General features: G+C 51.6%; 1 protein-coding gene and 3 long non-coding RNA genes across 6 annotated transcripts; 2 read left to right on the top strand and 2 right to left on the bottom strand.

Moving 5' to 3' along the window:
• The first annotated feature begins 6,039 nt into the window (after positions 1 to 6,039).
• On the top strand, positions 6,040 to 52,777 carry LOC136021560 (uncharacterized). Its single transcript, XR_010615820.1, has 2 exons — positions 6,040 to 6,278; positions 51,934 to 52,777. It is a non-coding gene; the product is annotated as an uncharacterized LOC136021560 (long non-coding RNA).
• Positions 52,778 to 67,982: 15,205 nt separating this feature from the next.
• Positions 67,983 to 191,716, top strand: LOC136021660 (uncharacterized). Its single transcript, XR_010615854.1, has 16 exons — positions 67,983 to 68,051; positions 90,056 to 90,205; positions 156,688 to 156,816; positions 157,913 to 157,959; positions 171,262 to 171,497; positions 179,536 to 179,863; positions 180,771 to 180,948; positions 182,628 to 182,801; positions 183,954 to 185,519; positions 185,644 to 185,700; positions 185,990 to 186,056; positions 186,518 to 186,658; positions 186,741 to 187,231; positions 188,528 to 188,625; positions 189,362 to 189,478; positions 191,467 to 191,716. It is a non-coding gene; the product is annotated as an uncharacterized LOC136021660 (long non-coding RNA).
• SOX9 (SRY-box transcription factor 9) lies at positions 129,696 to 134,931 on the bottom strand. Its single transcript, XM_065694121.1, has 3 exons — positions 134,056 to 134,931; positions 132,961 to 133,214; positions 129,696 to 132,362 (listed from the first exon to the last, which is right to left on the bottom strand). The coding sequence occupies exons 1-3, from the start codon at positions 134,484 to 134,486 to the stop codon at positions 131,584 to 131,586; spliced, it is 1,464 nt and encodes a 487-aa protein (XP_065550193.1). The 5' UTR covers positions 134,487 to 134,931; the 3' UTR covers positions 129,696 to 131,583.
• On the bottom strand, positions 139,929 to 142,942 carry LOC136021635 (uncharacterized). 3 transcript variants are annotated; one of them, XR_010615846.1, is made up of 3 exons: positions 142,852 to 142,942; positions 140,853 to 141,059; positions 139,929 to 140,030 (listed from the first exon to the last, which is right to left on the bottom strand). It is a non-coding gene; the product is annotated as an uncharacterized LOC136021635 (long non-coding RNA). The 3 variants fall into 3 exon arrangements; XR_010615847.1 differs by having other exon boundaries at positions 140,970 to 141,059; XR_010615848.1 differs by having other exon boundaries at positions 140,853 to 141,054.
• Positions 191,717 to 209,284: the final 17,568 nt, after the last annotated feature.

Below are 209,284 nucleotides of genomic sequence, written 5' to 3'. Positions count from 1 at the left end.
TCAAAGCTGGGAGCCGGGAGTGGGTGGTGGCTGGAGAGAAGGCTTCAGGGGCATCTTAGAGCAGCTCCAGTGCCTAAAGGGGCTACAGGAAACCTGGAGAGGAGCTTTGGACAAGGGCTTGTAGGGACAGAACAAGGGGAATGGCTTGAACCTGCCCGAGGGGAGACTGAGATGAGACCTTAGGAAGTTCTTCCCTGTGGCTGCCCCATCCGTGGCAGTGCTCGAGGCCAGGTTGAACGGGGCTTGGAGCACCGTGCTCTAGTGGAAGGTGTCCCCTTGGCTCTCGTCTCCCCTTGGCAAAGGGTTAAGGGGGGTTCTGCAGGGCTTTGGGCTGCCGCTGTGCAGCGAGTGACCCCGCACAGTGTGGAGGAGGCTGGCGAGACCAGCGGGAGCTCTGAGGTTCCTCCTCCGGTGGCTTCTCTCTCCTCTTTTTCCCTTCCCTCCCCCTTTCCTTGAAGCTCTCCTAAACAAGTGCTGTTTTATGGCAGATAATTCACGGCTGCACAAAGGCTGCCTTGTGCCTGAGCTCCAGATGTTTAACATCTCACAAAGCCCCTCATCACAAGGTACCTGCTTCACGGAGCACCAGCTCGGGAGGGGGCTGCTTCCAGCCCTCGCCTTCCCTTTCACAGGCTGCTGCCAGCAGAGCCCAGCCCTTGGGAGAGCGCTTTAATACCTGCTACAGCGAAGGTGACCTGGACTCACGGTGCTGCCCAAAAGGGACCAGAGAGTCACTGTCTGATCCCTTTCGCAGTGGGTCAGCCTCTGATGGCTCTGTAGGAGGATGCCTGTGGGTAGGAATATCTGCTTCCCGCAGGAGGCCCCTGCTTATGGGAAATGGGCATCTCCGGGATGGGAGATGCTGCCTTAGCCGAAGCAGTACGTGTTGTGAGGGTCTCCTGGGAGGAAAGCTGGAAAAGTTGGTTCACACTGGGTGTTTTTCTGGCCCTGTGGACAGTGGTGTGAGGTCTGTGATGTCCCCAGGCGATAGTGATGGCCATGGGAGCATCCAGTCTCATGTGGACAGGGCAGAATCCACCCACCGTTTGGCTGGGGGATGCATCTCATGTAGCAAGATCCAGCATGAGAACAAGGGATCGCTGTGAAGGTGGAAGTGGAAACCTGGGTGTACCTGAGTGATGGGGTGGCAGGAGGAGACCTCCCCATCCTTATTGCCTGCAGGAGGGATGCTTTGCTGTGGGACACCGGAGCAGCCACCGGCTCTCCTGGCAGCCGGAGGCCTCGGGAGCAGAGTGACCCACTGCAAAGTGCTCCCCAGCCAAAGCAGCCCCTCATTCTCATGCAGAACGTGCGAGGGGGAGGGAATGAATCCCTCCATTGCGGAGCAGAGCTGGACAACTTCTCCGCAATGAAGTAATCCTCCCCCGGCACCCGGAGCATATAAAGCACTGCAGAACACAAGTGCCTCTCTGTCCCCACTCTTTCTTCTCTTTCCCTTTAATAATCTCACTCTTTTGTCCCCATACGTTTACTCCCCATGTCATTGTCCCCTCCCGCTCCGGTAGCTGCCCTTCCCCGGACCCTCTGCATTGGCGGTGCCCATGGTGCCACCTGGGTTTTTCCACTCTATTTTCCAGGACACCTGATGTATTTATTTGCTTTCCTTCTTTCCCCCCCCCCTCCCTTGCCTCTGGTTTAGGGTCTATTAAGTTTGCTCCTTCTTCCCCTGCCCTGGGAGCCCCGGTTAATGAGTAACCATAGTGTGCTTGGAGGCAGCTGTCTCAGACAAACTGACGGAGACTTTTTTGGAGCTGCATAAGGGAACGTTTGTTCTGCAGCTTCTCAATAGATCCTTGTGCAGGAGGCAAGAAGTGTGGGGAGAGAAAGAAAGAGACACTAAATCACTGGGCTCCTTGAAAATCTCGCTGCGTGTGTGTGTGTTTTTATGCCTTTGCTATAATAGATGTTAGATGAGTCACCTTTTCAAGTTTAAATAATGAATTTATCTTCCCAGCGGAGCACACAATGTGCTGCTTAACAGTGTTTTGGCTTTAAAGGTCTTTTTAAGTAACCTAAGCATAAAACACACAGCCTATATGTACACTGGCATGGGGTTAGCATCACAGGAACGTGAGTTTTCTTTGTCCTAATCGCAGCATAAAGCAGATTTTGATTTTATGGTTCACAACGTTACCTGTTCCCTTCCTTTGCTTTCATTATATGGGGTCTTTGGGGGTTTATCAGCTATTTGCCATTGGGGTGAAGGCTGGTTTGTCTTCCCCCCATTGCCTGGCTGAGGGGCTGGGAGGGAGATGGTGCTGTGGAGGAGAGCAGGTCCTGAGCCCCAGAGCTCCTGCCTGACCTTGGCAATGGCATTTAAACCTCTCTTCCCTGCTTTGCTTTTGTCACTGTGCAAATAGGTGACGGATGTGCCTCTTCTCATGGCTGCAATGGCTTTTCCCTTCCTGCTGTGCTGGGGAGCTTAGGAAGGGCGGGTGGGATGCTGCGAGCAGGCGGAAAGTCATGGGAGCAGGGTATGGAATTGCTCCTGGTTGTCTCGAAATGTCTGTTCCTCTCGTGGGGTGTGATGCTGAGATGGGCCCCATGGGCTTTGCAGGAGCAGCTGTGGATGTGTGAGGGTGCATGGCCTGGGAGAATGGGGATTAAATGTAGGAATTTCTACTTGGATGGGGAACGAACTGGGGATCCCTGTGCTGGGGAAGGTGGAGTTTGCCCTCGCCAGCCCTTTGTGCTATTACCCAGTGGTAAACGCAGTGGTCCTGCCCTGCCTTTCCTTTGGGGCTGACCCGCTGCTGCCACGCACTTTTGTGGTCCCCATGTGTTTTGATGGGGACATTCCCTCTGTTCCCTCTTCCCTGTTTGGGCTCTAAGCCTGAAGGGCTGAGACCCTTAGCTCTGAACTGGGGCAGGCTTGCTTTTGAGACAGATCCTTCCCAGGGACCCGCTCGTGGTCCAGGCTGCCATCCAGCGCTGGGATAACTCTGGAAACCTGGAACGTTTCCCCCCCTCTTTTACAAAACATCAGGGTTTTCCTTTTCAATTTTTGGGTCAAGTGTTGGGTAAAGATTCAGGGTGTTTGTGTTCTACCTGAAACGCAGCTCCCTGGAGCAACGGTTCTTTATTGGCTCTCGCAGACACTTGGCACTCTCAGCACATGAAATAAAAAGCTTTTTGTTTCCATACTTCCATATATTTATGTATATTTAACGGGTTTGGGGAGGGTATTTGAAGGTCAGAGGACTTCCAGAGGTTACGGTGCTGGCCAGGCCCTGGGAACAGCCGTCCTGTGGGAGCTCATTCCCAGCTCACTCTTCCCAAATCTCTGCTTTCTTTTGCCGATGCTGGTGCCCATCACAAAACACCTTCCCCCCCTCTTCCTTTTTTTTTTGGTAAGAATCAACAGCAAAGTCCACAGTGAACTTTATAGAGGTGCCATTCGCTTTATAGAGGTGCCATTCCCTTTATAGAGGCACCATTCGCTTTATAGAGGTGCCATTCACAAAGTGGTGTGGTAAAAGTAACAGGACCCCGGGCTGTGAACCCAAGCACGCTACCAAGGAGGTGTTTGTACTAACACAGCTTTTACAAGCAGAAGCAGTTTTCCTGGCTCCACGCTCCCAGAACAGGCTGATGCTGCTGCAGGTTAGAGCAGATGGGCCCTGCTCGCCTCGTGGTGCTTCCCCTGTTGGGATAAAGGATGCTTTCAGCTGCTCTGAGCGGATCTGTTGGGAAACCACTGATTTTCCATGACTTGGAAACATCTGGTTGACATTCTTACACCATAATTATCTTATTACCTGATCCTCACACACTTTATCTTGCTTTATTCTGCCCACACCAGCTCCGCCATCACATCACTCCAGCACATGGGCTATTCTCCTCATTAAAGCTGTGTTTTCTCCCTCTGGCTCAGGTCTCCCCTCCCCATCCCGGCAGTGGCTGAGGAATGCAAGCCAGGAATGCTGTCCTCTGCAAGGAGCCGGGGAAGGGGGGGTGGCTATCACTTAAAAACAATGTCTTTGTGTTTCCAGCCCGCTGCAGTCACGCAAGGCCATGCCTGGGTGTGCTCAGCCCTGCGCCTGCTCACCCGCTGCCTCACCTGGCACCGGCACCGCAGAGTTCAGCATCTTCCACAGCCTTTTACCATCACGTCATCTTCTTGCACAACCAGGGCTGGGAGAGCATCCCATAAATCAATGCCAGGCGCCTCTGTGAATGAGGAGCGCACCTTTCCTTTCCAGTTCATTCCTCAGAGGCTGGCTGGCGGCCTCTGTGCACATCCCCAGCACCCAGGGACTTCGCATGGTCCTTTGCACTGGGCAGATGTGACTGGCAAAAGCCTGTGGAGCTGCGGCAGAGCCTTGAAGCACTTTGGGGGACGATGTCTGACAGCACCATGTCCTGTGGGCTTGTGGTTCTGAAAGGAATGCCACTGGGAAAGGGAGCAAAGCTTCTTAATGGTGTTACAAACATGGTTATTTGTCTTCTGAAAGCCCAACCATCCAAGCTCAGGCTGTGCTTCCATCATTCGACTGGGCAACGAGAGAAGGGAGAAAACCAGCAGCCAAATCCTGTGCTGGAACCAAGCCAGTGGAGCTCTCAGAGCAGGGATTCAGGACTTTCCTGCCACTTCCCACCAGTGCAGGACCATCAGGCTGGCAGGGATGTACCTCTCAGGCACAGAAGCTGCAGAGACTTGCAGCAGTGCAGCCGGCATGGCACAGGCAGCCGCTATGGGATGGTGAATCCTGTGGGAGCAGCACCTGGATCCCTGTTCCTGCACATGGGCATCGCCCTGCCAGCCAAGGGGTTGGGATGGGACAGGATGGGGTAGCTCGGGGTACAAGGGGCTACAGCAGAGCCCCATAGCACCGTGTTTTCCTACCCTTGCTCTTCACTGCGAGTCGCGTTCTGACGCTTGCCAAACAGGTTTCATTTCCAGGCCGTGGGGATGAGAACGCAGCTCAACCCCCTCCTCCACAGCGCTAAAATATGGGGTTTTTTTCCCTGTTTAATATACCATAAACGATGACCTTTTCCCTCCTTCCCAAGGCAGCCAACACAAGCACAACAATGTGATTCGTGCAGCGTTGCACTTGCGGTTTCTTCAAGAAATTCATCTGGTCCCGGAGCAATTAGGGGAAGGGAAGCGTTTCCACTCCGGCTTTGGGCCCTGAACGCCTGCCAGGAGGGACTTTTTCCCTTCCCCTTCGCTCTCCCTCTCTCTCCCCAGCCTCCCTTGCTCGCTTGTCCTAGAAAACTTCTGTGGTTTCCTTCCAGCCGCTCTCCTGAGCGTGTGGGGATAAATCCCAGCCCCGGGCAGGTGGGATGCTGCTGGATACGGCCCCCTGCTCCTTGTGCAAGTGATGGGTTGGGACATTTCCCACCTGGAGCTGAGCCTGGTGTCCTGCTGGATGAGGGGTGCACAGGATCATCCCCTTTGGCCAGCACCTTCAACACACTCCATGCTCTCCCTTGCCCCAAATTTGGCTGTCCTGGTTCTGTCGGAGAGAGCAGTGAGCATGGTGGCGCTGGCCCTGCCATTCCCACCTGCCTCCTGGTGTTCCCTTTGGGGCATTTCCCCGTTACAAACCCCTGGACAGAGTCAAACGTTCATAGAGCAGCAGGGTAACGAGTGGGACAAGGTCCTGCGCGGTGAGGACATGCGGGTGACTTTGCCAGGACCGAGCGTGCTTGCAAGAACGAGCCTTAAATTAGCCCCTAAGTCAACAGCACAGTTAATTGCTCATTCATTCCACAGATGGGTTAATAATTAAGTTAAATTAATAATTGGGACAATAATTAAACTAAACAATAACCAATACAGGGGACAATTGGAGCGATCGCTCTCCTTGCTAAGCATTCCCTGGGGTTACTCATTGACCCGGCTCCTGGAATCCCGTGAACCGCGGGGCTTTTCCAAGCGGAACCGCCGGCTCTTCCCCACCACCGCGGGGAGGAGCATCCCCGCCCGGAGCCCGCTCCCCTCCCGCGGGCGGACAAACGGAGGGAGGGACGGGAGCGGACGGGAGGCGGCTCCCGGCCCGAGGGGGGAGGAACTACAAGTCCCGTGAAGCCGCGCCGCCCGCCCGCGGGGATATATAAGGGGGGGAATGGCCCGGCCCCGCAGTTGGAGCATCCCTGCCCGCAGAGGCGCCGGTCCCAGCCTGCGGCCACCTGCGCGCCCGCTCCGCCGCTGGTACCCGGCTCCCCTCCGGTGGATATGGAGGATGCGGATGATGATGCCGCTCCCGGAGCCCCGGGGATGCGGAGAGAAGCGCCGTTGCCCACCGGAGGTAAGTGCCCGTTCGGACCAAGGGGGGCCTGGTTCGGGGCATCCCCGCCGGATACTTGGTCCTGGCGCGGTTCCGATCCTCTGCTCGGTATGGCGGGGCACCAAGCGGGCTGCGGGTCCCCCCGCTGTCGGCTCCGTGTGTCGGTTCCTTTTGCCTTTGTGTCCTGTCGGGTCCTGGATGTTTCGCTCCCGGGCTGGGGGCTCCCACCCGGGGATGCTCCTTGTTCGGGCAGAGGGCGAGAGCCCGGTCCCGACTGGTGTGAAGAGGAAGGGTTCCTCTTTTTCTCTAAAGAAAACCGTGTGGAAGTGAGGTTTTCTGGTGTCTTATTCTTGACTTTATTTATTTTATTGGGGGGGGGCACACTCACACCGGGACTTTTCCCTTCTCCTTCCATTGGAAAATCTCCTTGGAAAGGCTCATAGTGGCTCTGATGCACCCGGGGCAGGTGCCCAGATGAGGTGATGCTGAGGCTGGGCCCTGGGAGCTGCAGCCCCTTCCCCTGCCTGACTGGATCTGAGGGTCTCGCACCCCTAGGTGCTGTCTGGTATAAGCTTGGGATCAAGGAATACTTGATCGGGGTTGGTGATGCAAAGTATCCGTGATGCACAAGAGCACTTTTGTGTGGATTCTGGAAAAATATGAATGACTCCCTTATTTTGCTTGCTACAACAAAAAGACCACACCAGTCTAGACCTGCAACCAGTAACACACACAGAAATGAGCGCTGTCTCCTCCCAGGGACCCAGAGAACACCAGTCCTCCCAGTGAGGGAGCTGCTGATCGCTATGGAGGGCGAGGGATGCTTGTTTGGGGAAAGGATGTTTGAGGTTACTTTGATATAAACAAGAGAAGCTTTTATTGCCCAGACATTGTTAGTGTTGCTCTTTGCTGGCTTGGAATGTGTTTCCTCTGAAGGGTTTGGAGACCGGAGGAATTGCTCAGCTCTTGCTAATTGAGACATCTTTTTACAATCACAGGCACAGCTGGTGGGATGGAAGAGGGGGGAGAGGGCTGGGATGTGAGTCAGGCCTGGGGAAGAAGCTGCATCTGGGTCTGCCTGGCACTGTGAAGGGGAGATTCCAGCTTGGAAGCTGGGGCAGGGAACACAAGGAAGCCTTTTTGCTCTGCTGGCAGGCAGGTGATGCTTCTGGGACATCAGCTTTCTCATTCCCCTGTAAAATTAGGGACGGGAGGCAAAAACTCTTCCCAGGTTCAGCTCAATCCCTCCCCCAGGTCTGGGGTCCCACATGTGTGCTATGTTTGAGCCCCCTGACAGAGACCTCATGGGGCAGAAGGGTGTTGCAATAATCCTGTGCTTGCCTTTCTCAAAGGCTTTGCTGTGAGAAGAACCAGAACTGCTTGGACTTGCTCTTTCTACAAAGCAGCTTCCTTATTGCTTTCTGTGTTCAGGTGTCTTAAAACGAAAGGTAGTTTGAGATGTGGCATCCCTCAAGCTTCTTTTGATGTGTTGGCAATAACCTTTCATAGGAAGCTGTTGAATGGCAGTGGTTTTCTGGTGCAAAGAGGGTCCCTAACTGAAGTGTGAAGGCGCTTTGCAAGTGCAATGTATGTGAAGAGCAATACAACCCCTATCTTGCAATGGCAGGAGGAGGTAACCTCGCTCTGGGGGCTGGGAGTGTTCCATTCATGGTGTCCCCAGGCTATAGAGCAGAAGCTCTGGCAGGGTGAGATGGGGGCTGTGGTGGCAGCGGTCACCGGTGGTTGCTCTGCAGGGCTCAGGTGCTGTGTGTTGGCAGGTTCGCCTACAGTGCCTGGAGATGCTGGTGCTGCAGGAGCTTCTCCTGCCCAGTGCTCTGGGAGCAGTAAATCAGTGCCATGGGGGAAATGACCCACAGGGTCTCAACCCCGCAGCTCTCAGAATTGGCCCTAAAGCAGACTGGGGAAAATTGTTGGTCGCAGTCACTTGCAGTGGGCACCGCGAGCTGTTTGAGGACCAGCTATAAATTAAACTACGTATTGCAGGGTTTCAGTAGTCTCTAAACCACACTCGGGTGCCATCTCACCTGCACTTGTGTGTTGCAGAGTGCACAGAAGACTTAGGAGATGTTGGGACCTGGCTCTTTCCTAAGTGAGGGCTTCTGCCTGCAGCAAAGCAGAGCTGTGAAATCTGGAAGCCCTGGGCTCTTCCGAGGGCTGGATTTTGGTGCGCATTCCTCCCATGCTTGGTTTACATGTACGTGATACAGTGGCATCACTTCTCCTTAGTGCTGGGCCGGTTCTAGTAGCAACTGGCCCAAATCTCACCTGTTTTGGACTCAAACCCTTCTGTCTGGGGGGTTCTCCTGCAGAAGAAGTGATGAGAGCGCCTTAAAGTTCAGGAGCTGAAATGTTTGGGGCACACCCGCTCGCTGTGGCTCTGGCAGACAATGGGGGGATAATGCCAGGAGCACAAAGCAGCTTGCTGGGGGGTTTCGGGTTTGTTTGAACTTTGAGCAGAGAAGCAGAGCAACAAAAGAGAGGGCAAGGAAAGCACCGAGCTCTGCCAGTTACCAAGGCTGGCCAGAAAGTTATAACCGCCTGACAAAGGGTGGCCTTGTTCAGAATGGCTTATTTCATCAGAAAGATGTATTTGAAACAAAAACGAAGGGGCAAATGCTAGCGTAAAGCCTCCCGTGTCACTATAAACACTGCCTGAAAACACTTTCATTACCTCCTATAACTCCCTAATAAATACTGTTCCTTTTTGATGAAAGCCCTTAACACAGGATTAGGGTTTACAGTGCGTTGCCTTATTAGTCCCTGGGGACAGAGCCCATGCGCTGTGGCTTCGTGTGCTGCTCTGCAGCCTGCTTGCAGAGCTTCGGGGCTTCCCCCTTCCTTATTCTGGGGGTTTTCCCCCTGTGGCAGCATCTGAATCCCAGGCAGTGCTTTCCTGTGGGCAAACTGGGATCGGTGTGGCTGGGATGGTTCTCACTTCTGCTTCATCCTTAAGGGTCTCCTCCTGAGCTGAGCACCTTGGTGGTGCTGCACCCATGCTTGAGGAAGGTGACATCTTTCCTTTCCATTGGCTGGCTCTTTCTGCCAAGCCACAGATGGGTTTTGAGGGCTGAAAGCTAAGCCTGTAAATGTGTTTGATCCCTGGGTGGTTGAGCAGTGTTCCTGCAATAAGAAAACCCAATGGAAAAGCCCAGAATGGGTTTCATATTGGGAGCAAATGTTACTTAATCAGGCTCTTTTTGAAGCTTACTCCTTTGGGTTTTAGTCTTGGTTTTTCTCCTAAGGAGAGGGTCAGAGCTGTCATCTGTTGGGGATGGCTGCAGCAATACCTTCTGTAGTCTGGTGAAGGAGGAAGTGAGCAGCGGTGGCCCTGTTCTAAGCTCAGCCTAAGACAGCAACATGACTTGGTCACAAGGGCGAAAAGGTCTTTTCATGGTGTGCATAGGAGCTTCAAAACTGGCTTTGAAGTCCTGCTATGGTCTCCTTGGATGTGTCCTGTGCTGGGCCTGACGGATGCAGGATGCTTGGGGACCTCAGTGTCGCATCCTCTCCAGTCTGGGATGGATGAGGGCTTCACTCCTGCCATTTGAATGTACTTTAGCTCCTGCTGAAGGTCCTTTGAGCTGCACTTCCAGGCCAGTGCGTTTCAGGAGTGGCTTCTGACTTTAGGAAGCTTTTCCTAAGTTAGGAACCACATTTGTGGTATTTGGGCTCAGTGCTGGCAGTCAGGGGGTGCAGAGCCTTTAGGAGGTGTGGGTTGGATGATGGTGGTGCTCCTTTGTCGGGTGCCCATCTTTGCTCTCAGTGGGTAAGCTCGCACTGCTCTGTGCCCAGGTAGGCTGTATCACTGTTAGAGGGACAGGTACCTGCTGCCGGCACCTGGGGTGCCAGTGACACCAAGAGGCAGTCTGAGTACTCCTGTAGCTGGGGGCCAAACGCTGATCTCTGATGCAATCAGCTTGGAAGTCAGCTCTAGGAGCTAAAGCTGACAGCAGCTTCTCTATGCTTCTGAAACCGTGGGTAGCAGACAACGGGTCCTGTTATGGTGGAGCTCTGTGTGGACTTCATTGCCAGTTAGAGCTCTGCTATGGACTTGATGTTGCACATGTGGACCCAGCATCTCCTTGGCAAGCTGGAAGTGAAGAGGAAATGAGGGATCCTGGTGGTGTCCTTAGTGAGGCACCTGCACGCCTTTGGGGAGACAACACGACGAGCAGGGCTCAGTTTCGGGGTAGGAAATCATTAGGCTCTGGGTGATGGTTGCTGCTGTTCGAGATGCCAGAAATGCTGCAGTGCAGCCCTTGGTACGTGAGTGTTCTGCTTGGGTGTGCTTTGGAGGAGACTTGGTTACCAGTGGACATGAGGGTGGTAAGAGCTGGTATCAGTCACTCTGGGTAGTGGTTGGGATCTGCATTGATGCTGAGCTGGAGCTCACCAGCCAAACTGCTGTGCCTTCAGCTCCTGTTTCTGAGCTATGTAAGATGATGTGTCTGCGTAAAACTATGCTGTTGGGGAGGAAGAGCTGCTCACCCAGAGCTGGTCCGTCTCCATCCACGTGAGTGGTGGCCAGGCTATGTGTTAGCCATGGAGTGGCTATCTGCATGGCTATGGTGCAGGAGTGCATCTCTGGGGTCCACACTCCTGTATCCCTGGCAGCATGGTGGCATCCTGCTCCACTGGGCCAGTAGTGGATGCACATTTGAGTCGAACATTGTTCCTGGGAGATTCCCTTCTCTGCAGCTCATTGCTTCCGAGGCAGGAGGACCCGGAGGCACCAGAGCCCCTGGTCCTGGGGAGAAGGTGCCTCATGTACCTGTCTGTGGAGGGAGGACATCTGCTCGCACCTTCCTCATCCAGTTTCCCTTTGCTGCTGCCCATCATCCTACCTCTTCTGTTTGTCCCGTAGGAATGTGTCAGACCTTCCCAGCCGAGGCCTTGCAGGGGGAGGGGGGGGGCTTCCCAGCCCAGCAGACTGGATGGGAAATAATGATCCCCTTTTTATAGCTTCTTCAATTGTTCCTGAAAATCCTTTTTAAAAGGAGGAAAGTTCCTTCCTTCCTTTCAGCTCCCGCTATCTTTAAGAATTCACTCTATTGTGAGCCCAGGACAGAGACCCTTCTATGAGGCTGCATAGGAGCTCTTCAGAGGCCCCCTCCCCACACCCCATCCCAACAAGCCCCCATTCTCCTCTGAAGAGGGTCCCTCTGTCTAACGCCAAGTAACTCTTAAGGGTAGCATTTATCCCCGGGCACTCAGCTCACAAAGAGTGCTGGAGTGTCAAATAAACTCACTGCAGCCTGCAAAGAGAAGAGGAAGAAAATACAAAACCCCCTTTATTTCCACCCCTGCAGGGAAACAAATACGGACTTTGTGCTGGTGAGCAGCAGCGCCCTAACGAAGCGGGGCAGTGCGTGTACTAATGTATCTCGAACAAACCTCAGTGTGCGCACACGTGATGGGCTGTGCGGGGACCTGGCAGAGCAGCAGTAAATCAGAATCCCTCCGAACAAGGGCTGGCCATCCGGTGTGCCCCGTGCTCCCCAGGCAGAGCCGGTCACTGCTGACCCTGAGTGCGTGTCTGTGATTTGCTTCTGGAGAGGGAGATGCTGGTTCTGGCCTGGGTCTTCTGCTCAGGTTGTCCCCAAAGGTAAGGGGTAACAGAGGGGGGTTATCCCTCTGAGCATCGTGTGCTTGGGCACATCTTCAGCAGGTCCTTCAGGCTCTGAGCAGACCTTTGGGAAGGGCTCAGCACAGCTGAGAGATGCTGCGGGCACTGATTTCACCAGGAAGCTGTTGCTGGAGGGGAATTCAGCGCCTTGCCCTGGACACGGCTGTAGGAGGTGGTGCTTTGCTGCTATCAGAGGAAATCATCACCTTTTTGTGAACTTTCTAGCTGTTTGCTGTATTCGCCACAGTCGCTGTGCGGAGATGTGCTGCCCTGAGAAGAAGTCATTGCCTTGTTCCCATGGATGGATTTAAGCTGTTATCCTATGTGTCAGAGGGCAGCGTGACCAGTACTGACCTGACAACTGGGACTGTAAGAGCTGAGCAAGGAATTGACCAGTGCTGCCTGCTCCCCAGGGACGTGTCCACCAGCATGGCCAGAACCCCTGCTCAGCAGTAGCAAGAGCAACCCTCTGCAGTCCTTCATTGTGGCACAATCCTGGCTTCTTAATGCTGATCTGGGGAATAGCTTGCGGTTGCACTGCATGGGATGTGCTCTGATGCCCTCAGGTGTTCCTGAAGCTGCAGCAGACCTGGAGGCCAAGAGGTGCTGCTCCTCCCTTGCCCTCACACTTCTCTACAGGATTTTGTAGTGTATCCTTACCTGAAGGGGCAGATGCCATCAGCCACAATAGCTGCTGGACTGTCCTTGTCACTAAGAAGCAAGAGGACAAGAGTGTGTCCATGTGCAGGCTTGGGATTTCTCCCCCTCCACCAAGCAAATGGTCCTGAGCCGTGAGGATTTGTCTCTGGATGGTTGCTCTCTGCCGGGATCTCCGAGGCCCTCATGGACTGTGGGATTTGGATGCTCCCTTCTGTCTGTAGCTGGGACTGCCGTGGCCGGCAGGCTGCAGCCATCTGCTCCTCAGGACCTGGTGGATTACTTCTCTTGGCACCATCCTGCTGTGTGGTTGTTACTAATGTGGTGGAACTGGCTTCGTTACATGAACCCTCCCAACTGACAGATGTGGAAAAGCAGCAGCTACAGCCCAGCGCCACAGCTCTCTCTTTTTGGGTTGCTCTGAGCATCGTAGCTCTGGAGGAGGAAGGAATCCACACACGTGTAGGACAAATCCTGCTGGTTTTGGGTGAGTCAAGAACATGTCCTTCCCTTCCTTCTTTAGTTAACAAAGGGCCTTCCTGTGGGACCAGACTCGAGGAGAAAAGGCTGAATCCAGTGCCCTGCTGCCCTGGGGGAATAGGAGAGGACACAGGTTCGTTTCTGAGCTGAACTGGCTTTCCCCTCCTCTTTTAATCAAAGCACTAACGTTTTAATACCATTTCAGCCTGAAATCCCTGCTAAGTGTTCTCCCTGGAGTTACGCTGCTGAGTAAAAGACAAAGGAGTTAAAGCAAGGCAGCCCCAAGCCTGTTTCCCTTTCTTTCCCCAGCAAGGGGGGACCCCGCTGGCTTCCTATGCTTTAAAGTGCGTCAAATCAAGTGGGGAGCCTGCTGCTGGTTTGGATTACTGGGAACAATGTGTGGCTTGTCTCAAGGGGACCTCAAGGATCCAGTGCCTGGGTGACTTTTGGTGCTGAGGCTGGTAGTGGGGTTCATTTTCTGCATCTTCAGCTTGTTCTGGGAGATGCCCCATGAGGAGATGCCCTCGCTGGGGCTTGCTCGCTCGCTCTCTGTGTGTGCAGTGATGCTCCTGCCGGGACCTGGGTGCAGATGTTGGAGGGTTTACACCGGGATCCCGCCGGGAGCATCCTTTGGGAGCTGCTGGATGCACGCTGACACCTGCCGGCCGCGGCGGGCAGGGACCGGGCAGCACCGGCAGCACCAGGCGGGGCCAGCAGGGGGCAAGCGAGGGCAGGCAGCGAGGGCAGGCAGCGAGGGCAGGCAGCGGCGGCACCACCGGGGACCGCGGCAGCGTGGTCCAGGGCCTGGAGGAGCCGCATCTTGTGTGTCCCAACGGGAAAATGGTCCCAGATCCTGCTCTCTGCGGCTGCAGGGCCGGGGGGACCCTTGGAATGGCAGGGAAGAGGAGAAGGGGATATGGTGGCTGCTGCTGGGGGATCTTTGAGTGTTCTTAGTATGCTGAGGCTAAATCTGTGCTCTGGAGCCAGGCTGGGAGAGCTGGGCTGGTGCAGCCTGGAGAGAAGGCTCCGGGAGACCTTAGAGCAGTTCCAGTGCCTAAAGGGGCTCCAGGAAACCTGGAGAGGGGCTTGGGACAAGGGCCTGTAGGGACAGGCCAAGGGGAATGGCTTGAACCTGCCTGAGGGGAGAGTGAGATGAGCTCTTAGGCAGAAGCTCTTCCCTGTGAGGGTGCTGAGGCGCTGGCACAGGGTGCCCAGAGAAGCTGTGGCTGCCCCATCCCTGGCAGTGCTCAAGGCCAGGTTGGACACAGGGGCTTGGAGCAAGCTGCTCCAGTGGAAGGGGTCCCTGCCCGTGGCAGGGGTTGGGACTGGAGGAGCTTTAAGGTCCCTCCAACATAAACCACTCTCATTTGGTGACAGCCCATTGCAGGCATTTTGGCAGTGGAAGAGAAGAGAAAGTGGCTGCAGGGAGCACGCTGTGCTTGCACCCACGATGCGGTCAGCACAGAGGGGTGGCAGAACAGATGTGTTTTGTTACCCAGTGGATTCCTAAGGTGAATCCCTGCCCACAGAATGATGCCTCTTGGAAGCGTGAGCAGCGTGTGCCTGTTCCTGGTATTCACTGTGCTTTGTCAGGTGGGACAAACCCTCCCTGTGTTCCTTTCCTCCTGTTATCTCCTTCCCACGGCCTTGAGCCCTGCCGGGGAGGTTTGGTTCAGATACCACGCGGCTGCTTCCCAAAAAGCGAGCCAAGGGCTGTGTCTGCTGCTGCCGGCCGATGGCACCAAGCCTGGGAAAGGGCTGGGGGCTGCCCCTGGGCTGTGCTGCCCCGCGCTGTCCTTGTTCCCCGCTGTTCTTGGAGCTGAAAAAGGTGGGAAGATGTTGGGAAGTCCGTGCAGTGATCAGCTTCCTGGGGAGCAGAAGCCACCGGGGCACAGCCGCGCATCGCCGGCAGCTGAAGCGGGATGCAGTGAAGGGGAATGGGATTGCTATGGGGAAAGGCGGAGGGGTTGCGGGGGCAGCCCCTGCCCGTGGAGCCGGGAGCGGGGCTGCCCGAGCCGCGGCCGCTGGATGGCAGCGGAGCTCCGTGTCCGTCGCCGTCCCGGTCCGTGTCGGTCCCCTCCGCCCGGCTCTGCCGATGGGTGTTAGCGGGAGTCATGGAATTCCAGGTTGGAAGGGACCTCAAGGATCAGCCTTTCCAGGCACAGCGCGACCTAGACTGGATGTCCCAGCACCCTGTCCGGCTGAATTTTAGGTGTTCAGCATTGGAGGTGGCTCAGGGCACTCGCTGGTGCTTTGATTAAACGCCTTAGCAGTCATTCTCTGTGATGGTGGGCACACAAGTGAGCCACTCAAGGGTTGTGTCTCTTCAAGCTTTTGGGGCTCCCAGCAGTTCCGAAATGCAAGGGATGCTCGTGCAGGTACATACCCAAAAGCACCAGCCAAGAGCAGGGTGTTAAGGCAGTAAGGGATGGGGAGGAAGGAGATTGGGGATGGTTAAAGTTGAGCAGTGAGTGTGACCTGGAGCTGTGTGTGGGAAGGGCAGGGCTGGTCCTGAGGGCACCTCATGTGGTGGCTCTGGGCCATATGTGGGACATTGCCTAGGGAATTGGCTCAGGAGGGCTTTGGGAGAGCAGGAGGCTGATGCTGGGGTGATCAATGCTGTGGGTTGTGATGCAGAGGCATCTGCTGTCCCTGCTTGTCCCTGGCATGCTCTGAGCAGGCCACTTACACAGCATTCCTGGGGCTGTGGGGCTGACACAGGGATGGCTCAACATGCTCCTTTCCCCAGAGAAAAGGTGTTGAGCTCCTTCTCTGCCTTTCCCTTTCTCCTCGTCATTCCCTCCTTTCTCCCACTTCCCCTGGATAAGAGGCATTAGGAGCGTTGTCTGGCTCTGCTTCCCCATCGCTCTGTCTGGAAGCGGGTGAATTACTGCTGGATAAACCAGTGTCATTTGGCTGCCTTGAAAAGCACTTCCAGAGCAGTTACAGCCTCCTTGGTCAGCACCATTCACATTGAAGGGTTTCCCTGCCTCCTTGATAGCTGGAACCCATTGCAAATTCCACCGGTGCTACCAGCGCAGAGCCGGGTTTCCATGGCGAATGCATTTGGGTTCTGCACCTGGAAGCCTGGAGCTTTCGGGAAGCTCTTTGCCACCAGTGTCACGGTTTGCCTGTGGCTCTGTCCTGCTACACTGGAGGAGGTCCTTGGGCTCTCTCAAGCTGGCTGCTCCCTTGGCCCAGCAGAGATGCTTTAAAGGCCTCTGACAGCGGATGCCTTGGGGCCAGGCTCGCCGGCTCTGTTCTCACGCTGCTGAGGACTCCAGCACACCCCTGCCTCTGGGTGCTGCGTGAGCCTGAGGTGTGGGTCTGACCTGGGACCTGCTTTTTCTCAAGCCAGGACCCGTCCTTCCAACTGCGCCGTGCTCCTTCCATGCGTGTCTTGTGCCTTCCGCTTGCCGCTATAAACCGCGGTGAACCTGGTTTAATTTGCCAAGGGGCTAGTTCAAGCCCTCCCGACGTGGCTTGTGTTAAAACCAAATGGAATGTTTATGCAGGGCCTTGCTTTGTACTGAATGAGCTGCAAGTTGAACCTGCACGTTAATGAGCATCCTGCAGTCCTGCATTAGGCTCGGGGGCAACAACACAAGAGGGATGTGGAGTGACTTGAGTGAGTCCAGAGGGGGCACAGAGATGCTGGAGCAGCTCTGCTCTGGAGCCAGGCTCAGAGCTGGGCTGGGTCAGCCTGGAGAAGAGAGGGCTCCTTAAGGGGAGACCTGAGGGCAGCTCCAGTGCCTAAAGGGGGTACAGGAAACCTGGAGAGGGGCTTTGGACAAGGGACAGGCCAAGGGGAATGGCTTTAACCTGCCAGAGGGGAGACTGAGATGAGCTCTTAGGCAGAAGTTCCAGCCAGTCCGTGATTCTATGATCCATGGCCTCTGCTCTGCACAGCCTCGTGCTGCACCAGTCCCAACTCCCAGCCTTGTGTTTATCGGTTCTGAGGCAAAATGCTTGTTAAACAACGTTATCGGAGCTTTCCATGTGTTGGTTTTGCGTTGCGAGGGAGGTTCTGAGCTTATACGTGTGCCCTTCTCGGGGGTACAGCTGGTGGCTGCTCCGCAAGGCCATCTCCTGTGCGCCGGGAGCCGCGCTGCGCCTTGGCCTCTGGAATGCTCTTTTCATTGATATTTTCTGTGGACAAAAATGCCTGCTTTGTATCCGCTGCCCCTTTCCCTCCCCACGCAGAAGGGGAGGGAGCAAAAAACCAGCCCCAGTGTTTTCTGGTAACAAAAGGCTGAGGGTGAATCCAGAGCAGGCGAAATCTCCAGGGCTTTCGGCAGAGAAATTAAATCACTGGAGCTCTCTCTTTTCTTCCCGAGAACAAACAGGAGCGGTTACCACTTCCTCTCGCTCATAAACAAAACCAGCCCGACGTCTCCAGGAGAAACCCTGCCAAGAGACTTTCCTTCCTAATTGTCTGGGGTTTTTTCAGCTCTGATTAGTATTCGGGAGCGCCTGGCACACAAGTGGGAAGCTTCAGGAACAGGCTGTAGATCTTGCTCCGAGCAGATCCTACCCTCGTTTCTCATCCCTTGCCCTCCTTGTCTGTCCCACTCGCCCTCTCCCTCCCTCCGTCCCTCTCTCCCTCTTCTTCCTGCTTTGTTTCTTTCCTTCATCCTTCCCAGGGTTTGTGGGTGTCTTTTGGGCACCAAATCCTGGTGCTTGGGCTCTAAAGGGCTTTTATGGACCTGCTCTTCTGCTGTTCCTTTGCTTCCAGGCTTTTCTCTGCTCTTGGGCAGGAGTTCTGGCTGGAGCAGCTCTGGGGGATTCACTTTTTCCCTGCAGGAAAGGGCAGGTTGGAATTGGGAATGAATTTAGTGAATGCTATAGAAGATTAAAGGATGCAACTGCCCCAGTGTGTGGATGGGGTCTGAGATGGGGTTTGCTCCCATCCGTACACGTTGACGTCTCTATCTGACCAGCATCCTCTTAACTTTGTCACCAGTAAAACCCCTTTCTATGGAAGGATGGGAACCTCCTCCCTGGCAGGGAGTCCTGGATGACTGCTTGTTCTGTCATGGGACAGGGATTCATTTGCGACTGTCCCAGGGGAAGCAGGGAAAAGCAGCTTGGGTTCCTGTACCTCTGCCATCCTTCCCTATGAAGCCAGCCTGGGGCCGTGCCTGCTGCCGCTGCTCCTGCCCAGGGCTATGAGCTGCTTTCCCCGGTTACCTCATTGTGCAGAAGAGCTTTCCCACATCTCTCCCCTGTGGCTGGGTTTTGATGTGTAACATTGTCCCGAGTTCTGCTCTTGCAGCATGTGCTGGAGATTAGGCAATCGGTGGCGATAATAAATACTGCTGTGCGGGCAGGAGGGAGGGAGAGGAGTGATTTAAAGGGCAAGGAAAGCTGTGTGTTCCCTGTGGGCAATGCACTTTTTGCAAGGACGAGTCAAGCTTTTATGTCCCCTTTTTGTAGGAGGCACCTGTGTGATAAAATAACTCCTTTTGAGTATGTGGTTGGGACTCACAGAATCCTGGGATCAGCTAGACTGGAAAAGACCATTAAGGTCATCAAGTCCAACTGTTACCCAAGGACCGCCAAATCCACCACTAAACCATGTCACTAAGGGCCTCATCTGTGGGGTTTTTGAGTTCGATGCTCCTCTGAAACTGTGATGCCCATGGATGTGATGAACACCCCCCGAGCATCCCACCTCTCCTGCACGTGGTGGCCCAGAAACTCCTTCCAGCTGCCCCCAGCCCTGCCAGGGCCAGAGCTGTGCTGATGGGAAGCTGGAGGTGCAGGGTCCCCGTTAGCCATGCGCTGCTGTGCCGGGGTAAGCACCGCGATCCCTTCCCTGGAAACCAGTTTGTGGGGTGTCTGCTGCGTGCTCCCTGCCTTGAACCAGCGGCCTTGACTCCGTGACTCAGCCCCAGTTTCTTCATCGTGTGAGCAGCCACAGTGTCCTGTGCTCTTCTCACACTCCCCCTGCCCATGGGCTCCAGGCATCTGTAAAGCCCTGGCAGACTGGGGCTGGTTACCCCCGGTGAAGCGGTGTTTGCTTCGCTTTTGTTTTCAAGAGGGGAAACTGAGGCTCTGAAGGATGAAGCAGCTCATCTGAAGTCATGGAGGGAATCATAGCAAAGCACGGAGCCCGTGGACACCCCACCTTCGGTCCTGCTGTGATGGGTTTGCTCCTCGCAGCCTGCCCTGGGCTGCGTTGAGGATGGGGAGGCAGAGCAGTGACCCTGTCTGGCTGCTCCTGCTTTGAGCAAGGCATGCAGGTATCTCTGGATACAGCTTTCCTCTTTCCATGAATCCCGTAGCTGCTGGGGCGCAGGGGATACCCAAAGGAAAGGTATCACTGAAGCTGTGTGTGTGGAGCAGTTCCTGGTGGAGCTCTGTTTGTTACAAGGCTCTTACACCACAGCATCTGAGCAGCTCCAAGGCAGAGTTAGCGCTGTTCCTCTGGGGCAGGAAGATATTATCCCCTTTTTACAGAAGGGAAGGGCAGCTAATGCAGCGCAGAAGGATTAGGGCTGGGATTTTCTAAAGCCTCCTGGTTAAGAAGACTGGGACTTGCAAGTCACCGAAGTTACTCAAGAGCCCATTGTAAAACCTCTGGCTGGAGCAGAATACTGGACGTGGGTCTATGGTGGCTCAGTACATCCGAGCTCTTCAGCAGCAGCCATAAGGCACCACAGTGACCACAAACCCTTTAAGACATTTTTGGAGCACAGCTTTTGCCTGGTGATCTTTCCATCAGTTTCCTTTTTTCCCTTTCCTGGTGTTTGCCCCGTGACTGAGCTGGGATGGGGTGGGAAAGGCTGGGCAGGAGCAGGGGGGATGCTGTGGGATGTGATAAGCAAATCCTCAAATACAAACATCAGGGAAGTATATGACTGAGTGGGGAGCAGGTTCTGCTTGTGAGTGATACAGCTCATCAGGGAGCAACGTGCAAAGGGAGCAGCTCTGATGCTCATTGTGTTTGGGGGAGCTATGGGTAGCAGCATCCTCACCTGTGTGCGGTTGCTGCTGCTTCTGTGTTGTGGCCATTGCACTCTGGCTCAATTCTCACTCAAGGCTTGCTTTCTGTGGGTGCTACTTCTGTGTTTCCCTGCGCTTTTCCATGTGGAAATACAACTTCGTACTTGCAAGGTTGATGTAAGCTATTCTTTTACATCTGGCTTGTGTTTGGCTGCCCCACTGAATGGAGGCATGAGAGCTGTGAGTGCAACTTTATCATGAAGTAAACCTGGTATCAGTTTTTAGCATGGGTTATTTTTCCAGCTGGGATATGGGAATAGCTGGCCATGGAGCCAGGCACCCTGGGCATGGGCAATGCTTCCTTTTGGTCCTGGGAAGTGCTTTGCTTTGGGAGGATGGAAATAGTCCAACTTGTTTCTGTGGTGGGAGGGTTTGGCATCTTCTTTTGTAGTCTTTTTGGGACTGGGTGAGAAGAACCAGCTGTTGCTGGCAGGAATGGAGCTGGATATCTGGCAAAGAACTCCACTCTATACAATTAAACCCCCAGAGGGGCAGGGGCAGAGTAGGCTGCAGACAGGAGGGCGAGAGGCCGGTGGTGCCAATGCCGAGCAGAAGCTTCCCATGTTCCTGCCGGCGCATCCCGGTCCAGCGCCCGGTGGAGTTGTCTGCCGAGGAGCTGTGCTCTGCTTTGATGTTTTCTGGCATCCCTTCCAGCACTTGGTGGAGCGAGCTCTGTGCTGACCTCCCCTGCTTGGCCGGGACTTTGCCGGATGCTCATAAAACCTGCGTCCTCCTGCTTCTGAAACGTGTTCCAAGAGGCTTTGGCTGGTTGTGGGAGGTGTGAGTGTTTGCAAGGCAGCCGGGCGCAGGGGCTGGAGGGTGGCTTCCCACCCTCCCTATGGAGCCCCCAATGTGCTCCCCAGCTTCACTCCTGCCCTGTGCTTGTTTGCAGAAGGGAGCTCTGCTGTATGCTGGATCCCTGGAGCTGTTTTGGTAATGCACCCATCAGGCGACTCCGTATTCTTCATGAGATGTGTTGAGGTATGCCAAGAGCATCCCTGTTAGGATGCTGGTGGAGAGAGGCTGTGTGGGTCTCCGTGCCATCCCAAGGTTAGGGCTGCTGGGAAGGAACTGGGGGACCTCAGATGTGCTGTTCATGGAGTGGTGATGTGGGGAACCATAGAACCACAGCCTGGTTTGGGTTGGAAGGGACCTTAAAGCTCATCCAGTTCCAACCCCTTGCCACAGGCAGGGACACCTCTTGGGTAACACGGCCTAGTGTGAGGACACCCTGCCCATGGCAGGAGGTTGGAAGTGGATGATCTTAAGGTCCTTTCCAACCCAACTCATTCCATGATTCTCTGAAGTGCTTCTGCTTTGCTCCAACCGTGGTGGCTCCCCTGCCACAGGGAGTCCTTGCTCCTAACAAGCAGAGCTAACAGAGGATTAATGGTTAATCGGGTGTTCATGGAGAGTTATAAACAACCTGTCTGGCTCTTTAACACCTTTCGCTGCTGTGATGTTGCCCTTCATAACACATTCCTGTCTGATGCAGCCTTGTAACCTCTATTAATCACTTGTCAGCTCCTGCTGCCGAAGGCATCTTGGATGGTGCTCAGCAGCCCATGGACCCCGCCTGCTGTGCCAGGGCTTCCAAACTCCTCAGGGACACAGCGAGGGCTGGCGGAGGGCCCAACAGGGCTCATGTTGAGCAGGGAGGCTCCACAGTGCTTAGTGCTGTGTCCTGCTGTGCTCTGCTCTTCCCTGGGAGCTGGGGATGGAGGAGTTGCTAGGAGAGGTTCTAGGGTGCCAACAAACACCTCAACGGGCAGGTCCATCCAGGGAAGCACTTTTGGATTGGCCCCACTGGGATACGGATCCAGCACTGAAGGTTTCTGGATCCATCAAGCTGATGTGGAAGCAGATCCTGCTCCAGCCTGGGTCAGCTCCTACCTCGCAGGAGACGAGTCCCGGCCTCGTGCAGTGCAGCAATCCTGGTCCTGGTGCTTGGGATACCACATGCACCCGCGCTGCCGGGACGCTCGCCTGGCTGTGCAAACACTGCTGGGATATTACCTGTCTGTTAACCTGTCAGCGCGCTTTGCAGCTCCGTTTAATCTCCGGCTGTGGAATTCCCCCTCCGGTTTCTGCCTCCCCCTTGCTGCCCCCTTCCCACGATCAGGGGCATTAAATATTGTCTGAGCCCCGTCGCTTAATGGCCCGGTTGTTTGCCGAGGGGAGATAACCCAGTGTTTGCTCGCTGCGCACCAAGGACGTGGGCAGCTCATGCCCAGACAGGGCAAGTCCCTGCTCCATGGGGTGATGCCTGTGTGTGACATCTGGATGCCGTGGAGGAGCTCTTCCCAAGGGGCACCTGCAGCCGGGGCTTGAAAGGGATGTGTCTGGAGCAACGTCTGCCCTTTGGATGTGCTGCTAGTGCGGCCTGATGGGTTCAATACACTGGTATTTATGTAGCTGTGTCTTCAGGAACTTTGGTCAAAGGAAAGGTCTAGAAACAAAAAGAGGTTCAATTTCTTGTATTTTTGTGTTTCTCCCTTTATAATTTTATATTTCCCACTTTATATTTTTTCCCCTCCTTGTTCTAAGCTGCCTTTTGAATTTCATTTGTATTTTTTGTGCTGAAGATTGAGGCTATTGGTAGATGCTCACCCAAGTCTAGGACAGGAGAGTGGCCAAGCACTGGTGTCCCCACTGTCCCCCTGCCCATGGGGGCTGGGATTGGAGCCAGCAGTTGGCTCTGGATGGGGGAAGCAGAGACCAGATGTTCATCGTGGTCAGGGTGTCCCGGGTTGTGCTGCATGTCCTAGAGCTGCGTGCTGGGGTTGGAGCAGGCGAGCTGGAAGATTCCTTGTCTACTGAATGTGTGCTTCCTTCCAAGGCTGGAAGGCCCATTGTATGTGTGCTGTGCAGTGAAGGCTGATGGTTTCTCATCCCATATGAAGCGGTCCCACAGCCACAGCATGGGCTGGGCTCTGCCCGTTCCACAGGGAACATGTGCTGGAGACATGGGACGGGTCCTTTCTTTGTGAACTGGTGACGGGGCTACTGCTTCTAAGGTTTTGAATCCCAGGAGCTCTGAATAGGGTCTACCCAGGAGGTGGAGTTTCCCTTGCTTTGGGATCCTCTGGGATGACGAGCCATATGTCGGTGCTGGATTTCATACTTACCTAAGGCTGTCTGTGAAAGCCAACTTTCTTAAGCCAGAAACCAAGTCCTCTAGTGGAAAGCTCAGAAAGGAGAAAACTCCCAAATGATGCTTTCTGGATGCTCTTTAATTTGAGGGATTAGGAGGCCGATTCCTGCCTTTCTCCAAGGTTACCATGAGCGCGGTTATAAATCAGAAGCGCTGCAGCACCGAGCGCCGCTGCCAGAGCCCTCCCAGCCTGGATGCCGCTTGGCTGCAGATGTCCTTGCTTCACCTTTCCACAGTCGAGGGGAAAAAACGTTTACACTTGGCTAGAGAAGGGAGTGTAAACAGTGAAACACTGAAGCCGGTGCCCTGTGAAACCCATCACGTAGCCGGGCCCCCCAGCCTGGCCCCGCTCCGCGCTCCGGCTGGGCTCCGAAAGGCTCAATGCAAGGAGCCGGGCTGGCTGTGCTGGGACTTTGTTCCAATGCAGACCCGGCTCTTGGCTGGTGTCTGACCCGGCCCTAGCCCTTGGGATGGATCCCAAGACCTGGATGTGCTGTGGAGGGGTTTGCCCCAGGCTGGAGCCACCCTGCTTGGCTGCTGCTGAGCTGCTGGATGCTGCAGGCTGAGGAGCAGGCTGCAGGCAGTGCTGGGTGCGCCCTGTACCCTCTGTCCTTAGCGAGACCACCCATCTCTCCCCAGCTCTTGGTTTCTTTCTGGTAAAGCCTGTTTCTGTGCTGTGTTATTAAGGCCTGTCCTGTGATGCCAGAGCTGTGCCTATGGGGCTTTTCTTGGTGCCTCTGAGCAGGTTTTCTCTCCACTTTATAAAGGAGCCATGCAGTAGATGGAGTGATGCATGGACCTTGTGCAGCCCTAATGCAGCTGCAAGGAATTCGGAGGTTAACCAGACCTCACCCTGCCCTGCAAGATAAGCCCATAGTTATGTGTATTGTGTTTTGGAGCCTGGGTAGTGGGGCTTTTCTCTCGCAGCGCTGTCCTGGTAAGATGAATTCCTAGAGCGAACAGGAGAAACAGCTCCATAGGTGCTGGGGGATGGAAGTCTGGTGGGTACATCTGGACCAGTTTGTCCCCTGGCATCCCATCACTGCAGGCAGGAGCTCCACCAAGGGCTCCTCTGTTTTCCACAGCCCTCCTGAGCTGTTTGGTACCTGCTCCGGCAGCCTCCCCAGCTCCCACTGCCCCTACACTTGGGCTGCAGCTGCTGACTGTACGGGCTCCCTTTTGTCTTTCCTTCCTGAAGCTTGTGTTGCCTCTCGAGCTGTCTCAAAGGCTCTCCTTCAGGAAGGCTCAATACACTACAGAGGTGAGAGGAGGAATTTAACGTGGTGGGTGTTTGGCCAGCGCCCTGGAAGCTGCTCCATGACCAGGCTGCCAAAGACTCCGAGCTCAGAAGTTGCTGGGGGGGAAGAAGGAGAGAGAAGGGCTTTTAACCTCCAAAAGTCAGCAGGAGGCTGTGCCTTGGGGATGCAGGATGCAGCCAGACACCAAGGCTTGTCCCCAGTGGTGCTCAAGGCATCACTGTCCCTGTGCTTGGGGACATGTGGGTAGGGGCCAGCCTGGTCTGAGCTCTCCTGCCTGAAGTGCCTTGGGCAGGTCTGGGTCTCAGAGGATACAGGCGTTAACTCCCTTTGCACTTAAGATGAGGTCTCTGTGCTGGCACACTTGACGGTGATGGGGACCATGCCTGTTGTAGCTACCAGATCCACTGGTGCTTATGGGAGTTCATATTAAATTAGTTTGGTGTTGGCTTCATATGGTGCTTCCTCTTTTTACTCCTGCTTTTACAGAGATTTTGGTAACACAGATAACTTTGTGTACCCTGCACCTCCCTGAGCCAAGCCCTGCAGTGATGGCCATTTCTGGAATTTCATGCTTAGTAAAGGTTTGGAAATATTTGGGGTTTTTTTTTGTCTTAAAATCTGAGATCCTGGTGTTGGGTGATTGCAAGGTAAGGTTTTCTGTCTTCAGTAACTTTATAGCTCTTCTCTTTGTAAAGTTGACTTGGAAAACACAGCCCTGGAGTTTCAAAAGTCAGAAGGCAAATAAAAGGGAACGCAAACCAAATTTTCTATATGCTAAATCCCAGGATCTACCTTTCTTTAAACCCATCTCATGAGTTTCAGGGAATGCTGAGCTCCAGGAGTGATAGAATTGCTGTGTGCTGGGGCTGCTGGTACCCTATAGTGCCTGGGGAAGCTGCTGTTGATGTTGGGTTATCCTGGAGATAACTCATTAAGATTAGCTTAAATAAGAGCTGCTTTGCCTGAAGCTGGCAGCACATGAACTTCCTTTTCCTACACCACAAGCTTCACAGTTGGTTGGAAGGACTTTAGAAGGATGCTTCTGAACAGTGTCCTGGTGCCAGAGGCAGAACCCGTGCCTTGCTCAGGCTGTTCAGTGCACCAGCTTGCACCAGGCAGGTGAGGAGCGGAGGTGCTGCCTGTGTTGGGATGAAGCGATGTATCCCATCAGAGGTGACAACTTGACATTAGAGGTGTCCATAACCTCCTGGCCATCCCAAGCAGGATCCTTTGCAGATGATGGGGCTGCTGGGTTGCTCCAGACAAATCCAGGCCTTTCTCCCCAGCTCTCTAATGACTTTCAGTGCTGTTTTTAGGCAGTAGATTCTGTCTGGGGCTGGTTTGGAGGATTAAGGTCCCCAGGAGCGTGTTCTGCTGCGGTATGAGAGGGCAGCGAGCTCATTCGGGGGGCCAGAGAGCTCTTGGCTTTGCTGTCGCCCTCGGCCACGTGAGCAGCCCGGCTGGCACTGGGTGATTGAATTAGTTTCTAGGAGAACAAATCCCGGATTAGCAGAGCCATTTGCCATGCTGAAAGCAGAGCCCTGCTAATTAGGTTTATGTAAGGGGCTCGGATGGCGTTCCATAACCGGCACGGGGGGAGCTGCGCTGGATAATTGGGAAGCAGGCTGGGGTCCCCGGTGGCCGCTGGAGCTGCTGAAGGCTGGGCTTAACTTCTGCACGTTGAAAAGGAATAAATAAAGCAGCATTGCTCACAGCAGTACCGAGAAACGTGTGCTGTGTGATGGACGTATTGCTGTTCTCTGCCCATTGCTGAGCCTGGGGATGTCTGTGACCTCTTATCGTCTATCACGGACACCTTTTCCTCTGGTCCATGGCAAAGCAGAGGCTGCTGCTGCTGCCTGGCCCTGCTCAGCATCACTGAGCGACCACTGCCTGTATCCCAGGAATAGGTGTCTGAGCACCAGAGAGGTGAAGCAGTGTCTGGAGGTGGTTATCCTGCTGCTTGCTCCTCCTTTCCCAGGGTTAATGTAGGTGGCCATGGCACTGCCAGGGCCCCAGATGGGGGCACATTCCTGCAGGAGATGCTTTGATTCCCAATCTCTTGGTTTTGGTCCAGTTCCCCAGCCGGATAGGCACTGTGCAGCATCTGGATGGCCCCAGCCAGCCCCCCCCCTCCTCCCTCCCTCTGAGCAAGCCCTAGTAAAAACTGCCCAGCAAACCTCAGTAAAAATTAATGGAGTAGTCAAAGGCTAATCCATCCCAGGGAAACGCAGATTAAATCCCTGCCGCAATGGGAGACTTTCCTTCCAGCTGTGAGCAAATCCGGAGTTTTCCCTTTTGCCTCCCTGGCTGCTGTTCCCCCTCCTCTGCTGGTAGTGGTGAGGGTGGGTGGCACGAAGGGACATCATTGGCATCGCAGTGACAGGGGGAAGTGGCTGGCCCTGTGACAGCTTGGTGGGATCTACAGCAAGAGGCTGAGCTGCTGCTGCTGCAGATAGGTGGGATGGAGATTGTGATGGACTGTGGCTGAGCTCGTGGGCCTGGTGAGGATGCTACAAGAGCCCTCCAGGGAGACCTCTCCTCTCTCAGTGGATGCTTACATGGGGAATTCTGCTGGTGGTGGTTGGTGATATCCCTGTTAATGGCATGCACCATTCCTACCGCAGTGTAGAGCATCAGTGATGGCTTGGGATGCTCTGAGCCAAGATGTCCTCAAGGGATGGGTTGGTGAGGCTGATGTTGCCAGCACTGTGATGGAAGGGGCGGGGGAGGTCTCCACGGCTGTAATCATTCACTGTAGGATGGTGATGACTTGTTGTCCCTTCCTGATGGCATTTAATTCTTTGTGGCCAGCTCTAAGTCCAGCTGATGGTATTGGGTCACAGGCAGGGACTGCTCAGCTCTAGCACTCCATGTAATATTGCATAGTAGAGATCTGGCATCCCATGGCGAGCCGATCCCCATGGGCAGGTGATGTCCTGGGAGCACACTTGGGCTGTTGCACATCACACAGCCTTTTCCTGCTCCTTGCTCTGTGCACATCCATCCTCTGCTTTATCCCTGTGTGTCCATCCCACCACCAATAGTGCTGCGGAGCTTTGATCTGCTCCGAGTGATTAAATTCGTATCATCCAGACTGACAGCTTAATACACCTCAGCGAGGCTGTGCTAAATTAGTTGTGTCTGTCCTGCCAAAGCTGCAGAAATGCTTTCTGACAGCTACAGGCACTTGATACTTTGCTTTTTCCCCCTCAGCATACAGTAAGGGTTGCCTCTGCTCTCTTTGGGGCATCCTGCCTCGGGTTTCATATAAACTGCTCCACCGCTGCTGGAGTCACGTTCTGTCTGGTGAGTGGAAACATCTGCCCAGGGCACACGGGATGGTGTCTGCATGGGAGCAGGCTCAGTGCTTCCATGTGAAAACACCCTGTCATCGTCTCTTGAGATTCAGATTTATACATGTCCTTCTTTGGGTTGAGTTTTTGGGGTGTGGAAATGATGGGCTGGCTGAGTTGGACCCCATCGGTCCAAACTCCCTGCACCCAGAGGCGTCCTTAGCATCAGCACTTGGCCAGGCTTGTGCTGAGGCACTGGCACAGGGTGCCCAGAGAAGCTGTGGCTGCCCCATCCCTGGCAGTGCTCAAGGCCAGGTTGGACACAGGGGCTTGGAGCAAGCTGCTCCAGTGGAAGGGGTCCCTGCCCGGGGCAGGGGTTGGAGCTGGAGGAGCTTTAAGGTCCCTTCCAACCCTAATAATTCTCTAATTCTATGTTATATATGACCCGTATATAGAAGATTCATATGTATATGTATGGCTTATAAAAGGTGCGTTTCCCAGCTCATCCCTGCATCCCTAGTGGCGAGGAGGTCACTGCTTCTTCCTTCCAGGTGAAGCTCATGGTCATGTAACTCCAGGGGCAGATCACAGCATGGCCAAGCCAAGGGTCAGGAATTAGCATCAGTTAGCAGTGGCCATCCAGCACCTGACCCCACGGACACGGGTAGGAGAGGGGATGGGCATGGCAGGACAAATCCCTTCTGGTGCTGGCAGAGGTAACCGAATGCCTCAGGTTTTTGGGATTCCCTGGAGCAGATGATACCTTTCATCTCCCTATGGATGCTCCAGGCCTGGTTTCCTCCACCAGGGAGCTGCAGCCATCGCAGGGTGAAACACGGCACTTTGCTAGCTCCAGAGCCCAGCAATTAACATGCCTTTGATGCAGCTCTGCTGGCAGCACTTCTGTTCCATAGTGTTACTGTACCAACTTTCTCCTAGGACTGGGACAGCTTCTCCCTTCCTCTTACAAACCCAGATGTACTTTGGATTTTCGCACGGACAATGACAAACTGCGGCTATGAGACAAGGGGCATCCCCTTGTGTAAGGGGCTCCTGTGGCTTGGATCAGAGAGGGAAACAAGACTCGAGATCCACTTTTAACTTACCCCTTCCAGCCAACTTGGAGAAAGTGTTCTCCTTGCCAAAAGCTTAAAGAAGGAAAAAAAAAACCACCCTTCATAATTGCCACATTTAGAGGAAGGAATTCTAAATAAAAAGTTAATCTCCCCAAGGATTAGCAGAGCATGCGGCGTCTTGTCAGATGTGGAAGTGAAGCTGAGGCCTTAATGTTTTAAGACAAGAGAGATGTTTCTGTTCGAGCCCATCTTCGCTATGTGCTACCCAAGTGACCCATGCCAGGCTGGAAGGGGCTGAGGTCCCTCACCCATCCGAGGAGGATGAGTTATGGCTCTTGGGCTGTGCATGGCTATGGTGAGAGTCAGTCTTGTGGGTGATCTGCCTCCTCCAGCTCCATGTAAATAACTTACTTTGGCAGAGAATGCCTCATACAACAACATGCAGAGATTGGGATGCTGCTCCTTGCGCCAGCATCTTCTATCTCCTTGAGTAAAGGATGCTCCAGCATCCTTTCAGCCCCAGGAAAGAAGAGCTTAATGCCTCAACTGCAGGCTGGAAGAGGTGGCTGCTGCCTCTTTGGCAGCCCTGCTGTGAGGACACCCGTATGGTTTGGCTTTCGCAGGCGCTGAGCACATGGAGCTATTAGTCGCTGTTAATTGCAGTAGGAGGTTTGGGAGTTGAGCACATTTGGTGCCTGGATGTGGATGCATGGAATTAAAAGCTGCTGTTTCCAAATGTGGGAGCCCTGGTGAACCTCCCCTGTTTCCCAGGCTGGCAGGGATGCTTTCCAGCACTGGAATGAGGGAGCTGCCCCGTGTGTCCCTGTGTCCTGAGAAAGAGCAGCAAATCGTCAGTTTGGTTCCTTCCCTCCCTGTATTTGTAGGCTATTTGTTTGTAGATTGTCTGCCCTATCTTTGTTTCACTGCTGATAAAGGCATATGCAAACCCTGAGGTTGGCTATTGAAACGCAGATGGAAATCAGATGTGGTTAACTTGGAGATATCCCACCCATGCAGGAGGCCAGGTCTACTCACAGCCGGGCATGCTGAGTGCTGGGGAGGCTGCAGTGAGCTCAGGGCTGGTGCTGGGAGGCATCCATGGGAATTACCCATCTTCTCTATGGCACAGCCAGGCAGCCATGAGCTGCTGCTGAGCAGAAAGGAAACAGTTTAAGAGGAGTTTCCCTTTGCCGTCCCTGCATCCCTGCAGCTTGCCCAGCACCACTGGGAGTCAGCAATGCCCTGGCTGCTTGCTGAGCTCTGGGTTGTTTAATGTTTTCCCTGTTCTGGGAGAGCCTGGGTGAGATGGAGCTCTTCATTGTGGCTGCTGACATGGGAACACCACAGCAGGACTCAGTGGAGAACGTTCATTTCTGCTGCTTATCCCATGTGTCCTGTTGTTATATGAATATTCCTATTCCTGTTCCACCTCTCCAGCACTGCATGCTGAATGGGACAGTCAACCCTTTCCTATTACTTTATACTTATTTACTCTTATGAATTAATTACTATGGGTTAATACATCAGCTAAAAACACTGGACGAGGTCAGTGTGTGCTGGGTGGTTGGGTTGATGCTCAACCACCAAGAGCCATGCCGGGAGGCGCAGGGAGGATGCCCAGTGAAGATGCTTTGGCTGCTGGTCATTTACACCTGAGTCCTCCTCAGTGGGGGACAGGCTCTGCGACTGCAAGAGGTTAAAACTTTGCCCCTGTGTTTACTTTAGTTGGCTGCCACACTGCATAATAACCTGTCAGCACTTCAGGTGGGGATTTATTTGTGCATTAAAAATGGCCTGGGGCGGGCGGATGCAGACACTCTGCAGCATGCTGGAAAATGTGCCTCCAGCGTAAAAACAGCCTCTCCAAATATTTCACCCTTTTAATAAGTGCATTTAATTAAAGTCATATAACTTTTTTTATTATTATTAAAAAGGAGGGAGGGGAGAAGGGGTGGTGGTGGGGGGGAAAGCAGTGGGGCCTGCTGAGGCTGCAAGCAAAGGCTGGAATACAAAGAGGGGGTTTAAATGTGCGTATTTAATGGAAAAGTCATCAACAACATGTTGTGTTTCTCTTTATTTCCCAGCCTTGCTTTTGATTGGGGAGAGAAAGCTGAAGGGAGCTGCTGGATTTCCAGACTGCCTTTTCTCTCCTGCTCTCCATCCACTTCCCTCCTCTTGAAATTGTGCAGAATTACTAAGTTTTCCAACCGAAGTTGCCAAGTGATGTTGCTCTTGGATAGGCTCGCGATTTGCTTTCTCTTTGCTTGTTTAACCTTCTCTTTCTTTGAGTTGGATCCGGGTGAATCTTTAAGCCACTGCTTTTATGGCAAGCACCTTGAGGTCCCTGCAAACCTGTTTTCCAGTCCTTGTGGAGGAGGAGGAATAGAAGGAGCTTTGAGAAGGGGTGGAGTGGTGGGTCATGTTTTGAGATCTTTGGGTGGGAAGATGCTTATCTGCATGAGGCTGTGTGTTAATCCCTGGTTGGGCTTGAAGGAACAAGGGGTGCATGGGGGGAACCAGCCCTGTGGGATGGAGCCATAGAGCCACTGTGGTACCCAGTGAGCCCACCCCAAGCCAAGGTCTTGTTTGTTTTCTGTTGCTCTTAACCAGGAGATTAAGCTGAGCTTAATCCTTCACACAAGAGCATTGCTCGCTGCCAGCGATGCCCATGTGCCAGCCACCCTTTAGCGTCATGGATGGCATCTGTGGTTGTGTCAGAAGCAGAGGAGCAGGGGGGGAATTTCAAAGCTCTGTTGAGTTAAATCCAATTTGATCAAATTCCATATGGGAATGTGTTGAGAGATGGGCATTACACAAAGCGCCTTTATCCCAGCGCAGATGGCATCAATAAGAGACGTGTCTCAGTGCAGCACGGCCAAGGGGAAGGCAAAGCTTCTGACTTCTCTCTTCTGGAGGCACACGATGCCCTGAGATGCAGTTGGATAGTACCAGGTTTTAAGGATGATTCTCCATTGTTCCCCAGAGCTGAGGAGCGGTGCTAAGGGGAGGAGATGGAAGGGACCACTTCTCATAGTAAAATTTGCTGATGCTCTTGAAATACATTGCTGTTCCACCTGCAAGCGTAGGACAATCACAGTGCTCTCCAGTGCTGCTCCCAGGTGCTGCTGCGTCATTAGGAGGAGGTTGAAGCCATGCAGATGGATGCTGCTCTGGTCCTCCCCTCCCAGAGCACACAGGAGGGACTTCTTGTGCCTGCCGAGTCTGGGATAAAATAATAGTCCCTTCAGCCAAGATCCACAGAAGGATTTGGGCTCCTTGCAACTCACTGATGTCCTTGGGAGCTCAGGTGCTGAAGGAGGAGCTAAGAGCCATTCTGCTTAGGGGGGTACAGCTCATGGGTGTGAGGTGGCTGTTGGCAGGTGTAAGGAGGGGTCTCTTTTGAAGATGCTGCACGCCCTGTCCATGCTAAGGATGAATTTTCCCTTATGGGAGTAATCCAGCAGATATTAGATGGATGCAGGGGTAAGCGAGTTCCTCCTGGGCCGTCAGAGCACCATGTGGAGGAGCTGCAGGATAGTTGAGGGCTCTCATCTCTCTGGATGGAATGGGACCTGGGTAAAACTGCCTGGAAGAGGGGGAAGTGATGCTTTTTGCCTTTCCTTTAGAATGGGATAGACACAGGCATGTGTTCCTTTGCAACTGGAGCTGGGTGCTGGCTGGTGACTGGATTTAGGAGCCACGGAGAAAACTCGATGTCTTTCTCCTGTAGGTTGGCTGCTGCTGCAGGGCCAGCCTTAATGACACTCCCATGGGCCACGAGGAGCTCGGTGCTCCCAACCAAGCAGGTTTCATGGCCAGGGTCAAGGCTTTTGGAGCAGGACATCAAATAGGGCTGCAATGGGGCAGGAGCGTGCAACCACTCTCTGGCCCTCAGGCAGTCACCAGATCTCATCCCAACCCTAAATCCAGGTCATATGAAGCTTTGTTTTCCTTTTCCTCTCCTACCTGCAGTCTGCTCCATTCATTTCTGTTTCAAGCGAATGCACCCGCTATAAAGGAGACTTGCATTCCTCTCTGTAATCTCAGGCAAGCACAGCCTGACTGCAGCTCTTCTATTAAGCTGAGTTTCTCTTGCCTTTAGTTCCCTGTCCCTGACATCCTAACTGGAGGTGCTGCATGGTCTTGGGGGTGGGACACGGGTGCCTTTGGTGTGGTGCATTGGCAGAAGGAGTTGATTTGCCATTGAGGTGCTGCAGGCAGCCGAGCTGAGCTGTGCTGTGCTGATCTGAGCTCTGCTGAGCCACTCCTTTGGGCTCCTTGCTCCATTTTGTTTTCTTTCTGGCAAAGGGAACGAATTTCCTTTGCGTGGAGCTGAATTAATTCAGCCTCTCCACAAAGCGTCCCTTTTGTCTTCCTCTCGCCAGCTCATTCCATGCATGGCCTCTCCTGGGCCGCAGCAGGGGCATAGGGCTGCACATCCCTTTGCCTCCCTCTTACCTCTCCGCTCCCCTTAATTTACCTGCAGCAGCCAAGGAAGCTCTGGAATGAGAAGGTTCATTCTTCACAGCTTGGGAACCAAACCCAGCTTTCTGTGCCCATCCCTGGTGCTGGTCCATGTGATGGGATGAGGATGGAGAGCCTGTGGGCAGCCCCGATGCTCCTCTGTAGCGTGTGGTTCATCCCTGCTGATGGGTGATGGAACCAAAGAAGTGTGAAACTGTAAAAACGGAGTTGGGAAGGAGCTTGGAGGTGTTTTACATGTGCCCTGTGCTGGTCTGGTTGCTACCCTTGTGTCAGCCTTGGTGGGTTCATTCAGGTTCTCCAAAGAGGCTGTAGGCACCATCCATGCGGTCCATCCCATTGTTGCTGTAGCTCAGGCTGTGTCCTGCCCTGCGGGTTGTTTCCTTCCTCTTTATAGCAGCTTTTTGTATGTTTGATGCTCATGAACTCATCTCCTTCATCCCACTCCTCTCCAGGGCAGTTGGGCAGAGGGCACTGGTGCCTGTCCATGCAGGTACGGGCAGCAATGATGCGACTGCTCCAACCCTTGCAATTTGGGGAGGAGATCTTGTGAGCAAAGGTGCTTGCAGGGTCTGGCCATGCCTAATAATTACAGGGTCTGTTTGCTCCCTTGGCAGCCTCGGCTGCTCCAGTGGGAGCGTGGGGCTGCAGGGGATGTTCTGCAGGACTCAGCGCAGTTTATGGGACTTCTTAAGTTTCACCCCAGCCTTTTTCTTCCCCTTCTTGCCTCATTTCCCCCCCCCCCCCCTTTTTCTCCCCCTTCTTTGCTGTGAAACCAAATTTCAACTCGGAGCCACCAGAAACAGTCCTGCCTTTTAAACCTCAGCCTTGCTCCGGTGCTAAAATAAACACAGGGAACTGCTGCTCGCGTGAAACGGTGCTCAGCTGCTCTGTAAAGAGAACAGAAAAGGTGGCCTCGGGGGGTTTTAGGTGCCTTAAAGGTAGGAAAGTGTCTGCGGAGGGACATGTGTCCAGGCGCAGGGATGGTGAGCCCGCGTGTACCCGCAGGTGTTTGCTTCGCTCACCCCATCGCGGATGCAGCTCACAGAATTTGGGGAGTTCGGGGTTTTTAAATGATTTTAATATATTTTAGCACACCAGCAGCTTTTAGCCCCATTTGCGCCAGCTCCAGGTCATGGGTCTTGGTGCCAATGTGCACCCTTTACATGCCAGGGCTATGGTGAGCTGCTGCCAGCCCCAGTGCACTGTACCAGTGGCGATGAGCTGTGGGGAGGTGAGGTCTCACGTCTGCATTGCACTGTGGAGGGGGCAATAAATCCATGTTTTGGCTTGTGGAAGAGATGGGGATATTCTTGCAGTCTGCAGCATCTCAAATGGGTGTTTTCCTTCCTAATGTACCTCCAAAGATTCCTGGCCAGAGCTTCTCATTGCCCTCTAATCCTGGGGAGTGAGGGATGTGCTGTTCGGTGCTGACAAAGTGGATGTGGCCTTGGAATATAGACCCGGTGTGGGAGAGAGGGGAGCCTCTGTCATCTGGGCTGCTCCTGCTGGAGGTAGTGATGTGTATGCATGGCCAGAGTGGGAATCCCCCAGCGTGGTGATATGGGGACAGCAGGCAAGCATGGGAAGATGCAGCAACCAAGGAAAGGCAAAGGGTTTGGAGAGCTTTAATGGTGTGCACGGGCCAGGACACCAGGAGCAGGAGATGGCAAACAGGCGGGGTGTTTGGGATGGAGTTTTCCCCGGTTGTAAATCACTTGGGAGTGTGGGTTTGGGATCTGCCTCCCACATCATCCCGCACACCAGCCTGCTGCTGCTGAAAGGGTTTATTATGCAGCCTGCAGATGCCAGGTAAGCTCTGCTCCTCCATAAAACCAGGCAGGTGCTAGGAAAACACGGCCCTGCCACGTCCATCTGCTCCTAGCAAAGGGAGGGTGAATGCTGGTGGAGTGGGCAGAGCTGTTCCTTCTCCTCTGCCCCAGCCAGGCCCCCTTCCCATCGGTGCTGCCATAGGGAGCTTTTTCCTACTGAGCAGGAGGAGCAGGATAGGAGGGAAGAAGCCATCGCTTCCCGGTCAGAGGAGAGTGTTTCTCAGGCTTCTCCCAGTGTGGAAGGTGTCCCTGTCTGTGGCAGGGGGTTGGAACTGCATGAACTTTAAGGTCCCTTCCAACCCAAACCATTCTATGTGTGGCCACACACCCTGTGAGCATCCCCAGCATGCGGGAGATCCTCTCCAGATGTTGCATTGTGTTTTATGAGGAGTGATAGCTTCAGCTTAGCCCATCTATTTCGTTACCCAAGGGGACTGGCTGGGGACAAAGCACTTTGGCTCCTGGGGCAGCTGGCCTCATGCTCTGAAGGACTCGCTGCTTTCCCCCCCACCTTGGTGAGCAGGAAGGGGCTGGTGCAGGGTGCGGGGGGTACCGGCTGCGAGCGCCGAGCCGGCAGGACGGGAGCAGGTTTGGACACGCAGATGTGTGGTTGGGCGAGGGAAGCGTGCAGATGTTCCTGGAATTCCCAAGCCGGATACGAAGCAGTGAACAGGATGCGTCGGGTGGGAGCTTGCCAAGAGCTTGACATAACGCGAGGATCGTTTTCTGCCCTTCCGATGGCTGCGTGGGGCTGGGAGAGCCCCTCGAGCATCGCTGCCTGTCGTAGGATGCGCCCCGAGCCCTCAGCACCCAGCGCCGCTCACAGGCATTGCGCTGGGCTCATTCTGTTCTCCAAACCTCTGCTCTCGTGTTCATGTGCAGCTTCTCTTGGTTTTCATGCTGATTTTCCAGGAGAATAAGCTGTGCTCATGCAAACTAAGTCAATCTTAGGGAGACCTTTCAACAGTCCTAAGGGACTAATAATACATCATTAGGGAGACTTTATAAGAGCTCAGGGGAGACCTTGTAACAGACTCCCAATACCTAAAGGGGCTGACAAGAAAGCTGGAGAGGGGCTTTTGACAAGGGTCTGTAGTTGTTACTGACAGTTGTCAACGTTCCATGATTCTGTCGGGTTGTCTTATTGCGGAGCCTCATCTTTGCTATGGTTCCTAAATCGCCCTGCTGTGGGGGAGCAGAGTGCATGGATGCGTGTGTCTTTCTGCACGTGATTTCGATGGTTTCTGCTTGGGGTATCTGTGCTGTCGAGGTGTGTGGCTGATTTCAACCAGTCAGCTGGGTCCCTGGGGGTGATGCTCTGGCTCCGTGTCATCCCTGCTCATGGGGGGCCAGGAGCAAATGAATTAGCAGGCATATACGGAAAGCAAAGTGAAACAAGATGGAAATCCTGGATGCTGCAAGAACTTGCTCTGCTTCCCTCCTGGGTGTTGCATTCATGGGCCACTGTGCAAGCCCAGTGTGTGGGTACAGGGCTTCAGAAAAGAGTTCAGCCAAAGCCTGCGCTTGGGAGAGTTTTCCTCAGTACCTTAGGGATCAGGGTCCAGGTCCCTGCCAGGAATTCAACATCTGCACAATTGATACTTGGCAGGAAACCTTAACATTCATGCGTGTTCCCTGAAGTGAGGAGAGAAAGCGTCTGGGTCTGCAGCTCCATCCCCAGGCTGGGATGGAGCAAGGCTGAGATTCATTAGCCTGAGAGACATGGGACGGGATGGGGTCCTGGGGTGATTTGGCTTTCAGCTGTCCTCCTGCCTTGTGGGCTGGAGTTTCTTCTATATTTCATGCTGTGACCAATGTATTTCACTGCCTGAAGGTGGCAAATTTTGCTGGACATCACCAGTTCGTGTAGCCTGGGGTAGGGATTAATTGCAATGGCATCCCGACCTCCTAGTGCAGATGTGCCATGTGGGATGGCTGGGGACCTCCAGGGTGGCGCGGGATGCCAGGATCCTGGCAGGCTCTCCCCAGCAGCTGCAGCATCTTTAAGCCCCACCGTGTTCCAGCCATGAGGCTGTCGGCCAAAATGGGCTCCTGGGTGTTGCAAAGCAGATGTTTAAAACCACAAAGCTGTCCCCTCTGCCCAGCGCAGGAACCCCTCCTTCCCGGAGCATCGGGTCCCCAGACTTCAAATGGAAAGAGCAGCTTGGTCCGTTGTTATCGTGGCCTTAAAAACACCTCTGGCTCCTGCACAGCTGCTCAATGTCCTGCTGCAAGAGGTGGTTTTGCTCCTTGATCCCACGCGGGACTCCCCAGGGTGGGTTTTCTGCTGCTGGAGATGGCCGGGCTGATAAATCCTGCCTGAAACAGAGATAGAGCAGAACCGGTTGGACAGAAAGTGGAGGGGGAGCAGGGGGCACTGGGTGTGTGCCGAGCCCGCGCTGCTCTCGGGTGAGCTCTAGTGAAGTCAACGTGAAGCGCTGCAGTGTGTGGTTAATAGGTTGGCGTTATTGTTGCTGTTGGGATCGAAGCTGTTTGCTTTAGGAGAGCTCTCCTGTGGAATGAGGGTAGTACAAGAGCATCTCACTGGCAGCCCTCTCCATGGGGATGAGTGTGGTTGAGCAGCACAGGGGTGAGCTGGTGGCCCTGCAGCCCCAGTCAGCCTTTCTGGGTCTAGGGGATGCTCTGGAGTCGATCACCTCCTTGTGCCTCAGTTTCCCCATTTATGTGCCATAGACATTGGTGCTGCTGCTTCATAAAGCAATGAGGGGAGATGCAGGTTTATCCTTTCCCCAAGTGAAAACGTGGGGAATTCAGTGACAATGAAGGAAGGAGTGAAGCTAAAGCACCCAAGCCAAACTGAACTGGATGTTTTGGAAGGAAGCAAACCCATAGGAGAGAGAAGGATTTTTGTCGTGCCACCTCTTACAGCGTGAGCACTGCCGGGCTGGTATTGGGTTATTTCTGACACATCACCTCTAAGTGACAGCACAGCTTGCTTTCACCTGCATGCTCTCCAGATCCAAGGGTGTTGAGGGCAAAACTCCATCCTGAGGGGTGCTCTCTACTCATGGGGTAGAGGCAGGAGCAGACTCTTCTCCCTGCCATGGAGCTGGACGTTGCTGCAGGGTTTCCATGCTCCTCGTGCCACTCGCGTGAGCAGAGCTGCAGCCCAGGGTGACCCATGTGCCAGGTTAAAGAGGAGTGAACGACTTGCAGGGTCTGCTGGTGACTTTTCCAGCAGTAACTAACTGGGATGCAGTAAAAACCCGAGGGCTTTGGTCACTTCTGGGCTGTACAGCAGTTTCCACTCATCCCCCTCATCCTGGCTGACGGTACCCCCCTTGCCAACCCGGTGCAGGGACATCTCAGCACATCGGTGGTGGTTGTTTATTATCATTGTAGCTGTAGGGAACACAACTGCTTTCATTGCCCCAAGTCCATCCCTCCTGGAGCCTGTGGATGTGGGTAGCTCAGTCCCAAAGAGGATGAGAAAACACACAGGAGCTTCTTGGTCCATGCAGCCACAGCTCCCTGAACGGGGACCCCGCTGTCCCCAGGGCATCATGCCTGCTGTGGGGTGTCAGAAGCATCTGGTCCATCCCTCCTTCCCGGGAGAGGTGGGAGTGAAGGGACACTGTTGTCTTTGTCTCCTTGGACTTGAGAGATGTGAGCAGGGAATTGTACCATCCAGGAAGAATCCTCTTCCCCTCGACCGAACCGCAGGGAGCTCATGGGCTCGTGACTTGGATGCAGCACCAGGGCTTGTGGGTTTTCCTGCTTCCCCTCTCACTGCTTTTCCAGCCTCTCCCTATGCTGCGGGGCTCGTATTTTGGGTAAACCCCAAGAACACTGAGGTTGCTTTGAGCAAGGTCCCCTGGGGTGGACCCGGCCGGGGAAGGATGGTGGCGGGGAGGGAACTGTGCCTGCCCTGTTCCCAGCGCTTGTTTGAAGGTTTCTGTGGTCTGCACAAAGGCTGCCCACAAGGGCCCGAGGATGGTTGGGGTGAGATCATTCGGCTGCTTATTTAGGGACCACCAGCGAGGTGCTGAGCACCTCAGGGATGCGGCTGGGGCCACCTTTGGGTATGGCAAAGGCAAATATTGAGGAACCCTTTAGGGTGGGGAGCTGGGCCGGGCATTTCTGGGGTGCTGGTAACCAATGCAGAGGGAAAATGCTTGATGTGCTTCAGTGGGGTGGCACATGAAAGGTGCGCAGTGGTCATCAAAAGGGGGACCTGGAGCCCTTGGCTGGCTTTGGGAGGCCACCGGGGCTCTGCGGGGTGGTTGGTGTTTGGACAGAGCAGCACGTATCCCTCCTCCTCCCGCTCCCTTCATCTTTAAATACCACCCCGCAGATTTCAAGGAAAAAATAAATGCACTTAAAATGGCATCATTTTGTGGTGCTTCAGGACTATTTATACTTTTATTGCTCCCAGGATTTTTATATAATCGCCTTTTTCATGCACACATCAGTGTGTGTGTAACTAACTCGGGCATCGTCTTCAGAAAGCGATTTTATAGCTGGATTTAAGGCAGTGGCATGCAGTGCTTGGGATCCCAAACGCCATCAGGCTCTTCACTGTGCTCTCTCTGCCAGCTTGGGGTTGATGTTGAGCTTTTCACCCTGTTCGGAGCTAATCCATGCGCCTGTTTTCCAGGCTGTGGGCTCTACCATTGCTTGGGAGAGTTCTTCTCTCCTGGAAGTCCACAGTGTCCAGGATTGAGAAAATGTGCTTCTCAATAATGAAGTAAGTGAAATGTCCAGAAAGCCGGAGCATGGGGGGAGCCAGGCTGACTTAACACAAAGCAGGTTGTGAGGACAGAAAGCGGGTCTGGTACTGCCCAGCCTGGTCCTTTCTGTAGCTCTGCGGCTGAGCCTGGCTGCTCCGATTGCTGCTGGCAGCCTCACCTCTGCCATTCCCTGTGGAAAATGAACCAAATCTCTCGACTTCCGATTGAAACATGGGATGTGAGATAAGCGCTTACTGGAAGGCTCCTGTTGCCAAATAGCCTGGAGACCGTTTCCTTCCTCCTCCTCCCAGCAAGACCATCCAGGTGTTAACCGCTCACAGGGATGCTGTACTCTGCACGTTCTGGTCTGACATGAGGTTTTCACCCTCATCACAATAATAACTACCTTGAACAATGAGCAAACCACTGGCTTGTATCAAGTGTCTTCTAGCAGCTTCCATACCTCCTCCTTGTGGTGTGATGGGGGCAGCTGATGTTTCTGGATACTGTAGGAGAAAAGGAAATAAAACAGTGGGTTCTCTGAGACCAAACCATCTTGTGAGGGTCGATTCTGAAGCATGGCCCTTGCTGGATCAGCAGCTTGAGCCACACTTAGTGGTCACACTGGTGTTTTGATGCTCCTCTTCTGCCTGCATCCTTATAGCTGTGCTGGTGGTTCATGGTAGAGGGGACCCAGGGTGAGCTCCAGTGCTCACCTTCCGTACGGATGCACTCAGACCCAGTGGCTCTTGTAGTGGGTACTTCTTCACTCCCGGCTACAAACCATCCCTTGCAGCTTCATTGCAAAGCTGATGACAGTTCACTGGCAGCACGTGCATGGAGAGGTGAGGGGGATGCAGGGCTGCTGCAGGGTGAGGCGGGCAGAGCTGAGCCTGGCTGTTGCTGTTTCATATCTGTGGACTGAGAGCAAATGGAGCAGGTCCCAGCTATGGTTGTGTTTGTCTTGGAGATTAAATCTGGAGTGCCTCTGGTCTGCAGTGCCGGGAAGAGAGGGGTGAGGAGGGAGGGGACCCAGCCCCGCGGGGGCACACACCTTTTAACCCTCCAGAACCTGCTGGCTGGCTCTAAAGGAAGGGCTGGAGGGCAAAGTGCGGGTAAAGGGAGAAAGGGTGGGAAGCACAGGTCTTGGAAATAGCTCTGAAAAGGTTGGCACGGTCTGGATTGCACCTGCTTGGGAAGTGTCTTGTGAGGGAATCTTCCCTTGCTCCTTCTGCAAGAGGAGGGGTTGCTGTGGGGACCGGTGATGCTGAAACCAAGTGTGTTCATTTGGTAAGCGCAGGGCTGGTGTGCCTGAAACCTCAGACCTGGATATCCCATTGCCTGTGGCTACAGTTCTTTCTGTGCTCATCCATGTGGCTGGGTCCCACTCTGCCTCTTCCCCTGCATCCCAGCCCTATGCTGAATACCCGGCATCGCTTGTATCTTCTCCAACAGGAGTAAGCAGCTTATTCTGCACGTTTTGGGTGGCTGAGAGCTTCAGGCTGCAGCACACCAGCCTCCTCCTCCAGCCAAGCATTATGCCTTTAAGGCTGAGGCATGGGGCAGGCAGGAGGGGGGGAGAAAGCACTGCCCCATCTCTCCCCCCTCCCTGGGATCCGTTGCAGTAACGTTCCCAAACACTTCATCTCCTGTACAGTGCGCACTACAAGTGCTCTTGCAGTGCTCAGGGCTGTTTTTGCAGCGCTGTTTATATAAGAGATCCTGCATGGTGCCTACATGCTTCTGGCACTTACAAACCCAGGTAGGCTGTGTTTATCCTGGGGATTGGCCCCAGTTGCAGTCAGCTGGGGCTAAGCCAGCAGCATCGCTAGACTGAGATATATATATATATATATTATTTAAAGAAGCCCTGGTTGTTGAGAGGCCAAACCTGCTCGCTCTGCTGATGAAAAGCATGGCTTTGAGCAGCTTTACCCAGTCTGAACTGGTGGTACCCAGTCTGAACTGGTGGAGCCGTGCCAGCAGGAGCTGGGGGATGCACCAGAGTGGGTTCAGCATCGCCACCATCAGTGAGATGCTTCAAGGGGCCTGGAATGGCTGGAGCTGGTGGGTCTCCCCCGTGTCCCAGGGGCTGGTGAAGGAGTAGATTTCCAGTTTTCCCCTTTACTTTTGTTGCTTGAAGTCTTTGCAATGTGGTGTTTCTTTGGCTGCTGTTAATGGCCAGTGGGGTGGGGATCTGTCTCCCAGATGCCTGCCAGGTCCATGTCTGGGTTTTGGGACAATTTACAGAAGAGAGACCAGAGAGCTGGCAAAAGGCTGGAAAACCACAGGGCTGCCCTCCCTATGACTCATTTCATTGAGTCCTTCCCTGGCCTCATCAGCCCAGCATGTAGGATGGGTTATCCGGGTTGCACGTGGCTCTCCATCAGCAAAGGATGTGTTTTCACCCATCATCCCTGGCCACATATCCAAAGGTTTCCAGCTCCCCTGAGCACCCTCCTAGCTGCTGGGTCAACCTCTCCTCCAGCTCCTGCATCCACCCTGGGAGGGCAAACCCAGCAGGCTCGGGGCTTGGCATTTGGCCGGCTCCGCTCCTCCAGCCCTTGGCTGGGCAGAGCCCTCTTATTTGATCTAAAAGGAAAAATTTAATTAAATGAGATGTAGATCTCATCCGCTGGGAATTCTCCTTGTGGGCACCGTGCCCTGGATCGTGCCCAAGGCAACAAAGGGAGCCAGGGGAGGAGGAGGGCGGTGGGAGGAAGGCTGGGCAGTGTCAGGCTCCTCTCACCTTGCTGGGCTGCACAGGGCAGGACCCCCTCCATCCTCAGTGCGTGCAGCCGTCCCGCAGGAAACGCCCTGGCTCCGGTGGGGAGAGCCTATTAAAAGGGAATCAGCCGATCAATAAATCAAGGCACCTGAAAATGAGAGCAGGGGCTTGGGAGAGGGGGGTGCTGCTGGCTTTCTCCCTCTTTCTCAATTAAAACAAACAAAGCTCAAAGTGCAGCAGGGGCTGTTGCGGGCGCTGCGGTGCCTGAGCTCGGTGGCTGGTGTCGGGGCTGACCGCAGGCGCGGCTGCGAGCGGTTAAATTGGCTCTGTAAATTACAGCTGTGATGTGGGGAAGCGTTGAAAAGGGATCAGCTTGGGAAGGGAGAGGGCTGGGGGTGCCCCGTGATTGCTGCGCAGGCACTGCCTTTGCAGCCCAGTTGGTGGGGTTTGGGGCACAACGCCAGGATGCTGTTTGAGGGTGGCAGCGCTGCCCTGGTTGGGTTTGTTATTGTGTTGGAAAAGCGCTGTCTTTTGGCTTTCCCCTCCCTGCTTTGCCCCAGGGCACGTTATGCTCATGCTGTGAGGGTGCTGAGGCGCTGGCACAGGATGCCCAGAGAAGCTGTGGCTGCCCCATCCCTGGCAGTGCTCAAGGCCAGGTTGGACACAGGGGCTTGGAGCAAGCTGCTCCAGTGGAAGGGGTCCCTGCCTGTGGATGTGGAACTGGATGAGCTTTAAGTTCCCTTCCAACCCAAACCATTCCAGGGCCATTCTGGAAGCTAAACTTAACCATGCGCAGCTACATTTGGGACTCTCTAGGCTTGGTATATCCCAAAGACACCATGTCACGTGTCCCATGGATAGTCCCAAATGATAACATCCATCTGCTGAGACACAAGATGGGATTTCTGCACTGCCATGCTGGGCAGGAGAGCTCCAAAATTCCCCAGGAGCAAATCCCAGTGGGAAGGGAAGGAAGCAGCACCATAGGGGTGACCTCAGCAGAGGGCATGCAGAGATGTACTTTCAGCCCAGCGTTTCCCAGAATTAGTGAGGAATTTGTTGAAGCTGTTCCTGGCTGAGGTTGGTTCAAACTTCACTTGATGCAGGAATATAGAAATGTAGGTCAGGAAAAAAAGCAGCCAAGTGAAAAGCTCCTTGTTCCTTCTCCGACCGGCCCCGTGGTGCCATCCCGGGGCAAAGGGCTCGGGAAGGACTGGATGTGCTGCTCACCTGGAACATGTCTCAAACCTCAGGGTTTTACAGGGTAAAGCAGCAGCTCCCATGTGGCTGTGGATGAAGGACATTGGCAGTGGCACCGCAGTGGGGCTCCTGTTGCCAGGGCACGTTCAGCCCGCCCCAGCTTGCCCTCAGCCACAGGGCAGACACTGATTTGGTACAACTTCCACGTCTTTCCCAGTTATTCCCGGTACTTGCTATTCAGTTTAAAGCACAGGCAGCAGCAGAGCAGTAAACACCCACTCCCATCATCAGGACAAAGTCAGTTTTCAACATAGTTATGATCCTAGAACGGTTTGGGTTGGAAGGGACCTTAAAGCTCCTCCAGCTCCAGCCCCTGCCCCGGGCAGGGACCCCTTCCACTGGAGCTGCTTGCTCCAAGCCCCTGTGTCCAACCTGGCCTTGAGCACTGCCAGGGATGGGGCAGCCGCAGCTTCTCTGGGCACCCTGTGCCAGCGCCTCAGCACCCTCACAGGGAAGAGCTTCTGCCTAAGAGCTCAGCTCAGTCTCCCCTCGGGCAGGTTCAAGCCGTTCCCCATCACCCAGAAGGGACACATCACCCAGCTTCGCTCCTTTCCAAAGACCACATTTCGGGTGAGGGCAGTCACTGAAGCTTCCCACCCTGCCTCAGCAATGAGCCCTAATCCTGGCCTGGGGGCCCAGCTCACTGTAGGTGAGAGGTAATTTTACCTCTTGATTCGGTGCTGAGGTCCATTGTGGGAATTAACCGTGTTTTGCTGTGCTAATTTACCACCACAGGTTGTGTAATTATCTTTTTATAGGGATGGGTGTGTTCCGGGCTCTCCGGCTGCGCACAGAGCCAGCTCTGCCTGTGTCTGCCTGCGAGAGGTGTTCTGGCATTCCCGGCTTCTGCTCCGGGTTCCCTCTGTGATTTCAGGCAGTTACCTGGGGATTATTTTCTGTTACAGATCCCCGTCCGTAGCAGAGGGGTGCTGGGGCGCGATGGAGCTGGGGATGCTGTAGATGTGATACCGCAGGAAGAGGGGTGGTGATGGGGCAGTGGTGGGTGGCTCCTATGGGAAGGCATCCGGATTTGATCGGTGTGGAAGTGTGTCTTCAGAGCTGCCTTAAGGTGGCAAAAGGTTAACCTGGCTCTGTGAGTGGGGTGTGTATTGGTTCTAGGAGTGAAAGCTGAGGGGTTTGGGGAAAGGGATCACTGGAGCTGTCTCCCATTAGGGCCCATATGGAGAGGCCCTGCAAACAAAATTGCTCTTCCATGGCTGATGGAGCCAAATGGCAAAGGAGCTGCTGTGCAGTCATGGTGCTGGTGGGTGATGGGATGTGGCTTGTCCTGTTGGAGTCCCAGTTCTCCTCTTTAGGAGCAGCAGCCCCCGGCATGCTGGGCTATGCGATGCTGCTGGTGACAGCACTCGGAAGAGGAGGTTCCTGCGTTTGGGAAGTGTTGGCTGGATCATGCCAGGGCAAGTTTTGCTGCTCTTGGATGAGTCCCCACCAGTGTTGCTGGTACAAGCCAATAGTTTCCATTGCACTGGGAAAGCGATGCTGGTGGTGATGAGTGATACCAGTTCCTTTGCACTAAGAACGTAAAGAGCAGGAGGCTGTGGTTTGAACCTGATGGCACAGGAGGGCTGATGGCTCCGTAGCGGAGGCAGGGGAGCATCCTCCCTCTGCTCAGCTTGTCCTGGGTGGCTGTGGACCTGGTCACCCTGCATAGATGGCATTTCATATCCTCATTCCTTCATACAAAAAGGAGGGGGAGAATGGGGCGAGAAGGGGAGCACAGAGAATTAATCAGCTTAGGGTCAGAACAGGAAAAAACATCGGTAATCCCCAGGGATAGAAATCGGCTCAAAGCTGCAAAATAAATGTGCAGCCGGATGGGTTTTCCTCCTTTCCTCCCCAGTGGGGCCAGTCTCAGAGGGCAGGAGTGGTGCAAGGGAGGTGGAAGCCCTTGTATCTGCACTGGAGATGCCCTGTGGTCAGTCAGGATGTGGTCTTTGCGCCTGGAGCATCCCCTTCCCCGGGGATGTCCGGGGTTTGTTCTCTCTGTTGGTGCAGAGGGGGAAAAGCTCTCCAGCTCATTTGGAAGAGCCCAGGGATCAGATGGATCATGAGGGGCTCCCGCTGATAGCAGGAACCACAGGGAGCTGCTTGGCTCCTACTCACCCACAGTGAGGGACTGCTGGAGCTATGGTAGAAGTGAGAGTGCTGGGAGCTGAACAGAGCTCATGCTCAGGGAGCATGGTTCTGCTGCTCGGGCCCATCGATCAGTCTGTCAGAGCGTTATCACCTTGGGGATGCTTTTAATAAGGAAACCAGAGCTGTCATTGAGTGCCAGAGCCTGCCCGAAACCTGCCTGCAGCCTCTCCCAGGAGCCCCTGATGTCCAACCCTGACATCCCGCTGTGCTTATCGCCTTGGTGCAAAAATGAAGGCGAATGGGACTTTCTTCATTCCTTCCCCTGCCTGTCAGTCTGTGTGACACATGGCTTTGAAGAGACAGTGGCCTTTTCTTGTGGGGAAGGAGCAGGGAAAATGGCTAGAAAGAGCCAGAGGAGGAGGGAGCCTGGTCCCGCACGCAGAACAGGTTGGAGTATGCAAGCAAGGAGAAAGTTGTCAGAGGTGGTTCTGCTGGGGGGTAAAAGTTCTATTTTTAGCCTCATTTTAGGGTAAGTGCCTGTGTTAAGGGCTCAGGGGGTTGATCAGGGGTGGTATTTGAGGAGGGACCCTGTGTTTGTGTCTTGGGCTGCAGAGGATGCTGTGCTGTGAGTACATCCCGGAGCTGAGCCGCTGCATCTCCCCTGGACCCTCATCCTCTGGGATGCAGCCGGGGTGTGTTGGCAAGCATGGTTCTCTTGTATTGACAGGCTGAGAGAGCTGGGCTGGGTCAGCCTGGAGAGGAGAAGGCTCCTTAAGGGGAGACCTTAGAGCAGCTCCACTGCCTAAAAGGGCTCCAGGAAACGTGGAGAGGGGCTTGGGACAAGGGCCTGTAGGGACAGGCCAAGGGGAATGGCTTTAATCTGCCAGAGGAGAGACTGAGATGAGGCTGCTGCGATGCTGCGCTCAGACATGGGTCCCTCTCTGTAAATTCTACCTGCTGCATCTCAACCTCACCAGTTTCTCTTGGGGTGAGCTCTCCCTTTATTTGGGTTAAATATCCAGGACTGGGGGGGGGGTGTGTGTGTGTGTATCTCATAGACTCTGACCCCTCAATGATGCCTCCCTGAGCATCCCCACTCCCCCTTGGGTCTCGGTGAGTGCCTGGCCATGGGGCGGGTTACAGGGCCGCTCTCTGCATGACTCACAGTGGTTTGCACGGTGGCAGGTCGGTGACTCAGGCAGCTCGTGGTGGAGCTGACAGCACCTGTCTGGGCCAGGGTTATTTATTAACACATTACCAGAAAGGGCGGCATGGGAACACAGCGCTTGCTTCGCTTCCTCTAGCTGCAGGAGCTTTAATGACATCTTCGGAGGCTCTCTGGGAATTTGGCAAGGCTCTTTGCATTGCAGGCTTCGGTTGGTAAACGCAGATAATCTCTTTGGACTTGAAACTCTGGGAATTAGGCTGGCTCTGGCAGCAGAGCCTGGTGGTTTAAGGAGAAGGCTCATTTGCTCTGCAGCGGTGTTGAAGGGCTGTGGTTTGCACCGAGCCCGGCGGCTCCGTTTTAGCCAGTTTAAAGCGTGAGGCTGGGAACTGCTGGGGGCAGGCTGGGCTCCCCCTTCCCACCCCACCGCTTTTTCCACTGGATCATTCAGCTTTTTATGGGAACGATCCCTCCTGAGTGTGGTTTTGCCACAGCCCCGGATGCTGCAGCCTCAAATGTTCGCTCACAGCGTGGGGACAGCGCGGGATGGGGTCGCATGGGCTGGGCACTGCTGGGCTCCTTCCGTCCACCACCTGAGGGTCTCCATAGGACCTTTGGCTGGGCTTTGATGCCTGCACTGAAATGGGGCCAACTTGGCCCTGTGGCATAGTGCTTGTGGGTTATCACCACAGGAGCCCACCAAGTCCACACTGGGGTGAGCTTCACCATGTCAGGGGTGCCTAGTGGTCCACGGCAGCTTCCGCAGGAGCTGGAGACAGCCATTTCATATGGGGGATGCTGGATGTCCTGTCACATTCCACACCAGCATGTGGCACAGCTCGCAGCCAGTGGAGAGGAGGAATGAGCTGTGGAGACCCCATGGGAGAAGGGACATGTGCAAACAGGCAGAGAGTGATGGATGGATGCTCTCGGCAGCACGGGGATCACAACCAGCCCTGGGGAGCTTCTTGCATGGAGGGGGTCCCTATGCAGCTCAGTCTGTGCCCTGCTCAGGAGGACACTGTGTGTTGGCAGGCACCGGCTGTGACTCAACGGGTCCGTTTCACCTCTCTCAGATCTCTTGCCCTTTTTTCCCCCCTCTTTAATCCACTCGCCTCATTGACTTTATTTTACAATCCACTGCTGGGTTCACTGAAGAGCACTTTGGTCATTAAGCACGTTGGGGCATGTGAGTAAACCTGCATCTCCAAACTGTAAATCCCTTTAAAGCCAGTATCAAATGGGAGGGATGCGAAGGGCACGGCGTGACCCTGCGTGTCCCTCCGGCTGCCCCTCCTCTTCGTTCACCACCGCCTCCTCATTTTGGATGTTTGGAAGGGGTAAACCCAACCATGGTGAGCAGGTCTGAAGCCCCATCCCTTTGCACGTCCTTTAAGGTGTCCAGATCCCCATTCCCCACTGCAGACCTGGGCTTTTCCCTCCCCTTCGCAGGAGTCTGGGGTCAGGATGAGCGCTGCCGGGGTGGGTGTGCAGGGACGGAGCAATGTGATGCTCACACAGCTGTGCTGGGACCGGTTCTAGCTCTTTAGCTGCATTTTTCTCAATCCAGCCCTTCGGAGGGGAAGCGTTTGGATAGGAAACGTGGAATTGGGGCATGTCTGAGCAGGGCGAGGGGTCTGAGGGAGGGACACTGGGGAGAGGCAGCAGCAGCAGGGAGGTATGAGCGCTGAGCGAGCCATAGCGTGAGCGCTGCCAGAATCGTTTCCCTGCCTCTTGGTTTCCTTTCCTGTTTGGCTTTGCTGCCCACACAGTTTGTGCTCAAGCTGTCTGCAGACGCGATGCTCCCACCCTCCGCAGCCAAAAGTCCCATTTCTATTCCTGCTCTTTGCACCCTGCAAGCATGTGTTGAGGGGGACGGGGCAGGAGGCAGATCCCCATCTCCAAATGCATCATTCCCGCTGCAAACCCAGCGCCTCCTCCTCTGTTTGCTCTGGATGGATGCGCTTTCCTTCCCCGCTGCTGCTGCTGAGTGCGGAGGCAGCTTGTGCCCTTATTCTGCCTCCCCCCTGCTCTCCTGGGACCTTGCGGTGAGCTCATGTTGAGGAGAACAACAGCAGCGTGGGGGCTGGTGGCCAGGAGGCAGCGGTGGCCTCAGGGCTCGCAGTGTGTGGCCTGGCTGTGCTGCTGCTCATCCTCTTGCAGCCGCAGTGGTCCAGGGCGCCGGGAAGCAGATGATGCTTCACTGGGGAGCGTGGGGTATGTGGGAGGCAGCGGCCTGGGGTAACATAAACTGCACCTAAGATGTTCTTCTCTGTGTAGGTTTAGCGCTGGGGGATGTGCAGGTAGCGGGGAGGAAGGAAGTTTGTCCTGAGTGGGGTTTGTTCGGGTCACAAGGGCCCAGGGAGGATGGACCTTCATTGGGAGCATCACTGGTTCAAAACAAAGTTCTTTGTTGTATGGTGTATGGTTAAAGTGGGGCACCCGCATGGCATGGAACCTGCCTGGGCTCCATTTCCCCACCTGAAGGGTGACAATGAACCTAATCCATGCAGTAGGGACATGATAATGTCCCCAGTGCAGGCGGGAGGACATCCTGCAGCATCCACCCCGGCGGGATGTATTGTCGCCATTCCCAGTGCTCCCATCCTTGCAGCTGCATGGCAGTTCCTGCACCGGCAGCACGTTCCTGCCGTGCTCCAGCTCCATCCCAGCCTGCGGAAGGACTGCACTGGCCAAAAAGGCTTCACCGGGGTGGATCCCATCAGGAAGCACCTTTGATCTCCGGGCGCTAACACGTCCTCAGATGTGCCGCAGGGGTGACTGCCCTCCTCCCGCGCCGGGAAGGGCAGATAACACATCAGAGCCCGCGCCCACAGCCGCGGTATCGCGCCTTTATGCACCTTTGATTGCTACCAGCCATGCAGCACACTCGAGGGGACTTCAAAAGCGGCGCGCTGGACCTGCAACGCCCTGAGCAAAGAGACCTGAGCCGGGCTCTCCGCACACAGGGACCTGTGTGGCTACGCCCATTGACAAAGCTTTATGGCCTATTGCATCCTACAGCAGCAGGAGGTAGCTTTTGGTGGATGAGTGGAGGTGAAGTTGGATGCAGTAGGGTTGGACCCTCTGGGTCTTCTTGGTGGGCACTGCAGGCTGCTGGGGTACCACACTGATGTGTTTGCTCCTTGCAGTGTCCCACATCCTGCTGTGCGGTGATTCCCCAGAGCATTAGGGTTTAGTGCCTTGCAAACCCCAGTGATGCTCATGATGCAGGGAGATGCTCAGAGCGGGAGAGAGGGTTTGCATCCCCTCTCAGCGTGTTCACCAGCAGCATGGGAGTTAATGGGGAAAGAGGAGGAAAAGGGCTGGGACCTCCTCCACTCCCCCCTGCTTTCCCCTTGGCTGCTGCGCTTTCATTGAGGCTGTGTATTGGCCTCCGGAGGATGGAGCTGGGTAACACCACAACATAAACAGAACATCTGGAAGCTCTTAAAGGGTTTTATTTTTTAACACATTTACAAGGGCTGGGGACACTTGCACACAGCGGTTGGCAAACCTGGAGACGCTGAGCTCTTTCTTTCCCAGAATTCCCAAAGCTGATTGTCAGGCTTTCCCTGGGGAAGGGGCACGGGAGCTGGTTTATTCCTCCGCACCGTATTGCTGAGGGTGTGATATCTTGGCCAGGAGGTGCCAAGCTGGCTTGCATATTCCTTGTGAAGTCCAAAGCAAACAGATGATAAGTGTTGCAGGAGAAATGAGCATAAACCTCTACCCTGCTTTCTGTGTGCCCCTAGTTAATGCTGGAGCAGGACAGGGCATCAGGCAGGGTTTGCTCTGGAGAAAAGCTGTTTAATGATCCTATGGAGTGAGCAGGGTGAGAATCAAAGAGGTGAGCAAATGATTAATCACCCCAAGTGGGCCAAGAGCCTGTCCGAGCCAGATGGGAGCTGGTTGTGCCATGCTTAACTGCGCAGTTTGAATCCTCCTGTGCATTGCAGCTGATTTCAGAGCCTGTAAGTAGGGAGCCGATGGACAGAGAGGGATAAATGAGATCCATTCTCACCGTGCTTTCCTCTCCGTATCCTTCCGAAAATCTATGGCAGATTGGGAAAAGGAGCCCCTCTCTGCTGGGGATGGGCATGGGGTGGCTGCAGCATCCCTGGAAGGGAGGGCAGGCAGAGCTGCCTGTGCTGCCTGTTCCACCTCCTCAGCACTAACACTGTGCTCATCCTGCATCCGAGCTCAGTGCTGGGATGTTTTATCAGTGACTTCCACCTCCCTTGGACCGTGTAACGCAGCCCACGTACGCACAAGCAGAGGAGCTTTCCCTTCCTCTGCGTTCCCAGATGCTGTTGTTTTGTCTGCCGCACGGAAATGGCCATTTGATTTTCTTCCATCAGCCCCTGGCTATGTCTCATCCACCCTCACACTATCCCGCACCCCGGTCTGGTGTCTCCTGATCCCGTGGGAGCTGCTTTTGAGCTCTCTGGAGCGATGTGATGTGAGTAATGCTGGATTTCCCCTGGCTGTTGTCAGCACATCCTTCACTCTCACTGTGTGAATGGCAGCCTTGCTGTGGATAAAGAGCTGTTCCCAGCCTGCTTGGACATGGACTCTGCAGCCGCAATGGGTCCCTCACAGCCCTCAGAGCCAGAGGCTGGGAAGGGCTTCAGCCTTCAGAGCATGGGGCCCTTGGTGATGCTGAGTGTGGGATGAGCTCGATGGCACCAGTGCAGAATGTGCTCTAAAGGGAGATGCTGGGGTTGCTGGCGCATCTTCTCTTTTACACGTTGCTCCAAGCATTTAGTTTGGTGACAAAGAAAAATCAGTTTGTTGGATCACCAGCCTGGCCCCCTGATTAACGTTGTGTGTTTCCTTTGCAGGGTCCAAGGTGAAGGCTCAGGGTGCAGTGACCTGAGAGGAGGCAGCCAGGATGCTACAGCACTGATTGTGACCACAGAACCCAGGAGCACCCTCCTGAGGACGGGTGCTTCAGCTGCAAGCATGGAGACAGGGACAGCGGGGACCAGCAGCTTGCCCAGAGCTCACCAAGGAGTGATGGAGCACCCGGGACTGTGGTGAGCTCCTTCATCCGGGACCCACCACCAAAACCAGCTGCCCCTGGACTCACTGGGCTCCATGTTCCCTGGAGCTGACCTTGCTCCTGGCTCCCGTGCAGAGCCAAAAGGACTTTAATAGCTGCTCTCCTCTGGGATTTGCAAATCATTCTTCTGGCTGGGAAGTGCTGGCGATGGATGGTGAAGTGCTCTTGGGTCAAACAGTAGCTGGATGCTTTCCTCTGAGGATGACCAAGTGCTTGCCCAGTTCCAAAGAACCAGCTGTGGTTCTTTTCTCTTCTTTTACCCCTCTGCTCTTCTTTTTGATGCCTTTCGGCTCTTTGTGAGGATGCCTGGACCCAGCCTGCAGCACGTGGCATTCACAAAGCGCTGATGCCTGTGGAGGGAACTGATGGGGTAAAAACCTTTGGAAGAACCATGGGGCAGAAGCTGAGCTGATCGCAATGCATGGGGTTTAAACCTGTTTGCCAGAGCCTCATCTTGTGCCACGGGTGTTGGGTGGCCTCGGGGAGGGTCCTTCTGCTGCAGCCAGGCGAGCACCCTCAGCCCTGGCACATCCCATGTGGAGAGAGCAGGGAAAGCATCGAGATGGGGGGAAATGTCACCCTCAAATGATTAAACTCCTCAATAAAACCCATTGCCTCTGTGAGTGCTCGCTGTTCTTTTCCGTTTGCCTTGGCTCAGCCACACTTACATCATGGCCCTATCGCGGGGCTGCCGAGGGATGCGTTTGAGTGCACAGGAAACCAGCGCTCTGGCAGACTTCTCTGCCCCAACAGAGTCAGGCCAAGGGTTTAATGCCTTTGCTTTGCAGTGAAGTTCTCCCCTGTCCTTTCCCCTTTCCCTGTCTGCATCCCTTACCCTTTGCTGCCCCATAGCACGGCTGGGTGAGCTGCCCCTTGCTTGCCTCCTGCTCCAAAAGCGACTGAAATGCCAGTTCATTCCCCTTAAATCATGTTGTTTCCCATCCCTGCACTGCGTGATGTGAAGCACTGGAAGGTGCAGTGTGGAAATACACCATAAAACAGATATTTATGGAATGGAAATACCCTTTTATTATTCTTTAAAAAAAAGGAAAAGGTGTCCTTGCATTTAAAAAGCACGGTAGCCTCATGCACATGGGTCCAGTGGATCTGTGCTTGGTGTGTAACTGGTGACTCAGTGTCAGGCTTGCTGGTGTAACTGGTAGGATCTCTGCCCTTGTTTCTTTCCATGGTGAGTTCCTCCACTGGGACAAATTTGTCCTTTAAAACCCATTGCTCACGCTCAGAAGCACCCTGGAGAGGTTAAGAACCATGGTGTGCTCTGGGGCAAAAGTATGAGAGCAGAGGCCAGAAATCACAGAATCAGAGTGGTTTGGGTTGAAGGGACCTTAAAGCTCCTCCAGTTCCAACCCCTGCCACGAGCAGGGACCCCTTCCACTGGAGCAGGGTGCTCCAAGCCCTTCACAAGCAAACCAGCACAGGATAAGCTTGGTGTTAATGGGTGCCCCAAGCTTCCCCAGGCTCTCTCCCTGGTAGTTTCTCCTCCCTGTCTGAGCTGTGCTGAAGCAGGGGCCATGCCCTGAACAGCAGCATTGCGTAGGAACAGTCGTCAGGCAAACTGCAGGCTTCCCATCCATGAGTCAAACCTGGATTTTCAGGCTGTAGGATCCATTGTCCCGACCTGCTGGGGAGCTGCAGAGCACCTCTCCTGCTGAAAACAGATTGTGGCTATAGGGAGACACCTCAAGTGGTGGGCCTGTGGCTACCACCACAAGGAGTGTGTCATAAGTGATGATGCCTGCCGTGGTGATGCCACGTACGGTGCTCCCTGCACCAAACCCTGTTTTCAGCTCGGTGTGCCTACCACTGCGATGTCCATATAGGAGAGCTGAGTTGGAAAGAGGTTGAATTGTGACAGGGAAGGCAGAAAGGCTTTGTGTCACTCAGCCCTGCCAAGCTAGCACACACTGGTGACCTCATGGCCAATGCTCGTGCTGTGGCATCCCTTTTCCAAACAATTCCCTACCTGGGTGCCGCTCCTCCATTAATCCCAGCATGTGTGGACCTGCTGATGGGTGCCGGCGCTGCAGACCCTGCTCCAGGGATGGAGGGAGGAAGCTCAGTGCTTGGATATGGCCCTTTTGGAGTTCATAACTAATATTTACTTCCAAGGCCGGTTGCCTTTAGCATTGCTCTATAGATCCAGCTTGTTTAGAGCCTGTGAGCAAACAGAAAGCCGGGCCGTTAAAAAGGGGAAGGGTGTGGGAGCTGTACTGCTATTTACCTGTGTAACCGGGAGGAAAACCTGCCTGTCATTCTCCCTAATAAATACAAACTGGAAGCACGGATAAACTGATGGGGATTTATTAGTTTACTTTTCCAAACGCAAATATTAAGACTGGTTGGTTCGGCTCAAGGGCTGCCTTTTGCCTTTTGTGTGTGCTGCAGCGTCTGGCGCCTTTGGGTGCTGATAAAGGCGTGCTCTGGGCTCAGCCTTTATGCTCAAGGAGTTTCTTTGGAGCTCCTTCTGTCTTCCCTTTGCTCAGGCCTGATTCTGCAGGGGCTGAGAGCCAGGCAGGGATGCAGGGCATAGCGCTGGATGGGCTTGTTGTGCTCTGGACCCCCCAGCCCTCACCTGCAGCATCTCACTGTAATGGGTAACACACATCCCTGCCCTATTGATTATGGCTCTTGTACCCCTGCACTGAAAGCAGCTGATCCAGCTTGGCTGGTACCTGCAGCCATGCACGTCCAGCTTTGAAGAGCCCCTTTTGGCTCCCCCAGTGCCAAATTACTGCTTCTTTCAGTCGGGTATCGAGGCCAGCAGCAATACCACTGGGGACAAATGGATGTGAGTGTTGGCCCGGGGAAGCTGGATTTGTTTTTCCTTGGGTTCCTAATATAGGGATCCTGTTCCCTAGAGGCTCAGCAGGCAGAAATCCCCTTGGGAAAAAGAGGGGAGCGGAGTCCAGCTGGGATGGGCATGGCTTGAGGAGAGCAGGCAGTAAATTTTGTTTGCTTCAGGTTGAATGAACCCAAAGTTAGAAACCAGGAGCCATTGCAAAGAGGAGGAGGAGCTGGGGGGAGCACAAGCCCAACCCAGCTTTCCCCCCACTTGCAGTTTTCCATTCCCATCCCTATTGCTGCCCCTTTTCATCTGCTGCTGCATCAGCTGCTGTGTATTTACAGGCAGTCAGAGATGCTCATGGAGATGTTATTTCTCCTCTGGGCCTTGTAAACCCCATCTGCTGGAGCTGCCCGCCAGCTCGGGGGGAATTTCCAGGCCCTGCTTGTGTCCCAGCAGCAGTGATGGGTGGATTTGGAGGCTGCGTGTGTGCTTCATTCCCATGTTTGCTTTGACAGCTCAGCGGTGCTGGGCTGCGGTGCAGGTGTGTGCAGGATGCAGTGCACTGGGATGCTGCAGGGACCCAGCATCACTCTGAGCAGAGCAAACACCATCACGGCTGTGGGCCGGTGGCTGGGCTTTCCTGAAGATGCAGTTTTTCCTGTTTCTTGATTGTTTTCAGATTTTCTTGTTTCCCCCTAAAACAGTGGAACACTCACAAAACATCCCAAATCTGCACAACAGGGGCTGGAAACAACAGTTTTCATTTCCCACATGATTCTCGGAGTGTGTTTGTGTGTGTCAGACATGGATCCATTGCTTGAGCAGTTCATCTGGGGAGCTCAGAGCTCCTCTGAAAACAGGGGACCAAGGATGGAGCCCCTTGGCATCCTCCAGATGTTGGTCCTGAGCATGGCAGGGAGGTGACTCAGGGCTCTTCCTTCGTGGAGGCCCTGGACCAGTGATGCTCCATGATTATGTGCTGTCTAGGAGAACCTCCAGGGCTCCTCCCTTGGGTACCTTAAGGCACTTAAACTTCTCAGCTGGTCAGCTAGGACCCAACACCACCTCTGCTCCTCTCACAGCTACAGCATGGCCAATGCGGAGCTGCACAGAGCCGTTTGAATGCCGCTCTTCAGCCACTGCTGCGGCTGGGCTGAGTTATTGCTCCATGGAAGTCCTTCACCACATCCACTTGCAGGCGGCTTCTGCAGCTGTAACGATCCCCTTAGTGAGCAGTTGTGCGATTTTAGTTTGCTTGGGTTCTTTGGCTTGATTTGGGTGTTTTGTCTGATTGGTTTGGGGCTTTGTTTGGGTTTTTTGGTTGGGTTTAGTTTGTTGGGGTTTTTTTTAATGAAGAAATAGAAGAGGCTGGGAGTGCTCACCCCAGTCCTGCTGTAATTCATAGAATCCCAGCCTGGTTTGTGTTGAAGGGACCTTAAAGCTCATCCAGCCCCAACCCCTGCCACAGACAGGGACCCCTTCCACTGGAGCAGCTTGCTCCAAGCCCCTGTGTCCAGCCTGGCCTTGAGCACTGCCAGGGATGGGGCAGCCACAGCTTCTCTGGGCACCCTGTGCCAGCGCCTCAGCACCCTCCCAGGGAAGAGCTTCTGCCTAAGAGCTCAGCTCAGTCTCCCCTCGGGCAGGTTCAAGCCATTCCCCTTGGCCTGTCCCTACAGGCCCTCGTCCCAAGCCCCTCTCTGTCCCCAGGAGCCTCCTGCTCTGACGGGCTGCACCTTGCGCAAAACCCCCAGAGCTCTTTGAGAGGATTCTGCTTCTCAGCCACTTCCCCATCATTCACCCTCTACAAGCCTATTGGAGGTCTCTGCCCCAGAGATGCCCTTGTAGGGCAGGAAGGGGATGTCCTTTCGAATGAGTGGGGAGGAGACCCGCGGCTCGTGGGGAAGGGGCTGCCCTTGAGCATCTGCTGTTGGTGAGTTGATTTAGCCTCTTTTCTATGTTTTTTCCTCCTAAAATGCTAATTTTCGCCATTGGTTTAGCTGCAAGCAGGAGGGGAAAGTGTCGGGCTTTGTCCCCTTGCTGGTGCAAACTAGGGGTACCCATCACTGAAAGCCCCCCAAATTCTCTCTATGCTCCTCTCCTTGGAGGGAAAGCTAAAAGAGCTGGGATGGGCACATGTGCCTCTTGCACATATAAAGGCTCCAGAAGCGTGGTTTAGCTGATAACAGACTTTGTTTTAAGTAAAAAAAGGGATGTTACATGACTGGTGCTTGGTGCTTTTCCTGAGCCATAAGAAAGATGGCAAAAGGCTCCGGCTTTGTGTTTGTGGGGATTTTTGGCTGGTTTTTCGTTTACCTTTTACTTTGTTGTGGGCTTTTTCTGGGTTTTTTTAAGCTCTTTGGGTTTGCTGGGAATGTTGTGGGGAGGTGCAAAAGCTCGGGAAGGCTGGAAGCTCCCTATTGCTTGTGCTTGCTTAACACCATGTGCATTAGGTACCTCCAGAGCTCTTTGCAGCCATGCAATGCAAACGATAGCAGTTGATAACAGCATTATTGATAAATAAGCATCTTTGTGATCGCCATAAGAGCTTCAGACCCATTGCAAGGGCCATTTGTGCAGCGGCAGCTTCCCCCTCTGCAAGAAGCTCTCGATGCTCCTGCGCAGCTTTACTCGCTCAGTCTCACCTGCAGCAGTCCCACAGCAACCACCAGCACCTGAGGGCAATTTGCATCCCCCCAACGGCTTTCAGGGTCTTTAGCAGCTTCTCGAAGCCCATCCAGGTGTCCCTCATTGGGGGAAATCAGTTACAAGCTCCCCGCAGTGGTTGAGCCCTGTTGATGGGATGGGGCTTTGCAGGAGCAACAGCTCCATGCCGTTTTCCTTGGAGGATGCTGCAGGAGGTAGGTGAGGTTGAGCTTCTCCTGGTTTTCGGATGTTGTTCTGGGCTCCTGGACTTGACTGAGGTCTCTGTAAGCTGCAGATAAACGGGGTTGGGGGTTACGTGCCTGGGCTATCGCGTCGGTGTGATGTTGCCAAGGGATTTAGTATGAGGAGAGGGGCGAACCCAGGGATGGAATAGGGATTACTGGTTTTCCCTCTTCAGGCGACACAGCTGAGCAAATCCAAGCCTGCTGTCTGCTCAGTAAGGGGTTATCTTTTGTCTTCTCCTGCAAAAAGTCCTTTCTAGGAATCCCAAGATTTTCTAAGCAGGGCCAAGCTTAGGAAAAGGAGGAAAATGTGCTCCTTTCCTATTGCATCAGGTGTTGTTAAGCTATTTCTTCAGTTATTCCCCCTCCTTGCTTGTCTGTGTGAGCTTCCGTCTTTCCCACCTTCTGTACAGACACTCCTTGGGGAGGTCTGGTGTCCTGTGTAACCTATGTATGGTGTGAAGCTGGACCTGCTCTATCCTATGGGTGCCCTGGCTGATGTGTCCCTGCCTGGTGCACAGCTCTGCTGGGGAGGCCAGGAGCAAAGGGAGGTAAATATTCCTCCTTTGGTACCCACCATGGCCAAGGCCTCAGCCTGGCTTATCCTGTGAGCGCCCTGTTGGGTGGGAGAATGGGAATGTGTTTTGCATCGTTTCCGCATGCTGTGCATCCCAAGAAACCCTCTCTGTGGAAGGAGCAGCAGCCTTGGGGTGCCTCCAGACCCAATCCCGTAGGAATGCTGCTTAGCCCAAAAGCCGCTTGGTAGCAAGTGCTCAAAGCTAAGCCGGTTTTTCCCTGTAAGCCTTCATGTTTCTCCTTCAAGCAGAGGGAATTCTGCTGCTGGAGATACCCTTTCTGCTCCTAGCAAGAGAGCACAGGATCCAAACCTCCCTGTTGTGAGCAGGATGCAGCAGCTGAAGCAGCTTTTACTGTGCTGGGGGAAGGGGACCAGCCTTGCTCCTGTGATGCTTGGTGACATGAACTGGGTGCTTGCAATAGCAAACCCCTTCCCAGAACATGGTCTGATGTTCTCCCCCCTTCTCCTCCTTTACATTAATGTGCCAGGCATGTCTCACCCTAATTAAAAGCAGCCGAGAGGACTGGCCCAGGCCGTGGCTTTGGAGGCTGTAAAGCTCTAGGACAGGTTTATGTAGCGCAATTAAAAGGAAGGTAAAAAAAAATTGTTAAGAAATTAAACACTAATTACTTTGCTTTTTGCCAGCTGAACTGTTCTGGCAAAGGGGGGGTGCAAGTGGGATGCAAAGACCTGGGATGGTTGGGTCTCTGCTGCCCTAAATCAAACCGATCAACTGTTCCCTTGCCTTATAGCCATGTAACTCACCTGCTGTCAATTAGCCGAAATCACGTTTTTTCACTTAAACCAGGCTTAAGATGCCTGACAGTGGAGCCTGGTGGGGAGGGGGAGGCAAAGGCAGGGCCTGGCTGGAGGCAGCGAGGTGGAAATATCTTTTTTTAAAAGGTGTGAGCCCATTTTAGTGTTTTCCATATAAAATGTGATATTCTCGTCTGGGCGCTGGGGAGCTCTAAGAGCTGGAAGCCCAGCTGAGGAGGGGACCAGCCCTGGTGGTGGCAGGTCCAAGGTGGCCTGAGGGATGAGATGGGGAATCCTAACTGGGATGCTTGCAGGCAGGATGGTGAGTTCCCAACTGCAGGGAAAATCCTTTGGGATGAACGTCAGGTATTCCCTTAAACTCCTGCCTTAAATCTCCTTTGTGCGGTAGAGATTTGCGCAGTGTCGGCTGGGTGAAGAAGTTGCTCGTGGGGTTGTGGTGTGAAAGCTCCTAAGTGCTCCAGGGAAGGTGAAATTACCCCGTTGTTCACATGCAACCAGTAATGGGAATGGGTGGCTTGCATAATAGGTGGCATAATTTACCTTGGATGGTGAAGTAAACCGCTGTTTCCTCTCCCTGTGTCTAGTCTTGCTCACCGAGCGTTTTCTTTCTTCAGTGGAAGAGGAAAACAGGCTGTGAAGTATTTGGAAAGGGATGAGGAAAGGCAGGGCTTGGAGTAAATGGCTCCTTTTATACCTCCATCCACCCTGTACCTTGAAATAGGATAATAGATAAAGCCTTCCCAGTCTGGAAAGAAGCAGCTGGAATGGGATGGGGAGGTATCCCTGTGGATATCTGCATGCTGGAAATGCAGCTTCAGCTCCTTGGGTTCATGGCTTTGCAGGAGCTGATGCATCCTGGATGCTCTGGTATAGGGGAGGGCATTGATGGTCCCTTCCATTTTACCCTGCACTGGGGCAGGATTTACTCCCAGGACCTTTGGACTTGCCCATGGTCTCATCCTGCAATGGCAACAGTTCACCCATCTGCTACAAAAAAGGGCTCCCGGTTCTGCCAACAAGCCCCTGCAGGTTCTCCTGTTGGGAAAACCAGGCTCATTTATTAATATACTTAATGTTAATTGCTGTAATTTGAAGGCTGGCTTCCCACTCCCGGGGCCGTGGGTGTGTGCTGCCGGTGTGGAAATGCACCGAGGAATGTTTCCCTGTGGTGAGGGGAGGATGCTCCTGTGGTTATGGTGGTGATGACCGGTTTGTATTGTGGGTTTGGGCTCACATAGTGAGAGAACAATGAGAAACCCAAACTTATCTCCTAGTTGGAGGCTAAAAATACAGCCAAATGCATATTTAAATGGTAATTGGTGCAATTCCCCACCACCACCTCCCCAGGCAGTTCAGAGCATGCTTTGCTCTTCTTCCCTACTCTGTTCGCTGCCCTCAGACTCCAGAAGGAGCTTTGGTGGCTGCTTGGAAGAGTTTGAGCTGGGGAGAGTCCCATTGCCTGCAGGAGGGCAGTGATATCCCCTCATCATTGGTGCCAAAGGAGTTGGAGGTGTGGGGCTGAGATAACCCTCAAGGCTCTGAGTCTGGTCTGTGCTTGGGCTTTGCCAGCACAGTTGTGTTGGTGAGGAGCAGAGGGAAAGAGGAGACTCTGCTCTTGGTTCTTATCAAGGCTGGGTTTTTCTGACCCATCAATGAGGTTATGGGGTAGGGCAGGATGCTTATGCCTCTGGTCTCTCTCTTGTTCTTGGGCCCTGCTCTGCCCACATCTAGGGGGTTGTAGCAAGAAAAGAAGTCCAAAGTTCTGCTGGAGATCAATTGGGCAGCAGGACCCTGGCTCTGTGAGGTCCTGGAGGAGCCCTGGCTTTGTGTTTCTTATCTCAGGATAGAAAAAGAGCACCCTGTCTTTATATTCACCTGGTGATGCCAGCGGAAAGCTCGTGGCCTCTGTTCTGCAGCAGCAACAAAGCGAGGTCCCTCTGTGCGCTGAGTGGTTTGGGCTGCATTTGGGAATGAGCTCCTTCGCCTGGACAGTGTGTGTCTGTGTCCTCACGAGCCGGATCTGCTCCAGCTCTCCTTGCCCTGCACCAAGGTTTGCTTTGGAAAACGAGTGCTGGTGGTTTCTGGAACGTGATCCATCTAACCCGCCATCAGAAAACAACAAACCCAAACCTGCAATTGCCTTTTGGTCTTGAGCAACTTGAGCTGGGTGTGAATTGGCCACGAAGGCTTGAATTAGCTCCGTGTGGAGACGGGAGTGCTGCTGTCTGGGGTAGTAGTGGGTGGTTTATGTGAACCAGGACCAAGCCCCTACCGTGCATCCCAGTCTGCATCACCCTGTATCCCAAAGTGAAGACATGGATGCTCTGCTGGCAACCAGACCCTGACTTGGCTATAGCCAGCACTGCCTGTGTTGGAAGGTGAACGGTGCCACGAGTCCTGCACCCAGCCGGGTGTTCTTAGCTCCTGTGCAGGATTATCAGAAGGGCAGAATTAAGCACTGCATTTCCTGGTTTCTCCCCTTTCTGTGGGCTGGTGCGATGCAGGCGGCCCTTCCCCTTGCCCAGCCCTATACAGCCATTAGAATTCCTTTTGGGACAGTGGAGAGGGTGAGAGCAGGGGGGTAAATCTGATTTAATTACAGTGACACAGCCTGCATGGCCTCGGCAGCTCGGGATGGGGGGGTTAATCTCATTTGGAGAGGGGAGGCAGTGCAGCGGCTGCCGCTGGCATCAGGCCTGTGCACATGATGGGCTTAGGGCAGCGCCAGGCGCCGGCTGTCCCGGCCTCAGGCAGCGGGTGCTGGGTCCTGGGATGGGATAGGGATGGAGCCTCAGTGCATTGCCTTGGGCAATGTGTCATAACTGTCATGAGCCTCCTCCTTCACAAGTGTCATGGAGTCATGGAATGGTTTGGGTTGGAAGGTCTGCAGGCTGCCCATGGTAATGTATCCAGTGTGGAGTCCCAGCTTTCCATGTAAAGTAGGATGCTCTGGTCCGGCAGAGAGAATAAGGGATCCCAAGGATGCAATAATCCATTGCAACCTTCTTATCAGTGCCTTGTGGTGACCCGCTGATGAAGTCTAGCCTGTATCTTCCCAAATTGGGTTTTACCTCCTGCTAGTATGTGAGAACATGCTTCTTGGTGGTGGGATGTCTGGGGCTAATGGTCCCCTGACCACGCTGCCTTCCCCCAATCCCAGTATTCCCACAGCATTATTCCAACCTCTCTGCAGCTCCTGGGGCTGTGGGGAGGATGGGAGCAGCAGGATCCTGGTGGAAATGTCACCTCCCACCCTGAGGCTTTGGCAAGGGGAGAACAAACCCAGCCAGGGCTGGAGGAGAGGCCAAGGCTGGATCCTGCAAAGCCTGGCAAGGAAAGCTTTGGATAAGGGCAGGAGCATGTGGGAGGGGACTGTAAATGCCGCAGAAGGATCTGGTGGAAGGTGATGCTTGACAGCCCTGGAGCCCCGTCTCTGCTCGCCCCACGCGGTGCTGGCAGGGGCAGCGCATTCTTCACCAGCCGCTGTTTGCTTGGGCACTGATGTGATTTGCTACCAATGCACGTTTCCCATAGAATCACTCAATTTAGGTACTTTTCCCCCTCTCCATGCAATCCTGCTCCTTTCCCGGAGGGGCTCAGGTGTGCAGCACAGAGCGGTGTTGCTGGTTCTGTTCTGGGAATGGAGGGAATACCTCTAACCTGATTTGCCTGGCTCTTTGTGGTCCTTGGCCTCTGCTACTCGGGTTGCTCAGGACCAGTGACAGGATTTGTATTGGAAGCAAGTCTGTGGTGGGATGTGCGGGATGGAATGCAGATGGTTGTGGTCTGCGTGATGGCTGTGCCTGCCCTGCAGTTGTCTTGTCCCTCTGTACAGTGTTGTTCCCCCATGCAGCGTCTTTCCTACAACTCCTGGATCCTTATGGAGAAACCTCTTTTCTCCTCTGAGAAATGTCCATCTCTTGCATCCCGATTTCTCCCCCCAGCATGTGGCTTTTCTCTCAGCTTTTGCCTTTGTTTTCCACATGCTGCTGTGACTTCCCACACTGTCACCCTATGGGGACAGGCTGAGCACGCAGCAGGGCTCTTCTGGGCAGCCCTTGATCCGTATCCCCATGTGCTTGAGCGGTCTCCCCTGGCACAGCTTAAGGAGCGCTGCTGGGCTCAGGTATGTGCAAATCCCAGACCAGGAACTCCAAACCACGACGTCTTAAAGAAGAAACCCGACTAACCCAATAATATATTTTGAGGTTCTCTTTGTTTAACTACTGGGGTTTAAGGTTAAATTTGAGCTGCTTTGTTTTCTGTGCACTTGGGGGAGGGTCTGGGAGCTGTTCTGCTGAAGGAATAAGTCAAATATCCATCTATTTGGGAGTCCTGCAGCAGTTTGAGCAGTGCTGGGTCGTTGGGTCCTCGGCCAGTGATTCCAGGGAAGGAAAAGGGAGAGACCATCTCATTGTCCTTTTAAGTTGAGCCACATCTAGTTTGGAAACTGCTGCAGCAGAGCAAGTGCCATGACCCAATGCAAACCTGACTTTGCAAACCACTGAATCTTGCATTTCTGCTTTAAAAAAGCTTGTTTTTAATGTCCTCCTGATGGGTAGCTCCCTTATCCCACCCTTCCCCTTGAGTGCCAGGAGGTGGGAAACATCCTCTCCTGTTGGCGGGCTGGTAGCTGGTGTTGGAGCATCCCTGGGGAGCAGGTTGGGTCTGGAAAGCTGCTCCGTGCTGGTGCCTGGGGAGATGTACGAGGGACCTAACCCTGTTTCAAGCAAGGTGTTTCTGCTGACGCAGCCACCACGGGCTTTAATTGTGGATTATTAAGAACTGCTTTTATTTTCAGAAGCTGGCCCCGTGTTACAGTGCAAGTCCCCAAACCCTTTTCCCTACAAAAGGGGTGTTTGTGCCTCTTACCTTTCGGCAGCCTCCGCTTTAATTTCAGCTTGCTGTGTAATCTAGAGGCGGGGGGAGCTTTCAGAGCCTCTCACTCAATAACTCAGCCCAGCCTACAGCACTAGTGAGGTATTTTACACTCCACCAAGGCAGATAATTAATCATTCCTGAAGAATGAAGAAATGTTTCTGGACTTTTCCCCTCCTTTATAAAGAAAAACAAGGATTTTGGAAGCTTTCTGCCCCTCTCATAGGATGAAGGGGTTTGGGATGAGAAGGGTAAAGTTTGGATGGCTCTTTGGGGGAAGCAATAGTGGGGTGCTACCTGCCAGGCTGTGGGATGGGTGCTTCTTGGTGTCTGAGGTGGGTGCAGGGGGTGAAGATGCTGCTGAGCCCCAGCTCTCCCCATCACTCCTGGCTGATGGAGCCCAGAACTGCTCGTCTTCCTTTATTGCTGTGTTGATGCTGATGGTCTTGGTGGCTTCCTACCTGGTTGCTCAGGGAGCATCCCTTTGACCTGCAGATGCTTTCCTTATGGTTCTGTGATTAATTGCATACTTTTTTTGCAGTCACTAAATTAAGCAAAGGTGACTTAAACCCAACCAGCCTGAAAAGCACCTTAAACATGCTGCAGTGTCTTGGAACTCACTTCAATACCGTAAGGTGATAGCACTGCCCTCACTGAGTTGCTCTCAGCATCCCAACGCTGATGCAGAGGAACTTGCAGGCAGGAGTATGTGGGCAATAAGGAAAATCCCCCCTGGAAAAGCTGCCTGCCAGGTTTTCAGCAACTTGAGTCTCCAGCATCACCATCCAACTGGGTGCTGGGAACACACGTCAGCTCTGCTGCGAGCAAGCCAGCCCTTTGTTCCTGCGTCTCCTTGAGATGCTATTGTGGTTTACTTAATTAAAAACACAGAGCATTATTGTGGGAATGACAAGGAATTAAAAAGATTAAATCTGGGAAAAGACCTATCTGGCTGCCTCATCCAGCCCAGCTCTGCTGTTCCGAGGTATCCTTCTGCCATGCAGTTTGAGGTGCCTCAGGTGATGTTTGCTCCCTGCTCCCCAAGGAAATCTCTCTGTGGTTGTGGAAATGAGCAGGCTGGTTTCATGCTGCTTGCTTGTTCTCCAGCTGTGTTTCCACCCAGCATTGGGTTTACCGACAAGCGCTGCTGGAGAAGGCTCAGCTCCTCCTTGCACTTTCCACTCTTTCCGAGTGGATGTCAGTCTCTTCAGTATCTTGGGCTGGTTGGGATGCTTTTGGGAAAACCTGCCTCTTCCTGCTCTGTGTATCAGTATGGGAAAGTGAACCTGCTAGTGCTGGGGGTGCTGGAAATGGGAGATCAGCCCTTCCTGGGAGAGAAGCATGTAATTAATTTGCTGCTCCACTATAAACTAGGGATAGATCAAGTCAAGTAACCATAAAGTCTGTGAGGAGGAGGATGGGGGTTTTGGAGAGTGATGAAGGTGCTGGCAGGAGAATAATTCCTCTCCACATCCTGGATCGGAGTAGTGGGACATTGAACGGTAACAGAGCAGTGGGAAGGGTCCCACCGTGCTCCGTGGAGCCGCACAGCCCCAGATCAGCAGCTGGGATTTTGCCCACAGGTAAAGCTGGGGATGTGCAAATACTGAGTAGCTGCTGCTTAGGGCTGAGCTGCGGGATGAAGGTCCTGCAGTGACAAAGTGCTGTGACAAAGCACCAGCATCAACGTTTCCACTGCCCCAGGCTCCTGTTTGCCCTCGAGCAGGTTGTGTTGTCCCTCTGGCCGCATCCTGGAAGGCTGGGTGTTGAGCTGGGTCCTGCCAGGATGTCTGGGTGTGGGAAAGGTGCCTCCCCGCACTCCCCACACCAGTGCTGCTGCCCGCTAATGCGTTGTTAAATAGGGCCTGTTTGCTGTGGCCTGTGCCAGGAGCTGTAGCGGGAAGGGGCTGGCTGCTTCCCCAGGTGGTCTTAGTGAAACCAAGGACCGTTTCCCCATTGGAAGCACCTTTCTCTCTGCCTTTGCCTCTCCAGCGGGTGCCTGCGTGTTGCCCCATGTGAGGACTGCCAAAACACGGGTCACTGCCAGGGTTATGAACCGAGGTTTGTGCTTTGAAGCCTCACCTGGTGAATGACACAAATCCCGAGGTGGTTTTCCGTACATCAGGGAGCAAACATCGGCTCTGATGCAGGAAATCAAAACCTCGGGAGCTTCCTACTGAATGTGCGCCCTTTGCAAATACCATGGCTGCTCGATGGGCGCTGGCTTGGCTGCAGGAGCAAACGCGCTTCCCCATCAAGTCATCCAGCTCCGCGTGCTTCAATAGATACGTGATGGGTATACGAGAGTGATGCAACTTCATTTTAAAGGTGATCTTGCGGAGTTTTTGCCCTACCTTTAAGTGTCAGCCTGGGGTGCGTGTGCCAGCAACCAGGGGCAAAAATGGTCCTGGCAGCCTGTGGCTACAGAAATGTCACTTTTTAAACCCCAAATCCTAAAGCTGAGCTTTTTGTTTATTCCTGTGGCTCCAGGAGCTGAGGCTTTAAGAAGAGCTGCTGGGTTTTGACAGCCCCCTATTAGTCATGGGAACTGGCAGCTCTGAAATGAATATTTGCAGATCTCCCCTGCTCCTGCTCTCTTGTTAATGCAAAGAAAACTCTTGCCTCCAGCCCCGCTTCCAAGTACGTGATTGGGAACATGTGAATCCACAAGGATTGAACTGTGAGTGACCTTGGGGAGTGAAGTGGGTTAATCAAAGCTGGGCTCTTCCCCACACTTCAGTCGCTAAAGCTCCTGCATTTCCTCCTGATGGCTGATAAGGAGGGATTGAATTTATGAAAGAGATGAAGATGTTTGGATAAGCTACAGTACCAAAGCAAGCCTGCCTGACAAGTCAGGGCCTGAAGGAAGCTTATGGGGTTGGAGGGGGTTTGTTATCTTCTTCCCAGGCCCCTTCCACTAGGCAGGAAGTGTGTCCATGGGGATCCATCAGAGGTCCTGCACTGCAGCCCCTGGGTACCCTGGTTGAGATGTTCTGAGTCCTCGCTGCCCTCCCCTTGGGGATGTGCACAGCGAATGGCATCTGTCCCAAAGCTGGTGTCACTGCTATGGAACAGAGGTGCAGCTCTACTGATGTGATGGGCACTCCTGCCACAAGACCCAGGGGATTCCTACGGGGACCCCCAGCACACAACGGCCTCACATGCGTGCGAGCTCTTCCTCATCCCCATCTCTGATAGCTGCAGGGCTTTGAGACATGCTTGGTACTGCCCTGCTATAGGCAGCCCCTGGGCACTGGTGTATCTGTGACTACCCAGGTCCTAAATCAAGTGTGTGGGCTCATGTATTGAGCTCAAGGTTTGGTTATTTCCCTGTTGTCCTGTTGCTGTGCCAGAAAGGCCAGCACCTGTGTCTCGGAGATCATTATCTCGGTGTATTTTTAGACATGCCTTATCGATGCTGAAAGGAGGTGAATCATGCTTGGGAAAGAGGCTGCTGCTCTTCCGAGTGTGTTTTGGAAAACAGAGCTCCAGGGGGAGGGAAGGAGAGCAGCTATGGGGGATGATCCCTGTCCCCCTTGGTTCAGTGGCTCTTTGCTGGAACACGGTGGCTTCTCATGGGGCAATGAGCTGGTTCCTGCAGTGGGAAGGGAGGTGACAGCTTTAAGGGGTTTCCCAGAGCTTAAACCTGTGGCCCCCCTCCCCAGTCCTAGACCAGTGGCCAGTACAGTGGTGACCAGGAGAGGATGGTGTGGAGGTGATGGCTCTTGTCTGCAGGGCTGTATAACCAGAGGCATGCTGAGCCCCTCCTGCAGCCTTGCTGGTGGTCACAGTGCCTTGATGTTCCCCTGAAGAGTTCACCTCTTGGGTGCAGAGCCATGGGGTGATGAAGCCATTGGTTGTCCTGCCTTTTTCCTTCTCTCTAGACTGCCCTTCTTCCTCCTGGATACCTGTGACCCCCACAAGGCAGCTCTGTGAATGGACATGCCGGCTTTTTGCCTTTGAGAGGCTTGCAGGTGAGGTGAGGAAGGTGAAACCTTTGGATCTCTGGCCATGATCATTACCCCCTCCTTTGATATATTCCCCCGCCGCCAACCTCCACAGGGAAAGAAGGTAATTCAGGTTGATGTCTCCATTAAAAAGCTGCAGCAGTCAAGTGGTTGGTTGTGCTGAGAGGGGAATGCCCACAGGTAATTTATCTTGACGTTTATAGAAAGCGTAAGGGTTTACTCATTCATAAACCCAAGGAAGAGGGGGTTTGTCTGCATTGGCTGGGCTCTGGAGCTGCTCGAACATTATTGTAGCTGATGGTAATCGTTTCCGGACGTGCCCCAATATGCCTACGGGGGTTGCATGGGAACAGTAACAATGTGGGACAGGAGAGCAAACCTGTTGGACAGGAACGGGCCCGACCGGAGCTGACAAATCCTCTCCTTCCCTGCCTTTTCTGACTGGCAGGTGAGGGCGAGAGCCAAGGGGAGGACCTGGTGGCTGGCACCCGGGCCCATGGCTTGTTGTAACTGGAGGGAGTCCTCGATCCGGGGCTCTCTGTGCTCTGCAGCCCTGAGGAGCAGTGGGGAATGCTTTGTTTTCAGAACAGTGTTTTGGTGCGTGTTGTTCAGGCCCAAGGGGAGAGCTGCTCTGTGCAGGGTCTGCCTCCAGCCTTGGAGCTGAGCGAGCAACTGCAGCATCTTGAGATCACTTCCTCTGCTGGTATCTGTTGGTTTGGGGAAGGTCTGTGGCTTCCCTTGAGCATGGGAAGGCTTGTGTGTGTGTCTGGGGGTGTAGGAGCACTCTGTGCTTTGGGGTCTGTGCGAGTGCCCTGGCTTGCAGAGCTCTTCTCCTCCCAACACGCAAACCTTTAGCAGGTCTGAAGATAGTGAAGATGCTCTGGCCCATCTGTTTTTGCTGTTGAGATGCTCATATCTCTCCTTGGCAGAGGACCGGGTATGTTAGGTTATCATAAAGCCCGTGGTGATATTCTGGCTTTTTAGGGCTGACCTCGTGGCACTGGGTTTCTCAAGATCCAGGTGTCAGAAGCATTATCATTGTTAATCCCCCTGTAATCCAACCGGCTGAGGAACATCAATCTCCCCATTGCTAAGTTAGCAGTTGTGTTGGAACCATCTGGGAAGGGCGCACTGGAGAAGACCTGCAGGTCTTGATTTACAGAGCACCAGCGGTGTTTGAGTTCCCAGGCTCTGATCCTCAGCGGCTGGAGCTGACCCTTGGGCGCCCATCCTTAGAATGTGGACTATGACAAAGATAGCAAGAGCTTCCCAAAGAGACCTCCTGGTGTTTCTTAATGCTATAGGATGTTAAATAAATACACCGAGCTGCAGTGACCCTGACATGGGTCTCAGCTGATGGGGAGTACCCAGGGATGCATTGCTGGCAGCCCATAACCAGACCCATGCTGCTGCAGCACAGAGATGCTGAGGACTGTGCAGCTTGGGGCATCAGCTGGCTGGCTCCCAAAGCTGCATTCTTGGCTCTAAATGGGTTTTTCCCTCTTTTGCTGAAAAATGCCCAGCTTGGGACTGATTCTTGGTGTTGGGCATCAGGTGCTTATTGATCCATGGTGTCCACTAGCTGAAAACTGTAGAGCTTGGGAAAACATGGTAACACTGTAGAAATAAAGGGAGCAGCTTTAGCTGCAGGATGGCCGTGTTTCAGCTGGGTGCTGCTGGCATCTCATAGCATGGATAACCCAACTCCCCCCCCCTCGTGAATGGGAGGAGAGCGGACGTGCCCGTGCTCTGCTGGCCGGGCAGGGCTGGCCTGCTCCTGTGTTTGATAAACAGCAGGATGAACGAGGAGAAACCTGCCTGGAATTGTCTTAAGGTGATAAAATTCCTGTGCTGCTTGAGTGCACTGATTAGCTCGATGTGAGATGACGCTGGGCTCGGCTCTGGGACTCTCCCTCCCCTCAGTGTGTCTCCTCTGAGCACCCAAGCAGCTTTGTGTCTGTGCTCCCCATATAACCATGGTGATGCCATGTGGGTGATGGCTCCGAGTGCCAACTTTCTGTACCCCCGGGGGTGTGGGGCTGGCTTCACCCCCCTGCACCCATGCTCTGTGCCTGGCCGGGTTTTCCTCCTGTCTCTTGGGAGCGGCCAAGCCACAGTTTTGGCAACAGCATCTCGTGGGGAATGACGTTCCCAGTGTTTGAGCAGGTGAGCCCGAGCAGTGACTCAGATGCACCCTGCTGCTGCGGCATCATGCCAGGGCCACCGGGGCTGTGGGGTGTAGTGGGGTCCTGAGCCTCATGGGGGGTGCAGTGCCTGTCCTTACGAGGGGTTTTAGGAGCTTGGGATGATCTAAAGCTTGATTGAACAAAGTGCTTCGTCACTGGCTTGGTTTGAGGCGAGTGAGTCACTGGTTGAGTCACGCTGTTCCATTGCCAGAAGGGGGACTGGAGAGGGGGACACTGCCTGTGCTAGATGTGACCCAGCTGCACAGTCCAAAGCTCTCCTGACACTGCTCTCATGTAACCTCCTTACTGGTGTGCTCCTGGAGCTGACTGGAAATGCATCCCTGCCTCCCACACCTCCTTTTTTCACCCTTAGATCTACTTTTTCAGCAATGACTTCTCCTGAAATAACCTGACCCCGAGGTGTTGGCGCAGACCCTGCCTGCAGCACTGGTGGCTGCTCTCACTGCTGTTGCTGCATCTTGCCCTGCTTGATGCTCTTATGAAGCAGCAGCTCGTAGGCTTGCTGTGGTGGGGTGAACAACGTGGGGGAGCCCTAAAGCTTCAGATCAGGCTTGGGGTGAGATCCCAGACTGGTTTGGGTTGAAGGGACCTTAAAGCTCCTCCAGCTCCAGCCCCTGCCACGGGCAGGGACCCCTTCCACTGGAGCAGCTTGCTCCAAGCCCCTGTGTCCAGCCTGGCCTTGAGCACTGCCAGGGATGGGGCAGGTCTCAAGCGGTGCAAACAGAGTTGGACGTTGGCTTTAACCCCGATCTCACGCTGCCGCGGCTCCTTCGCTGCCCGCAGGACCCCACCACGGTCACCCCCGGTGGCCGGGGGCGTGGCCATGACATCACCGCCGCCGCTGCCCATTGGCTGCCCCGCTGGTGATGTCATCGTTCTGGACCCATTCTTTCCCGTGCCGGGATGCGGCGTTGCCATAGGAACGCGTGGCTGGTGGGGGGATGCTGCGGGATAACCGTGCATCAGCCCGGGGTGGGATAACTTGTGTGCGGTGAGTTACGACTTCATTAAGAGAGTTTGCTTAATTAAAGTGAAGTCCTGATGTGCTGACAGGCGGTGCGGGTGGGAGGGATGCGCCTCTGGAAAGCAAAACTCCCAGCCAGCACCTTGAGCAGCCTTTGGAGCAGCCTCTCCTCTGCTCTGTGTCTTCAGGGAGTCTAAAAGTTTGCACTGTCTCGTTTAGCAAGACTTAATCTTTCCCCAGCCCAGGTGAAGGACCTGGCTGCTGTCTAGCTGGAAGGAGAAAGTTAAAAAGAAAGTTTAAAACATTGGACAAGAAATGCAGACAAACAATTTCAAGGGTGAAATGTCTTTAGAGAAGTGAGTTGAAAGCAGCCAGCCCCTTGGGGAGCAGGGGTTGTGCTGCTGCCCTCCTCCAGCCTTCAGTCACCAGCCCACTCTTGCCTGCCACTATTTCCAAGGACAAAACAAAGCCCTTTAACCCAGAGTTCAACTCTGACCTTGCTATGGCAGGATTAAAATCTCATGAAGATGGACAACTTGACTGCAGAAGTTTAAACCCCTCCCTCCCTTCTCCTCCCCTCTGTTTCTCACTCCTTTTCTTTCCAACTGGCCTGGTTTGCTGCTGAGAAATAGGGAAAAACGGAGAATAGACCTCGGCCTTGTGGGTGCTGCTGTCTGGAAGATGACGCAGGCAACCCAGTGCTGCTGCAGCCCAGGGACAGATGCACAATTTGGGCTTTATCTTCTCCCTCTTGCATCTGTGGCTCCGCACTTTGCTGTCAGGGTTTGGTCCTTGGGTTTGGAGCATCTCTCCAGAGGCTGGTGATAGGGAAGAGCCCACGTGGCTGTTGGGGCTGCACTGTTGGCACCAGGGGCAGATCCCTCTGCCTGCCCTGCCTGCGTCTCCATCTCCTGAACGTAACTGCTGCTCGTTTCTCACAGCAGGACAGAGGTTTTAAATATGTGTAGGTAGAAGGGAGAGGGAGGGGGGTCTCCATCCTGCCTCTGGCTGCAGGGACTACTATAGAAGCACTGCTAATGCTTGTTTTCTCAGGGAAGAGAGGGTATTTCCCCTAATATAATCTAAACCCTGGTTTGTTCTCTTATCTCTTGTACTCAAATCTGGCTTTAGAAACAGTTCTAGTGAAAAGCAGGGGTTTGAAAGGTGGCATGGAGTGAAGCTGCCTCCAGCCCTGGGTAAGCAGGGGCAGCCCTGTTGGCAGGGTCTGAAGTGGCCCTTGCTTCAGTGGGGATGTGGAGCGTGGATTTGGCGCTTGCCATTAAGACCTTTTGGGAGCATCCCCAGGAACAAGGGGAGATGGGGAAGGATGGGGAGAGCATCTCTGCTGTGCACACATCCAAATTATCCCAAGCAAAACTCCACTGCAGGCAGGAGGAATTGTGTAAATCAGCTTTGTCCTGCTTTGGATTCCAACAGCCTTTTGGATTTCTTTCTTTTGCTAAACCCTGTGCCATCCTCTGAGGACCAGGGAGGGCGAAGGGGGAGGACGAGCCTCCTGGTTTTCAGCCTGGTATTACTAAGCAACCATGTCCTGAAATTCACAGCCCAATGGAGAGAACTTTGTTTACCAGGAAGAAAACACTTGAAAAGGGGAATCTTTGGCGGAAGCATGACGGGATTAACGCTGGGGTTTCTTTAGGCAGTTTTGTTGTTTTTCAGGGCCTGACCTTGCTGCTCTGATTTGCTTTTGCCAAGCGACTCTTTCCCTGCCCAATTTGGAGCGTGGTATTGTGCTGGGGTGGGAAGGGGGAGGTGGGAGAGCCAGGTTTGGCAGCTCGAATGGGAGCCTGAGATTATCTGGTTTGGAGTCGATCATTAGATGCTGGTCTCCTGAAAATCCCATTGTAATTAATTTTCTCCTGAATTAATTAAAGGAATTGAAGGGAGGCCGGCCCAGGGACATGTGGGGGGAGTTTTTCTGGGGTGATATATAGGTTGTTGGCAGTGGGAATTAAATCACCTTTCTCTCCCTTCCCAGCCTGCTTTTAAAGCTGCTCTCATCTCTCAGCCGTGACCGGTGCGTGGGCAAAGGTGCAGGGTCCTGGGCACAGCGTGTTCCTGTTGAAACTGTCCCAGATGATGATTCAGGGTGTTTACTCCTTGCTTTCTTCTGTGTGCCACTGGCACAACCAGCATTGAAGTGGGATGGGGGGGATGGAAGGATTTGGGGCTGCTTAGGATGTGTTCCTCAAGCATGAGGAGGAGGAAACTGCATCCCAGTTGCTGGCTCCAGCAGAGGAGAGGGTTTAGGAGATGTTGGTTTGTTCTCAGCTTTGCTGTGTCTTTGCAATGTAACACGGGTGGAATTGCTGCCTTAGCTCTGCTCAGAGACAGGGGAGCAGGCAGTGATGCCATGAGCCTTTAGTGCAAGATGCTTGCACTGAGAGGGTGTAGGAATGGTGGGGCTGTGTCTTGGAGGCCCTGTGTTCCACAGAAAGGTTTCTAGCATCATTCCCAGCTTGGCTTCCTGCATCCAATTCTATTGGTGTCAAGTAATAGAAATGGGTGTGCATTGATTTACACGCTGCCTGGTAGAACCATAGAATAGTTTGGGTTGTAAAGAACCTTCAAAGGTCACCTAGTCAAACCCCCCTGCAGTGAACAGGGACACCAATACAACTGCTGTGCATAGGTGAAACTCCTCATGCAGGGCAGTCCTTCCCTTTACCTCACCAGCATCTCTGCCGGCTGCCAAACACACATGGGGAGGACGGGGAAAATCCCTGTTGGCTTTGACAGGGCTGTGCCTGCAGCATCGTGCTGGGTCTGGGGCTCTGGGTTACCTTGTACGTGTCCTGCTTGCCCCCAGCTCCAGCTCGGGCCGCTCTGCGGTCAGCGGTGGCTAATCCTTCCTTCCCTGCTCCCGGCTGGCGGAGGCGGGTGCGAGGGGAGGGCAGGCTGACGAGCATGGGAATCTGGAAGCCTATTCAGCTGTAATTATTGGCCTCAATACGGAGTGAGAGGGAGAAGGGGGGAGCTGGGAGAGAGGGGAAGACCCAAGGGGAAAAGAGATGGAGATTCCTCCGCCTCCCTCCATCGCCAGGGAAAGGGAGCAGGATGGGGGCGAGGGGAGGGCTGGAAGGGGGGATATCTTCAGACAAATCCTCCCTCCCCATGCCGAGGATGAGGAGGGTGGTGGGGCTCTGTCCATCATCTCCTATGAGCTTCCTGCTGGCCAGCTGGTCCTGGGGGATACCAGTGCCAAGCTGTCGTCTTGGTGTCAGGGTCCCCCCAGCCAGCTCCTGACAAGCTGGTGGTCATGGCATGGTGCAATGTGCTATCGCACCTGCTTAATTAACCTCAATTAGTCCAAGTGCTGCTGCCTCTTCAGGCACTGGTGCTTCCTGGGAGTATAGGCTTAAGGGAGGTGATGCTATATCCAATGTGCCTGATCTGGAGATGGGTTTGGCGTATCCAAACCTACAGCTGAAAGCGGGGTTGGGGTGCCTACATTTGCAAGGCACCCTCTATCTCTGTATCAGCCATACACACGGACCTCACAGGTCCTGTGACACAGGGACTTGAAGCAAGACACTGGTCTGCAGGTCCTTCCACCCGTTTGGGAACCCCTGCCCTAAGGGGGTTTGTTGATCCCTGGCTTTTCCAGTTTAGGATGCTTCTGAAGTAGGCATTGAGGATGCTGGATCCAATATCTTATGGGAGGAATCATCTGTGGTGCTGTAAATGGAGACTGCGCTGCTGTTTGTTCCAGGAGCTCTCTTCTTATCACCTGGCAGAGGGTTGCTTCTCCTGGCCTGGTTTCACCTTCCAGAGTGACTGTCAAATGTGTCTTTCCCTTCTATTTCAGCAGGGCTTTAATTTATCAGGGTTTGGTACATCCTTCCTGCCAGATTACCCACAGAAGGTATACTTAAGGCTTAATCCCATCTCTAACAAGCTGTGGCGCATCGTTTGGCTCTGGTGTTATCCTGCACAGCATCCAAACTTAGTTGCATTATGGGGACCAGAGCAACGGCAGCTCCCCCCCCCGTGCAGACCAGGTCTGACGGTGCCCTGTGTGCACCCAGGCATCCCCATTAACCTCCTTTTTCACCCCAAATCTGGGTGATTTGCAGAGCTGCAGTGAGCAAGGGCTCAGGTTGTGCTTCCCAGGGCTGAGCTCCCACTGTTCTCCATCAGTCCCGGTCCTGTTCCTCTCCCTGCCACTGCATCTTCGGGGCTACAATGCTGAGGGTAATAAAACCCCCGAGGTCCCTCTGCCTTGCTCTGAAAGGGAGCTTTGTCCCTGCAAAGAAATGACTTGAAACTGATCTGGGGGAAGGCGATTGTTATCGGAGGGCTCCTGAACTGTTTGGATCCTGACTTTGTCAGAGATCTTGTAATTTAAACTTCAAGCTGCTTATTAGAAATCCGAGAGAATAGGTTAATAATAAAAAGCAGACTTTCCCCCCCCCGCTTTGTTCCCGTGTTCCTGTCGTCCTCTTTCTCTCAGCTGCTGTGGACATTTAATCACCCGATACCCCCCCTCCTCCCGCGTTGCTTTTAGCTTTTCCAAGAGTGGGATAAAATGCCGAGATGTTTCTTTTTGAGCTCTGCCAAGGAAGGCTCACGCAGGGCCTGTCGCTGCAGTCCCTGTGTGTGCCTTTGGGAGAGCTGAAAGGAGCTGGGGGGGGAAGCCAGCCTGTGACTTGTGTTGGTTTGGGGGGGTCCCCTCCACTGCAAGGGGTTGGAAATCCATCCAGGTGAAAGGGGTCCCCTTCTTCATGGGGGTCCCACTCCAAGGAGTGCCACAGTCCCCCTTGGCTGCCTGTATTCAGCCCAATGTCCTGCCCTGCAGGGGCTTGGAGTGGGATTTGGGAGCTCTTCCCAAGACTGATCCTCATCCAAGTTCCCTCAGCTGGGCAGCAGCTCCCTGGCCCCGAAAGCACCCGAAGGAAACGTGTTTGGACATGTGCAGGGTGTATTAGCATTCCTGCTGTCCTCCCATACTGGGGTGGCCACTTGCTATGGGGTAGGACCCTGCTGGGACCATGGTGCTGTTGGGAGAAGCATCCCATGGGGTTCCCTGAGGGCTTTTGTATGGTGTGGGGGGGGCTTGGCGACAGGAGGTTCCGCTCTGTCCCTGTTCCCTGCTGCTCGTCCCTGCTAACAGATTCCATAGCCTGGGCAGGGCTGGGACCGCAGCGCCAGAGCCTGTGTCTGGCTGTATGGAAGCGGCTCCCAGGGTGCAGGAATGCAGAGGGTCGGGTGGGATCCCGCATGGGTGACCCCAGTGGGTGTGGGACCGGTGCTGGCGGAAGCCGCCCCGGCAGAGCCATGTTGTTCTCTGTGCTCGGGTACCTTCGGGTCATCCCCTCGGCTGCTCCTCTCGAGGCAGGGAGGCTGTTTTCTTACTGCTGTGGCTGCCTCTTGTGGGAGTAAAAGCATCCGAGCTGAGCAACCGGGCAAGATGCTGTGGTTCTGGTGTGGTTTGGAGGCGGCCACCAGGCAGTTACTCACCCCCATGTAGCTTGGACCCTGCTGGTTATTCGTGTCCTGTCCCTACAGGCCCTTGCCCAAAGCCCCTCTCCAGGTTTCCTGGAGCCCCTTTAGGCACTGGAGCTGCTCCATGGTCTCCCCTTAAGGAGCCTTCTCCAGGCTGAACCAGCCCAGCTCCCTCAGCCTGGCTCCACAGCAGAGGAGCATCTTACTCTGCTGAGCTAAAGGGAACGTGGTTTTTGAGAGGCTGAATTACATTATCCTTTCAAAAGAAAAAAGCCAATGTTCTAAAACTGTTACCTTTTAGGAAATCCCCCTCCTCTATATCTTCTACATAATGTTTCTAACCACATCTATCTCCCCTCTCGGGTCCACAGCTTCCCATCAAGCAGGCTTGGGTCAGCCTTGGGCTGTGAGGATGCTCTCGGTGGTCCTCAAGGGGAGTGAGGAGCCTCGCAAGGGCATCCTGTGGGGGTCTCACATAACCCGGTCCAGTTGTGCCTGGTGCAGAGAAAAGTGATTGCAGCCAGGCAGGGTTTGACATTCCCACTCGGAGCAAAGGCTGGGCCTCAGCCAGGAGGAATCTGGCCGTTTCAGCTCTTACAGAGGCTGCTGGATGCCGATGGCTCCCGTGGCTGTTGCTGGCTAAGAGGAGTTAGAGGGACACAGAGCTCAGCCGGAGCCGTGCCTTGTTTGCAGATGTGGCAGACCTGTGGTTAGTGGCTGCAGTTGGGCTCATTGGAAGGGGAACGCCAAACTCTCCATGTTCTCTGCGTGCAGTCGTGGCTGCGAGCTCTGGACCTGTTCAGGCGCCCATAGAGTGGCACTTCAGCCCCTGTTCATGGTGGGCGAGGGGACGTGTCCCTGCTCTGTGCCCCTGCGCTGGCACAGGCAGCCACAGGGGAGAAGGGGAGTTGTGTTTGATGTGTCTGTAGGTGCTCCCGAGCAATTTCCTGCTGGGCCCAGGTTATGTTGGTTCACATTGGCTCCTGCTCTGGATGCCACTTCCATGACATCATTTGGCTCTTGAAGAGTGGAGGAGGTGAGACACTTGCGAGCGATTATCTAGTGCAAATAGCCCATGGTAAATAGACTCAGCAAAGTATTGACACTGAGACTGTTTCTCTTCCTAATTTCCTCTTTGGGTGAGTTTGCCAAGTAGCCAAAAATAGAGGGGGGGGGGGACACCCAAACCCTTCCATCCCAACCTTAAATGAAGACTTCAGACTTCAAGTCAGGGCATAGAGCTACTGTCATCCAGCTTAATTGTGTTAGCAGTTAATGACATAACTTCCATGTGGGATCTTGGCGTTGGGCTAATTTTAGGAAGTGAGTCTCTATTTAAGCTGTTTATGTTAGTTGGGGATCTCCCTCCTGGACTGATGTTCTCACTATTACACTGGTGGTCCCTGCCCTGAACGGAGCTGACTTTTTTTGGGACAGATTGTCCTGAAGAGACGTTAAAACTAGTGCCTGTTGACATGTTCCATGGTTGCCTCTTATGTGAATGGCACGCAGGGTGGATTCATTTCTAAGGTGAGGAGGAATCGACACAATCCTGGAGGACTGATGCACCCAGATGATGATAACCAGCAGTTTTCCCATCGGAAGAGCGTTGCTTCCTGTCCGATCTCTGCCCATGGAGCAGGCACTGCTGCCATGCTCCCCTCCTCACTGGCTATGCATGGGGTGAGACCCGGCTTGATGCTGGGTGTCCGGCTGCATCCCACACACTGCACTCTCAGGCTGGCAAACTTTAACCAACAGAGCCCGTTTTTTATTAACCTGCATTTCCTCCCGGTTCCAGCATTACCTCTGCAGAAAAGAATCTGACCCTTGCCTCTCAGCATCACCTCCACTTTCCCCCCCACCTCTTTTTCCTCTCTCCCCCTCCCTTGGGTGAACTGCAGAACCCTCGAGGCTCCCGTGCTGGCTGAGCCACCCCTGTGCTGGGTCCCCTCCTGCCTCTGTGCAGAGCCGTGGGGGAGCTTTGGGGCTGGCACAGCAGCACTAAGCCCCTCGTAGGTCCTTCTTAATTCAATTTGAAATGTGCTGGGATAAGAGGGCTTTCGGAGCGAGTCAGGTGCTGGGCCATGGGCCTGACCGACTGCCACAGGCTAGCACTACCACCCGCAGTCCTGATCCCCGGGACATGTGCACAGATTACGGAGAAATCCCTCAGCAATGAGGCTGCTTTAACTCCTTCGCTCTCTGGGGCTTTTGCACGGAGTTCTGAACTGGTCCTGGCACAGGGATGTGCTGCGTCCCTCTGCTGCCTTCCCAGGGCTGGATGAGCCGATGGCATCTATGCCACCAGTTCTGATGCTATCTCCATCACCAGCGTCAGGGTGAAGGTGCAGCAGCCCTTATGGGTATGTGCAACCTGGCCGGGGAAAGTGCCATCTAAATGTCTTCTTTGGATGCAGTGTGTAACAAAAGGAACATCTCCCAGGCTGGGGCTGGCGATAAAAGACGGAGGCTTAGGGTCATGGTTTTGCCAAGGAGGAGTGAGTGAGGGCATGGAAGCAGACAGTGTCTCAAGGGGAAAGCTCTGTGCAATGCAATGGGATGACTGGCTTTCTTCTGGGAAATGCTGTGCTTGCTTCAGCCCAGCCCATCTGGGTCCAGCTTCCCAGGGAGTTTTGCCTACCCAGCCTGCAAAATGGGGCCACACACTGGTAAATACGAATAAATAGGCCAGAGCTGTGCTTTAATCATCCTGCCAGCTCCGAGACGTGTTTTACACTGCAGCTTTGAGCTCTGAGTACCCCTCTTGTGCTCCCACCTGCATCAGGCATCTTACACCACGTGTATCCATCCAGCATTGAGCTGACCACACCATTGCCAGAGGCTTTTTGGGCTTCTTAAAACAAGCAAAAGATTTTTCCATCTTCATTTAGAAGGAAAATAAACCCCAAACTGGAGCAGCCCCATCTCCATCCTTTGGGCACCTGGGAGGTTTTACAGGGAGGCTTTGCCAGATGGGTGCTCAGTGGGGTTGAACCGTGCCCTGCCCCTGTTCCTGAGGGTTTCCCTGTGTGTACACACTGGTTTCCAAAACTCAGCTTGCCTGGGATGGGTGGGAGCTGGAAAAAGCCAGGCAGGGCCATGCACAGGGCCGTGTGTGACTTGGCCTTTTGTCCCAGCTCCCACTTCTTGCCTAGTGCTTTGCTCTAATGGCAGCGGGCGTTTGAAGCAGGAGGGGAGAGGTGGTTTAGGAGGAATATTAAAAAGCAATATTGCAGCTTGTTGAAGTACATGGAAGCCTCCTTCCAGCCTGGAGTTTTGCTGGAGTCAGGGCTTTTTCTTTCCTTGTCTCCTATTAAATCACAGCCTCCCGAGGAGCCTCCGAGCCGGGCGCTCTGGGCACGTTTCAGAGCCGGGCCAAAACCAACAGTTATCTCCAGTTTCAGGAAATTTGGAGCTGTGGTTTAGCAGTGTCTTCTCGAGGCCTGACAGATGACACAGGTGCCTTTAACGTGCAGCCCGTGCCAGCCCTGCCTGCCGAGGGCATTAATCATGTCGACAGGTTGCGGTGGGGCACGTCGCTCTAGGTGGGTCTCCTGGCTTGGGAGGTCAGGGGTTCATGTATGAACATGGGCTTGCAGCCGGCCCTGCTCATGGATGGACCAGGACGTTGGATCAACGTGACCCATGGTGCTCTGTGGTTCGCTGTTATTTCCCCAGGCAGTGAGGAAATCGCTCTATTGCTTCCTGCAAAGAAATGGAGGTCAATTTTTATAGGCTGTTATAAAGCCCTTGCCATTAAGGAAGGGCTGAGGGAATACTCTGCTTGCTGGAAAGTTGACTTTCATGTTTTCTGCAACTGTTTTGATCAAATGTATTGAGAAGTCGGCACTCCAGATGCTCCTCTTCCCCCTGTTGTGACCCCAGCTCCTCTTCTATTGAACCTTTGATGGTTTGGGGTTCCTGAGGACAACAGGGAATTGCCTCAGCTCAGTGAGCAAGCCAACAGTTTTCCATGCTGTGTTGGTAGATCCCGGGATCTGCCAAGCTCAGGGTTTATTCAGCATCTTGATGTGACTGGAAAATCCCACTCTTATGCTAGGGGCATGTGGATCGCAAGCTCGTAGGAGCTACTCCCCAGATGCCTGCAGTCGGGAGGAAGGATATGTTTTATCAAAGTGAGTCCCTGCTGTTTGAGTTCCTGCTTAAGAGCTTGATAGCATCTGAAAACCAACACGGGGAAGTAAACAATGACTCTGGTTTTATTTTAGTCCTCTTTTTCTCTCTCCCATTATTTAACTTTTTAATTGCTTCAAGAGGAGCTGAAAGCAGAAGTCCCAGCAGATGCCGTGATTTATTTGGGGAGCCTCCGCTGCTGGTCCCTTCCTGTCATCCTGGAAAGAGGAGGAAGTACTTCTTTTAAGGCAACTGGCATGAGTCCTCCTTTGGCTCTTTGCTGTAATATTACAAGGTGTGAAAGAGCCCTCTGGTATTTCTGAGTAGATGTGATTCAGGAATAATAAAGACCTGAGAACCCGTCAGAAGATCACCTGGATCAATGAATCATCTGCCAGATACGGCAATTCTGCCTATCGAGCTACAGAGCTGAAACTGATGCTGTTTTTGTGGTGGTGCCTTGTGGCAGTGGGACTTGTGGTCACTGAGTTGAGCACAAAGTGTCCCCAGAAGGGCTGCTTTAGAGGGACTTCACCAGGAAAGAAACCCGAGTTGACGGGAGCCACCGCTTAGTGCTGTCTGCAGCTTGGATGAGGAAATTCATGTTTCTGTTGAGCCGTGCAAAGAAAACAAATATCGGCCCATCAGCTGTCTGTGAAGGGAAGAAGCTGCCTGCTGCTTGGGTTTGCCAGTGGCTGGGTAGTGAGCATGGTACCCACATGGCAGTGTGGGGAGAGGCTGGAGGGACCTGGAGGAGGATGGCGATGGGCAACACCAGCATCTCTGGACCTCTTAGGGTGCAAATTATAGAATCCCAGCCTGGTTTGTGTTGGAAGGGACTTTAAAGCTCATCCAGTTCCAACCCCTTGGGGACACCTTCCACTGGACCAGGCTGCTCCAAGCCCCATGCAACCTGGCCTTATCTTACTATCAGCATCAAGGGATTTGTGCACTTTAACCACTACTGAGAGCCTCTGAACTGCTGTTACATGGTCTGCCTTCATTTTACATCCGCTAATAGCTGACCAGGGGCTCGAGAAGTTTGTTGTTGCTTTCACAAAAGCCTTTCCTTGCTGCTTGTCTTCCTCTCTGTGGTTTTCCTCCTGCGCGTTCCCCCCTTCCCTCTTCCGCTCTCCCTTGCTTGAAGTTCAGGGAAAATATGCGCAGCCTTCCCAAGAGAACGTTTTGGCACAGTCCTGACACGTTAAATACCGTAATTAAAATATTTTTGTCATTAACTTGGAAATAATGTTTCTTCCGAAATTATACCCGAGGAGTTTTGTCGCTAATTAAATTGCCAGTTTCAACAAAACCGCTTCGGAAAGGCCGGGAATTGTGAAGCTGCTCTTGCAGGGTCCCTGGCTCTGCTGCCTGCAGCCAGCATCATCTGCACAACAGGGGCAGGTTGGCAAAGGTGGTGTCAGAAAGGATCTGCTCTGGTTGAAGAGCTGACGCAGGCTGGAGGTTCATTGTGAGCGGATGTATTTGGTGTGCTTGGTCCAGGAATGTCTTCCGGAGTTTCCTGGGTTTCTCAGTGATGTGAATCCCATGAGGGCCTTGGTCTGGTTTTGTGTTGGGAAGCCAAGACTTGAGTTTGCTTCTGCTGTGGTGCTGCTGGAGATTTCCCCTCAGGGATGCAGAGTGCCAAGGAGGAGGTGACCACAGGACTCATGTAAGGAGCTGAATCCTCAATCCTGGAAGTGCAATTTTTTTCAAGGAAGCTATTGAGGTTTTTTTTTGCATTAAGAATAGACCTGGTCTGGTTCTGTCTTGGTGGATTTCCAGGCTTGTTGCTTTACACTTATTGTCTTGTCCAGATGCTGTGGTGATGCTTGTGCAATGGTCCAGGGAGCTCAGTGGGGTGGAGAACACAGGCTCTTGAGCATCTTCTGAACTTGGCTGTGGTCCTCAAGGCTCTCTTGAGCATTGCCCCTGATTCATCCCATTCACTTTAAAGGATCTGTTGCTCCTTTAGCAGCTGGCTCAGCTGGAGAGGACTTGATCTCTTCTGGAGTAACTTCACCCACAACTGCTCTTCTAGGGGAGGGCTCAGACCCACCATCGCGTGCTGTGGTTGAGGTCCCTGCCAGGAACACCTGAGGAGATCCCTCCCTTGCTAAGGGAGTCCGATATGGTGAATCATGCTCTAAGAAAGTCTCCTTTAACAAACAAACATCTTCCCTGCTCTTGCACATTCCTGCATGCTCCTAGTGCCAGTCTCCTCCTTCCAGATAGGAATGTGCTGGGAGGTGGTCTCAGCCCAGCTGTGCCACAGCTTTTTGGGGAGTGGGACCTGTGAGGTGCTCCAAGGGCTCCCTATAGCCAATGGAACCTTGGGTTAAACCCGGCAGAGCTCCCCATTCGCCTCCCTGCCTGCCTGCTGCCTGTCCTTGGATCTTGTGGATCCCGGCTGGGTGTTCTCTGTCAAGCTGGTGATCGCAGTTCAGGGCAAGGACACTCTTACATACACATCACCCTGGCAACATTTAGGTTGAAAGCCTTTGAAAAGCCCTGGGTGCATATTATGGGCTATTGCCTTTTCCTGCTTGTGCGCATGTGGGCTGCTTTTCCCGTCACTAGCCCGAGGTGCAGGGAACACCCGAGCTGGTTTAATTAATGTTCCCTGCCTCGTGCTTTTGAAAATCCCTACTTTCCGTGGATGTTTTTGCTTTTATTCGTGTTTTTCCTTTCTTTTTTGACTTGTGCCGGTTCCAAACCCCGTCACAGATCCGTGCTGTGCTCGCAGGGATGGAGTGCGCTGCGCTGTTGTGGTTTATACATGAGCTGATACCAAAGCGGGGTGTGAGCGCTGCGTGGACCTGGTTTGGGCTTGATTGACACAGACTGCCCAAGGGCTTTGTAAGGAGAATGGGTGGCCCTTGGATTTACTGAGTGTATTGCCGAGGTTAATGCGGCATCATCTGGAAAGCCTTTGGGAGGCTGCTTGAATGTAACTCGGGCCAAACTTGTCACAGCTCATTTAGTCATCTAGAAATGAGGAGGCTGAGCTAACTGGATAAGGCAACACACCAGCCCTGGACCTTTAGGTTAGGATGGGATCTAAGCTCCCAGCTCTCCCCTTTGCCTCCCAAGGGAAGCTGGAGGGGATGACCCCCCTGCCTGGTGGGAGATGCTCCTCTCCAAGGAGCTTGGCAGTGCTTGGGACACTGGGAAGCAGGGGTTGCATTTATTTCTCTGCCTGTATGGTCTTTTTTGCTGAGGGCTTTCTGAATATTCAGGCACCTTTTTAAAGAGCAAAGACGATGACACCAAACCTAGTAAATGTTGGGGGTAGTAACTGAGCATATGGGCTGCTTCACTTGGGATAGAGAGGGTGTTTTGCTGACCTGCTGCTGTAATAGTTCTTAATTAAACTCCTTGAAGTGTGCTGATGTGATCACTGACTGCAAGAATGTCCTTGTGTGCTGCTTCCTGAACTTTCTAACCTCAGTTTTGACACATTCTTAAGCTTCTGTGTTAAGTCTAGCCATGGCAGTGTATATTTTAGCAGTGCACTGGAATGCAGACTCCTGATGTTAGCTTTGCTACTGATGCTCCTCAGAAACCCTGGGCCGATTGCTTTATCTCTCTGGATCCCTGTTTCCCCCTGTGAGAATGGGAATATTGCCTCTTTCTGCCAGCACAGGCTGCAAAATCTGTTTAATGTGACTTTTCCACGTGGGAAATGAATAAGTCCTCCTGTGTCTTCCTGTTAACCATTGTGCTGGGCAGTTTGAATAAAGACGCTCTCCAAAGACGTGGTTTTGGTGTCCTAACACATCACAAAGAGGAAACATGTTGGGTCTTGTCTTGTGCACAGTATTTGCTCATAGAAGAGAAATGGGCACCCAGGAAACTTGTGGCCAGGGCATGTGAAAGTGCTTGGGACTGAGAATGGACCAAAGGGCACTTGCTTGTGCCTTGCAATGCATGGTGAGGTCTCTGACTCACGGGGCAGATGGCATTAAAATTGCTGTTCGGTTTTCCTCATTGCAGGGATTAATGGTTGGGTTTGATGATCTTAAAGGTCTTTTCCAACCTGGTTGCTTCCATGGCTCTAATGATGCAGAATTTTGGAGAGCACCAGTTAAATCTGCTTCTCCCCAACCCCACCACTGATGCTGCGTCCTGGGGCTGGTACGTCTGTATCCACGAGCAATACCTTTTGTGGATGGCAAGGTCAGATTAGCTGATGGAATTTCTTAGCTCTGGTGGAACCAATTTTAGGCAAGATGTTCTTGCAAACAGTATTTCATCATAAAACACCGCTGTCAATCACCTGCAGGTGAATGACTCTCAAACACCCAGCCCTAGATTGAAGGAAATGATAAGTAGTTCTGCTTGTCCTAAAAGCTGCTTTTATTTTTCCTTTGGTCTCTTTATTTAATATGTTGCTGGGTAAATAATTATTGGCCTCTTGTACTGCAGAATGGGTGTGGAGGGTCAGCAAGTGTCTTGGAAATGGTTTCAGTTGTGCATTCGATAGCACAGGCTGATGTTTCCACAGGCAAACAGGACTGACCGCGCTGCATTCCTGCAGCCAGGGTGATGGGTGGGTAGGCAGAGGCAAAACCACACCTGAGCTGCTGCAGGAGCTCTCCCCTGCTTGGGGAGGTGGGATGGTGGAGGGAGAGCCTGGCCACCACTGGGTTGAGCCTTTGTTGCTGCAGTGATGGTGATGGATGGACCTCAGCTGAAGCTGCTGGCCTTTGGGGCCCAGTTGCCATGCCAAAAGCTGGGGTTTCCCTATGGCTGGAGTAGGGAATAGCTCTGATTTTCAACAGGAATTGCTAAAACAAGGTGATTTTTTTTCAGTGGCAGGGACCATCTCTGAACTGCAGCCTGGGAATGGCTCTTCCTTGGCTGCCCTGTCTCGGCTGCGCAGCTGGAGGTTAAGTCTTTAATTAGGCACAAGGCATCCGAACTTCAACGCTCATTTACATACCTAACTTATTGGTGGCAAATATTTCAAGGATTGGCTCCGTTCTGGAAGCAGCACCTGAATGGGGTGAGTGGTACGAGATGAGGTGATGCATCTTTCCAAAGGGTGTTTGGTACACGAACACTCCCAACGCCAGGAAACGCAGAGACACCCAGGGCTGGAAACAGCCAGCAGCCAATTTCACGCTGGAAAAGAAAGCGTGTGTGTGGGTTTATTCGGGGTTTAATTAAACACTGGATCAGCCTGTGAGGAAAGCGAGAGTAAATTCTCCATCCCTTGGAGTCTTTAATGGGAGCGAGCCGCTTTCCAAAGCCCTGCAGTCATTGCAGTGCGAGATGCTGACCGTATGCAGGAGCTCACTGCGTGAGCTCTAAGCGTTTGCTGCTGAGCCAGGTTATTAAAACCATCACCCAGGGAGGCTGTGGGTCCATCCCAGCAGCCAAACCACCCCCTGTACCCGCAGCAGGGCTGTGGTGAGCGTGCAATGGACCGTTAGCTGGGGCTGGTTACAGCATATGGCCCATCCTGCCTCCTGCGAGCATCTCCAGCTCCTTTCCCCACCTCTCCTGTTTAACCGCTGTCACTTTTCTCCTGCTTGTTCGCAGGGTTTTCTCCAACAGTTGCTTTTTATAATGGTGATTTTTTTTTTCCTCCCCCTCTCTGTTGCTGCCTGTTCAAGCCCTCGGGCGCCCAGCTCGGAAACGCATTCGCTGGGGTTTGCCCTGGCCTGTCGCAGACATCATCCCACGGAGGCTGGTGTGCATCTGTTTGGCATTTATTAATTGTTGCAGCTTGACGGGGTTTCTTCTGCTTCTCGTGTTTTCTTTTCCAACCCTGTCTGCTTAAAATAGCAGAGCAGTGACGGAGGGGGGGGAAAGATGATGTTCCTTGCGCCCTTGCGTGGGCTTCTTGGGTGCATGTGCTAAATGTTGTTTGGAAACTTTCTGTCTATGGAAATTTGCAGAGATGCAGGTGATGTCCACCCCCTGTCCCCTTCCAGACCACAGTGTTTGGGCGTTCTTCATAGGGTTCGTAGGATGATGTCTTTTTGTCTTTGCTTATCAGTTGAAAATGAAGGTGCAATTAATAGAGACCAAGACTTGTTGCTGTTGAATTACCCCTGTGCCTACCACCCTTCCCTGATACCATTAAGAGAAAATGAGCTTTTGCCACTGACACCTTCAGGTGACCATTGAGACACTCCAGTGCCTATCTTGTGAAGCTCTGGAGAAAAGGATGCTTGGATGCAATATGGCTCTGCATCCCAATGCTGGCACACTGACAGGCTCCGGATTCATTTCCAAGAGCTCTCAGCTCCTCTCTCCTGAGTTCCCTGAACCCTTCCCTGTCTGTTGTCACAGCAAGGGCACAAACACAAGCAGTGGAGTCTCAAAGGTCTCCTGGTTCAGGCGGTGCTTCATCTGCGATGTGTTTGCTCCCAGTTTCCTCTCTCAAAGGCAGAAGCGTTGCGCAAGAGCACGCTCAGCGCTTAAATGGAGACTTCCCACCTTTCCTCTTCTCTGGAAACACTTAGCTATCAGCCAGCTAAGGGCAGAAGGAACTTGTTTCCACTATGATGGTTTTTTTCCCAACTACACCTAATAACATCTTTAGCTGTATGTAATTACCTCAGAAGTGATAGGTTTGTAATTACCCAGCAGAAGCCTGTGGAAAGGATTGCGTTAGCCTTCATCTCGGCAGCTTTATTAACAAAGATGTTCTGGGCTGGTTTGGGATGTGCTGAAACGTCTGCAGTGGTGCTCGAGCTGTGCAGAGCCTGGTGGAGGGCTCTGCCTTGCCCCCACTGTGTCCCCAGCAGCAGGACTTGGAGGAGGTGGCTCCAGTTGCTGGTTTGCTGATGTCTTCTGCTTTGGAGGTTCATCAGGGATGACCGAAGTCCACCCTTTGGTGTTTGCCCCAAACTGCTGCCTTCTCTTGTTTGTCCATGGGTGTTGTTGGGAGTGGGGGTGGGAAGGAAGAAGCCTGTCATTAATTTGCGGAGGTTGTGCTGTGTAGGAAGGACTTGTAAAAGAACCGCATGATGTGAAATCCTTGTATATCTCTGGAAATCAGTACTTGAGGCTTCCCTTGTTTGAACGTGATGAAACCATCAGAAACTCAATGTGTGTAATGCACGTACACTAAGAACGCTCTTGAGGAAATGTGGGGTTTACTCATGGTTTCCTCAATGGGGGAGTAAACTTAGGGGCTCTTCCTTGTGTTTTGGTGAGCAGCTCACATTGGTTTGTCTTTGTTATCCCTCCGACTGGGAAAGTAGTTGATTTGGTCAAATGGAGATGACTCGGCGCTGGGATCATGTATGAGTGCCTTCTTCAGAAGTTTTGAGACAAAATCCCTGGGGATTAGACCCTGAATTGCCATTAGAGATTGATGCTGTTTGAGGGAAATCTGCCCTGATTCTGCTCCCTGCAGCCTGTGATCTGTGGGCAAGTGGTGTTCCCCTTAGAGCTTGTGGCTCCCGAAGCTGGACATGATGCTGGGAGGCACTGCACAGCCCTGGTGCTGTAGTGTTAGTCATGAGCAATGCCCTGCAGCGAAGAAACAGGATTATTTCACTTTATATCTTGGCTTCTTGGGAGTTGCTAGAGGTTGCTCTTGGTCATCTACACTCGTTCACTCGATTTGAACTCGATTTGAACTGATTTGAAGGCTTGGGAATTTCATAGTCGTTGTGTTTCACACCATGTCCTTACCTGCCTTTGGGTCCATGGCTTGTTCCAGGGTGAGATAAGAATTGCCTTTTAGGTCCAGCTGATGACCCCTGTATTACCTGGCAGTGTTGGTGACTTAGTGTGCTATGGTGGAAATGTCGTCTTGTTGACATCTGGGAATGATAAGACTTGGAATAACAAGGTGGGGGGTAACCAGGTTAATAAACATGAAGGTAATTGGGGAACAAGGGAAAAAAGCCAAGCTGGTTAAATAATTTATTTGGTAATTTATTTCCCCCCCTGTCATTTAGGCATTAATAGAGGAAGAATGGTTCATTGACTGGGGCACTGCTCTACTTTGGACAAGGAATTTGTGGTGCTCTCTGCCATGGCTGCCTTGCACAAATCTGGGCAATTAATTCCATCTCTTTATGCTCCTTCTGTTTCGAGGCTAATGATAATAAATTCAGTAACTTGTATGTCTCATGGGGGGAAAAATATGTTGTTGCGCTCAAAGTTGAATACTCTTCATAGTAAGAATCGATATGTATCAATACATAGCAGGAGTAGTGCTCACTGCTGTGAAAAGGCTCAGTTTAAATAGGCGTTTCAAATAATGATACTCCCAACGTTTCAAGCATTAACTAATCTGTATTTTTGCTCCTGGGCAGGCAGCGTGGGGACAGGCAGCGTGGCTTTCAGTTAGCAAAAGAGAAAGTGAGCACAAGCTATATTGTGTTATCACAGCAGATTGTAATGAGCGTTAATAGCTCTAATTTATAAACAGACATAGCAAGTTTAACATATGCTTTTACCAGAATGATCCTCCTTTGGAATGGGCTCTTTATCTTCCCTGTTTCTCCATGTCTTCCAGTCAAGCCTGGGATTGTTTCTATGTGTGTGTTGTTCAGCCCTAGTTGCTGGGCTTGGTTGTAGGCATTGCAGGATCATAGAATCATCAGAGCCACAGAGTGGTTTGTGTTGGAAGGGACCTTAAAGCTCATCCAGCTCCAACCCCTGCCATGGGCAGAGGGACCCCTTCCACTGGAGCAGCTTGCTCCAAGCCCCTGTGTCCAACCTGGCCTTGAGCACTGCCAGGGATGGGGCAGCCACAGCTTCTCTGGGCACCTTGTGCCAGCGCCTCGGCACCCTCACAGGGAAGAGCTTCTGCCTAAGTGCTAACATGCTGTCACATGAAGAAATTGAGGGATGCTGAGGCAGGACAAATGTACCCTCTGGTTAAGGGAACACCACATTAAAAGGAAACTTGTCCCAGAAACCACAGAACTCATCTAAAGATTTGGAGTCTGTGGCCACCGCGGTCCCCTGTAAGGTCCCAAACCTTTCCAAACACCCTCACCCTCTGCATCCTCACCAAGTGGCCATGCACTGCAGGGTACCGCGGCATTTCTGGCTCTGCTGGAGCCCTGCAGGCAACTGTGGGGCTGAGAGGGGAAAATGCAATTGGGAATTGGAAAGCAAATTAAGCCCTTTCGGACTGAATTCTATCAGGCCGTGTTCTGGTATTTGTGCTCCTTTTGTTGCTGCCTGGGTTATGTAAAATTATTCTCTTCTTTACCCTTTAGTTTTAACCCATCTGCTTCTTTTTCTCTTTCTTTCAGGTCCTGGAATCGTGAGAACTTCCAATGACTTGGCAAATCTCTCTGAATCACTGATGTTTTGCTGCCATCTCCACCCATGCCTGTCCCTTGCTTGCTCCCTCGCCGGGTGTCAGTTCGCCAGCCTACGTGCTGAGAAGAAAAGTTAAAAAGGTAAAAGTCTGTAATCTGATTCCACAGTGACCTGTCCAATCCTGTTCCCTGGTACAGCGAGAGCTGAAATACTTGTACTGCAAAACAATGACTTGAGGAGACTAGAGAAGGAAGATGAGAATCTGCAGGGATTTAGTTTTATTCCTTCCCCCCTGCTTCATCTTCTGTTGTCCTCTGACCAAAAGCTGTCAGCTGGAAAGCAAGGGAGAGCATGGGGCTGGGTTCATGGGTAGCAGTGCATTGGGTCCCACTTTGTAGGAGGATGAGGATATGGTTTCAGGCTGCTCGGACTAAATCTGAGTGGCAGTGGCTGCGCTGAGTAGTCCTGGAAGTGACCAGCTGAGATGCGATGGGTAAATCACTGCAGCTCCATAAAGAGCTGTGTGGATATTGTGTTCTTACCTGTGGAGCTCCTGCAACTGTGAAAGGCTTCTACATTGGGCTGAAAATGAGGGGTTTGATGTGTGGTTGGACTGTGTTGGGAGAGGCTGGGCTTTCCAGGACAGTCTGCCTTGAGTCCCAGCCTGATGCCGCTCTTGTAAGGCCAGGGTGCATCTGATGGCGTTTCCTTCCCCTTGTGTTGGATTGAAGAGCTGAGCCCAGGCTCTCAGGGCAGGGGATTGTGGTGCTTTCCCATTATTCCTTTTGCTGTGTGTTTATGTTTGTGCATTTTTGGGCATATGGACTTTTTCCTCTAGCTTCTTGTTGAGAAGAAACTTCCCTGACCTGAGCCCTGGTGCAGGTTGCACTGAGCTTCCCTGCCTCTGTGAAAGGGGGTTTTGGAAAAGCAGCTTCTTCAGGGTTGTCGCGGTGGGCTCTGCGCTGTTAGAAGTACACCGCATTGTGTGAGCTGTGTGGGGTCGGGGTTCCAGCGGTTATGTTTTGAGTTCGCTGCTGTATAGAGAGGTATTCCCATGAACCGCTTGTCCTGCCTCCAAGAGAATTTCCTCCTGTTGGGGCTCTGCTTTTCCCTTTACCGAACCCTCCAGTTTGCTGTTACGTGGAATTGATTACCAAATGTTGCAGAGCAGCTTCCAGCTGGGAACCTGAGTGTTCCTTGAACTTCGTTTTTCTGAGGCTGTTTGGCTGGATTGCATTATTTCCTTCCTTACTCTTTTAGGCATAATATCCTCCAATGCATCCGATAATGCCAACGCCGTTGGTGTAAGGGCCGTAGTGTAGAAAGGGGAGGTTTGGAGAGGTGTGAAACTAGCCCAGGGTCAACTACAGCAGTGCTCGCGATGTGTGTTGAGGCGATCAGTGTTCTCCTGCAGAAGAGGCCACTTTGCAGAAGGCTGTTGTGGTTTGGAGGGGTGGTTTGGGGTTAAGAAGCTTAGGCTGGAGCGGAACTCTCTTCTGTCAAAGCTGCATCCAGCAGAAAGCACTTCTCATGGAATTCATGCAACCAGGGCTCTGTAATGGAAAATCTGCCCCACCTTAAATGCTATCGTATTACTCATGAGCACAAGGCTGGTAATTAACCGAGCTAAAAACCAGATTTATTGCATGTCAGTTATCACCTAACAACTTGGCGTATCTGAGAGATGCATCAGAGGCCGGATGTGCTGGTTTCCCACCTCGGGTAAGAGAGGTCACTTGCCTTGCCACCAGGGGAGATCCAATGCATCTTGCCATGTTTAAATATAAGCCTGCTCACATAGAGTTTAACACCTCTGGGCTGTGAGGTTGTGAAGTGAAATCCTCTGTAATGAGATGAAAATACCTGGTGGTTGCATCACAGTGTTTTGTGTCGCGGTGAAACCTTCTAGCATCTCCTGATTGCTTCTGACATCAGAAATGTTCTCAGGCTTCTTCCCTCCACCCTGCTCCAGAGCAGCTCTGTGCAAGTGCTGTGCTGGATCCGAGCTCTTCGTTGCAGTCCTGCAGGGAAGGCTGTGGGAACCGAGGTGATGTGCTGATTCAGCCGCTCAAGAAGGCGATCTGAAGGCACCTTGCGTGTGTGAGGTAGACAGGTTACAGGATTACAACACCTGGGCTCAAACTGGCAAATCCATCTCTAGCTTCAACTTGCGGCTCAAATCTTACTCTTCGGTTTAGTCGCTGCCCTTAAATCTCCTAGTCTAGGGCATGGTTTATTTCCATCTTATGTTGGAGGCTGTTACAGAGCCCAGGTGCTGCTGAAGCACCACGTCTTATGTGTGTTCAGACATAGACAGTGTTCCGGGAGGTGTGAACTCTGTGTGTCTGCAAACTTGATCCTTTACAAAGTAAGGGGAAATGAAGCATTTGGAATCCCGAAGAGCACATCACTTTGTGGTGCATGCTGGGAAAATGATGTCTATAGTGCAGGCTTTTGAGGTACCCATGTGCAGAAAAGTTCCGGGGAACTTGGGTTTCGTTTTGCCTTTTTCTGTACCTGAAATAACTCATCTGAGTTTGCTCAGGCTGGCAAAAAGTGGAGATGTGACAGCTAAACTAACCTGGCACCTTTGCTCTGAGACCTCCAAGCAGCAGAAGACCCCGAATGCCAGGGAGAAAGCTTAGGAACGTGATGTGAACGGGCTGCTTCATGATTTTATGTCAGCAAGTGTGGCCAGCAAGACAAGGGCAGTGATTGTCCCCTGGGTTTGTTCCTAGTGAGGCTGCACCTTAAATACTGGGTTCTGGTTTGGGCCCTTCACTGCAGGAAAGACATTGAGATGCTGGAGGGCATCCGAAAGGCAAGTTCTGTGAGGACCAGCTGAGGAAACTGGGGGTGTTCAGCCTGGAGAAAAGGATGCTCAGGGGAGACCTTATTGCTCTTTGTTGAGAGGAGATTGCAGCAAGGTGGGGGTCAGTCTCTTCCCATGTTACAAGCAGTAGGATGGGACACAAAGGCCTTAAGTTGCACCAGGGCAGGTTTAGTTTGGATATTAGGGAAAAATTCTTCACCAAAACAGTTGTCAAGCACTTTAACAGATGTGAGATGTGGCACTTAGGGATGTGGTTTAGTGGTGGGCTGGGCAGTGCTGCATTAACACTTAGACTTGATCATCTTACAGGCCTTTCCAACCAAGTTCTTTGTAAAACCCAGGGCTTCTTGAGCAGTGGCTGCTCAATAGAAAGTGTGCGATGTGATAATCTCAGGAGGTTTGTCCATCCTTACTTAGAAGCGGCTTTAGCTCGCGGGTGTTGTAGCTGCAGGGATGCTGTGGAATTGAGCAGGCACTGAGCTTAGAGGGAGCCAGAAGTTCAGCTGGTTGCTGGCCTCACCTTTCTGACCAGGAAATCTGCTTGTCTGCGAGATAATCTCCCGATTGCACAGACCTGCCAAGGAGAGCTACCAGCGGAGGTGGGACAGGTCGATGCTTGGGCCAGCCCAGCCTCTGCTCTCATGGCTCTGAAGCTGCTTCTCTATTTCACAACATTGTGCTGAGCTTCCCTGATGCCAACGCCAGGCTGAAGGGGCCAGCTGGGAAGGGAAGTCGCTTTGCTTTAAGCGGATAATTGGGGTTCAGTTTGGGGTGCGGTTTTCTCAATGAGGGCTGTGGCGGATCGTTCCCACGTGGAGACAGGATCCCACACCTTCATTTCCTGCTCGGTAGCAGGAAGCAGCACCAAGTCCTCAGAGCGGTGTCTCCTGGAAGTCAACGAGAGGTTCCCTATTGTCTGCTGTGGGAACGACTGATGCCCTCGGGCCCTGCAGGTTCTCCTGCTCCTGCCTTCCAGAACAAGCCTGGAAACAGGGCTGGAACTGAGCAAGCAAGAGGTGCTCCTCCCTGCTGTCCATCCAGCCCGCCTGGCCTTGGCACGCGGATGCAACCCCTTTTTCTTCCAAGTCACTCCTGTTCCCACAAGCCAAAGTTAAGAGTGTTCTGTCTCTGGTAGGAGCTTGGTTCTTCTCCCTGATGGATGTTGGCCAGGCAATGCCCTGGGAGAGGTGCCTTGAGGCCTCTCGTGCATTGGCCCCTCTTTGTGATGGGGCTTTCTTAGTGGGAACTTGTTCCACATCTGCCTTTTCCTCACTTCCCTGCTCTACCAAGGTGCCCAGAACATTCCCTGTAGATACTGCCCGTGAGGTCCCAGATGTTGTGGATTTTTTTGGGTGTAACACTAACATATTTTGGTATTACTCAAAAGCTGTTCCTGCCTGAAAACCCCCGAAAGCTGCTGCAGGCGTTGAGTTGTGTCGATGTTCATTTGTGTTGTGTTATCCCTGAAGCACTGGGGCTCTTTGCACTCTGTACAAAGCTGTCCTTTGAGAAGCTTATGGTCCCAGCAGTGTTCTCTTGGGGTGCAGCAACAAGTGCTTTCTGCACATAGAGGCACAGAGCCTGCTGCAGTTGAGAGTTTGGTGTTTCAATGGGGATCAGCTGCGCTGACTCGAAGCCTGCATCTCTTTCTCCTCTCTTGAGCTGCCTTTGCCGCGTGCTGTGGAGGGGAGGTTGCTGTTCCCATCAGAGATTTATGCGGGGACGCTGCCTGAATTTCCTACCTAATTAAATTGCAGTTCTTGCTCCATCTGAAGACACTTTTCCCTTGGCACCTTCCACCCAAGGTACCTTCATTTCTGCTCCCCAGATGTTTGCTGTGCTCTGTGGCGGCTTCGCCTCATTCTTTTTTCCTTTTGGCAGACAGTAAATCATGTGTTACTTTCTTCAAACATGTGGGGGAGATCCCGACAAGATTGATGACAGAGGAGGGTGGCTGATATTTCCCTGTACAGAAAGCAGTTCTGTGCAGTGCAAAGCACTGAAGCGGTGCAGCTACTTTCTTGTGGGATTATGTGGGACGGTAAATCAGAGCTTGCTCTCATCTGGCACAGACTGTGAGGCTGCAGCGTGGAGGGGGAGAGACCACATCTGCCTTTGGGTTGGGGGGTTGAGAGGAAGGGAGATGCTGTCGGTGCTGGTCCTGATGCTGCTGTCAAGGCTGTGCCATCCTTTTGCTGCCCATGCTCTAGTGGAAGGGGTCCCTGCCCGTGGCAGGGGTTGGAACTGGAGGAGCTTTAAAGCCCCTTCCAACCCAAACCAGTCTGGGATTCTGCGTGCTTTGGGGAGGGGATACCACCGCTCTGCAGGATGCTGGCAGATGCCGATTGCAGGTGGGAGCGAGGGTCACAACGGGTGGATGTTGATTAAAGCAAAGCAAAGAAAGGGAAATACTGTTGATATTTATGGGTTTTTACAAGCTGTGTTTGTGTCCATCTCAGTGCCAGTCTGTGCTCACCTGCTGCAGCTGCCAGCAGTGCCCTGCCACTCCGGTCGCGCTTCGTCCTGCACTGACCCAGATACACCCGTTTTATCCCATTCCCCTCCACTGTAGGAGGCAAATGTGAGCATTCGCCTCTGCTCATCCTCCTCCTTAAAGGGTGGTGGTCCCTGCTTGGAAGGAAGGACTCAGTTCAGGTGAAGCCTGTGTTGCTGTGGCTGTGCCCGGCGATGTCGCGGGGCTGGAAGCGGGACAGTAGGCAATTCCCATCCCCCTGGCCCTACCGCTCCCCCTTCTCCCCCGCAGCCCTGCCTTGCCCTTTTGTGGAGATTTATAGAGCCGAGTGGGCTGAGAACAAATGAGCAGACATTAAGGCGATGTGTTCTGCATACTAATGACAAGATACTGCTTCTGCACCTCGGGGCAATACTGGGTCAGGCCAGTTTAGCTGTAAACTTTATTTATGTGCTTATTACAGCCAAGCCGCAGTTTGCTGGCCCGGGCCGAGGGCTTAGGGATCTGTCCGGCAATAAATCCTGTTTGTTTATTTGAAATGATGTCCCTCTCCCCCCGACCCTTCCTCTCCTTTCTTCTTCGGGGGGGGGGGGGGGGGAGAAATCTGCCTTGTTTGCCATTATAGGTTTGTGAGCGGGGCAGGGAAGGTGGGATGAAGAGTGAGGAAGGAGAGAAGATGAAAAAGCTTTGCGGGGAATGGTTGGATTTATTTAAGCCTCACTGGTGTGAGGAGGTTTTTATCCTCCTTTATAGGTAGCAGTGGGCAGAGGAGAGGAAGGGTCTTTTTATCAAAGCTTTGGGACACCCCGTCCACCCCCGTCTCTGCCACTGAACCCTATAGGCAGGCACGGTCAAGTCCCTTTGCCTCCAGCCTCATCCGGTACCCGGGGCTCAGACACCCTTTTTTGCCCATCTCATTCTCACCAGGGATGGGGTTTCCTGCGCTGCTCTGGTACGAGCCGTGAGGAGGGAGGTTTGGTTTGGCTGAGGACTCGCTCTGTACTCCCAAGATCAGTGGAGAGATGGGCGGTGATTTATGCCCACAGCAAAGATGTTCTAAAACATCCTATTTTTATGGTATCCCCTCTGGCCTCCAGCCTGTTTCCTCCTCGTGTTACATCTTGCCTCTTTGGGTTTATAAGTGCTCTGGAGGCAGGGATTGCCGTTCTCTCTTGTCCTGGCTCCGAGCTCCTTTCCGCCTTGCTCCATCATTCAAAGCAATAAAACACGTGGAGGACACGATGAGTTTGCAGCAGGAGCTTTGCCTGCTCACGTTCATGTGCAGAGAAGGTAGGAATGGCTGAGCAGAGCAGAATTAGATCCCGTGTGATTCTTCAGAGCCTCCTTTTTGATCCCCAGCCTGGCTATGAGTCTTGCTGGTGCTGTTGTGATGTAAATGAAGGATGCCCTCTCTGGGCTGGTACTGGGACTTTTAAGTGATGAGTCCTTGTGAGGATAAGGGGTTATTTCAGCCCTGATGGTGTCTGATAGCTGGGGCTGGGCAGGGCTGGATGTGGTCACCTGGGCTGCATCAGCACTGGAAATGAACTGGATTGAGGCACAATCGCTGGTGAATCCACCTCCAGCACCTCCTGTTGGTGCCCAGCTGTAGGATGTGGCTCCATACCATAAAGCCTGGATGGGCACAAATTCAGCCCAGCAGGCAGGCAAAGACTCTGTACCTGTGTGTTGAGAGAGGTTTCAACAACAACCATGTTAAGTATTACTGCGAGGGTGCCGAGGCGCTGGCACAGGGTGCCCAGAGAAGCTGTGGCTGCCCCATCCCTGGCAGTGCTCAAGGCCAGGTTGGACACAGGGGCTTGGAGCAAGCTGCTCCAGTGGAAGGGGTCCCTGCCCGTGGCAGGGGTTGGGGCTGGATGAGCTTTAAGGTCTTTTCCAACACTTTCTGTAATTCTATGAAGTATCCAGCTCTGCTCATTTCTTACCCATGAGGGTCAGAATTTAGGGTGTGATGTCGACCAACAACTATTGCCTGAAATAAAAGTAAAGAAAAAAACCCAAACTCAGCAAAAAAACCCCCAACAAGATGAAGAAAAGAGCCACTTAAACTCCCAGCCCTTTGCCTTTTTGTTCCCTGGACAGATACCTCCATCCCTACCGATCCTTCTTAGCGGAAAGCTGTCCCAGCACCACTGCTCCCTGTTGCCATGCAGTACGCTTGAGTTCTAATTGGGGTGCACTTGGTTTCGCAGGCCCTCTGTCCTGATGGACCAGGCAGGACAGGGCAGCAGGAGCAGGGTCTGGCTGCTCGGGATGCGTCCGGGGGCCCTGGCAGGAGCGCAGCGCTGCTGGAGCGGGATCTCCTGGCTTGCCGCCTGCTCTCTCAGCCGGAGGTAACAGGGCAGGCACGAATGCCAAAGAGGAGATCAACGGGGGGTGGAGAAGGGATGAAAGAAAAGAACCTTCAAAAGCACATGCCCTGCTTTCCTTTATATTGATTGATTTATTTGTTATTGAGGGGAAAGGTACTGGGCTGGCGAGGACTTCTAATGAGCTTGCCTCTAGGGAAACCCTTCTTTTCCACTGTATCCAGAAACACCCTTGCTTGATAACAGTACATGTGTGTGTTTGTATGGTCTTCTACATTGCTTTGTCATTCCTGCCCATTCCAACACCACACTTTGCAGCTTGTAGGCATGTGGTCCATCTTCCAAACTGGTCTCCAGGGGGTTGCCCAGCCCCTCTTCATGCCCAGCTTGTTCCTATCCACTGTTCCTCTAACAGGAAATAAGTTTGCAGCTGAAGCTCAGGTATTAGACCTAAAAATAGGAAGGAATCATCTATGCTAAGAGTTTTCCGTGTGCTTCATTTTAAGAGGTGGCCTGTTCTGGAGAGCATTGCTGTGTGTTGGCCTGTGGGTGGGCCTTGGAGGGAGAAGGGTGTGTAAGGAGGCATCACTTTACTGGTGCGGTGTCCTGGGGTGAAGGTTGGTAGCACAGCTATTGATTTGCCACCAAGATGAATCCTTTGCCTTTCCTGCCATGGAACCCGAGGTTTGATATCTTTTCAGAAGGGGCTGTTGGGTGATGTAATTTCATCTTCTCTGCTGCTCTGCAATACTTAAAATTAGGAGGTTGCATGCGCAGGGTCGCTGTCCCGTACCTGACTACTTAGGTACAAAGAGCTCCATTTCTTCTGCAGCTTGTCAAGTCTTCCCACTGGCTTAAACAGAAGTTGGGTAGGATTTGTGTGCGACAAGCCCTGGACGTGCCCCTTGTTTTTTATATCCCCTATTTGCTCTATGAATTGGCTACTTCCCTAGGTGCTCAGGGTGTTTTGGGAGGTCTCTGAAGGGTTTCTTTACCTTTGTGGAATGGATTTGAGCCCTGATTTTATGGTGGCTTTAGCAGCAAGAAAACTTATTCCTACAGTGCCATTGAGACGCCTTCCCAGTTAAACCCATAGGTGACCCTGCCTGTGGGGGAGAGGGATGGAGAAGAGGAGCAGTGCAGGCAGGGCAGGATTACAGCATTGAGAACCTATGCTGTGCTGATGGATGAGACCGGGATGGGGAACTGGCGTTGGGATGAACTCCTTATTCCTGCCGCCTAGCTCCTGCTCTCTGACTGATCCTCGTTAGAGGTTTAGAAAGCTCTAATTGGGGTTTTCAGTTTGCCTCTCCCACGGCTTTGGCTCGGAGCCTCCGGTCAGCTCATGTTCTGAGCACGAAGCTGTGATTTCAGGTGAAACCCTACCCGGGAGGAGGCTCCCCTGCTCCCCTCCCCGCTTGGCCGGCTGCAGGTTTGCGCTCTCGGAGCGGATGTAGGAGTTTCCTCTTCATGGCCTTCAGGTAACTTGCCCACCTGCGGCCTCTGGATTTGACTCAAACCTGTTTGTGCAGCAGCAGCTACGGAACCAGGTTTGCAGGAACGCGCTTTCCAGCAAATCCACCCAGTTCAAGGAAACCTCCCAGCACCTCCCTCCCTCTGGAGCCCCGGGGGCTGTGCTGCGATGGGGATGGCTGAGCAGGGATTAACCCTTCCAGCTTTGCTTGTCCTGCAGGTTTAGGCATCCATCTGGGTCCAGGTCTAAGATGTCTGGTGCAGGGGTGCTGTGGCTGCACTCATTGCCGGCTCTGCGCCCCTCAGTCTTTGGGATGCAGAGTGAGAGGGACGTTATAGCAGGCTTAATGTATATTTCGAGAGAAGTCTTGTGCTTTGTGTTGGATACAGCCCCTCAGCCCCACTGACGGGAGCTTTTAGCATGCAAATGCACTTTGCCTCATGCTTTTTAATGTTTTACTTCTCGTAATTGCCGAGACCAGTTGTGATGTTTGGACGTGGCTGGGTTTCCGAAAGCAGCTTCCCCTTGACAGTGGTTCCCATTGCTGGTGGGATTTGATTTCTGCCCCCCTCCTCCCTTTCCTTTGGTTGATCAGGTTGAAGGAAGCAAAGGAGCTGCCCCGGCTAACGTTAGTGCCGGAGCGTCCCAAGGCGCGATAGCAGAAAATAACGTGTTAACCTTTGAGCGGTGGTGTGCTGTATTCCGTTGTTGTTTCTAGTGTAACTTTGCTGGGAAACAATAAACATTTTGGGCCAGGACACATCATCAGCTGCGTAAGCCACTGGAGTGCGTCCAGTGAAGCTGCACGGCTTTGCTCTCGGAAGAGGCTCCTGCCCCTCCAGCCCCTGGGCGCCCATAGGACGTGATGCCTCTCTATGACGCTCCTCATAAGGGATGAGCTTTCCAGAACTCCTGCTCTTAACCCTGAGCCTGGATTGCAACACCACAGCTCTCCCCAAACCCAGGGAAAATATCGGTGCAAGCTGTCAAGATGTTATCGTGGTGGTTGCACAACGTGCTATTCCATGGAGGGCTTTCCTGGGGAAGCGGGCTTTGGGACGTGCTGCCCATCCATCCCTCTGTGTCACCATCCAGAAGCTTGTCAGTCTTTCTGGGCAGTGTCAACAGAATTTGGCAGCATGTCAGAGGTATAACATCCATCCCATCCCAGCAGGCTGTGTGTAGATAGATGAAGGTGGAAGAGAAGGGCCTATTGGAACTCTTGCTGAAGGGAAGGGTGCAACCGTATTTCAGCTCAAGCCTGCTGGACAACAGAGAATCTAAGTGTGATGTGCCATACCGCAGAAAGCCAGACTTCATGGGCTCTCCTGCTCTCACTTTCTGCTTTCTCCCTGCAAGCTTTGGCTCCAGAACATTGGGAATCTCAGCTTTCACTAAAGCTCCAGCTCGGACTCTCAAGGTTACAGAGAGAAGCATGAAAATGTGACTCTCCGAGGACTTGAAGCTTGCAAAACTCAGCAATGCTTGCAGGAAATCTGGCTCGGATTTGGTGTCTGGCAGTCAGGCAGATAGACACGGTGTCGGAGTTTGTTAGGGAATTGGCACTTGAGTGCGATGGATAATTTGTCTGTCCTTGGTCTGTGCGAGCTTGTGACAGGCCAGGAGCTGTGTGAAGTGAGTTGCGTCAAGCGAGCGGCTTCTGATGGTGCTGTATGGGGTGGGTGAAATAATTCTCTCTCACTGAAATGTGCCATTCCCTGGTGGCTCCTCTGAGCTCCTGGCAGAGAAGCTGGGGTCCTCCAGCCCCTTCCCCAAGGTGCATTTGGCAGGCTGGGAGAAGACGATGGAGCCCACGGATGCGGAAGGGCAGGAGGCACAGGGAGGTGAAGGGACATGGTCCGTGCCAGAACTGGGATGAGAAGTTGGGTCTCCAGAGCTCCGACTCCCCGTGATGCTGTGCTGGCTGGCGAGGGGCTGGGGTTGTAGGTGCCTGTACTCTGACTGTATGACCAGTTTCCTCCTCTTTACAGTTACTGGCTGCACCATCTCGATGCTGACCTTGTTCTTGTTTAACTTGGCTTTTGCTGCGGCTGCTTCGTGTTCCCGAGTGATGGAGTTTTACCTTCGTGCCAGTTGGTTTGGGGGAAAGGACGTAGCTTCACTGACGTGTTCGGGTTGTGGGTCTCTCTTCTGAAGCCCTGAGTAAAAACCATCACAGTGCTCTGACCCTAGGAAATATACCTTGGCAGATATTTTCCATCCATATTGTGTTAGTGAGCCAGGGCTAAGTAAGTTGGGATTGTCTAGGAGGGCAGTGGAGGTCCCAGCTTCTCTTTCTTAGTGTGAGCATTTAGTGGAGGCACCCAAATAAGCAGTGTTCCTTTTTGCTGGTGGGCATTTCCAAGGCGGTGCAGTCTTGTGTTGTCTGGGATGCATCTGGAGCTGCTGGGTTCTGATGGATGGCACTCCTCCAGCTCAGACACCATCTTTAAGTGCCTGAAGCTACAAGGAATAGTAGAGGTTGGTCTTTCCATCAAGGCAAAGGTTTGGAAGACTGGGACCCTATGGGTGCTGATATATGGGGCTCCCAAAGGGATGATACCCATTGCACCGACCACAACATCTTTCCTTTGGGAAAGCTGCTTACTCCAGAGACACCCCAGCACCTGTGTGTACCAGAGCCAGGCATCCTGCCTGAATAGTGCTGATCTGAGCCTGGTCCTTAGATGCATCCAATGACAGGAGGAGAGTGAAGGGAGAAGAATGTCTCTGTCTGCTGGGGAAGGTGTGGAGGGGATGAAAGGGGGGATCATCACCATCACAGTGGTGACCACATGCAGCCTGAGGGGCTGTGTGGGCAGCCAGGTCATGGGGGGCAGCCTCTTGGGTGCTTCCTCCTGCTCCAATCCCTTTGACTCTGCAGTGGAAGCGGGGGCAGAGCAAGCCCCAGTGAGGTTGAGCTGGCCACAAACAAAGTACTTACAAGATAAAGGGTAAAACCAGCTTCTTGGTCCCTGTTGCCCTGTCCAAAACCATGGCGAGTGCATGGTGGACGGGTGTGCAGCTCACTGGGACCAGCCCTGTGTACCTCAAGTCCCAAATTAAGGGCGTCAGGGCATCCTCCCAGCACCCAGGCAGCAGGGACCACGCTGGCTGGTTGAGCCACTGGTTCATTTCGGATCCAATGGCTTACGACCACTAAGTTCATTGTGTGGTGACCTAAAAGCAGCGGTCCCTCGCCTTGGGCATCGCTCTGCAATGGTTCTGTCATGCTCTGCAGAAGGGTCCCTGCAGACCCCCAGGTGCCTTCCCACCACCTCCACCCCTCCCTGGGCGCTTTAACTTGTTTCCTTTCGGCGGAGGAAACATGACTTTTCCCATTGATGGAATTCAGCCCCGACAATGCCAAAGTGACACAATTTCCCACTCCGAGCATGCCATCGCGCTGCGGCGATGCTGGGTACCCCTTTTTGGAGCCATCTGCATGACAATGCGTCGGTCTGTGCTACCATTAGCTGCCCTTTTGCTATTAGTACCTAATGAAAATGTAACCATATTTAACCCCCCACAGTCCGAGATTAGCGAGAAAGGGGCCTAAGTGGATTTAATTCTTTTGTATGGCGAGCATCAAACTCTCCATTTTGATTGCTCTGTCCCCTCTTCCCCTCTCCAGCGGGAGAGGGAGGCAGGAAAGCTGTGTAAGGCTAACTCTATCCTCTCAGCTGTCCCCCGGCACAATGGGCAAAGTATCTTTTGTGGCATTAACGGCTTTGGCTGGGGGCTGGGGGGGGAGCCGGGGTGGAGAACAATGTGTGAGAAGCTGAGACTGTGGGTTTCCCACACGGCCCAATATGTCTCCCCGCACCCCCCTCTGGGACAAGCAGACCTGCAGCAGCCCAGCCCACAGCTGATCCCGGCTTGATTGGCTTTCCCCCCCCCATTTTTTTCCTCCCTTTCCTCCTTCCTTCCCCCCTCATTGTGCTCTTGAGAGATGAAAATCCTTTCCTGGCGTGAAAGGAGAGGCGTGCCTTAAATCCCCTCCCTCGGACGGACCGGGCATGTCATATGACGGCCAAATCCACCGGATTAGTGTGTGTGTGTCTGCGTGCGTGTCCTGCCGGGGGCTGGAGACGGGGGGCGGGATGCCCGATATCTATATTCCTGCCCTTCCCCCTCTTGTCCATATGGATTTCTGCCGGGATATTTATTCATTGCACCTGCTGGCCGCTGGCCTTTCGCTGCGGGGTTGAGGATCCAACCTTGGGATAGTGGGAGCACAGTGAATTCTTTCCTTTTCCTGTCTCCCATCCCCATGTGTTTTCCCAAACCTGAAGCAAAGAGGGATAAAGGGGCTCTCATTTTGGCTGTGGGCGATAGAAGCATCCTTGCATGAAGAAGACAGCTTGTGAGAGCTGGGGTTGTTCAGCCTGGAGAGGAGAAGGCTTCAGGGAGACCTTAGAGCAGCTCCAGTGCCTAAAGGGACTGCAGGGAACCTGGAGAGGGGCTTTGGGCAAGGGCCTGTAGGGACAGGCCAAGGGGAATGGCTTGAACCTGCCCGAGGGGAGACTGAGCTGAGCTCTTAGGCAGAAGCTCTTCCCTGTGAGGGTGCTGAGGCGCTGGCACAGGGTGCCCAGAGAAGCTGTGGCTGCCCCATCCCTGGCAGTGCTCAAGGCCAGGTTGGACACAGGGGCTTGGAGCAAGCTGCTCCAGTGGAAGGGGTCCCTGCCTGTGGCAGGGGTTGGAGCTGGAGGAGCTTTAAAGTCTTTTCCAACCCAAACCATTCCATGGTTCTATGAAGAGCCCCCCAAGTGCCACAGCTGGTTGCAGGTCCATACAGTCCAATGCGGTGGGAGGACGGTCCAGACATGTTTGTCATTACCTGTTGGAACCCTGATGTTAAGGATTTGTGCTTGTGGGAAGTAACCACTTACAGGGTCACCTCCTCCATCCGCATGGGAAGAACTGAGGACAGAGATCTCTTAATCAACAACGCCACTGTCATCAGCAAAGTCAGGTTCAAAGCCAAGAACAGCATTGACTGCCACTTAGTTCCTGCCTCTCTGATTTTACTGTCCCGCATCCACAACTGTCTTGGTTTCTCTTCAGGTTTTTTGACTTGTGCTGCATCATTTTGTGATAGAATTCCTTGTTTTTCCAAGAAAACAGCTTTTACAGACCCCACCAGCCAAACCAGCATCTCCCTCCTGCCTGTGGCGTGAGAACTTGCGTGCTCATGGAGGAAGTCTGCCTCGGTTGAGATGAGTTTAGCAGCCAAGTCTGCAGCCTCCAGCCTGTTTCTGTGTGCTCGATGTCTTGCTTACTAGGAAGGAAAACCCTTGTGGGGCAAGCACAGGGATGAGGAGATGCCCTGGGTCAGTGCAGGGGGGCCTGGCAAGAGTCAGCATCTCTGGCAGTGGTGCAGCAGCCCAGGATTGAATGAGGTGACCTGTCCTTGCAGGTACTTAGGTCTTGCTGCAGGTGAGGTTTGTTATATGTGTACGTAAGGCTGCTGTATTTGTGGAAAACACCTTATTTCCAAAGAAAACTCAACCTGGTGCATGCCAAGTGTGGCTGGCAGTGCTTGTGCATGGTGGGGCTGGCTGTCCTTGGGGATGGACACAGGGCGCGGATGCAGAGGCAGATGGCTGCAGTGGCCACCACTACCATGGTCAGCAGCCGAGGGGAGGCCACCGGGATGGTGGGTCCAGAGGAATGCCAGAAGGCAGCACTGCCTGGGATTGCCTCCTCTAGCAGTCTCAGTGTGTGGCCCCAAGGTACCTTGGACCACGGGGCTGATGCTTCTGAGGCAAGATGACCCCACTGAGGAGATGCTTCAACCCGGTGACTTAAAAGATGCCCCAACTGGATGGCGAGCAGGGATGGAGCCAGGTCCTGGAGCAAGAGATGTACCCACAGCCTGGGCTGGGGAAACTGTGGTCCTCAGCAGGACCTGGAGGTGAAGTGCTGCAGGGCTCGGGCGGGAGGAGAAGCGTGCGAGGGGATGGGGAGGGCGGTGGGGGACGGCGGGGGCTGCTGCTTGTGTGAATGTGCCCCCGCTCATTGTTCTGCGCCTTTATTCTCCGGGCTTCGATGGGACTGATTTAGAAATCCTAATCAGGGAGCAGTCTCCGTGCCTCCCGAGTGTGACACAACTTGAGCTGCTCCGGGCGCCTTTGTTCCCTAATGACAGCTGACTTCATGCAGCAGTGGGAACAGTTTGAGCATAACTCTGCACCGCCGGGGCTGGCAGCTGCAGCCTTAACTCTTTCTTGCCCCCAACAGTGGGATGGAGATGGGGGCGGACCAGAGAGGAAGAGTAGCCAAAATGCACGTAGCCCATGTGGAGATGCTCAGCCTCACCTGGGGCACCTCTCCTGAGAGCTGTAGCAAAGGGGGACTGGAGAGAATAAAGCTGTTGATGTACAGTTGTGTAGCAACAGTTGGGGGGAAGAAGCCAAGTCATTTTCCAGCTGCAGAGCGGCTGTTTTGGGTGTCTGCTGCAGGTATTCATCAGGAAACAACTCAAACCCAACCCAGGGCAATGCTGGGGGAGGGAGCTTGAATTTCACATCCAGTTTTGTTGATGCTTGGAGTGTTGGAGAATATCCGGAGCCCTGGGTGAGCTTGAGGTGCATTCACGCTGGCTGCGGGGCATTTACATCACTCGCATTGAAAGTAAAAGGCATTGAGTCACTCCAAGATGTTCCTGGAAGAGATTTCTCTTTCTGCCAGCAAAGAGCTGCAGAACAAGCATCATTCCCCCTCTTTTGGCCTCAGTTTCTTCCCTGGCAAAGCAGAGCTCGTGATGCAGTGTCCGGCACAGAGCTGTGTGATTTAGCATTGGGAATGTGCTTGGTGGTGCTCGCTGGGTCAGTGCTGGCAATAGTTAAACCCTCTTCCCCTTCCTGTTGTCAAACAAACCATTACCCTGACCTGGGAAAAGATTTATGGAAAATCAACCCTATTAAAGGGGGATGACCCAGGAGAAGCAGAGCTGGTTTGGCACAATGGGTTGTAGCCCTCTCCTGCGCCAGGGCTCAGTGCTCACCCAGGCTCTGCCCTTGGCCGCTCCAATGGGTTCCAATAGCAGATGGGTCCATACTGGTTTCCCAGCACCTGTGTCCCCTCTGCCATCCCTGAATCTCGGCTGCCCATGCTTGGCCAGGGTCTCCCTGGCGACGGGGCCACGGGATGCTGTGCAGTCCATTTGTCACCAATTGTCACTGTTTTGTTCTGCCTTGTATGCGCACTCGATTGTGTCACGGGGGAGGTGAGGAGGAGCAATCAGGCCTTGTCTAATGGGCTGCAGTCTCCTGCTGTGGGGAAAAACTTGAGGATCCGCTTGCAGAGGGAAGGGAAAAGGGAAAGGGAAGGCAGGCACTGCAGATACTCTTGCCCAGAGCATCCCAGGTACTGCTGAGTTGGGATGGAGCCTGGCATGGGTGCAGGACAAACAAAGATCCTTGTATTGTGTAGGTGACAATTGAGGTCAAGGATGAATTTGGTTCTCTGCAGTGTGGCTCTATTACTGCAAAGCTGGGAGATGGAGGGGGGTGTCCAGTGTCCCCCATCATCTTCCATGGTGATGTTCACCCCCTTCCACACTCGTGCGTGGCTGTGGGATGGGGTTTGTTCTCTCTGGGTCTCCCCTCATCCAGAGGGAGGTGGGTTTCCCATAGGACCAGCCCACCCTGGGTGCCCCTAATGGGTAAGGCTTGGGAAGTCCAGCTTCCCAGGTGAGACTCCGGTAGGCTTCAGGCTGCAGGTGGATTAACACCCCATCCAGAGCCCAGCTTCTGAGCAATTCTTATTTCCCCCAGGTGTGTTGCTGAAAGGGATTTGATGTATTATGGGTTTTGGTGTGCCTGTTAGCATTTAGCTATTGACGTGACCTCATACTAAACTACATCCTTTTTCCCCTCTTTGCTCCATCATCCTCACCTTACCCAAAGTGCCATGATTCATCTCCCCCTGCTTGGCTCCACCAGCCCCCTCTTTTTCCCTTCTTCCAACTTCAAGCCACCAGGACTAGCTCAAAGTAGAGCTGTGGCCAACTGAGCCTCAGCACCCACACTCGGTTTTTCTGTAAACCCCTAATTGAGAGCAGGCTGGCCAAGCCGATTACAGGAACACAGGGAAGCTGTTGAGCAGAGCATGGGGAAAACTTGAGCAGTCAACCCCAAACCAGGCGAGCTGAGGCGGTTCCAGTTTGGTTTCCAGACCTGGAGCTCGGTGTGAAATACCACAGAGGGAAGGGAGAAGAGGGTGTTTCCAGCATGTGGTGTTTGGCAGGTTTCTCTCCTCGCTCCTCGGTGGTCATCGGTCCATGTCTCCAAACCACTGCGTGGTCAGGCTCAGAGGATGGATGTCTGATGGTACCACGGATCCCTGGGTTGCTTTTTGGTGCTTTAGTTTTGGATGTTGTGCCAGTTGCCCACCCAGACTCTGCCATCTCTGAGCCTGGCAGGAAGCTGCTGCTTAAACGGGCTCTTTATGGTGGTTGGATCCAGCTGAAACGTGGCCAGGAGAGCACATTCTGGCCTGGAAAATTGGTGCTAATGCTGTTGATGGAGAACATTTGCAGGGAAGAGTTGGGAGGCCAAGGTGAGGTCGGATGAAGGACTGGGGGGAGGTTTATGACCCCCCTAAGCTCACCATCCACCAACACCATGCTACCTCCTGGTGCAGAACAGGCAGTGTTTCGAGAGCACCGTGGGGCAGCCCCTCATTGCAGAGCCAGTGGGGTCCCTGTGCTGGGGAAGGGCACAAAGGTCCAGGCGCTTCTGCGGAAAATGAGTGTTTTCTCTTTCATATTGTAACTGTGCAATGCAACAGAAAAGCAAGGGACTGACTTCTGAGCGGGGAAGGCAGGTCCTGTGTAATTGTCTCAGTTTTGGGGTTTTACCTGAAGGAACAAGGATGAAATTGCTCTCAGCATCCGCTCAGCATTTATTTCTCACAGGGGATGTCACGGGGAGCTGCTTGCTGTAGTGGAAGGAGAAGGAGCACGTACCTGCTCTGTCCTGGGGGGAAGCTTTATCTCCCTTTTGGTCTGGAGTGAGCAAAGCGTGGGGCAGGAGAAAACCAGGCTCCAGAGCTGCTCCATATCTAAGCCATCACAGAATGGGAACAGCTCTGCAAGTAGCAAGTTGAGCTGAAAGGTGTGACTTGTCATTCAGTGCATTGATGTCTCCAGGGTATCCGAAGGGCAACCACATTGAGGAGTTATGCCATGTGGGTTGTGTTAATCTCTTACTTCAGGGGGTTCTCTGGCTGCTCAGGATGGAAAGACCCTCCTCCACACCGCTTTGTCCTCTGGCATAGTGCAAATGTGACATTTCCCTTCGTATTTTGGGAAGTTGGGGGACCCGTATAATTGGAGGCGCATCCATGCATGGATTTGGTCCCCAAGTGGCTGGTTCAGGCGATCTTAGCGCAGAGGGTGGCCATGGGTTGACTGAAGCCATGGGAGAAGGGAAAACGGAGTTTGGCTGCGATTAAGTTTGAAAGGATTTATAGTGGTTATGGTTTATTTTAATAAGGGAAACAATGCAGAGGGTGAGCAGCGCCAGCCGGGCAGCGCGGGCCGGAACTCACAGCAGGCAGCTCGGCTTTCCCAGCCCTGTTTTCCACCAGGTGCAGCATTGGGAATCTTGCTTCCTACCTGAGCCAAACCAGTCCCATCCCAGTGCTGCCAACCCTGGTGCGGGCTGCCTGGGCTCATCGCTGCTTTTGAGGCTCTCCAAGCCCTGGGTGATACCTGCCTCGCTGCCATGGTGGCTCTCCATCCCTTTGGGTTTCCTACCTCTGCCAAAGGCATCTGCTTCCCAGATTCCTCCTCAACCCATGGGTTGGATCCGTTTTCGCAATAGCTCTGCGAGGGGAAGTGTCAGAGGTGATGCAAATGGGTTTTGTTAAGATAGTTTTAGAGGGAATAAAAATAGCTCTTGGACCAAAACCTATTCCTGCTCCTGGGCAGGAGTGCTTGTTCCGACTGCTTTGTACAGGTGCTGTCAGAGCAGGGCTGGAAAGGGGAAGCGCTCGGTTCTGCCCTGCTTCTTGGATGGGAATCAGTTGGTTTCCCACAATGGCAGAAAAAGTGTCTGGAAGAAGGGGCTGGTTTCTCTCCACTAATTTGGCTTCTTTGGATGCGGCTGAGTCTCTGCTTCAGCTTCTTCCATCCCAGGGTGGAAAACTTAAACTGGTTTGGTTTCAAAATTGCTTTTGCAAAGATAATGGGGAGAATTGCCCTGTAATTGTCCTCATTGTGCAGGTAGAGAAGGCTGAGCAGTGGTTGTCCAGCCCCAGGGCAGAGGATGCCCTTCCTGTGCTGCACGGCTGGTACAGCCAACCTGGAGACTGAAAGTGCCTCCTTGTGCAAAGCCCTGTAATGTCTTTGTGAGAGCTGGACAAGGGCTTCCAGTGCACTGGCAAATGGTGGGCAAGGGCTGGCATGACCAGAAGTCTAAGGATGACTTTTATGCCATGGGTGTATTATCCCGAAATACATTTATCTTTAGGATAGAATTCAGATGTGTTTTGCCCATTGCAGAGCACCTTTGGATACAAAGTGAAGGAGGAGGCAATGTCTGAGTTTGGGGCGCTCACGGTAGATTGATGTTTAAGCTGTTCTGCATTACAAGAACTAATCACAGAACCGCAGAATGGTTTGGGTTGGAAGGGAAGTTAAAGCTCATCCGGTTCCTGGGATGAGCAGGGACCCCTTCCCCTTGAGCACTGCCAGGGATGGGGCAGCCACAGCTTCTCTGGGCACCCTGTGCCAGCGCCTCAGCACCCTCATAGTGAAGAATCCAATATTTCATCGATGCTGGAGCAGAGGGAGGCTGTGGGGGTTGGCGCTGCAGGGGATGGATTTGGTTTCCAGCTGTTGGGAGCACAAGCCCAGCTGATGGGTTCTGTGCAAGGGAGAGCCTGGCTCCGGAGCACACGGACGCTGCTGGGGGAGCCTGGTGCACACGTGGCCTGCGGGGATGACGGCAAAGAGGGGTCCCGCAGGACGGGGGCTGCCAGCTCCGTGCAGCTGCTCTCCCGAGAGCCGGCTCCAGGAATCTGTGTTTGCTTTGGCTGCACGCTCCGTGCAGAAGTGGTAGGAATACAGAGCTCCAGGGGGAAGGAGGGGCGGGAGAGCAGAGGTCTTGTGCGCTCCCAAACACGATGATGTGCCTCATCCACGTGGAGCCGGAGCTTTTGGGCTCTGCTGTGGACCCTGGGCGACCATCTCTGAGCTAAAGGCTTGTAGGTTGTTTGAATTGAGCCAGAGCTTGATCCTTCCTGTCCCAAAGCCTGGTGGGTTACTTCTGTGGAGAAAAGTATGGATTTGAGGGGTTTGATTCTTAGCTGTGGACATGGCTTCTCCTCCATCCTTCCCCCCTTCCTCGTGCTTTCCATTTCACTTCTTCATTCCTTTTTTCTCTCTGTTGTCTCAGTAAAGGAAAAAGGGGGCCAATAATCCCCAGAACTGAAAAAGCAAAATTGAGAAGCTGGAAAGGTTTGAAAACTATTTGATTTCTTACTGAAAACGAGAACTGTTCCCCCATTTGAAGAGCTGGCAGCTTGATCCCTGTCCGGAGCAACACTGACCTGTTGATGCTCCTGGTTTTGCTCAGAAGTCTCGAATGCTGAGCAGGGTTAAGTCATCCCTTTAACAGGGATGGCTGGAGGTTGTCTTGGAAAAAGAAAGCTGTTCTTGTAAGTGGTTCTTTGCTCTTTCAGTTCTCCTGGAGACCTGTGGGGAGAAAAGCAGGAGATGGGAGAAACCCACAGGGCTCAGCCACGCTGAGCTCTCTCCACTGAGGATCCAGGGAAAGCGGGTGCTGCTGGGATGAAGAGCGGGATAAGGCTGGTCAAGGGAGTCTGCGCATTGTAAAAGCCCTAAAACTGGGATTTGAACCCGGTTTGTCTTGATTTCCATCTCCTGACCCTTGTGTGGCATCATTCTTCCCTTGGAGACACCTCAGGCTTAGGTGGTTGCTGACCACTCCAGCCACTTTCCTTGCCCAGTGCCAGTGTCCAAGAGCCACAAAGGAGCCAAAGCAGTAAATGAAAAAGAGAAAGCTTTTACTGCTCGTTTTTCAGCGGTGTTTTTATGTCTGGCGCCCTGTATGAGCAAGGAAAGCAGGGGCCCATCTGTTTCTAGCACCATTAAAGGCGTTTGACTGCATGTGGCCCTCAAGAATAAAATAAAAATAGGACCCTTTGGTCTGGAAATGTCAAACGCTCTTTCATCTTGGGCGACCCCCAGCCGGGACCATATCCTCCCAAAGCCGAGAAGCAGGAGTGGGTTCCCACCAATGTTCATCCCAGCAAAGGCATCTGCCCCCCTCCCCATTTATTTTGTTGTAAGAGAAGGAAGTTCAGGCACTTGAGGTTCACGCTGGCTCCTGACCTCTGAGTGCTGCTCCCCTGGACCCTCTCCTCCAGCTTCTTTCCTCCGACTCAGCAGCCTTCTATGGGACTCAGGAGTGAAGAGGTTAAAGCCTTGTTAACAAGTGCTCGGAGGATGGAAGTGTTTGACGTGTTTTAGGACCGGCCTTTGAGCAGGCTGTGCCAGCAGGATGCAATTAATGACTGGGAAGATTGCTACAATATGGGGTTGCTTTCTCCTCATCCCTGTCTTTCTCGCCACTTGAAGCCACGGTCTGTGTTACGTCCTGCTGGGAGCCCATGTAGACTTACAGCGACTCACCTCCTCTGGGATGTACCATAAAACACGGGCACGGTGTTGTTACCTCCGCTAATTTGGCAGCAGGGCACCTCTATGAAGAAAGTTTGGGTGTAACTTCAGGCTTTGGAAACTTGTACTAATTAAAAGAACATTTTCAAGGTTGCTTGAGATACAGAAATACATAGCCCTTTTGACATGAAAGCTCCTTTATTTATCAGACTCGGGATAGCGCAAGCCCTGCTGTGTTGGGAAAGGGAGGAAAATGATTTTAATTTAGGAGAAAAGGCTCATTATTTCCTTCGTAAAATCTTTGAAGTGTTTTTGTACATATTTTGGCCATTACACGGGTCGATGTTGGTACAAGGCGCTCGGTGCGTGCTGTCTTCAGAGCGAGCGTGGGAGCGCGGGGCTGGCTGTGGTAGGAATGGGGCCAGATGTGCAAACCTGCCCAGTCCCAAAGGATGAACAGAGCCTGCACGCAGCGACTTATGGACAACCTCCCCTGGCTGCGAGAGGCAGCTCCAGCCCTTCTCAGCAGGGGACCTGAAGAGGAGCAAGGGAAGGAAGGTGTCAGATGTGACTGGGTGAGTGGAAGCGCTTCCCGTAGTGCATTTAATGCCTCTCTGCATCTGATCCATAGAGGATGCAGGTCTCGTCCCCAGGTCCAGGGCAGAGCCATTTGGTAGCTCACTGTATTTGCTTTAGAGGTATTCAGTGCATCAGCTGGTTTATTGACTAAGGTGACAACTGTGACATGATGCTCTTGCAGAAGAGTGGGGATGCTCACTGCAGTGCCGTCCTTTCTTGCCACAGTGGAAAACTGGAAACCTGGAGACCCATTTCTGATTCTTTTCTTATCCGAAAAGATGTTGATCTGTTGGGTGAAATGGCTCCTTGGACCATTGGTTTTGTGGGGCCCTGGGGCATGTAGACCCTTGGAAGATGTTTATTTAGGCAGCTGTATTTCTCCAACCTGATTTTTAAGTAGGAAGGGTATGTCAAGTGCTTCATATAAAAGAAAATTTAAGATAATAAATATCTTAATTTATAATTAAGATCTTCCCCCCAGTATTTGAAACACAACATATTAAGGACTCCTGAAATTCAAAGGAGCTTTGTCTGTCCCTTCATACCTTGCATGTGCGTTTCCCTGCTGCTGGGTCCCTTCCAGGTCTCAAATGAGTTAAACCAGCTCTTGGGCTACAGGGCTGGTTTCAGTCGAGGGCTCGTGCAGAATGCATGTGTGGTCCAAGTGCCTGTGCTGCTGTGTGCTGTTGGGCTCCTCACCTCATTCCTTGGTAGGTCCCGCTGGTTTCCTGCACCATGGAATGGATGGGTTTGGGAAGTGTGACTGCCTGAATGCTAGTCTTTATTGGAAACAGCCCTTTGAGTCGGGAAAGTGCTTTCTCCCCCTCTGGGCACTCAGACCTTGGAAATGCAGGTCCATCACAAGTGTGGCCACCCATTACGGCACTGCTTTAGCTGCTCTGTGCTGCTCCTCCCAGCCTGGAGAGGACAGTCCTTCCTCTCCCTCACTCCTTGCCTTGCAGCCCTTATCCCCGCAGGGTTGAGCATCTCCTCTCCCTCCATGTGGGGCTGCTTTGCCGAGGGTCCCATCTTGGTAAGAATCCTTTGGTGCTACTGGTGGTGTATAACTAAGTGGAAAAACCCACTTGGTCTCCCTGGAGATGTGCTTAGGGTAGGGTATGATTGTTTTTTGGCTACCCAGGCCTACACAACAGCTGTTGAGCAATCCTCCGTCCTCTAAAAACAAATAAGGAGCAAGTCTGGTGGCCAAATGTTGCAGGCACGTTGTAATGACTCTGAGCAAATCGCATTTGCAGCGTGGGGCTGCTTAACAAAACAGCTGCAGGGTTTGCCTCTCCTCCTGTGTAACATTAGCTGGGCACTGGTGTTGCTGAGTGGGGAGAAGGGGGGATGATTGTGGAGCAGGCTGGAGTCCCCATAGGATGATGCTTGCATTGCAAAGGCATTGTATTGGCCATTAGTGTTCTTTATATGAAAGGTTTGAGAGTTGCTATCCCATGAGAAGAGGCTGCTTTTCTTCTCCCTCATCATCCTGCAGCTTGACGGCTCCTGGGGTTGGAAGAGGGATGTAGTGAGTGGAAGCAAAAGTGTCTGCATCCCACCCTAGTCCTTGTGCTGAAGATAGATGCAGCATATGCTGTCCCTTTGCTATCTCCTCCTTATGGCACTGAGCTTCAGCTCCTGATTCGCCTAAGTGCTTCCCAGATGAAAATTAGCCAAAGGCTGGGAATTGCTTCGCACTGCCATGAAACAATAGCTCTGGTGCACTCAAGAGAAAGACCTTGAAAACCGAGCCTGGCTCTGGTAAGGGTTCTTGGTGTAACACCTGACATCTGGGTTGGGATGGAAAGTCTTTCCCAAGATAACTGCTGTATGTGGTTATGGAAATGTCCTCAGCCATTTTCCCCTGATTATTTGCACTATTGTTATTATTTACTGGCATTTTTTCAGCCTGGATAATGGGAAAAACCTGGGCTGATTTCACCGGGGTCATTTCTAGCCCGCTGTGTTGCTTCAGCCCCGCGTCCTAACAAGATGTTTCATGGATTTGCAGGTCTGTAGGAGATATGAGATTTGTAGTGGAAACAATTCCTGCTGTTTGGACCTGCAGGCAGCATGTTTCGGTTGGGAACAGTGATTGTGGCATTTGCAAGCTTCTTGGCTTTTCAGTAAAAACAATGGAATAACACAGGGAATAAATGCAAAAGCCCCGTTGGAAAAGTTGAGCTCCGAAAGTCTATTCCTTGGGAATGGACTCATGTGTCCCAGCAGCATTTCTTTCAGGATCTAACCACCTTCAGCTATCCTGATCCCTGTTTCTGGGGTGAGCAGAGGGTTGCAGTGCCCCATGTAGTGCTTGTGATGCTATTTGGGGTCGATTAGACTTGCACTTGGATTTGCCTTGGTGTAGGAATGGTTCCCGACAGCCGGGGTAGTGGCATGTGAAGGAGTTTGGGATCAAACTGATCTGGGATCCAGAAATCCGGCTTCCAGTCCCCACTGTGGCAAATCCCTTAAGCTCTCTCAGTCTGCGTTCCCCGCCTGTCCCGTTTCCTCACACCCCGTATCCATTTTGCTTGTTTAGACTGGGAATTTTAAGTTAAGCACTTTGTTGCTTCCCCTTTGTGCCTCCACTGTGCTGCAGAGGAGAGCCCAGATTCCAGCCTGCCTGTGCTGAATGTGCTGCTCAGTGTTAGCACCCGTCAGCAGCCCAGGCTATGGGAAAGCCTCCCGCAGATCCAGTGGGTTTGGGTCCATCAAGCCGCTCCCTCTGCGGCGGTGTTGGAGCTCAATGCACTCTCGTTCCTTGGCACCGTGGCTAAGCTGACACATGGAGGACTTGAGGTTTCAGTTTTGCACTGGGCTTGGCTGGGAAAAGATTGCATTTTCTTTGTGCTTTCTTGCACCAGGCAGTCCCAAAACCACAGACAGGACCTGACCCAAAGCCTGTTGGAGAAACTCCATGGTGGCTGAGCAGAATTCCTATTACCTCCCTTCTTCTGTGGTAGTTCTTGATGCAGTTTCAGGCTAAAACTTGTGAGGAGCTGATCTACAAACTCCTCTCCAGCTTTGGGGATACCTGCACACAACGTGTTATTATAGTTACTTGGCTCTAAGGGTTAAGCTGGGATGGGAACCGCTATGCAAGGCACATGGCATGGAGAAACACCAGTCTGCCCCTGCACATGGCCAAGAGCAAACCATCATGTGTAGCATGGCGTGATGGGGATAACCTCCTCCTGGCCTGCTCCAGGGGAATCTGGGGAGATGTCACTAACATAAGTCAAACCCTTCATGCCACTAAAGAGTCTCCCTGTATCTGAAAGCCGATGATCCCATGTTAAGTGAGTTCCTTTCCCTCACCAAATGGGATGGTCTTTGTCTCAGCACATCCCTGCCTGTCTGGGAAGAGCAGTGTCCCAAGGAAGCAGCCTTGATCTCCTCTAGGTATTCCTCTTTCTTATTGCAGCTCATTTCCCTCACAATGCTTTGCACAAGCTTCCCACATGATGCTAATTAGCACCAAGAAGCATTATAGCTAATGATGATTGCCGCCGCTCATTCTCCCAGTGTGATTATTCAGCCCCTAGCAGCAATCCATTTCGGGGTGATTTGCAGCCAGGACCCTGTGCAGGAGGAGCCTCTCAAAGGAGAGGGGAGCAATTGTAAAACCCCAGCCTGACATCGGGTGTTTGCTTTGAGTGGTTGCTGGTCACCTTCAGAGAGCGCATGGAAGTGATTCCATGGTAAATGGGGGGTGATGGCATTGCTGGTGGTGCCCAGCACCAAGGGCTTGCTGGAGGAGAAGGTGGTGGCTTTTTGGTCCCGACCTTAGCGTTGAGGACCTGGAGCCGGTCCCAACCTCAGTGCTGAGGACCTGGAGTGTGACATCCACTGCACATAGGCGTTGTCTGAGAGGACAAACCCAAGCTCGGGACGTTTCCCTTCGAGTCCTGTGGCCCGTGTTCAAACAAGTGATGCAGTCCTTGTGTTTACCCTGTCAAACAACACATCTCCGTCTCCAAACACTCCTCTTACGCAATCCGCGCTCTCCGTCTTTCCGCCCGGAGCAGGAGCAGTTCTGCCAAGCCGTGACCTAACTGCACCCTGCTCTGGCGATGGGAGAAGCTGAAGCCTGCCCATGAAGTGGAGCTGGGGCTGTTTAACGCTTACAGTGCTGGGCAGAGGTCATGGGGACATGGCGTGGAGATGCTGGAGAGGTGACACTTGCTGCCTGCCTTGCTCTGGAGCAGCGGGTTGGAGGGGCGATGCTTTGTTGCTGCAGCCTTGCAGCTAAGGAGGGTATCACAGCAGTGATTTAGGCAAGGTTATGTTCCTAAATCTAATATTTAGGTTTTTCTCCTTTAAAGAGTTGCTTTGCCTCTTGCTTGGATTCTTGCAAATGAATTATAAGCCCCCAGTTGTCCTGTTAGTTAACCAGCTTCCAGCAAGCCTTCATTGTATTGTGGTGAGAAGACCCTTCACCAGGTGCCCATCACTTGTAGGCTGGTACAACTTACTTTGTTCTAAGCTCAATGTGAGGCTTGCATAAGGCTCTTAAAATTAGTGTCGCCTTTCAAGCCAAAGGGCCGGAATAAGGTTTACAAGCCATAAAAGCCTCTTATCAAAGTTGATTTCCTCCAACGCACCTTTCATCTTTTATGGTATTTACTTTTCAAATCCTTGAACTTAAAAGGATTAAACAGGTTGAAAGGGGAGGGGAAAAAAAGGAGGGGGAAAGAGAAAACAAATAAGGAGGAAGATGGATGGAGTATGGATTATGAGAGGCCCATATAAAATATGAATTAGGAGAAAGTCTAAAGAAAGAGCTGTCGTTTTCTGAACTGCTGAAGTTAAGGTGCGCTTGAGGGAGGATTTGGTTCCACTGGGTTCTATTTTCACTTTCCAAAATGAATGGAGGAGAGAGCAACTCGCTGGGGGGGATATGGGGCTCTTGTGTTGTTCTGCTCTCTCTTCCAACCTCTTTCTCTCCTGTGGTGGGGTGACCACGTGTGGTCTACCCCAGCGAGCTCTTGTCCTGCTGCAAAGCTGTTTCCCAGGCAAGAAACCCTGCAGGAAGCAAGCAAAGATCTTGCTGGCAGAAAGCTGGTAAAATAACAGGAGTTGTGAAAGGGATCGGCAGTGTCTGCTCACGTCAGGGAACTGGAAAAGCATCCTGGTGAACTGGAGCCGTTTCCAGGACAAGTCCCCGCAGCAGAGGTGTTGCTGAAGGGGATGCTGGGGAGGGACTCTTTGTCAGGGACTGTAGTGACAGGACAAGGGGTAACGGGTTCAAACTTAAACAGGGGAAGTTTAGATTGGATCTAAGGAGGAAATTCTTTCCTGTTAGGGTGCTGAGGCACTGGAATGGGTTGCCCAGGGAGGTTGTGAGTGCTCCATCCCTGGCAGTGTTCAAGGCCAGGTTGGATGAAGCCTTGTGTGGGATGGTTTAGTGTGAGGTGTCCCTGCCCATGGCATGGGGTTGGAACTGGATGAGCTTGAGGTCCTTTCCAACCCAAACTATTCTATGATTCTATGTACAGGAGCAGCGACAGGCAGCAAACCTGGGTTGGTTCTGCAGCTCTGTGCCTGAGGAGCGACCTGAGCCCCTTGTGTGGCCTTGTCCTGCCCCATGGGTGCTCTGTGCCTTTTCCCCAGCCGTTGCCAATGTCCTTGTCCCCCTCCCCAGGGGCTGGGCTACCGCGCTGGCTGCCCCGCTCCCCATCCTGATCCTGGAGGAGCGCATTAAACCTGCCCCTCCAGAAGGTTGCAATCAGGGGCTGGTTCTGGGTCAGGGGCTGGGTCATGCTGCAGCAGGGGCTGGGGGCAGGCAAAGCAAACAGCACTGGGGAGCTCCAGCCATGGGCGATCCCTGACCTCCCCAGCCCCGAGCATCTGTGGATGTGGGGGTTTCCTGCAGCCCATGGATGTGTCAGTGCCTGCCTGTGTGTGGTGAGCAGAGCACAAAGGGCCTGGAGACGGCAGAACAAAGCGATGCCACCTCCAAAGCAGATCCGTTTGATTTGATTTGGTATCATGGCTGGAGCATTCTCCCCTGTGCTGCTGTAGCCCTGTGTCAGGGCTACAGCCACCAGTGGCATTCACCAGTCAATCAGTATTAGGCAGGGCACAGCGTCCCCTCGGCTGAGCTGTCACTGGTTTAGGGTGGGTGGGATCAGGATGCGGGGAGGGACACATGAGTGTTCGTACCACGCTCAGCTCCTTCTCCGCAGCTTTTCCCTCTTCCCTTCAGGAGAAGGTTCCGTGGGCACACACAGCCCCACAGGGCTTAATGAGAACCAGATCCTTGAACAACCTGATGTCCAGGGTGGCCCTTGGCTGGGGTTTTGGCTGAGATCACTGGTTCCGTGACCCTCTCTGGGGTCGGCCATCTGGTGAGGTGGGGTGTCGGCATCCTCCGGGGATGTGGTCAGGAGACGTCCCCATCACCTCTCGCTGACTCATGCTTGCTCACTTCTGCGGCAGCTTTAAGCGCTGCTGCTTCAGGCTCTGCTTTGAGGGAGGGCGAATTCCCAGGGTGAAACCGAAGGGTGGAGCTCGGAGGTTAACAGTTAAACCCATGGCACCTTGGAAATATCCCAAATACCCTCCCTGAGACCACAGCTGCTGTGAGTCAACTGCTGCAGCGGGATCCTGAGTCAGGGGGATGCCTGTGGTCTGAGGGGTCTTTTGGCAGGAGGAGGAAAGCTTTGGGATGCTCAGGTGGAGCGAGGTTCTGTATACAGTGTGTTGGGAAGCCTCCTGTGGGGTGTATTATAGAATCGTGTCACAAAAAGGTTTGGGCTGGAAGGGACCATAAAGCTCATTCAGTTCCAACCCCTGCCACGGGCAGGGCCACCTTCCACTAGAGCAGCTTGCTGCAAGCCCCATGCAGCCTGTGCTGGTATATACATGCTGCTTGCACCCCTGTCCTTCGCTGAGCAACAGTTAGTGTGAGGGAGGGCAAAGAATAGCTAAAATAGTAACCAGAAGTGGTTCAAAGCAGATGCTGTCCTTCCCCACAGCAGATTCCCACTGGGTTTTTTCTCTGATATTTCTTTATCAAAATCTTGTTACTGTTACAGAAAACGTTGGCTAAGGGATATGGAGGACATTGAAATCTCATTCGTAGGGAGCAGATGTGCCGCGTTCTTGCAGTGAGAGTTTTGGGGGGTGACAAACTGCTTCCAAACGTTCTCCCTTGGTGCGGAATCCTCCCACTGGAGGCTCATAAATTCCTTGCAGCAGGGACTGCTGCACGCGGCGTGCAAATCCCACTGCAAGTGAATGGGACTTTGCCCCTTAGGAAGTTAAATCCCTTCTGAAAACGAGACGTGGGTATTTCTTAGAGCCTACTTCTACCTTTGCCTTTATTCTCCCTTTACGAGCTGATCTTTTGCTCTGCCATATGGTGAATGTGGCTGTTCTTGATGGGATGGGTAGAGAGGGATGTTTTGCCCTGGCTCTGTTAAAGGTATTTCACAATCTGCTCCTCCTAAGTTAGAAGAGTATTTCTGGCCCTTGTGCCTTTTACATGCACCCACCAGCTCACATTGCTGCCCAAGGAGCAGGGGAGGTGGCAGCTGAGAAGGGGAAGGTTCCAGAAGAGGATGGGTTTGGCTGAGCAGGACTCAGCATCCAGCCCATCTGCTCTGTTGAGTTGTCCTCAGCCAGCTCACCCATCCCAACCATCGTTACACTGTGTGAACTCTCCCAAGGGACACCACCAGTGCCCAGACCCATGGAGCCAAAAGAAAATCCCAGGAGACATTGGCTTGGGAAGAGCAAAAGCTTTTTGAGCCTTGCTGGCTGTGTGTGAGCTGTTAGAGCAGTGAGGACAGAGATGCTGCTGCAACGGAAACACTTTGAGCCCCGTTATCCCTTGAGATGGGTGGGAAATGATTCCGTGGCTGCCTGGGGTGGGGGTTTGAAATGGTTTTAATGAGCTGAAAGTATTACAGAGCAGCGTGGAGCCTGTGGTCGGATGGGTGCAGGGAGCCCATGGGTGGCTGAGGCTCCTTCCTCCTGTATTGGTGGTGGTGCGATGGGAGCCCAGCACCCATCGATTAATTAACATCTCAAACCCGTGCACGGACCAGTTTGCCTTGGCTGAAACCAGTGTGAGAAACTTCCTCGCCGCATTTCTGCGTCGTCCGGGCTGAAGTGTTGTCATCCGAGCCTGCTTTGCATGACAATGGCCCGGGCTCTAATTATGCACAAGGATGCTAATGGGCAGGGAGCGGGCTGCATGGCCATGGGAAAGCTATCTGTTTGCGAGGGGTGGGGGGAGTGAAGAGAAAGAAAATCCACCCAAACAAAATAAACCATGACAGGAGGAGGAGTGGGGGTGAGGGAAGGGGCTGGGAGGCAGCAGGAGGGGTTGGGGAAGGCAAGTATGAAGCTAATAAGGCTTTTTTATTAGGGTCTTAGTGGTATGAAACATGCCTGTGCTGCCTGTAGGACTAAAGTGACCGAACCCACTTCTGCAGTACTGGCATCTGCAGTGATCTTGTGCAACATCTCTGATTTCCAAGTGTGAAAAGCGAGTTGTTTGTGCAGTGCAGGTGGATTTCAGGTGGCAAATGTGGGGAAACTGAGGCACACGAGAGCTGAGATTTGCCCGGATGTCGGAGGAGCGTGCGGGAGGGTTTGGGGGATCCAGTCTTGTCTTGTGTGCCCAACGCTTTCACTTACCCTCCTTGGTTTATTACAAGCTATTTTACTGCTGAAGTAAAGGAGGCTGGAAATGAAGGGGTTTGCCCACAGTTGCAGTGGCTGATCTTCCTAAGGGCAATTGGGTTCTTTTCCGGGATGCCCTGTTCGCTTTTCCTTCCTGTTTGCTGAGAGCACATTGTGAAGAGTGGGATATGGGAGGAAGATGGTTTCCCCTGCTGTGTCATCTCGAGTCTCCTGGGCATTATCTTCCCTTTTTATTCCTACTTTGAGGAGGGTGAGGTGGCTCTGGACTGCGGAACATTTGGCCACAGATTGAGCTTCTGAGCTTGGGTACCAGGACCATAAAGCAACAGAGATGATGCCTGCCCATGCAAGGAGAGAATAGCAGGACCTAGAAACCCCTCTATTACAGCAAGGTCCATCACAGGCTTAGCACAGGGCAAACTGAGTCTTGAGCCCTTAGGTCTGGCAACCTCAGCAAAGCAGACAGAACTCGTGATGCTCTCTGCAGAGCTGCAGAAGGCTCCCAATGACCATGAACCAGGCACCTGCTCTGGGTTGTGAGGAGCTACGCGACAGGCACAGGGACAGAAGCTGCTGGATGTGTGGGGTTGTTCTTAGACCCCATTGAAATGCTCTCTCAGTGAAAATGAAGAGCATTAAAGAGCCAGGTGCGGGAGTCTAAGGAGCTTAAACCTTTCACTCTCTGCTGGTGTTGATGCACTCGTCTGGCTGCGGTGATATTGGCATTACCCGCTCCATCGCCATTTCAAACGGGGAATGGATTTTTAATGTCCAGGTGCAGGGATTATTTCGGTGCTGTTTCTTTCTACCTTCCTTGTGTGCCGTGTGAGGACAGTCCCTGCCAGCAGCTGCCAACAGAGAAAACACAGCTGCAAGCACCTCTGCTGCTTTCTCCTCAATCAGACCCTGGGGTAAGCACCCTATTGCTGCTTGTGGCAGGGGTGAACCATGAACCACATTTACCGTGCCAGGCAGGACCCCTTGGGCATTTCTGCATACCAGGGGCTCAACAAGCTGATGTCTGGGGCAAGCTGGGGACCAGAACAAGGGCTGGATCTGGAGACTTGGCCTTGCTTTGATCCATGTGTGTACCACCCTGTATCATAGAGTCATGGAATGGTTTGGAAGGGACCCTAAAGCTCATCCAGCCCCAACCCCTGCCACGGGCAGGGACCCCTTCCACTGGAGCAGCTTGCTCCAAGCCCCTGTGTCCAACCTGGCCTTGAGCACTGCCAGGGATGGGGCAGCCACAGCTTCTCTGGGCACCCTGTGCCAGCGCCTCAGCACCCTCCCAGGGAAGAGCTTCTGCCTAAGAGCTCAGCTCAGTCTCCCCTTGGGCAGGTTCAAGCCGTTCCCCTTGGCCTGTCCCTACAGGCCCTTGTCCAAAGCCCTTTTCTAGGTTTCTTGTAGCCCCTTTAGGCACTGGGAGCTGCTCTGAAGTCTCCCCTGAGCCCTTCTCAGTGCTTTCAGACACAGGGTTTGTCTTTCCTGTGCTTCAGTGCTAAGCATAGTCTCCAAACGTTGATGACACTGATGCTGCTTGTTCTCATGAGACATCTCATCAGGGGAAGGGCTGGAGTGATGGCAGGTAGCTCCCATAGGGATGACATGCTTCTTCCCAGCTGAGACCAGTAGGAGCTGCTGGGCTGGGAGAGACTCTGGGTACTCAAGTCCTCCTCATGCCATCATAGGGATGCTGGGCTGAGAGGAGCCACCTGCTTCCTTGAAATCACCCTCTTCTATCTAAGTAGTGCTGCATAATCCTTCCCCCCCCCCCCCCCCCATACTGAGTGTATGCCAGCTCCGTGCTAATGAGCTTGATTGCTCCCCCTTGTTTCACATTGCATCACTGAGGGCAAAATCTGAGCCTGGTTTGTCCAAGTGGCTGGGGTTTGGGGGGAGGGAGAGGGGAGGACGTAAACATCCAGGGTGGAAAACTAATCATCTGCCAATGAAAAACCCTGGGTTTTACCCTGAGAAAAGGGGGATAGACAGACTGACAGAGCTGATGACAGACCCGGCTCGCAAGCACCCTGGCCCCACAGTGTGGAGAGATGCCTTATTGTTTGATCTGGCTGTGAGACAGATTAGCAGCCCCAGGTGGAAAGTCATAATCTGCATTTAAATGGGCCGGTTATAAAAGGTAGGGAGCCCAGGAGCCCGCAGCATTATGCTGTGTCTTTAGGACTCGGTAATCTCTCTTTATTTTCTCCGCAGCCTGACCTGGGGGCACAGTTTCTAATTACCAGGTCACCCTGCTAATATTGTCATTTCCAGCCAGTGGGTGTGAAACCATGGCAACGCCACATTTGCTTCCAAGTTTCTAGAGGAATAAAATTTGCCTTTTAATCACAGAAAATGACTGGGTGTCACCCCCCCACCCTCCCCTAACTTCTCACGAATGCAATTCACTATTGGGGTTTTGCTAAAGAGAGTTCAGATGGGACCTTTCTGAAGCTTCACCTTGTGGCTGTGGCTAAAGACAAGGGACCAGAGTCTTTGGTGTGTGAGGTTGTAGGTTCCACGTAGGCTGGTTTGGATGCTAAAGCTCTAAGTTCACCAAGGCAATGCTGTACTTTCTCTATAGTACACTGTTTGTCTTTAAAAGTGGTAAATGAGCCGGCAAAAGAGGGAGAAGGTGGGATCAGACACAACTGAGTTGCGTCTCAATGGCTGTACCCATGTTCTGCCATACGGAAGTCCGTGTGTACATGGTTAGCTTGGCTCTGTCAGGAGCTGACCATGGGGATGGTGGTTCCAACTCATGGGTTTCATCTCCCAGTTCGGACAGCTTGGAAAAAGCTCATGGTGAGATTGAGGAGGCAATAGGGCTGGTGTGGTAGGCATGTGCTGTGCTCTGTGGCACGACGGCATTGGGATGTCATCCCCTGTGCATCTCTGGTAGCTTGCGGCTTCAAAATCCCTGTCTTCCTCTCCCTCTCCTGCATTGCAACTGCTGAGCTAAAGGTGTTGAGCCAGGCTTTTGTCCCCTTGCAGCTGATGATAAAAACTTGACTGGGACGAGTTCTAAGAGCTTCCGAAGTTGGGAAGGCTCCCAAGGGCTGACTGCAGCCCTATGGGATGCCTCTGAAAATCTGCCCCAATACCAGGAGAAATCCAGGTCAGGTCTGGGCTGAAACTGCCCCTTGGGCTTTCCCCCTGGCTCTGCATGAAACCTTTGCTGGGTTTCAGAAGCAGTTTCTAAGTCAAAGTGAGTCAGACATGACCTGGAATCCCACTGTAGGGTGATTTTCCAGCTGACAGGAGTAGGTTAATTGTAAACTGTCTACTGAAGCTTTAAAACTCCTGTCCAGCCTTATTATTAGCAGGTTAAAATTTATGGAGCGAGACCTTGCTCGGTGATAGTTGGTTTCTGCCCAGATGAAGTGTGTAACTAATCCCCACATAGGGGAAGGAAAATCAAATATAAAGGGGTTTTCAATTTAGTTTTATTCCCCCCCCCCCCCCATTTCCCTTTCCTTCTGCCACATCTTGGGGCGTGCAGGGGCCCTTCTGGGCAGAAACACTGACCTACCTGTGCTGAAGGACCATATCCAAGTTGTCACCTTGAGCACCAAGGGTTGAAACATAAAATGGTTTGGGTTGGAAGGGACCTTAAAGCTCATTCAGCCCCAATCCGCTGCCATGGGCAGGGATACCTTCACTAGACCAGGTTGTTCCAAGCCCTGTCCAACCTGGCCTTGGATGCTTCAAGGGATGAAGCATCCTTTCCAGTAGTGAGAAGCATCACTTTGTATTGAAGGAAACTCCTGGCTGGGGATTAGAAGTCCCCTGAAAAGCTGGGAAATTGGACTCTGTGGGGTGCAGATCCTGACGGGATTTTTGAGGAGGATGATGGAGGCGATGCCAGATCCAAGGGCTGGAGCTGCAGGGCAGTGGATGGAGCCGGGCTGTCATTGTGCTGGTACCTCTGCAGCTCGCATCCTGCATGGGTATTTTCTGCACGTGGCTGTCTCAGGACAACCGCACATTCCCCAGCCTTTGGGTTTCCTCAAGTCGGAGCCGCAGCCTTGTTAAAGTTTTACTTATTTCCAGGCTCAATGGCTGCATCTGTCTGGCTCGGGCAGCCCTTGGACCCGGTCACACCTCTCTCTGTCGGGCGCAAGAGCTGGGTTATTGCGTCTCCGCTCCCGGCGCGCTGCGGTCGCAGCGCTCGTAAGCTGCACAGAGCCAGCTCTCAGACTTTCTCCCTGTAAAACGTTGCAGTCACTGCAACAGAGAGCAGCTCCCAGGCAGGTAATTAATTAGAAATGGGGAGTCGGGGGCTGGTTTCCCTGCCCTGCCTCTATCGCTGCTGTGATTTCTTATTTCAAACGACTTTTATTGTGCCTCTTATAAACATGACTCTGTTTTAATGAAGAAATAACTCCCCTCCCCACCCCAGCCTGACAAACAACGTGTCTCAGAGCTCGAGCTACTCGCCCCTGATGGTCTCAGCCTCTACGTGCACGCGTGTGCACACAGCACATACACACACGTGTGGAATTAACCTGGAATTTCACAGCCGCGGGGTTGGCTGATCCAGCTCCCATCCAGCTCCCTGCGCGTGGGCCAAGCTCCTGTTGACTTCAATAGAGTCTTGCCTGGTTTATGAGCCTTCGGAGCGCAGCCGTGAGCAGGGGCTGCTTGTATAACAGCTATTGCATGATTAGTAGTTGTATTACAATAGCACTTCAGGACCCCGATTGCGGCTCAGCGCCCCATTAGAGTAGGCCTTGTGCAAACACGTAGTAAAGAGGTGGGCTCTGACCCAAGGAGCTAACAATTGAGGTCTTTATGGCCCCCGAGGCACCTTAGGATCAATTATTTATATTACAGTAGCACTTACGGCATGTCTGTGCCCATGCTGATGTGTCTGTGGCCTGTGGAACACCACGTCTGTGGCATGTTCCTGGGAATTTTGGGATCTGCAGGATGGTCGGACGCTGGGCTTTGCTGCTTGACCTGTGAACGGCCACTCAGTATGGACCCATTTCTGCTCCAAAAGGGTTCATTCTGCAATGAGGGGGCTTTGCCTTCTTCTCAAGGAGGAAGGCTGCTGGGGGAGCAGGAGAAGGCTGCAGGAGCCTTGTCCTTCCCTCCCTCACAAGGTGTTAGTGTGGTCCTGGTGTGATGGGCGCTGCCCAACCGCTTGCTCTAGCCCTCTGCCTTCATGCTGTTGGAGCTGGTGCTGCAAACCCAAAGCATGTGGGTGCAGGAGAAGTCCTCGGGGTGGTGGCAGAGGGGACAGCAGGAGCTCAGTGGTCTGCTGCATTGCATGGGGCATTCTTGGCACCTGATCCCCGCACCGACATCCCCACGGCTACTGCTGTTCTGATAGTGTGAGATGGCCTGAAAGGCATGGAGGAGCCTTGTGCTGGAGATGCTTAAGCACTGATTTGTTTTCCAGTATCCTCTCTTACCCCTTGGACCCGTCTGTGCCTTGCAACTCCAAGCTGTCCTCTTTCCCTGTCTTTTCCAGACAGGTTTATCTTTACAGCATCAAATCCAAGCATCCTAGTCAAATTTTGCTGCTGTCAGCAGAGGAAGGGGAGCTTGCATTGGTTCCCCCTTCCTAAGACACCTCTCCCGGGGTGCAGCAATTCCCTGCTGAGGGGTAGCAATTCCCATCTGCTGAGCATGGTCCGGGAGGGAGCCCAGTGCTGTGATTTGTAGGAAAACCCAGCTCTCTCTTTCCACGTTGGCGTACGAATCCCCATCCCATTTAACCACCTGGCTCCTGCAACTGGGCCCTGAAAAAGGAACGGAGAAACCCTTGCAAACCTCAGTTGCCTCGCAGCGAGCCCGGTTCTGCTGTGAGATATCCCCGTTACACATCCCAAACGCTGCAGCTGGGCAGGAGCCGCAGCCGATCCCAGGATCCCGCCGCACAGCTGGCTGCGATCTCGCTGCCTTCCCTTGGAGAAGGGCTTTCATGCGATGTCAACGGGAACAGCTGGCTGAGGAAATGCAAATTGAAGCTCCAGTGCTGAGCAGCTGACACCGCTGCAGGCGGCCGCCGCGCAGAGCTGTGTGTGGCTGGAACCGGCCGGGCACCGAGCCCGGCACAACGGGGCACTGCAGGGACCTGGGTAGAGATGAGGGATGGGCCATGGGGCTCCCCGGGGCTGCTTTGGAACTTTCTCCCTCTTCATTTAAAGAAGAAAATGCCATTTTTCGGCTGAAAAAAAGCAAACTTATCGCAACGCCAAAATACGGCACTGCAAAGGGAAAGCAGCCAAGGGCACGCTGCCCACCACCACCATCCCCACCCTGTGTTGTTCTGCAGGAGCTGGGGGGCTCTCCTGCTGCCCCCAACCTGCTGTGCAGCATTGCAGCACCCTGGTGCACATCTGTCCCTGCACCCGCTCTTATCTGCTGCTGCTCAAACCTGCCCTGCAGCATTGTAAGAGTTCCCTTCCATTAATGTCTCTGCTTCCCCACCCCTCCTGCTCTGCTTTCTAGCACAAAGTGCCCTGAAGCTCCGAGGCTTTTCCAGCATGTTTCTCCCTCCTGGTGTCCCCTTCGTGCCCCCGCCATGCGGAGCACAGCCCCGGCTGTGGGTGGGCAGGAAGCTCGGAGCTGCCCAGGGACCCGCGTCCAGCTTTGGCTTTGCCGAGCAGAGGCCAAGAGCATTAAAGCCCACACCATAAGTAAACAGCGCAGAAATTACAGGTCCAGGGTTGGGTCATGAGCTTTGCTCTTTTGGTTTCTTGTGAGGAAGATATCCCTGGGATGCTTCCGGCTGGAAGGTGGAGCTGGTTCATGGAGGGGGAGCGGAGGGCAGACGTGTCGGGACAGCAATGCCACTGCAGACCCCAGTGCTGCGTTGGCGCTCACAGCAGTGCCGCTGGCTCTGTTCTGCTCCCACCCTCAGGTTCTCACTGTACTGGTGCAAGCTGGGGCGATGCAGAGGGTCTCTCATGTCCCAGACCCCCAGGAGACAGGCAGGCAAAGGCTGTCCCGTTTTGGGGATGTTTTCCAGCTCATTGCTAAGAGCCCAACCCACCCGTTTGAGCATCAGAAAGACATCACCTGGTTCATTGAATCAAATTCAATCCCACCGGGGCTCCCGGGCACTTCCTCACCATAACCCAGTAGCTCTGATTGCTCCTTTATTCCAAAGGAGCAGCAGAGCCAAAAACCGGGAATGGGCAAAGTCCGATCGGGGCAGGGGAAACCCTCCACGTGCTGCAGGAAAATGGCTGGGACCAAAGCGTTCCCACCGGCCGCGGTGCCTGATTGCACAGGTAAATAGTGACACTGACCCCAACTAATGCACAAAGTAAATGAATCCCTTTCAGTTAATTGGCTTAAGTGTTACTTGTAGTGAGAGTAAATATTGTACAACGGTGTGGAGGCTTTGCAGCGCAGCCCTGAGCTCCGTGCTGTGTGCTGGGGCTGCAGCGAGCGTGTCCCTGCGCCGAGGAGGAAGGCTCTTGCTGCTGGGGTCAGAGGTGGGATTTTGGCCAGGAAAAGAGTCTGGAGAGAATAAACGGTTGGCAAAGCAATGGTTGAATAGGTTGGTGTCATAGGGTTTGTTATCTGCTGGGGCATCCCGAGGTGTCCCAAACCCTCGTGTGCTGTGTGCAGACTGCGCCTTCCATGTGGAATCAGCATCGGGTTATGATGTTTTCCCAAAGTTTTCTTATGTGAATAACTGTGTCCTTGGAGGGGATGGAGAGGACCTGCACGGCTTTGTGTCACTGACCTCGGCAGTGATGCATGTCTCTCAGCGTCGGAAATGGGCTGAGGACTGGCGAAGCTCAGCACAGCTGTGTGCCAGGGCCAGGGGTATGGCAAGCGGTGTGGGAGGTTATGGTGGGGTGAGGTAGCGTTGCCGTGCGCTGGATTGCCTGGAACAGAGTGAGCTGCTCCTGGGGTGCAGCAGGTTTGGAGCAAGAGGTTACCTGGGATGGGTTTGATGGGAAAAGCCCCTTGCTGGGGTGCCTGCGCTGTGTGTCTGGGGTGGTGGGAGAGCAGGGATAAGTGAGGTTGATCTTTGAGGATGGTACGTGTCCTGTTCGGTTGTTCAGAGGATTTCAGCTCTTCTGGGAGAACTTCAGCAGTTTTGTAGGGATGCCCCAAAAGCCCAGAGCCCCTTGGTGTAGCCCCTTAACCCCAGCTGGTGCTGGGCATCCACCCTGGGCTTGTTCAGCCTGGAGAAGGCTCCTGAAGGGGAGACCTTAGAGCAGCTCCAGTGCCCGTTTAGGCACTGGAGCTGCAGGAAACCTGGAGAGGGGCTTGGGACAAGGGATGTAGGGACAGGCCAAGGGGAATGGCTTGAACCTGCCCGAGGGGAGACTGAGCTGAGCTCTTAGGCAGAAGCTCTTCCCTGTGAGGGTGCTGAGGCGCTGGCACAGGGTGCCCAGAGAAGCTGCGGCTGCCCCATCCCTGGCAGTGCTCAAGGCCAGGTTGGACACAGGGGCTTGGAGCAAGCTGCTCCAGTGGAAGGGGTCCCTGCCCGTGGCAGGGGTTTGAGCTGGAGGAGCTCATTGATGCTGGGCTCAGGACCATTGACGGTAAAAGAGGGGGGACCCCCCAAGTGAAGCCAAACCCATTCTGGGGCTTCATCAGGTCCCTGTTTGCTTGAAGGCTGTTAATAACTCAGACACTGGTGAGGTGTTGAACTTTTAATACAATGTATATTTATTGCAAACAATAATATACAAAAAAAAAAAAAGGTAAGTTTCACAAAGAGAAGGATCTTGCGAACAAAACCGACCGAAACCAAAACTTACCTAAAGACAAAATATGATTTTTAAATGAGAGGTCTTTTAAGTTACAGAAATACTTTAAAAAGATCTGCTTTTATACAGAAATAGGAAGATGCCATATTATAAGAGTGCTTTAAGATTTTTTTTTCTTCTTCTACTGAATCCCTAAAAAAAAAAAAACAACCAAAAAACCAACAAAACCAACCCAACTGTTAACAAATAAATCATTTTTTTCTTTTTTTAAATAAGAAAAAAAAGTTTGCTGTCTTTTTTAAAAAGCAATCCTTAACTGTTCAGCCACAGCTTCCCCAGCATCCCGTCCCCACCTCACACCAGTCTGAAGGGGGGTGGAAGCCTCGGGTCTCGTCCTTGCCCGAGCTCGTGTGTCCCAGAGAGCTGAGGCAGAAAACAAGGCAAATGATTCAGTGATCCGCTACATTGGCAACCTTTAGTTTGTACAAGTTCCTTTTCTTTTCATTTTTCCAGTTTATCCTTATAAGAAAAAAAAAAAACCCCAGGAAGAGCACGAGTTTGTACAAACCCAGGACACAGATTCCAGGAACAAAAACTGAATAATAATAATAATAATAAAAAAGAATTAAAGAGATAAATAAAGGACTGGTTACAGTTTAGACCATAATTTAACAGGCACGGTTACCTTCCAAATAATGCTCCCACAAATGCAATCGCTTTTGAAAGGGCTTAAAAATAGGAGATTAAAGAAAAAAAAAAAAAAAAGAAAGAAAAAGGTGATTAAAAACTGCTCTTCTCACAAAATAAATAACTTAAAGTATCTGTGATGTCCCACAAGGAGAGGGGGTCTGGGGTGGTCGGGGCTGAGCAGAGGGGTCGAGCTCAGCCCCTGCCCCAGGATGGGGACAGGCGAGTGGCACAGGGCTGCGGTTAAGGCTTCCCCCCGGCACCTCTTGCCGCGGGGTTGGCAAACAGAATCTGTTCCGTTTTCTCCGTCTTAAGGCTCAAGGTTATGGAAAAATAAACGTTAAAAACCAACCTCCTCCCGGCCGGTTTTTACTATGAGTTAGAAAAATAAAGCCTCTCCCCTGCTCCTCCCTGCACAGGCTCAGCTCCTGCCTCCCGACGCCGGCCGCTCCCCAGAGCTTCGGTCCCAGGTCGCAGCGCGGCGGTTTGCTTTATGCCTTTTATTCTTAGAGAGAGAAAGAAAGACACTTATCTATACAAAAATACCTCTGGCTGCAAGAAACCCTAGGGCTGCCCCGCTAAGTGTCGGCTTTTAGCTGTTGGAAAAATAAGAGCTTTTCAAACATCTCTAAAAAATAGGTATAAATCCCCTCAAATTGGTAACGAATCATACACAGTACATACTAAAAAATATTTAAAATAGAGAATATTCCTCACAGAGGACTCTGAGTTTTTGCTTTATTCCCCCCCCTATTTTTTTTTTTCTCTTTTTTTGTTAATAACTGCTAAAAAAAGAACACCTCATTACAAAAGTCCAGAGAACAAGGCAGCTGAGCTGGTTGCAAGTCTCCTCTCTCCTGGAAGCAGAGTTTAAGTCCGGTCCTTGGAAAGTCTGCACCGAGTTTTGCTGGTTCTCGGAGCGGGCTGGCCACTTCCCGGGGGGATGCTGTAGTGCAGAAGCGCTTCCTCCTCCCCGCCAGCTTTAACCTCAGTGTCTTTAATTATTACTTTTAATTTCAAAGAAGGAAAAAGTCTGTGGAAGTTCTGTTTCTTGCTGCTTTCGTGCTGTTTTGTGTTGGTTTGTTTTTTTTTCTCTTCTGAAATATCTTCTTTTTTTCTGGTTTTTCTAATGGCTTTTAGGGTCTGGTGAGCTGCGTGTAGACGGGTTGTTCCCAGTGCTGCGGGCTGTGGGTCTGGGGGATGGAGGGGACCCCCGAAGTGTCTGCAATGGGGGTGTACATAGGGCGCTGCGTGGGGTTCATGTAGGTGAAGGTGGAGTAGAGGCCGCTGCTCTGGCCGGCGGCGTGGCTGTAGTAAGAGCTGGAGTTCTGGTGGTCGGTGTAGTCGTACTGGGAGCGGGTGATGGTGGGGTAGGACGAGCTGTAGTGCTGGAGGTTGAAGGAGCTGTAGTTGAGCTGCTGCGGGGAGTGCTGCTGCTGCTCGCTGTAGTGGCTGGGGCTGAGCTGCTCCGTCTTGATGTGTGTCCTCTGCTGCGCCGGGCCCTGCTCGCTGCTCAGCGCCGGCAGCGTGTGCTGCGCTTGCGGCTGTGCCTGCGGCGGCGCCTGCGGCTGCTGCTTGGACATCCACACGTGGCCGGCCCCGGCTTGCGAGCCCGATGTGCTGCTGATGCCGTAGCTGCCGGTGTAGGTGACCTGGCCGGGCTGCCCGTGCGTGGCCGGGACCCCCGGGTGGCCGTTGGGGGGGAGGTATTGATCGAACTCGTTGACGTCGAAGGTCTCGATGTTGGAGATGACGTCGCTGCTGAGCTCGCCGATGTCCACGTCTCGGAAGTCGATGTGGGGCGGCTGCCGGCCGCCTTCTTGCAGGGGGCGGCCCTCCCGCTTCAGGTCCTGCTTGCCCGGCTGCGTGTCCGTCTTGGGGGTGGTGGGGGGCGTCGGGGGGCCCTGTGATTGTCCTGCGGGAGGAAGGAAAGGGCATGGGCATGAAGGGGGTGTTGCTTCCATGGCGGCTGGGCAGAGCCCGTGGCTCCCCAAGGCAAGAGGTGCTGCCGGCCGTGATAATGCTGTTAATAGTTAACCTATGGTCTGTGTGGTGGCTGGATAACAACACATTGCTTCCGAAAGCAGTTGTGTACGGTAACATAAGCATGTCCAGGTGTGAGGAATGCAGATGTGAGCTCTATCAGCCCCCAGCTATTGCGCCGGGTAAAATAACTGAGCACTCTGACGTGAGCCATGGCAGCAGGGTTATCTTTTGGGTTATATTTTTATAAGTATGGGTTCTCGTTTCGCATGAGGAGAAGGGATGGAAGTTGCTGCAGGCGCTGGCACCCCTGGCTGCGCAGTGGTGCACCCGTGCTATGGGCAAGGCTTAGTTCTGCCCCTCTTTTGGCGCAGCCATCCCCTTCTCACTGTATTTCTGCATCTCTCTTACCCCCCCCCCCCCCACCAATACCCAATCCTAATCCCAACATAATTTAGGATCAACTTTTTCAGGTAGCTGTGATTTCTACCACCATCCGCCCCCCCCCCAAACTGTTCATGGGTACCTACCCGAGTGCTCTCCAGGCGAATGCACCTCGCTGATGCTGGAGGATGACTGGGGGGAGTCTGCCTGCAGTGCCTTGAAGATGGCATTGGGGGAGATGTGGGTTTGCTCCGTGCCCTCCTCCTGCTCCGACTGCCCGTTCTTCACCGACTTCCTCCGCCGCGGCTGGTACTTGTAGTCGGGATGGTCCTTCTTGTGCTGCACCCGCAGCCGCTCAGCCTCTTCCACGAAGGGACGCTTCTCGCTCTCATTCAGCAGCCTGGGGGGTACACAGGAGATGAGGGATCAGTTGCAGCTCTAGGGGGGCATTAGCAGCTTCCCCCGCTATGGCATTAACACCAGCCCAAAGCTCTTCTCTCTGTCCCTGGTAATGCAAAGTCCCCTGTACTGCTGGACCCCCTGTCTGGGGCACATGCTGGTTGTCACCCCCCTCTTGCTCCCTGTAAATAGGGTCAGTGGCCGCACAAGATGCTCAGCGGGGTCCGTCCCTTGCCTCCTGCCACCCCTGTGGGGACACAGTCCTGTCCCTGGGGTGGTTTAGCTGCCACTTCACTTTTTGCTCTGCTCCTTCCCCCAGTTTAGGATTTCCCCCCCCCCCCCGCCCGCAGTCTCAGAGCAGCAGGCAGCCAGGTGACTCACTTCCCTGCTGGTTTGCTCCCCTCCCTGCCTTATTTTGGCAGTCGGAGGGCACCCAGCCATGCACCACTCACCCCCCCACACCCCCGGGGGGCTCACCCTGCGCTCGGCTCCCCCCAACCCTCATCTCCTCCGGGCCGAGCTGATGCAATCCCCAAACCCATCATTTCCTCCGGCCAAGCGCACAAACAAACAAGCACCGAGCCTGGCCTGGCCTGGGGGTGGGGGGAAACCTGCCAGCCCCCCCTCCTCGTTCCCCCGAGCATTGCTCAGGGGAAAGAAACCACCAGCAAACCCAGACGGGACAGCCACTTTCCCTACTTCCCCCCTACTACTGTGGCTTCTCCTACGCCCTGCAAGTTTGCCAGCGCATGCAGAAGTTTTCCGCGAGTTTTCCAGCCTTGAGCCCATCCTTTTCCTCCTCCCCATTCCCGCAGCAACCCCCTCCCCGCCCCAGCGCTCACCTCCAGAGCTTGCCCAGGGTCTTGCTGAGCTCGGCGTTGTGCAGGTGCGGGTACTGGTCCGCCAGCTTCCTGCGGGCCGCCTGCGCCCACACCATGAACGCGTTCATGGGCCGCTTGACGTGCGGTTTGTTCTTGCTGGATCCGTTCACCCGGACCGGCATCGGCACCAGGGTCCAGTCGTAGCCCTTGAGCACTTGGCTCACCGCCTCCCGGATGCACACCGGGAACTTGTCCTCGTCGCTCTCCTTCTTCAGGTCCGGATCGCCCTTAGGGAAGGTGTTTTCTTGGGGTCTGGTGTTCTCCGTATCCGAGCCGGATCCGGAGGGACAGGGGGACCCGGCGGAGTCGTCCGACATGGTGGGGCTGGGGGCGTCGGAGATGCATTTGTCCTGTTCTTCTGTCATCTTCATGAAGGGGTCTAGGAGATTCATGCGAGAAAGTGGCCGAGGGGGAGGACAGGGGGCGAAAAAAATGAAAACGTAAAAAAAAAAAAAAAAAAAAAAAAAAAAAAATCAGGTGGCTGAGGGGCACGGAAGGGTTAAAACCGGAGATCTGGGAGAAGCGAAACCTCCACCAGCGCGCAGCCCGGCTGGGGAGCGGAGGGGGGGGACCTGGAAAAAGTTCGCAAAAGTTTTTTTATTCTTATAATTTTCCCCTCCCCCTCCGAAAACGAAACCCAAAAAAAACCCCGAACTCCGAACGCCCGCAGGCGGGCGGAGAAACTTTTGCAAGTTGCGGGGGAGAAAAGACGGGAGGAGGAAAGGAAAGCCCGGCGTGGCGAGAGCCCGGGGCCGGCTGGCGGAGGGCAGCGGTGGGCAGCGCGGGGCCGGGGTGGCCGTGGCCGTGCAGCGGTGCCGGGCGCGCCCCGCCGGTCTCCAGCGCGGCTCTGCGGCCCGCGCCGCGCCGCGGGAATAAATACTCTGCGCGGTGATTTCGGCCCGGCAGCGCTCCGCCAATGGGCGGCCGGCCCCCGGGGGCTGGCGCGCATCCCATTGGCTGAACCGCTACCGCGGGGCGGGGCCGGCGGGCGCTCAGCGCCGCTCCGCTGCGCGCAGGGGGCGGCTGTGGGAGGGCGGCCCCGGTAGCGGCGAGCGCGGGCGGGGCGCGGAGCGGAGCGGAGGGGCCGGCGCCTTGCGCGGGTGCGGGGGACCCCGCAGCCAGGCCGGGGCCTGGCGCGCTCCGCCCGCCGCGGTGTTTCCTATTTTCCCGGGAGCTGCGGAACGGGGTTGGGTGGACGCGACCCCCCCCCCCCGCTCCCGGGGGCGCGGAGCGCGGCGGCTGCGGCCGGAGCCCCGCGGAGCGGAGCGGGAGCCGCGGGCGGTGCGCGCCAGCGTCCAGAGGGGGCGCCAAAGGCCCAGGAACGGCGCGGCGGGGGCGGGGCGCGGGGCGCGCACCGGGAAGTTTGGGGCGGGGGGGGGGGGGGGGGGAGGAATCCGCGCCCCTCCGCGGGGCCGGCCCTGCCGTGGGGCAGGCGAGGGGTGCGCGGACGGCGAGCGCCCCGAAATCGCTTTCTGCCGTGTTACGTAGCGCGGTCCGGCGCTTCTCCCGCGCCCCGCGCTCTGATTCCCCGTCTAACGTTGCTCGTCGGACCGGTGGCCCCGTCGCATCGCTCCCTCGCTCTGCAGCGCCGTCGGGCCGGCTCTGGGCAGGGGTACAGGAGGTGTCCCCCACTTCCCTTTCGTTCCCACTAACGTTCTGCCGAGCACACCAACTCTTGCCATCGCACCAGAGCAACCAAACCGGCCCTGGGATCTTTCCAGGGTTCTCTTGGAGCGCTGCAAAGCAGATCGAGCAGTTACAAGCGTTTTATTAGCAAGCTGCTGCTCCAAGGAGTTGATCTCGGGGGGGGGCCGGGAGGCGATAACTGTTTGGGTTTGAAGCAGAAGGGGATCTTGGTGTGAGAGTGACCGAGATCCAGCGCAGAAGCGTGCGAAGGCAGCCCGGGTGTGCAAAGTGAGCTGTCCCGCGCTGGGCTCTATGAGCGGGTTTCGGGGGGGAAAAACCTTCAAGCAGGTCTCCCTTTCCCAAGTCTGCAGCCCGTAATCTTGTATTTGAACTCGAGCGTTAAAAAGTCGGTGCTTTATCGGAGCTGCTTTAAGTTGCTGCTTGAATTCGGAGCCTTTGTCCTAGTGGAGAGTCCTCGGGGCCCTGGTGTGGATCCCGTGTCACGACTGTCACCGTTACGTTAATAAAAGTGTTGGAAAGGTGTTGGAAATGGCACGTAGAAAAGGTTGGAAAAGAAGGGAAAAGGCAGTGGGGGCAGGAGCTCTCAATAAAGGCATTTGAAAGCAATTTCCCTGCTCGCCTTTGCTGTCCTACCCTGAGATTTGAACTTCTATTTTTGCTTGTAAACCTTTGGGAAGTAGTTGTTTTGGGTGAGTTTAAAGGTAAGTGTCTGTCCTATTTCCAGAGCCTTTGTCTGTAAGAACAGGGGGATTTTTCTTCGTGAGCATTTGGGGTTTCTCGTGCCTGCAGCACCAAAAACGCTTTCTCACAGCTTTATGTCTTTGCTGTGTGCATGGTTCAGTAGAAGGCAGACTCAATTCTCTGTTGCTATTTGCAGTGATAAAGGTAAACTTAGCCTAGATGTTAAAGGAGATAACTTAGAAACGTTTTCCTGTGGCAGTTTTAGCTCTAGGCTGGAGCAGGAGTTGAATTTAGCTCAACAAACCTCTTTTAATATATGTATTTGTTATAGGAGCATCAAAGAAAACTGGGGCAGTAGATTGTCCTTATCTCAGCTGGAGTGAAAACCCGAACAACTATACCTGGAGGAGAAAAATATGGTGACAGCAGCCTTGTCCCATGGTTTTCCTGCGGATTGGCAGAGAGAAACACAGGAACAATTTGGGGGGATAATAGATTTAATGAAAAGTGTAGTAATTAGGACATTTTTCACTCTGAGAGCCCGTCTGCTGCACGGGACTCTGCCTTCTCGCGACAAAGGAGTCTGCTTTAACAAAAGAAAGTGGTTTGACAAGTTCGAACGCTAAACAAGGGGGACGTGGAAAAGAGCTTCGCGGTTCTGTTATCACACAGCAGTTTATACCTTCTGGGTTGTTATTTTCAATTCCTGTTCCTGGGACTATTCAGGCGACAGGGACAAGTTGATTAATCCCCGTTGTTTTGCAAGGTCAGGAGCTTGCCTTTACAGCGAGAAGCTGCCGCTGCCTTTACGTCAGGCTGGAAGTTTGCTTTGCTTTTGGAAGAATGAACATTGTTTTATTGTCAGTGGCCAACTCGGGTCTCAGGAAAGGTTTGGAGCGAGAACGGTGCGGACTGTAGCCCTTGTTTGATGCTTTTTCCTGCCTTGTGTTAAATCACTGCGTTTTAGGAAGCAATCTGTGCAAGCGTCTGAGCAGAGGGGGGAAGGAGTTTGGGAAGCAAAGGGGGGGGGGGTCCCTCAAACCTTACAAGTAGTGCACTGATGTGCATCAGGTCTGTTGTGATAAATTACATTTTATTGTAATAAATTACATTTGTTGTAGTAAATTACATTTTGGTGATGTTTTGTGGGAGCTGGGGAGGTTGATTCAGGTCTCCCATTGATCTGGATTCACTTTGCTCTTTCCTAAAGCCGGTGTGCCTCTCCTCCTCAGCTGAGGGATGGCTGTTTGATGGGTGCTGGCGTCACTAGGGAGGCTGTGATGTCACCGCATCCCTTTGACCTCAGTCCAGCACGGATCGGTCTCCCTCAGTCGATGGGAACCCCGGGGAGAGGCCGATGCTGCCTCCCCATCCATCGGAATGCTGCCTCCCCATGCTTTGGGATGCTCTTCCTGCTGGTGTTTACAGCGGTGACAAACGGGGGCAAAACGGCAAGATTTGGGTTATAGTGGGATTCTCTAAAAATATATATAACAAAGGCCTTCCCACACCAGATCCCTTAATTTTGATATCAAAACTGTATCGATGATTTTACGATGGCACAAAATACAAATGCTGGATGTGATTGTGCCTTTGCATTTATCTAGGAGTGTCTGGTTTTGGATGGTGGCTTTTGTGGGGCAAGTCTCAGGAGTGGTGCAGTGCACGTAATTGCTGGGTAACTACCGCTGGGTAAAATCACTCCCTCCTAAACAATGGCACTTTATTAAAAACGAGCATTATGCTGCATCCCACTAAGCACAGAATAATCCCAGCAGCCGTGGCACACTCCAGGTTTAAGGAACCAGGGCTGTGAGTGGGCAAGGGTGAGGGGTCCCTGTGGTCAACACTGAACATGTTCACGTGCAGTGCATGATGTTAGTGTTGTAGTTAATGCATCTCCATCACTTTTTTTTCAGTTGTGCTTGGGGCTCCAGGGCACGGATCTCAGATCTTCCCTATTTAGTACTACTGTAATTGCTGTTTCTTTCCCATCTCAGAAGTTACTGATGCAGGAACTTGTGCTTTGGTTATAGAGTGACCTGCCCAAGGGCTGTGGGACCACGGTCCCTGGGACATGAGGTCAGTGTTGCACCCCTTCCTGGTCTGGTGGAAGGTGCCCCTGCCTGTGGCAGGGGATTGGAACTGGATGAGCTTTAAGATCATTTCCAACCCAAACCCATCTGTGATGCTGATGTGGCCTGTGATGCCGGGACAGACTTGAACCGTTCTGGAGGTGACTGGGGCTGTTAGACAAGTCTGCCCTGGCCTCCCAGGCAGAGTTTGCAGGCTCTGCCTTGCACAGAGCAGTGCTGCTGTCTCATTCTGTACTATATGTATTTATTTTTCAAGAGCCTTCACATTCCAGCATGTCTTTATCAGAAGGTCATTGTACAGCTAAGATAAAAAAGAGAGAGAGAGCAGTAGCTGATTGGTGATGTACTGGGGACAGAATTATCATTTGTCCTATAAATTGAGCTAAGAATTCCTTGATTTTGTGCAGTTACATCACTGCATTGATTAGAAAGAATCTATTTTTCTGGCCTGTTGTGATCGTACACCGGCGGCCACAGCTTGAGCTGGAGACAACACGGTGTGTTGATTTAAGCTTGGCAAGTGCTGACCTGGGAGTGGGTGAGAAAGCTGGAGGACGGGTGGTATTTTCCCCCTGCTTTTGCTGTGTAAGGAAACAGGGAGCCTGAAGACTCTGAGGCAAGTGCCTGGAAGAGATTTGCTTTTACGGCGCTTTAATTCAAGCCTAAAACCACCCTCGTGGTGGACTCGCTGTGTAGAATAAAGTGAAAGAAATGCAGAATTTCAGGAGAACAATCTCGGTGCTGCAGTAAAGCGATGCTGGTTATTTACAGGGGCTGAGCTGGGTGGCAGCCTTAGTTTGACCATGTCTGTTTTAGCTATTAAATCACTGCGCACTCACTGTGACTGGTGAAATAGCATCACTTGAAACAGCGTCGTGATTTACCACTTACAAAATAGTCCTGGGAACATGAAGGTGCTGGGGGCCAAATCCCTGCTGGGGGTGGTTTGGGTTGGGTATGGTGGTAAAGGCGTTGGGGTGTTTTGGGTTGGAGAAAGGCTTTTTCCCCGTGGAAAAAAAAAAAAATACGGAAAATGCTAAAAAAATTAGAGAAGGAGAGGGGAAAAAAATGGGGATTTTAAACTTTGCTGGGAAATAGCAGTGCTGATGGGCAGCTCCCCAGTTTTGCTGAGCTGCTCCCCACAGGAAAATCCAGTGAGGGATTTATTCCCACTCACGTTCTGGAGTCGGAGCTCTGTGCTGCGCAGCACCGGAGGAGCTTTAACACTCCCTGGCCCCGGCGCAGGCTCCACCATAGGAACAGAACCTCGCCGTCCTTCTCTGCTCTTTCTCCCACAGCTGGAAACCACCGCGCACAAGCTTGTACTTCACAAATGCTCTTTTTCTGGAGATCAAAGCCATACAAGCTGTTTTGGGGGCTTATTTGTATTTATTTCTTTATTTGCTCGCAGCCTTTGGCTCGAAGCTCTGCAAACTTGGGTAAAATGGAAAGTTTATCCGGCTCCGTTAAAGCGGAATGGAAATGCCCTTCCCAAAGTGCTGGGTTTTTCTCCTAGGAGAAAAAGAGGAGAATTATTAATTCTAATTTTAATCCCCTCCAAACTGCACCTTTAATTTGCTTGAATGCTTTTGGCCTGATCTGCGCTGTCTGTTGCTCTGCTCTTGGATTTTCCCTGTTTGCAGCCACAGCATCCCCTGGCTGTCCCCTTGGAGCGGGTGGCAGCCGGAGCTGGAGGCAGTTCTCCATCAGATGCTAAGATAAATCAATCTGGTTCGAATCACTCAGGGTAAACTGATCAAAGCCAAAAGTAAAGCTCCGGTAATGAGGACAAAAGATGTAGTTTTTATTCATAACAATATTGAGCTCGGCAGAAAAAGTTAAAACGCCCTAAAGCGAGTGCTGGCAACAAGTGGTCAGCATCACCTTCTACCTATTTTATTCCAGTTTTCCTTATACATGGACGAGGGCATCGCTGCCGGTGTTGAAGCAGCACCACGCTCATGCAGGGACGCGCGTGGCACCCCAAAGAGAAGTAGTGTTGCTTTAGAAGGCATAAAATGTGTTTATAAATTAAAAGCTATTCAAATCATAAACCCTGGTGGCTTCTAGGTGATATTTATGTGTAATTTTTATAGTTTTATTTCCAGTTGTTCCATGCAGTTTCTATAAGCGGCAGTTTTGGGCGTAGCGTGGAAGCAAGCGGTGCAAATCGTACCTGATGTTTCATAGTCACATACAGATAAATAAATGGCCCTAATTTTAAACAGGCCCTATTATGTTTTCCAAGCGATAGTTCAAATTACACAGCCCAGCAACAGCTTACAAGAAATCCATCAGAATTGGAAAGGGGAATAAAACTGCCATTCTCTGTACCTGTTTGTGCAGCTCCTTGCTAATGCAGGGAGAGCCCGACTGTTTATTTGGAGAAGTAAAGTTGTGGAAATATCCTTGGAGGGTGTAATGTGGACAGCACGTGTTTCTGGGAGCTACCTGAAGTCTGTGTCCTAATGGCTTGCAGATGTCCCTGGGTCACCGGTTTCCTATGGGCCAGCGACCGCGGCAGCGCCCACCCCTCCTGCTCTTCAAATTAAAATAAGAAATTAAAATGAAAAAGAGAAAAAGGGGAAGGATGGGGGATGGGGGGGGGGGCGAAGTTTTCAGCTTCTGGAACTTGTAAAACTGTTTGTTTAGGTTGTTTCCAGCTCCCATCCCACCGCTGCTCCGGAGTGAGTTGGAAATTGTAGCTGCCAGGTCCATGTTCGGGTGGAACGGTGATTTATTTGGGAAAGAGAGAAATCTGCTTTGGGATCACTTTTAGTTTGCTCAGGGTGGGGAGTTTATTGACACTGGGATTATTTATGTAAAAAACCCTGCAGTTTTCTCTACTGAGTAATAAACAGGGATTTGTTTTAGTTTTATATATATATATGTATCTCGAAAGACAGCCTCACGTATGCATGCGCTCCGATACCGAGAATGTGCCTGTGTCTTGCTGTTCCTCTTTTATGCCAAGCTCAGAGCCGTGTGCCCGAGAGCTATATAAATATTTTATTTTACAGAGAACATAAATCTTTAGACGTGTTTAAGAATTTAGACACGAAGTTGTTCACGTTTTGCGTTGCATGTAGGTGGGGAAGGCGAGGGCTCTGCTCGGGGCCACCCTCTGCCTTCACCTCTCCGTGTCTGGCTCTGTGCGAGTCCCTTCACGCACCTGATGGGCACTCACCACGGGGGATGCTGAAACCACCATGGTTTGGGTCTGCTCTGCTTAAATTTGGGCATTTTTTTGCCCTGGTCTCTTTCCCATTGGATGTGGCTGTGTCCATGAATTCAGGGCAGGATGTGACTGGGAATGAGCGTTTCCCGAGGATGCTGCTGAGTGTGGGACACCGTTTATGGACCAATGGGCAGGACAGCGCAGCAGAGAAGCTGGTTTAATTCCTCTTTAAATCCCTATTTACTCCACAAACAGAATTCCACTTTTTTCAGTTCAACAACCAGACTTTGCAGACTTTATTCCATTTTCCTTCTGTTTTCATTTGCTGACTTTGTACCAAGGGAGAAGGAAGGGCTGTCACAGGAGCAGTTTGCTTACAGTGAAAAGGAAAGTAGCAAATCACTGTGTTAGAATTAATACAGCAAAGCAGAGTATGATAGGAAAACAGGCATCGGGAGGGCAGGGAGTGCTGGGGTTTCTGTGTCTCTCTGTCTACCTGCCTCTCCTAGCTGGGACAGATTAGGAATATTCACTGGCCATTTAGCTTGGCAAGAATGATCCCTTTTTTCTTTTGCATGAACATGAGAAAGAAAATCAACTGCTGCTAAGTGGGAAAAGTTTATTCGGAGAATAACCCCAACCGGTTCCCTCTTTTCTAGCTCGAAATGTTTGCTGTGTCCTAATAACAACACTGCAAGGCTCAGACGCCCTGACAGAATAGCATTATATTTTCTGGGTTTAGGAATAAGCCCATTATAAATACATCTCTGCATGGTGTACATATATATATATATATATACACCTTGGCTCACAGTTGAATTTGATGTCAGTCTGAAACCACTCTTTATCGTAATCCCGGGTTCCTACTCACAACGTACAAAGCTATTGCTACCTTTGAAGCAGAGGATGAAAACAGGTGCTGCCGTCAGAAGAGGCAGACAAAGCATCGCTGCCCCACAGCTCTATATGAAACCCAAGGGGATAAAAAGACATCCCCAATTCCCTCTTCTTTAACATTTAACTCCAAACTCTTCACCGGAGAATTCAGGGCTGCAAATCCCACTCACGCTCATCCACAATAAACTCTGGCTGCAGTCAATAGTGTTGAAGGGGAGTAAATGAAACGGCCGCAAGAGAAGCATCATGAAAACGTACCTTCACGTGGAGCACGACTCTTGACTTAGTCCCGACTTGGTTAAGCGCTGTCTTACACAGCCACTAGCGCTGGAGAGACTTTACTTGGGAATTCAGGGGCATCCGGGGAGGGAGATGACTTTTAATGTGGTGTTTTTAAACATAGCCCAGGTGCTCGCAACCGCCTGTTGTGATCCCCCACCCAGTCTGTCCTCAGGTAGTTAACATTCACCCAAATATTGATGGCAGTTACCTTTCCTGCCAGCTCTTATCTGAGTGGGCTTGAGTAGGGCTTTGGCAGTGCCTGAAAGGAGGTATTGTTACCTTAGAGGGAGAGAAAAAACCCAAGAGAAAAAGAAAGAGGAAGGAAGAAAAAAAGGGCAAAGAAAACTCAAAGAGAGGAGAAACAAAGGAGGGGTTTGGATCGGCTCTGTCCGGGACAGTGCTGCTCTGCCGGTCCTGGGATGTGACCATCTCCATGCCACCAGCCCCAGGGCCTGGAGTGGGGAATGTTTGCTCTGTATAAAACAGTTGAGGGGTTTTGTTTTTAATCTCTTATTAGTGAAGCTTCTCAGCATCCCTTTTGTGTGCCTGAACTCAAACCAAGCAGAATACCACTATGTAGATGTGTGTCTCTTCCTCCCTCATCAGTGCCCTGCGTCCTCCTTTTGAACTCCTGCTCCATATTCAGCCAAATGTGACAAAGAGGATGTGGAAGAGACCAGGGTTTTATGGGAATCTGTGAAGATGTAGCTTGAGCTTCAACCTATACTAGACTTCATATACACAGATGCTGAGGACTGTCTGTAAGAAGGCAGGCTTCTGTCTTCGGCTGTCCATACAACTCCTTATGGACTTTTAATGTAGTTATTTGCTGGTCTGTCACCTTATCATTTGTCCCAGGTTGGCTCAAAGAATCAGATCCTTTCTCTTTTGGGGGCTAATGGTCCAGGTTTGGTGTCTGGACCAAGAGGTCTGTTTCTTTGAGACAGGCTGAGAAACAGGCTGTCCCTGAGAAAGTGACAAATCCGGGGTCCCCAAAATGACCCGAAACTGCACAGATAACACCCACATTTTTTTCTGGATTACTGGGGTAGGACGGATGTATTTTGGGATAGGGAGGAAAAAAAAAAGAAATCCCCTGAAGAAAATCAAATCCAGTTTTACTGGTCTGGCAGCATTTGTCAAAGAAAGAACCAGGAGTACATCAGGGTGACTGTGGAGCGTGTCCATGTATGAGAGGGATATCTCTGCCTGGGTAAGGGTCTTAAGGCATTACTGGACAGTTTTAAGGGAACGTGGTGGATTGGGCTTCTGCTGTGACCCCCAGTCAAAGCTCTCCCAGGGGGATTGGTGCTTCCCTCCCTGCAATCACCACCTTGAAGGATGCTGAGTGCTTTCAGCTGAGTCCATAGTGGGGCTGTGACTGCAGCAGCTCCTGATGGCCTCAGGAAGGCTCTAGCAGAGCATTAGGGATCCTTGCTTCAGCTGAGAAGATGAGGCTCCTTGCTCCCACCTTGTGCCATTTCCCCAATCAAGCAGCTCCAGATGCTGATTAATTCTCAGCACCTTGTGCCTGTTTTGCCTGATCCAAGAGCATTGACTCAGAAAACAGGAGAGGTCAGTTTGATTACATCTACCCCAACGCTCCAGGCTTTGCATCCAAAACAAACAGCCGTTGTGCCAGCTCGCCGAAGATGATTCCCATGTGAAGAGAAGGCAGGTTGGTGTCCTTTTCCCCTGTGCTGGCATCCCAGGGCCACTCTGCCCTTGACAGCAGGAGGGGGAATGTGTGGAAATCCTCATGGGTTGAAAAAAAGGAGCACTTTTTGCAGAGGGATTTTATCAATGAATTAAAAAGGGGAGGGAAAGAAATGGATCTGCTGAAATCCAAAAGGAAACCACCATTGTTTGTAGTGTAAGATCCTGGTTTCTAATCTCCTCTTTGCACAAGGTGGGACAACACCCTATGGCTGTGGCTTGGGGAGTGTTTTCTGTCCCAGCACCTCATGGCTGGTGATGGGCTCTCAGCTCTGCAGCAAGGAGAGGATGAAGTTCTCAGCACGGTATCAGCTTTCCACTGTGTTTTTCTGGCATGCAAGCAAAGAGCTTGGCCAAGGGGATTTACAGCGCTTTGCTAAGTGACCCTGCCCTTGCTGTGCCACGGGGTGGCTTGTTTAGTGGGGAGATGTTAGGGATGCAGTGGTGGGTGTCAGCTGTGTAGTGGTCATTTTTGAGAGCCACCTCCTCTGCTGAGGTCCTGGCTATGGTGATTGTGGGGCTCAGAGTTTCAATAAGCCACTAGTAGTTCCCAGAGGCCAAATCAACCGGATGGTTCCTTGTGCTCTCCAATGCATCAAACCAGACCCCAGCTATTAATACAGCCTGTCTACAAGATGGTGCACTTATAAAGTACCCTATGCATGAAACATGGGGTTTAGTTTGTACAGCGTTTTAAAGAAACTGTTTTGTGGAATAGCTAGACATAAAGTAGTCACAGTAATCCATTGCTTGAATGGCCTTACACAATCCAAAGGGTCATCAGTCCATGACAAAGAAATCTCCAAACCATTGTGCATCCTTCCCCTCTTTACTTGTGCCTGGGTCAGCCACATTTGACATGGTGCAGAAAGGGGCTGGAGAAGGAAATGCATCCATGTTCCTTAGCTTGGAACTTGGCCTGATGAATAAGGAGGTAACCGAGTCACTGCCGTAATTGTGCAATGTTTAGATGTGGAAGGGGATACTGCATTTCCACAGCAATTCCAGTTAGTGCTCCCCATCCCTCCCACCACCTCCAGATTATGTTTCTGAGTGATCTAAGACATTAGAGCAAAATCAGCAGCTGATTAGCCAGCGGCTTGGCTGCAATCACACCTTTCAATAGTAATTACCCACTCCTTGAACCTGAAGACATTGAGCATTTGCAGCGAGAGCTGCTACCATCGGCTGAAGACAAGGATTTAAAGGGACAAATGCCCACCGAGGGGCTTGGGCCAGGTTCTAGGAGGTGCAGGAGCAGTTGGTATCAGCACAAATGCTGTTTGTGAGGGTGCTTTTCTAGGGAGCATGGAGGGGTTTTCTGGTGCAGTGTGAAGATGCTCAGCAGCTCAGGCTGAGCTCTTGGACATCTCTTGGAAGTCAGGATGGGAAAGGGATGCTTTGGTGGGTCCTCTTCAAGCTCTCATTCTCCCTCCTTTTGTAGGTCGAGGCAACATTTTTAATTTACAGTTTTGGTCCTTCTTTTACTAAAAAATTGATGGTTCTTGTTTCTTCTTTACTAAAAGTTTGGTCCTTCTTTTCCTTTTTAACCTTCTAGTGGAAAGGGTCCCTGCCCTGGTAGGGGGTTGGAGCTGGATGATCTTTAAGGCCTCTCCAACCCAAACCATTCTAAGATTCTCTGATTTCACGAGCCAGCCTTGTGCTTGTGGTCACTGCAGGGGTGAACCTGTCTGGTGGTGCTCATAGTGAAGGTCCAGGAGATTGAATCCTATGGGAAATGGAGACGAACTCCTCAGGCTGGGGGCTGGCTTGGAGCTCAGGCAGTGCCGAGACCGGCCCGTGGTGTGCTCCCATCGTGGAGTTCAGGCAGAGTTTGGCTGGGAGCTGCTGGAGACAATGCAAATCCCACTGCTCCTGCCAGCGGCGTGTTTCGCCCCTGGTCTAACCACTTGTGTGAGTATCACAATGAGCCTCAAAGCTCCGGCATAAAATAACACTATTCTTAACAATAATAATAATAAGTAGAGGTAATTTGTGATTCTTGAAACTAGCCCAAGCCACCAAATTCAGATCGAGATCTGGCTTCGACCTCCTCAGTGTGGGGGTTTGGGCTGGTCCCGATGCGTGCATGGGGGTAGTTGTGAAATTGGGAGTTCAGATCCTAAGTCCCTTCCTCCTGCCCTGAGCTTTCAGAGCTGGGGTCTGGCTCCAGGCCAGTGCTTAACCCCTATGAAAACCTCTCTATTTAAGGGTGTGCCACCTGCCTGTCTCTTTGTTGGTTTCAGTGATGATCTTCAGGAGGGCGATGTGCATTAATGAGACCTGCAGGGCGATCGGTAGGGTTTGCTTGCAGCGTGGGGCTTGTTATGCAGGAGAAAACCATAGGCACTGGTGGCTCTCGGTGTGGCCTCGTTGGTCTTTATGGTCATTTTGACTGAGCCCCATTTTACTGGTGCCCCTTGCAGTGGCATCGGCACAGGCTGTGGGAATGTGGTAAACAGCAAGTGTAAGAGGTGATGGCTGGGCTTTGGGGGTGAGCCAAGTGCTGGGTACAGCATGGGACCGTGCTCCGGTGCCGCTGTGCAGCTACTGCATATCAAGAGGGCTGGAAATAAATTGTTCCCATTGATAAATCTTGGACCAGAGGTGAGGTGAAAGGAGGAGAAACTCTAACTCTGTTAGCAGGGTGGGTGAGTGAAAGGTTTTCCAGTGACTGGGCCATTCACAAAAGCTTTCTCTGGGTAAATTCTCTTATGCCCAGCAGTGCTTTCTCAGTCACCACAACCATAGGCTTCCTTTCCTCTCCCTGTCCATCTTCTGTCACAGAGCTCCATCAATTCCCAAACACCTGGCCGAAGGGTCAGTTTATTTGGGTAGCTTTGAAGCTATCGGAATGATGGATCCAGGGACACTGGATTTTTAAGGTCCAGCAAACAGAGTGTTGTGTCTCGGAAAGCATCTGCCTGACCCATTTGCTGCGCTTCAGACTCCCCATGTGCTCTGGGGTGTCACTGCCAACTACCCCAAGAACCAGTTTGGTGATGACAGTGCGGCTATCAAGGGTGGGTCTCCCCTGCCTTCAATGGCAGGAACAAGGTACATGGGAGAGAGCTGAAGCGAGCTCTTGGTGTCGTGCAGCAGGTCCATCCCAGGGGCAGCCGTGTGAGTTCTGCCACCTCCATCCTCACCCCAAACTCAGGCAGCTCGTGCATCCACCCTCTGCAGAGAGCAAACTCCACCGATTCCAAAGCTGCCCCTTGGTGGACGAGGCTTTGCAATACAGGAGAGTTTGTGTCATCCCAGACCCACTTTTTTTTGTAAGAAAAAGAAGCTCTGACCAACCAGCTGGCATTTTACTGACAGGTTTTCAGAGCTCCGGCCTCACAGCCTCTCCCTTGTTCCAACACCCGCAGTGGGTGGGAGAGGGTTTACAGCCACCATGGAGGTGGGCGAGTGGTTTGAGGCTGGCTCTAGCCAAGCGTTGGCTGTGGCACAGCCCTGCTGCCAGGGCGAAGGAGAAGCCAAGCCAGTGGGAACGTTCCCCAGCGTCGTTTTCTGCCATTCACCAGGATTTTTATGGATATGTTTGCTTTTTCACATGCAGATGGGCAGCATCAATGGCTCGGAGCTGTGGTTTGCAGCCCAGAGCCAAGCAAGTCGTCTTGTCCTGGCTCAGCCTTCAAGCGAGCTGGCTTGCCCGTGTCTACCTGGGGTGTTGCTATCTCTGCAAAGTGGGTAGTTTGTTCCACAAGCTTCCAGCAGGAGGTTGCTGGCTGTTTGCATCATAAACTAATGTTTGAAGTGTGGTTATGGGCAGAAAAGAGCCAGAGAGCAACTGTAAAATTGACATCTTAGGGGTTCTTTAGTATTCCTGCCTTGTTAATGGGTGTCCGTGTCGGATTTGTTCCATTTATGAGTCACTATGAGATTTCTCCCTCCCAAACTCAGTGTGGCAGCTGGGAGCTGCGTTTGCTCTTTGCTTTGCGTGGCAAAGGGAAAGCATTGGAAAGCAAAGGGGTATGCAGCCACTGCTGCTTTGAGTCATGCAGGCTTTCAGGGCATGGACCTGGCTTAGACCAATGCATGCTCAACAGTACCTGATCTCAATTTATGTGGATTTAGTCACCAGGAGGACATTGTCTGTATGTGGATGCCCTCTTCAACAAGCATGGGATTGGACAGCTTTTGGGAGGGCTCCCAGCTAGGTGGTAGGTGCCCTAAAAGACTTAAACCCGCACTGAGCTGGCAACAGGGATCTGCCCATCGTGTTTCCAGAGAGAAGTGGCTTTTCCCCCAGGGGGAATCCAGCCTGGTGACCATCCCAAAGCAGAGGTGGCTCAGACCAGGAGGGCTTTGCTGTGGGAGCTCTGGCTCGGAGCAACGGAGACTTGGACTCCGCTCCACCATCAATGGGTTTTATTGTCCTGCAGGGTTTTGCTCCAACACTCAATTCAGCAGCTCCATTCATTTGGATGGGTCCGTATATATATACCTTGGCACTTGGCTGCCAGGACAGGCCAAACGGTGTTAGGCAGCCCTAGCCAAAAAGCACAGGGCGAGGTAGGGAGGCTGCACAAAAATTCCTGCCTTGCTCGGGTGAAGTTCCTAGAATCTATGGGGAGGCACAGGGCGAGGGCTGGCACCGCTGCTGCGGCCCCAGCGCCTTGGCCCAGGGCTTGAGAAACTTCTCAGCTTGACTTCGAACGGCTCTGTAAAAAATGCAGGACAAACGGTGGAGGTAAACTGCTAAATCATGGCTCCAACCCCTTCCTCCGGAGTCAGATTCCACTCCCGGCCGCTTAACCCGGCACATCTGGAGAGGGGATGTGAAGGTCTGAAATTCGCTCTAAACACTGACCAGGGACCTCCTTGGGTGCGGGAAGGGATGGGGGGGAACAGAGCGCTAATCGCTGCCTGAAATGCGTGTGGGTTATGGCTATGGGGTGCACAGGGCTGGTTTGTGTGCTGAGCTGGGTGTGGGCGCTGCTCTTTCCTCACAAAGGTGAGACCTCCGCGTTTCAAAGCCTGAGCCCAGCTCCTGAGATCCTTCCTTGGCTCATTCCCCATAGATTTGTATTTTCGTCATTGGAAGGACTTACACAGAGACAATCCCTAAGTGAACGCTGGGTAGTGATGGGGCCTGGGGCTGAAGTTGGTGTCTGGTTCAAACAAGCTGTTGTAAAGAAAGGAGCTAGGATTTGGTGATAACAGAGCAAAAGCAGTGGTAAAGACAATAAATCTGGGGGAACTTTGCCCGTGGTGTGAGGCTGGATTTATGTAGTAGTGGTGCCAGGTGTTTGGAAGCAAGGAAGGAGCAGATGGGCAAAGCCTTTTCTGCAGGTTTCTATGGCTGTGAAGAGAAAGGGGTTCGTTACTGTGGGGCTGCAGAAGATTGAATCCATCCCATTTCCTACCCTGCCTCAAGTTCTGAAGTCACAAATCCATTTCTCTTTGGCACGGGTGAATTGTTGGCCTCCTGGGGCTGCCTCTGGACAGGCTGCTGATGGGGACAGTAACTGAGAGTGACAGGGCTGCACGTTGCTTTCCTATGTGCTTTACAGAGCCCCACTTCCTTAAGATGAGGTAAGATTTATGATTCCTTCTTTGATACGCCCGCCAGGAAGGAAAAGTGTCTTGAGCCCAACTGAAAAGCCAAGGGAAATCAGAATCTATCCAAATCCTGACCAATTTTCACATAATTATTAGTTCTGAATTAAAAAAACCACAGGTGATCTGATGGTCCCCATCAGTTTGCCCCTGGGTTGTGCAGCACTGGAAGAGGAGAGGCCAAAATACCCAGGGAAGGACAATTCTCACAGCATCAGATTTCCGGCTTGAGCATAGGGAGGATGTGATGGAAACCTCCTGGGATATCCTCTTCTTATAGGATTCCTGGCCCCACTTCCCTCTTGCTCCAAAGTTCTGTAGGAAAAAAAAAATATATATGTTAAAAACTATATATATATATATATATACACACACACTTGCATGTTGCCTTTAGTGTGTTAATGGAACTGGACCCAGATTTCAGGAGCTACCAGCAAACCCTCAGTTCAGTCTGCCTTTTGCTCCAGTGATGCTTCAAGATAAAAGTTGCAAATGTTTTAATGCAGTTTCTTACCTTTGTTTTCTGTCGATATTAATTCTAGGAGTTTCAATAGGAAAAAGAAAAAGCTTGCTTTCTTTCCTTCCTGTCCTGCCTGTGTCTCAGGGCTTTAATGGATAGGGATAAAGAGCGGGATATCGGAAGTAGATGCGTGAACAATGGGATGTTGTATGTTTCCTTTTGACAAGGGCACGTAGTGGCAGATAAGGGGGAATGGCTTTAAACTGACAACGGGGAGATTGAGATGAGGTGTTAGGAAGAAATTCCAACCCAAACCATTCCATAATTCTGTGACTGGGATCCTGGCCTCTCCCAAAGCCATTCCCTAAAGCTGGTGCTTTGCAGGCATCCCAATGGCACCCTGAGCCCATTTTAGTGTCCGACTAACCCCTGTTTGCTGTTTCCCCTCCTATTACTGCTGCTCACCTCCTCTTTTGTGGGGGGGGGGACCTTTTCTCTGCCCTGGGGCTGCTTAGCAGGAGTGGGTGCTATGGGGCTGGGCGATAAGGGCTCTGGTTCTGGGGCTCTTTTGGAGTTATTTGTTCCCAAGGATGGCACTGAGGCATTCCTGTGTGTCAATCCCAGAGCTGCCCTGGATCTGGCTGATGTGTCCAGGATGGACCCCTCCATGGGAAGGCAAAGTTTCCCCAGGGCCACCCCTCCAGGCCAGAGAGGCACCTTTGGTAGGTCCCTGCCGTCTCTTGTCCACAACACTGATAAATAGGGATCACGGGAAGCATGGGAAAGCTGGTGGGGTCAGGCTGAGCCTGCCTGGGCACTGCCCTCAGCTCTGCTCCCCTGTTTGGTTTGAGTGGTGAAAGTCCACAGCAAGAGCGAGAGGAATCCTGCTGCCTTGGCCACGAGGGCTGGGAAGCTTGGGATCCTCCCGTGCTGCCCAGGACAGGAGCTTGCAGGAGCACCCAGTGCCGGGATGCTGGATGTTTTGGGGTGCTATCTTCAATAGAGCCATTCTTCCCTCTCCTTGATGGGCTGTAGGGCTGGTTGCTTGGGATTGGAAGCACCTTCAATTGCATGCTACTGAAAAATATCTGTATTTATAAGGCTCCAGTGTGTTCCTGCTGCAGAACTGTTTGTCCATCTCATCGGGGTCTTTAAAGTCTTAGGCAGGAGTCCCAAATGAATGGCAAAAAGCTGTGAAATCCAGGTGCAAAAGCATCTTACTTTGGGGCTATATGTTTTTAAATCAAAGTTCTTTCAATATCCGTATCTGCCTGTGGTTAATGGGTTACAGATGCAAATTGGCACTTCCAGCTCCTGACCTGAGGTGCCCTGGACAGGTCTCATGACTGAATTGAACAGGGCCAAGAAATATCGACAGGCTGGAACAGCACCGGGAGCTCCAATCCAAGGAGCTTTTCCTTAAAGCTCCAGCTCCCAAAATCCCGTGAATCCTATGGGGTTTTTTTTGTTTACCTTAAAGCTGGATTTTGGTGGAGGAAAGCCACTTTCCTGAGTGAGCATGATTGGTGTGAAAGCCAGATGGCTTTTCATTTCTTTATTTCTTAACTTTAACGAGGGATTTAATTATAAAGTGACTTTTTAACGAAGTTTGGGGATATTTCTTGCTTTACGCAACTTCCAGCCCCAGCCTGAGCCCAGATCCATGGGGCTGTTCGTGCATCTGCATCCCTCGATGGGGCCGGAGGTGATGCTGAATGCGTCGCATCACCCAGAGCTGTGTCTCACTGTGAGGTACAAGGCAAAATTCCCTCCCCAGACCTGTGCAGTGAATCTCATGTCTTTTGAAGGTGTTATCCCAGGCAGACAGACACTGCCAGGCCAGGCTTTGTTGATGCAGAACCAGTTCATGAGCACCAAATCACACTGATGGCTACATAAGCTGATTCCCGTCATCCCCTCCAAGACTCGGCTGTTTCCTCAAGTTCCTTTGGGAGTAATGGATTAAGGGCCAGGGCGTGATTGGTTTGGAGGGTGTAACTGTATGGATATGTGTTAAAAAGGGGTATTTGGTGATGTTAAAGTAGCTCAAGCAGCAGGGGTCCTGTGCTCCTAAGTCAGAAGTCTTCTTCCTAAGATCTCATCTGAATATTCCCTCTGTCAGTTTAAAGCCATTCCCCCTTGTCCTATCCCTAAATGCCCTTGTAAATGTCCTAGCTAGAGCTCTTGGTCCCTGGCTGGTGATGGCAGGGATCCCCTCCCCATGCCGTAGTCTCCCTTTGTGGAGTATTCAGGCTGCCCCATGCGGGTCTTTCCGTGCTCCTCTTGTAACTGTGGCTCACAAGGAAATCTTCAAAGGCTCGGCCCTATCAATTTTCCCCACCATGTGTTCTCATTAAAGAATTTATTGGGCACTTTATCTTAGGATTATTTGCCATCAATTAATAAAACATGTTGCAAGCTTCAAGTGAACATTCTCCTCTCGCCGCTCCCCTCTAACGGGGGGAAGGATGGAGGAATATGAAAAGGAATTACCATGACAGATGGTGTTTTTAACCTTTCTTTTGCCCAATCTGGATACAAAAAGATCTTGGAATATTGACATGGGTTTCTAATTATGAGTTACATCCCTTGAAGGCCTAATCCAAAGCTGAGTGATCCCAGCAGACAGACTGCCAGCCCGGTACGCATTCATGTGTTAAGGACTATGGGTGCTGACACATGGGCGAGCAGGGGAGCAGGGATGGGAGGCTATGAGTGATGATGGGGTGGCTGTGGGAGCAGGTCTCCCCTCTCCTCCAGAACCAGGATGGGCATGGAAAACAGCAAAATCCATTCCTGGAAGCAAGCAGTTGGCAACTGCTGCAGCCACCAGCTTCCAAAGGCAGGTTGGATGGGGCTTGGAGCAACCTGCCCTAGTGGAAGGTGTCCCTGCCCGTGGCAGGGGGTTGGAACTGGGTGAGTTTTAAGGTCCCTTCAACCCAAAGCACTCTGTGATATGATATGTGGTGTTGTCATCCTTGGCATTTGATGTCTGGTCTTGGAGGTTAAGGTGGGCTGTGACTGATGCCCCCAGAGTGAGACCCTTGCTCTCCTTTCCCACTTGATGAGAGCAGGAATGTGGGTTTTCTCTCCTGTCAGTTGGAATTTTGGGCCGATTCCCAGGGTCAGCAGGGTTGTTGGTGGGAAGATGGAGTGGGAGGAAAAGCAAATACAGCATCTACCAGCTGTCCGTGCGGATGCTGCAGGGCTGGTACACCATGTACCCTGCAGAGCATTTGCTTTGTGCCTGTGCCTACCAGGGGAAAATAAATACAAGAATCATGCCTACAGAAGGGTTTCTTATATAAATAACTGTCTGGGGAGAGACCTGGCTGTGGGTAACCTGCTGGGAGAGTCCTGGTCAGATGGGAATTGTAGAGTTAAACACTCCAGTCTCACTTGCATGTGTCTCGGCTTTGATTTATACCCCTGATTGGATGTTTGCCTGGCCTGATCAGAGAGCTTGGGCAGCAGCTCCTGTTGACACTGGGTGTTTCGCTCTGGGTAAAGTTTAAACAGGACTTATCATGGCTCTGACACCTCGCGAAGGCTTCCCTGGTTTAATAGCGCGCTTCATGCCATCTCTTGCCGAGGTTTTTTTTCTGTGTGGATGTCCCAGATATTCCAACAGAAAAAGGTAAACTTACAAAATAAATTCATGGGATAGGTCATCCAAAGCCTCTTCTAATTTTAACATAAGCCCATTGCCCTCGAATCGTGTGGCCATCTCTCTGCTCGCTCGCACAGGTAGAATATGGAGCCGGGAGAAGTGATCTGAGGTCAATGAGGCCAATCCAGAAACCTTCAGACAGTGGGAACTGCTTTGTGTGCGTTTCTTGTGTTTGCCCCACAAGCAGCATTGGGCTCTGCTGGGACGAAAGCAGCCTCATGCTGGAGGAAAGGCAAAGTTTTAGGGTCCCACATTGCAATGAGCGGGTCAAATGATGACTCTAATTTGTGCCCATCTTATGTTTTTTGCGTCCAGTTGTAACAGCTTCATCCTCTGTTTGCTTTTAATAGAAATTGCTCAAATTAGCAGCTTCCAAAGTGGTTCTCCCATCCATAGAAGGATGTGGGTACCTGTTCTGGGTGTAGCTTTGGGGGCAGGAGAAAGGGGATGGGTGACAATATTAATCCCACTTACCCCAACTGCTCTCCACCTAATTGCAGACTCTAGGGTGAGCAGAGAACTGCCCTGGAAGTGGAGTTTAACACAGCTATTCCCAGCCCAATGCGGGCTCTGGCTTTGGATAAGGCTTGTGCTAAATAACCTTGAACTAATTGAGTTTTATGCTGTGCTTTTTATGAGTAACAATTAAGAAAAAAATCAATGGAACATAATTACAGCACTTCCAAGCGCGGTGTTACTGGGCCGAGGACTGATGAGGGTGCAGTGTGACAGCTTTTTATCTCCGATCTGAGGGGGTGTTATTCATTGTATTAAAAGTTTGCCAAGAGAGGCTTCCCTGAAAATTAACCCGTGTTATCACAGTGAGTAATATCCTGGTTTTATCATGGAGAATAAGTAAATAACATAGATTTTATGCTTTTGCTTAATGAGGTTGCACTGAGTGCAGAGAGAAGAAACAGTGATTATGGAGAGGTGAAACTGGAACAGAAAGTGCGCTGATTTTCTTGCATAATGGCAGAGTTTGCATTACAATTAATTATATTATGCAATGGGAATTGGATGGAATTTGGCTCTATCTGGCAACAGGCTGGGTGGAAAACTTTGCAAACATCCCTGTGATTTCTCAGGAAAATTCCATAGCCGTGATGCTCCTGACACCATTTTCCTGCTGTGACTGGTGGTGGTTGATGGGCTCAGAGTCACCAGCCAGAATTACCCATTTAGCCTAGCCCGGGAGCCTTTTCCACTTGATCGTGCTGGATCCCCAACCTGCTGCTCTGCACCATGGGTCTGATAAATCCAGACTCAAAGTGATGCGGAGTATCAGCAGCACTGATGGGGAAAACCCCAAAATGAGAATCATAGAATACCTCAAATTGGAAAGGACCCAGAAGGATCATTGAGTCTGACTCCCAGCCTTTGAGACCTGAGGTCTGGCTGGTCATGGCGTGTGGACCTGGCTTACTCAAGTGTACAATGGGCTAGAAATGCTAAGGAACTGGTGGTATTTCTTTAGGTGGATAGTTAAACCCTATGGAATGTGTGATGCTGGTGGGACAGGGGCTGGCAAAGCAGCTGAAGCCAAGGGAAGGTGAGGGCTGGTGTTTGCAAGGTGCTCAGGTGCATCCCATCCTATGGCATGTGCTGGTGGGGATGGAGGAGATGCTCACTTGTGCTGCAAGCCCAGGTTTGGGAATCAGTTGGCCTGATAAGAAAGCTTTGTTATGGGGAGAGAGATGAATAGCCCGATTCTGGACTTCGTTAGGTGAGAGCCTGAAACCATCTCATGTGAACAAAGGGATTGTCTGCAACATTAATCCCTGGCCCCTGTTTAGCTTTCCTCAACCTCAGTCTGCCCAGGCTGGGGTTGTGTCAGCAGGCACGACACCGCAGCCACAAAGAAAGCAGCCACGGATGAGGAATTAACGATGCTTCTCACTCATTGAGCTCACAATGAGAGAGCCAAGCCCTGCTGGATGGGTTTGAACTCCTGAGCCTCGATGCTTCCTGGGCACACGGGGCTCAGAGTGGTCCAGAGGAGGGGTATGGGATGGGCATGTCACTGGGATGCCCATCCCATGCCCAGAGCTCCGTACATCGGGAGCTCTGCAGAACCTGGGCACGGCTCTGGCTGCACCCTTTTTTCGCTTCTAAAACGGACCTTTTTCCTCCGCCTCCCAAATAATTACACCAAAGAGCTTAAAAAAAGGCAAACAAACCGCTTGCCCTTCGTGCCAGTGGATGTTAATAATACCCGGAATACTATTATTCTCTGGGCTATCATCATCTATAATACCTCCAGCAATCGCTTGGGTAGTTTTAATTATGTTTGTGCCTTTTCTTTCAGCCCTTGTTATCTCTCAGGTTCCTCTGGGTTGGGGGAAGGGTCACGGCACCGAAGTCGCTTCTCTAAAGCGCCTTTGTTTTCCCTGCACAGGTATTAAGTTGATGGCACAACAATCCCCGAGTACATTAGATTCGCTTTCCTGCCCTCCCCTGCCTGAATGCAGACCTTGTGCATCCCCGTGCCCGGAGCAGCCAAAGGAGCAGGCCCACAGGAATGCAGGTGAACAGAGCCAAATTGTTCCAGCTGCGAGAAGAAGGGAAAAGAGAGGGAGAAGGAGAGAAAGGAAAAGTGAAGGACAGACAGAAGAGCTGTTGGGGGGGGGGGGAAGATTATTCCTTGTCTGTGCATGGTGGAATTTCACTGGAGGTGTTTGCAGAGTGGTGTGGTTGAACCAAACAATGCTTAGAAAAATCACAGTCCTGCCTTCCATAAGGGGAGCTTTTTGTCAGCGGCCTCCATGGGAAGGTGACGTTGGAGAGAACAATTGCTGGGCTGTTGTACCGCGCCTGCCGCTATGAATGAAGCTTTAGAAAAGGTGTCCTTGGCCTCCTGCTAACACCCATCATCTTCTCCAGTCCCTACGTGTGCCCGCTCGCTGCCGCTGCCTCCCAAAACGGGCCGACAGCTTATAAACAAAGCGGTATAAGGGATGAGATGGGAGCGTGATCCAGCCTCATTCCCTGGCTGGCAGCGGCAGGCAGCTCGCTGCTCATCCCCGCTGCAGCACTGGGGATGCTCGGGGCTCCCTGCTCTCTAGGAAGCTCTGGCATTGCAGAGAGCAAAGCCGAGGATAGAGGCAGGGGGAGAAGCTGGTCCTGGATGGGGACATTGGGGCGGTTTGTCCTTTGAGCTGAGCCACGTGGTCCCTGTGAGCGGCACGGGTGCTTCCTTTGGAATGGCTTTGCGCAGATCCTTGGATGTGTAGGTATGTGTATAGGAACTGGATGAGTTTCCTTCCAACCCAAACCAGTCTGTGATTCTGTGATTCGTTCATAGTTTAAAGGATACATTGGCAATGTGTGTGTGCTTGAATCTACAGCGTTGCATCATGTCACATGGAGGGGGAAAGGAGATGTCCTCTAGATTAAGGTTTCCCAATCCACACGATCATTTGGCTGATGCCTACCAATAAGGGTGTTTGGCTTTGGTGTTTTAGTCTTGTTCCGTTCCTGATGTCTTTAGAACATCTTCAGCCAGCTTGGTCCTCTGCTGGCACGTGTCAGGTCAACGGCACTGAAGTCAGAAGCTCCCAGAACAACAGTCTGCTGGGAATTATGAATAAATGCAAATAGTGTTTGTTTGATTTACTCCTCAGGTCTGGCCAGGAAATGTTCAAGTAGCAGCACTTTGCCTTTGAAGCAGGTAAGTGCTTTTTTAAAGCATTCCCGGGAATGTCTGCGCTCCTCTGTTTATTGCTATAAATCTTTTGGGGCCTGAGCTTTTACAGAATGATTCACGTGGTAACTTCTTGCTTGTGAAATTCCTGAATGTGAGGAGCTGATGGACTGAGTGGCTGTGGTGTGTGGTGGGACACCTCCTCCAACCTGGAAGAGGGGAGAGTGACCATGGGTATGTAGGGAGAAGAAGAGAATGAGGCTGGAATAGATCTGGACAGGCAGGAGATGATGGTCGAGTCTCTGGTCCAGGCTGGTGGGATGGTGATGCCGGTGCTGGCACACGGGAGGTGGGGATGTTGGGTGATGGAGATTGATTTAATCTGGAGGATCTGTTGGGGTGAATGGGAACGTAAGGAAACTTTCTGAGAAGAGATGGTGACTGGGTCAAATCAGCTGGGATTTTTTGCCTGAAATATTTTGGATTTAAATTCTATAATTTAAAAGAAATATGTTTTTTTAGTTCCAATATTCATTTTTTCAACATTTTTCAACGAAAAGCAGAAACTCTTTCAGGGGAGGGGGGGGAAATTAGAATCTAACCTCCCCTTTTCTGTCCCGGGCCAGTTCTGACCAGCCATACCAACAATATAATCATCAGAAAGAGGGTGTTTCTCTCCCCCTCCTTAACAAACAGCAGGCCAAGTATCATTGCAAAAAGCCATCACCAATAAAAGCAAATATCACCGCCTTTCGCCGTCCGTGGCGGGTGTATTTTTCCTTTGGAAGTTGGCCACCCCAAGCACACACAGGGCTCTGTGTGAGCCTCCCTCACCCTCCAAGAAAGAGCGAGGAGAGAGAAAAACTCCCTGTGACTTGGATGGGTTCCGCCGGGGGTGGGGGGGGAGGATGGAAGAGGAGGGGGGTTTGAACCGAGCTCCTTCTTCTGTTTTATTTAGATTAGGTTCTGCTCAGCGGGGTGATTCCTTAATTAGAGCAGCCCGGTCGGGCAGGCCCGGCGCTCCAGACCCCTGCTCTGCCGGCTTAAGTTTCACGAGGGAAGTTGTCGTGCCTTATTTCCTGAGCTCTAGGATTCGAGTGGCGCGCGGTGATTTCAATGGAAGGAAAAGACATGTAATTTAATCATCTTTATTAGATTTTGGGCGAAGGAGGGGGCAAAGCGGGAGGAACCGCGTCCTCTGCTCGTCTCTTGACTTTCTCTTCTGCTTCTGGTGGCCAGAGGTGAGATTTCATGGGAGAAGCAGCAGGAAAGCGATGGTCCTAACAGACCGTGTAGTGATGGGCTTTTTGTCCTAAGGTTGTGAGGTTTTCCTGTGCAGTAGCTGTTATCTCAGTCCTGAGCAGATCCATGACCCTGCATGGATCCGTCATGGGCTTATTAATGACAAGCTAGGATTAAAAACCTTGGGTTTTAATCCACTTGATTATGTGGAGGGAATCCCCTCGCTCAAAAGGGTGTTGCTAGAGGGGGGTGAGAGGCTGATGGAGCCGTTTCAAGCAGAGAAAATAGGGAAGCAAAATGTGGAATATTGCAAGTTTCAGGTGTTTCCTGGGCATCCGAGGAGGGCAGGCAGGGAGCAGGGAATGTGGCATCGCCACTGGGACATGGCTCTGCTTACCTCCTAGAGAGCAGGTGGGAGCTTTCCCAGCCCTTCTGTGCCAAGGGAGGAACAGTTATAAGAGTAAAGATTGGGGAATTTTGTTGAAATGAGAGCTGGCGAGGCAAAAAAGGCTTTGTTCCACAGTAGTGGTTCAAAAGGTTGATCCACCCTGTTACTCTTACGGTGTAGAGCAGTGATGATGGAGTCTGGGGGTGACAGTCTGTGTGCTGAGGGGGTCTGTGTGTCAGAGCACTGGGTGATGGAGAAGGAGGAAATCTGCCCCGAGTCTGTTTGTGCTGACTCTACCCACTCACACCATATGCCCAATCTTTGCTTAATGTAAATCAGTGCTAATCCACTGATGCCAAGGAAGCCAGGCTATTTTGGCCATCATGAGCCTATCCTTCTGTATCATACCCATACAGCGGTGCCTTTGTAGCTTGTAAGATACTAAGGAACACTCAGTGGGGAGCAAGGGGGTATAATTCCCATTTAATTCAAAAGAAATCACAGTCTGGATTTTTTTAACAAATCCATTTTATGGCTGGGACAATAGTGAAAGAAGCAAGTATTTGTTACCTGGAGACACCCTCTTCTGTCCCTCTCACCACATGGGTTTGAGTTACTATTTCTCTAGCTGGCCCTGTGAAAGGTTCCTGTGGAGGATGGGAGAGGTTTATAGCTCAATAATAGGCTTCTCGCCTCAAAGTGGTTCCAGTCACTCTCAGTTGGGTTTGAATGGGATGGTTTCGATTAGGGGCGAGGGCTGGGCGTCATTAACGTGCAGCCCCTTTGCAGTGGGTAGCAAATGAGGCGATGCTGAGCCATGGAGGAGCTGGAGCACACATGACTGCTCGCACCCTCCTGGTACAGGCGACGGTCAGGGAGAAAAAACATCTCCTGCATTATCTGAATTAGCAATAACTTCAGAAAATGCCTTTTTGTTTGACGTGTGGGTCACTTTGTAGTTGAAGAAGCAGCTGCGTCACTGCAGCTGTATCAGGAGGATGTTTAAAGTGGGTGGCACGGTTTGGGATATGTTTAGTGGGTTACATGGTCCTAATCATGGTGTTTAGCAGCTATTTACCCGTGTTTGCTGTATCTCCCTGTGTGCAGCTGCTCTGCGGGCAGCAGTGCTGCTGTGGAGGTGGTTCCATCATTTATCCTGCTGGTGACAAGAGGGAAAATTTAGCCAGAAAGTTTCCTCTTTGGGGACAGGGATGTGAGTCACTAAACCACTGCAGTGTCACATGTGGCACGGCAGGACCGCAGCTCCAGGGAGCAGGGAATTGGGAGCAGGGAAAGAGGAGGGAGGTTGTGATGTGGTGCAATAGGAGACAGATTTTGGGGAGTATTATCAGGGCTCTGGGGAAGACCTTGTGTAAATGCAGAGTGGGATGTGCTTGGACACATCCCAGGATGCATCCACAGTCCTTCCCATCCTTCCGCGCTGATGGGAGCCAGCACAAAGCTGCCCTGTGGAGCAGGGATGCTTTAACACAAGGTGTTGCTTGAAGAGTCCATAATACTCCATCCGCAGGCAGACAGGCTGTGAAAGCAACTGCAGGTGCCAGGGAAAACTGCTGCTGGTCCATCCTACCTGTGTGCTTGCATCACGGAGGGACCAAAAAAGCCCCGCTACTGCTAGCAAAGGCAGTTGTTTCAGTTGTAAGCTGTATCCTGGGAGGAAGCTGCTGCAGTTTGGAGCTTGGATTCTGGCAAGCAGCGTGCCTTGTGCAAGAGGGAGAAAGAAATGACAAAATTAAAACCAGAAAGCCCCTTTTCCCTCCATCTCTTGACGTCTCCATTCAAGGTGCACATAATTAGAACTGTTATTTTTGAGGGCAGCCCCCTCCGCCTCCCAGGGTCTATGTTATCTCTAGAACCACCCTCTGACTTTTGATTGCTGAAATGACACTGGAGAGAAACCCTATACACTGGGAGTGAGGCAGCTTCAACCCCTCCTCCTCCTCCCTGAGACCATCCGAGCTGCAGGGGTAGGAAAGGAAGAGGAGGGAGGGATGAAGGTCACCTTCCGCTGCCCCGGGAAGGTAACGAACCCCACGCAAAGGCCCAGGTCGAGCTCTCCAGAGTCATTATCGCAACAGGCTGCGAAAGGTTAGGGAGGAAAGAGCTTTTCGGAAGTCTTTGCCCCCTAATTGATTGCGAAGAGCGGAAGGAAGGATGTATCCAAGACAGAAAAAGCCCCCGCGCTGTCTGTAACCCCCCTCGTCCCCTTCCCGTAACACGCACGGCTGGGAGGCAGCAGGTTGGAGCTTTAACCATAACGGAGCAGAAGGGAAATCGGCTTCAACAGGAGCAGGGTCTCCTTTCAGTCTAATGGCAGATGTGCATCCAGCATCCTTAGGAAGGATGAAAAGCACTGAAGGCTGGGCCCAGTCCCAGATAAAATGGCACAGGGGTTGAGCCCAAACCAGCTGTAGTCATGAATGGTACCCATCAATGGGCTGGAGTAAAAGGTATTATTACAGAGCTCTTCTGCAAGTTCTCCTTCCATACAGTGCCTCAGCCCTTGTGTTTCTGTAGCCTTGAGATCAAGCTGTGGATGTGGACTCAAGGTGTTTCCCATGGAAAATCAAAGTACCAACTGCTCCCCAGGGGCAGGCTGCAGTGCACGGATGGGACAGAGCCTGGAGAAGAGTTTTCTCCTCATTCAGCCATAGAGAAGCTGCCCAGCTCTGGACAGTAGAGGGGACTGCTTGAGAAGGAAGTCCTTGCAATGATGGGAGCTTTCTGGCCCAAGGTGAGATGGAGCCAGGGGTGCCTTGAAATGAAAGGCAGCTGCAGCATTTGCCTCCTCCTAAGACTGGAGGAAACCAGAACACTTTAAGATGACACAGTACAAGAATTATTCCACGCTGGTGGCATCAGTAGATTGTGTAAGTATGTTGAATATCTCCTTGAACAATGCTGTGTCCCTGTCTACAGCAGGCAGCCTGATTTCATGTTTCCTAATCAAATCTTTGAGAAGCAAACACAGAATTCATGGCATCTGCTAACCGCTACCTCCCCTTAAGCTTTCAGCCTAGTACAAGAGCTGAGCCACTCTTCTAGGGAGTGACTTCTTGTCAATGCTAATGAGGGAATCCTGGTGCAAGCTCAGGACAATCATTATCATCATTGTTATATTGGTAAGGAAGGAAAAGGAATTTTGGAGTTGACAGGATTTGACCAGATCACCTGGATAAAACTGGGAGCACTCCCTGACCGGTCAGGAACAGAGTGAGACTGGAAACCAGTTGCCTTGCTGCCTTGCTCTAACCACTAGACGACCCACCCTGTATGAGCAAACGGAATAAAATCTGAAAGAAAACACCAATCTGACTTGAAAAATGTGTTCCGCATAGAACCCGAATGTTCAGCGGAGCAAAAAGGATGCAGTCCAACGTTTTACTTCCAGGCAAACATTTCAAAATGGACTTATAATGTAGCCTTTCATTTAGATTTTATATGAAGGTTTTACTTGAACTTGTAATGAAGATGGAAAAATCTGTGGTTGCCATGGCTACTGGCGCTTTGCCTAATACGCTCAAATCTTTTTCCCCTAATAAAATAGATTTCAGACCCCCCCCTATAAAAAGGGAAGGGTTAAAGACCCCATAAACAACTGTAGGATGAAGAATATTCTTCCATGTAAAGCAGGTTCTGAGCATCATGGCGAGGTAATTGCATTCACTCTTCTTTTCTCCTCACCAATCAGGTCCCCAAACCCCAGGGTCCTGCTCTAGGTGGTTCTCCTGCTAATAACTAGGAAAAGGCCAGGAGTGAGAAAATGGTGAGCAAAGTGCCTGGTGCTCTCTCTGGGATGTTCTCCTGTTGGCTGGGAATGCATCTACTTGGTTATTTTGGATGCTCTTGCAGTCTGCAGCTCCATCCCAGCTGTGATGGACTCACTTGGGTGGGCATTTCAGTCATGGTAGGTTCTGCTCAGCATTCATACCAGTGAAATTTGAGATAGCTCAGGGTGCTGTGCAGCAGTTGCTGCTGGTGGGGTGATGTATATTTGACCTAAATCAAGGACTGAAGATCTGGTTTGGTTAGCGTGTGTGTCTTTATGGGTTGGGAGTTGAGCTGGTCCGAACCTTGATGCACACCTTAGATACTGGAGGCAGAAAGCAGCTGAGAAGAGGTAGAAGAAGCAGCTTGTAGCTGTCTCATCTGGACTATTTGCAGGAGCCAGGAGATTGGATCCAGCAGTAGTCTTCCTCAGCATTGTCTGCTTCCTCCTCATGTCCCTGCAGGGATGTGCTCTTTGTTCACGGGAGCAGACAGAGCTCTGCCTGTTCCCTTGTCCTTTGCAGGGTGGTTGTCCAGTTTGAATCCAGGTGAGACTGAGGCTTTTGTCCTTGAAATTCCCCCTGGACCCCTCAATAGGAGCTGATTTGGGCCATGCAGGAAGGAGGTTTGGGCTTTGAGGTCTTCTCAGAGGACATCGGACACGCTGAAGTTTCAGGGATGGATGTGCTTATGGAAATCAGGAGGGCTGGTTGAGACATTCATGTGTGTAGGAGACAGCACAGACCACAGAGATGCATGAGAAAACCCCACGGAGTTGCCTTGGCCTTGTCCCAGTGAGGTGGAGGGAACTGCTGATGCTCTTGTTCTCTTCCAGCTTTCGGGGGATCCTTTTACTGCAACGGCTCTTTGGCTGTTCAAAGCGGTGGCTGTCGGCCAGCCCCATGCATTTGAAACATGTGGTTCTGATTTGCAAATGTCCAGATCTCAACATCTTTAATCTTCTCACACCTCGGGTTTTTGTTTTGGTTTGGTTTGGGTTTGTGAAGGGCTGAACCACGTGCAGGGGATAATGGTTAAAAAGCAAGAGAGGAAGAAAAAGAAAGAGAAATGGGAAAAGAAATCACAGACCCTCCAGCTGGTGCTCTTCAAAGTGAGATGCAGCGTGGAGATTCGTGGATGCCAACAAATAAGGCTTTTGTTTGTCTCCCCACCATCATCGCTGCTGAAAGTCCCTGAAGTTAGTGCTGAAAAAGATCCTGATAGATGGCTCCCAGATGAAAAACGCAGGGTATTTTTGGGGCTGTTTTCCCAGGCGTTTAAACCCAATCCAGTTCAGGTATAAACCCTGAAGAATCGGGTCCCTGCTCTGCCGATGGCACAGCAGGGCAGGAAAGCTTTCCTTCTTGACCTGGGATTTGGGAAGGTCGCTTGGGCTTCCCTGCCTGCACCAGGGAGGTGGAAAGGAGAGGAGGTCAGGTCAGCCTGGGGAAACCTCTGCTGGGGAGGGGACAGGAAGGACCCGGACATGAATCACCGGGAGGACTTCAAAGGACGCTCCTTCCCTCACAGCGCAGGAGGAGCAGCTCGGGATGAGCCCTGCTCCACGCTGAGAGCATGCCCAGGACGTTTTGCGTTAGTGGCATGAGATGGAAATCAAACCTGACAGGTTTAAAATGTGCAGGGGGAACAGACTTCTTTATAGCAACCTACAGTTAACGTGCGGCTCGGAGGGGCTGTACGTACAAACGTCTGCCCGAGGACACTTGCTGCAGGAAGATGGGTTTCTCAGGCATGTGGCTTGTTTAAGATCTAACCAAGTGATTAGACTTCCAGCTCTAAAGAAACACCCATCGTTTGCCAAAGTGCTCCAGGAGTGCTCCTGCTGGCTTTGGGCAGGCTGCTGTTAGCAGATGCAGCGTGGGTTGACCAGGTGACTTTGCAGGCTCCCTCCTGCTGCCTTCCCATGCTTGGTTTCATGCTGTAGCCTCTGGTGCAAAGGTCTGGGCTAGGCGGTTTAATTCAAAGTGTGTTTGATGGATGGTGTCAACAGCTGCCTTGTGTTCGCTGCCCCACCATCCAGCATCGTCTCTGGTGGACATGGTGCTGCTGATGGAGAGATCATAGAATGTTTTCTGTTGAACGAACCTTAAAGCTCATCCAGCTCCAACCCCTGCCACGGGCAGGGACCCCTTCCACTGGAGCAGCTTGCTCCAAGCCCCTGTGTCCAACCTGGCCTTGAGCACTGCCAGGGATGGGGCAGCCACAGCTTCTCTGGACACCCTGTGCCAGCGCCTCAGCACCCTCACAGGGAAGAGCTTCTGCCTAAGAGCTGGTCTAAATATACCCTCTGGCAGATGCTAGGACAGGAGGAGCACAAGATGCTGTTGTACCTTTGATGGTGCATCCCATGGGAACACAGCAGCCAGCATCTTCCTGTACATCTCCTGGGGATGATGTCCCCACAAACATAGGGGTGGAAGGAGAGAGCCGTGTCCCTATCCCCACCAGGATACACATGTGGGTTGGGGCTGTTGCCTCGTTCTTCTTCCCATGTCACTTTCCTCAGAGCAGAAGGGCTTTTAAATGTCTCCCTGTGCACTAAGAGTTAAGGGGACTGTGCAGCTCTGAAGATAAGAAACAGATGATAAAGGTTAGAGGAGGGATCACGTTTCCATTATGCAGCCTGTAAATGCAGACTAATTAGAATGCAGCCTCATTTCCAAGAAAATGCGAAGAAAAAAAGGCAAAAAAGTAAAAAACCTTCCCCTTTCCTCCCAGAAATGAAACCAAAGGCCTGAGAATAGGGGATAACTTGGATTTGCTACTGGGATATGCTTAGAGCAGGAAAATACGCATCAGCCAAGGTGGGCACGTCGGGTGACTCCTTGGTGCTCTCCCGGGAGTGTTGGATGTGGCTGAATTGGTGCTGAGCTCTCCTGGCCTTATCCTGGGAAAACCACCTCAATACTTATCCTGCTCCCATGGGACTGGTGGCAGCTGATCCTTGGTTGTGTTGGTCTAATGCTCATCTGCAGAGGGACAGGAATTAGTGAAACCTGGGTTTGGTTTTGAGGTTCTACAGCTCCAAAAGAAGGAGTCTTCAATGGAGTTACTGCCGTCTGCAAAGCTGGTTTATGGCTATTTCCAATGACAGAGGTACCTGCTGGGCTCTCATCCTGCTGAGGCACAAGGGAAGCAGCCCCTAAATGTTTTGCTGGCCTGGTGCCTAGGTGCTTTATGGCATGAAGGGTTTAAACACTGGCTATTTATGGGACTTTAATGCCGCCTATCCCTAACCATTCCCCAGGAAAGGAGGGTAGGTCCTTATCCAGCAGCTTGGCGACACGCTGCAGTTCCCCTCTATGGGTCAGCTGGCTGTGGATGCATGACCAGCATTGGGTTTCATTATCTTCCTTTTGTTTTCCTTTTCTTTTAAGCTCTGTTTTTCTCTCCTCTGCAGTTCATTAGCATCTTCCCTTTCCTTGCTTGCTTTTCCCCCCTCTTGCTTTCTTCTGGAACCTAGAAGTATTTCACTGGGGCTTGCCAAATGATTCCTATCTCAGTGAAAAAGAACTTGCTATTTCCTGAAAACCTACCACTGTTTTCTCTCTCTCTCCCCCCCCCCCCCTCTCCCTCTAATACATTCTGAGCATTGAAACAAATCCAGGTAACTTGATAAGAAGTTAATGAAAACAAATGAATTCTGTTTTGCGAAGGTGCATTGAGGAGAAGGGCAGCAGTGTCTGGAAGGAAGGGAATTGTCTCTGCTGAAAAGAGATTTCAAGGGACATCTGCCTGCAAAATCCCTGCCGTGCCAAAGTTTGCAGGGGAGAAAGGGCAGAAGAAGAGGCTCTGTAGTTTTCCACTTGTGCGGGGTGGGTTTTGGGTTATTTTAGACATCGTTTGTGAGGAAGCTCTGGTTTGATTTATACAGTTTGGTGTGTTTCCCTTTGCACCCACCTGCCCATCCTTCCCACAGCCCACCCCATAACACCCCAAGGGGATCCATGGCCATTGCTACTCATGCCAATAGAAATCCCAATTCAGCCTTTGGTTACGGGCAGTTGAAGAGCCAAGTCTCCAAGGCCCCTGGGGATGTGGTGTCCAGCTCCAAGGCCAAAGCACTTCCAGTGTAATGGAGATGTCACTGTTTCAAGGGGGGTTTTAGTAAGCTTTTAGAGTTTGTTTTCCATGGAGCCCCAGCACTGGGCCACACAAAACAAAAAGTCATCATTTAACAAGCTGATTCTTTTATTAGGCTGATTTTCAAGCGCATTTTACCTTTGGGCACACGGGAAGTTTAGCTTTTAAGAAGTTTATTTCTTTACCGTGCATTCGTTTCCAAAGGCTAGATTCGTTTCCAAAGGGTAGATTTCTGTTTGCTTTGGGACATGGAGAAATGAGCCTTTGAACCGACCAGTGTGGGATCAGGTACTCTGTTAGATGGCTTTCTGTGTTGCATAACTCCCAAATATCATCCAGCAGTTCAGAAAACGGATGATCTTTAGTTTTTGCTTCACCCCTTCCCCCTCTTCAGCCCTCCCCATCTTCTGTGTGATTTTTTATGGTCCATGATTGGAAGCAAAAGGTCTGGGAGAGAGAGGAAATCAAACCCGTCAATAAATGCTAAAAATATTTAGTGTGGCAGCCTCTCTATTTTCCTTTTTGTGAAACACTGATTAATATTCAGTGGTTGAAGGTTAATACCCCATTCATTTTATTCCCTTTACATCCTCTGCACAGCAGTTGCTGCTCCAATTTCGACTTCTAATTCATGCAAATCTGGTTCCAATCAGGATATTAGTAACTCACTGCATAAGCAGGAGGGGAGGTAAAGAGAAAAAGAGAGAAGAAACCACACGATTGTTAAACTTATCTTTCAGTACCAGCCCATACACACACAGCCACCCCAAATCCACAAGGCTGCTGTAATGAAAGGGTGTTTATTGCGCGTTCCTCTCCTTTAAAATACAGAGAGAACATCCACGTAGAAGTGTTTTGGCAGGCTCAACCAGAAGTTATTGTTTGGATACAGCAGCAAAAGCCTCTGGTCTGGGTTGCAAAGGAGATGGATGATATAATAGCTCGTGCTGAGCTTAAAATCTAAGGTTCAGTGCAGTGAGAGGAGTGGTCCATGCTCAGGTGAGGTTACCAGGCCCAGCTTGGTGCACAAAATGTTTAGGTACATGAATAATGCAGAGAAAAATAGATTTGTTTCCTCTTCCCCTCCTGTTTTATTTTAAGTGTGAGTGCAAAGCACTTTCCATCAGGGAAGTGGCTTTTTCCGGCCCTCTGGGGCTGCCTGTGGATGCGTTTTGCCTGGCTTTTCCATGCTCTTTGGAGGGTGATGGAGTTCTGCATCCCTGTGGTGCTGTGATGTTGGGAGAATGGGCTCTGCTGAGGGCTGAAGCAGCTGCATGTGGGACCTCAGGTCCTGTGAGGTGAAGCCCAGCTTCTCCTTAGTGATGGACATCGCAGGTCAGATCCTGCAGCAGCATCATCACCATCATCTCCCCATGGTGAGCGGGTCCTGGCATGGACCTGGACCAGGGGAGGACCTCACTTCCAAGGCTGGTGTAGACTTCTCTGAATCCTGGTCAGAGCAGATGGGCCTCAGCAAAGGGCCTCCATAGAGTAAACTGCCTGAATCCCAATGTATTTATCTTGGATAACACTCGGGGTTCAGACTTCCTTACCAGGAATCCTGCGCAAGGCCAGGAGCCAGGGTGGGTGCATCAAAACCTGCTGCTTGTGCCTCTGGGGGTGAGGATCAGGGTTGCTCGGATCCTGCATGCCCAGGGGTGGGGATAGCTTTGCTACTGAGTGATCTTACCCAAGGTCGGTACTGTGAGAGCTACAGCACGTGGCTGTGCATCCCTGTCCCAGGATCCGTGTGCTCTGATCCCTGGGGCTGTGGCTCCCCATGCTGGAGGGGGAACCCTAAGCATGCCACTATCCCCTTGGTAGGGATGGAGAGGTGTCCTCGAGCACCTCTCCAAAGTGGGAGTGGAGAGAGGAACATGGTTATGATTTGATTTAGATGGGATATAAGGAAGAAATATTTTATGAGGAAGGTGGTGAGACAGTGGTGCAGGATGCTCAGAGAAGTTGTGGATGTGCCATCATTGGAAGTGTTCAAGGCCAAGTTGGATGGGGCTTGGAGCAACCTGCTCTAGTGGAAGGTGTCCCTGCCTTGAGTGTGTTGGACAAGATGATTTCTGATGGTTCCTTCCAACCCAGTCCTACGATCTATGGCAGGCCTTAGCCAGCGAGCAGGAGGAGGTGGCAGCCTGAAGGTCTGGTCTTCACCAGTGCATTGTTGGAGGGGGTCCCTCATATCCCCCAGGAGCTGCTGGGCTCCCTTCCTCCTAGATGCTCCTACAGCATGTTCCTCAAAGGCAGAAGCCTTTTCTCCCTCCATGGATCACCAATGACTTCAACTCCTAAAAACAAGCAAAAGCTCCAGCACAGCCCTGCACGCGATGTCTAGCCAAAATGCAAAACTTCACCACAGCGCACAAGTGGGCTGTGTTTTTCCGACCAGGGAACAACGTTGGGGCCCTTTCATCACCTTTCTTCTGCACTTCTTTTAAAAATGATTTAAATTGGAGGCAATAGTATTGAACCTCTGACACTCAGACGAGACTCCCTGAATCGCACACTTAAACTGCATCTATTTTCTATAGCCACTCTGCTTGCAGCTCTTGCGGTTTGTTCTATTTTTTTCTCCTAAGTATCTGTTCTTTCCACTCTGTTTGCTATTTGTGCCATCTCCTTGAGATTTCGCTTTTTGCCTCAATACATGAGAGAGAGCTGGTGGCTTCTGGGGCTTCGTTTCCCAATCCTGCTGCAGATGCACTCCAAAATGCAACGCTTGCTTCCTGCCCCTCTTGAGCAGCAGCATTAAAACCCTTGTGCTGAACCCTCATTCCCCACTGAGGAGAAGGCAGAGCAGAGGAAAGGCAAATTCCAGATTGCTCAGCAGAAAGGAAAAACAAGCTTGGAAACCCCTCTGGAAAGGGGCCGAGCAGTAATCTCATGCCGTGTGGGTGAGAATGGCAGCATCTCCTTTGGATTTCGATGGAGCAAGAGCTCTTCGTGCCCACTCAGCATCCAGCCTGCTACATTTACAGCCCTGATGTTGAACCAGCTGAATGAAAATACTTGTGGGCAGCAAAAATAGCCAGTGCTGAAAACCTGTGTCTGCTGAGGGTGGAAATTGCTGGGAGTTCCTCCGTGGCTGCAGCCCATCATTAGAACCTGTGTCATAAATAAGATGCGGTTGTGCCGCGGCCGGGCTCCCCCCATTCAATGGCACCGAGCCTGGGCATCACAGCCACAGCCCCGGTGTCCTCACAGCCCCTCGGCCACAGTACCGCAGCCTGGTGACTGTGAGGAGAGTGGTGAGTGGCTCAGTGAGAAACAGGCCTTTTTGGGGGGGGTAAAGGATGCACTGTGTGTTTTTTCATTGCATTGGCATAATAGTGTGATGGAGGAGTCTGTCACCCCAAACACTGGTGTGATTTCTACTCCCTCCCTGGGAGCATGGCCGTTAGTCTTGTGATGCCGAGATGGGAGGGGGATTATGTGGAGATGCTGCTGTTACTGCATCTAAGGAGCATTCACAAAGCAGAGTTTAGCCTTAGGAGGTGCAGGATGTTGTGGCCACACTGGGAACTGCCTTGGTCACAGCCCCGGGCTTTGCTTCTCCCCGCAGCACAGCAGGAGCATGGTCCATCAGCTGTTGGTACCTCTGTACTGCCTCACTCATTTATGTTTTGGTGCTTCCAGGGCTGGCTCTCAAAGCCCATGTGGAAATGCTTGAGCAGCCATTCTAACCTTTGGGCTGCAATAATTAGCCTCACATGGCATCTGATCTGCAACATGTGGCCCAGGCCATTACTTTGCTTTAGCTGCTTGTTAGGCCCTAATCTCTGTTTGATTTCAAGGTGAAACCGATTTGAGTTTCCTGAGGTTTCTCAAACGAGCTGCAGGGGTGCTGCCCCCTTCAATCCTGCTTGTCTCCCGTGGCCCAGCCTGTGTCTGGAAGGAGGAAGGAGTCAGATCACCTGCTGAACCCGCTCCTCTGGGTACCATCACCGTGATGCTGTGAGCAAGGAAGGAGACATTTGATTAGATTCAGTCCTCACTCATCTGAAGTATCCACGGCCTCATTTCAGGGCAGGTGAGTCCCTGGTTGCTCTGATGGGAAGGTTTGCATCCTGCTCGCATGCTCCTAGGTGGGTACGCTGTAAATTAGCCACTTGTTGTTACAGATGTTTGAAGCTTTCCATGTCAGCTTTGCATTTGGTTTCCCTTATGCCTTAATTGAGACCAGAAATCCAATTAGACAATAATCCTGTCCTTTTTGAAGTCCCTGGCGGCAGCGTCACATCATCTGGGATGGGGGGGATGTTGTGTTAGTGATGGGACCGACCGGCTGTGGTGAAATCCTGCCCTGGTGCAGATGCTGAAATGCGTTTTTAAGATCCATCCATCCATGGCATGGGCTGCACTTTGCTGTTGCCGTCAGGGACAGCAGATGTTCAAACAAGGGGCTGTGGCATCTCTCTGTTAGAGATCAGGCGTGAGCCCGTGCCTCGTGCGGAAGGGAAGGCTGCTGCTCGTGTTTGTTTGCACAGATGCGTTGGGAGGTGGGGCAGGTATTTCAGTGAGGCCCCTTTAGGCGAGGTCCCCAAAAGAAGCTTGTTTGTAAGGGGCATTTTCTTGATTCAGAGATCCTGGGGGCAGCTGGGAGCAGCCCCTGCTTAATGCCGGCTGCAGAATTGCTGAGGCTGGCGCCGGTAAGAGTCTGTAACGTGTGTTTGAGGAGCTGGGCATGGCTCTGTGGCTCAGTACAGTCCCCAGTGAGTGTTACTGTCTGTTAGTTGGCTCCTTAAAATGCAATAGTGCCCTGGAAATTGCTGTCCTTACAATGCACTCAAAATACGTGTCTGTCACATGCTTTTAGTATGAGTACAGTATGCAGTGTGTGTGTGTGTATGTGTGCACGCCTATCATAGTATCGCTGCCTGGTTTGTGTTGGAATGGGCCTTTAAGGTCCATGCAACTCCAACCCCTTGCCTTCCACTGGAGCAGCTTGCTCCAAGCCCCTGTGTCCAACCTGGCCTTGAGCACTGCCAGGGATGGGGCAGCCACAGCTTCTCTGGGCACCCTGTGCCAGCGCCTCAGCACCTGCATAGCAAAGAACTTCTTCCTAACATCTGATCTCAACCTCCCCTCTTTCAGTCTGAAGCTCTCGGGTTTGTGTGTGTTTTGCAGGGACTTTCAGGAGTTTAGATGTGTTATGTCACCAGTGTACTTTGAGAGCAATGATGAAGTTAATGCTCATGTATTGGGCTTCAGCATCGTAGGCTCAGTGGTTTCTGTGATGACCATTCAGAGCTGGAAGGGGCTTGTGCAAGCTCCAAGCTGCCCATCAGCTGCCATCCATGCTGCAGTTCAAACCCTATCCCTTGGCTTCCAATTGTGAGATCCAGCTTTGTTTATCTGCTGCCTCACAGCAGACAAGCTGCTTTGGGCTTGGTATTAACCATGGCCTTCAGCTGGGCTCTGAGTGCACTGAACTAAGCTTTGCAGCCCAGCAAGTTCAGATTGGCTGCATCTCCCTTTTCTCCTTCTATCTGCTATAGAAAAACAGGAAACTGCACCAAATTAGCTCTGCAGCTGAGTCTTCTCCAAAGCCACAACGTGGCAATTGTAGGCACCACTCAATTGTTGTGTTTCCGAGCCTGCAGCAGGCGTGCATTAGGCCAGCAATTTGATTTGGTGTCTCAGCCTGCTATTGTGGAAGAAAGCAAGAAGGGGAAAAAAAATTAAGTGGAGAAGTTTTAAGCTCAGAGCTTCCTATTGCATTGTTCTCATCCTTTTCCCATCCTGGAAAAAGAATCAAAAATAGCTCAAAACCCATTTTTCTGTATGATTAAATTAGGCTGAAGTGATGATGGAAACAGCGCTGCCCGGCTCTTGATGCTTTAACGCCTCGTTGGGCAAGACAGAGTCGTGCTGAATTTGTGTATTTAAGTGTCCTGGTGGAGCTGGGCCTCAGCTCTGGAAGGTTCAAGGGTGAGTTTTGTGCCAGCAGGTTTCCATGGGGAGTGCAGCTATGGCCACATCGTACCTCCCATGGTTTGCACATCCCATGTAGTGTTGTGAGTACTTCAGCATCACTGAAGTGCCTCTAGATGGTTGTTGTGTGGCTGGGCTTTTGTCTGATTTAAAAAACACCACTCAAACCTCAAAACCAGACATAGAATAGTGGGATACTTAAAGCTGGGACTGTTCCAGCCATTAATTTCAACTATGTTTTCTTGTGATGGGTTTCAACAGCATCAGAAGGGCCATTCTTGTACCTGGGAGATGGATGTTTGCAGGAATGATTGTGTGATGGGGTGAAGACCAAAGGTCTTGAAGCGTGAGGTTGGGAAGGAGGAAAGTCCGAAGTTTCTGAGCATCTGGAAGGCCACGCAAAAGGAAAAGGCAAAATATGGGTGACTGATTCTGGGAGGGTTTGTAAAAGGTACTTAGAATCATAGAACAGTTAGGGTTGGAAAGGACCTTAAGATCATCATGCTTACATACATCTAGAAACGCAAAGCATTCTATGGTGGTTTAGGAAGGAAGAATTTGCCCCAGAAGGACATCAGGAATTTCAAGGGAAGAGAAGTGAAGCCTCCCCAAGCTGCACCCGCCTTCATTGCTTGTGCTGCTCCCACTCATCCTCTCTTCAGCATGAAGATGTACCTGTTACAAATGCAGTTGTCCTTAGTTTAATCTAAAGTCATTTTGGCAAAGCCGGTGGGCCAGACAAGGGTAACAGTGAGGGATTCATTTTACCAAAAAGTCATTTTTTCCCTGTCCTGCGCTTCCATTGTTTCCTTCAGCCTTGCCTTAAAGCCCTGACCCTCAGTTGGCAAAATTCCCCTTACGTGTGCGATGTGACCCATTATTTGACTTGTTTGCTTTTGGCTGTTCTCCAAACATGCCTTGCTCCCAAAGGCCTCCATTTGCGGATGCTTTCGATTGAAAGCTCACTATGTCTGTTGATGATTTAAATACAACCTCAGCGCTTATTTTGGGGGGAGAAAAAAATACTGCAGCCGGGGAAAGGGTCGGAGAAGTGTTTCTGCAGGGTACGGACCTCGGGGTGCTGCTGGGTTTGGTTGGTTGAGGCTAGTGCAGCTTTACCCTCTGATGGGAACCGGCTGCAGCCACCAGCCCCGTTACGCTGCGATCTAGATGGGACCTGGGTGCTGTCACCCAGGGCTGCCAACATCTTAACGCACCTTTGTGCAAAGCAACTAACACAAAGCGGAAGCCTTCAGCAGGACCAAATTCTTCCTCAGCCTTTGAATTAGCTTCTAATCCCTCCGCTCCCATAAAATCTCAGCTGCAGGCTGCCCCCGTTTGGGTATTTCCACTGGCCACGAAAGCCAGCTCCCATAGCATCTGTCTGTGTGGTTTAGGCTGGAAGCTCTCCCCGTGCCAACGGCCACTCCTCTGGGCAAAGACCATGTAATTGCAAACTTCTCTTCTTTTCCCCTTTCCTCCCGTTTAACGTCACCCAAGCAGACACCCGCCACCGGCTCTGCTCCGCTCTGATGCAAGCTTTTTCCACCTGGCCAAGTTAGGCATTCAAAAAATAGAAATAAATACGAAAAGGAGGGGGGGGAAAGGGCCGTCAGGAGGGATATTTTTAACCACATGACACAGAGGAGTGTGACACACTTGGTGTTCTCAGTGGGTGGGTGCAGTGTTATTTCATGTTATTCTTGTCGCTGGGCCCAGCATTACAAGTGTACACGTTATTAGGGCTGTCTGATAATAGTGTGGGGCAGGACTGCTTGGTCCCAACCCGCTGCAAGGGACTGGGAGCGCTGGGTGATGGGGAGGGTTGGGTGGGTGCATGTCCAGCCCCACGCTGGTGGTGCGGGGTTTGGTTGTGCCATTGAGCATCACGAGGATAGGGAGGCTTGAATAAACGGGCGTTTCATTGCTTCACTCATGATTGTTTTGCTCGGGCATGTCCGTGGTGGCATTGCTGTGAGTCTGCTTTTCCGTGTCCATCTGAAGGTGGTGGTCCTCAGCTGGTAGTGATGGAGATGGAAGGAGCAGGGAGCCCGGGTGTGCGGGAGCCAGGGAGGTGATGATGATGATGAAGGTGGCCGAGGCTGATGCCAGCCAAGGTCTGACAGACTCATACATGAACTTGTGGTTTTATAGCCCTATAAAAGCAGCTGACAGAAGAGGTCCTGATTTTGGAGGCTCCAGCTGAGCTGGGAGGAGCCGGCTCCTCTCCCGGCGCCGGAGCTGTGTCTGCTGGTGTCGAGCCGTGGCCGTGACGCTGGGGAGGGAGAAGCCAGGTTGGGATTCCCGGTGTGCCAGAGGGCAGGAGCCGGGCGCTCACCCCAGCCATCGCCGTGGCCCTGCCAGCGGCGCCGAGCTGCGGCTTTCCTGGCTCTGCTCTTGGAGACTGTGTGCAATGCTTGGAAGGGACTCCCTAGCACCTTGCTCCGCTGGGCAGGCGCATTCCCTCCCTTCCCTGGGCTTGCTGCTGGGGGTTGCGTTGCTGGTACAGGGAAAGATGAGGCCAGCTGCGGTCCTGGGTCTCTGTTCATCTCCAGCGCACGTACGCCAGTGCGATGGGCAGAGCCGCTGTGAAGCAATAAGGCAATAGAGCCCCGTGGTCTGGTCCATCACTGGCCTCCCTTCATGGTCTCTTTCACTCACGGGTTGGCTTTCTCCTCCCTGCCACCTTCTCGCCATATCCACTCACACATTGAGTTTCTGTTAGATACCCAAATGCCTTCCTGGAGCCAGGCCAGGTGACTTGGCCAGGGTCCCTTCTCCTGCTCACTGCTTTCATATGGATTGCTGCCACCATCTCTGGGGCTGAGCCCTCGGCAGGACCATGCCAGTGATGGAGCAGGATGGGCACAAGGTAGGAACAACGCCATAAGACCCACTTACTTTGACACTTTGGAGGTTCACACTGAGGGCAGGAGCAGGGCTGGGGATGCAGTTTGTATTCTCAGTTATACTTGGGGCCATTGCAATAAGTCATGTGCTCGTGTGAAGGTTTAATGTTGGACTCAGGGATGCTCCATCTTAAACCAGATTTAGCCCTGAGTTGCCAGCTCAGAAAACAGGGAAGCATCCTCCTTATCCCAAAGCAAAGCAAGGGTAGGAAGGAGAAGCTATGGAGCTGGAAAAAAATGAATTTCTGTTAAATCTTTAAAGACACAGATAAAAGGAGAAACTAACCCTTGGAGATGTTTGGCTCGGATAGGTTTGTTCTGTAAAGCTGGAAATGGAAGGAAATGTGTCTTTTGGTGCATTCCTGTATGAAAGATTGGGAAATCAATGTAAATCTCAGCATTTGGGATGTGCAGGGCCAGCTCAGAGGCTCCTGTGCCTGGAAGGAAAGTGAAAAGTGAAGCCCTGAGCATTCCCTTTCTCCCACTCCCCTGCTCAGAACTCTCCGTGGTGCTCCTATGCCTTGATCCCCCACCACGACCAATGGATCCTGGCTCTTTCTTTATGGAGACTCCCCACCGAGGTAGACGCTAGTTAAAAGGTTACTACCCAGCTGTGAAATATGTAGACAGGGTAACAGCTAAATGGCGGGGTGACCTCATATCTCATATTTATTGACTGAATGTGGCTTGAACTAGTCACCACTAGTAAAATAAACCACAGCCCCAAGTCGTGCAGGAATATTCCATGGCAGACGGGCTCCCGGTTCCTTGTCACGCTCGCTCTTTCACTTGAAAGTTAAAAAAAGGGGGCAAAAACGTTGTTACCAATCTCATTCTATTTACAAGGGAGGTCCTGCAGAAACCCCCCCAGCGCGGTGCTTTTTCCTATGGGAAGCGCTGGGACTCTCTCAGTTTTGCACTGAAATAGAGGGAGAGAATGAGCACTCGGGATTATGTTTTTACCAGCGTCCACCTCAAATAAGAAAGCTTGATCAGAGTAGGACAGCCCTGTTGGGCTTTAACAGGGAGAGCTAGGGTCGGGCAGCTTTTTTGTGACACCTACATCCATGTCTGAATTGCTGCCTCAGGGATGAGAAATAGCTGTAAGAAAAAGCAGGAGACTGCTTTAGGTTTTGTCTGCTGAAGAAACTGATGCGGTATAAAGTGATTTCATTTCTTAACTCCTGCAGTGAATTAAACCCATTCAGCATCAGAGGTGTTTTCCTGAGCATCTCCAGCTAGCCTAACCCCTCTGGAGGCAGGAGGGGCTGTATCACCAGTGAGGATGCTGGTGAGGATGCTGGAGGCAGAAATCCATTCCCTGGCACCCCGATTGCTCTGGGCATCTCTGTCTTGACATAGCACATTCCCTTCCCACCAGCTGAGCCTGGCCTGGGGGCTGTTGCACACACAGTGTCGCCTTCCCCAACCTCCTGGAGCTACTGGCCAAGCGACCCATTTCTCCTTGCTTTGTGACCCAAAAGCCTGCTGCGTGTTGTAAATGCTCTGTGCTGTGGCTTGTTAGCTCAGGGCTGTCTGTGGGTCTTGCAGGGTTTCCCTTAGGGGATTTACACGCACATGTGGGGGGATGCCGAGTGTTGGAAGAAAGCTGAACTTGGCACTGGGATGGGATACAGATGTTGCAGCCCTGAGCCCACGTCAGCATGGGCTGTAAGCTGTAGGCTCTTGGTGCCTGCCTTTCAGTATGGTAATGGTGCAGAAACCCCCTCCCTTGCCCATCCATCCCCTCCCCATCCACCCGTTCCTCAGATAAGCTTAAATCCAAGGGCTGAATGGCAATGATTATGTGGAGGTTACCAGTGATGTGTGGTATTGATACCTAGACCGGTCACGTCTCCTTGGTCATGTCACGGGGCTCTTATGCTGATTGTTATCATCATTAGTTTTTCCAAGCCGATATGTAGATAGATAACGAAGGTCAGAGAAAGGAGAGGAAATGCTCTTGTTAATGCTCTGCAGAGAGAATCATTCCTACTTCTGGCCAGGGGGAACTTTGCCAGCATAGAACAACAGGAGCATCTTTCCCTGCTGATGTGACACCCGCGCTTCCCTGGAAAATTGGGTCACTGAGGCTGAAGCCCTCTCTCTTTCCTCTTGTTTTTTAGGTAGGAAACAATAACGGCGTCTCCTACTATCTGTGATAATATTTTGATAGGGAAATAAGTATTAAAAAGCCATGATAAACCTCCTGTAATACGATAGCGCTATTGCAGGATTCTGCGTTTAGGGACGTGCTGCTCACAAGGGGGGAAGGTAGTGAATCACTGCTTTTCAGTCAGAAAAGATAACTTTATTGCTTGCTTGCCCTTATTATTCTTTGATTTGTTTCATTTCCTGTCTCTGACTTGAGCAGGACCCTGCTTTGATTGGTGTGTCAGCTACTTTCACTTAGCACAAGATGAACAGGGTTTGGATGCGTTTGTGCTGTTTAATTCCAGCTCTGCTTCTTCAGCACCAAATGCAACCACCCCGGGGCTGGGGCAGGCGACCATCCTCTGCTGTGGGGCTGAGACCATCACGTTGCATGGTTTCCACCTGAGGTCATAAATCGTGCCAGAGCTGCATTAAAGCTTAGGTTAGATTCATTGGCAGTTTTGCTGTGTTCACTGAACCTTGCAGTGATTTGGATGTGAGCTGAAGATTTATGCGTATTTGCAGAGCCCACGGTTCCAGGTCAGAGCTTGGACTGAGGCATTACCAGGGAATCATTGCTTCCCCCAGCGTCTTTGGTGGCCTCATCTGAAGCAAGAGGCATTGCAAGGAATCGCATCCAGCATTTATCTCCCTGCTGAGTCTCCTTCTGAGAAGTGAGAGACTTGATAAAACAAGCCCCCAAAAGCTGATATAAACATCGCTCAGGAAGAATGTGATCTGCCCTCGTTCTTAACGGAGCCAATACCGGAGCCTGTGTGAAATGATGAGCATATGGGCAGATCATGAGCAGAGAGTTAAAAGTGGAGTAGAATACAGGTTTTCTTTTCTAGTCTCAGTACATGCAAGCAGGAGTCATGGATGGATGGGATATCTTAGGAAAACCCCAGCTCTGTGTCCCTGACATCAAGATAAATGGGTTGACATCATACTGGTGCTTGAACCAGGGTGGTACCCTGGAAAACATCCCACCCCAGGGCAATCCCTCTCTCAGGAATCATAGAATGGTTTGGGCTGGGAGGGACCTTAAAGCTCATGACCTCTTTGTTACAGCTGTTCCCTCTGGATCTGTGGAGTGGTTCCCTGATGTGATGCCCATTCCCTCTGGATTTGCAGAGTGGTTCCCTGATGTGATGCCCATTCCCTCTGGATTTGCAGAGTGGTTCCCTGATGTGATGCCCATTCCCTCTGGATCTGCGGAGTGGTTCCCTGATGTGATGCCCATTCCCTCTGGATCTGCGGAGTGGTTCCCTGATGTGATGCCCATTCCCTCTGGATCTGCGGAGTGGTTCCCTGATGTGATGCCCATTCCCTTATAAACATGGCTATAATTTTCCTTCCTATATTCATCTGGACGTCGCTGTCAGAGCTTGGATCACAGGTGAGGCCTTGTTCTGACGTGGGAGGGGGGGATCAGGCTTTGCATGCTCCCCTGGGATGCTGTGATCCAAAACACCTCACCGTGCACCCAGCTCACGCGTGCCAACCCACGTACACGTCCGCACACACGTGTGCACACGTGTTCCCTCACCGGCTGATCTCCAAGTCTGTTCTGGAGCAGTTGGAGCCGTAACAATATGGCAATAAAAACTAATGAAATGGCACCATAAAAAAAGATGTGGAAAAGGAATTATTTATTTATACCTGGGGAACTAGGAATAATACACCTGTGTCGAGGGATGCCTGGCACAAAGCTGGCATTGCAGAGTGGTACTTAATCAGTTTTTACCACACTTTATAGGCTTTTTCCTGCAATTAATGCTAAATAAAATCAACATTTCTCCAACTCGCGTTTCTGGCCCTCATTAACTCCCTTCTCGCCATTCCCCATCTCCTCCCCTCTCAGTATCTTTTCTTCTTCTGTATTTGTCTTCTCAGTTTTTCTTCACTCTTCTCATAAGCTCTGCTTTGTGGCAGCTTCAAAGAGCAGGACCTGCTTTCTAATGGGATTCACTGAGATTTCCCAGCCTGGGGAAGGGTTTAGCGAGGGCTGCTATGGGGCATAGACACCTACCCCATGTAGGCCCTGGCATGGGGCTGGGTGGCATCGCCCTCCCCCTGATCCCAATCCACAGCTGGGAGGGTGGCAAAGCAGCGTCAACCACAGAAAACCTGTGGATGTGCACTCGATGGGTGGCAGTGCATGGGGAAGGCTGGAGAGCTGGACCATCATCTGCCAAAGTGAACTGGTAGATAAATGAAAGCGTGTTGGTGGTGCTGGGGGGGTGATTCCAGGACAAAACCGGTCCTGAGCTCTGCACTGAGTTGTCCTTATCTGTTCTTTTTAGGAAGAGGAAACTTCAAGGACTCACAGCAACTGAGCCACCTGGAAGTGCTGGACCAGGTCTCAGGAGATGCGAGTCCTCTTGTTCTCTTGTTCCCCTCCCCATCTTCCCAACTGTCTTCAAACGGTGCGATTTCAACACTTGCCTTTGTTGGGAACCTGGAGGACAACACTGGCAACAGGTAGGGCAGGAAGTCTGAAGAAATAGGAAACTTCTTACGGGTCTATTTCAGGCTTCTTATGTTTCCATATTGCAGGGATCAGGCAGAAATACCTGATGGTGAAGATGTCCCCAGGGTGACTGACGCTGTCTCTGTTACTTCACTTGTTCAGGCCGTTTTTCTTGCTGCTGCATCCCACCCTCACACCCCAAGTAACTTCCATTAATTCCCACTTCAAAAAAGGGGGAGATTTTTGCTTCATTTCCCCTCCTGATTTTCAAATTGAAGACTTTCTGCGTTTAGTTTTTGTTCTTTTAAACAAAAGGCCAGATTTTCCACGCAAAACCATTTTGGATGATACACTGTCCCCCTCTCAAAATCTACCCCAAAACACAGGGATTTATTCCTAATTGCACTGCTATTATTTAGCACTAGTAATTACATATTTCATTAGAGCAAATAAGCTGGGAGAATCGTTAAAAGGCAGGGTTTTCTCTGTGCTAGTGAGCCCCAGGTGAGAACTGACCCCTGATCTTGAAGGGAGGAAGGGTTAAGCTCCAAGGCTACATGCTACAGGGCCTGAAGCTGAAGCCACAATGGGCATTTGGTGATGGCATGGGAAGCCCATCCGAGCCTTGCAGTCATTACAGCGAGAGGGCTTTTTCTTTCTTAATCAAGAGCAGTTGCTAACATGCCTCAGATGATGGGACCGCTTCGTCTGCCATCTCATTCCAATGTGGGGAGGGTGGGGGAAATAGGACCCACATGTTATCAGCTGATACATGAAGCAGAGAGAGGATTATTAAGGAGGATAAAGGCCACGAGGAGAGAGGAGCCGTGCCTGCTGCCGAGCCCATCTCGCCCTCCACGCCTGCGCTCCCTCCTCTCCCTCTTCCCTACAAACCCCGGTTCAATGATGAAAAGGCTGGTGTCAGGGCTGCGGGATTTATGTGGATAACGGCACAGCCAGGCCTGGCATTACAGAATGAGATCCACGTGTTGCTCCTGCAGGATGATCTATAGGCAGGTTTCTGGGGATCAGCAGGGAAGTGAAATACGGTGTCGGGGCCCCGGCTGGCTCCAACCTCACCCCATTGCCCTGTCCCCTACCAGCCATCTGCCATTACCCACACCTCAGTTACTTCTCCGTGGCACCATACAAGGCCAGGCATCCCGGAATGCAGCGTGTCCGGCCTGAGGACCCTGTTTCCCTGCAGGCTACGGTCCTCCTTGTGTGAGTCCGCTTGTTAAATGCGTGCCTCCGCACATCTATATTTGAGGAGGCAGCAGGTGGTTATTACATGTCTCTGGAATCTGATTAATCTCAACCTAGACATAATATGAATAACTTAATGTACCCCAACATATAATATGAATAATTTAGCATACCCCAACATATAATATGAATAATTTAGCATACCCTAACATATATTTTCTCTTGACTCCCCCACAGCCCAAGTAAAGACTTAGAGATTTGCCTCAAATAAGATTATCGCTGTTTTTCTCCTCTGAGCTTTTAACCTTTACAGATTTTCCCATTAAAACACAGAGGGAGAAAAGAAACAAGGTGTTGTATAAAAAACCTGTGACCATCAGGGCTTCGTTGGAGTGGGCTCCCACAGTGCTGGCTGTGGGATGTCAGTGGTTGCAGTGGCCTCCCTGAAGTCTACTAAAAGAGTCCTCTTCCTCCTCTCTTCTAGCACAAGGCTGGAGTCAGCATCCCAGGGCTGGTGGCAGGAGAGCGCATCGGGCACAGATTTAGAGGCTGTAATCCTGGACCTCCTGGTCCAGCCTTTCTCGTGAGGGCAGATGTCTCCTGTTGGCTGCAGCACGATCCGTGCGGGCTCGGCCGGTGGTCAGCACTCGTTCCCCAGGTCAGTCATTCCCTTTTAGCTGAATGAAATGCTTTATGCTTGTCCCTGCTGAATTGTCTTTGAGCGCGTATTCAGGCTCTAGCCCCAGTGTTTTCAAGATCAAGCTAAATAGAGGGGTTTGGCATTGCTATTTAGGAATTGTCTTGCTCAGACTCTGCTGGAGTTTCTCCATCTTCAGACCCGGGCTGACACTAATTGCCCATTTGCCATGCATTTCCAGACGCGTGGCTGGAAAGCGCTGTATGAAAACCCAGGCATTGTTATAAGGAAACCTTCAGGAAAAAAACCATTAATAGATTCATATAACTTCACACTCATTAAAGCAAACCTTATGCGGATCGAAGAGACCAGGACTGAATAAACCTCGAGTCTTTCACAATGAAACTCAAACTGGTTTTAATCGGCAGTGCCAAGTAAGTTGTATTTTCCGAGGTTTCTTTTCCACCCCTCTCCTTTCAATATCAGCCAGTGCAGAAGAGCACATTGGCTTGATGAGGAGAGGGGAGCTTTGCCTGGCTCCAGGTCTTAATGAATATCATTCTCAAGCAGCAACAACCAAATACCCTGCTTGGGCTGGCCAGGCCTCAGGTTGCTTTCAGCTACAGCAGGATCTCGGCCAGCCTTTCTGAGCGTGTCATCCTGTGGTTAGAGCATCACTGTTTGTCCGTACAGTTTGGACAAGGTCTGGTTTGAGCCCCATGAGATGGGGCTGACGATGACCTCGTGTTTGCTTCCCCTGGGGAAGGCGTGCAGCAGTTTCTCACTCTGCCTCCCCAGAGCTGCTCCTGTGGTTGTTTGGGAGCAGAAATAGCTTTCTGCTAAGAGGAGGATGAGGCTGAGCATCCTGAGCTGTCAGGGTGAGTCAGCAGCCTGGAGTGATGGAGCTGCCGGCAAGGAGGAACACCCTTGGAGGGCAGCCCAGTGATGTCCACCTCATCTCTGCCTGCACTGGGGACCTCTCCAGCAGGACAGCTTCCACATGGGGATGTTCTCATTGCTTTTAAAGTGCCCTCTATGAGCTTGGTGGCCTTTTCAGGCCACCATCCCTGCCTTTTACCAGCATGGGACAGCCTCCAACTGGAAAAGGATGGGAGAGCTAACTGTGCTTCTGATAATGACATTTATCTGTCTGTCCCTCTTTCCTTCATCCAGACTTCAGATTCAACATGTATCTTGATGCCATCTGCTTGGTGACTGGGATGAAATCACTGGTGGTGGGATTCGTTGAGAAGGAAAAGGGAACTTCTCGCTTTATCTTCTTCCCCTACACTGAATTTAAGCTCATCTCTGGGGTGAAGAAGGTAGAGACTTAACATCTTGTGAGCTGTCAAGGAGGAAAAGCTGGGGAAAAATGCCCCAGCAATTAGCATGTTACTAATGCACACCTGATCTTTAGTAAAAGCTGTGAAGTCTGCTTACAAGTTCATTTCCAAGTACTATATTTAGTGATGTGTCTTGCAGTGACATATGTGGAGGATGACGCATGGATCAGTCTCATTCCTGCATGGGAAACTTCCAGTCTGTGCTGCTTTCACTGACTGGAATAAATGAGCACCCTCCTGGTGATGCCATCAGGCCATGTGAGCAGGAAATATGCAGGTTCTTGGGAGCTGTAGGAGTGCAGGATTGTGTAACCCATTGGCTAAAGCGTGTGTATCTATTGGCAATGTATTGTCTCCTGCTAACGAGTTTAGGTCCGGACCGGTGATGGTGTTTATTCACCAGCCTCTTTGTAATTACACCGGTATGTAGATGTTTAATTGTATTTTGCCCTCAGCTAAGCTAGGCCCATCTTTATTAATCTGTGTGCAAAGCTGTGTAGTAACTTCTGAGCAACTGTTAGCTCCTGGTGATGCTGAGACCTTCATTCTTCAGCTCAGTTGGCCAACTTATAGGTACTAAAGCAGGTGAGCTTGCATTTAAATCCAACCCCGGCTGAGGTTCATGAGAATGGCACAGTCATTGCACTGTCAACAAATACTTTCTAACAGTAATGACAGTGCCCTAAAGCAATTTCCTTCTAATGTTGCTTAAGATGACGACAATGACTTGCAAAAGCCAGACGCTTCTTTGGCCAGGCGGGATGTCCTGCTGATGCTCTGAGGGTCCTGTGCTTGGATGAGACTTTGCATCCCATGAGCCTCAAGGATGAGTGAGTAGCTTGTGTCTGGGCTAGGCTGAGGAAGAAAGACCAAGAGCAGAACTGCTGATACAGCAGTGGGATGAGTTCTGGGGTTTGCAAGCAAAAAGGCATATTCCTCTCTTTGCAACTTCTGCATGGGCTGTTCTTCTTTTAGTTGCATTTGATGGCATTTCTGCAGACACCAGTGCAGGAATACACAGTCCTGTCACTGAGGAGAGGCTGCCATGTCCTGTTCCTGCTTTCCTGTGATAGCACAGGGTAGATTCCTTAGTGATGAGAGAAGTTTATTGATGCACATGCACTATGGGTGGTTTAAGTTCTTGGTATCTGTGCTGGAGTGTGATTAACAGGTGAGCAGAAGAGAAGGATGCAAAAGGCACTGCACAAATCCTGAATAAAGGAGTTTCCTTGCTAAAAAATGTGCTGCAATCAGGCAGGAACAGAGCAGATGTGACTCCCTGACACTATCCCTTCTTACCATTGACACTCTTCAAGGAGAGTGCTCTTGAACCACTATGGATGACAGTCTCCCCTGTAGCTGCTTCTCCATACGATCTCACAAAGATGAAGCATCAGTAAGTACATCACCAGAGACAATTCCTTAGCCAGGCTCTTCAGTGCCTTTGTCACAGATCAAGTTATTACATGCTGCATCCAATGTGACTCTGGCGTTACTCACCATGTTTACTTTCCATCCAGCTCCCTGCTCCTGCAGCGCAGATCCAGTCATGCCAGCCAGCAAATGCCATCCGAATGGTGTGGAATGGACTTATGTGCTAGCTACATTAGGTCACCTAAGTCTTTCCCAAGGGGTATAATTAGGGATCGTCACACCCGCCTTACACATGTGGAGGCTTGTTGGGCTGTGACCCCCCCCCCAGTAGCACCAGTAAATAGCTTGCACTGAAGCCTGCCCAGAGGGCTGGCCGAGGTGATGGGCTGCAGATACATGGGTTTGCACACAGCGGTGTGACAGCCAGCCTGGCCATGCCTCCCACCTGTAACCCATGCCCATTGCTCACTGCTTACCTCTTGCAACCAACAGGGGCTTGGAGTGACCTGTGCTCTGCTATGAAATATTACTGGGGGGAAATCGCTGCCTCTTTACACAGGTAATTTGGCCATGAATGTTTTCTGTTAAGAAAAAAATCAATCTCTCCAAAGTGAAGGCATTTTGCTTCTTCCGTTGCTGCAGCTTCCTCCCATTTCCCCATAGCATAAATAGGAATGGATATTTATTTTTTTATTAGATTCTTATTTTTGTGAGAAGACACACAAAAAAAGCCAGCAAAGAGGTAAATGTGAAACCTCCGCTTATTTAAAGACAAAAAAGTCATCCCACTTGGCAGGACATTTCCAAGAGAATATGAGAAATGTAAGATCAGCCCTATTTGAAAAAGAATTGCCTTCTTTAATGGACAAGTGGCAAAGAGGAAACTGTTGTTCTTATTTAAACACAGCCTATACCTGCAGCTTATAAACTTCCTATTAATCTCAGGCTTATCCTTTTGCTTTCCAGCTTCAGATCTTTTCTTTTGTACACCATTCCCGACTCCTTTTCTCTCTCATATAGGAGGCCAACTTCTCCAAACTGTGCTTTGGCATCGTGCATCCAGAGTCTGTGTCCTAGCGTCAAAATATCCCAGCATCATCAGGATACTTCAGCACACAAAGGCTGCTCTCTATGAGCTGTTTATGCAGCTATCTATCCCAGGTAAGTGTCTGGTCCAGGCCTGGGCAGATGCAAGTTGGAGTTATCCATGTTTCTCAGTCTCATTAGATCTCTGATCTTCTAGACAGGAAACCCACAGCCTTCAGAAGGGGAGGAGGATGCCTCCAGTTCAGCTCTAAGAGGGGGAAAAATCCTGTATTTCCTTTTAATTGGTTTTTTTAACTCTGCCCTTCTAAAAAGGCTGAAATAAACCCCAAGGCCATGTAAGTATGAAACAGAGCAACCCACGTCAGCAAGGAGCTCGCCCTTCATCAGCCATCCTAACCCTAACCATAACCTTGGGTTAGGGGCAAGGAAGGAGGCTGCGGGAAGGTGTCACAGCAGGATGAAGCCATCCAGAGGAGAGCTGCCACCTGGATGGCGAGTGGAAGGGGGGGCATTGGAGCCACTTGTTCAGCATCTCCTGTTTGATCCTTGCGTTACAGCCCACCAGGAGCAGGGTGAAAATGCTGATCCCAAGAAGGTTTCCCCTCCTCCCTCCAGCAGGTTTATTGTCCTAATTGACTTACGGCACACTGTTCTAAATGAGCCTGCTTGGAAATGTGATCGGCACCGGTAATTTTCCACTTTATGACATACTTTATAATAAATAATCCCAAAAAATCATAAATAGCAGTAGGATTAGATCACTGGTGCCCATGAACTAGCCTTAGTTTAAAGTATGGTGTAGAAAAGAGGGGTTTTTTTGATGATACATCCCTAAACCCCGTGTCTGTGTTAGTCTTTTGCCATAATTAAATTATTGCCTACAAGAACTTATGCTTGGTCAAAAAGAGGAAAAAAACCCACCCCAATTATAATTCCACTTCAGTGTTTTCCATAAGCTCTTAGCCAAGTTGGCCGATAACTAAGGCAGAAAGGAGGGGAAAAAAAAGGTATGTATTGTATACTCACTTAAAACTTGGCTAGAAATGACCTTTTATTGTCTTAATTTTTTTTTCCATGCCCAACTTGGCTCCTTGAGGCAGCCTCATTGCCAAGTCCCTACGCTGTGTTAGTTTCCTATGTGTTACGTGTTTTAAAGGCTGCCCTCCAAGTGTTCTACAAAGGTTTTGCCTGGATGGGGGCAGAGGAGCCTGGGTTTGATAGCGTTACCAAGGCAGATGCACGTGTTAAAACCCAATACATGCTTTGCCTTTTTCTCCCCCCCCCCCCCCCCATCCTGTTCCCCATGCAGCCCAACATGGCAAGATCCCCAAACGGGCTGTGCTGACAGACGCAGCCGAAGACAGCCGTGTGATGTCAATATAAACCTCCTCTGTCAGCTTGGAGAGGCACCAGGAAATGGCCCCAGGAATGCTTTTTGCAGCGCCTGTCTCTGCTCGGTGCCACGCGGTGGCATTTGTCAGGCGCACTCAGCCGCCGCTCTGCGGAGGGCGCGGAGCCTCTTCGCCCTGTCTGGGTCACCGCACCATGTGGCGTGTTGTGTCTGAGCACATCGGGGACGGTTTGATTAGAAATAAGGAAAAAAAAAGCAATTCTGGGTCACAAAAACCAAGCCCAAACCCATTTCTGGTCCTTCTGGTTCATCCATGAGGATCCAGCCATCGCAGAAGGGATGCTTGGATCACGATAAACTAAAGAACCGCAGCTCTCTTCTCATTTCAAGGGCAATTTCTCTTTGAGTTCCTCATTAAAACACCACACTGGGGTAAATATAGAGAGCAGGGGCTCAGGGATATTCTTATTTGGGGACATTTTGTTTCAGAAAGGAAGAAAAATGATTAGAAAGTTTGATGCATTTTCTCTGTGGTCGTGCACTTTAAGTGTGTGTTTCACTGAATTTGCCTCTTTTTTTACTATTTAATTTTTCTTATACATATTTAATTTCATTTTCTGGTTTTTATGAAGTCCCTCAATGTTTTTTTTTGTGGTGAGCTGCTATGGTATTACCAATGCATCTGAAGTATTGCAGACAGAAAGACAGCCACTTGAAAGCAATAATGAGGGTGAGTCTGTCCCAGCTTTTATTTCCTATTTTATCTTATATAAAGTTACACAAAAGGAAATCCTGCAACTGCTTACAAACACACTTAGTTAGCATTAACTGTAAGTGGCACAAGCTGAATGTACCTATAATACAGAGGTATAAGCTCTAGCTTTTGATTTTAGAATTCCAGCTATGGAAAAGGAAATAAAAGTGCAGCTTTCAAATATTATATAAATACTATATATTATATACTATATATGTACTGTATATTATTATACATATATTATCATCATAATATGCAAACAGTACCAAACATCTTTTAAAACCCTACCCCAAACGACTGAGGAGCAAAAGTCCCACTAACTGGGAGAGGAGCCAGTCAAACGTAGCAATCAATCAGTCAAGTGTAGCAGAAGGCGATTATATTCCTGATGGGTCCTTTTCCATTTGATGGATCATCCCATTTTCACATGCTTCTTTTCCCTCTGCTGTAGATGGACTCGCTGTTCGTTAGCGTGTTGGTAACCGAGTACATATTTAACTCTGCCATGTGCACTGCTGGCATTTGGTGGGTTACTCAAATGTAGGTCAAAGCAGAGAGAGGGGACTTGGAAGGAAAGCGATGGAGACAAAATGGGGAGAGGAAAGGTCGCGTGCGGCACGATGCACACAGATGGCTTATTATCGCTAGGACCATGTGGCAGAATCCAAACTCATCTGACAGTCTGTTTTCATCGTAAAAAAACTCTTTTCAGGGACTGCTGAACCTCTGAAAGTCTCTGGGTGCGTTCGGCGTGATGTTCACGCTTTGCTGACCTTGCAGAAGCCTCGGAGGAGCTGCAGTTTCGGAGCTAGTTCTGCACAATAAGAGGGTTAGTGCAGTGGTTGGTGTGGTATTAATGTCTGCCAGGTCTCTCAACTCAGACTCACCAGGTTTCTAGATAGCTTAATGGGTCCCAGCTTGCCTGGCAGGGAGAGGTGAAAGGAACTCACCAGAAGCTCTTCTCTGTGTATAAGTCACAGAATCATAGAACAGTTTGGGCTGGAAAGGACCTCAAGCTCATCCAGTTCCAACCCCCCTGCCATGGGCAGGGACACCTCACACTAAACCATCCCACCCAAGGCTTCGTCCAACCTGGCCTTGAACACTGCCAGGGATGGAGCACTCACAACCTCCCTGGGCAACCCATTCCAGTGCCTCACCACCCTCACAGTAAAGAACTTCTTCCTTAGATCCAATCTAAACTTCCCCTGTTTAAGTTTTAACCCGTTACCCCTTGTCCTGTCACTACAGTTCCTAATGAAGAGTCCCTCCCCAGCATCCCTATAGGCCCCCTTCAGGTACTGGAAGGCTGCTATGAGGTCCCCGAGCAGCCTTCTCTTCTCCAGGCTGAGCAGCCCCAACTTTCTCAGTCCTTCCCTTTCTCCTGCCTAAAGACTACCCAGAAAGCAAGAATCAAGCGACTGAAGCATTTATGTTGGAACTAGATCCCCACGGATCAGAACATGAATAACACCTCCATCCCCTCCCAAATCTTCCAGTCCTGACCTTTCACAATCTCCATTTCCTGACCAATGACTCCAAAGAAAATAGAGCTGCTAGTTGGTATTTAATGGAAATCTGCGCAAAACTTGTCAAAATACACCACCATGCCTGTCAGATGCCTGGGACAAGACCTCTACAGTAGTTTCCAGAAACCCAGTGCAATTACTTACATTTTAAATTATCTTTAATTGTCGCATGTGAGCTACAGAAACATTTCTCCCCCCTCTGCAGCAAGACCTCGCTATTAAGAGTCACCCCGTAATTGCAGCTTTAATAGGGGGACCGCAGCAGGTCAGCGGGGAAGGTTAGCACAGGGTGCAGCGAGGCGAGAGCCGCTGCCGGCCGCCGCTAAGTGGAAGTGACACATCACCACAGTGCCATCAATTATGTAGGGGCAGTTTGGAGCATAAACTTTTTAGGGAATCTAATTACCTCGCCAGATGTTTTAATCCAATCTCCTCGCCCCCTCCTCTGCCATCAAATACGACATTGTTTTATGAGTTCTTGATAGGAAAAAGTCACCTTAACTATAGAATCTAGAATACAGTCATGGAGAGTTTTTTGCAGGAACTGAGCATCCTTTTGCTATCTGAGGGATTAGCTGGGTTTATATGTGACTTGTTACCCATGGGATTGCACTGAATCAGAATGAATGTCCTCATGAATTGATAAGGGAGTTATCATCACAAAGGGCGCAAGACTTGATGAAAAATAGATGAGATGGTTTAAGTGTGCTCAAGAGCTGAATGACAACTGTTAGCCTGGCAATGCCAGGTTTAAGCAGGCCCTGTCAATAGCATTAGAGATGCTGCACCAGATTTTCCAGGGCTGTTTGCAAATTGACCTAATGTTCCTGTTGCCACAAAACCTTGAGAGCGCAGCTAAAAGCAGCATTGCTGAATGCTCCTGGTTTGCTCACAGATTGCGGTCAGATGGGAGCATGAAAGAAAAGCCTGTGCAGTCAAGAGAGGGGAAAATAGAGAATTAACAGGGCACGCAAATGCATGGTATTACCTTCCAGAAGCATAGAGCAGGGAAGGATCCAAGCAGCGTGGGGAAGGGTTTCATCATCATTCAGTTGGTGGTAAATCTGGATGTGCATGTGCAACACGTTGACCAGTCTTCAGCCTTGATTGCAGCACATGGAAAAATCTCTGTCTTTGACAACTTAAAACCCTGAAAGAAAACACAACCCAAATCAGAACAGGCTCAAACTGTTCTTTGTTAAAACTCCAGGTGAACAGTTTGATGGTCTTTATTTTCACCTGCTTCTCACAGTAATTGTTGCTTTTCTTCCCTTCTCATCCCATCTAGTTCCCCAGTGAGAGAACATTGACGCTTATACCAGGCACAACACTAGCTGCATGCTCTTAGTATGGAAGCATGCAGAGCAAACAATGAATCAAGGTTGTTTATAAAGCCTTCAACACATTAGGCAGTGGAGAAGAGCCCAACTTTCCACGTAAAGGTCTGAATGGACAAGAATGACGTGAAACACATGGAAAATATGGAAAATGTGGAATAAGTAATAAAATTATAAATAAAACAAATACAATAAATTGGGAATGCAGTTTTACTCGTAATGATTTGTGTTCCTAGTAACCCAAGACGCTCTTACCTTTGGAAAATTGCATGTTTTTCCAGTGGGGGAGCCGATGGCAGGTAACAGACCTGACGGGCTGTGCGGTGGGCTGGATCATTGAATGGCTCAGGCATTCAGCAGGGACTGCTGCAGCCTTGCATAAGCCCTTTCTCTGACAATGCCTTGCATCAAGAGCTCAGGAAAAATCACTTAATCAAGCAGCAGTTAGTGCAGGAATTTTAGCCAGAAATGAATCTTGGCTTGTCCTGGGTAGAGATTTGCCTCGTGGAGTTATCCCAATGCATTGAGCCGGTTTCCTTTTATTCCCTTGGTTATTTGGGGCAGCACTCCATGAGCTTACCTCCATGAGTGTGCTCTCCCACTGACACCCTGTGGGTGAGCCGCTGGGATAGGGACTCCAGTCATTGCCATGGCAGGTACTTCCGCATCTCACACCATGGAGTTGCCTGCAAAATCTCTGCTTTCCTAAAACACTCGTAACCAGGACTCACTTTAACAATTTCAGCTCCAGAAAGGAATGCTCAAAAGCTAACTTGGAAAAAGAAATAGAAATAATGTGTTTACCGGCTTTAACTACTGCTGATGCTCTATCATTAGCTTAACACTAGGTAGACTTACACAATAAGCTTACCTAATACATGAAATATGTCATGAAGTTGTAACTAGTCAAGGGCCTGTTGTAGTCCAGATGCCAGCATGGTGAAGGGCACCTGTAGGAGAAGACCAAAGTACAGAAAGAGTGATGGAGCTGGACTCGGCTGCTAATTAATTGTCCCAATTAATTAGGTACCAATTTCAATGCTGTCTATTGGGAATGGCTTTGGTACAAACCAAGAATAAGGCTTAAATTCATGACTTTCAGATGGAAAAGTTTATACCCACATGGACCATCTAAAAAGACAGCAGAAGCCTGGAGAAGTGAAGCAACTTGCCCAAAGTCCTGATGAGAACCAAAGCGTTCATACAAAGCACGGTGCCATGGTCTGAGAAGATTAAATACTAAGTTATATGAAACTGTCCCTTTGCTGTACATCAACAGCTTGGAAAAGTTTCCTTTGATACCACTGTGATGATTCATTTTGCTGTGCTAGCAATAAAAGAAATTAAAGCAGAGAGGAGTCTGAGCAGTGGATGAATTGCAGCTATTCTTCAAGGTAAAAGATCGGAGTTTCCATTTCCCTGTGCTATTAGGACTGATACGGGTCTGACTGGCCAGTACATGGTGAAAAAAGGCCCTCCGTGTGCCAGTACTGAAAACAGTTGGTGCATTAACTGGAGTCTGCCAATGAAATAATAACTCCCCTTTGTTTATTATATTGAAACTCGATAAAAGAAGGGGTGGGGGGGGAATGGAGAGAGAAGAAGTTTGCGGTGTGAAATGAATGTTCTCATCTGGACTCCAGGATGGAGCTGTGAGTAACGGCTGTGGCATCGCCGGGCGTCCTGCAGAGAACAAGTTATTGAGCCACAGCTGTAACTGGGGTCTGCTGGGAGAGGGACAGGTTGTGCTCTGCCAAGGGACTCCCATGCTCCATCAGTTATGGGGACTGGCCCCTTTTAGGGGCATTGCCTCCTGGAGTGATGACAATGGCACAGACCCTGCAAGTAACTCAAATCTAGATGTTATTCCTGACAAAGGCAGACCCATGCAAGCTTGTGCTGAAGCCCAGCACTATCTATCTTAGTACCCCCACATTCAGTATATAGATCCTACTCCCCCACTCTCCTGAAAAACTGAGTGCATCTTAGAGCTATTTCTAGATCCAAAGCTAGTTTTGCTGCACTGACAATTAACAGAAAAGACCCCCACCAAATGAAGTCTCCCTTTCAAATGTGAAAGCAAAACTACATGTTGCCAATACGCTTGCGCGCTGATGGAACCCCTTTACAACACGGGGGCAAGAAAGCCCTTTAAATTACAACAGCAATGCAAAGCCAAACCAAAACCAACCACCACCCCACAAGCCCACAAGGTCCCTGTACAAAAAAGGATATAAAAACATCTTACCATGGCTGAACTGCTGTGAGATTCCAAAGTGTTAAGCAACATCAATTCGTAAGGGGGAGAAAAAGTATTAGTCAGATTGTAGATGCTTTGGGCCAGTCCTCGTAATTTTGTTTAACATCGGTGTTAGTACTGAGGGCTCTTACTCTATGACAGGGGACCAAGGTGTTAATGCAACAGGAACTGTAATAATAGCAACCAGAATAACATCAGTGGGAATACTGGCATCCACCTCATCCCCAGCTCAGCACTCACATCACCAGCCTATCAGACCACACTGCTTTTTACCTGAGCACCTATAAAATGTGGATACATGGGTGAACTTCCAGCCCAACTCCAGTAGCCAGAAACAGATTTATAGTACTTACACACGTGAGACCATAAACAAAACCGAGCAGGGCATCATCTCTGCACCTCTCCAGCACACACGAGCAGCCTTGTACCCCAAAACCACACTTGAAGCTGAGCTCTGCAGACCCCCTTGTCCAGAAACACCTCCCGCATCCCCCTCCCTTCCCAGCACCCTGGGAAGGACACCTCCAGTTTCTGGTAGGAGAGCTCCAGCAGGGAATTAGCAGCCTGGGAATTGCTGCAGCCATGTGGGAGCTTGCGTAATGTTCTAGCACTATCACTCACATCACTCATATTTACTTCTTTTGGCCCGATTCTCTGCCTGCCAAATAAATTTGCAGCTGCAGAGGCTGAGCTGTAGTAGAAAGCTGAAGGATTTACTTCCAGCTATTGAAAGGTTTATAGCTGAGAAATGTGAAGTTGCACAGATTCTGCTGTTGAGGATGTGCCCTCCTCCTCTCGCTCCCCAAATCCTGCTGGGTTAAAGGGAATATTGCACCACAGACAGCATTCAGCTGCTCCTCTCGTGTGCAGAGACAAATTCCACCTTAAACATTGCTCAGGGCAGTAATTCAGAGGCAGAACTTGGTGCTGGGAGCAGAGAGTGGTACATCACTGTGCGCACGGCAAAGACACCTCATGGGCGCTGTTTGGAGATGAGTTGGGATGAAAAATTCCTCCATGTGTTATTCCCAGCCATCCCTGTCCTTTCTGCTCCATTAAATCTGGGACTGGCCCAAACTGTCTGGGGATACTGGGAGCAAACAGAGCTTGGAAGGCAGCTGCTCCCTTGGTTTCCCTTAAACCATACTCAGGCCCAATGGCACTGGATGCTCTCTCCATCCTTCAGGACCCCAGCCCTCACTCAGGCTGTCTTTATTGAAGCAGCTGGTGCTTCACAGATTACTTCCAGGCCCCTTGAGGGTAGAAAGTCTTTTACGTCCTCCAGCCCTGAGACTATTCCAACAGCTGTAACTATTTCATTTTTAATTTACTCAATACAACTTATTGCTGCTTAATCCATCAGGACAACTTGGAGGGTTCCTGACCCATAAATCCAGAGCAGCGAGGGAAAAGAAGGGGGGGAAAAAATAAAGGAAAAGAAAAAAATGCAAAGGATTTTGAAAAATTAGATCTAAATCACAGCCAAATGTAAGACTGGACCCAGCAAAACAGCCAGGTCTTACCTCAGGGTAGAGGCCTTTGCTCTTAGCATGGTGACATGCTCCACTCCACTTAACTCATCCAACAGCTTAAACCTGCTAAATTTGTCTGGAATGGACCTTACCTCTTTTTTCCTGCTAACCAGATCCTTTTGTTCAATACAGAGAAGGAAAAACTGCTTTGCATCTTCTTTACATAAACACACACAAATGTGTTTTACATCAAGAGCTTTTAAAGGCAAAGCCTCCCTTCCCTCAGGTGCCACTTTCGCTGTGTAGCTGCTGTCAGGGGCTCCGTGCTCTTTTTCGGGTGGGTGGTAGGACTGCTCTAAATCAATCAGTTGACATTAGGCTAATGTCTAATTAGCTATGGGTGGGCATGTGCTTTGATTATAGGAAGAACCTCAGGCAATGACTTGTGTTTTTAAGGCCCAGTTTTACATGTATCAATCATCTTTTGACGTGCAGGGTGGGAGGGAAGAAAAATAAGCTGCAATAAAAAGAAAGAATTCTGAAATATTAATGTGTTAGAACCACAAATGAGGAACACACTCCTGGACATCGGTGTTAATAACAGGAGTTTCTCTGTCTTCGGAAGAGAAAGAAATAAGTTTTTCCTTTACCATCCTCTGATTTTAAGCAAGGAAAGAGGTTTCCTTCTTAGGGAGAGAAAGACGAGAATCATCATCCCAAGGAGAACTCACCTACTAAACCTATTTTAAATAGAGCTGAACAGGCATCTCCCAGCAGTGGAACTCCTCTGGGAGATGTAACCCTGGCTGCATTACCTGTGGCTGCTGCTGCGGGGTCTCCTCCTCCTGCTCTTTTCCAGTAGCCAGGCTCCATGAGACCAAGTTTCCCCTTGGGCTGCTGGACATACTTTTTGCCCCCAAATCAGGTCTTATTTTACCACGATGAGGGCCATTTCCCTGCTCTTTTCACTGCACAAGACCATCTACGAGGGCTTTGCCACGTGTGTGTTCTCCATGTGTTCACTGCTGTCTATAACCAGCTCCATCTCGCTTTCTTCATAGCCACCCTCTGCCTCCAGAGCCTGCCCAAGTGTGGACAGCCACGCTGCAGGGAAAACAGTGATGCTAAGTGAGAACAATGCAGGTTGGAGAGTTTTTCTGCCTCAAAACCCACCCCCCCAAACCTCTTCAAACCCCAGCGTCTCCATTTCTCACTGTAATTGTTTGCCTCCAGTCTGGGTAACAATGCTTTGGTTTATTGGGAAAGACAAGAGGGATTTTTTTAGAATTACATGGAGATATAGAAAACCCTATAGGAAAGGTTCCAATTATAACTCTTAAACCCAGAGAATAAAGGGATCCAGTATTCCGAGCTCGTTGGCGGTTAGGGGTTAGGCAATACTTTCTTTGCTTTAAAACGTGTGGCAAACGATGGGATTTCTTTAAAGGAAGAATTATTTGTGTTCTATTAAACTTACCCTCAACACTGTTCTGCTTTGGGTGATGGGCTTTGCCTCTTTCCTGAATCTCTCTGTGCAGAGCAGATGGGGTTTTGGTGACGCATGCCAGAGGTGTCCTTTAAATAAGAATAGTAATAATAATGCTAGTAATGCTAATAAAAATGGAAGTCATCTGATGTGCAGACTCCGGCTGCTTTATTCCTGGCTCCTCCTGTAATTCTCTGAGACCACAGCTTAAAATTGCTGGGTGATGATTATCCAGGGATTAGGGATTAGCGTAGTGGTTTGACTGCTTGTCAAAGCCTTAAAATAATACACAGATTAAAATAAGTCAATTTTCTCATTAATAATGAAGCAGATGATTTTAAAGCCCATGTAACCTCTGACGGGAAAAAACCTACAGTGGGTAATGAGAAGGGACAGGTTTTGCTGGGTGATCTCATGATAATCTGTCTCATCTTGGTTTGGTCTGCTTTCTGCAGAGATTTAGTAACAGCTATAGCACTCAATTAAATTTCAGAAGCTCATTAGGCTGGACCCTCATTTAGTATGCACGTATAGAGATAAATGGAGTAACTATAATAGAGCTGATCCCTGAAAGCAAGCAGCTTGCCCCCCTTCCGAAAACCCCAAGCACTTTGGAGAGGGAATGATTAAACAAATAAATGCAACAAATCAAAGTTTTCCACTGAACCTTACTCATCAAACCTTGGCTCCTCCCTGCCTTGTGGCCACTGAAAGTAGCTGGGAGAGACTGGGGCTGGAGGAGGAGGAGTAGCTGGGGAAGGCAGAACTCAGCACAGTGCTCTTCTGAGGAAACAACGTGTGTTTTCCTAAGGGCAAGAAAACCCGTGTCAAAAGAAGCAAGCACCAGGGCCCTAAGTGCTCTTAGCACTAAAATAAGGGGGGGGGGGGTAAAAAGGAAAAGGTGTTGCCTGCACACAGATAAATGGGCACCTGAATCATGTGCAGGACACGCGGATATCACTATTAACTCCTAGAAAATGATGCAGTCAGAAAGCACGAGTGAGCATTGGTCACCCACACACCCTGCTACAGATGTGGCTTCCCAAGCCATCCCTGGAGGCTTTGCTGTCTTGGACTCTAGAAAAGACCCACTGGTGTTGAGGATGTGCAACTCCCTGAAAGCCTGAGCCCGCTGGTGTGGCACAACCAGGCTCCAAGTGGGGCTGAGCCCCCACAATTCAGCCGGTGCCTCGGAAAGTCTTTGCCCTAAGCTGAGAGGGAGCAAACCAGACTGCCCGGTCCCAGTAATGCTGCTGGAGAAGAGACTGCGCATGATGCGGGCTGGCTCAGAAGATCCTGCGTTTTTAAGGGACTAATACACGCTGCAATAACAAATAACAAAGCACAGTAACAAATAAATGCAATAACAAAGGGCACTATATTTTCAGAGAAGCTGTGATGCAGGGAAAGGGTTTAAGTCCTGTCTCTATTCCTCAGTGTAACAGAAATATTACAGAGCATCACTAACATTTCTATTCTGTTCTGTTCTCTTTCTATTCTGTCCCTCTTTTATTCTATTCCTATTGTTCTATCATATCATCTCTATCATCTCATATCATACCACATCATACCTAGAAGAATACCAATATAGTCCCAAGAGTGAAGAAGAGCCTGGTTAGGAACACCAAAACCAAAGGACAGCTTTTCCTTTTGACATGTTGCAAAGCACGATTTATGTTTTTATAGGTACCATCATGCTGCTTTAAGGAGTTACTTTGTCCTGCAGCTTGTCTGCAGGGAGAGCTGCTGCCCAGTGGTTAGTGTCTGGAAATGAGAGCGCAGACACCTGGGTTATGTTAGTGGTACCACCACTGACCTATGGCTGACAGCTCTAAATGGGGAGGACAGCTCTTGTAAGTGCTTGCTGTCAGAGGCTGAGTTACTATTAAAGAGGTTTTTAAACCAAGGTTTAACACAGAGAACAGAGAGGCTTTATCAGAGGACAATAAAATCCAGAGGGATGAGCTGGTGGTGGAGTCCAGCTCTCGCATGTTGTGCATGCTCTCACCTAGGAAGGAAGAAGAGGTAACAACCACCCTATGGTAACAACTATGCTATAGGTGATGGGGAGAGCACAAAGGGTGTTTTATGGAGGCAGAAGAGAGAAACCAGGGATACCCATCAGTCCTCACAGCCATGCAAGTGGCCCTGGATCTGGCTTTGTGTGCTGATTCACAGCTTGGAAGGAGGTCCCAAACCACAAATCCTGCAGTAAACCACTGCACCAAACTCATTTACTCAGACTTCATGCAGGGAATTAGGCTTTTTGTCCATTATTCTATTTATTACCAGACATGAAAATAACAACTCCTTCAGCTGAGGCTACACAACCACAATTGCTCAATTCAGCCCATGGCATGGACCTTCTCCTGGACTCCCTTCTGACTTCAAACTCTGACCAGTTTCTGGGAACAACTTTCCCTGTCTTTGCTTGTCCCATCCTGCCAGACAACAATCTGTCCGGATGCAGTTTCTCACCTTACAGGCCAGCTTTGGGAAACTACACACTAAACACGCCTGGAAATGATGCCATTAGCGTGTACAGAGCACCAGATGGTGTAGAATGTGCATTTTCAGGCACTGAGAGGCACCAAATAGCTTCTGTGACATCCTCATGAGTTGCAATGCCTCTTTGAGGACATCGGTCCCCATTTGCAAATCATTTCACAGTAAGAAGGTGCCTGAAATGCCAGCAAACCGAAGTGACCTGATGGGTGGCAGTAAGAATAGACCACACTAAGCTGGCTCTCTGGCTACTTATCTGCAGGATGGGGCTTTACTAAGGCCTGCTTGTCTCAGCGCTTCATCCCATCATGCCAATAGTAAATCTCCAGGTACAAAGTTGGTATTCAAAAACACTGGAGGCTCACTGGGATACAGACTCTCAAAGAAAAGCCCTGGTTGAGCAGCTTTGGTACAGGAGTGACTGGCTATTTCAGAAGTGACCACAGAGGCAGACTGTGGTGTGGCTCTACATGGTGGGCTTGAGCCTCCAGATGCAGTTAACGCATCCCCATCACCAAGAAAACCACTAATGCTCCAGCATTTCACAAAAGGCAGCCCGTGCCTCACTGCTGCACAGTTTGCCTCTCAAGCTGCCCGTTATGAATCCTACAGAATCAAGCAAAATGCATTTATGGCTTTCAACGTGTCACGACTTTGAATCTATAGAAAGTCCAGCTTAGAGTTTCATTTCTCTCCCCCGATCTCATGTTTGCTCATTAGTTAGTGCTAGTTCCAGGAGAATAGATGACTTTCTAATGTTTCCCATGTAAAAAAGAACATAAAGGGAGGGGTTTGCTTTCTCCCCGCTTTGCAAATGCTAAAGGAAAAGTAAAGGGACCTTTTTCGTTTATATGCAGCTATTTTTTAATTCATCTTAGAAAAATGCTGCCAGTACCCAGAAGTGTCAAATTCTAACACGCAGGGGGAATAATGTTGGTTTTTAGCTGGTAATAGTCTGTGTTTTTGTGGCTGACGATTGGGACATTTTTAACATATTTCTTCATCCTGTATTTGCAGGAGATGAGATGGCTTTTTAATGTTCCAGGGGAGAAAACCCTTAAAGAAAGTGCATCTTATTCTCAGCAATTTGGAGGATATCTTTTACTTCGAAAGCAAAAGCAATTACCAATTCCTTGTATATATGTCACGTTCATTAACAACCAGAAACCAGATTAACACTATTTTTGTATGGAATTCAACTACCTGCACGCTTTGCTGAGGGTTTCAGCATATTGTCAGTGCCTGGGACCTAAAGGTGTGTGAGGGGACAGAGCAGCCCTGTGCAGATGGGTTCGGATGCTGCTCCATGTATGGCACCTGCTATTCAACATGATTTTCAGAGCACTTGCAGGGTTGGATCATTTAGGAAGACCATTGGCTTTGCAGGAGGATGGGGAGGTTTCAACAGTGCCCAACTGAACCTTTCCAGCCAAGGAAATTTGGAACATCCTGGTCTCTCTGCCTTCGTATGGAGCTGGAAAATGACCACCGAGCTAAAGAATATCTCAGGGCATAGACTTCAGGCAGCTTCTTTTTGCTAAGGGTAATGTGGAAGATGTATTTCAGCTACAGCACTGGGCAGGCACCCAAAAGACATGGCTGCAGCCTGCAGAGCATCATGTGGGCACCCCAGTACTGACCCAGCGGCCCTGCTCAGGGTATTTGCTGCCTGGCCGTGCCATATAGCACCACCAGCTCTAGCTGTGACGGAAGGGTAAGAGCTTATTAGATCATGCCCAGAGGTGTGCTGAGATTTGGTGCTAGCTCCAGGTGGAGAGGGAGGTCTGTGCTGTGCTTTGAGAACTTGACTCCCAGACCACACGGGTTTAACTTTGCACAACCAGGAATTCAGGCTGAATTCCTAGAGCTGCTGAGCTCCTGTGCTGGTGCTTTACATCAACACTGCAGCACCTCATCTTTCGCTGCGATACTGGGTCTGATTCTGCTTACTCTTAACCCAGCAAAGCCCAAGAAAACCTCAGTAACTCCACTGAGGTTTCTGCTTCAGGCACCGCTATGGGAAGAAAATCAAACCGCAGCAATGATGTGAGCTAGAGGCGGCCCTGTGAGCCAGAGATGCTCTAAGTGCTGACGTTAGCCCTTGCTTGGACCAGCACACAGACTGGATGCTCATGGCAATGCCCTTGTTCCTATGGCTCATCTCCCTGAGCACCCCACGTGTGCATCTTCAGCTGTGAGATCAGAGGGGCTGAGCAAGCTGAAGGTCCTGAACACCCTACATGATTTCATCCCTTCTTTTCAGACCATTGGATCATCCTACCCAGCCCAAGAGCACCACATAAGCCTGGGACACAGAGCACAACGCCCTTTCCTTATCTCCACACCAGCCACAGCCTTCCCTGCAGGACTGCGACAACCCACACTGCTCTTTGCCATCTCTCAACATTTGCTTTATGTGATGGAGGAGACAAGTCCAGGCCTATTTCTTGATCCCACTGTGCCTATGAAACAAGCCTCTCTGGGCAGTTTCCTTCTGGGAGTAAACTGTCATTTTTCAGCACATAAAATTTTATAAGTTTCAAGCGAATGGAAAATGAATTTTATTAAAAAAAAAAAAGAAAAAATAAGAAAAAAAAATTTTTTCTTTTTTTTTTTTTTTTTTTGACCCTGAATGTTTTATGGCTGCAAAAACAGAAATGTGTGGTTTGAACTGTTCAGGTTTGATGCAGAGGGCTATGGAACCTTTTATGTAACCCGCTGGCCTGAATAATTATCAAAATATTTTGCTTTCCACTCTTTCTAAGCCTCTGCATCAGAAAAAAACCCCAGCGTTTGCAACCTTTTGACCACAAAATAATACTACTAAGAAAGCCCCCTTCAGAAGCCGTGTTGGGGGAGCTGCCGCCAAGGCTGCCCGGGGGAAGGCCGGTAGCTGGAGCTGGCCACAGGGCTGGGACTTATCATAAGGTGCTTGGATAGGGAGAGGGGACTGGGAATGGACCTCACCTGGAGAAGGGCTTCCATAGGAAGGGGCTGATTTCAGGGGGTGAGGAAACGGCTCTTTGCTGAGATTAGTGGGATGCGCGGGGGGGCCATGGCTGGCTCGGCTGAGATGGATGCTGCTGACAGCAGCGACAGCTTTCGGTGGTCCAAAATGTAGCATCATATACACCTATCGCTCTGCAAAGCACCTTACAGTTAGTTCATCTCTGCCCTTCAGTCAAATGCTACTTGGTATTATTATTAGTATTTAAAATCCATCACACAAGGTTTGTTACAAGGCAATATCTGCAGTTACAAAGCTGATACAGATGGCTTCTGCACACACTCACACGGCAGCAGAGATGGGGACAGATTCCCAACTCCAGTCTCTGGGATCTATTTTCATAACTGAATTAACAACACTGGGGAGGGATTTGTCCCTGTGCTCCAGGGCAGGGTTGATGCTGAGCCCCATCATGGCAGGATGCAATGTCCTTTCCTCCCAGCTCTGAGCTCACACGGATCCACATAACAGGGAAACGGCAATGCTTCTCTAGCAGACACAGCACAAAGTGTGAACAACTCCCCCATCTCCAGTGTTTGGCTGCTACTTTATTCCCAAAACTCCTATAGTCTCTTAAGGAAAAGGCATAGCACAAATCTGCTCTTCACTGGTTTATATTTACTTCTGCTCTAGAATTCTAAATGCTTTCAGAGCAAAAGTGTCCTATGAATTTTTGCATAGCAAGTAGGGAATCACTGTTTCCAGTCTGACCCATTAAGTTTCAATTGAGAGTTATGGGGTTGATCACATTAATGTTTTTATTACACCTTTCTTTTCCTAGAAAATACATTGTTTTGGGGTGGTTTTTTTTTCCTTCCAAATTCCTTCAATCCTCTCAGCTTTTGGACAACATATTTGGGTTGGTTGAACGCTTGTTTTGGGTTTTCAGCAATTAAGCACAGTCAGCAGGATGATGACACCCTTGATGATCCACTCACACAGAGATAAAACCATCACTTTTCCTTAAAGCCTGAAGATGCTAAAGGCCATTTTAAAACCCCTGCCCCAGTTCAATTCCTTCTGCTGCAGTTTCAACCACAAAACCCAAGAGCAGCTCTGGCTCAGCAGGAGGAACTCCCCATCCCCAGCACAGCTGATGCGTACAGGTCTTCTGGTTCAAACCCACAAGCAACAATCATGACATTTGGGGCAAGGATTAATCAGGAATGGCTTCGTTATCGCTGATTTTACCTCGGGGCAAGGGAAATGGGCTGGGTGACCTCTGAGGGTCACAACCCACACTGCAGTTCAGGGCTTTCCATGCCCTCAAGGGGGTGGATGGTTTTAGCTCTGGCCTCTGCAACCTCTCCCTGCATCCTCTCATCCTGGCTACCTGCTGCACAGGGCAGGGAAATACAATCCCATCTGGCTTGTGATAGCTCTCAAACACAACCTCACTAAGTCTGCAGTGAGAGATCCCCTCTGAGATGAAGATACCTCCTCTCAAACCGTTACAGACTTACCCTTTTCTGTACGGTGCTGGCACTTTGTTCCCATTTTTGCCTTCGAAGCAAAATAAACCCAAGGAAAGCAGTTTCTGTCGAGCACTGAAAGGTGGGCTGAGGACAACCAAGGCTGTGGAGGCTACTGAAACCTTCCCACACGTGTTGAGCAGATGTCTGCCCTGCGCTGAGGGCTTCCTCCCGTGACATTACGCGCTCTCTCCTTTCACTTAGTCCCATAGTCCCACACATCTTGCCAGGAGACATCTTCCAGAGCAATGCAGAGGGATTTTGTGGTGAGCTGCCCTGAGCGCATCCCACCTGGAACAGGATGGGGAAAGATCGACCCTTACTTAGTGTAAATCAGTGCAATTTCATCAAATCCATGGGACTGCAGCAGTTTGGATGTGAAGACAGTCCAAGCCTGGATTCCATCCTTGCACCCAGGGTCAGACTTTGGTCCTTCTGCCTTACCGCACTAATTAGATAGGGGTGTAAAGGAAGGGTGATGGGGGGGGGAGGAACTGAATTTGTCACTGATCTCATTCTTGTGAGGCCCCGGAGCAGGATGAGGATGGACAGAAATCCCAATTAGATAACTAATTTAGTTCCTTGAGCAGATTTTAGCCTTTAGCCCTGGAGCCAGGAGCAGCACTTACTGCTCCTGGCTTTGCCATGCTTGGCTGATTATCGGTTAATTGAGGCTTTTCACCGAGAGGCCTGGAAACGCCAGCTAACCTGGAGGAATGTGTCCTACGCCCTGCAGCCATCCCTGCTAGCTCTGCCTCCCTCCTGCTGCACCCAGCACTGAAAATGAGCTGGAAAACAGCTGGGGGAAAGGCCTCAGGCAGAGGAGCAGGCATCCCAGGGGAGGACCAGGGACTTCAAAAGGCTGCTGTCAGTGGGATGCTCCTTTCCTCCTGCTCACTGTGCCTGAAACCATCCGGCTGGGCACAGCCAGAAAGCCCTACTCAATTACCCAGTTTAATAACAGCACTGAACATCTATCTTCCCTCTCCTTTCCCTGCAGTCAATAATACACAGTTGCTATCCTGTTTTGTGAGGTTTTGCTGAATCCTATTTAAAAAGTCCCTTACTTGCCTTCCTATAGCAAAACTTCTACAGAAATGGCTGGTTACAACTTACTGGAGTTCAGGTACAAACCCCTGTGTCTCCCCTTCCTTTGCCTGCTAAATCAGCCAAATGCTAAAAGTGTTTCTTGCTGCAATAGCAAAAACACATTACACCCTGGGCAGCATCCATAATAAGAGCATCTTCCTTCTTTACAGCACTAACTGAGAGGTTTATAGGAGTACAGAAAAATATTCCATACCTCTTAGGGCGTCCTATAGCATTGCACACCTTGAAGCTCTAGTTTGAATACACTGAATCATGCCATCACTCACTGAAACATGGGGGTTCTGGTGCAGAAGCAAGGAAAGGGGACAGTTCTCCCAGAAGAGCTCATCTATGACCAAGTGGGGCTTTGCCTCAAGAAGATGCAGCAAATCTTTTTGTACTTGTCCACCAGACATGATGAAAACCTCTATTTCCAGCCCAAAGTGTCTCCAAAATCATAGAATCAACTAGGCTGGACCTTTAAAATCATCAAGTAATGAGGGTCCCTTGAACATCCGCGTGCACGTGCCATCCTCCTCTACACACAAGTGATGTCAAACAGCATCCTGCTTTCTTTGGGTTTTAAATCAAAATGACCAACTGCATTCATTGACAATGTCAACCTCGAGCAATGTTACACATTTAGAGGCAAGCTGAAAAATGCCAACTTCTATGGCGAGACAAATGCAGCAGAAGTGCTATTTTTCACAATGGAGGATTGACTCCTCGGAGCTTACACAGATGATGCTCTTTAACCTGCACCTTTGTGAGCCTTGGACCTGGACCTCAGGGTTTGGGACCATTTTTAATAATTGTGAAGACCAGAAACAAGTCTTTTTATGGGGAAAGCCAAAAATCTTTCCACTCCTGCTCACCTTCAGGGCAGGGACTTCCAACCATAACATCGCCTGCTGGGAAGCTCGCAATCAATAACAAGTGCTGGAAATAAGGGTGCTCCTCCCTCCTCTTCACTGTGAATCCCCGTGTGTCTAACAGCTTCTAGCAGGTACCTTGTAACGATGGAGTCTCACAAAAACCCCCTCTGCTCCACAGGCTCACAGTGTAATTTGTTAGCCTCAGTGTTGTTTTTTCACCAGTGTAACTGGATTTCATCTTTACACAGCACTGCCCAGTTAGAAGCGGGTTGCAAAAATACCTGCTTTTGCCAAGATATCCTAAACACCATTTTTATAGGTAGAATATGCAATCCAGACCCTCAGCTGGTGGAACTTGGCATTGCTCCACCAAGACCTAGTGCAGGGACACTGATTTAAACCAGCGCGGGAGCCAGCCCATGGATTTTCTCAGCCTGTTTGGTTATCTCAACCTTACTCCAACATAATGCTTGGGTTTATTTCAACCCTACTGTAGGAACAGAGCTGGTTTGGAGCACTGACAGTGATTAATTTGCCTCTCCATAGGATGCTATCACCATTTCAGGGACTCTGAGGGTACTTCTGATTCCTATTCACAAAGGGACAACACATAACTGCTAGAACCAGAAATCCCCGTCTTGTTCTTCTGCATCTTTCTTAAGCTTGCTGCTCTCCCTCCCTTGCAGGCAACAGGGAAAAGGATGAAGATGGGTAAAAATCAACTTTCCTTTTTATGGAGAGGCTTTAGAGTATTTCAGGAAATAGTGATCTCAGTAAAACCCAGACCTCACGGAATTGATGGACAGCCTCAGAAACAGGCAGGGAGGTGCCGGAGTCAGAATCCTAGAGAGAATAAGGCCTTCAATTACTGCAGTGATATAATTAATTAATTTATGACTGCAGCCAGACAGCAGCGACAGCAATATTGACTGACTTCACTGCAATCTACATTGCTGACTAATGCTCGTATCAACACCTCCAGCAACCAACCAGCCACCAGCCCCTTCGCTGGCTGAGATTTAGCTTGATTTCTCCAGAGAGAACCTTTCCAGATCATTTGAACTAATTGAGGTAATGGAGAAATTGTTCTCATGCCAAAACACTTTCTTTTTTTCCCTCCCCCTCTTCTTTTGGTAAGATGATAATATTTAGAAAGCTTCTGGCTACTACTTAAAGGAGCAGGGCAGTGTCTTTAGGAGCAGTTCTGAGCCTTCGTGCTATGCTTCATCCTCCTCAGGGTGCTGGGAGCCCAAGTGCACCCCAACATCTGCCAAAGCAACTGGGAGCACCCCCGGAGCAGGAACACGTTGCGCACTAATTGCAGCGATTATCAGCAACCAGCATTTACAGCCTCTCTGGACACAGGGGCCGAAGGCAGCAGCAATGTGGTTTCAATCAGGGCTGTTGGAGGGGGGTCCTGCTGCCCTTTGCCTCCCACCTTGTGCAGCTCTGCTTGAGATGGGGCTGAGCTCGCCCCATGGGTGCTCGCACTGCCTGGACCAAGGGATGCTCTTGAGGTGCATCTTTAGACACCTGAACACCATTTAATTCCTACCCTTAATCAGTGCCTCAGTATACCAGGCTGGCTCTCCTTAGACTCAGCTGCTTTCTCAACTCAGAGGCTCTATTTCCTGGGGTAGCACATGTAAAGAGGGCAGTCTGAAGTTCCCTGGGGCTTCCCACATCACCCCAATCTTTGTGACCGGTTGTGCAGCTCAACACATCAAGAACAGGTTTTTTTGCCTGGGACACCACACTGAATGGAAGCTTAAAGATCCATCTGTGACTAGAACTGCTGCTGCACAAAACCTACCCAGGCAGGTCCTACACAAGTTTGGGATCTCTGTAGGACAGCACTTTGGGAAAACATGCTGCCTCTTGCAAGTTGGGTAACACGGGAATCATTGCCAGGGAATCTGGATTGATCAAGGTTAACCGACTGCTCCCAGCAGCAACCTCAGCCCTCAGAGAAACGCTCCATAAGGAAGATTCCTGCGGGTCCAGACTGCTCAGACACAGGCGAAGAGATGAGGGAAATACAGAAAAAAACCAGGGAAAGGACAATGGTGGGACAGAAAACTTCCCTTTGGAGCAGATTCCCAAGTCCAGCCAGGCAGCAGCATGAAGGTCTTCTTAGGAAATACAGCTGGGAGGGAAATCTTTTCCTGCCTCTAAGGGAATTCAGTCCGAAACATCCAGGAGAGATACTGGGATAGAAACCAAACCTGACGATGGGATCTATCCTGCTCTGTCCTTGAAGCCCTTTGCCTTCGAGCTGTGTGGGCTTGTGCAGTCAGAGGACAGACAAGCAGCGCTGGGTGGACCAGTCCAGGTCTTCACTTTGTGCTATAGCACAGATATCCAAATGCTCATTTTCACGTTTCATCACTTTTTCTTAAAGCACATTTTTGATTTGTATCCAAAGATGCAGCAACCCCAAAGACGAAGCTGCTGCCTGCCTGTGTCTGTACGGGCATGGAGGGTTGAGAGACTAATCCTCATCTCTGCTGAGCCAGCATCCCCCAGCCCACGCTCTCCTATAACCTGCCTGCTCATCGGGTGCTTATAGACATTGCGCTGGCTGTAATGGACAACACTGGGAGAGGAGAGAGAATGAATCAGCTGAATGCCATCAGTTCTGCTCTTGTGCTCCCAGTGAATGTTAATTACACAGGGCTGCCACAGCCAGGATTAAGCATACCAGAGTGTCTAGAGGCCTCTAGTGTCCAGAAGCTACAAGAACCAGGCCAGCACCTGCACAGAGGCACGGATATTCCTGTTCTAGAGCCACGATTAAATAACCAGGACAAGCAGGATGGGGTGGGGGGACTGAGAGAGGCAGTGGTATCAACAGGAGCCTGATTCAAGCTCATCTTTTTGCTTTGATAAATGGCTTACCCAGGAGAAAATAATCACTGAGAGGTGCTTTTCCAGTACTTACACACAAACCGCATCATTTGTACACAGAACACTACGACACAATGACACACTGAAGCCAACATGAGCCTGCACGGGTGATCTCTGCAGCTCACCAAATCAAGCAATGACCAAAAGTACCTGCAACCAGAGCAGCATTCACAGGCAGCATAGGCAAAACCCACTGAAAGAGCACATGCTTGGTGTTACCTACTAACATATGAAGCAAGAGAAACCCTTACTTTGGTCATAAAGGAGTCCCCAGACATAAATCTTCCCAAATGAAGGCCTTTGACATGAAGGAGAATTGGATGCCCACTGTTGGAGAGAGCAGCACCGAGGGCAGAACCATCCCAGGACAAATGCTTCCACCTGGGGAACGGGGAGGAACTGGGAAATGAGACTTTTTTGGTTCTCCATACAAATACCCTGGCATCCAAGGTTCCTCTTACAGGAGATGGGGGCAGAGGAGATTCCCTCTCCCCCACCTGCCCATCCCGACAAACGGGGCTCCACTGGTCCCACATGGAAATGCAAATCATCAGAGGCCGCTTTCTAAGGAGCAGAAAAAGCTCCTGCTTTGCCAGTAAGTCACAATAACGTGAATTTAAAAGAGAAGCTGGGGGAAGGGGCTCTAACGACTTATTGTCTTCCACAAGTCCTTCAATTAGCAAACATCCCATAAGG

This window comes from Lathamus discolor, chromosome 13 (assembly GCF_037157495.1).
Source record: "Lathamus discolor isolate bLatDis1 chromosome 13, bLatDis1.hap1, whole genome shotgun sequence".
Classification (NCBI taxonomy): Eukaryota; Metazoa; Chordata; class Aves; order Psittaciformes; family Psittacidae; genus Lathamus; species Lathamus discolor.
Note: the sequence above shows the minus strand (reverse complement) of the source record. Positions and strands in the feature narration are given on the sequence as shown.

Coding starts and splice junctions, on each gene's coding strand:
- SOX9 (XM_065694121.1), bottom strand. CDS start 134,486: ATGAATCTCCTAGACCCCTTCATGAAGATGACAGAAGAACAGGACAAA. Junction 133,215..134,055: donor ACCCTGGGCAAGCTCTGGAG/GTGAGCGCTGGG, acceptor TGTACCCCCCAG/GCTGCTGAATGAGAGCGAGA. Junction 132,363..132,960: donor TTCGCCTGGAGAGCACTCGG/GTAGGTACCCAT, acceptor TTCCTCCCGCAG/GACAATCACAGGGCCCCCCG.